The 243,793-nt window shown below is 47.0% G+C and overlaps 4 protein-coding genes across 15 annotated transcripts; 2 read left to right on the forward strand and 2 right to left on the reverse strand.

The window, feature by feature from the left end:
- The first annotated feature begins 39,773 nt into the window (after positions 1-39,773).
- On the forward strand, positions 39,774-89,140 carry EZR (ezrin). Of its 2 annotated transcripts, none has more exons than XM_082634199.1 (14): positions 39,774-39,928; positions 40,890-40,976; positions 65,308-65,391; positions 69,901-69,996; positions 70,838-71,112; positions 71,677-71,760; positions 72,712-72,858; positions 79,490-79,586; positions 84,792-84,955; positions 85,283-85,413; positions 86,033-86,193; positions 86,481-86,573; positions 87,852-88,103; positions 88,195-89,140. In XM_082634199.1, the coding sequence occupies exons 2-14, from the start codon at positions 40,965-40,967 to the stop codon at positions 88,357-88,359; spliced, it is 1,761 nt and encodes a 586-aa protein (XP_082490325.1). In that variant the 5' UTR covers positions 39,774-39,928; positions 40,890-40,964; the 3' UTR covers positions 88,360-89,140. The 2 variants fall into 2 exon arrangements, with proteins under 2 accessions (XP_082490325.1, XP_082490326.1); XM_082634200.1 differs by lacking the exon at positions 39,774-39,928 and adding an exon at positions 39,936-40,031.
- Positions 88,756-184,177, reverse strand: SYTL3 (synaptotagmin like 3). 4 transcript variants are annotated; one of them, XM_082634194.1, is made up of 16 exons: positions 183,818-184,177; positions 166,621-167,249; positions 164,458-164,676; positions 152,725-152,789; positions 127,301-127,352; positions 126,197-126,266; positions 124,656-124,734; positions 123,160-123,284; positions 119,052-119,186; positions 105,328-105,506; positions 98,430-98,532; positions 95,231-95,401; positions 93,118-93,223; positions 92,107-92,212; positions 90,970-91,175; positions 88,756-90,229 (listed from the first exon to the last, which is right to left on the reverse strand). In XM_082634194.1, exons 2-16 carry the CDS (start codon positions 166,728-166,730, stop codon positions 90,120-90,122), a joined length of 1,836 nt encoding a protein of 611 aa, XP_082490320.1. In that variant the 5' UTR covers positions 166,731-167,249; positions 183,818-184,177; the 3' UTR covers positions 88,756-90,119. The 4 variants fall into 4 exon arrangements, with proteins under 4 accessions (XP_082490320.1, XP_082490317.1, XP_082490319.1 ...); XM_082634191.1 differs by lacking the exons at positions 88,756-90,229; positions 90,970-91,175; positions 92,107-92,212 and having other exon boundaries at positions 92,238-93,223; XM_082634193.1 differs by lacking the exons at positions 88,756-90,229; positions 90,970-91,175; positions 92,107-92,212; positions 183,818-184,177 and adding an exon at positions 177,563-177,585 and having other exon boundaries at positions 92,238-93,223.
- Positions 184,178-184,271: 94 nt separating this feature from the next.
- DYNLT1 (dynein light chain Tctex-type 1) lies at positions 184,272-190,855 on the forward strand (the record flags this gene model as incomplete). 3 transcript variants are annotated; one of them, XM_082634209.1, is made up of 5 exons in its annotated part: positions 184,279-184,358; positions 187,119-187,160; positions 189,532-189,655; positions 190,037-190,114; positions 190,409-190,855. In XM_082634209.1, the coding sequence occupies exons 1-5, from the start codon at positions 184,332-184,334 to the stop codon at positions 190,477-190,479; spliced, it is 342 nt and encodes a 113-aa protein (XP_082490335.1). In that variant the 5' UTR covers positions 184,279-184,331. The 3 variants fall into 3 exon arrangements, with proteins under 3 accessions (XP_082490337.1, XP_082490336.1, XP_082490335.1); XM_082634211.1 differs by lacking the exon at positions 190,409-190,855 and having other exon boundaries at positions 184,272-184,358; positions 190,057-190,112; XM_082634210.1 differs by lacking the exon at positions 187,119-187,160 and having other exon boundaries at positions 184,276-184,358.
- A 707-nt stretch (positions 190,856-191,562) lies between these two features.
- Positions 191,563-243,230, reverse strand: TMEM181 (transmembrane protein 181). Of its 6 annotated transcripts, none has more exons than XM_082634203.1 (17): positions 243,190-243,230; positions 232,564-232,667; positions 219,923-219,978; positions 218,071-218,161; positions 216,476-216,597; positions 213,712-213,822; positions 204,552-204,632; positions 202,798-202,897; positions 202,137-202,267; positions 201,805-201,896; positions 200,761-200,818; positions 200,025-200,127; positions 199,392-199,443; positions 197,362-197,444; positions 196,263-196,352; positions 195,447-195,513; positions 191,563-195,024 (listed from the first exon to the last, which is right to left on the reverse strand). In XM_082634203.1, the coding sequence occupies exons 1-17, from the start codon at positions 243,210-243,212 to the stop codon at positions 194,946-194,948; spliced, it is 1,443 nt and encodes a 480-aa protein (XP_082490329.1). In that variant the 5' UTR covers positions 243,213-243,230; the 3' UTR covers positions 191,563-194,945. The 6 variants fall into 6 exon arrangements, with proteins under 6 accessions (XP_082490329.1, XP_082490330.1, XP_082490333.1 ...); XM_082634204.1 differs by lacking the exon at positions 243,190-243,230 and adding an exon at positions 242,568-242,715; XM_082634207.1 differs by lacking the exon at positions 243,190-243,230 and adding an exon at positions 233,604-233,675.
- Between the last annotated feature and the right edge of the window lie 563 nt (positions 243,231-243,793).

Genomic DNA, 243,793 nt, shown 5'->3' on the forward strand with positions numbered 1-243,793 from the left:
TAGACACCTTCTTGGTATCAACAGAATGACCATACCCACATGTGAAGGAGACTTGTTCAGTGGAATGCCAGAGTTCTCATGGGTTTGTTCACCAGGGGGGGTCATGCTTCGTGCACAGCGGTCATATAATAAGGCCACAGAGAACGACTGTGGACTTTACAGTGTAATTTGTATAGTCATTCTGGAGAATGTCACAAGGCTGTTAAGTAGAGTAACCATTTATTGCAGTATTTTTCTCACCTTTACCACGTAGGGAGTGTCACCTACATAATGAAACCTGCCAAGTACCTGGGCATGTGTGGTACTGCATAAGATACTCCAGACCCTTCTCAGCAGGGAACCCGTAAGCCTCGGCTTTATGTGATCCTCCATGACATGTCCCCACCTCCTTTTGATTCTCACGGTCCCATCATTAGAGCCACCGTGGTCCTCATTTCGCTCCTTACTGCCCACAGGTCAAGGTTTTGACTGCTTGGATGCACACAGGCCCTCACGTCAACCTCCACTGTGCCTCTCCAGCCTCCCCTCCCCTTGGTCCCATTCCCTCCTCCACTCCAGCCAACCCGGATGCTCTCCCAAAAGAGGCCACACCCTTTCACACCCACCTCTTTGCCTTCACATCCTTCTCGCAGTGCCCAACGCATCCTTTCACCTCTTCTCCCTCTGGAGCCCCGAGGAAACAGCCTGTCTTAGTTGGCTCAGGCTGCTATAACAAAATACCACAGACTGTGTGGCTTATAAATGATGGAAATTTATTTCTCACAGCTCTAAGGGCTGGAAGCCCAAGGTCAAGTGCCAGCATGGTCAGGTTCTGGTGGGAGCCCTCTTCCTGGTTCCAAGCTGAGGCTTTCTTGCTGTGTCCTTATGTGGTGGGCGGGGTGAGGGATGGCCTCTTTTATGAGGGCACTGGTCCCATTCATGAGAGCCCTTGCCTCCCAACCTGAGCACCTCCCAAAGACCCGACCTCCTGATACCACCACCTTTGGGGGTTAGGGCTTCAACATATGAGTTTTGGGGGGACACATTCAGACCGCGGCACAGCCCGCATGCCGCCTCCCCTTTGGGCACAGAGCGTGCTAGTCTTACTCCTACCTTCGTCACCTTCAGTGTAATAATACATTTTCTGTCAGTTGTCCACAGTGGCCCGGAAACAGCCAGAGGCAGCAGGGGCCACACCTTGCCCATCTCTGTGGACCCGACACCCTCACACCGCGCCGGGTGTATGCTTGCTACTCGGTTGTTTCCGTAAGCTTCAGCTATTCATAATATCAGCAAGTATTCTATTCACTGACTGCTTCTTCTCTGCCAGGTTGGACCAATACATGCAGCTGCTAAAATGCATATGTGACCCGAGGAGCGGCTGGGGCCTCTGGAAGGCCTCCTCCCTCCAGTATATGAGGGTGAGATGACTGAATTGTCAGCTTGGACTGAGACCTGGGAGGTCCAGAGGTCCACGGGTGGGAGGGTCTCCCAGCTGGCCAACTTTGGTCAGCCAGAGGCCACTGTGGGAGCCTCCCAGGTTAGGGGGCGCTCTCTGAGGTGGGGCTCCTCAGGAGGGCGGGTCAAGGAGAACAGGCCATAGGTGATAGGGCTCTCCAGCCAGTGCCAGGGAAAAGAGGAGACACAAGAAGTGGCCTTGGGTCTCTTTACCTCTACAGCTGGGAAACATCTTCGCATGTTGGCTAAATCCTTGAAAGAACAGATGAAGGACTGGAGTAGTGCTGATGCACTGATAACGACCGTGTAAAAACTTCATCGTTTCACATACAAACCCATCTGAGGAAAACGCAAAGCTCAGCCAACTGGCCTTAAAACTGTTCGTTGTGCCCTGTTAAAGAGAAAGGGAGGAGAAAAAAAAGGATTGAAAAGTGCCAGAGACTGTGGAAAATAAATCATTGCTGTTTAGATTCTGCCCATTTCATCAACATTCCCTGTAGCTCTTCCAGAGAGGTCTGGCCTAGCTGGAGCTTGACATTGCCTGATACCTTCCATTTATCTCTTGGTTTATCTCTCAGAGGGAAATATTTGGGAGAAGTGAACTCCCCACTCTCTGCTGAAAGTGCCTTAGTGACTGCATTCAGCACGGCTCTTGCTGTCCTGGAGGGCTCGAGTATGTGGCTTAGCAGGGCCTGGAGATAACCAGCATTAGAAAACCTGCCACTAGGACATTCCGATCCTGGATCTGGTTGCACCTTGGGTTCGAACATGCCCAGGTCCACTGTGGCTGAAATAGAGTTGGCTGTATGGTGACATTTCAAGGTAAGGACAGGCTTGTTTAGAATATTTTAAAGTCACTTTTTCCACCAATAAATTAGTCCTGAGCACCCTGAGTCCTTTCCCCTGTTTATGTGCAGGAGCAGGGACAGTCTCAGTCCTTCCTAGGCCCTGGGATCAAGGCCCTTCTACCCTCTTGTCAAGACCATGCAATTCTCCCATCCATCCCAGCATCATGGGCTACCCAGCACCCTGAGTACCACACATGAAAAGAAGGGGGCTCCTGCTTTAATTGGGAGCCCTCTGTTTTGGGATATGTTGGCCCGAGGCTCAGAAATAAATAGGAGACCTAACACTCTTCTGCTTCAGCTAATAATAATAAAACAACAGCAACAACAATATCAACAGGTATTCTAGCTACAGATTGCTTGTGCTGTGCCAGGCTTTACACTGAGCACTTTATATATCGTCTCCTTCCATCCTCACTCCAGCCCTCGGGGATTGGTGTTACCATCCTCATTTCTCAAACCTACCCAGTCTCCCAGCTACTGAATGGCAGAGTCCAGTTTCCAAGCTCCTAGCCTCTCCACCCCTTCCACGCCCCCAGGGACATCTATCTGGCAGGCTGATCCTATCCTTGAACCGGGAGCAGTTGCCATACACCATGAGGACTCCCCAGGTCACCCACTGCCTTATGGACGATCTGGGGTGTTTTTACTCTCCTTCCCATCCAACCTCACCACGGGGGACCCATCTCAATCCCTCATGCTCCAGGAAACCTCCCTGACTCTACCAGGGTCCACTGACCAACCCCCCTCAAGAGCTCTCTAGTACCCCAAATACTCAAAGTGTGATCCGCAGACCAGCAGCCTGGGCACCGACAGGGCGATATGTGGAACCTGAGACCCTATCCCAGTCCATGTTTCAACAAGACTCCAGGTGACTCCACCGCATTTAGGCCCTCTGTGATCTATGTCTTCCTCACTTCTCAATGGCCTTGTATGGTTGTAGAGCTGTTTCTTAGGTGGCCCCTGTGTCTTTCTGGAGAGATTCTAAGTGGAATGTTGGTTTGCTGCAATCACCGGAGACGGTCTAAATTGGATAGTTAGAACAGAACAGGTAAGTTGGGGTCCTTGCCCCCAGAGTGATCATATCGTAAGCCCTGTTGAACGGCGTCTTGTACATCAGCATTATCCCAAGGATCCCAGTGGCCTTTTGGACCCCACCTCCCCTTGACTTTTGTTTGGGTCCTGGAGGTGCATGAACATTCATTGATTTATGTAGGGGTTTTAGGGCGCTGAGGTTTGCGGAAGAAGTGACACTTTGTTATTTTTAATGCTGAAAGAACCCAGCCCAACCTCTGGAATTCTCCCCTAGGGCCGTCTCTCTGACCCCACGTCTCAGGTGTCCCAAGTGCCCCAATCCTTACCACATTCTTGGCAGCCCAGCTACGCTGAATCAAAGAGGAAGCCACCTCCTGGGGGCTCTGGAATTTCAAAGCCCTGTTCATAAAAGAGTTCATAGGAATCCTGCGGTTTCTACCAGGCTACCACCAGGTCCCCTGACTCATTGTACTTCTCCAGAGCTGTCACTACCTCTTAAACAGCTCTCACTTTTAAAAATCACCTATTTAATATGTGCATCCGTGCTGAGAGAAAAACTATATATATATTTACTCTTTCTCACTTCCTGGGGGAAGGGTGGGACCCACCGCTGACTACTCTTTAGCAGTTGCTATGACTCACTCTGGGAGTGAGGGCCTGTTAGCAGGGAGGAGAGTGATTTGTGTGGTCTTTGGAATGCAGGTATGGGCTGTACTTTCAGGCGTGTTTGCTGATAAAGGATAGTTGTGAGAGGCAAACCTGTTACCTAAAAGCACGTGTGTGTGTGTGTGTGTGTGTGTGTGTGGTGTGTGCCTGCCCCCAGCCCCTATCCGTTGGAGGAGAGGGCAGTTTATGTTAGGGCAGCCTTTGGCAGGGCTGGAGTGCCAGAAGGTTCTCTCTGTAATGAGAGTCAGTACATCTCCTTGGGCGTAGCCCCAGGCCTGCCCTTGCAGGGAATGTACCTCCTCTTGGCAGATGCCAAGTTAGATGCTCTTGGGGCTGTAAGGATGCAACTGAGGCAGGTGGTGTCAGAGCGCCTTGCCTGGCTCTCCACGAAGACCAGTCCCAGGCTCTCAGGGCTCAGGTCTGGAGCGCTGAGTCTCAAGTCAAGGCCAGGGAGAGGCCCGCTCACCCACAGCATAGGCTCAGCTCACGGACAAGGGAGCTCTGGGCTGGCTCTTTCATTCACGAGGTTTGCAAGACCCTTGAGCCTTGGTGCAGGTGAGCCAGTGGCCTTAGAACAGCCCAGAACAAGGCCAAGGAGAGTGCAGTTGCAGAAGGCAGCAGTTGGGTGCAGAGGCCTGGTGTGGTGACGATTTGTGTGCTGGGCCATCCTTTCCCCTCCTCTGTTTCAGAGGTGTGTCATAGAAGGGTTAGGACAGTGGAGTCGGGCAAGCCTGTCAGGGTTCCAAACTCAGTCCTGCTGCATACTAGACGTAGAGCCCTCAGGCAACTTACTAAACCTCTCTGTGCCTCAGTTTCTTCCTCTATAAAATGGACCATAATAGCATCCACCTCATAAGATTGTTGTGAGGATTGAAGGGGTTAATTCATGTAAAGAGTTTAGAACAGTGGCTTAATGAGTATACCATTCTTCTTTGGGAACAAAACTCAACGTCCCAGAGGGTGGCAGGGATGGGGTAGGGGAAGCATTTTAATCTTCTGAAACCCAAGAGACAAACTTCACCCATAGATTTTTCTATACTGTCAAAAAGAAAGGCCAGCACATATGTCACTTCCTATTGTCAGGGATACCTTTTCAGATTATGTTGTAACATGGTAGCAAAGCTCTGACTCTGCTTTAGGAGAAATTCATACCTTAAGAAAAAAAATTGAACATTGAATGTGGGGCTGGCTCTCAAGCCATTTCCATTTTTAGAATTAATTCTATGGTCTCCTAAAATTAAAAGAATATCAGTGTTCTGAATCTATAGCTGAGAGGTTTTGATTGATATTTCTATGTAAAACATATGGTTTTATGGAGGAAAGACAGGTCTTTAACTTAAGTGTATTTAGATTTCTGCCTCTTTTTACAGTACCTGTAATACCAATCACCACTTCACTTTTTTCAGGGTCTGCCCTGAATCTATTGAAAATCCATGTAACTGGAAAAGGCAGCACTATATTAATCTTTGTGCATCCATTCATTCATCTGATATTCAACAAGCTTTTATTAAGCATCTACTACATCCCAAGTTAGATGTTGTTGAGACTGTAAGGATGCAAGAGGTCCAGGGCCCTATCCTGGGGAGACTATACTACAACAGCACACAACACACATACACTAAATGAGGACGGAATCAGTAAAAGAAGAAGAAATATAGACGCACCACAACCTGTTCACACCAGGATTAGCTATAACTAGTTTAAAATTATAAAATCAAATCCAGTAACATTTCCAAATGTAGACATGTTCTCTGTTGAGTAGCTCAGAGGCATATTGACTACTCAACCCGAGGAGTTTAGAGGCTTGGAGAGAATCACAGTCACACAAACCACAGCCAGACAAGCCAAACAATGGTCATCAGATGAGAAAAGGAAACAACATGTCTCTTTAAGCAAAAGATTTCGCAGGTGGCAATGAAAAGCAAACAAAAGAACAAAGATATAGAATAGCATTCCCTTTCATAAACACTGTTTACTATAATCTTACGAATTAATATAAACTCCATGTGTACTTCTTGTACTAAGAAAACGCCCTGCTTTCATGAAACAAAAAGAGCACTCTGGGTTCTTTAGAGAAAGGGAATTGTTGTCACATAAAACCTATTGCCTAGCAACAAAACAGCAACTCATCACACCTTTCCCCCAGCCATAGACACACACATTTGTAAGTCATGCCCCCTGACTTAGAAATACAGGATTCTTTTAATAGGATCTGTGGTTACGGTAAATGGGTTTTAAGGTTCTAGTTTAAAACGCAAATCAGTATGAAGTCCGGCCAATTGCTAAGAAGTTAGTTATATAGTCAGAGCCTCTGAAAAAGCCATGATATAATAAAACTGGGTTCCTTTGGGCTGGGTTCTCTTTTTCTTTTCCTATACTGAAAGTTTCTCAGAAGTGTCTCTCTCTCTCTCTCTCTCTCTCTCTCTCTCTCTCTCTCTCTCTCTCTCTCTTGCCCCTTAGCCAGGGGCACTGGGATGGTCCTTCGTCTCTGGCTCTCATGCTCAGTGTGAAAATGGAACCGTGCAACACAGCACCTCTCTTCAGCGTCTAAATCTATTGCTGAAAACCCAAGCCCATTTCAATGTCAGATTTGTTTCATTACTTGATGCTAAGTCAAAATGAGCAGTTCATCTCACTTTCAAATGTGTGTATAACAGAACCAGTGGACTCGATGTTTAGAAGTGAGTTGCTTACCAACGTTCTGTAGAATGGAGTGTATTCAGTGATATGACTCACAGATAAATTACTTCACCCTCATGGACCTCAAACTGGGTGTGCCGTTTGCTCTAGATTGACTCAGTGCTTAACCCTTCCAAGTATAGGGAAATTCCACTCACCTTCTTTCTCCCAAAGTCTCAAATGTTTCTGAGTGGTGGCAAGGGCATCCGTGGGAGGTACAAACTGCTGGCTTGGGAAGATGGTGGCACTCGGGGGCCACCTCACCTGAGAGCTGGATTCATTGTTTCTCACTATGTTCCAGCTATCAACAGGGGCATTAATTACGGGAAAATGCAAATCTCAGCAGTTTGGCAAGTAGGGGTAAACACTGGAATACCTTTCATCTCTAGCTGTGTAGGCAGTTTTACATTCAGGAAAAGTTCAATGTTCCATGAGATGAAGCATGTTATCCCATCCCTTTTTTTTAAATTTTTTTGCGGTACGTGGGCCTCTCACTGTTGCGGCCTCTCCCGTTGCGGAGCACAGGCTCCGGACGCACAGGCTCAGTGGCCATGGCTCACGGGCCCAGCCGCTCCGCGGCATGTGGGATGCTCCCGGACCGGGGCACAAACCCGTGTCCCCTGCATCGGCAGGCGGACTCTCAACCACTGCGCCACCAGGGAAGCCCTCCCATCCCATTTATTGCCTTTTTGAAATAGACATTTAAAGTGTGTTTTTTCTTGTCAGCATTCCAAGGTCTTAAACCTCTAATGCTAGCTGAAGGCGTGAATAGGAAGGAGCAGTCTGGATACCTGCTCTGTGTGTGCCCTATCTAAATGTTTATAGATGTTTTCTTGTGCAAATAAACGGGGACGTTGCTGTGACACCAATAGGCATACATTCAGCTTCAGTCATCAGGGACTTTGTGATTTGATGATCTGTCATTTTCTTCCAATCTTTTTTCCACTTAAGGTCAGTTACAGTAGGAGTCCAATGACTTGTGATAACAGCAAAGGCAAAATATTTAATCTGAGCTCTGCAATGTTGCGATAGTCTTATTACTGCTAATAGAGGGCTGATGATTTCTGCAAGAGTTTAGAAGAATCTAGAGTGACAAGCTAAAACAGGAGACTGAGAAATTAGTTGTTTTTTATTTTAAAGACATTCATTTTTTTTTTTTTTTTTTTGCGATACGCGGGCCTCTCACCGCTGTGGCCTCTCCTGTTGCAGAGCACAGGCTCCGGATGCGCAGGCTCAGCGGCCATGGCTCACGGGCCCAGGCGCTCCGCGTCATGTGGGATCCTCCCGGACCGGGGCACGAACCCATGTCCCCTGCATCGGCAGGCGGACTCTCAACCACTGCGCCACCAAGGAAGCCCAAGACATTCATTTTTTAGAGCAGTTTTAGATTCACAGCAAAATTGAGGGGAAGATACAAAGATTTCCCATATGCCCCCCCCAGACTCCCCCATTGTCAACATCCCTCACCACAGGGGTACATTTGTTACAACTGATGGACCTGCACGAACACATCATCGTTACCCAAAGTCCATAGTTTGCATTGGGATTCATTCTTGCTCTTGTACATTATATGGGTTTGGACAAATATATAATAGCATGCATCTACTCTTATAGTATCATACAAAGTAGTTTCACTGCCCTAAAAGTCCTCTGTGCTCCACTTATTCGTCCCTCCCTCACCCCAGTCCCTGGCAACCACTGATCTTTTTACTGTCTCCATGGTTTTGCTTTTTCCACAGTGCCGTATAGTTGAAATCATACAGCCTTTTCAGGTTGGCTTCTTTCACTTAGTAATATGCATTTAAGCTTCTTCCACATCTTTTCATGGTTTGATGGCTCATTGCTTTTTAGTGCTGAATAATATTCCACTGTCTGAATGTACCACACTTTATCCACCACCTAGTAAAGAACATCTTGTTTGCTTCCAAGTTTTGGCAATTATGAATAAAGCTGCTATAAACGCTCATGTACAGGGCTTTGCGTGACATAAATTTTCAACTCATTTGGGTAAATACCAAGGAGTGTGATTGCTGGATAGTATGGTAAGAATATATTTAGTTTTGTAAGAAACCACCAAACTGTCTTCCAAAGTGGTTGTATCAAAGTGAGGAATGAGCATTCCTGTTGCTCCACACCCTTACCAGTATTTGGTGTTGTCAATGTTTTAGATTTTAGCTATTCTAATAGGCGTGCAGTGGTATCTTCTTGTTGTTCTAATTTGCATTTTCCTGATGAAAAATGATGTGGAACATCTTTTCATATGCTTATTGGCCATCCGTATATCCTCTTTTTTTTTTTTTTTTTTTTTTTTACTTTTTGGAGCTTATTGAGCTTTTTTTTTTAACATCTTTATTGGAGTATAGTTGCTTTACAATGGTGTGTTAGTTTCTGCTTTATAACAAAGTGAATCAGCTATACATATACATATATCCCCATATCTCCTCCCTCTTGCGTCTCCCTCCCTCCCACCCTCCCTATCCCACCCCTCTAGGTGGTCCCAAAGCACTGAGCTGATCTCCCTGTGCTATGCAGCTGCTTCCCACTAGCTATCTATTTTACATTTGGTGGTGTATATATGTCCATGCCTCTCTCTCACTTTGTCACAGCAGGTTTGGGCTGAATTTTTAGTCAGGTTCTTTGTTTTCTTATTCTTGAAAGAAAGTAGTTGTAAGGAGTAAGTTAGTCTCTTCATCACCTAAACCCAGATATGTCGCTGTGCCTCTGGACCCCATGGTGCAGTAACATTCTACCTTCCAGAACAGCCCTCATGCTGCCACAAAGGTGACTCAGAGGCTAAGGGGACAGCCTTGGAGACCCCGACTCTGTACCCTTCCTACTAGATGACCTTAGGCAAGTTAATTCACATCTCTTACACTTAGGTTTCTTTTCCATAAAAATTAAGATCATAACAGTCCTTATGTCCAGCAGTTTGTACAGACTAAATAATATTGACAATGGTCTAGCACAGTGCCTGACACATAAGGTAAGGACTCAGGAAATATTACTTGTTATTAATAAGAAGTGAACCATGGTATGGAATTATTAAGTGAAACTGGGCTTTAAGAATAGGAGTATTGGGCTTCCCTGGTGGCACAGTGGTTAAGAATCCACCTGCTAATGCAGGGGACACGGGTTCGAGCCCTGGTCCAGGAAGATCCCACATGCCATGGAGCAACTAAGCCCACGAGCCACAACTGCTGAGCCCACATGCTGCATCTACTGAAGCCCACGCGCTCTAGAGCCCATGCTCCGCAATGAGAGAAGCCACTACAATGAGAAGTCTGCACACCGCAACGAAGTGTAGCCCCCATTCGCCACAACTAGAGAAAGCCCACGCGCAGCAACAAAGACCCAACACAGCCAAAAATAAAAATAAATAAATAATAAAGCAAGCTATAGTATTTGAAAAATAGTAAAGTATCAGTGAATATGGGCAAAGTCAGTACAAATTTGAGTATTATTGTGGAAATAAACTTTTTGCAAAGTTGTTTAATGTTAAGAAGATCTTCTTATCTCTGAAAATTAATTACACTTGGAATAGATTTCCTGTATATTTACTAAATATTCTATTTACTAAAAAATCTCTCATACGTGTTTAGAGAATTTTTAAGTAATTCTAATCCTCTCTTTTTAAAACAGTTGGACACCGGTTGACTGGTGACAGCTTACTAGATTTCATTACTAGACTAAGGATTTTCGAGGTCCTCTGAGTTTAATTTAATTGAACATTGAATGATTCTGAAGGACTATAGAGCAAAGGTATTTCTGCTCCATAATTGATCTACCAAAGTTTATTGGCTTTTGCTCATAAAGATTATGAGTCTAGAGGCCCAGCCCTGGAGGAGTTGTTGATCTACCCCAGGACACAAAAATGTAAACAGATATTACAGTGCAGCAAGATAAATGCTCCCAGTGGAATGTACAAAATGCTGTTAACTTCACACAGCAAATGCAAAATACAGATTTACACAATCACCCCAACTTTCCACATTTCAATAAGTACCACAATTGGAGAAGGAAATATGACGAATAGGACAAGACTTAATTACACTGTTTGTTTGTTAGAACAAATAAGTTTATATTCATCCTTCCTTACCTTTTAACAAGAGTAAGCTTACATGTTTCCTTATTTTGTCAGCTTTCGTGAGAAAATCGCTTCCTTTCTGCATGTCATTTCTCCCCCTTCCTCTGTCCGCCAGTGCCTTCCCCCATATATAATTATTTTTTCACTTTGTAGTTGTTCTTTTGGCACTGGGTTCCTTAAGGGAGACAAATTACTATTCCCTAAATCACCTGACTTTTCAATGTATCCTCCTCGATTTCTAGCTTTCTTAAAAATATAAAATAACTAATTTCTTATCTAGATATTTAAGAATTTGGAGTGAATGAAGAAGCTAGAATCTTAAGATACAAGTTCAATTTTTCAATTAGGTTTGGAGTATATATAATGCAGCTATCTAAACAACATGGAAATTGGTGTAGTAAATTAAAATTTAACCCATTCAACATAAATTTTCTTTTAGCTACAAGCATAATTTATTACTAACTGCTTCCGTTCTGACCCCACTGGATAAAATTGTTCAGATGAGTCAAAACATTTTCTCAGAAACATTTTTGATATCTTTATAAATCTGATATATTTTTTAATCTATCAGGTCCAATTAAGTTCTGAAAATATTAGCAAGTAGAGCTATTGTAAAGTATCTGCTTTCATAATTTATAGAAAGCAGAATCTCTTATTTAACAAAAAACACCCCTTCCTGATAGTAGAAGCAGCTATATAGGTGACCTGCTGGTGGGTTACGGCCTCTTTTGCTCACTAGGTGGCTGTTTCCTTAGGCCCCAGCAATGACTCTTTAGCTAATCATATATAGAGAGTCATGTGATAAGCCAAATGGTCATTCATTCACTCATTCAACTAACTTTTATTGAGTTCCCTCAATAATAACAGTGCCAGCCACTGTTCCAGGCCCTGGGGAAACAGCAGAGAACACAGCTGGCAAAGTGCCTGCCTTCATGGAGCTTACATTCAAGTAAGCAAAACAGACCATAAACACATAAATAACCATATACTCTAAGGTCCAGTAACATTAAGTGTTATAAAGAAATTAAAGCAGAGGAAGGGGTCAGAGCTGATGAGAGGTGATGTTTTAAAGACGGTGAACAAGAGAAAGACAAATAACATATGATATTGCTTATATGTGAAATCTAAAAAAAAAAAGTGATACAAATGAGCCTATTTACAAAACAGAAACACACTCACAGATTTAAAGAATGAATTTATGGTTACCTGGGGGAAAGGGTGGGAGGTGGGGTAGATTGGGAGTTTGGGATTGACATGTACCCACTGCTATATTTAAAATAGATAACCAATAAGGAGCTACTGTAAAATTAATTAATTAATTAATTAATATAAAAAAAGATTAAAAAATAAAGAGGATAACATAGTATCTATCCCAAAAATAAATAAATAAATAAATAAATAGGGTGAACAAGGTGGGCTCTCTGAGGATTTGACATTTAGTTGGAGACCTGAAGGAAGGGCAAGCCATTAAATATCAGGGGAAGAGCGTCCCATGCAGGGGATAGAGCAGACACAAAGGCAATGAGACAGGAATATGCTCAAGATCCAAGTGCAGAAAACTTTTTTCGGTACGCGGGCCTCTCACTGTTGTGGCCTCTCCCGTTGCGGAGCACAGGCTCCGGACGCGCAGGCTCAGCGGCCATGGCTCACGGGCCTAGCTGCTCCGAGGCATGTGGGATCTTCCCGGATCAGGGCACGAACCCGTGTCGCCTGCATCGGCAGGCGGACTCTCAACCACTGCGCCACCAGGGAAGCCCAACTTTTCTTTTTTAATCAGTCCAAGAGCAACACATTCTAAGTTCATTTCAAACGACAGAAAACATGTCTTATCTTGTGAGTTACTCAATGATTCATTAGTTATGAGACGAGTTCAATAGGGATTTGTCAACCTGGAGAGACCTAAAATATTTATTTTCTACTAATTTATACCTTCCAACAGCTGGTATGTATGTGCAGAGAAGGGTAGGAAATTAGAAGATACTCAGGACAAAGGGAGGGAACAGAATTTTCTAGGTGGATCTTCTGGGTGGACCCTTTTAAAAGCGACACACTCAGCTGGCCTGTGCCTCTTGTCCTTTGCCCTTCCTCACTTTCTGTCCTGAACACAAATAGGTTGCTAGAGGTGGAGCATTTATCTTGCAACCACGTGGCAAGGAGCATGAGGGACAAACATCACATGCAAAGGACTGCTAAACCAAAGGCTAGAAGCAGCCCAGGATCCTGATGGCCGCCCTGACCCACCAGAACCACCAATCCACAGGCTCCTTGTGTGTGGGAAAAGAAACCAAAAGAAACCTGATGTGCTAAGCCAGTCTTGTGCAGCGTTCTGTTACTCCCAGCCAAGTGAGATGCTCATTTATATTACACAGCAAAGTATTCCTCCAGATTTGAAGATGGACTTGATTATTAATAGAATGTGTGGGAGGGTTATTGAAGAAAATTTAGCCCCTGAATCAAAATTCACTGGCCGCACTTCACCAGGAAGGAAAAAGTTCTTAAAGGGAATCTAGTTCTTGCTCTTCCATTTCCACAAGGTCCAGGGAATAGTCATTTGTGTTGTGAGAAGAAGGTCCTGGGGCCTGACAACCTTGACCTGGACCCTAGAGTTCAGATTTACCATCTGCAAATGAAAATGACTCAGGCCCAACTCTCCCGTTATTTTTCAGATATCTAACTGTAGCTCAAGGTTTAATATGATTCATGTGTTATAAACCTGAATGTATACTTGTAGATACTTATAGCACTTTTGTCATGTTTAATTCTTAAAGCTGTCTTTGCACAACTTTCCACATATGAAGAGGTTAGGAATTAAGGTCTGTTCTCACAAATGTGTGAGATGAGAATCTTGCTGTAAATGTCAGCAAATCACTTTGAGATTATTCTGCATAATATTCCAGAAAATTCCTGAAAATTCTAGATAATATATAATCAACACTCAATGACTTGTACCCTTTTTTAAAAGTTTCTCCTACTGCTCAGTCATTGCTCAGAGAATTCAAACTAATTGAAATCTGAGCCCAGTTATAAATTAGGAAGCTTATTTGCTAAGAGAAAAAAAATAATCATGATGAAAACCAAAGGACATCACAGATGATCTTAGGCTTTGGACTATACATACATTTAAATAATATGTGTGAAGTATGTAAAGAAGTTAGTTCAAAGTACCACGCAAATGTAGGTTTATTTTTATTGTTGCTTAGTAAATTCAAGGTCTAGAATATTTTTTAAAGGATGGGCTGGATTTTATCCTTCAAATACCCTAGCAATGGAAGGAATATTGGCAAAATAGGATTCTTTTAAAATTAGTAATTTATTTTTTAAGTGCTTTTCTTTCAATAAAAGCACTGATATGCATTCTAAATGTTCTTTCATAGAACCTATCAGATGTATTACTTACATATCACAGTTTAGAATTTTTAAAAGAGGGCTACAAAATGCTCTGTATGTCCTGATGATGTTTCAATGGTTGCATGATAATCCAAATTTACATTCAGGTTAATATCAGTCACAGTGATCTATAATTAGTTGAATTTTAAAGACATTGTACTGCTCCGGATTTTTGGTGGTGATTGACAGAAAACCCAACTCAAAAAGGCATAAGAAAGAGAAGGGAATTTCTTAGTTCACTTAACTGAAAGATTCAGGGGGATTGGCAGAGTTGGTCCCAGGAGCTCAAACAATGTCATCCAGACCCAACCTTTCTTTCTTCTCTTGGTTGTGGTTTCTTCCGATTTTACTTAATATTCGGCTGTGCCAATGTCACATCCTAATAGTAGGAAGTCCATTTCTAAGTCTCCCAACAGTTAAAAATATAAAATAAAATAACATAACCCAGAATTGAGTCCCATTGGAGGAATTAAGGATCACATGAAGCTAATCACTGTGGACAGGGGGCTCTCACCTTCTTATTGGCCATGTTTGTGTCACATGCCCAAACTTGGAGCTAAGGTTTGAGTCAGCTCACCAAACCACATGGACCAAGAATGGGGAGTGAACAGATGTCCAAGGCAAGTATTGATTCTGTTACTGGAAGAAGGGGGAAAGAATGTTGGGTAGCTAAAATCAAGAAATGTCTGTGATTGGCTCAAATAGCACTTTGTGTATCCAAGACCTCTAATTGTACTATTTTATCATTTTTTTCTCTATTCCCTATTAGATTGTAAACTCCTTAAAAGAAGGGGACATGATTATTTGATTATGGCCACCTTTTCCCCTTTACTTTCTACTTTGGACAATGCCTAACATTTAGCTGGTACTCATCAAATGATTTTTGAGTGAATGAATGAATAGCAATTGACACCAGCAAGAAGTTTTTAAATTATTATGGCAAGTAGCAGTGAGATGAGTGCTATTAAAAGGTTTACTTATTTTCAATTCATACCACTTACTGGTTTTCTTTAAGGCAAGTCTGAGCATCTTAAATGTAGTCTGAAATTATCTAACATTTATAAGTTATATGATTCCTTTATAGGTTGTGTACACTTAATATTCCCCAAACATAGGACAGAATTAAATACTCGTATTTGCACTTAACAACAGAACAGAAATAGACAAGGACAAGAAATATATTAGGGAATAACTTTACAAAGTATTTATTTTATTTTTTGAGGTTTTAAAAATTGTGGTAAAAAGCACATTACGTAAAATTTACCATCTCAACCATTTTTAAGAATATAATGCAGTATTGTTAACTGTATGTACATTATTATGCAACAGATCTTTACAACTTTTCATCTTGCAAAACTGAAACTCTGTACCTTGAAGAACAACTACCCTTTTCCCTCTCCCCCACAGCCCCTGGCAGCCACCATTCTACTTTCTGTTTCTGAATTTGACCACTATAGATACCTTAGATAAGTGGAATCACTTATGTGTATTTGTCTTTTTGTGACTGGCTTATTTCACTCAGCATATAAAGTCTTCAAGATTCTTCCATGTTGTAGCATATGACAGGATTTCCCTTTTTCTTTAAAGGTTGAATGATATTTGATATTTCATTGTATGGATATACCACATTTTCTTTATCCACAGATCTGCTGATGGACTTTTAGCTTGCTCCCACCTCTTGGCTATTGTGAATAATGCTGCAATGAACATCAGTGTGCAAATATCTCATCAAGATCCTGTTTTCAATTTTTTTAGATATATACACTGAAGTGGTATTGCTAGATCATACAGTAAATTATGTTTTTGATTTTTTGAGGAACCACTATACTGTTGTCCATAGCAGCTGCATTATTTTATATTCCCACCAACAGTGCACAAGCTTTCCAATTTCTCCACATCTTCACCAACACCTATTGTTTTCTTTTTCTGTTTTTTTGTTTTGTTTTGTTTTTTGATAGAGGCCATTCTAACAGGTGTGAGATATCTCATTTTGTCTTTGATTTGCATTTCCCTGATCGTTAGTGATGTTGAGCATCTTTTCATATGCTTGTTGGCCACTTGTATGTCTTCTTTGGAGAAATGTCTATTCAAGTTCTTTGCCCATTTTTAAAATCAGGTTGTTTGTCTGTTGATGAGTTATAGGGGTTCCTCACAGATTCTGGATATTAATCCCCTATCAGATGTGTGGTTTGCAAACATTTTCTTCTATTCCATAGGTTGCCTTTTCACTCTGTTCATTGTTGTTTGCTGTGAAGAAGTTTTTAAGTTTGATGTAGTCTCATTTGTCTATTTTTGCTTTTGTTGCTTGTGCTTTTGATATCATATTTGAGAAATCATTGCCAAATCCAATGTCATGAGGCATTCCCCTTATGTTTTCTTCTGAAGAGATTTATAGTTTTAGGTCTTACATTTAGGTCTTTAATAGGTTATTTTTTGTATATGGTGTAAGGTAGGGTGTAACTTCATTCTTTTGCATGTGGTTATCCAGTTTTCCCAACACCATTTGTTGAAGAGACTATGCTTTTCCCACTGTGTAGCTTTGGCACCTTGTAAAAGATCATTTGACCATCTACACAAGGGTTTATTCCTAGGCTCTGTATTACGTACCGTTGGTCTATGTGTCTGTCTTTATGCCCGTGCCTCACTGTTTTGATTACTGTAGGTTTGTAATATACTTTGAAATCAGGAAGTGTGAGGCCTCCAGCTTTGTTTTTCTTTCTCAAGGTTGTTTTCATTATTCAGGGTCCTTTGAGATTCCATATGAATTTTAGGATTGTTTTCTATTTCTGCAAAAAATGCCATTGGTATTTTGATAGGGATTGCATTGAATCTGTAGATCACTTTGGGTAGAATGGACATTTTCACAACATTAATTCTTCCAATCCATTAACACAGAATGCCTTTTCATTTATTTGTGTCTTCTTTAAATTTTTTTTTAACAATCTTTTGTAGTGTTAAGTGTACAAGTCTTTCACTTCCTTGGTTAAGTTTATTCCTAAGTATTTTATTCTTTTTGATATTATTGTAAATGGAATTGTTTTCTTAACTTCCTTTTTCAGGTTGTTCATAGTTGGTATAGGAATGAAACTGATTTTTGTGTGTTGATTTTATATCTTGCAACTTTGTTGAATTTTTAAATTAGTTCTAACAGTCTTGGGGAAGGGAATCTTTAGGGTTTTCTACATATAAGATAATGTCATCTGAAAACAGATATAATTTTACTTCTTCATTTTTGATTTGCATGCCTTTTATTTCTTTTTCTTGCCAAACTGCTCTGATTAGAACTTCCAGTACTGTGTTCAATACAAGTGGCAAGAGTGGTCATCCTTGCCTTGTTCCTGATCTTAGTGGAAAGCTTTCAGTTTTTCACTGTTGTATATGCTGTTAGTTGTGAACTTTTCATATATGGCCTTTATTACGGTACAGTGATTTCCTTCTATTTGTAGTTTGTTGAGTATTTTTATCATGAAAGGATGTTGAATTTTGTCAAATGCTTTTTCTGCATCAATTGAGATTATCATGTAGGTTTTTTTCTTCATTCTATTAATGTAATGTATTACATTAATTGATTTTGTTATGTTGAACCATTCTTGCATTCTAGGAATGAATCTCACTTGGTCATGATGTACAATCCTTTTAATGTGCTGTTGAATTTGGTTGATAGTATTTTGTTGAGTATTTATGCATCAATATTCATCAGGGATATGGGTCTGCAGTTTTCTTTACTTGAAGTATCTTTGTTGGGTTTTGGATTTCAGGGTAATGCTGCCCTCATAAAGTCAGGTTGAAAGTGTTCCCTCCTCTTTAATTTTTTGGAAGCATTTGAAAAAGATTATTGTTAATTCTCTTTAAATGTTTAGTAGGATTCTTCAGTGAAGCCATCTGCTCCTGGACTTTCCTTTTTTTAAAAATAAATTTATTTTATTTTATTTATTTTTGACTGTGTTGGGTCTTCACTGCTGCATGTGGGCTTTCTCTAGTTGCAGTGAGGAGGGGCTACTCTTCGTTGTGGTGTGCGGGCTTCTCATTGTGGTGGCTTCTCTTTGTTGCAGGGCATGGGCTCTAGGTGCGTGGGCTTCAATAGTTGTGGCGTGTGGGCTCAGTAGTTCTGGCTCGCGGGCTCTAGAGTGCAAGCTCAGTAGTTGTGGCGCATGGGCTTAGTTGCTCTGCGGCATGTGGGATCTCATTTTGTCTGGACCAGGGATCAAACCTGTGTCCCCTGCATTGGCAGGTGGATTCTTAACCACTGCACCAGCAGGGAAGTCCCCTGGACTTTTCTTTGTTGGAAGTGTTTTGATTACTGATTCACCTCCTTATTAGTCACAGATCTGTTCATATTTTTTTTTTTTTTTTTTTTCTGTACGCGGGCCTCTCACTGTTGTGGCCTCTCCCGTTGCGGAGCACAGGCTCCGGACGCACAGGCTCAGCGGCCATGGCTCACGGGCCCAGCCGCTCCGCGGCATGTGGGATCCTCCCAGACCGGGGCACGAACCCGTATCCCCTGCATCGGCAGGCGGACTCTCAACCACTGCGCCACCAGGGAGGCCCTGTTCATATTTTTAATTTCTTCATGATTCAGTCTTATTGTTTGTTTCTAGGAATGTATTTACTTATTCTAGCTTATCTAATTTGTTGGCATATAATTGTTCATAATAGTCTGTTATGATCCTTTTTCTTTTTGTGGCTTCAGTTATAATGTCTCCTCTTTCATTTATGATTTTTGTTATTTGAATCTTACCTTTATTTTCTTAATTAGTCTAGCTAAACTTTTTTCAATTTTGTCTTTTCAAAAACCAATTCTTAGTTTTAATTTTTTCTATTGTTTTTCCATTCTCTGTTTTGCTTATTTCTGCTAATCTTTGTTATTTCCTTCCTTTTGCTAAATTTGGGTTTGGTTTGTTCTTTCTGTAGTTCCTTAAGGTGTAAAGTTAGGTTGTTGATTTGAGATCTTTCTTGTTTTTCTAATATAGGTATTTACCACTATAAACTTCCCTCTAGTATTGCTTTTGCTGCATCCCATAAGTTTTAGTATGTTGTATTTTCATTTTCAGTTCTCTCAAGATACTTTCTAACTTCCCTTGTGATTTCTTCATTGACCCATGGATGTTCAAAAGTGTGTTATTTAATTTCCACATATTTTTGAATTTTCCAGTTTTCCTTTTGCTATTGATATCTAGTTTTGTTTCATGTCAGAGGAGATACTTGGTGTGATTTGAATCTTCTTAAATTTGTTAAGACTTGTTTTGTGGCCTAGCATGTGATCTATAGTGGAGGATGTTACTTGTGCACTTGAGAAGAATGTGTATTCTGCTTCTGTTAGATGGAGTATTCTGTGTCTGTCTGTTAGGTCCAGTTGGTCTATAATGTTGTTCAAGTCCTCTGTTTCCTTATTGATCTTCTGTCTGGATGTTCTACCCTTTATTGAAAGTGGGATATTGAAATCTCCTACTATTACTGTGTTACTGTTTATTTCTCCCTTCAATTCTGTCAAAAATTCTGTTTGCTTCATATATTTGGGTGCTCTGATATTAGATCCTTATATGTTTATAATTTTTATATCTTCCTAGTGAATTGATCCTTTTATCCTTCTATAATGTCCTATGTATCTTGTGACAATTTTTATCTTAAATTCTACCTCTGCCCTCTTGGTTACCATTTATCTGGAATACTTTTTCCATCCTTTCATTTTCAGCCTATGTATATCCTAAAAGCTTCAGTGAGTTTCTTATAGACAGCATAAACTTGGATCTTCTGTTTTGTTTTATTTTGTTTTAATTTATTCAGCCACTCTGTGTCCTTTGATTGGGAAGTTTAATCCATTTACATTTAAAGTAATTACTGAAAGGAATGAACTTACTATTGACATTTTATTCATCGTTTTCTGTGTGTTTTTTAAGTTATTTTGTCCCTCTTTTCTTTATTGATGCCTTATTTTGTGTTTTGCTGATTTTTTCAAGTGACATGCTTTGATTCCTTTCTCATTTTCTTTTGTGTATCTCCTCTAGATATTTTCTTTCTGATTAATGGAGATTACATAAAACATCTTATTGGTATAACAATCTATGATAAACTGATAAAACTTAATCTGACTCACATACAATAATTCTACTCTTTTACGTCTCTCCCCCAATTTATTGATGTCACAAATTATATCTTTTTATATTTTGTAGCCATAACATAGTTTTATAGTTAGAGTTTTCATGCTTTTATTTTTAAATTCTACAGTAGAATTAAATTGATTTATGTATCACCATTACAGTATTATATGATTTTGTATTTGTCTATGTATTTACCTTTACCAGAGAGCTTTATATTTTTATATTTTCATATGTTTTCATGTGCTGTACAAGTCATTCACTTTAAGAGGAAAGTTGTGTGTGTGTGTGTGTATGTGTGTGTGTATGTGTTTTTAATTGGCAGTACTCAAAGTCCTGGTACTTTAGTAACCTCAAGGTTTGTTTTTGTTCTTTCTTATTGCTATTGTCTTTTTAAAAAAAGTATTATGATCTTTTCCTTTAAGCCTGAATCACTTTCAAGGTGCTTTCAGTCTCTTGCTGGATTTTTTCCAGCACTTCAAGTAACTCAAACCTAGTCTCTGAACTTAGCAGAGCTAAATCCCCATCCTCATGTCTTAAAAAGACCTAACAATTAAGGGTCTCAAAGAAGTTGTTCTCTCTCCAGCCTATTTCTCTCTTTGATTGTTCAACCTAGAATCCCATCAAAATGTAACATCTTCCAAAATCCATTTATAGTGAGCAATTGACTGGATCATGCCTGGCATGGTTCTCTGCAGTGGTATGTCCTGTCTCTAAAAGTAGAGGTCCTGGAACCCTGGAGATTTTCTGCAGGGGAGCTTTATGACCTCACTTCCTAGAGTGATCCCAGACTGGACAGTCCCTCATTTAATGCACCTTGTGGAACTCAAATGGGAAACCCAACTTTCTCAAAGCTTCAAAGCAATTACATTATGCAGATAGTGAAAGATTTACACAGTTTGAGTTACTTTTAGTCTACTTCAGATCACAGAGTTATAAATAACAAACATAAAGGTTCAATGCTGAAAATATATTGAAATAAGTTTCTAAAAGGTGTTGTCATGCTTACCTAAAATATCACTGTAGTATTATCATTTTTTAGGTTTGAGGACCTGCCAACAGTAGTGTCCATTTTCTGGCTACCATCCAAACTACACATGAAGTTTTAGGTACTTCTTACTGCAAGTTAAATGCTCTCCAGTGGTTTCTGATTAGTCATGTGGTTTAGTGGTGAGATTATTGGGCAGCTTTTGCTAATAATTATCTAGGCTTCTGAACTTAGAATTCAGCACTTTTACAACATTCTGTTATGGTTGCATAGCTCACTAGACAAGATAATTGCATGCCCTGTATTGCAGACTGCCTTACCTGGGTAAATGTAAATACAATAAATAAATAGAGAATCAGAGTGGAAACTGAATGTGGCAATCAACATACAAATTAGGATCCAAGCCATGCTAGTTAGTGCTTGATTTTCTACCTTGGATCACCTGCTTACTGAAGTTTTCTCCCTTCTCTTTATCCGGCCGTGATCTCTCCCACATTGGAAAAAGGACATCAGGTACTTTTCTTATTGCCCTCAGAGGGTGTGAGCTCTTTATTCTTCAACCTCAGCACGTTCTGTACCTCTCACAGAGGTCCCCTGGATCTGTGCTGTGCCTCGGTTATCTGTGCGTTTCTTATTCTTGCCCTCACCAGCTATGCTGGAAGATGTAAATTTAAAAATAAAACTACCCATGTTTTGCAGTGTCTCTCAGTGTTTATCACCACACAGGTCACCTGGTGCAATGATGTCTGACTCTTAGACGTGTGGTGCCTGGATGAAATTCCATCATTTTCTTCTTTCCTAAAAATCTACAACTCACTTTGGTATATCTCCTTGAAACAATTTCCTCATAAACTTCAAGGAGTTGGTGATTAGTTTTTATGGTGGAAGCATTTGTCTTGTTTAAAGTCTAAGGAAGCCATATGCCAGGTCAGGGTTTGTTCTTAAGAAAAGGAAACCCCTTGAAACAGAAACATACAACCTCAGGTGTTAATGAAATACAGAGAGGAGAAGGGATGCTAAGTTTGATCCTGTGGCAGAGGAATGTGTCCAAGCCTTAGACATATTCTCTTTTTTTCTTACAGTAATTAATAAATTTTTCACTTTTTGTTGTAAAAATGAAAATCAAAACAAAACAAAGCTGTGACAGTGCTTTGTAAATGCTGATGTACCCTGGAAATGTATCTTCAAGGGCTGGCAACAGCAGGACATAAATACTCGTGGCTGGCCTTTGAATCCTGTTCCTATTTGATAGGGCAGATTTTATCAGCCCCACTTGATAGAAGAGAAAACTGCGTTCACTGAGGTCACCCCAGCCACTCCGAGGTCTATTTCTATTTCCGACGCAGGTCTCTGATTCCCTTCTCCTTGGCTGTGCCCACTACCCACCCTCTTTCTGGAGGAGAATCTCGTCTTCACAGAAATCAGGAAGGTCCCCAGAGCTGGAGGTTCTGCTCTGGCTGCCATCTTTTTATTCCAGCCTGAGTATATGCTTTCAGAAAGATGCTTGGCTCCCCGGTCCCCTGTCTCCCAGGCCCTCCCCCAGTGCGAGTACACACACACACACACACACACACACACACACACACGGCCTAGAGGACGAAGAGCAGGGTGTGCAGTCCCTGCCCGTTCCGCGTTCACATTCCCACAGAGCCAGCCAGGACTCCGTGCCATGGGGCTTGGGGCCAGAATCTCCCTGCCCTCCAAGCAGGCATGGGCATCTGCCACATCATCACCTCATCAGTTCCCATGATGCCAGGAGACGGAATAGTCTCCAGGGCTTTTTGGCCACTGCTTCTCCTGCCCTCTGGAAAAAATCATCAGGTCTGCAGTCCTGCCACTTTAGTAAATATTTATTAGAGGAAGTGGTGACTAACATTTATTAATTGATCATCTGCTCTGTTCAACACACAATATGAATAATAGTAATTACAATTTCCTGGGTACTCACTATATATGTGAACTGACTCTAATAAATATCACGATAACTCTAGGTATTATGGTTATTTTACAGATGAGAGAACACAGATAGCTTAAGTATGTTGCTCAGCTTATACCAGAGGGTGAGTGACAAACCCAGGTCTGTTTATACCAGAGGGTGAGTGACAAACCCAGGTCTGTTTCACTCCAAAACCACCAGCTGTAGGCAAGGCGCTTGGGATATTGTAAAGAATGCTGGCCTGTGTACATTTAACTACCGTACCAGGTGTGATGGGTTGAATTGTTTTCCCCCAAAAGATATGTTGAAGTCCTCATCCCCAGTACCTCAGGTTACAACTTTATTTGGAAATGAGGTCATTATAGATATAATCAAGGTAAGACAAGGTCAGGTTGAAGTAGAGTGAACCCTTAATCCAATATGACTGATGTTCTTTTTTTTTCAATTTTTTAATTTGTTTCAAAGTTAAACCCAAGGCACACTGACTTCATAGGAAATCCACTGAGAAATGTTTTTCTAGGCTGAATGTCTGTTCCCCCTCCGTTTCCCCCAACAGAGCATGTACTGTTAATTACTTTCATTTTATAATTGCTGCAGTCCTACCACTATACCAAGATCACCTAAACTGTGTGTGTGGTATTCTGAATGTTCTTAGTTATACCCTAATTTCACTAACTGCAAAAGATTTTCTGGGGTAAACTGTCACTTGAATTCTTTGGCTACTTTTGACGATGAAGTCTAAGTAACTCTTAAATGATTCTCCTTTGGTTACTTTATAGGCGTTAACAACAAGCATCTGGGGCTGTGCTGCTCCCATCCGGCATCACTGGGAGACCACTTGTAAAACCAAAGAATCATCTGATGCAAGAGCCAACTAAGTGACTCAAAACTGAGGGTTAAATTTAAAGAAAAAACTAATTTAGAGGGGAAAAAAAGGCAGTCCTAGAGGAACTCATTCTAAGCAATCGATCAGTCATTAGGCGTGTGTGTGTGTGTGTGTGTGTGTGTGTAAGGCACAACCAGATCAATTCAGTGCAGGCTGGTGGGTCCCAGATGACTCTCGTTTTTGGGAGACAGTGCTCTGAGGGGGCAGAATCTGGCAAGTGGCCAGTAAAGAGCAGCCATGGGGCTTCCCTGGTGGCGCAGTGGTTCAGAGTCCGCCTGCTGATTCAGGGGACAAGGGTTCATGCCCCGGTCTGGGAAGATCCCACATGCCGCGGAGCGGCTGGGCCCATGAGCCATGGCCGCTGGGCCTGCGCGTCCGGAGCCTGTGCCCTGCAACGGGAGAGGCCACAACAGTGAGAGGCCTGCATACCGCAAAAAAAAAAAAAAAAGAGCAGCCATGAAGTACTGGGGACATTGATGCTCAACCCCCCTCTGGAGTCAAACCTACAGGTTCACTTGGGTCCCACAGAGCAATGACTGATGTTCTTACAAGAAGAAAAGAGACAGAGAAAGAAGGCAGCCACGTGTTGACGAGGCAGTCACAATCCAAAGAATGCTCGGGGCCACCGGAAGCTGAAAGAAGCAAGGTAGGATGTCATCCTACAGGTTTCTGAGGGACCACGGCCCTGCTGACACCTTGATTTCAGCCTTCTGGCCTCCAGAACAGTGAGACAATAAATTTCTGTTGTTTTAAGCCACCAAGTTTGTGACACTTTGTTATGGCAGCCCCAGGAAACCAATATATTTCTCTGTTCTATAGGAAAACTGACTGGGAAGGCCTGGGAAAGGAAAAAGAAAAGCTTGCTGTCTTTGCACCTGCTCTTAAAGGAGAAGTAGTCTTCAGAAAGAGAAAGTGGAGGTTGGAGGGGCTGAAGAGCACACCTGGCCAGTGGAAAGGTACAAACTCAGACCCGGAGGAAGGCACGTCTGGGATGGGCCTGTGAGAGGGAGTGAAGTGGGGGAGTGGGGAGGGACGAGTGGCGTGATGCAAAGGGTTTGCAGCCAGCGGGGGAGTGATGGTCAGGCTGTGTCTGTCCCCCAGCATCTGCCCAGCAGCCCTCCTCAATGAGGGGCCCAGGTTGTCCCCTCTGGACCCAGGACCCATCTTTCCGTGAAGCACGCGTTCCTCTGCTGGACATGACACCAAGCTAGCCTTGGTCCACGCCCCTTTCTGCCTGTTTTTATAACGGCACCACCCTGGTCCCCAGTCTCCATCTCGTCGCACTGTCTGGCAGCTGGGTGCTCTGGGGCAGGGCCCTCCTTTCACTTGCTGGTCCCCTTGCAGGGACGCAAGTCCTTCCTCTGCCCTGGCGAACGGGCCCTGGACCTTCCCTCGATCTGGTTGACTCCAGCCTGGACCTGCATCCTCCCACTCGCAATCACCCCTCTCTGAGCCTCCGGGATGCCAGCCCGCCTGGCTGTGCCCTCTGCCCTGCCGGGCCCTGCCCCTCTGGCCCCATGGATGGCCTGGTCCCAGGTGCCAGCGCTTCCTGGCCGCTCCAGCAGGCTCTGCCCTGAGTGAGCCCCAAAGGTCTGTGAGCATGACATGGTCCAAGCTGGAGCTCTGGCTGCTCTGTCGATGCTGAGCTGAAAAATCGATCATGTGGAAGCTGTCTGACAGGAACGGGCTGCTTGATGAATATTTGTTTTGTAAATGGACAGATAAAGGGGAAACAATGTGAGGATTATAGTGATTGTCCGGGAGAGAGGCACGGGGCACCTCTGTGTGGCCTTGTCCCGCTGCGGATACAGATGGCAGCAGGACAGGGGGTTGAGGTGGGGACTGGGGACCAGGGGTCTGTGATGTAGAGGGGAGAGCGAGGGCTTCGCTGTCCAACAGTCTGGCTTCAGTCCTGGCTCTGCTGCCCTCTGGCCTCTGAGCCTCAAATTCTTCCCCAGGGCATCCACCTCTCAGAGTAACAGGAACAGGTGATTTGTAACGTTTGTGGTGATCTGCATCCAGGAAATGGGTCGACAGGTGGTAGGACCCTCTCCCCAAATTCTAATTCCTTGGAAGTGGAATCAAACGAATAAGGCATCATCCAGATTCTCAAAGGGTCTGGAACACCTGGAGAAGGGGGTTACCTGGCAGGCACACAGGCTCAGGAAATAAAACAAGGCTCCAATAATCAGGACCGGTCTAGTGCCTTGCATAGGACTGGCACTTACTAAGTAAAGATGGAAACAATAGAATATCAGGACTTTCATATGATTGCATCCAACAGTTCTCAAAGTGGGGTGCCGGGACCCATAGCGGTCTCCATGACCCTTTCAGTGGGTCTGTGAAGTCAAAACTATTTTCATAGTAACAGTAAGGTCCAATTTGGCTTCTACACTCTCATTCTTGCATGAGCATACAGAGGACTTTTCCAGAGGCAACCTGATATATGAAACAGATTGGATGGGGCTCCTGAAATGATTGTCAAATGATGAAAAAGCACGTGCAAACTTTATTCTATTGAATCTATTCAACTGAATGCAAAGGCAGAGATGAGAACCCAGCTGTCCTCTGCCCAGCTAGCCATTAAAGAAAGTTGAAAAAAAAAAAAGAATTTTTTTGGTAATTCTATCATTCCCTTGCATATTAATAAAATGGATTATTATCAAGGAATTTTTAAAAAGATGCTTGAGAAAATAAGATCAGTTACATGAGTGACCAGATCTGGGGTGCAACATGAGAACAAGATGTAGAAGCCCAAGGCCAGCTGGACTACTTGGACGTGTGTCGTGGTGCCCAGTCCCAAGGTGTTGGGTCCACACTGACCCTTGGGGTCACAGGGCTAGTGTGGACCAAGTGGCTCTAGCTGGGGGAGCAAAGGGCTGTAAAGGCTGGAAACTGGGTTGGGAAAATAGCAGTGGGTGTCAGGCTGGAACAGAAGAGATGGTTAAGGGTGGAATTGTCAGGGATTAGACCAGAGGATGTGGGTGGGAAGGAGGAAAGAATGATTCAGACATTTATAACCAGTATGAGTGCCAAGCAGGCACTGAGTGCCCTCAGGGGTAACCTGACTTGTGGCCTGCCAGGCAGAGGTCTTGGAGGGGGAGCAAGGATTCTCGTACCATTCCCAGAGTGACTGGGGACGCAGAAGGCTAGGCTGCTCTCCCATTTATCCACACGATGGGCAAGCCAGGCACAGTCCTGGTCCCTTAGCAGCAAAGGTGCCCTTCTCAGGTGACACAGCTACATTCACCTTTTTAGAGGTTTGTGCTAAAAACGTTCACAACAGTTGGAACTGAGTAGAAATGAAATACCACTCTGAATTCTATAACAAAAACTTAAAATTTGTAAAGAATCCTTCACATTTAATGATCAACCGAAGACCATGATAGTAAGAGAACAAGGTTAAGATAAAATATCTAAATGGAGCAGCTCCACCTATTCTGGACGTATTCCAGCAGAGATCTTTATGAGATTCATTTGTTTATAATGGGATCTCATGAAGATCTTTGTTGATAATGAGGGGAAATTTGCCCTATCGGCTATTAAGATACAGTTACTACAAAGCCATCCTGCAGTAGGATGCAAGCACTCACAGACTGATGGAGCAGAACAGAGAACCTGTAGACCCAGGAACACAGGGGAACTTCACACGTGATAAAGCTGACACCACAAATCAAGGGAAAAGGAAGGATGGTGAACTGAATGAGCTGGGAAAACTGCTTCTCTGTATGGAGAAAAATAAAACTGCATCCCTATTAATTCCACGAAAGGGTGGACTACACTTCCAGGGAGATTAAACACCTACATATGGAAGGTAAAACTAAAAAGCTAATGGAAGAAAATGAAGAAGAATGTTTTTCTGGAACTGGGGAAAGAAAGTGCTTCTAAAACTGAATGTTAAGAACACAAAACTATAAAGGCAAGAAAACTGATGAGTTTGGTTAGAAAGAACACCATGGACAAAATTAATTCAGCGGATGGAGAGCATATTCGCAATGTCTAAAACTGATAGGGGATTAATAACCAGAAAACATAGGAAACTCTCGCAAACAACAAGAAAACCCCAACAAAAATAGGCAAAGGAAAGGAACAGTTTCCAAATAAGGAAATCCAAAAGGCCAGCAGACACATAGAGACGTCAGACATGTTGGTGATCAGAGGAATGCAGATTTCAACAGTACTGAGGCATTTTATAATTATCGTCATGGCACCAAATAAGTGTAGTAGGATGTGGAGATGTGAACCCCCCTGCCCTGCTGGGGGAGTGCAGGTGTGGGAATCATTCTGGGAGGTCCTTGTTCCATTTACACGTACTCAGACCTTTTGACTAGAGTGAGCACGCATCTCGGTTCGCCTGAGATAGTCACGGTTTATGCTTCTTGTCCCCATGTGATTATTAATAGTGCTCCCTTTCATTCTTCTAGACTGTCCTTGTCTGGATGATAAGTTATAAGACCATCTTCCTGGGATCCAACAAGTCCGCTGAGGCATATGTGCCAGTGAGATTCTCAGGTCCATAGGGATCTGTGTGCAATATTTTTGGCATCTGTGGAGGTAACTTGAATGTCCAACCTGGGAGGGGGGGACAGGTGACACGTGGTGGATACACACACAAAGGATTATGCAGGTGCAAGGAGCAAAAGTTTAGATGAACCCACAGCAAGCTGGGGGGGGTAATAAAAACAGTGCCGAGTGGGGAAAAGTGAAGCAGAAGGAGATACACAACTTTATATCATTTATATAGATTAAAAGTATGTGTACACAGAACAATATACATTGTGCAGAAAACACATATAAACAAAGAGATATGCATTAAACACATTAGGATGGTGAGGAAATGGGAAATGGGAATACAAAAGAGTAATTACAACCTAAAGACCTGGATTCCATTTTAATACGCAGAATGTTCTGTGAAAGGTCTCTGGGAGAAATGTTCAGTGAGTCACCCATTGCAACATCTTGGTTGCTGCTATTTGCTAAGAACTCTTAGTGCTATATGGGGAGTCGCAAAAGAAAACATCCTGGTCCCTTCAATAACACTGATGGGAGAAAAATGTACGTACCAGGGAATGAGGACAAATGTCTTCAAGTTGCCATAACCAAGTTCCTGCCTCAGATGAAAACACTTTCACCAATGAAAAGCTCTCTTTGATGTAACTAGCCACAACATAAATATTTGGACCAAGTAAGCCTCAGCTCAAATATTTTGAGAGTTGGTACAGTATTTAGAGAGAACGGAGTCCAATTCGTTATTCGGGGGCAGCTTGAGTCCTGAGTAGTGTTTTAAAAGAAGGGAGAGATACAGTTGCTGAAGATGGGTTGTCCCTGACGGAGAAAGTGACAGAAGCAAAGAGAATGGAGGTGTTTTCAGGGGCAGTGGGGAAATGGCAGGGAAGGGTGCGAGGCGTGCGTGGATAGAACAGAGCCCAGGCTCTCACTCAGATATTGCGGGGATGAAAAGCATTCAGAGAAAAAGCCTTGCTGTCTGAGAGCACCTTGAAGTCTTTAATAAGAGGACATTTTCATTTGTTTCAGGAGGCATAAAGAGAACAGGAGCAGGAAATTTATGGCACTGAAATGACACTTGAGGGATGATCGTTCTTTTCAACTTGCATGGAACAGACCCGGGGAGAGAGATTAGAGGCCCGTGTTGTAGCCTGAAGGCGCCCAGTAAACTGGCTCCTCTCCCCATCCCAGTTCTGAAAACCCGAGAGCTTTATTGCTGATAAAGCCGCTACCAGGGAATGTGGCCCGGATCTGTGAGCGAGCGGCCATTCTAAAACCAAACCACAGGATTAAACAAACGTGCCCCCTCACAGGGAGCCCTGAACCTCACAGCCCTTGCAGACAGGCCGGGCCCTGTCACATGCATGGCTTAAAGGGGCAGAGCCGTCCTCTTTGCAGGCAGGCAGACTGGACACACACACACACACACACACACACACACACACACGCACACACAGAGCCAGGCTGCACGTGACCAGGTCCTTCCCTCCAAACACACCAGTCAGATCACGTGAGGCCTTCTCCATCAGAGTTACAGGGGAGCCCTGCATGTTCCCCTCGTCCCTCAGAGGCAAGGAAATAGTCTGTCTTCCATGTGAAAGCAGGAAGGGGTTCCTTAGTTAAGGGGTCTTCTCGGTTGCAAGTTCTAGAAGACTACGGGCCAGGCACTGGGACAAGAGGAAGAGAACAGAGGACACCAGAGTTCTGAGCTTCAGGAGCTCAGCAGTCCTATCAGCTTCACCCCTACCCACCAGTTAGCCTGTGCCCCAATACTTAGGAAATCCAGGATGTCAACCCTGGCAAATTCTGCCCTGAGACTTAAAATAGCTTTCTGATTGTGGGTGGACTGCCTTGCTTTTTCTTTCTTAAAAATCGTTTCAAAATGAAAGCAAGGGCTTCCCTGGTGGCGCAGTGGTTGAGAGTCCGCCTGCCGATGCAGGGGACACGGGTTCGTGCCCCGGTCCTGGAAGATCCCACATGCCGCGGAGCGGCTGGGCCCGTGAGCCATGGCCGCTGAGCCTGCGCGTCTGGAGCCTGTGCTCCACAATGGGAGAGGCCACAACAGTGAGAGGCCCGCATACCACAAAAAAAAAAAAAAAAAAAAGAAAGCAAGTCTTAGGAAACATGTGCCTAATGTCCCAGGCTTGCTATTGGTGGGCCCGGGGAGAAAAATGTGTTCTAAGATGGTCAGGTGTCTTTAGAAGAAGAAAGGGGCATGCGATGGTGGTGACTCTGCCCTCAGCACCCACTAGGTGTTGTTCTAGGTCATCTTTCAGAACAGGTTTCACAGCGACAGCGATGAGAGGCCAGAGGAGTCGGCCAGTCCCAAGGGTGTGGGGCATTGCTAGTCTAGATGCAAAACACAGCCGTCTGACAAGGAAATGTGCAGAAACTGGAAGCCCCTCTCTCTTGCCCAGCGAGTGTGAGGGAGGGAGAATGGGAGGGCAGGGCTGAGCGTGCTGCTCAGGACCGCACCTGGAGGCAGAAGGGAGGATGAGCCTCGGCCAGTCATTCAGGGGGTTGTGTCCACCACAAACAAGGGGAACTTTTTCTCCAACATCCCTTAAGTGTACAGCCTTGAGCTGCCAGCTGTAACCGTTCTCAGCACGGAAAGCCTGACCCCGAGAACTGACTCTGTGTTGTGTGTGGGATGGAAAGGTTGTGCACCAAGGCCTGGGGCCGGCCTGTGCGTTTTCTAGCACACCCAGACACACACAGAGCAGCCCCACAAGCAGCGTCGCCACCGTGCAGGAGCATCGTGCCTGCAGCGCCAGCGCTTTGGAGCTGAGTGGGGCATTACGGCCCCGCGTCGAACCCCTGTGAACACAGACAGCAAAGCCGGCCTAGAGAGCACAGGGGATGCACACACCCAGCCTGCAGATGTGTTTTGTCTGGCTTGCATAGTGTTTTGAAAAAAAATTTAACTCATTGCCAACATTTAAAAGTTGGGAAATTTCATATGAAAATCAGGATTTCAAGCTTTTCTTGAAAGCTAGACGTGTGACAGGGCAGGGCCCACACTCCAGCGTGGCCACAGCTGGGAGCAAAAGCTGAGGGGCAGCCGGCGCACCCCGCCTGCAGAGACCACCTTCCTCCAGTCCAGCAGCTTCCCTCCTGCAGCTGAGCTGCCTGCTCTGCTGGCCTTGTGTCTGCAGCGTGGTCCGAAGCCATGTGCCACGGTCACGGTTGATGGCAGAGCTGGCACCAGCTCCAGACTGTACAGTTGCCTTTGGACTCCACCGCCCTGCCGTCCATGCATTCCTGAATCAAATTGTTGGGGGTCACTTGAGGACCCAGTCTGAAGAAGTAGCTTGGAACTGCAGATTGACCAAGTGGCACTGCCAAGTTCATAGAAATTCATGGAGAATCTGGTAAATTCCACACAGCCAAAGGCCAAGTTTAATTAAGTGTAAACTTCAGGGGTTTGTTTCATCTGTTTTGCTCCCCCTATAGCTAACTGCCTGACAAGGGGTAGGAGCTCAATAAATAGTTGTCAAATGAAGCATGTGGTCCATGTTTCAGCCTAAAGCATTCCTCAAGATCTTATAAAGATGAGTTCATTCCGGAGGGAGTCTTTTGCTATTCAGTAGGATCCAGCCAGGTCAGGTAACATCTATCATCTGCTACAGAAATTTGCCCTGTTAGCAAACAGCTTTATTTTTTTTAAGTGCCAGTTTTCCAGGTTACATGTCAAATCTCTAGGATTCAGACCTCTAATACTCAGTGAGATATTGTAATCACTACAGAGAACACCCAGGGCGCCTCTGTGTTCGAGTCAGTGCAATAAATATTTACTGAGCTCCTGCTATGTGCAAGGTTCTCTTCTAGGTGCTCGAGATACCGAGAAAGCAGAGAATGGCCCAGCCTCCGAGGAGCTCCTGGTGTGAGTGGGCGGCGGTGCAGACGCCTGTGGAAAAGTCTGTATCGCGCCAGGCATTCCCAGCACATTCACTGCTTTATTAAGTTAGCTTTTTTTGTGTGTGTTACACGGGCCTCTCACTGTTGTGGCCCCTCCCGTTGCGGAGCACAGGCTCCGGACGCGCAGGCTCAGCGGCCATGGCTCACGGGCCCAGCCACACTGCGGCATGTGGGATCTTCCCGGACCGGGGCACGAACCCGTGTCCCCTGCATCGGCAGACGGACTCTCAACCACTGCTCCGCCAGGGAAGCCCCTTAAGTTAGCTTTTGACAATCAAAAAGAAGAAGAAGGAAGGAGAGAAGGGAGGAAGGAAAGAGGGAAGGACGAAGGAAAACTCATGGTGACTTTTAAATGTTTATTGTTGGGCTTCCCTGGTGGTGCAGTGGTTGAGAGTCCGCCTGCCGATGCAGGGCACACGGGTTTGTGCCCCGGTCTGGGAGGATCCCACATGCCGCAGAGCGGCTGGGCCCGTGAGCCATGGCCGCTGAGCCTGCGCGTCCGGAGCCTGTGCTCTGCAACGGGAGGGGCCACAACAGTGGGAGGCCCGCGTACCATAAAAAAAAAAAAAAAAAAAAAAAATGTTTATTGTTTATATTCTGCAACCAAACACCAAAATTAAAAAATCTAATTTACTTGGGAGCTAATTTGTTTCACATAAGTGGATTTTTTTCGTATAAAACATTGAACCATGCATAAAGGAGATACAGCAACTTCAGAAGGAGGCCTCCTCCTCAGGAGGGCTTAGTGGGTTTTAGTGCTTTTCTTTTTTTCTTTTTAAAATAATCTGAAAATAATGTGATAAAATATTACCAATTGTTAAATCTGGATAGTTGGTACATAGTTGTCTATTGAATTATTTTATGATGAATTTACACCGATTTTAAAAATTACAAAATAATATGCTTCCCGATAGCATAGACCAGACATAAATAGACCCCTTTCCTGAGAAAACTACCCATATGAATATCAGTCAGTGGCCTGGGCTCTACTTTGTGCCCTCGGGACTCCCGAGGAATATAAAGCTGTCTCTGGGCTACATGACCCCAGCTGACTCTATTCGGAGTTACTGTCTGTTTTGTGTAGTTTTTCTGCCTCTTTGCTGACAGGGTGTCTGCGTGTCCCTTGCACCCTCCCTTCTAATCTGCCGTGCCCAGAAAAGAGCTAATCAAACCTGTTAGAATCCCAAATAAAATTGGAATGAGTAAACTTTAAGAGAAACCTAGAAAGTTTCTAAATAGATGGACTCTTTTTTCTAATATTCCCCCCCGCTTCATCTGGCTTTCAGTGGTGTTTTGGACAGTTGGAATCTAGGTAAGTAAACCGTTTCCATGGTTAGCAATCCGGGAGACAGCGGTGTGGTATGTTGGAAAGAAAACTAATGAGTGACCTGGCTTTGGTACTAACGAGCAGTGTTCATTCCTTCATTTATTTATTCAGCAAATACTTACGGAACAATTATTAGGTGCTTGTTTTAGCTGCTGAGGGCATAGCAGCGAACAGGAGAGCCAGGAGCTTCCATTCTTGTGCCAGAGACAGGAAAAAAGACACAAACGAGCCAGTCTATAGCAGAGAGTGCGAAGTGCTCTCAACACAGTAGGTCAGGTGAAGTGGCAGGGAATGATCCCGAAGGCAGCACTTCACGTGCGGAGCTGGAAGTACTCTCAGAGGAAGTGGTATTTGGGCAAAAAACTGGAACACTGGAAAAGGCCAGGCTGACAGAGATCGGGGAAGAGCATTCCAGGCAGAGGGAACCTCAAGTATGAGACCCCTGAGGCGGGCACCTAGAACAGCTGGAACACGGGGAGGATGGGACACAGAACTGGGGAAGCAGGAGGGGGCCAGGCCACACGGGGTGGTGGGTGTGGAACAAGGAAGGGGTTTGCGTTTTATTCCAAAACCCCCCGGCAGGGGAGAGACTCCATCTGATGTACCCTTAAACAGGGCTGTTAGGTCTGCTGGATTGGATGCACAACGGGGGGAGGTTGGAGTGCGGTCAAGGCAAAGAGAGGAATTCAGGTTGACCTCTAGGGTTAGGGCCAAGGGGAAGGTTGGAAGGGGGGCAGCTTTCAGAAAATCCAGAGTACTGGAGATACCAAGTACACAGTTGTTGCTCTAGGGAAAGGTCGGGGCTGGAGATGTTATCTAAGCCTTGGAGCGGATGAGATGACCTAGGAAGGGAGTGTGCATAGATGAGGGCCCAGGAATGAGCCGGGAGCCAAGTCCACAGGGAGGCGCGCGGAGGAGGAACTGGAGAGGAGAGCCGGCTTCAGAGGGGGAACCAGGAGAAGCGGGGGAGGAGAGAACAGAAACGCTAAGAACAGAATGTTCCCAGGGAGTCCTACATGTGTCCAAGGCTGCTTAGGAGAAGGGTAAGGTGAGGCGGAGGAGTCCGGCCCCTTGATTTAGCAAGATGTAGGTCACTGGCTATCTTGACAAGAGAAGTTTGGGTGCAGGACTACAGACAATTTAATCATCTCTGTGGGGCTCTTTGCTCTGTTAACTGTGGGTATCTGAATAGAGGATGTTCAAGGTCCTGTCCACTATGTCATCATACAACATGGCTGTAAACTGGAAACTTTTGTTTTTTGAATCTCATAAGCTGATCGGAGATAAGGGAAATAATAATAGACGCTACAATAGTTGGGAGTTTATGAGTCAGACAAGTGTTCTCATTAGTACTCTTTTACATAAGAACTATTAAGGTTATTCATGCCAAATTTTAAAAAAGCCAAAGAAACAATGAAAATAGAACACCTAGTGGCCAGAATTATTCTTAGTGGACTCAAACTATATAAGCCATACCATCAATATAGTGCCAAGAGCCTCCCAGATTACTGTCCTGTAAAGCCCTTAAAAATGATCTCCATTGGGGCTTCCCTGGTGGCGCAGTGGTTGAGAGTCCGCCTGCCGATGCAGGGGACACGGGTTCGTGCCCCGGTCCGGGAAGATCCCACATGCCGCGGAGCGGCTGGGCCCGTGAGCCATGGCCGCTGAGCCTGCGCGTCCGGAGCCTGTGCTCCGCAACGGGAGAGGCCACAACAGGGAGAGGCCCGCATACCGCAAAACAAAACAAAACAAAACAAAAAAATGATCTCCAGGGCTTCCCTGGTGGCACAGTGGTTGGGAGTCCACCTGCCGATGCAGGGGACGCGGGTTCGTGCCCTGGTCCGGGAAGATCCCACATGCCGCGGAGCGGCTGGGCCCGTGAGCCATGGCCGCTGAGCCTGCGCGTCCGGAGCCTGTGCTCCGCAAAGGGGGAGGCCACAGCAGTGAGAGGCCCGCGTACCGCAAAAAAAAAAAAAGATCTCTAGGCACGATGCAGAGTGGCCCCCTCTCAGGCTGTCTGAGTCCTTGTTCATTCTCGTGCTCTTGCACCCACTGTCCTGAATTTTCACCCAAGGTTACTGAGTCCTGCAAGATAACACAAATCATTGTTTTGCCAAGGGTACTCTATTTCCCTGTTGCCTATTGACTGTTCTTTACAAGTGATGGAGGCTAGAGACTGTCGTGCTATTTGTGAGTTTTTTCTTGAGATTAGGCTGGCACCAGCATGGAGATAAGTTCCGAAGTGACCTGACAGGCAACCTGCAATCAGGGGGCGTGGATGCTCTGTGCAGACAGTTCTCGTCCTTGTCTGCGTCTAAAGCTTCTGAGAGGGCTGCCTTAACTCAATTTCGTGTAACCTTGCCTGAAGAACTCCAAGCAATATACCAACAAACAGCCTTTCACCTGGGCTCGTGGGTAGACGTTTGATTTCCCTCCTCTGGCTGAAAAACCAAAACCCTGAAATGAGGCACAAGTGGTTCAAGGTCAACAGCTAGTGGAAACCAGAGGAGGGAATGGTATCTAAGACTCCCGGCTCCAGGTTTCTTCACTTTCTGCCAGGGCGCTGATGATCATACGTGAGCAAAACCATGACTTACAAAATGGGAGAATAACTTCACCAAAGTAGGGTGAAGGGTGAGGCAAGCTAAGTAACATTTGTCAACATCCTGCCACACCTACGTCAGTGGTTCTCCAATCTTTGGGTACATCAGGCTCACCTGGAGACTCGTTAAAAACAAGATCCCAGGGTTTCCTAGAGGGGGAATCCATGAGTGATTCTAATGCACACCTGATTCGGTATCACCGCCCTAAGCAACTTGCATAGATTCCTTGGAGTTCAGTCTTGTGTGTGTGGTGAGCGGAACGGGGTGGGGGGCAGCGGTTGGGAAGGGGCTTAGGTTCTACCGTCAGGTGAAAATAAATTACCCCTGAAAAATCCTTCTAAAACAGTCATAAGTTTGACAGTATAAATTTTTTGGTTTTTTGGGGAGATAAAAACCTGTACAGTAGCATGTAGTATAAGATTTAAGCTTTCAGTAATGTAAGACATGAGGAATGCATATGCAAAATATGGCTGTACTATTTTATTTTTATTAGTTAATTAAGTTTATTAATATAATTTTCCGATTTCTGTAGTGACCATTCTCTTTTGTAATCATTCCTTACCTCTCTGTATATTCTTTTTTTTAATTGAAGTATAGTTGATTTACAGTATCGTGTTAGTTTCAGGTGGACAGCACAGTGATTCAGTTACATATATACATATATATATATATACCTCCTCATTTATCCCTCCCCCCACCTCCCTTTCCCCTTTGGTAACCATAAGTTTGTTTTCTATGTCTGTGAGTCTCTTTGTTTTAGAAATAAGTTCATTTGAATCTTTTTTTTTTAAGATTCCACATATAAGCGATATCATATGATATTTGTCTAGCTTACTTCACTTAGTATGATCATCTCTAGGTCCATCCATGTTGCTGCAAATGGCATTATTTCATTCTTTTCTTTATGGCTTAGTAATATGCCATTATATATATATATTCCATGTATATGGAATATATAGTAATATGTAGTAATATTATATATATATATGTGTCACATTTTCTTTATCCATTCATCTGTCGATGGACATTTAGTCTGCTTCCATGTCTTGGCTATTGTAAATAGTGCTACAATGAACACGGGGGTGCATGTATCTTTTAGAATTACAGTTTTCTCTGGATATATGCCCAGGAGTGGGATTGCTGGGTCATAGGGTAGTTCTATTTTTAGTTTTTTAAGGAACCTCCATACTGTTCTCCATAGTGGCTGTACCAATTTACATTCCCACCAACAGTGTAGGAGGGTTCCTTTTTCTCCACACCCTCTCCAGCATTTATTATTTGTAGACTTTTAAAAAATTGAAATATAGTTGATTTACAATGTACTATTTTAACTTATGCAAGAAAGTTATACCTAGAAGTTGCATTTGAGTTAGTTGAATGCTCACATTATACGATTCAGTGACAGAAGAACACCATGAAATATACATTATTATCTCCAGTCTATAGATGGAGAGGTGGGAGTTCAGTCAGGTTAAGAGACTTGCCCAAAGTGACCAGCTGTAAGTGCTGGAACCAGGATGAAGACTTAGGTCTGTGTGCTTCTGAAACCTGTGATCTTCTCATTTTTATGACACCGCCACAGGCCAGTTCATCTTTTAGCATTCCCCTGAAGGGTAAAGTGCAGAAATGCTGCAGAAGGTCTTGGGCTACTGTTATTTCAAACATCCAGTTAAAACAATATACTATAAACTGGGTGAGATAAAAAATTAGATTACAGTCATATCCTATCAGTAGAGTTGGGGACCAAAATTAGCTAACAAGGCTCCAGGCAATGATAAGAGGTGGAGGGAGATAGAGTGTGCTAGGAATGACATATCCAACCTGAACCTTTATCACTGTAGTTTAAATATCTTTCATAGTTTCCTTCCTCATGAAGTTCCCTTTACATTTTCACTTTACAATAGAAAGTCAGTTTTCCAGAGGGAACAGACTTGCCCAAATAGAGAACCAAATCTCAAAAAAGCCCTCCCTACTCACCTGGACTTCTGAAATACTCCCTACTCACCTGCAGCTAGGAGGGGGTCACAGGAGACAAGGAGTACCCCAGAAGCAGTCCGTCCCAATGACGGTTTGGGCATTACTGGGAGGCCAGGATGGTGCGAAACACTTTGCATACATGGTCTTATTTAATCCCTTCAAGCCCACGTCGTGGGTGCTACTAGTATCCGTATTCTACAGAGAGGGAAACTGAGCCTTAGAGTTTGGTGCTTTGCCCAAAGTCACTAGCTGCTCTCAGTAACAGGATAGAGTTGAGTGCTTACTATGTGCCAGGCGCTGTTCTAGGCATCTTAAATGTAGCGACTCCTTAAATCCTCATAACAACCCTAGGAAACAGGTGCCATAATTATGCCACTTTACAGATGTGAAAGTGTTAAATAGCTCTTAACTCACCAAGGAGTTAAATAACTCACTCAACTCAGACAGGGAGTTAGTGGTGAGTCCAGGAAGGGAATTCAGGAAAATCTCTGGTCTCAACCCTTAGCCTTTCACCTTTCCGACTGTGGGCCCCAGCCCTAGAGTTTCTGATTCCGTAGGTTTCGGGGCAGTACCTGTGAGTTTCCATTTCTGCAAGTTACCAGGTGATGTTGTTACTGCTAGTCTGGGAAGCATGCTTTGAGAACCACTGCTCTAGAGCTAGCTCTCTTAATCACTGCGCAACAAATCCCACTGGGCACCGAAGTCCGTGTGTGTGTGTGTGTGTGTGTGTGTGTGTGTGTGTGTGTAATTCCTCTTGAGAAGCATTTGCAAAAATATATATATATATATTTAAAATAATTCCTAGAATTTCTCCCTATGGAGATTTCTTTTCCAATACGCTTTGTGCTAGTAAAATCTAAAGAGCTTTAACCAAGAGCGTTCGGCGATGGAGCGCCTTCTAATGCTTGTGTCCTTCTCCGCCGAATCCGAGCCCGGAGGCGGCCACGTGCGCGGAGACACAGCGGCCAGGTCCCAGGTTCTCAGAAGCCCGTCTCGGTCCCGGGGCAAGGACAACAAAATGTCCCGACCACGGGACAGGCCGACCCCAAACGGCCCAGCACCTCCTCGGTGGCCGCCGGCCGGCTCCTCTAGGCTTATTTACATTTTCTTGCTCTTCCTCTGTCCACTACGGAACAATCTCACACTTTCCATCTACCCTCGGGAGCTGAGTCGAACTCGGCGAAGTTCTTCTCCAAGGGCAAGGGGAAGGGCAGCGAAGCGGGAGAGGTCTCTACGAGCGTGGGGTGAGGGGGGGAAGGAGCGGGGGGGAGGCGGAGGGCGCCCCCTCCCCGGGTCTCCGCGGCCCTCGGGGGCGCCGGGCGGGCGGGGCCGTGGGAGGAAGGGAGCGCCCCCATGCGCGGGGGCCGGCCGCAGCCATCTTGCCCGCGAGCCGCACCTCGCAGGTCAGGCGGGCTGGCAAGCGAGCGAGCGGGCGGGGCGGTTAGGGGCGCCGCCCCGGGGCCCCGCCCCGCCGGCGACTCTCGGGAGCGCGGGCCGCAGGCGCACTCCACCGACGCACAGACAGCGGGGAGTGCAGCCGTCCTGTGCGGGAGCCGCGGGTGAGCCAGCCGCGCTGTCCGGGGTCGACGGGCTGAGGGGCCGGGCCGGGGGGTTCGCGCCGCGCGCTCCGCGGAGGGGACAGTGGCCGGAACTCGACGACAGGTGCGGCTGGGCGGCCGGTGCGCGAGCCCGCCGGCGCGCGAGCCCAGGACTGGTGGTCCCGACGGGAGCCGGGCTCGCTCCGCCGCCGGCTCCCGGGGTCTCGGGCCGGTGGGGGTCCCGACCACGCGGTTCTCCCTGCGGCCCAAACACACGGCAGGTGAAGCTGAACCTGCCCGCGTGGCCGCCCCGGTTGCCCCGCCACCTTCCTCTTTCTGCTCTGTCCCCTCGGGTCCCTCTCCCAAATGCCAGCGAAGCCCGGGCTGCGTGGGTGCGCCCCCTCCCTCCTCGCCCGGCCGGGCGGCCCTCGCCGCTCCCGGGCGGGGACAGTTTTAAAAAAGTGTTTCTCAAAGGTTTGACGGTTGCGGTTTCAGCCCTGGGGCAAACGGTTGCTTCACAAAGTGAAACTTGCAGCCTTATGGGCTCCAGGCTGGTTTCCCGAAAGCCCCGAGGAATACCTCGGGGGCCCCCCGTCCCGGTCTCCTCCCGGCAGCCCAGGCCCAGCGGCCCCGTGCCCCTTTGCCGCCGGCTTCCCCGCCAGTCCCCGCCTGCCTGCCCGCCCTGCGCCGAGGTCCCCTCCCCCGCCGCCAAGGCTCCGGGCTCCCCGCCCCTCCCACCCGGCCCCCTCCCCGCCGGCTGCCCGCCCCTCGCCCCGTGGTCTCCCGCAGCCCCTCCGCGCAGGTCCCGCCCGCCCGGCCCGCCGTAATTGCAGGTTGGGCGGTGACTCATCCCGGCGCCCGCCCGGTCAGTTCTTAAGCAGCAGCGCGGGGTGAGCGCCGAGTCTCGGGGCGGCGGCGGCGGCGGCGGCGGGAGTCGGAGGAGGGCTGCTAGGCGCTCTAAAGGGGTTTCCTCTGCCTCTAGGTCGGAAAAACCATTTCAGCTGCTGCTGGAGGGTGTGTTTCCAGGAGACTGAGAAAGACCCATCAGGAACCGAAAATGCCGAAACCAGTAAGTAACTCAGTTTCTGGGCGGGGTCGGATGCTTCGGGCATTATTTTCAAGTGGAGTTACCTGGGCGAGGTGTTGGGGCAGTTTTTTTTTTTTGTAGAATAGAGCTCTTTTCTAAACGGACGAGAGGACAGGAGCAGGGAATTGTCTCCTGTCTTTGTTGTTAGTTGGTCCTTTGTGGAACTGCTGGAGAAAACAAGATTATGATGCTTTTCTCTCTACAGTCTTGTTTACGAGCCCCCCGCCCCGCCCCCAGTGGTTTGGGTCTTTTATAAAAATTAGAATTCCCTTTTACGCGGTTTCGGTCTGTTTAAAACCTGTATCCTAACGCAACTGGGAAGTTTCTTAAAAAGAAAAGTCGTCTAAATCGCAGGGAGAGTGAGGTGGCTTCCGACGGAGGACGCCGACTCCCTTCGAGGGTCTGGAGCCAGCTGCACCCCAGCTCTTGCTTTGGCGCTTTACAGGCATCCGGCTTCGCTCCAGTCCATTTTACGACAGGCCCGTGAAGCTGTGCTCTGTTAACCCGGGAGTGTGCTGGTGGCAGCAGGATTCCTATGTGAAAGAGGTTTAGTAATGAATTTGAGTTGCAGATGAAGGAAGGTAGCCCTGGAGTTTGATTAGGAGGCCCCTGGGCCCTCTAGCCCTGCCCTGCCCGGGCACATCGTAAACGTCAGCTGACTGGAGCGCTGCTGTGCCCTCATCTCTGCCCCTGCATCTGACTATGTTGCCATCTCGGGGAGACTGTGGCCAGGCTGGGCTTTTATATAAGGCTTTCGTTTACGTTGCGGGAACGAGGCAGGTTCTTTGTGACCAGCGTTTCTTAGGAAGTTGTACCTGTTCTACCAGCTTTAACACAGGTGAACTGGTGGCTAGATATGGGGGAGAAGATTTTGGAGTTTTGTTTTTTTTTTTTTTTTTTTGCGGTACGCGGGTCTCTCACTCTTGTGGCCTCTCCCACTGCGGAGCGCAGGCTCAGCGGCCATGGCTCACGGGCCCAGCCGCTCCGCGGCACGTGGGATCTTCCCGGACCGGGGCACGGACCCGTGTCCCCTGCATCGGCAGGCGGACTCCCAACCACTGCGCCACCAGGGAAGCCCGATTTTGGAGTTTTGAATCACGGTGGAGAGAATATCTGGATTCATGAAAAATTGCAATAAAAGATACATGTGGGATTTATTTCTTGTTTTTCAAACGAGTTGGTTCTGTAGTCAGTCAAAAAAACAGTTATGTGTTTTTTCTACTGTTAAATTTTAGATTCTCTAAAAGGAGTTCTTTATTAATAAAGTTTTACTTTACTGTTAGGTTAAATAAATTACTATGTTAATATGCTAAAAGATTCAGAAGCCAATAGAGCTTTTGCCTAGGTTACATCATCGAGATGATTCATTTGTGATGCAGAAAATTTTTTTCCTACACAGAATTCTTCTTTTCATTTACAATTTGCAATTGGCATGTGACGTTCAGGGTTTACAACTCCTGTGATATAAAACAGACCCAAGCACAACATCTTACTCAGGGACAGTCCTGTGCTGTGTTACACAGAGCAGTGATCAGGAGATTACCCTTCCTGGTGTAGTTTTCTTTACTTCATTAAAAGAAAAGATTCAGAGTTCAGCTTTTAAAATATCACTCAGAAAAAAAGTCAGTAAACCTGTTTCCTGTCACTATTTGACTTTCTCATAAGGATCTGTAATTTCTTTTATTCTCTGTCTTTTTTTTTTGGTAGTAAAATTTACATTAACATACAGTTTACCATCTTAATTATTTTTAAGTTACGGTTCAGTGGCATTAAGTACATTCACATTTTGTGCACCCATCACCACCATCCATCTCCAGAACCTTTTCATCTTTCCAAACAGAAACTCTGTACACATTAAACACTAACTTCCCATTTCCCCCTCCCTCCAGCCCCTGGCAGCCGCCCCTCTACTTTGTCTCTGTGAGTTTGACTCCTCTAGCTGCCTCATATAAGTGAGACTGCACAGTATTTGTCCTCCTGTGGCTGGCTCATTTCACTTAGCGTGACATCCTCAAGATTCATCCATGTTGTGCTGTGTGTCAGAATGCTCTTCCTTTTTAAGGCTCTCTTTTTCTTTCTTAGGGCAGGTGTGTTTTCATTTCATTTGGCTTTGAAGTTCCTTTATGATGGATCAGAAACTTGGAAAATGTTCTTCCGACAAAGTGCAGATAGTTGTTGACCTGTTAAGGAGGGATGGTAGCCATCCTTAACTTGTAACATCTTTGTATGTTAGGGTCCCAATAACCGGAGTCAGATTTTGAAAGACTATATTTTGTATAATATTTTCAGTTATTTCCAGGTGGTATTGTGAGGTCCCCTTTTATGTGAGCCACAGCTGTTTTTCATAGGAAATTTCTACCTGCCTCCTTTTTGGTGGGGGAGGGTCTTGGAGATTTTGCCTCGTAAAATGATTACACTTAAGTCTTTCTCCATGTGAATCCTATGAGGGCCACTCCATGTGAATCCTATGAGGACCACTCCAGAGATAACTAAGAGCGAGCTTACTGGCTGATAGGCACTCCTAAGGCTGTTATAGAGTATCTAGTTTTTGTTACTGTTGTTTTTTGCTCCCTCATAGATGTTAAAGCTGAAGCATCCAATAACAAGCTCTACAGATGTGTCCTTTGAACAAATGGTTATTGATTCCTATTATTCAAGCCCAGATTAAGGTTTTTGTTACGTGGCTTCCCATGATGATTTTTAACAACAGGATCGAAGGCAAACCATAAAGATGGCTACGTCTGCATAGTCATGGTTTGAGTCTCCTCCAGACCTCTTGAATTCGTCAGGCAAAGTATTGTTGATTGGTATGTCTGAGCAGAGTCAGTGGATGACTCTATTTGTAAAACAATTTATATAAATGAAATAATATTTACTTGCTGCGTTTTCTCTTAATACTGCTTCTGCGATCACCACTTGTTAAAGACATTGCACGTCCACACGTTCAGTGAGCATCTGTCGCCCCGGCACCAGGCACAGGGTATCGCACAGACGGTTGCAACAGATCTTGTCTTTGGGGAGCTTGCAGTCTGGGACCCAAGCCCAGACACAGGCAAACACTGGAATGGGAGCCGGAAAACCCGCTGGGAGCCATCCAGGAAGGAAAGAGGCTTAGGTAAAGTGTGACACAGCTGAGAGGAAAGCCACTGGTGCAGGGATGGGCAGGCAGACTGGGAAGTTTTGCTCGATCCCCCGGGGCGGGCGCCCGCCCCCCCCCCCCCCACCTCCTGGCACTCCAGGGCTGTGATCCATTGCTTTTCCCAGCTGCTCTGGGCTCTACTCTTGTGTGATGGGTAGACTTTCAAGGAGGATGGTTTGAGGTCCAGAAGGCACCACACCCTCTGCCCAGCTGGCCGGTTTGGCCTGGTGTGTCCCTGTCATCTGGGGAGGGGCACGGGCTTTGTGCCCAGGGCTCTGGCTCAGGAAGCGGCCCTCCTGCCCACGGTTCGGCTGAGGGTGACCAGCGGGCTCCTTTCCCCTTCCTTCTTCCTTTCCCCCATACTCGCTTTCTTCATTGTGACAGAGAGGAGACGTGGGGCGTCAGGAAGGAAAACCACTGCAGTCAAGCTTGGGGATGAAAAGGGTGTTGTGCTCAAGGACACGCTCTCTTAGAGCTGTTTTCTGAGAAGTTTAGCCTGAACTGCCTTTAAGTGGCACCCGTGGATGCCTTAGCTATTCATTCCTAAAGTGTCGATATGGAAATTTCTAATGTAAAAGTTAAGTTTTCTCCCTTCAGTAGGAAAACTCTGAAAGTGTGTTCAAAATTCTGCCCTATGCCAAAATCTTAAGATAATTTCTGAGATGACCTTGTCTCTGGAGAATACGTAGCCTCTTCCACTAAATATTTTAACACGGTCAGAATTCACTGAATATCCTAATACATCCCCCCGCCCCATTGAGCACACACGGGATCCGTTTTCCCCGTGCCCCTCCTTCACCGCACGCAGATGGTGAGTTAGGCAGCTAAGGTTTTCCCATGTGGCGGTAAGGAGCGCTGGCTGGGCTTAGTCATTTGTCGTCACACTGGAAGGCACAGCGAGTGTGTCTGTACGTTCACGCATTACGGTGCTGGATGTTGAGGCTGCCGAGGTGAGCAGACACAGAAACAGTCCCTGTCGTCATGGATTTACAGTCTGGTGAGAGGAACAGACTGTAGTCGTAGAATAACTTGAATGCGTGCGATGGCGTGTGCGTGGGGGGGGTGCTCGTCGGGGGTCAGGGACGCACCCGCACGCACGTCCTGACTGTGCTGAGCTACGTGAAGAGTGAAGGGGCGGGTGTCCTCCAGGTGAAGGAGGGAGACGGGACATACCCTGCGGCGAGACGGGAAACAGCTACATGGGGGCTTAACTCGGGGAAGCGCTGAAGGGTTTTGACTGGAAGGAGGTGACCTGATCAGATCAGCCTTTTGGAAGGTCACTGCAGCTGCCGTACCCGAATCCCGAATCAGCAGGAGGTGCTGGGCTGTGGGAGGTGGTGGCAGCCTGGACCGGGGCGGGGCTGCGGGTGGAGAGAAGCACATGTGTCTGGGAGGTGAACTTGGTAGGACTCGGTGATAGATCGGACGTGCAGGGCAGAGCGCGTTGTGGAGACTGCCTTCTGGTGTCTGGCTTGCATAAGTGTTTGGATGGTGGTGCCATTCACTGAGATAAGGAACCTGGAAAAGGAGCGGGTGTGGGAGGGGAGGTTGAGGGTTTGGTTTGTACATGTTGTTAGTCAATTTGTGACTGTGATTGATGAAAGAAGTCCTCACCTGCTTTCATTATTGTAACCGCTGCCCCCTGCCAGAATATATACGAATACCAGACTTATTAAACGATAGTATTTTTAAATCCACATAGACTAAAAGTGATCCAGCAGCTTTCTTATGTTCCTCCTGAGTGTATGTACACACTATAGACACACGTAGTTCAGAGTTAGCATTAATTTAGTACAGGGTTCCCACATGCGGGTTACGCGATTATCTGGAGACGTGAAGCTTCCTGGTCCCTCACAGGACCGCTGAATCCCCATCTCTAGGGCTGGGAGGACTGGATGTCTGTGCTTTAGGTCCCCAGACGGTTCTGATGCACCCCAGAGTTCGGGCACTGATGATTTCATAGGAAAAGGACAGTTTTTATACATTCCTCTCTCTCGGTGGGGTTGGTGCTGGTGGTCGTGCGTGGGCAGCGAAGCCCAGCCCGGTTCCGGAGCCTCCGTTCAGGCAACGGCACTCGCGATGTCCCGCTCTCCAGAAGGCGGGTGCGCGGTCCCAGCTCCTAGCGCCACGGGTGCCCTCATTGGTATTTGGAACGCGGCCGAGGTGGGAAAAAAGAGATGGGGCTCAGGCTCCAGAAAGACAGGACCAGTTACGATGCACGAGAGGATCTCTCTGATTTGAACTTCTGTCTGCAGGGTGTCCAGTTGCAGAGCTTAATTTGGCAGTGACCAGCGAGCTTTCAATTTTTGGCTCTCTTTGTTTTTAAAGGGGAAAAAGAGGCCAACATTTCCTATTAAATGGCAGGGAACAAAGAGACCCCATTCCTTTGTTGTCTTTTCTTTCTTCTCTTATCCTTCCACGCCGGCCTCTCCTTTTAGTTACCATCCTAAATAATACTGTGATTTCTAACGACATTTTGAGTAATTTTATTCGTACTTGAAGTTTGGGAAAGGAAAGCAACATCACTATTCTTAGTGAATTATCGTTATTCTTTAATTTTTTTTAAACTTAAACTTTTGTGAATCTGACAATTTGGAGATTCTTTGGATGATTCAGTATGCCTCCTTCTTACAGTATTTAGACATCTCAACTCTAATCTGAAGCAGTAGAATTCAGTCTTTTTTCAAAATCAGTGAATGCATTTTGAATTATCCTCTAATTTATTTAATTTCAGTAGTAACTACACTTGGGATTCTTCCACTACTCCAATCAGTTTTTAATTTAAACACTACACAACACTGTAAAGCAATTATACTCCAATAAATATGTTAAAATATATATATTTATATAATTTAAACACTAACTGTGTGTCTGCCACTATTAATTAAATATGGAATACTTACTGAAGAGACCAGAAGGTTGCATTATTTTCCTTCTAACATGCTTAGTATCTGTGGCTTTTGATGTAAAGAATAAAGATCTTATTCCAGACTTCTGTAAATAGTGTTTTTTAAGAAAGAAAGAAAAATAAACATTGTGCTGTGATGTGAGTTAGAGACTTCTGACTATAAAGTGAAATACTTAATATATAATTAATATACATAATTTTTCCAGGTAAAAATGTAAAGAGCTGTAAAAAGAAGAGTTTCATAATTAATTTATTATTTACCTGTACTTCGGCAAGCCATTTAGTTTCTGTGAACCTCAATTTCGTCATTGGTAAAATGGAAGTAAAAACAAAAGTTTTTAAGTGAAAAGAGTGTGAGATAAACTGAGATGGAGCTTATACCTATGAAATCCAAACAATTTATCTTCAGAGGCTGTAAGCTTCACTTCCTGTTTGCTCTTTTCCCCTGAAACATTTACAAACGTTTCAGTGCAACCTGTAGCTAAAGCTAAGGGCTTTAGTTCCCGAGTTGCTATAAACCAGGTAAAGTTTGTCAATAGATCTTCCAAGGGAAACAGCAACGTGAAACATTTGAGTTATTTAGTAAAAAGGAACACTTATCTCCTTCTCATCCTCTATGTCTTCTGTGTCTTCTAGCTGTCAGTATTCCCTTGTAGGTCACGTGGGTTCCTTCCTCATTTATTGAAGCCCTATTATATGTGCTAGGTGCCAGGTCTATAAAAATAAATAGGTTTTTGCCTTGAAGGGATTCTCAGTCTAATAGGGGAGTCAGATATGTAAACAAAGAATTGCAGTGCAGTATAGTAAGTGTGGTAATAGAGATACAGAATATTGTGTACCCTAGAGACCCAGGGAATGCCTCCCAGCTGGGTGAGATTCTTCAGGTGGGTGTTGAGGAGTGCATAGGAGTTACCCTTCTGCCTTTGGGCACTGGTGAGTTCAGGCAGCAGCAGTGGTCAGTTCTGTTTTCCTTGGATTATGATTCACATTGCATTCTCCAAGCCCTTTTAAACACCTATAGATAAACAGTAATGCTGTTTCAAAGGAAATGGAAAAGTGCATTAACATAATAATTATCTTTTTAACCTAATATACCCGAGAAAACAAACCTTAAAAGCAAAATGAAAATTTTCTGACCTTGATCTGACTTTTATTGATAAAAGAAAGGATGAAACTGTAATAAACAGTGTGAGACTTTGCTTTCCGTTCTGTTAAATTTGAAGTCACTTTCCACAACCTAATTTTCTTTTCTGTTTTTGCCTGAGAGATGATCAGTTTGAAACTGTCAATACCAAAAAGATTGTCATATCAGATATTGTAAATAATTGTTTTTACTTCAGGATGGGGTAGGTAAAGGCCACATCTGGCTGTGGACTGTTTCTGCGTGGGCTGCCTAGCTAGGGTTGGTTTTTTACAATTTAAAGGGATTTTTCAAAGCAACAAGAACACGAACAAGAACATGCAGCAGGTGCCAGATACGGCCCCCAGACCCTAAAATACTTACTGTCTGGGTCATTACCGGAAAGATTTGCCAACCCCTGCTTTAGGATAAAAATAATTGTTGTTAAGCCTCTGTTACAACCTTGTATATATTTAATGACTAAGCTAATAATATTTGGAAGCGGATCCGCCCCATTGGTTCCACTTTTAAAGTATTTTTTGCCGAAGTACAAAGAACCTGTTTTGTTGGTCAGTGTGCAGTGCGTCACAGGCCTGAGCCTGGACGTGTGCTGTGACTGCTGTCAACAAGGAGTAGGCACGGCTGGGGCTGAGGTCATGTTTTAAACGAGGCTGCTGTTCCGCGGGCCTTGTTTCTGTAGAGAAGGCGGTAGTGTCTTGTGTCACATTTGCTAAGCCATTGTACAATGACAGATTTCTGGCGTATGCTAAAAGAAAGCAATTTGTACCTGATATTTGAGTTGGAAAGAGAATGTTAGATGAATGAGTTGCGTTTTTAATCACTGATCGTTTAAAATTAACTATTGTCTGTGTCTGAATGTTTGAGTGTAGATAGTTTTATAATTTGATCCCCGATTGAGACCATTTTATCTAAAGTAGAGCCCCTCACTGTGCACCCCTTGCTGCTTTATTTACTTCAACTTATTTCTACCCATAACGGTGATAGATACTTGTTTCTTTGCTTTCTATCTTTCCTGGCCACAAAGTGAGACGCCAAGTGGTTTGGGGGAAGAAGAAGCATCATTATCTGCTTCTAGAACAAACTTTAAATGTTTGCTGTATTGGCAGATAAATAGAGGGAAGGAGGATGAGCGAGCAGGTGAACAGGCCTGCCTCTGAGTGGGTGGCCTCGGGCGGGCATCCCAGCCTCCTTGAGCCCTGCTTCCTCATCTGGGAAGCAGGATCCGAGGGCCTGCCTGGCCCAGAGGACAGAGTAGAGGTGGCCACTCCACTCGTAACTACTGAATTCTCATCCGATTAAAAGCTCTCATACCTCATGATGGGCATTTTTTTTTCTGACTTAGACTAATAATGCAATAGATTGGGCCTCCCCCTTCTCCTGCTCCCACAGTGAAGACCACCACATCCCTCCATAAAATTCATTTGTTCATTCAACAAGTAGAGTACCTACTGTGTGCCAGGTTTTTTAGGTCCTGGGGATACATTGGTGCACGAAAGGGGAGCAATACCTGCTTTCAAGACGCCCACACTGCAGTGGAGAAGACAAATACCTGCTGTCAGGGAGTGGTGGGCGCTGAGGTCAGTCCTCATCCCGGCTTTGCCAAGAGGTACAGGTAGTTTTGTTCTTTTCACTGACTCTTGTTGCGTGAAGAGTTAAAACCATGGGGCAGAGTGACTTAGGAATGGGCCGAGGGTGACGTATTTTTGCTTGTTTTTTGGTGAATCACTCGACATGGCACTACGCGCCAAGGTGATATTTTTCCAAGGACCTGTTTTCACCTGGGTTTGGTGATAAGTATGTCGTCGTTTGCCATACCTGCTTGGATTCTTCCATCATTTCTCAAGCATGTGGTTTGGTGAAATTTATACTTTTTGAATAATATTTTGCCTATTGTACCATTATTGCATCTATAGGTTTTTTTAAATAAAATATGTCTTAGAAGGATATCCAGTCTTATTCCTTACCTTTTTTTTTTTTTGGCGGTACGCGGGTCTCTCACTGTTGTGGCCTCTCCCGTTGCGGAGCACAGGCTCCGGACGCGCAGGCTCAGAGGCCATGGCTCACGGGCCCAGCCGCTCCGCGGCATGTGGGATCTTCCCGGACCGGGGCACGAACCCGTGTCCCCTGCATCGGCAGGTGGACTCTCAACCACTGCGCCACCAGGGAAGCCCTATTCCTTACATTTTTAAAGAGAAAATTGAATCACAGATCACTTGGTAAAAGCTTAGGATACATTTTAAATTGGAACCACCTTTTTATTTATGAAAATGTAATATGTATGTTAGCCTAGTATCCTTGTTGAGATGTTTCATTGCCTTGGTTACGTAATTATGGATGTTGTTTCTTGGGCGTTCAAGTATCTGCTTACATAATACATTGCTATTTGGGTGAGACACTTAAGTGGGACTTAGATGGGGAGATAAGGTGGGGAAAACTTGATGTTTATTAAGAAACTGGCCAAACAGGGCAGTTTGGAAATATAATGGGATGACAAAGCTCCAAAGGGCATTATATGATTTGAACAAATCAACTGTAAAAAGAGAGTTTTGAGGCAATGGGGAACAGTTGAATATTGACTAAACTTTAAATATTAAGGAATAGTTTTTAATTATGTTGGCTATGATAGTGGCGTGGTGGTTTTATATATGTGTATGCTTATATATATGTGTGTGTAAGCTTAAAATATATTCATATTTAAAGTCCATTAGGGCTACATACCAAAGTGTTTACAAGTGAAATGATACACAGTGGTCTTAAAATGTGCCAGCAAAAAAAAAAAATGTGTTTTAGTGGTAGAAAGAGTAAATGAGACAAGAATGCTAGAAGGGAAGTCGCCGTGTCGTAGGTGGATGCAGGGCACACGGCAGCTCATCGCACTGTTCTCTCTGCTTTTGTGAATGTTTCGAATTTTTCAAAATAAAAAGGTGGTTTTTTAAAAGCACATTACAGGGGTGGAAGGGAAAGATGGCTGTCACTTTTCAAATCAACAAGTCCCTGAGTCACTAGAGAGAGAGAGCGGGAAGGGATGCTCCTTCCCCGGGGGTCTGAGCCCGCCCTGCCTGCTGCTGGGTCCCAGGGAGCAGTTCTCCATGGATCCCCGGAGCAGAACCGCAGTTCTTAGACCTTTGGTGTTCTATTCAGACGAGGGACTGATTTAATCCCACCTGGGCCCTCTCGCCCTCCACACACCTTTTATTAAAGGAGAGCTCTAGTCAGAATTGCAGTCGACTTGGAAACACAGAACTGTTTGTTCGCGGCCAGTTCCGCTACGGCTCTGTATTCCCACGATTTTTTTTTTGATGGGGGAGGGGGTGACCCAACTAGAAATAGGTCATTGTCTCAATAGCAGCATTCTCAAAGCTGAAAATTGGAAGTGAGCACACTCAAGTGTGGGGCATTACTTAGTGGAATTGTATGCAGCCGTTTTAAGAGATGAGTATGCAGTCTGTGCTGGGACTGGGGATGGGGGCAGGGTGTGAGGGGCTGAGACCCTCAGTAAATGCAGCAGCCCACGAGCTGCAGGGGCGAGGTGGGCGAGAGGATTACTCCCAATCAAGGAATCAGGTGCATAATTCTAATCGCACTCGGGATGTAGCGTACTTGATTGTGACAGAGTACAAATTGAAGAGGCCTTTTTTTTTTTAAACTTCATAGAATTTCAGAGAGTGGTTTAAAAGCATAAATTCAGTTAAGTGGGCTTATTCGAGCAGATTTTGTTAGCTGGCTGATTTAGCTTGGACTTTTAAAAAATAAAACTATTGGGGTCTTACTCTCTGTTTTTGATAGATAGCAAAAGTACAGACTTCTTGGTCAAGTTCAAATATATCTTATCTAAGCTCCTTATAGGAGAAATGTTCTTTAATACTGCAAACTGTTACGACACATGTGATCTTAACTAGGGGCAAAGATTGATTTCAGAAATGGCGCAGGTTTAAGTGTGGCTTATTTTATATGCCCTTCCCTAAAACAGCAGGTTAGCAAAGCAATTATGTTGTTTTGACACTTTCATTCTTTCATAGGCTTTCCTCCCACCAGATTAGAAAACTCTTCACAGGCTTCTAAATTTACAAAGAAAACAGTCCACTCCAGGTGGAATGAGGTTTAGTCTTTAGGCCTTTAATTTCCTATGGTTTACGAGCCTGGAATTACAATCCACTGTAGCATGTGATAGCCCTCCTGGCCCCCTCCCTTACTTTGTGTCTTTTATGGGATCCTAAGTTTGTGGATATAATTAACCTCACTTTTCAGTGAACTAAATAGGTGCTGAAATATGTATGACACACCTAGTAAAACTGAAATGACATACTACAGAATCAAGACTTCACAAGCTTATTAGATAAAGTGACCTTGAACGGTAATTTGTTTTGCCTCCCTTGGGGCGGGGAGAGGCGAGAGGGATAATGATTATTTGTGTTTCTGGAAAGGAACAGTTTCTTTTTCAGAATGTAACATTCTCTGGTTATGTATTTACCCCTTCCTGTGGAAAGTGGTGTCCAAGTGTCCTAGTTTAAATTTACACACAGGGTGTATGTCATTCCCAGTGTAGAAGAAATCAGTTCCTACTTACGGACACTCCCCAAAAAAGATCTTAAAAATCGACAGCCAGTAGGTATTAGGAATATTATTTTTACATGCCATTAGCAGGTAAGGAAATCCCCACCAGGGTTACCCTGCAGCACGGATTTGGAACTTGGGTGAGAATGACAGTCCTTTTGTTTGTTTGTCAGATGCTTGGAAAGCAGTTTCTTACTGCCTTCAGTTTCCTTCTTCCAAAATTAGTGCCTTAGCCTGGTGAACAGTGGGAAGGGCTTAGCACAAGCTCTTTCCAAAACCCCGGTTTTACAGTAGAGGAGGGAACTGTGACCCTCTTTTTAGTGGGGCTGTTCACAAAGTTCCCTTCCAGCTCTAAGGTCATGATTTTTCTCTAGTTATATTGAGCAGAGACAGGACTGGTTTGTTCACTTTTTGTATTGTTAAGCAGGCTTGGCTGACAGGAAGTGGGTCTGGGGGCAGGAAGTGGCTTACTTTCAGAGGCAAAAGGAGCTGTTTAGAAAGACTTGGGAGTTCATGTTCTCGAAATGATGCGATGGATATTAGTGGATCTGAGCTCTTCCTTCCTATCTATATCTATCTGTATATATACTTAACATAATTTTCACCCTGGAATTTGGAAATACAAACTTTTCAATTCAAAAGTTTAAAGTCGGGCCTCCCTGGTGGCGCAGTGGTTGAGAGTCCGCCTGCCGATGCAGGGGATGCGGGTTCGTGCCCCGGTCTGGGAGGATCCCATATGCCGCGGAGCGGCTGGGCCCGTGAGCCATGGCCGCTGGGCCTGCGCGTCCGGAGCCTGTGCTCCGCAACGGGAGAGGCCACAACAGTGAGAGGCCCGCATACCGCAAAAAAAAAAAAAAAAAAAAAAAGTTTAAAGTCACTGACTTACATTGAAAGATACAACTTTAGGACTAACATTTAAGAGCTATACAAATATAAATGGTTTTAGTAGGTAAGGAAGTCGCATAAGCCTTTCTAGGCCACAGTTTCTCAGCCTTTAAAAGAAGGTGGTCAGACTAGGATAACTTTTTACCTCACCAAGCAATACCCATTTAGAGTCACCCTACGAAATAGTTACCCCTCCTCCCTTTTCTAATTATTGTACCTAGAACATATACACGTATATAACATAAAAACAGGATATAAAGTATAACATAATGTAGATACCTGAAACAAAAGTTGTTGGGAAATTCCAAGGCCCAGCCTTCATGTTTCTCTCTGCCCTGTTATCGTCCACAGCATGTTAAGGACTTAGCTTTTACCCTGTAAGCTTAGCCTAACGGTGGCGGAGGAGAGCAGTTTGGAAGAGGAGCTGAGGGGGATGTAGGGTTGGTTTTCATGGTTACCTTTAAGTTATCCTCAGTACTCCTTAAAGTGATATTGAATTCTCTGGAAAATGAGCTAAGTGCCTACCCTAGGGCGTCGTGATTCTCGGAAGACGTGAGCTCAGAAACTGCTCACAGCTCTGTGGTTTATGATGGAGTCAGGTTGGCTCGTTTGACACTGAACTCTGTAGTTGTGACCTTACTTTTCATTAGTGATTAGCAGCTGGGCGGACACTAATCCCCAGCTGCCTTTTTACACCTGGAGAAGGCGTGGGAGGGGCGGGCAGGACTGTTGGAATCCCAAAGGTCCACGACCTCGCCTGAGGCCCTCGATTGTGGTGGTAGGTTAATTCGGTTTCTCGATAGGTCTCACCTACAGGGAATTTGGAGTCATTTTCATCAACTGTGAGCGTCAGTCCGCACGTTGCAGAGCTTGAATTTTCCTGCTGGGGGAGCGACCACTGCCACAGGGGCTGGAGTACCTGGAGCTCTGGGATGGACAGTGGGAGGGAGGCTGGGAGCGGCCGACGCGGGCACCCCCGCTCCTTCTCGGCGACTTTCCGGACTCCGTAGCCCCGGGAATAGCACCGGGCCGTGACTCCTGGGAAGTGCGGATAACAGGAACGGCGGGCCAGCACTTTTTTTTTTTTTTTTTTTTTTGCGGTACGCGGGCCTCTCACTGTTGCGGCCTCTCCCGTTGCGGAGCACAGGCTCCGGACGCGCAGGCTCAGCGGCCATGGCTCACGGGCCCAGCCGCTCCGCGGCATGTGGGATCCTCCCGGACCGGGACACGAACCCGTGTCCCCTGCATGGGCAGGCGGACTCTCAACCACTGCACCACCAGGGAAGCCCCGGGCCAGCACTTTGAGCTCCTTAGGCGTTGTCTCGAGTGGACTCTTGTCAGCCCTAACATTCAATGGTTTTATTGTTCCTATTACTAGGCAATAAAAGGCTGGTATCGTACAATTATATGAATACTTGATTAGAATATGAGTTTGTGTCTGTCCTGCCCATCTGTCTTGGTTGGCTGTGCTACAGACAAAATGATGGTGCACGGAATTCTTACTGCATCGCCTGGCAGTTTGTGTTCTGATTAATTCCGTAGACTTTTCCCAAGATTTTGTGGCGCTAGATAGCCGGTTTTCTTTGGCATTTGAAAATTTTTCCTAAGCCTAACAAGCCAGTTTCTTCACCTTCACTCAGTTTCTTCTTTAACCTCAAAAAAGAAGACTAGATAATGATGTGATTGTGTTTAATTTAAACTTAAGATACAGAAGAGCTTGAAAGAAAGGACTGATTTTAAAAAGTTATTATCCATTGGTGGTCAGGTTTGCCATAGCGTTATTAGTAAGATATACTGTTATTCACACCTTCTCTAAAGGTCAGTAAACCTCAAGAAGTCTGGTGTTAAGAGCTCGAGCTTACACATGTACCCCTGAAGTTTCTAACTTTGAGTCCAGCTTGCCTTCAGGCACATGGTGACATGTGGCTACTGCTGCTGTTGGCAGCATTTTAGAGAGCGACCGATGCCTCCCTCTTGACTGACAGCGGAGTTGATGTCTTTGCCAGTACAGTCAGTATCGGGTTACTATGGACTTGACTCCATTTAATGAAAGATTGTGTTTTAAGAACCACAGTTCTATTTTACTTGTCTTCTCTCTGTATAGTGTTTTAATATTTTGGCATATTGGTTTTTATTTTGACCTCTCCATGCTTAAAAGAATGGTGTACAACAGGGTGTTTTCTCAGCTGCCTTTCTTGAATAGAAAGGACACTTTAAAGTGGACACACTAAAGTGTCCACTTTAGAAGTTGGACACTTCTAAAGAACTGTGTGCTTATTAGAAACTATAACGATGTAAACTATGGTCATTGGATTTTTAATGGCAACTGCTTTTATAGAATTACTGGGAGCAGTGTTGCACATTTAACGAAGACAAACATTCATTTTATTTAATAGATAGAAACAAACATCTCTATTAGCCATTACCGGGACAGCCTGTAAAGGGTTAGTGATATGGACAGAGAAGAGCTAAAAAACAAAAAATCCATTGCCTTTGGGGCTTTCCAACTTTGCCTTCTAAATTGGCGAAATTCACAGGTCTGCATTTCTACACTAAGCTGATTAAGGTTTGCTGAGTTAATGGTAATGTTTTACAGAGGGTAGTTATTATTTGTAAATGACCACTGTGTGTCATAGCTAATGCTGTGATTTATTGAGTTGGAGTATGTTCATGAGACTGATTTTTTATCTTAAAGATAAGGGGATCAGGATCCAAAGAGAGTACAAAAATTGGCATCCCTCTGTAGAGATACAGTTTCATTAAGAAAAACCTGTCTCTGCGAGTTTAGGTCTAGTACTGAACGGAAGTCTAGTAAAGGTGTTTTCACATAATGGAGTATAAATAGTAGCAGTACATACATTAATCTTGCCAGAAGGAGTTGTGGCTGTTTGCTTGTTCAGGATCCTAGCCTAGCCTCTTTCCCTGAGGGCAGGGTCTGTGTGGGTGTGGCCTTGCTTATGAGATGGGAGGAGCTGAAGATGGATGGGCCCATCCCAACCTCCGGAGTCAGAATCTCTGGGCCTGGGGCCCAGGAAACTGTTTGAACGAGCTCTCAGGTAATTCTTTTGTGTGTTCAAGTTTGAGGCGCACTGAGGGCCTGGGGAGAGTAGCATGTGAGATGTGGCTGGCCATGCTTCCTGTGCACTTGCTAACAGACACCAGCCTTCCCGAAGCATGTCTGGTATTGCTGCAGTGAGCAGGGCTCTGGAGGGGTTGGTTAATGTTCATCCAAGAAAGCAAAATTCAAAGATAGTGTTCCGTTAAAAAAAATTTTTTTTGGTACTTTAATTGGGTGCTGGGCAATGATGAGCTCGGCACCAATTGGAGTTAAATGTGAAACAAGACTCAGTTTGCTGCTCAAAATTTACAAGAGCCTGGGCTCTCCCCTCTGCCCCGGGGAAGGGCTGCTCCCCCGAGCTGGCTCCTGGTTTGTTAAGGGAAGGGGCTGACCACAGTTCCTGCGGCTGGAATGACTGCTGGCCTCAGGGGAGAGCGAGTGTGCCCGTGGAGGAGACGTGTTTCCTGCTGTGCTCACAGCAGTTTGTTTGGCAGCTGGCACCTTCTTCCTGAGAACGTAGCGTATTTTTACTCACAACTTAAATGAAACAGTGAACTTAAGTTGAATTTTAGTTTTAAAAAATTCATTTTCTTTCATCTTCGTTTGCCCTTAAAATTTTTTTCTTATCAATTTGAATACCAAATTGACCATAGTCTAGTTCAAATGACTTGTTTTCTAGCTGTTTCATATTTATAATCACTAAAGCAACACAGAAAACAGTAAGATCCGCAACCCAAATGTCCATCAGCAATGAATGTATATATAGACAAAAGTGAGATATCCGGATAGTGGAAAATTACTTGGCAGTAAAAAAAGGAATGAAGTGCTGATACATGCTACAACCTGGACAAATCTTGAAAACATGTTAAGTGACAGAAGCAAGTCACCAAAGACCACATAGTGTATGATTCTGTTTATATGAAATGTCCAAAATAGGGAAATCTGTGGAGACACAAAGTAGATGCTTGGTTGCCAGGGTTGGGGGGAAGGAGTTATGGGAGTGACTGCCAGCGGGCATGGGGTTTCTTTTCGGGGTGATGAAATGTTCTAAAATTAGATAGTGGGGTTGGTTGCATAACTCTGTGGAGTTGCTAAAGACCACTCAGTTGCACATTTTAAATGGGTGAATTTTATGGGATGTAAGTTATATTTCAACAAAGCTGTTGTAAAGAGTAATGACTCAATGATGAAAATAAAAATACAATGTCGTCTCAATAATTATTCAGTTAAGTGAACCAAAATAGCATCTGAAGAAGGTTTTATAATTCATTTCAGTTGTGAGAATTTTTCCTCATCATACTCCCCTGCGTTTCTTCCCCCATTTGTGGGAGAAAGTTTACCACACTACTTCCTGTCAGAGCCTTTCGAAGTATTTGAAAGGTCTTACCCAAATATTTGAAAGCTGCTGAAGTGGCACCTTCAGAAGAGGGCTGGAATGTTGGGAAACAGCATTGCCATTTTAAATGATTATGAAAGGTCAAGCTCTCAATGTAATCTTGGTGGTGCTTAGATAGTTCTACTTAGACTAATTTTTGAGTAAATGCAGGTGTGATAATATAGGGATTAATCTGTTATCACTGAATCCACTGCCTGCAATTCAAACATTCAAATGTTACTATTTGAATTTCCCTTTCATGGTTTTCCTGATTCTGCATACATAGGAAAATCACTGCAAACTTTTATTTCCCCTGCAGTGTTCTGGCTACTAAAATTACCTAAACCTGGTTAGTCTAAGAAGATGTAAAATGGCTACTTGTCTGTAAAGTTTGTGGAAGAACTGGTTTTGAACTTTTCTCTCCTGCCTTGGTCTTTAATATGGTGTGAATTTATTCTGTAAAAAGTGTGATGGGGGCGGGAGGTTTTCTTACACGAAGTTTAAAGTAGTTCAGGAGGAAGTAGACATTTCTCAAAGGAAAGATTGCAGAACTAGATTTATTTACCAAAATGAGGAAAATAATGAGTGAGATAATTTGACAGCCAAAAGTTCAGCAATCATACATGGGTTAGAAGTGAAATACAGTATTTTACTGTCAACTCAGTATCTTTTCTGCATCTCTCAGACATTTAGAAGGCATTTTAGATACCATTTTGATAAAATTAAACCAAGAAGACTCAAAAATCATGTTCTTCCAAAGTGTATTCTGAAAAATACTGGTCCTTTGGGATATTCCATGGAAAAAAACCTGTAGGCAGAAGAATCTGGGAGACCTAGACTAAGGCACCGTCTTGGAATTTCACAATTTGCATTAATACAGCAAAGACTCTCAAAGCCTTTCAGTTAAAGAAAGAAAGAAAAAAAAAATAGAGAACCTTAACCTGTGTGACCTGAAAATACTGCCTTCCCACCCCCCATGCTTTGTCCCTCTCTCTTTAAATTCAGATAATTTTGTAGAACCTACACAGCCACTGATTTGGATGATGTCAGAAGTCACTCCTATAATTAAGCTACAGAATGTTAGAAGATCCCTTACGGATAGAGTCATTTCCATTTTATAAAGGAGCAGGGAGTGCCTCCTTCAGACTGGGGCTAGGCCCGGAGGCGATCCTGCCCACCGGCTGCTGTCAGGCCTGTGTTTGTGATTGCCCAGCAAAGCGGGGATGGTGGATTTATTTGATTTTAATAGGGTGAATTGTTATTGAATTTATATTTTTAAAAAACAGATTGGGGTTTAACACCTTTAATTCCCTTTTTTATTGGAAAAAGAGCTGTCAGTTGCATTGGAGCAATAAAACTTGTACTATCGTGTGTCTGGTTAGAGACTTACATCCCCATCCTTGGAAATGTGAAAACAGGTGTGAGCTTTTCCTTTGTCCATGAAAACAGCCTCCCAGCCGGCTCGTAATAGTGTCACGTAGTTACTTATTTTCTCATGAATCTTCCCATTCCCTCTGCACGTGCACAGCTCTAGCTCGGATTGCATCTCACCTTGGGCCTTTGGACTTTAGATCGAGCATTTCAGAGCTGGAAAGGACTCAGGTCCTCTAACCCAGACCCTCTCTTTGCAGATCAGGGGGCTGAGGCCCCAGGGAGGAAGGCCTCCGCAGGTCACCGTGCCATGGGGCCTCAGGGCTCCCAGGCCCTCGCCCACTGTTCCAGGGATCAGTGAATCTGGTTGGTCCTCAAAATCATTTGAGTGGCTTTTAAAAAATACAGGTTCTTGGGTTGAGGCCCAGAAACTCAGGTGTTTGAGAAGCTGCTCTGGGGATTCTAATGGTTGGTCCTGAAGGACTGGGGTGTGTGGCATCTGTTTGAGGGCCACCTATTTAAGTCGTAAGCGGCGGGCCGCCCCCGCCCCAGGAGGCACTGACTGGTGTTTGTGGAGGGCGTGAGCCCTGAAGGCATGCACGGTGCCCACCAGCTGGAGTGGGCTGGGAACAGAAGGTGAAAGCTATTATGGTTCATCAGCTTGTTGATGGTAGTTTGGAGCTGAGCTAACCCATAATGAGAAGAGCAAATAGAAGTTTTGAAAGAGGAGATGAGGGAGTGTTACAGTTAGGAGGTCATCGTCTTCATTAAGGCAGAGGTAGGTAGGTATACGTGTTGAATCCTGATACTAAACAAGATACGCATTATATGGTTAAGTGGTCTGGTGCAAATACCTGTGAAACACCAGTCATTATATTCATGAAGAAAAAAGTGCCTGGTGTTCTGCTTAAATTTAAGAAGTTTTACTGGCTAGTTTCATTAGTTCTTGTTTTAGAAATAAAATGAAATTCATTGCTATTTTTGTTTTTAGGCATTTGTCTCTTGCATATACTGATATTTTAGTAATAGATCAGAAACTTACCTCTCTTATTGAAATGAAAACTCCTACTAAGCTAGGCTACTATCAGAGGCAAAAAAGAAGAAAGATTTTTCTGCTAAATATGGTCAGTGTGAAAAACACACAAATACTCATTAAAAACCTCATTTTCCTCAAGGGGTTCAGACACCTTCAATACCAAGTTTTGTGTCTAGGATACATTATCTTACTCTAAAATTCTGACCTCGTATATAGCTGTTTAGAAAAAAAACCTTGTTATTTTAAATCCGTACCGTGCTAATGTAACTCTCATACTGAAACTTATGAATTTCCATTATACATAGTGGAGTATGAGTATGTCTGGTTCCTTTTAGGTTCTAACATTTTGGAACTCTAACTACAGCTTTGTGCCATAGCTTCAAAAGGAGTAGCATTTGGAGGAGAGACATGAATGACTAAATTATCATCTACACCAACCACATGGTCCTCTGTGTGTATGTAGGGGGTTGGGGTACATGGGCAGAATTAAACTTTTATCACCGCTGCCCCCATCAAACAGAGCAGAATGTTAGAAAGGGTTTCAGTATTTTGACCAGCCTGGCATAAGCATTGCCCTTTTGGTGGGTAGATTTTAAATGACTAACTGCATACTGTACACACCTGTACCGCACTTTACTATGTGATTTTGCTGCCTTCAGAGAATATTGCCTTTGAGAAAAGTGTGTGATCTAGGGGGAAATACAAAGACAACGAAAACTGCAAACCATGTGCTTTACTCCAGCCTTTGCATGTGGTTTGGGTTTGTGTGGTGATACGTTTTGCCCTGGACCTCCAGCTTTTTGTGGGACCATTCTCACACTTAGCGTGCATAACCATATCGTCCCACTTTGTTTCTGTGGCACCACTGCAAACACGAGTGCCAGCTTTTCCCAAGTACACATCGAGTTCACTAAAAACAACTGAGGGGCTTCCCTGGTGGCGCAGTGGTTGAGAATCTGCCTGCCAGTGCAGGGGACACGGGTTCGAGCCCTGGTCTGGGAAGATCCCACGTGCCGCGGAGCAACTAGGCCCGTGAGCCACAACTGCTGAGCCTGTGCTCCGCAACGGGAGAGGCCGCGATAGTGAGAGGCCCGCGCACCGCGATGAAGAGTGGCCCCCGCTCACCGCAACTAGAGAAAGCCCTCGCACAGAAATGAAGACCCAGCACAGCCATAATTAATTAATTAATTAAGACCACATATTGTAAAACAAAAAACAAAACAACCAATTGATTACCAAGGAAACCTAACAGGATAATAAAAAGGAGAGTTGGGTTTTAGGTATGTTTCCGTAATATGCCAAAGCCTGATTTCTTTGAAAGCCCCTGGATAAGTGGACCAAAACATGAATATAAATGGTCCTGTCGTCTGAGTAAATGTTCCATCTTAAACTTTGATGAAAGTTTATGCTGTATTTCAGTACGTTATTACAGATCTATAAAGTTTAAAAGCATCTTAATAGTCTTTCTAAACATGGACCTACTTAACCTGCTACTGATTAAGGCGGTGCCGTGCTGTGGTCCTCAGTCAGGGCAGGAGCACCCCCTTTCTCCAGAGGGTATTTTGGGGTGCAGGTGTGTTGGGTACTTTTAGAGGACTGGGGATACCTGGTGTTTAGTGGGTGGGCTCAGGGATGGTAAACATCCTACAGTCCTTGAGGTAGTCTTGCAGAAGGAACACTCGTGCTGGCCCAGAATAGCATTTTACCCCCGACCCCATGAGAGACACGAGTAGGGTAACGACTAGTCAAGGGACACGCGCCCAATCCTGCAGGGCAGCTTGGCTGGAGATCATTAACATGCTGTTCATTCGAGTGTTTAGCTTTCATGAGTTCTCCCATCTCAACCTTGGTCTCAAGATTGTAGACCATGCACTGTAAATGAAATACACATATATTGATTAAAATTAACCTTGATTTTGTAATTTTAGGGGGTGTCTGAAAATGAAAATTTTGGTGCCTCCCCAGATCAGAACTGGGCGTTGCTCTTTCCGACGGGGCTGGTAGGCACAGCGGAGGGAAAGGCTGTCTGCCTCCCGACACTGGTCCCAGCCGTGCCTGTGACTGCAGCCCAAAGAGCTTAGCCTGATCGCTGGCTTGACAGCTTTGTTTGTGGCCATACACCAGACTGCAGGATTGCCTGGGTGTTGCAGCTCAGGGAAGGAAGTCCCTGGAAAGACCAGAACAAGTGAAGCTTGGTGGAATGTCTCACTGGAGCTGCTGATGGTCTTTTTTTTTTTTTTTTTTTTGGCTTATTTTTGGCTGCATTGGGTCTTTGTTGTTGCACACGGGCTTTTCTCTAGTTGCCGCGAGCGAGGGCTACTCTTCGTTGCGGTGCATGGCCTTTTTTCATTGTGGTGGCTTCTCCTATTGCGGAACATGGGCTTCAGTAGTTGTGGCACGTGGGCTCAGTAGCTGTGGCTCTCATACTCTAGAGCGCAGTCTCAGTAGTTGTGGCGCACGGGCTTAGTTGCTCCGCGGCATGTGGGATCTTCCCGGACCAGGGCTCGAACCCGTGTCCCCTGAGTTGGCAGGCGGATTCTTAACCACTGCGCCACCAGGGAAGCCCTGATGGTCATTTTAAGTGCCTGTGTTGGGAGGTGCAGTTTTTGCGGGTTGCGCAGACCTTTCCAATACACTTAATTTTTAAGAAAGTTCACTTTCTACATACTACTGGCTTGTTACATCTAATCTCAGTAAAAGCACTCATTTTGCAGGTTCTTTGCTTTTTCAAAGAGTTGTGTGAAATTTGAGTCAAATATGAACCAGCTCAGAACCTTAAAATAGTTTTTTTCTAAATTCCTGTTAAAGTTTGCAAAATGGTTAAAAATAGCGTGATGATCACTTTTTTATGTTAATTATTAGCATTGGTTTCCGAAGGTGACCTTTTTTTCTTGGTCCTCAAATTTAGAGGTGATCGAGATGTAGGAGTTAGAGTCTGAAATCTCCTACGCATGAACCTCTGGTCTCTTATATGCATCTTAACCAGGGTAGTGGCATTCAGTACACATTGTTTGGTGGTTCAGTTTCTGAATCAGTAGGTAACAGAGAAAGAAAAGCGTATCTGAGGCCCGGCATTCGTCAGCCCCGCATCCCTCCACGTCAGTTTCAAGTGTGACATTCATTGTGGGCTTATGAGTGTAATTTAATTTGGAGCTGCGTTTGTTACAGAATATTTGACTTTGGGGCTGCTTTTCACTTCTCTCTTATGTGCCCTTGGAACCATAATTGAGAGAGAGAGACTTGCTTTGTAACAGCCATTTTGTGATTTCTTTAAATTATTGCTGGCAGGAAAAGGAAGAAATTTAGGTTTTTATATTTAAATAAACTTGAAGAATCTAAAATGTGCCTAGTCTTCTCAGTAAACTTCAGTTCTTTAATTTGTAGACTTGTGATTGGAGAGGAAACGTGTATTAAAATCTGGAAAATTATGCCTGACTTCTCTATATGTTATATCAGTCAGAGAACCTTTAAGACAGGCTGTATGTATGTAAAAGTATCTCTCAATCATCACAGTTTTGAGTGTTAGGGGAAAAATGATTTGTAAAGACTAATTTTTGTTCAACTTAGAGTGTAAGTATCCAGCCAAGGCATGACACACATTTGGAACTCACCACTTTTTAGTTCTTATATCAGGAAGCTAAATAATACATTTAGGGGACTTCCCTGGTGGTCCAGTGGTTAAGAATCTGCCTTCCAATGTAGGGGACATGGGTTCAGTCCCTGGTTGGGGAACTAAGATCCCACATGCTGCAGGGCAACTAAGCCCATGCACCGCAACTGCTGAGCACACGAGCCGCAACTAGAGAGAGAAGCCCGCACACTGCAACAGAAGATCCTGCATGCTGCAAGGAAGATCCTGCGTGCCGCAGCTAAGACCCGACGCAGCCAAAAATTAAATAAATAAATAAATATTTTAAAAAATAATAAATACAGTCAGTCACTGTCCTCGTTACATTTCTGTCTGTGTTAGGAAGAATTTGGAATATATGTCTCTCCAGCTATTTATATATTTCACATGAAAAATGGTGAGAAGCAAGCATTTCTTAATGTTAAGCATTATAGTTGCTGTGTTGTTTTCCTTTGGGACCGTGATATAAAGTAGCTAGATTTGCATGTTTTTCATATGCTAGCCAATTCTGGGTTTTTTCAGGTGATAAGTTGGAAAATGACCTTGAAATAAATTTCTTTAAACCACCAATATGGCACCATTAGAGACGTTTTTTTAGGCCTTCCCGTCACTACCACCTTGTGACCTTACCATCCTAGTAATGCTTCCATGTTTCCACTGTCTTCACACTTACCTTTTCTAATTACTACAGAGTATCCTATCCTCTCCGATGTGTCTGTGATCGTTTAGCCATTTCTCTCTCCTCTGTTGAGGTGGTTTCTAAAGCTGCTGGCGGCGTTCTTGTGCACAGACCCTCCTCTGTCCTCTCGTTTCACTTACCGACTTGGTGTGGACGCCCAGAGGCGGCTTCACTTAGCTGTCGTAGGGTCACAATGTGAGATGGTGTATGGAAAATATGTTGACAGTTATCAAAGTATTTTGTAGAAAAACATCTTAGACCTAAGCGTGAATTGTGCTTTATTAAAGCCACAAGGGCACACATTTGAATCCAAACTGCATGCATAGGCACAGACCTGGGTGGGGGTGTGGTGTGTGTTTTGGGGTTGGAGGTGTGTGGCTTGGTGTGTGTGTGTCTGTGTGTGGTGACAGGTATGAGAATGGGTGCGGAGGAGGGACATACTCTCACCACGTTGCTCAGGACCGTTGAGTTCAGGTGGGACACTCGGAGATTATTAAAAACACCCGGGTAAGTGTAATGTGTTCCATTCTGTTTTCTAGATCAATGTCCGAGTTACCACCATGGATGCGGAGCTGGAGTTTGCCATCCAGCCAAATACAACAGGAAAACAGCTTTTCGATCAGGTTGGTTTCTGTGAACTTAAGAGAGAGGGTTCCCAGGTAGACAAAAGTGTTGGCAGCATCGGAATCACTTTGTTTGCCGAGCACATTTATTACCTTGGTTGGCTGCTAGCTTCTCGCTGTGGAGTAGACCATTTTTCTCCCTCCTGCCAGCGGGATTCAGCTGTCGTAAACACTCTCCCCGGGGTGGCCCCTGTTCGCAGTCCCGAGGAGAAGGGGCGCCGTGCAGTCTTCACGAGCCAGAGCCTCACCCGAGAGCTCTGGCTGCCACCCCTCCCGCTGGGGTCTCCACGGTCCCCCTGGCCGTTTCCTGCCATCTGGTTCGCGGCCGGGGTGCAGTGGAGGACAGTGTGGGGCCAGGCGGCCTCTCCCCAGCCCTCCCTGCAGCCGCAGCGTCCTGAGCCCCTCGGAGCTCAGCACACACCTTCCCTCCAGCCAGGTAACAGCCCAGCTGCGCTCCTGCCCCTCTCTTCGTGAAAGCTGAAGGTGACGCAGAGTTTTAATAAGCGCGGTGCACCACCGTGAGGGCCGTGATAACTCTTCCATGAAACGGTTCCAAGCTTTAGACAGAGCGAGAGCTACCTTGCTGGGCTTTGTGAATTCTGCTCTGGGACTGAGGACCCGGTAGGGCTCCGGGGCAGGGTGTGCGTTCACAGCCCCCTGCACCGTTAGCGGCCTTCCTGAGAGGCCCCGCCGGTGGGCCAAGCCATGCTCTGCATCCCAGCACCAAACTGGAAAGTGGAGCGGAGTCCTGGCAAATGTAGAAACTATAGGTGACTCACCCTGGGCCTGATGGGATCTCCCTTTCATCCCCAAAGTCAGCACCCAGCAGGTGAATTTCCCCAAGCCAGTGAGCAGGGCCTGGGTGCTCACACCTCCAGGGCAGGGTTCGAATGCAGCCTCCGCTCTCCCTGTGTTGTTATTTTGAGGCCATTCCCTGGCCGTGCCTCACCCGATAACGATAAAGACATTTACTGCCTGGGGTGGGGCTGGACTGGGGGTGGAAACCTAAGGGTTTTCTTCTGAAAGGAAATCCTGGGCACCATATGGGGCAGTGGTGAGAGCAGGGACGGGGAGGAAGCCGGGGGTTCGGGTCAGCTCTGCCTGCAGCTAGCGCGTCCCTCAGTCACCAGAGTTAGTGTTGGAACTTTTTGCAGTATTGTGTATTCCTATTGTGAAATACTGTGTAATCTGAGGACTTGAGGCTGGAGCGGACCCGTGGAGCCGCTCGTGGGTCAGCGGGACATGACCCGGTCTGTGTTAGAACTGTGGACACAGAGCCCTGGCAGGAAAGGCCGTCTCCACAGCCTTGACCCCAGTTGCACCTCGCTCTTTGAAGACCCACTCGTTTATCCCTCCGACGTGGTCCGTGAGGCGGGGATGCTCAGGCCTCGTCGGCACAGGCGGGCCGGGCGCCTCTCTTCCCCTCCGCCACGCCGGGCCTGTTTCCTCCTGAACGAACATCCAGGAAGGGCTGCGGGCTGCACGGGGCTCTGAGTCCTTTCTCTGCTGCCCCATCTGATGCGCTTCTAGGTCTCGGAAGCTCATTCATGAGCCCAGCTGCCCGTCACTAAAATGTGGTCCTTCACTGGCATCGGTTGGAGGAGACTTGGAAGGTAGTTAGTCTGTCTGTTTCCCTCCCACCCCCTCGGTCACTTGAGTCTCCTCGGCAGTAACTGTCCCCCAGCCCCTGCCCCAGTGCTGTTGCTTTGTCTGTGACTAGATTCTAGTCCAGGGCTCCGAGGTGACGGAGGCCCTCACAGAGACAGTGGTGGCCGCGGAGGCCGGGCAGGTTCCTGGCGGGGCCATGGTGCTTTCCCACTACTGCAGCTGCCGACGTGCTGAGAAAGGAGTTCCTGCCACGTGACTCTCTGCTCACTGTTTTCATCACCAGAAAGTATCAGTAGTATTTTCCAGCTGTCGCTTGAACCTGGTGGCACAGTGGTTAAGAATCCACCTGCCAATGCAGGGGACACAGGTTCAAGCCCTGGTCAGGGAAGATCCCACATGCCACAGAGCAGCTAAGCCCTTGTGCCACAACTACTGAGCCTGTGCTCTAGAGCCCGCGAGCCGCAACTACTGAGCCCACGTGCCACAACTACTGAGCCTGTGCTCTAGAGCCCGCGAGCCACAACTACTGAGCCCACGTGCCACAACTACTGAGCCTTGCTCTAGAGCCCGCGAGCCACAACTACGGCGCCCGAGTGCCACAAGTACTGAAGTCCGTGCGCCTAGAGCCCGTGCTCCACAGCAAGAGAAGCCACCGCAGTGAGAAGCCCGCGCACCACCACGAAGAGTAGCCCCCGCTCGCCGCACCTAGAGTAAGCCCGCGTGCAGCAACGAAGACCCAACGCAGCCAAAAATTTAAATAATAGATAGATAGATAGATAGATAAATAAATAAATAGATAGATAGATAGATAAATAAATAAATAAACACTACAGAGGCGTAGGTAAAGGAATGGACCCCACACCCGTTCAGATTTGGCTTGCGTGCTGTGTATCAGCTTTAGGCTAAGGTAGGGACATTGGAGAGAGCAGTGATTGTGTTTTTCTAGGAATGCTGGGTTTCCCTCGCAGAGAGGACTGACAGGTCAGTTTTTAGAATGGACTGCAGAAAGGAAGGTTGTTTACTTCTGTTGTGTTGTTTTGGGGGAGCCGTAGGGAGAGAAGTAGGGCTTTGAAACACGCTGAGGACAGTTGTCCTGGAAGTAGACGGAAGAGTCATACGTAAAGATGGGTGGCAGATCAGGGAACCCAGGGACGGGCTTCCACAGAGAGAGTGAGGGACCCGGGTCAGGACCGTGGCTCCAGAGTCTGGTCGGCTCTGTGAAGGGGGAGTGGCCACATCGGAGCAGATGCAGAAGAGGAGTCTGAAGATCAGCGAGGGTCTGACAGGCACGGGGCAGGGACGTCAAGTGGACAGGAAATGGTTTCACGCTGGTCAAACCCAGGCCAAGGCTGCAGTTGGGTGGATGGAGTGGAAGGAGAGGTAGAATGGCTTCTGTACGCGGGGCTTTCTCGTGCGGCTTTGGACAGCCCGCAGAGGAGGGCGAGGCAGGTTTCGTATCCAAATGTTGAGATGGAGGTTTAGGAAACTAGCAGGATTGGGTCTAGAAAACCTGGTCTTTCAGTCAGCTTCCTCTATACTTGGCTACCACAAAAAGCAGACCTGGGGCTTCACCAGACTTGCGGGGGGAGCGCTGGTAAGAGTCAAAACCGCCCTCCTGTCGCTTCGTGATGAGGAGTCTTGGGTCTAGTGCCTCCTCTTTTTTTGGGTGAGTGAAGCGAGTGGATGAGCAGGTCGTTCCCTGGCGTGTCGTAAACGGAGACTCGGAGACTCGGGAGCTCCCGCAGGCATCTGGCCCCGCAGCCGAGGCCGATGCAGAAACAGGCTCAAGGCAGACTTTGTTTGGTGTTTCAGATTTTATTGTCAATAAGTGCTCCAGATACCTGATTTTCATTTCTAGTGTGTACAGCCCTCTTTCCCTTTAAATATGATAGAAGCCATATATTTGAAGAATAGTAACCTCTTTTTTAAAGGCTTAACATTATATGTCATGGAATTTAAAACTATGCGGCACAGTTCTGACAGTATTCAACAAGTGTCCACGGCAAGTTGCTTTTTGACTTCAAGACACAAGAGTAACCATCGTGGGGCTGTCCGTGTAATGGACCACAGGAGACTTTTGTCCTAGTACTGGAGACGATTTTAAAACTGTGAAACTCACTGTGGCCTAGGGCTGAATTCTACCTTCCTGTATCAGAATTTCACGTTTCTGGAGGTTGAAAGAGCGCTCGTCGTCCCGTGGCGTGTGCGAAGCTGCGCACGCCCCCTCTTCCCTGGAAGCTTGTTGCCCGCTGCCTTCTATACCGTTCCGGGACCGCCGTTTCCCGGATCCCGCTGAGCAGGGGCCTGGCCGGCTGCTGAGGAGCAGAGACGGGCGGCCAGGGGAGGCTCTGCCGCGCGTTGGTGTCGTTCAGCCCCTTTGTCATGTGGGCCCCCCGACAGGTGCAATCACACCTGTGACACACACACACTTTCACCGGTGGGTGTACCTGGGTTACGGCCCATTCCCTGTGGCCCACCCAGCTGTCTTTACTCAGAAACACATAATGGAAGACAGAGGAGTAGGGGTGACATTTTATAAGATTTAAAGTTAACCCGAAATCTGCTCAAATTTATATGAAAAGTAAATGGTTCAGGGACTTCCCTGGCGGTCCAGTGGTTAGGACTTGGTGCTTTCACTGCAGGGGCCTGGGTTCGATCCCTGGTCAGGGAACTAAGATCCCACAAGCTGCACAGTGCGGCCAAAAAAAAAAAAGGAAGTAAATGGTTCATGTCTGTTAGTAACAGACAGTGTAGCAGAGGCCTGCCCACAGTGTCTAAGCTGGCTGGCACCTGGCTCTCCTGGCAGCTCTGCTGCACCATGTGATGGTGGTGGCCCAGGGCCACTGCCATCCAGAGAGTTCCTCCTGACTGTTTCGGCCCCGCCCCGTCTCTTTCACACAGGTGGTTAAGACCATCGGCCTTCGGGAAGTGTGGTACTTTGGCCTCCAGTATGTGGATAACAAAGGATTTCCTACCTGGTTGAAACTTGATAAAAAGGTAAGTCATGTTAACTATTTACAGGCTATTAATTGGGTTTGGTCTACTTTGTTGACATTGAAACTCTGTCTTTTGTTTTGTGTTCCTTTCTATTTGTGTCAAAGTTTTTAAAGACAGAGAGCTTGCAGGTTTCCAGTAAATGGGGATAGTTGCTGGAAATTAGATCCCGGTATTTCTCCTTACTGCTCCCTTATTGGAGTGTATGATGCTTAATTGCTCAGCTTTTAGTTGACCTTAGCTTTTTTTTTTTTTTTCAATGAGATTGTTAATCTTATAAACCATGAATCATCCACTGTTTTGTAAGAATCTGTTATTGCTCTGTTTGAACCTGTGATAAGAGTTTCAACTCCAAAGACTGGATAATTCTATTAACAATTACAAAGAAAAGCAGTAAGCTAAATGTGTTTTCTCCAGACAGTTTCTCTCTTTTCTCCAACTCCTGCTTTCCTCCCATATTACTGGACCCATCAGGAGGGTGATTGGAGGCATGGAAGGGGGTGGGGGGAGCGTGAGGAATTACTGAGAGTGAGTTCATGGTCCAGGGCTGGCCTGGCCATGTGGACAGAGGCCAGATTCGCGGGTCACTCAGGCAGTCCCCCGGCGTTGTTAGCATCGCCCCCAGAAAACCAAGGCTGGGGCTGGGGCTAGGGCTAGTATGAAGGTGTAACAGGACTCTCACTGGCCTTATGTCTTCCATGCTAAAAAGGTGACTTTCAGAATAAACATTATCTTCTGAAAACTGTCCTGAAGGATGCTTTTGAGTCAGTGGTTAAAACCTGTGTTGGGAAGGCAGGTCTTTGTCTTTCGAACTTGCAGTGAGGGTTTGGCCTCTGCCGCCCAGGTGTCTGCCCAGGAGGTCAGAAAGGAGAACCCTCTGCAGTTCAAGTTCCGGGCCAAGTTCTACCCCGAAGACGTGTCCGAGGAGCTCATCCAGGACATCACCCAGAAGCTTTTCTTCCTGCAAGTGAAGGAGGGGATTCTCAGCGATGAGATTTACTGCCCGCCCGAGACGGCGGTGCTCCTGGGCTCCTACGCTGTGCAGGCCAAGTTCGGGGACTACAGCAAGGAGCTGCACAAGTCCGGGTACCTCAGCTCCGAGCGGCTGATCCCCCAAAGGTGAGCCGGCGGGGGCCGGGCCCGCGTGCGAGCGTCGTGCCAGGAGGGTCGGGAGGCCGAAGGGCTTTGTGGAGGGCGAGTGTTCCTGCAGGCGGGGGCTCTGTCTGCAGTCACGGGCCGGCCTTCCGCAGGCCCTGCCACCCCTCGGTGGACCCTGGAGTGGCGTCTGCGACGGAGGTGCTCAGCGGAGGAGGGGGCCCTCCTCACAGGGGCTGCAGGTGCCAGAGCGGAACCTTCTTAGCTCTCCCTGGTGTCTGGTAAACCGGCCCCTGTTCAATCTTTTTATTGACTGGCGGTCACATAAATTACCTGTTTTGGAAGGAGAGGCCACTTAAAATAAAACACCTTTTAAAAGTGTTTCTAGCAAGACTGGGTTTGTCTCATTCCAGGTTCTAAATCGTCCAGGCTGTTAATTGTCATAAATAGAAATGCCGCATCTTAGGAAGTAGATGGTTTTATTTGAGAGAAAAGTCAAGGTTTGTGTGAGGGTGCTCAGTGGCCGGTCGCTCGCCTCTCCCAGCCCTTTGGGCTGACGGCTCTGTGCCCTCTTCCTTTGCAATCCAGAGTCATGGACCAGCACAAGCTCACCAGGGACCAGTGGGAGGACCGGATCCAGGTGTGGCATGCCGAGCACCGCGGGATGCTCAAGTGAGTGCTGGGCTGGGAGCCGGTCTTCTTTGCAGGGGACTCGGGTCCTTCGGGTGACTCGCTCGGAGCCGTGCCTAGAAGGGCAGGGAAGGGAAGGAGCTGCCGGTGAGGTTTCTTCCTAAACGAAGCCAGGTGTTCCTCCCCACCGCCACCAGGGCCAGGAGCGGTGTAGTTGACACCTTCAGTCCCTCAAGCCTTCTCCCCCCCTTGTTTCAGAGGAAAGAAAAGCTTGTGTCTGAAACTCTTCATTTTAGTCAAGGGGGCCAGAGCATTGCTCGCAGCCCACCAGGCATTTTCTTTTCCCTGTCACAGAGGTGCTGGTTCGTTCATCGTCCATAAGGTGGTTGCCTTCAAAAGGTTGTAAATGTAAAAAAAAAAAGTTCCCAGGTGAGAAACACTTGCTAATAAAGAAGCACCAGCGAGGCGTGGAGAGGGTCGGAGTGGGACATGTGGCTGGTGAGAACGAAGCGACCAGATGCTCTGTCCTGGAATCCTCCTCTCGGGCACTGGCAGCAGCTCTCAGCATGATGTCCCATCCTCAGAAGTTCGTTTGCAGTTTGGGCCTCAGAGACTTTGTGTCCTTAGAATTTCCTGCCTGACCCGAGCATCTTCTGTGGAGGGAAATAACTCAAAGCCCAAGCAGTGGCCCCAAGTGAGGCAGACGGTGGGCTCCCTGAAGCACCGTGTGGGCCAGAGAGAGAGAGAGAGTTTCCAAGGGAAGCCCTCTGTGTCCAGAGTGGGCAGCCCGAGCGTGACGTACGCCCGTGGTCAGTGTCCGGGATGGCTGGGCGCCCACTTGGGGCACAGACCAGCAGAGGGACAGCGACGGAGACCCCTGGCTGTCAGCCCGTCCTCCATGACCGCACTACGTTTCAGATCCTGGTGGTGGTGTAACTGTCGAGCGCAGGGCGCACGCTAACGACGATGCCCATGTTTGTTCTCCCCACCTAGAGACAGTGCTATGTTGGAGTATCTGAAGATTGCCCAGGACCTGGAAATGTATGGGATCAACTATTTTGAGATAAAAAATAAGAAAGGAACAGACCTTTGGCTTGGAGTTGATGCCCTTGGACTAAATATTTATGAGAAAGATGATAAGTGAGTTGAACTTTATATTTTCTTTAGTTGGTGGGGTATCAGGCCTGGAAACCATGGAGAAAATGGCAAATGTGTATATGGGTTCCTTTCTGAGTATTTATCTAGCAACTTACTGGCCCAGCGTCTGACGCTTAAGAGCTTTGTGACTGTGAAGTAGCCATGGCGGAGGTTGGTTCAGAGGTGTGCGTTATGTCTCTCTTAGCCTGTTCATCAGCACGTGTAGCACGTGCCGTGGGGCCCAGCAGGGGGACCACACCGGTCCGTGACCTCAGGATTTTGGAGCTTGTGAAAGAAGGCCGAACAAGAGCTGCAGGAAGCCATCTCCCGCCCCTTCCTCTGAGGCCACCCCCGCTGCCTGTAGGTACCAGCACGCCCACAGCCACCAGCCAGGCAGTGCTGGGCGGCTTGTTTGTGCTGATCCGACCCAGAATATTTATGGTGCTATCAGAGACCTTGAGATTCTGCGCACAGTAGCCTTTCTGTACGGACAGTCTAGCTAAATGCTCTGAACCTGCAGGAGGTACCCGATTGCCTCAGTGTGTTAGTTTGTGGAGTGGGCCCTGCTGCAGTTCAGTGCAGGCAGGCTGGCCTCCCCCGACTCCCTTTGCCCATTCCTGTGGTTACCAGTTCTGCGCAGATGCCTTTTTCCTGCCAAGGGGCTAGACACACACACACACACCTCATTCTGTTTCGGTGAGGACAAGTTCTCCGCGGCGGTTCCCTGTTCCTTGGGCTTGGAGTGGCAGCTCACCTGTCTCACCTGCTCTCGGCTCCCCCAGGCCCCAGGTTCCCACCCCTACCCCGACATTCATGAGGGGAGCAGCACCGCTTCTGACACACGATAACCTATACAGAGTCCACCATAATCCCGGCCACAGGCGCTCTGGCCAGGACCCACAGTCCAGACCCATTTCCCCTGGGGTGGGGACCGGTGCCTGGTGTTGCAGCCCCTCCACCACGCGCCCAGGGTGGGTGGAGGAGAGCGTCTCCGCTGGGAGGCGCGGTGCCAGTCGGACGAATCCAGTTACACTTAGGACATGGCGTGCTTAGCAGGGGATCGCAGGGGTTCGCCTGAGGACCCCGAAGTGAGTTACTGGGGACTCTTGGTTTGCTCCTTCCCCGGTGTGCTAGATCCAGTGCTGGGGACAGGCAGAAACAGTCTGCATAAGTCAGGGACTCGGGAAACCAGCCCTCGTCCTTGTGGAGGTCCCTGAGCTGGAGGGCGGTAGCCGGTCAGCAGGGAGCACCACGGCCTCGTGGGAATATACATGGGAAACCGCCTTCCTGAATGAGCAGATCTTGTAACATAGCCAAGGCCAGGGCTGTCCGAACAGGTTTTTCAAGCTGCCAGATAGAGCCAGAGGCAGGGACTTGCTGCTGTCAGCTTGTGACTACCCTCGCCCATGCGGATGCCCGTTTCCTCCGAGTGGAAATCTGAGCAGCTTGGCTCTTTCAGTCCTGCCTCCGCTCTCCTCCCATCCCCCAGCTTAGCTGCGAAACGGGCAACCTCTCTCAAAGGGTCTTCTCCCCAAAGAAAAAAGCCTCTTGGGGTCCCTTTTTCATTGTATGTGTAACAGTCAAGTGGGGACATGTAGGACGGGAAGCATTGGTCCTCCTTTCTGTAAACCCTTAGATCCAAAGAGGAGAGAACATCGAGAGGGAGGGATCAGGCAGCTTCCCTGCACGCTGGTGTCAGCGTGGGACAGAGAAGTTGAGATTCGCTGTGTTATAACCCTGCCCGGCATCCTCAGGCCAGAACAAAAACTAGAGGAGCCTGGTCCTGCCCCAGATTCTTCAGTGCTTTGAAAGCACCCTTCTCCCCCGGCTTCGTCCCTCCCAGGGCTCGCTCCCCTAGTCCTCCTGTCCTCAGGAGTTTCTGAACGTGCCGTGGGCCCAGGGCTCCAGCAGGGAGGATGCTGGGAAAGGCCTGGAGACCACGAGGGGACGAAATGAAGGCCAAGTGTCTTTTCCCTTACATTCCTTACCCAGGGTTGTAAATCATGTATTCTGATTTACATTTCTATTTTATTGGCACTAGAAATGATGTTTCAGCCATTTAAGTACATTATTTTTTTCCAGTTTCTAAAATTATGCTCACAGGCAGATTTCTTTGGCGGGGGATGGAGGGGAGGTTACATCTTCGTGCCTTACCGTCAGTGGCTTACCTGTATCACAAAGGAGAGCAAAAAGCGATTCTCTGGGTCTGTGTGTGCTTTGTTTTAACAAATACGTCCGATCGCAGCTGTCAGACCATCCTCTCCTTTCTGTCTTTGGTACCCTAACTTGAACACGGAACAGACAGAATTTTTGAATCACTTAGCTTCTTACAGAAGTTTGCCGCTGCGAGGACTCCGGCTAGACCACCTCTAGGGGGACGTTTAGAAGCCCAGCTCAGACTGGCCGAGAAGAGAGGCTGGAGACGTGCGGGGAGGGCCTGAGGAGAAGCCATGGTGGCTTCTCAGTGTGGCTGGGCGGGGGGCAGGGAGGGGGCCGTGGGGACAGTTTTCTGACGGGCCTGCCCTGCGGAGGGTGGGCCCCGCCCGAGAGTGGGAGCGGAGGCCCAGGCCCCCGCCTAAGCGCCTTTCCTTCCATGTGGAAGTGTGGGAAGAGCTTCAGCCACTGTTGGTTATCTCCGTTATCTGCCTCCGGGTGGGAGGGGCGCCTGGCAGCTCTTCTCTGTTCTCCCCCTCCGTGAGGCGCGCCGTGATCTGCAGCCCATCCTCCCACCCCAGACCTTTCTAAACTCTTCCAGTGAAAACTTTCAAAACACTGCAAAATGAAAAGCATTTCACAGTGAAGCCCACGTGCCCGCAGCCACGAGCCTCCCGTTAGCATGTCGCCACGGGCCTTGTCACGCCCCTCCCCGTCCTCATTTCATGGCCCTCCGCCCCGCTGGCCCCACCACCATGTTGCAGAGTAAATTGCAGGCATCGGTATACTTCCCCCAAAATGCATACTGTTCGTTAGAGGTCAGTATGTTTTGATTTTCTTTTGATGTAAAATTTAATTACAACGAAGTGCACAATTCTGAATGTTCCTTTGCTGATGTTAGACAGACATACGCCTGTGAAATCCTGACTCCTATCGAGAGGTGGAACATCGTCCTCGCTCTCTGCCGCACGTTTTGAATGTAAATGTTTTAACCATTTTGTTTTTTCGTTTTGAAATCATTTCAGACTTTAAAAAGCTTTCAAAAACAGTAGGTACAAAGAATTCCCACGTGCCCTTCAGCAGCTTCCCCAGATGTCAACACCGTAACATAAACACAGTCCAGGTAGCAGAGTCAGGACGGTCACCTTGATACGTGAGGCCGTTAACGGTCTGTGGACTGTGTTCCCATCTTATCAGCTGTCCACCAATGTCCCTTTCCTGCCCCAGGATCTGCCTGGAATCCCACCTACATTTAGTTGTCACACTCCCCAGTCTCCTCCCATCTGGGACAGTCCCAAAGTCTGTCTGTCTGTCTAGCACAGCCTTGACACTTGTGCAGAACACTGACCATTGACTCTTTAGAAAACCCCTCACCCTGGATCTGCCTCATACCTTCCCACGGTAAGATGTGAGGTTTGCACTTTGGGCACGAATCCGACAGGAGTGCTCTTGCAGCCTTGCAGGCAGCGTGTGGTGCCGGAATATCCTGCTTCTGGTGTTGACTTTGATCTGTCTTTGTCAATTACGACAAAGAGAGTCTTTGAAACTCTGTGAATATCCTGTTTCTTAAATTTTCATCTATTAGTTCTACATCCATTGATGAGATTTGCATGAAACAGTTATTGTAGTATTTGAGAAATGGTGATTTTTTTAAAAAAAATCATTCCATTTACACATATTAATGGAATTCTGTAAGGAACCAATTTCCCTTCTCCATTTATTGTTTGGTTACTTATGTTAATATGTGTTTTCTTCTATGGGCCATAATCTATACTGTTATTTTGTAGCTAAAATCGTTTGAGATTTGCTTTTCGGAGCCCCTTTGAGTCGGCTCCTGGGCCCTCGTGACCCCATTATTTTCAAGGCACTTCTTACATACTGGTACCTCCAGATGCTCCAGACCCTGCTCCAGCCCTGGAATCAGCTGTTTCTCCAAAGAGCTCTGGTCCCCTATCTTTCGAGAATTACACTTTAAAAAAAAATTGTGACTTATAAATCCTTTAGAGATCTTCTCTGTGGGTCCTTCTCTGTTTGTGTCCTCTAAGTGAACTCAAAAAAAAAAAAAAGAAAGAAAGAAATCCTTGTAGACTTTAATTTTCCAATTGTGGTCAAGAATAAAAGGAGGTTCTTTAACTTAGGGGTGAGTCATAATTTTCATGTTCAGTCGTCATCTTTTGATACTGCAGTCATGCTTATGGAGGCTATAAATTGTTATACGACGTTTCAGAGTCTTAAAAAGACAAACCTTGCAGGTACAGCAGAAAGAAGAAGATGGAAGCCGTGGTGACAGGATGCCCAACCCTTGAGAGAAAGATGTCTGTCTAGCCTGAAGGTCCGAGTTTTCTGGGTTAGAAACTATTTTGAGAGACTCGTCTACAACTAGGAGACAGAGAACAGACCCTTGCGTTGGAAGTCTGGCCGCAGTGCCGACTGCATGGCTGAGACCTGGGCAGCTCTGCTGGTTCCTGGCCCTTCTGCTCTTCCCAGCACGTGGGCCTTGTGCTTTGGAGGAAAGTGTTCAGAAGCAACAAGAGCCTACCTGATGTCTCTCTTTTACGGCCTTTCCATGTAAGGATAGAGGTTACGTCCATGGCAGGACCAGGTGGCATCCTGAGTTCCTTTCCAGTGCTCAGAGACCTATATACAAAATTACTTCTTTAGACGATATGTGTGTGTGTGTGTGTCTCCCATATACAGTGGGAGATAAAGTAACAAACTCCCTGCATGCTTTTTTGAGTGCTGTGAAGCATGTTAACCAGACGTATTTCAACGGGCATTGGTGATCCTATAGGAGAAAACTAAAAAAAGGATGTACATCAAAAAGGTTTGACACTTAAAACCACAGCCTGGCCAGTGCCCTGACTATTGGGTCCCAGAAGTCTGTCGGGCTTAGGTGCCCACTCCCGGCCTTCAGAGGCCACGCCCACTGCCTTGACCTGGCTTGTGTTGTCATAACAGGACCTACATTGCCCATCAGTTTTTATTTAAACATGTTGGTAGGCGGTAGAGTCCTCCCCACTCCTGCTCTTTTCTAAATTGGAAGTTTTCATGGCTCATGGGCAAGGACCGTTTTTCATGGCAGCATCTTTGAAAGGTTGCTTGAGGATCTGTCATTACTTCTGGAATGGTATCAGTGGTAAATGTGTTGAAAGAATAGGGTGGAGGAGATGAAGAATAGGGTGGAAATTATGAGGTGGGTAGAGCAATGTGGTCTTGAAGTCATACCATAAGCTTTCCCAGAAATGCTAATTAAAAATCCGGAGTTTCAGCCAGTAGTGGACTAGTGGGGATTAAGTAGGATTTGTTAGGGTGTGTGACGTGAGTGCTCTCTTGGAGGATGACACGGGAAGGTGTCTGACCAGCCAGGAGAACATGCATCACTCAGGTGAGAACTAGAGGGGCAGAATCCATACACCAAGCCCTCAGCTCATCAAGAAGATACGATTGTGAATATGCACGCACCCAACATTAGAGCACCTAATACATTAAGCAAATGCTAACAGTTCTCTGAAGGGAGAGACAGACAACAATACAGTAAGGAGACCTTGGACTTGAACCATACCCAGCCCTTTCCTTTGCCATTAGTGAATAGCTGCTCATGTATAGGAAACATAAGGTGTGATCTTTGCCATCAGCCTTCTTACCTGCCTGGTTTTCAAAGAGCTAAATAACAATGCAGTAATTTAATAACACACGAATAGTTTGTGTGGCATAAGGGACTGCACGTTGAGAGGGGAAAGGCTGCTGAAAGGGAGAGCGAGCTGGCCTGATGGTGCAGGTCTGGGAGTGGTGGGGGAGGGAGGAGGGAGCCCCTTCCATGTGAGGGGCGGCAGTGACCCCGGTGTTGAAGGGTGGGCTGAACCAGGCAGCTGGGTCTCGGTTAGAAGGCTCTTGGATGCGAAGTTAAGGACTGTGGATTTCATCCTGTAGAAACTGGGGGCGGGGTATTGGGGCGGCAGTGTTGACATTTTTCAGGAGGGGAATGGATTGACCAAAAGGGACATTACATTAATCAGACAAGCAGACTGGAAGTAGGGTTCTGGCAACAAGGAGCTTGGTTGGTTAGGCTGCTGGCATGTGAGAGGTGGGATTAGGGTGGTGATGCGGGAATGAATTGCAGAAGATGGTCACGAGAGATACTTCAGACAAAGGATGAAAGGATGTGAAAGGATGTGCCTGGTTAGGAATCAAAGTTGACCTCAAGATTACAAGCCGGGGTGACTGGACGTAGTAACTGAGAAAGACGAATGTCAATGGGAGCATATCCCGGCTTCCTAGAGCTTGACCCTCACTGACACCCACCTGTCAGCTAACGTAGCACAGGTACCAACGATTCAGTTATGATGTACACTACACAATATGGTTCTTGGGCTAGCTTTGTACGTTTTAAAACTAAAAGAAATTAAGAATAGATTTACAAACCTTTCTTAGCCAATCCAAGTACACATCTAACTATCCCACCTTTTCCTTTGAACCTTAGGTTGACCCCAAAGATTGGCTTCCCGTGGAGTGAAATCAGGAACATCTCTTTCAATGACAAAAAGTTTGTCATTAAGCCCATCGACAAGAAGGCTCCTGTAAGTTCATAACAGTTACAGGTTACTGTTTTTCATTCTGCGGCCAAATACGTTTCCAAGATAAAGGTCAGATTTCTCTGTGTGACAAGGAGCCGGTGATACTCAGAATTACCTGTGTGTGGGAGGGAAGAAGTCCCAGTAGGTTACATGGAGGGTTAAGGGCCCCTTGGGCCCTGCCGCTGGGCACTGCAGTAGGAGCTATGGTGGAACCCGGCGGTGCGTCAGAAGCCAGCTGACTTGTCGTCCAAGTTTCCAGATGGTCTTCATTCCTCACGGAGAAAAGGGCAGTTCTGAGTCATCGACCTTTGCTACATAATAGGCATTTCGCAAAGTGTTGTATTTCTGGGCTTGTGAAATGTTCATATTCGTGTGGAAAACCAGCCTGCCTCCAGGCAGTGGGCCTGGGGTGGGGTGCTCACGGCAGCATTGCCCTGGCACCCCCTGGAGCATGCACTGTGATGGTTAAGCCTTGGGGCCGGGCTTTGACCTGGTGAGCTGTCCTTGCAACTTACCCACGTTAGGATACGTCAGACTTGCTGGCCCCTACATCCCCCGCTCGTCCTGGTACAGACTGCGCCTTGTTTTTCTCTAACTGCCCTGTGCCCCGCAGGTGGGCTTCACGCTGGCACCCTCACATCAGTGCTGATGTGGGAAGTGGCCCCTCACAAAGAAGAGCCTGTTGGGCAGTCATCCTGGGAGGACTTAGCTAGAAAAGGACCGTCACATCCTAGAATTTGAAGAATATGATTGTTAGCTAATAGCTGTAAAGACCGGTACATTGTGAAAATTATGTAAACTTTCAGCTGAGTTTGCTCAAAAGATTAAGACAATACATACATACTGTAGAGTGGTGGAATGGGTGAGGAGTTTGGGGGTTTTTTGTTTTATTTTTAGAAAAGACATGGAGGAATTTTTTTTTATTTTATTTGGCTGCGTTGGGTCTTCGTTGCTGCACACAGGCTTCCTCTAGTTGTGGCGAGCGGGGGCTGCGCTTTGTTGCGGTGTGCGGGCTTCTCACTGCGGTGGCTTCTCTTGTGGAGCACGGGCTCTAGGCACGCGGGCTTCAGTAGTTGTGGCATGTGGGCTCAGTACTTATGGCTCGCGGGCTCTAGAGCGCAGGCTCAGTAGTTGTGGCGCACGGGCTTAGTTGCTCCGCAGCATGTGGGATCTTCCCGGACCAGGGATTGAACCCGTGTCCCCTGCATTGGCAGGCGAATTCTTAACCACTGCGCCACCAGGGAAGCCCAGGAATTTGTTTTCTAATTGGAAATCTGTTCTTTAAAAAACTGCCACTTGAAGAAATTCTCTTATCCTTCTTGGAGCCTGTTGTGAATTTTACCAGAATTATAGTCGGAAAGAACTTGGTGTCTCATGTAATTTGGTTCCTTAGGTACAGCGTTCGGCTCAGAGAGGCACGTCTGGGAGCCCTCCAGGGCTTGGGCACCGCGTGGTGACGGTTAACGCTCAGGGGACAGCGTGTGGCATTGCTGTCCAGCTGCTCCTCCCATGAGGGGTTAGTCCCGAGTAAGGGAAAACCAGAGGTCTGGACGCTGTGTGTAGAAGTATTGTCTTCACTGAAAGACACTTTCCGTGTTCCTGCTGTTCGCAGGCTCTTGACTCCTGCTCCATGGTAGTTGCACAGCTATTTTAAATTAAACAAGTGTTTAATACAGACTTTCAAGCTCCACGGTAACAGGTCACATTAATATGCAGCACCGTGAACCGAGGGTCACAGTGTTACCAGTGTCCCGTGGGCAGTGAGATGGGGCAGTTAGAGCGAGAAGATCCTGCGATCCTGTGTAGGCTGCTGTCTGTTCATGAGATGTTACTGATTGTTCAGAACATTTTTTAAGAAGTGACAAGCAGGAATTCTGGGTAGACTGTTTAAGAATTAAGTTGTATGTTTTTTTCAAATTTGGTTTAAGTTTAGCTTCCGAAAAGCTGAAGAATATTGTATAATCACAAGCTCCCAAGCAAAGGCAGTTGTGATACATCTGGTTGAATTAGCCGAGTGTACTTTTGCTATAATCTGGTTTTATTTGAAGCCATCACTTGAAAGGGGAAAAAGGGAGAGAGAAACATTTGCTGGTCACATGCCGCGTGTCAGGCGCGATACTAGGATGGTGTGCACGGCGGAACAGGGCAGGTCCTGCCCCATGAGGTGTACACGCCTGTGAAGAGATGGGTGAAGACAGACGAAACAAGTAACGTGCTTTCTGGCAGGGAATTTAACAGTGCAGCTGTACTGAGTGACAGGTCAGGGGATGCAGGTGAGAGGTGGGGTGGGCGATGGCTTCAGGTGGGTGGGTCGGGGGGCCTCACGGTGGAGGCGTCCTCTGCTTGGGTGCCTTATGATGGGGGGCTGGCTGGGGGGACGGGTCCCTTGGGGCCCGCACACCTCCCAGGACTGCTCTGCGTAGCCGCAGGCAGGCTTAGTGCCTGGGGCCGTAGAACACCATATATCCAAGTTCACGCCTTTACGTAGAAGACAGAAAAGGAGACCCGAAAGGTCGCGTCACCAAAACCGGGGGAGGGATTCCTGAGCTTGCGTGGAGGGTGGTCCCTCGGGCAAGCCCCCGGCTGAGCGCAGGCCCTGCTCCTCAGCCAGGCAGCTTCCGCCCCCGGCCACTCGGGTGCCGCGGTTCGGGGCCGTGATTTTGACTCTTGTGCTGTTCCGTGCCTGCCTGGGTGGCTCAAGGGGCCGAGACAGCTGGCTCCCCTTTAGAATGGGCCTTTTGTTCCTGCCCACGGGAGAGGCGGAAGGATGGAGACCTGCACATGAGAGCAGCGGGCCCTGCCCTGCCCAGCCTGCGCAGAGGGCAGCCCCGAGGCTCTGGTGTTCACCCGACAGCTCGCCAGGGCTTCCCTCCTTCCTCCTCCGTGTCCTTGGGGACTTGGGTTCGCTTTCCTCACGCCTGGTTTCAGTTTTTAAGACATTGTTCTCTGCCAGTTAAGACGGCCTGCCCCAGGTCTCATCAGGAGGCCTGGGCTGGAGACGTGGCTTTAGAAATCTCTAAATAAAAGCTTCTAGTTTTTGTTTTTAACTTGAAGTCAGGAACTGGCCTCCTTCAAAGGCGGCACGAGGGATTCCTCCACCTCCCACGGCGCCATGGATGCTCTCACTGTCTCTGGTGTTCACAGGCCCTGTCTTCGGGCAACCGGATGCTATGGGGAGTGTCACCTGCAGTTCTGACCCTTGATATTTTTTAAGTGACATTTTTCTGAAGAGGAGTTCGTGCTAATTAGAGTTTCTTTACAAATACTTAGGAACCACAGTCAAGACCCATTTGGGTAGCATGGCTGTGCAGCCGTAACAAGAGATTATTTTCTCTTTGTGTAATAAGAGACAGGTGGGTAATAAAAATACCCGTTTCTCCCAGCTCCGCAGACACCTCCCTGGGAAACCCGATGACTTCATAACAAGTGTGTGAAACCCCAAGGAGAGCCCCACCCCCACCCCCAGGAGGTCCGTGGGCTCTCAGGCTTGACATTACTCTCTCCCTAGCATTTTGGACAGGTGTACAGACCGAGGCACTAAGCGGGCCCTTCCTGGGCCTGTTGCTCAGCTCGCCCGGCGTGTTCCTGTAGGTTTCGGAAGTCGCTCTGGGACGTGCGGCACTGCTTCTTGGTCTCAGCCACCCTCTCCCTGTTGCAGTGGTCGGCATCTGGATGCTGAGGGCCCTGTGCCTCAGAAGAGAAGGGAAAGCAGGAAGAGGAAGCAGACGCGCCTTTTCCAATAGCTTCTAGTGAGGGTTTCTAAACTGTACTGCCCCTCTGTGGCCTCTGTTAATTACACGGGTGATCAGGACCTCGGAAACAAGACCCTGTGTCATCCGTGTCCCGGACTCGTGCAGTCACAAGTCATGAAGCTCTTGGATGCTGTGATTTTGTTCTTGTTTTTAAGAAGCCTTTCCAGGGCTTCCCTGGTGGCGCAGTGGTTGAGAGTCCGCCTGCCGATGCAGGGGACACGGGTTCGTGCCCCGGTCCGGGAAGATCCCACATGCCGCGGAGTGGCTGGGCCCTTGAGCCATGGCCGCTGAGCCTGCATGTCCGGAGCCTGCGCTCCGCAACGGGAGAGGCCACAACAGTGAGGCCCACGTACCGCAAAAAAAAAAAAAGAAGAAGAAGGCTTTCCAGTAGCGGTTTTGTAAGGCAGCCCAAAGTCTGAGTGAGCGTATTGTGTACCAGCTTTCATTGTGCCAGACGCCTTTCTAAGTCCTTGTGAACGTTTTCTGATTTAATCCTCACAACAAGACCATTAATTGTGTAGCTGAAGATGCTGAGGCTCAGAGTGATGGAGCGACTTGCCCAGTATCATGGGGTCAGATGCGACGGTGCTGCGTGAACTGTCAGGCACCAGCAGATAGTTGTTCCCTGGGCACATTGGTCTGGTCCTGGGAACGCAGAGATGAATGAATGTGGCCCAGCTCTCCAGGGAGCTGACCGTCTAGTGGGGGAGAGAGCGGAACAAGCCAGTGGGGTGTAAGGCACCAGCAACGCCGTGGCTGACCTCTCCATCAGGTGCAGGGGGCACAGAAGTGACAGCCACGGAGGAGGAGAGATCTCGTGGAAGTGCTGTGGCCCCGGGTGTGTGGGATTGGACACGACATGCCAAGTAGGAGTGCAGACGTGCTCACGGCGTGAAAGAGTGCAGTTTAGGTGAACGAGGGGTGGGTCGGGGCCGGAAGGCCTTCACTTGCGCCAGCCCAGGGCGTTTGCACCTGGTCCTGGAGCTGACGGGCTGGCATCGAAGTTCCGCCGGTGACCCTAGCGGTGCACTGGTAACAACGTGGGAGGCGAAAGGTTGAGGCGGAGGAGACGGAAGCTCAGTGAAGTAAGAGGAGCTGTGCTGTGCGGGCAGGAATCGGGGACGGACAGGGCTGTGGGGCTGGAGAGGCCAGGCGAGGATGTTAGCCTGAAGGCCAGGGGGAGCTGGGCCCGGAGCAGCTTTGTGGTCCAGCCTTGGGGTTCAGCACGCACACCCCCTCTGCTTGTCCTGCAGAACGTGCGCCCCGCAGCACCAGGAACATCTCTCTGTCATTCGGGGTCAGTGGCTTTACCTTGAACCCCCTTTCTGGCCCCTACTCTCTGCTAACGTTTTTCCTTTTCGAAGAGGTATCCAGAAGTGGGTGAAGTCGGGTTTGGAAGAAGAAAGCCAAAGGAAGGCGTTCCCCTTGTCGCAGTCTGCCCTGTTCTCTTCTGCAGGACTTCGTGTTCTATGCCCCCCGCCTGCGAATTAACAAGCGGATTCTGCAGCTGTGCATGGGGAACCACGAGCTGTACATGCGCCGCAGGAAACCCGACACCATCGAGGTGCAGCAGATGAAGGCCCAGGCCCGGGAGGAGAAGCACCAGAAGCAGCTGGAGCGGTGAGCAGGGGTGGGCGGCGGCAGGAGGGCCGGCCGGGGTGTGTTTTCCTGGGTGCGGGGACAGGCAGCCGTGTCTGCGCGGCTCAGCCCTCGGAGCTGCCTTGCTGTGGGCAGAGCCCGAGCCTGAGGTGGAGAGCAGTCAGGGCACCTGGGGTCAGTGCTGTCACCAGTGTCCTCTGCTGGACGGACGAGCCCGGGGCCTGGACTAGGCGCTGGGGACAGCCGGTAACCAAGACGCAGCTGCCCGTCACGTGCCTGGGCTGGGATGACCAGGCTGCTGTGCGGAGTCTGAGCCTCCTGTGCCGCCGCTTCCCCTCCCGGAAACAGGCAGCAGTTGGAAACCGAGAAGAAAAGGAGAGAAACCGTGGAGAGAGAAAAAGAGCAGATGATGCGTGAGAAGGAGGAGCTGATGCTCAGGCTCCAGGACTACGCGGAGAAGACCAAGAAAGCCGAGAAAGGTGGGCGCGGCCTCCCGCCAGACACCGCTCTGCCTGGTGGGCTGGGATGGCAGGGCCGACGGTCGGCACACACCAGCCGGGAGGGAACCCTGTCCCGAGGATACACACCCCAGTTAAGCACATACCCAAAGTAGAGACTTGCAGAAGAGACGTGATAAAGCGGTTGTTTGGATTAGAAAATAATTCTGTATTAACACCTGTGTGGGTTCTGTGCTGAATGCTTTACGCACAATAATCCTTTGAATTGCCCCCAGTCCTGTGAGGGGAGGGCTGAATTATCCCCCGTTCCTGACGAGGATGTTAAGGTTCCGTGAGATAGAATGCTCGGCCTGCGGTCACCGGAGCTGTGCTGCATCTCCCCCGCTATAAGCTGAAACCCGGGCGAGCGGTGCAGCGGCCGCGTTTCTGGGAGAGCAGCGCAACGAGGGTGCGGCCAGGGCCTGGCCGGGGGAGGGCGTTCCCTTCAGTGTCCTGGGGAGAAGAGGGCCCGGCACCGCTTTGCAGCGTTGGTGTGTTCACACTCGTGTCCCATCCGATCCCCTCTGGGTGGGAATTCGGGGCAAGACTGCAGGGTCCCCGGCAGGAGCCTTGAGCGGCTCTGGTTGTGCGCTGTGTCTAGAGCTCTCGGACCAGATCCAGCGAGCCCTGAAGCTGGAGGAGGAGAGGAAGCGGGCGCGGGAAGAGTCCGAGCGCCTGGAGGCCGAGCGCCTGGCCGCGCTGCACGCCAAGGACGAGCTGGAGAGGCAGGCGGCGGATCAGATCAAGAGCCAGGAGCAGCTGGTAGGGGGCGCGGCCCCGCGGTGCTCAGTTACAGAGAGGCTGCCTCTGGGGACTGAAAAAGTTGACACCCGCCTTATAATAATTGGTATCGGGGCTGTAAGGTGACCTGCCTGAGGGTGTAGGGTGGCCCGTGGGGAGGGGCCCTGCGGTGGTTGGCCCTCGGGCAGCGGGTGGACACTGCTGGACGGGCACGCGGCGCCGTGTACCAAAATACGTGATCCCCCGTTCGCGAGTGGCACCTGCCAAAAGCGTCCCGGAAATCACCTGGGCTCCGGCTCCTTTCACAGGCCACGGAGCTCGCTGAGTACACGGCCAAGATCGCCCTCCTGGAGGAGGCGCGGCGGCGCAAGGAGGACGAGGTGGAGGAGTGGCAGCTCCGGGTGAGCGCGGGCGAGGACGCGGGTGGGTCAGCAGGGGCACCGAGAGCCGCTCGCTCACCGCGCTCTGGCGCCCCCGTCAGGAGCTAGCTGTGTGGGATTGCGCGGGTGCCCCCAGCCGCAGCCTCGGTCCCTGCGCGGAGCCCTCCTGCCGCTCCCAGCGCCGGTCCCCGCGCATGGCGCACGCGTGGGGAGACCCGGACCCTGGGGATCTCCACGCTCTGTCGGGCCGGGGGCCTCGCCTCTGAGGCTCGGTTTCCTTGCACATCGGGACGAGCAATACCCGACTTGTAAGGAGCCCCAGGGGTTTAGTCAGTTTTCGCTGTCATAGTGAGAAGCGTGTTGGTTCCGGCGTCGGGGCGCCCGTCTCCATCCGGGAGCCCCCTTGTGTACCGGGACTGCGCTGTGGGTCGGGTTCAGAGTGTAGACCTCGGCCAGGCCATGGGGCTCCTCTCCCCTCCCCAGCTCCTTCCAACGCTTCCCCCTCCACGGTGGTCCCTTCTGGGGACGGCCAGCACCTCCCCCTCATGGGTCTTCACCCCCGCCCCATCCCCCAACTCTAGCTGTGCGCAGAACACTTCGGTCCTTAGGTTTTCGGAGAAAGGGCTCCTTATAAAGTGTTAAATGAGAGGAACTGGTTACAAAACGGGTGCAAGCTACGCGCGTCTCAGGATGGTGACGAGGTGGGCGGGGTTGAGTGTGTGGACCCGCAGGAGTTGCTGGAAGGACTACTGGGTGGCGGGTAGGAAGGGCTCGAGCCGGGGGCTGGCAGGCCGGGAGGGGCTTGATGGCAGCGGCCGCGCAGGGGAAGAGCAAACCGCACCCCAGCATGCCCCGTGCTCGTCAGTGGCTGGAGGGGTTGCTGCTTTAACGATGTTTTTCTCCAAAAGGATACACAGTGACCATCTACAAGGACTGCAGACATAAAGAAGTGACAGCACTTAGAAAACTGTCAAGAGCTGGCGTGACAGTTTCTCTTGGTGCCGTGGGCACAGTTGATACCTGCTCAGGGGATCCGGGTCCCCAGACCTGGAAGAGGCTGCACAGACCAGGGCCACCTGGTCAGCCACATTCCTGGCCCCTCAGCTCTGTGCTGCTTCAGGCCACGCGCATCTCCAGCCCCCAGGAGTAGGGAGTGGGGGCAGGGAGGGAGCGGAATCCTTCTTCTCTTAGCACGGACAGTGGGCCTTCTTGTAGAGCAAAGGCGGCTCTTAAGAAAATGGTCCAAACACGAGGTTCCCCGTGAAAGGTTCTCAGCTGTCCATTAATCTGCCTTCAAAGGCCAAAGAAGCCCAGGATGACCTGGTAAAGACCAAGGAGGAGCTGCACCTGGTGATGACCACGCCCCCGCCGCCTCCGCCCCCAGTGTACGAGCCCGTTAACTACCACGTCCAGGAGAACCCGCAGGAGGAGGGCACGGAGTACACGGGCTACAGCGCCGAGCTGTCCAGCGAGGGCATCCTGGACGACCGCAACGAGGAGAAGCGCATCACCGAGGCTGAGAAGAATGAGCGCGTGCAGCGGCAGCTGAGGGTGAGCGGGATGCAGGCCGGGCCCCCTTTCCCCCGGGAGGGGCGGGCTCTGTGTGGGGCTTCCAGCTGACCGAGGCTGCTTCGCGTTGCAGACCCTGACCAGCGAGCTGTCCCAGGCCAGAGACGAGAACAAGCGGACCCACAACGACATCATCCACAACGAGAACATGAGGCAAGGCCGGGACAAGTACAAGACGCTGCGTCAGATCCGCCAGGGCAACACCAAGCAGCGCATCGATGAGTTCGAGGCCATGTGAAGGGCGCCGCCCCCCGGGCTCGGCGGAGCGAGGGCCGCTGGCCGACTCTAACGTGTAACTTGTATTGATCGTTCTCGAAACCTACAGCCCTTATCGTCCTCCAGGCCCTTTAAAAAGAGAGTAGTTATTTCAGTGGGAATGTTCTAGGGCTGGGAGTTTATTTTTCCCAACTGTATCATAGTGCCAAACAGGCCTGATTTTTATTTTTATTATTATTATTGAATCACTTCCTGTTCTATGCTTGGAGCAGGACTGAATCAGTTAAGATGCCTGTAATGTCTGAATAACTAACTCCGTGCTGGCATGTGTGATACGAGATTCCATATAATTAAAACCACATCGTGGCTTATATTCTGTGCCATACTTTTTTCTATTTGAAATTAGCTGAAATTGATCTCTTGATTTCTATGAAGGATGCATCTTTGTATCTTGGTTTTTGAAGGGTGAAATGTTGTTTGAAAAGTCTGAAGCACTCTCACACACACGGTTTGCTTCCTCCAGGCCTTCATTCAGTTGAAATCCTGTGCTCAGTCGATCGCTCAGGATAAGCAATGCAGGAGACTATTCTTGGATAATTATTTTTCTTTCTTTTTTTGCTTAACAGTTAGTTAGAGGGCTACGTTGTTGGACTTATACACCTAAATAATGATCAGCTGTAGAGTACAGTATTTATATGTAAGTGATGAGATGGGTTTGTAACATTAGTCTAAAAAAGGGAAAGTTTCATTCTGTATATTTTGTTACCTTTTACAGAATAATAAAAATTACATATTAAAAACCATGTAAACCATAGCACTTAATCTGATGTGACCTGAGGGCAGTAATGAAGCTGATTAACTGTTGTAATCTCATCTGGGAAAATGGCTTTTTACTTTTAAGCATTCCTTTGTGTGTATAATTGACTATGCGCAATTTGAATTTTCTATCAGAGCTGCTTGTTTGGAAAAGGACTCACGGGCTGTTCTGATAATTCAGAATTCAGACTCCAGCCGTGAGGCTCTTCTGACCCGGTCAGCATCTCAGTCCCTCCACCAGCAGAACCTGCTCCGACCTCCTTCCCCTCCCGACCACGTCCTTGAACAGGCGGCAGGTGTCCGCACTCACTCGGCGCCACTTCTGCTCACTCGCATCCTGCCTCTGCACGCTCTGCTCGGTCCTTTTCCTTTCAGATGTCCTGTGAGGATGAACCCAAAGGCCTGCGGGATGCGGCGGCAGGTGTCTCTGGGCAGGTGCTGCGGGAGCAGCCCTTCTCGGACTCAGCGCCCGCGCAGCCTGGCAGCTGCGCTGTGTGGGGCTGGGCAGCCCTCGGCTGACCTACCGGAAACGGGCATCCCTCAGCACCCCGTGGGGACGGCTGACCTCCTCCAGAAACGGTTTTCCACGGCAGAATGGTAGGAACTGACTACCCACCACGTTCTTCTTTTCCCTTTGAGACGCACATAACAAGGCCATAATTTTCACTATTTGATAAGCACAGGGAGACCCGGGTAACTGTTGAACATTTATTGACATTTTCCACATCTCTCAAAGCACAGATAACCAACCTGAGACCTAACTAACGTAGCATCGATAATGGTTCCGTCTAAATATACACAGAGGAATGTGGAAGAACGTCTCAGCGGCAGGACGGCTGTAGATGGGGAGAGCTCACACTCCCCAGGGCCCTTCGCCGCCCCCCCACCCCTGTGCCCGCACGCCCAGCCCCGCAGCCGACCATCAGGCCCCGGCACCTGCAACCCCGCTGCGCCCGGAGCCTCCGGTCAGTGCAGGGTGAGGGTCATGTCTGTCCACAGGTTGGGGCTGGAGAGCACTTTCTGCCACTGGAGCCTGGACTGTGAGCACGAGTCTGCGCCGCCCGCTGGCTCTTCCTCTGCGTGTGAGCAAAGGGACAGATTAGGGATGATGGCGGCCAGGGGACACTCACCGTCCTTTCGCGGCTTTTTTTAAAAGGACCGGCAGCAAAGTATACAGTAACTTCTCACCAGAACTTAAGACCATATTAAACGTGCCCTGCCAGTGAGGAGAGGAGTTCCTTGGAGGAAAGGGTGTTCCTTCTTAAATTGTGATTTAACAGCGGGTCTCGTTTCTCTGCAGTGGTCTCGGAGGCCCTGGGAATGTGTGCGGGTGTTTTAGCCGTGACAGTGTTTGGGGGGCCTTGCTGCCCCCCCATGAAAAGCCAGCAGCACTTCTGCTGAGCGACACTGAAAAGCATCACCCTCTAGTCCCTCTATTGGTGAAATACTTTCTGAATTGCCATTTGTTTGGGTTAAGAAGATATTCTCCTTTAAGAAAATAATCCTTTTATGATATGATTTGCCAAAAACAAAAGCAAATACTGTACCCAGCCCATTTTGAGACCTTGAATTTTTGTTTCTTTAGCAGAGCTAAATCTCATTTAAATCGTTGAAATGCTTTGCTGTATTACGGCTCGGTTGTAAAGTAAAAGCTAGAACTACGTGATTTCCATTTATGATGGGTTAGGCAGTTTCACAGCCAGTAAAGTCACCTGCCATCATGGACACACTTCTTCTTTTAATGGTATCCATGTAGGTAGGACAGTCACTAAGGATCACCGATGCAGCTTGGGCCTTACAAATATCTCAGACTTACTGGAACCAAGCTTGGCGCCTCCCAGCAAGCGGTCGTTCACCCCGAAGGTGGCCTGGTCCCAGACAGTTAACTCTAGGGTGGCTTGCCTCAGCTGAGAAGGGGTGACCCCTTTGAAAACGAAGGAGTGTTTCCACTGGGGACAGGCTTGCTTCTTCAGGACGGGGGACTTCAGCCTCAACCTCTGCTGGTCTGGCAGCGTGAGACATCTGCACAAGGACAGAGATTCGGACCCTGTAGGCTCCGCCCACCACCCGGCCCCTCTCTCTGTCGGTACTTGCCCCTCAGTGAGCCTGAGTGCTCAGAAAAGTGCTAAACCCACTGCAGAGCAAAACGTGTGAGCAAGGAACAAGAAAGGGCATTTTGAGATTCGGCTACGTGACCTCGCACGCTAGGATGTTCCAAATTTCTCTTAGAGCTGAACGCTGCCCCGGGTACTCTATGAAGGGAACTTTGGGATTCTAGGCCACGTGGGCCTTGTCTTAATCCGCCTCCTTGGTATGACGACCACCAGGCGACATCCCAGGGATCAGGACTCTGCACACACGTTCTCTCCTTTAACCCCGTGCTCAGGAAAATAAATGCAGAAGGGCTAAGTCACTTGCTCAAGGCCGTACAGATAAGTGGAAGGAAGGCTTAGGAGAGGAACTCGGTTCTGTCTGGATGAGGTAAGCCATCATTTTTCCATTATGTCACTAACTGGGGATTTAGCAATTCTATATACTTATTAATGGTGTTTGCTTTACTTTTGGAGACACCATTACACCCGAAGTGAATAAGAATGAAGCATGCAGTCATCTGTCTGACTGTTAATCCAAGAGGAGATGTTAAGCTAAAGAAATATTTACCAACCACACGGCTTCCCCCTTGCTCTCCACTCAGTCCCTAGGGCTGGTTTACTGATGTCACAAGGACTGATAAGATTTGGGTTTAGTTTAAACTGGTATTCCAAAGCCAGCCTCAGCACTCCCAAGTCCCCTGAATTCTTGTAAACTCGTCTTTAACACGCATTATGTCAGATTTTCACAGGAAAGCTAAAATAAGTTTAAAATGGCTGACACTTTTTGGCGTTCCCTTACAGGGACTATGCCATATGTGTGATAGATCAATAAGTCATATTTGATTAAATGTAATACTTACCCCTTAACAAATGAGTTTAAGGTGCCGTCTGAGCGCACGGGTAAATTCTGGGCTCCCAGCACTACCAAGCAGAGCTGGCCGTGATGTGACGGCTCATCGCCCGTCCCTGGAAGGAAAGCTGGCATTCACCGTCAGTGCTACTTCTGCGGCCCGCGACGGCGCCACCCCAGACCGGCAGCTTAACCAGAGGGTGGGTTGCAGCCCTCAGGTCCCGAGGGCTCGCGGGCACAGGAGCACGTGCCCCACTGCACGGGCAGCATGGCGGCAGCGGGGAAGGACTTACAACCCAGGGAACCGGAAGCTGCCGAGAGTAACGAGGGATCAAGGAGAGGAGGAGGCAGGGGCGTGCGCCAGCTGTGGCCAGCGGGTTGGGGGAGAGACCTCTGCTGACGGGGGCTGCCGCGGACCACAGCGGGTGTGCTGCTGGCCTGCGGGGGCCCTGGGAGCCCGGCAGCAGAGCCCCCTCTTCCGGCAGACAGGGAGTCACGAGTCACTTCGTGGAACTGCCCCTCCTCCCGTCTTCACTCTCCACCCTCGTCTTTTCCACGTGCCCCACGTTATGAGTCAGTGACATCTCCTGAAGCTCCTTGAGGACCTTGACCCTGCCATGCAGCCGCTGCTCACAGGGCCGGTCACTCGGAGCCTCGCAGGCGCCTGAACCTTGAGTTGGGGACGAACTCCCGGCCGCCACGCAGGTGGTCAGTCTGCGAGGGGGGCCCCAGCGGGACTGTTGGCCCAGGCAGGCCAGGCGAGCCGGCCCCCTGGGAGGAAAGCCTCCAGGCAGGTGTCTTAGGAGCCCGTAAAGCAGGCACCACGGGCCTGGCTTTGGTCGCTCGTTTCCCTTCTGAGCCGAGGCTTCCAGAGAACCTGCCTCCCAGGCTGGGCTTCGCAGGTTGGTTAGGAGGTACTGGAGCATGTGGGATCGGGGGGCGGCGGGAGGAAACGCTGGGAAACTGCCCCGGCTCTGGGGACAGTGACAGACAAACGTCTGTGGGGCTGGAGGCCACCCACCTTCCTGAGCCTCCTGGAGCTTTCTGGGCCCTGCGGGGAGGACCAGTTTGACCCGGACCACAAGTTCTCCGTTATTCGTGGAAACGCTCTCTTCGTCTTTCTCTGCCTGTGGGAAGAGCAGGATTCCCCAGACCCAGAACCTCCTGGGCTTCTCTCACTGCCTCAGCTCCGTCCATGAGCGTCCCCTTCCAACCTCCCCCGGCCAAGCCTCTGCGGGCCTGGGGGAGCCCCAGGTGCTGTGGGCACACCTGTGGCAGGGCCGGGCTTCCTTCCGTTTGGGGACATTTCACTCCTGCCCTCACCAACCCCAGCTGTGCCACCCCGGCAGATGCAGCCCACCAGAGGCAGATGAGCCGAGAAAGCAGAGGGGCTCCAAGGCCCTGGCGCATCCCCATGGGATGTGGCCTTAAGAAAGCCTGGACACAACCCGAAGCTGAAAAAGTAAAACAAAACAAGCCCACATCGAGTCCACCCAGGTTAGTAAAGGTTCGAGCTACCCGTCCGCGCCAGGGACTGCGGCAGGCACAGGAAACCGCGGGGTCCGGGGCTCAGTGCCCCCGGCGAGGGGCTCCCCCGTCTGCTGAGTCAGCCCCGCCCACCCCAGAACCCACACTGAGGACCCAGGTGGCTTCTCTGGTCACGAGTGATTTCTGCCAGAAAGTGAGCGAAGGAGGGGCTTGGAGAGGGTGACTGTGACCCCATCAACATTTCACCCAGCGGGGTGAGGGTGGGATGCGAGGGAAGCGTCTAGATTCGTCCGGTCCCACCGGCAGGGAGGAGCAGGCTGCCCCCTCAGCATCCCCATGGTTCCCTCCTGTCAGGGCCTAGGGGGCAGGCCCGTGAGTGGACCCCCTGCCCCGATCCAGCGTGGGCTGTCACTACCTATTAGCTGGGATGAGGAGGGACACCTTTCAGTCTGGTGATTTCTGTTCCTCGCCTGCTTATCCAAAGTTGACCAGGCTTGGTGGCAGCCTGCCTCGACCCGGGTAAGGGATCCTGGGGGGAGAAGGCGGGAAGGGCCCCTCGAGCGCACGGGAGACCCCATCTGGCAGGGAAAATCAGGAAAGCCCTCATGGAGGAGGTGGGATTTAAGGGCCGTCTTGGGCAGACCTTAGACTACAGAAAGAATATCCAAGCGGATATTCCCAAGTGGAGTTCTGAAGACGGATTCAGGTTCTGAGAAGAGAAAGCGCAGGGCACCGGAGGGTGTGTGTGTGCGGCTCCCAGACCCCACAGAGAAGAGAGACAGGAGGCCCCGGGCTTAACCCTGTAGAAACCAGAGATGCTTCTCAGGAGGGGCATCGTGAATCAGAGCCTCCCTGCCTTGGGAGAGGAAAACAGAGGTAAAATGGCACCGGGGACCCTCGTAAAGACTCGGCCTCCCTGCCAGGCTTTCTTGGGACTGCACATCCTGCTGCCGTTTCTTAGGCGGCAGAGCCCACCTTTTCTCCCCCTTCACAATCTCACATCTTGGATCTTGGCACAGACATGCACAAAGCAGCCGCCCCAAGAAACGCTCCCCTTTCTCCCCTGCCTCTCCCTCTCACCTGCGTGGCCCCCAGCCAACTCTGCTCTCCCAGCCTATCCGACACGGAACCCCTGGCCCTGCCTTCCTGAGGGCACTGGGTCCAGTCATTCTCACCTGTTACTGTCTGGGGAACACTGCTTGGTTGGGCGTGAAGATACAATACACAAGAGCCTGCAGTCTGAGGCGGGTCCCACCAGCGGGGCAGCCTGCTGGCCCCAGGTGTGGACTTTGGCCCAAGAAGGTCAAGACCTCCTCCGCTGGCAATAAGTGACCCTGAATTCTGGGAAGCGTGTGGACCCACCAGGCCGGATCCACGCTGATGTTTGGGCCACACTGGGGGTGGGACTGTTCGGGACCTTGAACAAACCTGAGCAGGTAAGAGTCCCTCGGCCCCGCCACCCACCCCGGGGCCCGGCCGTGAGCCTCTGCGCCCCAGAAGCTCCTACCGCAGAGTCACAGGCTGGCAAGTGTGCGCTGGGTCCTGGGTCCCAGGCTCCCTAGGTGGGTTTTCTCTCCTTGGATCCCCTTTGAAAAGTGGGTTTGGTTCTCGTGGCGGGATGGGGGTAGGGGCTGCCCAGACATCACCTTGGCCTGGAGCGGATACCAGCGGGCAAACTGGGTCGTGCGGTCCTCAAAGTCCCACGTGGCCAGAGGGATGATCACTTCTCCAAGAAACACCCTCCGGGCGAACGTGCCCAGGTGCCACACAGACACCCGCAGCTGCCGGGTCGCCAGCTGGGTAGGCTCCACCTGGTACTGCGGAGGGGGAACAGAGACGGTCAACCTGGGCACCTGAGCCACAGCTCCCAGGCCCGCAGCTCCCAGGCTGACAGCACCCAGGCCACAGCTCCCAGGCCCACAGCTCCCAGACGATTTTTAGTCTGTTATCCTCAATAACATGGCCCATTTCCAACTCTGCCCCTTGTTCCATACTCTATCTTTAAACTCTAAATTAATCTAGTTATTTCCTTCATGGCTACATGCCCCATCAGTCAAGTCCAGGCCAACGGTGCACCGTGCTGTGTCTGCTCCCTCTCAGAATGAGCTACTTTGCGGAGGGAAGCTGACCGTCCCCACAAGTCTGCCCTCCTTGGGGCAGCTGCATGGTCTCCACCCGCTCTGCACACTGGGCAGCCCTCCTTGGCTCCCTTGGAAACACAGGCCTGCTTCTCTTTGGGTCCTGACTGCTTCCTTTGGTTGACTGAGTACGCGTTTTAAAATTAGACCTAGAGGCTTCCCTGGTGGCACAGTGGTTAAGAACCCTCCTGCCAATGCAGGGGACATGGGTTTGAGCCCTAGTCCAGGAAGATCCCACATGCCACGGAGCAACTAAGCCTGTGCGCCACAACTATTGAACTTGCGCTCTAGAGCCCACAAGCCACAACTACTGAGCCCACGTGCCGCAACTACTGAGCCCACGTGCCACAACTACTGAAGCCCATGCGCCTAGAGCCCGTGCTCCGCAGCAAGAGAAGCCACTGCAATGAGAAGCCCATGCACTGCAATGAAGAGTAGCCCCTGCTCGCTGCAACTAGAGAAAACCCACACACAGCAACAAAGACCCAATGCAGCCAAAAATAATAAATAAAATTAATTTTAAAAAATGTAAAAATGACATAACATAAAATAAGACCTATTTTCCATTGCTTGTTAGGTCCACAAGGCCGTGCCAGCAGACCCTGGATTGCTAGCTTCCGTGGGGTACCAAGTGTAACTGATGCCAGAGAACAAGGATAAGGCAACAGCCAACGTCACCCAGATCTGGTGTCTTGTTTCATCCTTCCCAGGCCCCCCACTGAGTGGTCTCCAAGGGGAGTGCCAGCACCCGTTGGAGTGCAGAAAGTCTCCCCCAGGAGTGTTCTGCTGAGAAAACTTGGAGGATCAGTTTCTAGATCCTCACCTTTCACATGTACTTTTCTCGAAACTGGTGAAGATAGTTCTCACACCTGGTACCTTACTCCTGTGCCCTGCCCCAGGGGTGCAGCCTCGGGGGGAATTTGAAATACTGGTTTCTGCCAAACTGTTAATGATTGCTCAGCTTCTTCATCTTCCCATCTTTTCCATCTCATACATATTTCTATGAAGGCTAAGCCTGGGTCTGTGTTGAGATGTTCTACATTTAGAATGAAGACACTGATTCTTTTCACTGTATCTGGAAAGTTTTTCAGGATAACCAAAATATTCACAATATACTAGATAAAACCAATGGATAAAAAATTGTAGGTGATTTCTTTGAGATTCTGGGTGCATTTTAAATAAAATAGTTAAAACTTTAAAAATCAAAGTATATAACGAAGTATTTAAAATATAGTCAATCCTCATCTTTGTCTCGTTTCATAAAATAGGAAATATGTCTGCCTCTGTTTAGTACGAAATACCTTAAACCTGTGATGAGTAATTTTATATATCAGCTTACACCTTTTAGGGAGTACAGAGCTTTTCAAAATTCTGTTAGCAGGTACATGAGCAAAACCATGTGAAGACTACTGTCCAGTAATTCACTACTAGAGTGTCCCAGACAGGCAGCACCTTAGGTCCTGCCCACACCTGCTGAATCACAATCTGCTTTAAAAAAAAAAAAAAAAAAAAAAAAAAAAAAAAAAAACCCTTGGGCTTCCCTGGTGGCGCAGTGGTTGAGAGTCCGCCGGCCGATGCAGGGGACACGGGTTCGCGCCCCGGTCTGGGAGGATCCCACGTGCCGCGGAGCGGCTGGGTCCGTGAGCCTGCGCGTCCGGAGCCTGTGCTCCGCAGTGGGAGAGGCCACAACAGTGAGAGGCCTGCGTACCACAAAAAAAAAAAAAAAAAAAAAAAAAAAGTAAAAAAAAACCCTTGGGGAGTCCTTATGAACACAAATTTCGTGAAGGCCTGCTAGCCCATCATGGGTCACAGCTGTACTTTTAAGTACTCTCTAAGCCTCAGTTTCCCTGTTGCTAAATGAGGATTCTAACACCTGGCTCAGAGGGTAAAGTACTTGGCCACAGCAGGTGCATAGAAAACAATGGCTATTTTCATGTCTCGAACGGGACTCTTGTGCCAGCTACCCAGATGGCCCCTGGTTGGGAGTTCACAAATGCTCCTATTTGCCAAGGAAGGCAAACAAAAGTCCTCTCCTTTCTCAGGCTTGACACATGGGATCCCCGGGCTACCCAGCCTTGAGTGGGTACATCTCTGTGCATCTGGACTATTCTTCCACCTCCCACACCTACCTGCCATCTGCACTCGCCAGACATCACCTCCAATTTTCCATCCTGAATCCCAGCAGGAGGCACTCCCTCCCTGATCTCTGCCCTAAACCACAAGTCACATTTCTTAGCACCAAGAAAATGAAACCCAAACAATTCCTCTAGACTTTTTTTTTCATAAAATAAGAAATCTAGGTATACCAGATATTATCTTCATAAAAGTACTTCATCATAATAACTCAGCAGTTTCATTTACAGGGTCCCTTACTCGAGGATACCTCTCTGATAGTCATAAAAATTCAACAGGGCAAACCAATTTTAGAAATTGAGAGGCAGGCAGTTTCGTTTTTACCATTTTCTCGCAAATCATTAATCAAAGGCCGTTCTCAAGTCCAGCAGACTCTGCAGTTTTTCTGTACAAAGGCTGATACTTATTTTCTACCACTTGCCACTGACTAACAGAGCCCTGCAGAAATGTTTAAGTGTCTGCACTTACATTTAACTGACTCAAGAGTTTAGAAGAACCACCCGCTGGACTCTGGCCCCAGGGGCCCATCCCAGGATGGGGAGACTCAGCACGTGAATATTTGTCCAGCAAGTACCTTCAAGGTCTCCTGAAAGGTCGGCTCCACCGTGTTCTTTTGGACTCCAGTCTTGCGTTTTCCCTGGGAGGATCTGTCAGGCAGCAGATAGGTCTTTACGTACCTAGTGGCCAAACACAGACAGGACAGGGTGAAAAGCTCAGCGTCGGGGGCGGACAAAGGGTTCAGGAGGAGAATCACACGTCAGCGTTTTCTTTACCCTGCTTCCCGCTGCATTTGGGGTTGACAGAAAGGGCTCAGGGGCCGCCACTGACGGTGAACAATGACAGTGCTGGGTGCACAGCCTCTGGCTTACACAGTCTCTGGCTGTAATCCTCGGGAATGCTGCTGGGGGTGTGAAGCTCCCCGGCTTTCCTCATGCCCTACTCCTGGAATCTACTCATCACACTCCACCTGTCACTGGGTGACGACCAGGGAACCAGAGGCGCCCAGGGCTCTGTGGGTGGCAGATTTCTAACCCACCTGGATGCCAAGGCTGTGTGCCAGCTTGTCCTCCCCCGACGTACCTCTTCTCCCCAACCCGCAAGAAAACAAAGTTGAAATGGAAAGTGTATGTCTCACACTTCGGTTTTCCTTGTGTGGCCTCAGACACGGCGTCCCGCCTGCTGAGGACCAGTGTTCCTGAGCCCTCTCCCTGGGTCTGGAGGCCACGCCAGCAGAGGAAGCCTGACCGAGGCCAGCCCCGCGCTGCCCCCTGCCCAGCCCATGAAGCTCCATCCCAGGCCGGCCCCTCCACTCAGGTCCCGAGACTGTCCTTCCTGGCTCTTCCAGCAGCTTTATTGACGCAGTGACACCACTTGCCCAGGTCCTGTACCCGCAGCCTAGAAACAGGCTCAACCTTCGCAAAGCAATAAAGGGCAGGAACCCTCCCTCGACCTGGGCTCCCCCTGGAGCCCCAGTCTCAGGCCTCTTCCCTGCTTTCAGCAAACTTCTTGGCAAAGTACTCAAGGCTCATTGTCACCAATACCTCACTGCTCGTTGACTCTTAAATTGTTGATCATTACGAGACCCCTCACACATGTAAAACAGGAGACATAAAATATACCTGTATAGCTTAAAGCATTACAATAAAATACACGCCCGTGTATCCAGTCGTTAAGTCCTCTATTTCCTTTCTTATCCTCTGTCTGGATGTCCTATCCATTACTGAGAGTGGAGTATTGACATTTCCAACTATTACTGTAGAACTATTTCTCCCTTCAATTCCGTCCGTTTTTGCTTCTTGTATCTTGATGGTCATTAGGTACACAGACATTTGTAACTGTTATAACATCTTGCTGTATTGAACCTATTATTAATACAGAATGTCCTTTATCTTTTGTAAGCTTTTTTGACTTAAAGCCTATTTTGCCTGATATTGGTACAGCCACCTTGCTCACTCTTGGTTACCATCTGCATGGAATATCTTCCACTTGTGTCTCTGGATCTCAAGTGAGTCTCTTGTAGATGGCATATAGTTGGATTTCATGTTTTTATCCGTTCTGCCAATTTCTGTCTTTTGACTGGAGAGTCAAGTTCATTTGTATTTAAGTTAACTACTGAGAAGAAGTTCTTCTGTCATTTGCTGTTTCTTTTGCCTCATAGCTTTTCTGTCCCTCACTTTCTGCCTTACTGTATTCTTTTGTGTTTAGTTGATTTTCTGTGGTGAAATGTTTAAATTCCTTTCTCATTTGTTTTGGATTTTGTTCTATAGCTGTTTTCTCTGTGGTTACCAAGGGGATTACATTTAATATCCTAAAGCTATAACACTCTAATGTGAATTTATACCAACTTAACCTCAGTAACATACAAGATCTTTACTCCTTCTCAGCTCTGTCCTCACCTCTTTCCACTGCTGATGTCACCAAAATACAGCTGTATATATGTGTGACCAAAAACACAAAGTAAGAATTCTTTTAAATGCATTAGTCTCTTAAATTATCTCGAAAACAAAGTGTGGAGTTACAAACCAAAATGACAATAAGAGACCAATAATCTTTTAAAATGTCCTAAGTCATATAAAAAACAAAAAGTGGAATTACTTACCACTGTTACAATAATACTTGCTTTTATAATTGCCAGTGTATTTGCCTTTATTGAGATATTTTTTCATACGTCGTAAGTTACCGTCTGGTGTCATTTCATACACTCTCTTACCTTTTGTTTAGCTAAGGATGTTGTAAATTTCTCCCTTTTTTTTTTTTTTTGCGGTACGCGGGCCTCTCACTGTTGTGGCCTCTCCCGTTGCGGAGCACAGGCTCCGGACGCACAGGCTCAGCGGCCATGGCTCACGGGCCCAGCCGCTCCACGGCATGTGGGACCTTCCTGGACTGGGGCACGAACCCGTGTCCCCTGCATCGGCAGGCGGACTCTCAACCGCTGCACCACCACGGAAGCCCCTCCCTCACTTCTGAAGAACAGTTGTGCTGTGTTTTCTTGTTTGTTTTTCCTTTTAGCACCTTAAATTTATTGACTCACTGCCTTCTGGCCTCTAAAGTTTCTGATGGGAAATCTGCTGATAATCTTATTGAGGATCCCTAGTACATGATGATTCACTTTCTTGCTGCTTTCAAGATTCTTTGTCTTTGTCTTTCAAATGTTGGTTTATAATGTGCCTCAGTGTGGGTGTCTTTGAGTTCATCATACTTGGAGTTCAGAGAGCTTCTTTGATGTTTATATTCATGTCTTTCATCAAATTGGGGTAGTTTTCAGCCATTATTTCTTTGAGTATTCTCTCTGCCCCTTGCTGTCTCTCTTCTCCTTCTGGGACATATGTTGCTTATGTTGGTCCACTTAATGGTGTCCAGAAGGTCCTTTAGGTTCTGTTTGCTTTTCTTTAATCGTTTTTCTTTCTGTTCCTCAGACTCAGTAATTTCCATCATCCTATCTTCAAGTTCACCTATCCTTTCTTTTTTTTAAATCAATTTATTTTTGGCTGCGTTGGTCTTTGTTGCTGTGTGTGGGCTTTTCTCTAGTTGCGGTGAGCGGGGGCTACTCTTCATTGCGGTGTGAGGGCTTCTCATTGCGGTGGCTTCTCTTGTTGCGGAGCACGGGCTCTAGGTGCACAGGCTTCAGTAGTTGTGGCACATGGGCTTAGTTGCTCCGCGGCATGTGGGATCTTCCCGGACCAGCACTCGAACCCATGTCCCCTGCGTAGGCAGGTGGCTTCTTAACCACTGCACCACCAGGGAAGCCCACCTATTCTTTCTTTTACCTGCTCATACCTACCTTTGAATCCCTCTAGTAAATACTTTGTTGTTGTTTAAGGTTTTCTATCTCTTTGATATTTCTGTTTTGTCCATACATCACTTTCCTGACTTTCTCCACATCTTTCATTAGTTCTTTGAGCATCCTTAAAACAGTTGTTTTAAAGTCTCTGTCTAGTAAACCTACCATCAGATCTCTTTCAGGCACAGTTTCTGTTGATTTATTTTTTCCCTTTGAATGAGCCATACTTTCCTGTTTCTTTATATCCCTTGTGATTTTTTTTGTTGAACACTGGACATGTGTCTAATAATATGTTAACTCTGGAAATCAGATTCTCCCCCTTCCCCAGGGTTTGCTGTTTTTTGTTATTGGTTTTTCAATTGGGTTTTTCATAAATTTATTGATGCAGACTGTCTCTGTGCCAAGGAGCAGCCTGAAGTGTAAAATTAAGATCTTCTCAGATCTTTTCTGAACCTGAACCTTTCCCTGGACATGTGTGGTCACTTTTTAATTTTCCTTGTATATACAGTTACTCTTGAATGTCCTGGTCTTTAGTATCCAGTTCCCAAGAAGGGGAAAAAAGAGAAAAATGAAGAAGGGAGACAAATAAGGGCACTGGCCCTTTAAATACTTTGTAAATCACTTCAGCCCAAGGAGGAGGGGATTGCAACAATGTGGGGAGGTGAAACAACAATGGCTGCCTGACTTTTTTTTTTTTTTTTTGTACCTCTGCAGTCAGAACCAGCAATCAAAGAACAGGTCCCTGATATTTGGAGGACAGGATCCTTTGCCCATCTGGCTCCTACAAGCTGTGTTCAAGCTGCTCTAGGAACACATGCACAGCTGCCCACCAAGGGGTTGGGCATAGGGGGGATGGGTAGTTGTTAATACTGCGCTAAGAGCTGGAATTGACTGACATTCATCTCAATTTACCATCCAAGACTTCCCCTAGGAAGTTGAAAGCCTTCAAAAGACTCCAGAATTCCAAAATAGTTCCATCAGACAGATTCTGCCAGTGCAGTTGTCTACAGGGGGAGATGGATTCCTGAGGCCTCCTACTCTGCCTTCTTTCAGAATCCTCTCTTGACCATGTGTTTCCTTTACAAAGTATTGAGTTTTGTTCTAACAGGCATTTCACTTACTGGAAACTCAGTCTGATCCTATCAAGGATTGATTTTGCTTAGTTAGGGTGGGTTAGAGAAGCCCTACTACCAAGCTTTTCTTTTCTGGGGTCCACTCAATGCCCCACTCCACTTTGGTCAGAAAACCAATCTTGGGACTTCCCTGGTGGCACAGTGGTTAAGAATCCACCTGCCGATGCAGGGGACATGGGTTCGAACCCTGGTCTGGGAAGATCCCACATGCCACGGAGCAACTAAGCCCGTGCGCCACAACTACTGAGCCTGCGCTCTAGAGCCCGCGAGCCACAACTGCTGAGCCCATGCACCACAAATACTGAGCCCACACACTACAACTACTGAAGCCTGCATGCCTAGAGCCCATAGTCCACAACGAGAAGCCACTGCAGTGAGAAGCCTGTGCACCACAACGAAGAGTAGCCCCCGCTCGCCCCAAATAGAGAAAGCCCGCGCGCAGCAACGAAGACCCAACACAGCCAAAAATAAAATAAAACTAAAAAAAACCCCCCAAAAACACACCACTCTTTCCCAGCACTGTGCAACTCCCGGATTTTTCATTCAACTTACCACCCTCCAGTAGCTATCCTCTGACAGACCTCATGAAATCTCGTCCTGTAACTGAACAGCTTAGTATTTGGCCAAAGCCTCAAGGGATCCCTATGTGGATTTTAGGTCTACTTCTCTATGCGCTTCCCACCTCACCCGCTTAAGAATAGTATTTATTGAACGTTTATTATGTTCTCAACACTCTTCTAAAGACTTAATACGGGCTAGTTCAGGGAAACACAACAATCCTTTGAAGTAGGTGACAATATAACCTCCATGTTACAGTGAGGACACCGAGATATGGAGAGGTTGAATAACTTATCAGAGGTCAAACCCTGTAGAGAATTATGGGAGAGACCCAACATGCTTGGAAGGTCAAGGATTGAATAAATGGAGCTGACGGGATTGGAAATGAGTCTGAAGAATGGACAGGATTGCGATTTCCATGTATGGGAGTAGCATAGGGGAAACAGTCTCAGAACAAACATGAGAAAAGCCTCATATTTGGTACAAGTCAGGGGATCGTTTTGGAACAGTGACTATTCCAATTTCTCCAGCGCAGAAGGTACAGATAGGGGAATAAAAGAAGACTAGAAATATAGGAGGAATCTGTTACGGAGAACCATAAGTGCCATAGCGATGCACCTAATTTGTCTGGCACTGAGGAGCTACTGAAGATTTCAAAGCAGAGGAGAGTTTGACTGGACCAACAATCCATTCCTTTCGCCTAGCTGGTCCTGAAAATAGTGTGCTAAAAATGTTCCATGGTGGAGGAAAAAAAGGCCAAAATGTGGTCTGTACCTCAAGCCGTGCACAGAAAATCAGTTCCAGCTCTAATATGAAAGGATCTAAGTGGGGAAAAAATTTGAATAGAAGAAAACAGAGAAGAATGTATTTATAACCTTCAGGTGGCATTCTCCTACAGACTCAAACAAAGGAAAAGAAGGATACATTGGACATTAAATTCTTTATAAGAAAAGTCATCATAAACAATGTCAGAAAACAAGTAAAGCTAAGAGAAGACACGTGCAATATGTAGAACCAATGGAGAATTGTCTTGAAAATGGATTTTTAAAAAGCCAAACTCCTGTAAATAACTTTTTAAATGACAAACAATTCGATAGAAAACTGGACAAAAGATATGAAATGGGGAGTTCATAGAAGGGGAGTGTATCTTAAGTGATTAACTCGTATATATCAAGTCGCTCATCTTTGTTATTAATCAGTGAGATGCATGTTAAAATAATGAGACATCATTTCATATCTACCAACTGGAAAAAAATTAATCTCTTTATGGATTGTGTGAGACAGGATTTTAATTTTATTTTTCCTACATGGAAAATCAAATTTCCCAGCACCATTTATTGAAGTTCATCTTTTCTGCATTGATTATTAATAGCCTCTTGATCATTTAAGTTCCCATGTATGCTAAGATCTGTATCTGGACTTTTGATTCTGCTCTATTGACCTCCTTGTCTATCCTTGCACGCACCCATAACACATTGTTTGAATTACTAAGCTTTTTTTTTTTTTTTTTTTGGCTGTGTTGGGTCTTCACTGCTGCACGCGGGCTTTCTCTAGTTGCAGCAAGCGGGGGTTACTCTTCGTTGCGGTGCACGGGCTTCTCATTGCAGTGGCTTCTCTCATTGTGGAGCACAGGCTCTAGGCATGCAGGCTTCAGTAGTTGTGGCACATGGACTCAGTAGTTGTGCCTCACGGGCTCTAGAGCACAGGCTCAGTAGTTGTGGCACACGAGCTTAGTTGCTCCATGGCATGTGGGATCTTCCCGGGCCAGGGATCGAACCCGTGTCCCCTGCATTGGCAGGCGGATTCTCAACCACTGCGCCACTGGGGAAACCCTGAATTACTAAGCTTTATGATAATTCTTAACATGTCTTTTTGTTTTTATTTATTTATATATATTTTTTACAATTACCTTGGTTATTCTTGGACTTTCACTTTTCCATATGAACTTTAGAATCAACATGTCTATTATCATATGCCAAAACTTAGACAAAGAAACTTACGGATTGCACTTTTTCTTCTTTTCCTCCCCATAGGCAAGGTTCTTACAGGCCTTGATGCATATTTCTAAAGAATGAGTTCTGAAGCAGTAGCGAATGGCAAATTCTATCTCTCCAGTGACATTTGCGTTGTCAAAATTGCCCATCTCTGTACAAGTGCTGTTAATGCTAATTAAACTTCCCTGAAATCAAGAATGACAGATATGTTACTTCACAGTTAATCAATGTTTTTGCAGTTCTGGTTTCAAGATAGCAAATAAATCAAAATTTATACAGAGCATGCGTCCTGACTCATGGTAAGTTAATAACACGCCAGCCAGCTTGTACTTTGCAAAATAAGTTGCCACATGCTCTGTCTTAAGGAGACGAGGCATCCTCAGAAGGGCCTGTGTTGCCCAGATACGGTGTTTGCCTAGCAGTACGGGTTGCACAGTCTCATTCTTGAACACAAACCACTTGGGAAGAAGCGGACTATCTCCCGTGCAGTTCTGCAAAGCTAAATCTCCAAGGGCGGATAATAACCCCACGGCAGGAAGAGCCCTGGGGAGAGCAGCGTGGTGCGGGGGGCCGAGTGACTGGGATCAGAGGGAGCTGGACTCAGAGTTCAAGTGGGAAAATCCATCCTGTTCTCACTGGGTTATGGTGAGGCGCACACGGACGAGAGTATGTACAATATGCAAAGACGACAATAAACTGTGTTTAAATTTTTATGGGTCCCCAGAATGACCAACAAAACCACCATCCTAAGTTAGGGCACCCTAAGCTGAGGTGATGTGGAGAAGTAGCGCAAGTGACAGAACAAACCGCCTCATCACTGTCAAATTTGCTTAGGAATTTGCCACCCTGTGCATGCAACCAATCTCAGTGACGACTCTATAGACAGAGGGAACCCCACGTGATTCCCACTTTCCCAACTGGTTCCTCAACACCACAAAACATCCTGGAAACAAGCTAAGAAGAAAGCACGAGTCTCTCTCACTAGAAAGAGATCAAAACAAAACCAACAACTCAGAGGGCCCCAAACCTGAACTAGCTCATGCCAAGAACCCAACCACTTTCACCACACCCAGTGCCTGGCCCTGAAAAATGTTATCCACCAACACCCATGCAACTGTTGGGATGGGAAACAGTTTTTAAATTTCACACACCCAGAAAGGCGTGGAGTGGTGAGACCGCACGAAAAGAGTGCAGCAGAAGGTGATGGGGAGGGAAGCTTGGCAAGAGGTGTGAGCTGCTTAAGAAAAGCTGAAGGTAGGTGTTAAAAGTTCTGATAATTAACCTGCGCTCATCACGGGACCCCACCCCGGGCTACGTCAGACTAAACTGTACTATACCAACTCTTCTGCCAAGAACAAGTAGAAAACGGAATTGAACGACAAGCAGTTTGAAGGCACTGTAGAGCTACCGGGACAGCCAGGGTGCCAGGGTCCACGATACTAAAGAGGAGCGCAGCCAGGTGAGCCTGACGTCCTGGCTGTTTCCCTTTGAGGCATCTGTCAGTAGGTGAGCAGCAAGGCAGAAAGGCTGTGAGGCTCTGGAGCTGGACACAGTGACCAACCCAAGTGCTGGGGGCTGTGAAACAGTACAGAACTTGAGAAGAAATGGGAGACGCACTAAGGTGAGAGTGATGCTCGATGCTGCTTTTCCCCTCAAGGTCTTTGCTAAGTTGGAAGCCCATGCTAAGAGGCTGAGCGGCTTAGAAACACCTTCAGAAGTTTCACCTTACTAGAGAGAAGAAACTGGAGTTCAGGCCCACCACAGAGGAGGGGCCTGGTAAACGTCCAGACCCTCAGCTGGGACCCCTCAAAGGCTTTCCTCCTGCGAGTCCGAGTGCCCTGGAAGCAGACCAGTCCTCCCAGAGGCTGAAACCCAGCTCTGAATGAGCTCAGTACCGGATGGGCAAAGACTCCTGGCCTCCACCTTGGTGCTGCGCTGGAGCAAAAGCAAGTCTCCCTGAAGGACGATGACATCCATCTCTCCCATTCGGCTGGAACTCGAGGACAGCAGGGACCCTGCACGTTTCTGCCCTCTATCAAATCTCCAGCGCCAGCTCAGTGCCTGGCTCATGGTAAATCCTCAAGAAACATTTATGAAATGAATAAAGAAAGCACATGAAGTATTTTCATTTAAAAAGTTGTCTCTGTAAATATTATGGCATGATGTGCTGTGCCCCTTGTCCTGAAGGAGCAGTAGACGTGAGGTAAGAAGACTTGGGTGATAGTCCTGACCCTGGATGACTTTAGTTACATCCCTTAACTGCAGACTCCAGAGGGAAAATATTTTAAAATAAAACTACATGGGGACTTCCCTGGTGGTCCAGTGGTTAAGACTCCATACTGCCAATGCAGGGGACCCGGGTTAGATCCCTGGTCTGGGGAACTAAGTCCCACATGCTATGTGGCTGGGCCTAAAGACTTAACAAAAACAAAAACAAAAAAAAAGCAAAAAAACCTATATGTAGGCACATCATAATAAAATTGTTGAGAATCCAGGACAAAGAGAGAAAGCTTAAAAGCAAAGGCAAAAAAGCTATGATAACTTCCATGGAAGAAACAATAGTGCAGGAGAGGGTGGGGTGCAAGCATTGCTGGGGAGGCCAGCATCTTCTGTTTGGGTGGGAAGGAGAGTCGTGTGGGTGCAGACTTGAGGAGGTTAATTTCAGTATCAGGAGGATTAGGGAATTCCAGGCTCGCTCATTTTTTTTTTTTTTTTTTTTTTTAAGAAGTGGGAAGGGAGGTTTATTTGTTAAGAATGAGGAAGAAACGTGGGGAGAAGTTTTGAAAAGAGGTTTAAAACGACTGAAGAAGGTGGGAAATGATTGTTGTGAGAACAGGAACCTGAGTCGCCCAGAGAAACACATCAGGATGGCTGGCACTGTGCATGCATTTGGAGCTGGTGACACAACAGGGCAGACCCAATCCCATGCACTCACACTGGGCATTAGGTCTGCCCTACTGTGTGCACAGCTGTTCAGGTGAAGATACAGAGAAGGTGCACAGCTGGCTCATCTAGCTTGGCGTCCAGAATTAGAAAGCAACCAGGAAGCACTAAAAGTACTCATCCTTCATTTTATAAGATAAGCAGAGGTCAAGACAGCTTGAGAACACAATCATAGTAGGGGACATTAATACCCCACTTTCACCAATGGACAGATCATCCAAAATGAAAATAAATAAGGAAACACAAGCTTTAAATGATACATTAAACAAGATGGACTTAATTGATATTTATAGGACATTCCATCCAAAAACAACAGAATACACTTTCTTCTCAAGTGCTCATGGAACATTCTCCAGGATAAAGCATATCTGGGGTCACAAATCAAGCCTTGGTAAATTTAAGAAAATTGAAATTGTATCAAGTATCTTTTCCAACCACAACGCTATGAGACTAGATATCAATTACAGGAAAAAAATTGTAAAAAACACAAATACATGGAGGCTAAACAATACACTACTTAATAACCAAGAGATCACTGAAGAAATCAAAGAGGAAATCAAAAAATACCTAGAAACAAATGACAATGAAAACACAACGACCCAAAACCTATGGGATGCACAAAAGCAGTTCTAAGAGGGAAGTTTATAGCAATACAATCCTACCTCAAGAAACAAGAAACATCTCAAATAAACAACCTAACCTTACACACCTAAGGCAATTAGAGAAAGAAGAACAAAAAACCCAAAGTTAGCAGAAGGAAAGAAATCATAAAGATCAGATCAGAAATAAATGAGAAAGAAATGAAGGAAACAATAGCAAAGATCAGTAAAACTAGGGCTTCCCTGGTGGCGCAGTGGTTGAGAATCTGCCTGCCGATGCAGGGGACACGGGTTCGTGCCCCGGTCTGGGAAGGTCCCACATGCCGCAGAGCGGCTAGGCCCATGAGCCATGGCCGCTGAGCCTGTGCGTCCGGAGCCTGTGCTCCGCAACGGGAGAGGCCACAACAGTGAGAGGCCCACGTACCGCAAAAAAAAAAAAGGATCAGTAAAACTAAAAGGTGGTTCTTTGAGAAGATAAACAAAATTGATAAACTATTACCCAGAATCATCAAGAAAAAAAGGGAGAAGACTCAAATCAACAGAATTAGAAATGAAAAAGGAGAAGTAACAACTGACACTGCAGAAATACAAAAGATCATGAGAGATTATTACAAGCAACTCTATGCCAATAAAATGGGACAACCTGGAAGAAATGGATACATTCTTTGAAAAGTACAACCTTCCGATGAACCAGGAAGAAACAGAAAACAGAAACAGACCAATCACAAGCACTGAAATTGAGACTGTGATTTTAAAATCTTCCACCAATAAAAGCCCAGGACCAGACGGCTTCACAGGCGAATTCTATCCAACATTTTGAGAAGACCTAACACCTATCCTTCTCAAACTCTTCCAAAATATAGCAGAGGGAGGAACACTCCCAAACTCATTCTACGACGCCACCATCACCCTGATACCAAAACCACACAAAGAAAGAAAACTACAGGCCAATATCACTGATGAACATAGATGCAAAAGTCCTCAACAAAATACTAGCAAACAGAATCCAACAGCACATTAAAAGGATCATACACCATGATCAAGTGGGGTTTATTCCAGGAATGCAAGGATTCTTCAATATACACAAATCAATCAATGTGATACACCATATTAACAAACTGAAGGAGAAAAACCATATGATCATCTCAATAGATGCAGAAAAGGCTTTCAACAAAATTCAACACCCATTTATGATAAAAACCCTCCAGAAAGTAGGTGTAGAGGGAACTTACCTCAACATAATAAAGGCCATATATGACAAACCCACAGCCAACATCGTCCTCAATGGTGAAAAACTGAAACGATTTCCACTAAGATCAGGAACAAGACAAGGATGTCCACTCTCACCACTACAGTTTTGGAAGTTTTAGCCATAGCAATCAGAGAAAAAAAAAGAAATAAAAGGAATCCAAATTGGAAAAGAAGAAGTAAAGCTGTCACTGTTTGCAGATGACATGATACTATACATAGAGAACCCTAAAAATGCCACCAGAAAACTACTAGAGCTAATCAATGAATTTGGTAAAGTAGCAGGATACAAAATTAGTGCACAGAAATCTCTTGCATTCCTATACACTAATGATGAAAAATCTGAAAGAGAAATTAAGGAAACACTGCCATTTACTACTGTAACAAAAAGAATAAAATACCTAGGAATAAACCTACCTAAGGAGACAAAAGACCTGTATGCAGAAAATTATAAGACACTGATGAAAGAAATTAAAGATGATACAAACAGATGGAGAGATATACAATGTTCTTGGATTGGAAGAATCAACATTGTGAAAATGACTCTACTACCCAAAGCAATCTACAGATTCAATGCAATCCCTATCAAACTACCAATGGCATTTTTCACAGAACAAAAAATTTCACAATTTGTATGGAAACACAAAAGACCCCAAATAGTCAAAGCAATTTTGAGAAAGAAAAACGGAGCTGGCGGAATCAGGCTCCCAGACTTCAGACTATACTGCAAAGCTACAGTAATCAAGGCAGTATGGTATTGGCACAAAAACAGAAATATAGATGACTGGAACAGGATAGAAAGCCCAGAGATAAACCCACGCACGTATGGTCACCTTATTTTTGATAAAGGAGGCAAGAGAATACAATGGAGAAAAGACAGCCTCTTCAATAAGTGGTGCTGGGAAAACTGGACAGCTACATGTAAAAGAATGAAATTAGAACAGTCCCCAACACCACACACAAAAAAATAAACTCAAAATAGATTAAAGAGCTAAATATAAGGCCAGACACTATAAAACTCTTAGAGGAAAACATAGGCAGAACACTCTATGACATAAATCACAGCAAGATACTTTTGGACCCACCTCCTAGAGAAATGGAAATAAAAACAAAAATAAACAAATGGGACCTAATAAAACTTAAAAGCTTTTACACAGCATGGAAACCATAAACAAGACCAAAAGACAACCCCAGAATGGGAAAAAATATTTGCAAATGAAGCAACTGACAAAGGATTAATCTCCAAAATATACAAGCAGCTCATGCAGCTCAATATCAAAAAACAAACAACCCAATCCAAAAATGGGCAGAAGACCTAAATAGACATTTCTTCAAAGAAGATATACAGATTGCCAATGAACACATGAAAGAATGCTCAACATCAGTAATCATTAGAGAAATTCAAATCAAAACTACAATGACGGGCTTCCCTGGTGGCGCAGTGGTTGGGAGTCCGCCTGCCGATGCAGGGGACACGGGTTCGTGCCCCGGTCTGGGAGGATCCCACATGCTGCAGAGCAGCTGGGCCCATGAGCCATGGCCGCTGAGCCTGCGCGTCCGGAGCCTGTGCTCCGCAACGGGAGAGGCCACAACAGTGAGGCCCACGTACCGCAAAAAAAAAAAAAAAAAACAACACTACAATGAGATATCATCTCACACCAGTCAGAATGGCCATCATTTAAAAATCTACAAACAATAAATGCTGGAGAGTGTGTGGAGAAAAGGGAACACTCTTGCACTGCTGGTGGGAATGTAAATTGATACAGCCACTATGGAGAACGGTATGGAGGTTCCTTAAAAAACTAAAAACAGAACTACCATATGACCCAGCAATCCCACTACTGGGCATATACCCTGAGAAAACCATAATTCAAAGAGTCATGTACCAAAATGTTCATAGCAGCACTATTTACAATAGCCAGGACATGGAAGCAACCTAAGTGTCCATCGACAGATGAATGGATAAAGAAGATGTGGAACATATATACAATGGAATATTACTCAGCCATACAAATAAATGAAATTGAGTTATTTGTAGTGAGGTGGATGGACCGAGAGTCTGTCATACAGAGTGAAGTAAGTCCGAAAGAGAAAAACAAATACCGTATGTTAACACATATATATGGAATCTAAAAAAAAAAAAAAAAAGAGGCTATGAAGAACCTACGGGCAGGATAGGATAATGAAGCAGATGTAGAGAATGGACTTGAGGACACGGGGAGGGGGAAGGGTAAGCTGGGATGAAGGGAGAGAGTGGCATGGACATATATACGCTACCAAATGTAAAATAGATAGCTCGTGGGAAGCAGCCTCATAGCACAGGGAAATCAGCTCGGTGCTTTGTGACCACCAAGAGGGGTGAATGGGGGGGGAGACGCAAGAGGGAGGAGATATGGGGATATATGTATACATGTAGCTGATTCACTTTGTTATAGAGCAGAAACTAACACAACATTGTAAAGCAGTTATACTCCAATAAAGATGTTTAAAAAAAAAAAAAAACAGGTTGAGACCCACCCAAAAACTACAGGTAAATCAGAAGTAGAGCTGGAAGTGGGCCTTTGTTGTTAATCTCTTGGGCCACTGACTAATGGTAGTGTCTCCGAGTAATTCAACTGCGTATCTGCTTGGCCAGGGAAAGTGCAGCCTCAGATAATGAGAGGACTGCAGAGCACGTCCTTTGGTCTACTGCATCCCTCAGAGATAACTTATGACTTCACCACCATTGCCCTGGGAGGGTTTTCTGCTTCTATTTTCCCTGTAGACAGAGCAGAATCTTCAAGCAAGTTGAACCTTTGAGCAGCAAATGGGGTTAATCAAGAGGTCCCAGCCCAGAAGAACAACTAAGAACTCGGCCTGACTTTTATTAGAGCCATGGGCTCTGTCTGGTTGTGAAAGAAAAGTAAATCTGAGCAAAAGCGAAGGAGAACTACTTTAGTCAGGTAGGGAGCATTCAGTGTACTTTCTCTGAAGGTCACAAGTTATCTATTATACCCGCAAGCAACGCCTGATGCCCTTTGATTTTACAAAAGCAGAAATCAAGGAAAGTCAACTGAAACCACAGCTATACTAAAAACAGATAAATAAATCTTGATCCACAAGAGCATGCAGAGAGCATTACTGCAGGGAGGTCAGATGGCCGCTGTTTATCAACGTTTACGCACAATACATAAATGTTTTTGAAACCTCAAAGTTCTTTGATAATTGCAATATGGTTTTCAAACAAACATGGTAGAACCTTAAATATTACAGCATTCAGATGATTTTTTCGAGAGATAGACCTCTAATAGATCACTTCAATATAATTGTCTATTATTTACTCTGGTTTTTGTTCTTAATAAAAAATAGATTAATATGAGTATATAGCTAAATACAATACTCTTTTTTAAAAAGTCACTTCAACCAGAGATGTTCAGAAATACTAAAGGAAAGTGGAAGCTTCCAAAACCCCAATGAGTGCTGTGAGCGGGGGCGGTGAATGCTTTGAGCCACTCCCCACTTAGTAGTGACCCAAATGCCACATCTCAAATCGATGTTTAAGAGAAACAACTAGGGAGTTGGATTGTTACTTCAAAGATTAAAAACCCTTTCATCATCCAAGCTCCCGTCCATCCATGTGCAAGGAACTCCGATGTGTATGCCCGGCATGTGGTCACTTTGCCAGTCACTGTGTCTTCACTGCCAGGGAAAATGTCAACTGCATGAAAACATGGATATAAATGCATTCCTTTTTAGATTTTTTAAAAAACAGAAGTGAAGGCAAAATGGAAACTCAGACAGGAACTCTAATGATTTTCCCCCCAGGGAATTGCTAAAAATTTACCACTCTACCAAGTTCTAGCTCCTAATGACTGGAGGGGTTTTTTTGGGGGGTTTCTTTTGGCACGTCTTTTTTTTTTTTAAACATGAATTGGGGTTTTTCTTCTCACAAACATTACATGTTTATGGAGAAGATACAGAAAACACAGATAAGACCAAAAAATATTTAATAAAAAAGCATAAGCCCTTGGGCTTCCCTGGTGGCGCAGTGGTTGAGAGTCCGCCTGCCAATGCAGGAGACACGGGTTTGAGCCCTGGTCCGGGAAGATCCCACATGCGGTGGAGCAACTAAGCCCATGCGCCACAACTACTGAGCCTGCGCTCTGGAGCCCGTGGGCCACAACTACTGAGCCCGCATGCCACAACTATTGAAGCCCGTGTGCCTAGAGCCCGTGCTCCGCAACAAGAGAGGCCACCGCAATGAGAAGCCCGTGCACCGCAACAAAGAGTGGTCCCCACTCACCGCAACTAGAGAAAAGTCCGCATGCAGCAGCAAAGACCCAGTGCAGCCAAAAAAAAAAAAAAAAGCATAAGCCCACCATTCTCAACCTCTTGGTATAATCCTTTCAGTTGTTTTACAGTGTCTACAGTATAATCATTTTGTTTTTATAAATATGGGCTACTATATACTATTTTATAACTTGATATCTTTATCAATATCTACTTTCCACATTAATATTCTTTAACATTATTTTTAATAGTTGCAAGGTATTCCTCTGAATAAATGTACCATAATCTATTTAACCATTGCCCTATTTTAGACATTTTTGGCTATTTTCAATGTTTCAAAATTTAAAAAGATTATAAACAATGCTGTCTTTGACATCCACATATACACAGTTCTGGCAACATTCATGATGATTCTTAAAGAATATTTCCTGTAACTAAGATATTTGGATTAAAGAGGACATGCATTTTAAAGCATCTGATGTATATCGCTGGTTGCCCTCCAGTTCACCCCAGCAGTTCACATGAACACTTGCCTCTCCCACATGCTGGCCAACAGTAAGCTGTGCCACTTTTTTTGTCTTAAGATTTTTTTTTTTTTGATGTGGACCATTTTTTTAAAGTCTTTATTGAATTTGTTACAATATTTCTTCTGTTTTATGTTTTGGTTTTTTGGCCATGAGGCATGTGGGATCTTAGCTCCCCGACCAGGGATCGAACCCGCACCCCCTGCATTGGAAGGTGAAGTCTTAACCACTGGACCGCCAAGGAAGTTCCTGTGTCACTTCTTAAATTTGCTAAAATGGTCCCCAAATAGCACTTGCTTTAATTTCGTACTGATTTAACTACTCAGGAAGTTGAGCGTTTCCCCTATTTATTGCCCATTTGTACTCCTACTTTTGTAATAAGTAGAGATTTAATAAGCTTTTTCTAGCCTCAACTTCCTGTTTCTCAGAGAATATAAATGTCTCTCAGAAGAGAAGGCAACATCTTTGGACAAGAAATGAAATGTATTTGCTTTGTGGGTGTTTAGTTTCCTTAAACAAACACTGCTTCAGACTATGGGGAACAGGTTCGGATTGAATATGTAATAATTCAATCTCATGATGATAAATGTTCAGGACACAAATCGGAGAAGAGTTTAGAAGAAAGGGAGTTGAGAGAGCCGGGTTGAATTTGCACTATAGTTTGGAGGTACTTCCCTAAGAAACAGTCTGAGTAAGATGCATACACTCGCCACATCCTCTTACCCGAGCATCCGTCCCGACGACTCTGAAAGATCTTCTAGGTGTGGATCAGCCCCAAGTGAGCAGAGCTGAACCAGGGTGTGGGGGGCAGTTTAAGAGTTCAACAACTCCCCTGGGATAAGACAGAAGACCTGGGCTTTGACTCACAGTCAGAGTTCTGCAGTGACTGTGTGACCTTAGCAAGTCACGTAACCTCCATGAGCCTCAGTTTTCCCATTTGTGAAATGGGACAATAGCATTTATTATTACCCCATTTCCATGGACAAGATGGTTGTGAGAATGATCGGGAGGCGAAGCTCCTAGCTCTGTAGTTAGCACACAGTAGGCTTTCAATAATAGCTCTGATAGGAATGAATCCAACCATGTCACAAATATTTATTGAGTGCCATTGAAGGGTCAGGCACCGCTCTGGGCACCTGGGTATTACAGCAAATGATAAACCACAGGTAAGCTAATTATATAGCTGTAGAAGGTGATAAGAACGCAGGTGAACAGAGAGCAGGTGAAGGCAAGGCAAAGCAGGGCAGGGGGTAGACCTCCTGAGAAGGTGACTTTGGAGCAAAGACTTGAAGGGAGGGAGCTTGGTGCTTGGGAGAGGGAACAGCCCCAGGAATGCCCAGGGCAGGCGTGAGTCTGGTTGTTCTAGGACCAGTGCTGCTGAGCGGAATGAGCAAGGGGGCAGGTGTGGATGGTGCACAGCTCGTGCAGGGCCCCATGGAGCACTGTGGGGTGGATCCTAGCCCATGTCCCTGCCGCTGCGGTGGTTTCTGGGCCTTGAAGGAGCTTAGAGGCCAGTCTAGCGGACCGTGGGCAGTTTGGGCTCCCTGGGAAGGAGGGTTTAGCCTCATCCTCCCGGATCAGCCTTATAAAGGCTCAAGCTAGCTGGAGTCTTTGGAGCCCGTATGTTACCTGGGGTGGAAGCAAACCTTCCCATGGATCTCAGAAAAGCTCCCAGAGGCCACTCCTATGCTTTGCCTGTCTGTACCCACCATGGGGTTCAACCCTAGGAGAAAATGTTCTGGAGCCGCCCTTGCTTACCTCCCCCTCGGGGAAGCATTTCCTCTAGTGCTTTCACCTTTCTCAACTATTCTCCACTGTAAACAACACAAAGGAAGGTGCTGAGTCATCCTCCAACACCAGCGCTCTGAGATACCCTGGCAGGACCACCCCAGACTCTCATGACCTCAGGGCATCCAAGAAGCGGAGGGTAACTGTCTGGCTCTGTTAGGACCGCTGTGCGACCCAGGACAGGAGGCTGTGCTCAGCACGAGTTGGGAAGGGCCCACAAGAGGAGCTGTGTGAACTGAACAGCTACTGCCTTGGACAGCACAGCCCCAAACTGTTCAAGAATCCTTAACAGGGCTTCCCTGGTGGCGCAGGGGTTGAGAGTCCGCCTGCCGATGCAGGGGACACGGGTTCGTTCCCCGGTCCGGGAGGATCCCACATGCCACGGAGCGGCTGGGCCCGTGAGCCATGGCCACTGAGCCTGCGCATCCGGAGCCTGTGCTCCGCAACGGGAGAGGCCACAGCAGTGAGAGGCCCACGTACCGCAAAAAAAAAAAAAAAAAAAAAAAGAATCCTTAACAAACACCATACTTTACTCGGGTTTGAAATTGCCAGGGCTCAACCTGTGTGTTTCTGAAACCTCACCGTGCATATGCTCTCCTAGGGCTCTTGTTAAATTGTAGGTTCGGACTCCAGCAGGCCTGGGGTAAGGCTGGAGATTCTGGTTTCTGACAAGCGCCCAGGTGGTGCTGGCTCTGCTGGGTCCCACATTTTGAGTAGTGACTGTGCAGAGCAGGGGTCTTCATGGAGGCAGGACCACCCCCAGGAGACAGTGGTTGGAGCCAACAGATAGGCTGGAGTTGCTAGCATTTAGTGGATTGGATCAAGGATGTTAGCTATCCTTCAAGGTCTAGCCTGCTTCTGCCGTGACTTCTGAATATTCGCCTGGACATTCATGGAGATTGGGCAAGTCTGTCTGACGTGCACACCACGTTCCACTAAAATGCAACAACCCCAAGGAACAGAAAGGTTAAAGTACTAGCTCTGGACCACACTCCTTGCCACTAAAGCAGCTGGAAGGTGAACCAAGACGTTGGTTTCTAGAAGCTGAGTCCTTAACCACTGTATTACTCCACGGAATATGAGCATTCATTTGGTTCCCAAAGCAAATCCAATGAAATAAAAAGAACTCTTCAGACTTCCCTGGCGGCCCAGTGGTTAAGGCTCCATGCTTCTAATACAGGGGGTGCGGGTTTGATCCCTGGTTGGGGAACTAAGATCCCACATGCTGTGCAGTATTGCCAAAAAAAAAAAAAAAAGAACAACTTTGATACCATCTCCTTGATGAGGACTCTGAAGTTTAGGGAGTCTTTATGATTGTTTAAGATCACTGAATAAGTTAAAGATCCATGACTGTAATTGAAGCCTCACGGCCCCTCACCCAAGGCTCCATCTAACATATCAAGCACATATCACATGTTTAGGCACAGAGTAAACATTCATTCAATGTTTTTGAATAATGAATAAAGTAATAAAAAGGCCTGCCTATGAACAGACACTACATTTAAAACACCACAAAGCAATCTCAAAAAAAAGAAGAGCAAAGTTGGAGGACTAATCATGTCAGTGTGGCCTTGGCATAAGGACAAAGAGATCATTGGAGCACAATAGAGAACCTAGCAAAAGATCCACACTTATATGGTCATTTGACTTTTAACAAAGACACCAAAGTCAATGGAAAAATGAGAGTCCTTTTTTTTTTTTTTTTTTTTTTTAAATGGTGCTGGAGGGGACTTGCCCGGTGGTCCAGTAGTTAAGACTCTGCACTTCCACTGCAGGGGGTGCAGGTTCGATCCCTGGTTGGGGAACTAAGATCCCACATGCCCTGAGACGTGGCCAAAATAAATAAAATAAATAATAAATGGTGCTGGAATAACTGTGTATTCATATGGGGGGAAAATGAACCTCAGTCTGTACCTTACACCATTCACAAAAAGGAATGAGCTGGAGCATGGACCACACATAAAAGCTAAACATTCATAAAGCTTCTAGAAGAAAACATAGGAGAATATCTTCATGACTTATGGGTAGATAAGACAGAGAAGTAACCATGAAAGAAAAATCTGATGAATCAGACTTCATCAAAACTAAACACTGCTCATCCAAAGACACCACCGCTTATAATTAATTACTCTCTGTATGAATGAAAATGTTCACAATAAGATGTAAAAAAGAAAACCACCGTCAGAGCACAGCCAGGCTTTTCCCAGCTCTCAATCTAAGTAAAATATCACCTCTGCACTCCATATTACGCTCCAGTTTATCCCACAAGACAACACGGCACTCGGGTTGCCTAACAATCCAATTTGACGTCATGGCAACAACCACACGTCGCATGTCAAGGAGATCAGACAAGACTCACGTGTCTCAAGCCTCCTGAGAATAAAGTGTTGGGTGCTGGACTGGATGAGATATCCTCTTGCTTCAAAACAGGGCTAGTAGGGCATCTGGGACTCTCTTGATTAAGAGGTTTCAGAATATCTGGTGCGCTGACCTTCTGAAAAAGAAAACACAGAATTAGTATAGTACAGTCTGCACCCCAGTTTGAGTTTGTTCAAATGTGATGACTTCAGCGAGCATGGCCTGCATGTCACTAATATGCAAACTTCCGGGTGCTGAGTAAGAGGCCACACTTCCGTTTGGATAAATGCATACGCACACAGGGCCCCCAAGGCAGACATCACCAAGCTTTGGGACATTCATGAACAGTGATGGGTGGCTTACTTATGGATTAGTACAAGTCTTAAAGAAACTGATGTCCACATTTGACCTTATTAATGATGCAGGCATTTAATCACATGAAATATAGTATTCAGCCTGACAGCCTCTAATGTGCTGATAAAAAAGGAAAAAAATCAAAATATGTCTCTAAATTTTATAAAAATATTTTTTAATAGTTGGTACTTCTATCACATGTACATCTTGTGCTTTCTAATATGGTAGCCACTAGCCACATGGGGCTATTTAAATTCCAATCAGTTAAAATCAAATCAAATAAATTCAACTCCTTGGTTACACTAGACACATTTCAAGTCCTCAGTCACCACATGCAGCAGTGGCAGGAAAGTTCTGTCGGACAGCGCCAGTACAGAGCAGGGAGGTAAACCTCTTCCTGGTTGAAAAGACAAAGTCTCCAAATCGAGACTTTAGGTTCTGACACTGGGTTGGAAGTAGAACTTGGAAATACAAATAGCTGCACTATGGTCATAATTTTCAGGAATAAAAAGCTAAGACTATTACAGAACAAATGAAAGACGTGATTACCTCTAGTTTATTGTTCACGCTCTCAATTCCCAGAACTCAACTCAATTCCATCAGACATTTGTTAAGTAACACTCTATTCAATGTGCCGCTGCTCTACGTCCTGGGAGTGGGAAGGAGGCGGGGGGTGGGGGGAAGGAGGAGGAGATGCTTGTCTGCCCTCCACAGGCTCACTAGCTCATCAGAAATACACACCATTAAAATGGAAGTACGAGCCATGTCAACGGGAAAGCGTGGGAGGCCTTATGCAGAAGAGGCACCTGGGATGGTCTTCAGTGGGAGTATGACCTGAGTGTGTGTCAAGGGCTGGCTGGGGAACGACCCAAAGGTAAGGCATCCCGAGTGGAGGGGCTGTCGTGATGGTCAGGTATGGAGCACGTTCCTAGACCTGCTAGAGGCCAAAGCAACTGCAGAGATGCAAGAGGCCTGGCAGAGACTCGGACGTGAGATCCCACACGCACAGTGATGCGTGATGTCGTCCAGAGGACAGGTGGCTCGGGGACACTAAAGCGTGGGCACAGGGGAGGAGACATTGGGCTGGAGGAGCCGGAGGTCCAAAGGGAGGATTTCAGAAATGAAGGTGTTAGAAACGGTTTTTCGTATAGTTCAAAAGCCCGTGTGCTACACCTACTGAAGTCCGCACACCTAGAGCCCGTGCTCTGCAACAAGAGAAGCCACTGCAACAAGAAGCCCACGCTCTGCCACGAACAGTGGCCCCCGCTCGCCGCAACTAGAGAAAGCCCGTGCGCAGCAACGAAGACCCAACATGGCCAAACGTAAATAAATAAATTTTAAAAGTATTTAAAAAAATAAAGATGTACTCTTTATACTCCAACCCTAGAATGGTTTAGCATTTAAAGATCATGCCATGATTACTGAGTACTGTATAAACATTTGGCTAAATTTCTCTTTAAAACAGCCATATCCTCAAGTGGGGAGAGAGAACGCCTACAAAGTCATGAGCATGTCCTGCCAAGAGCGTGGTGGTGAAGTGGACACACGCTGGACAGAGGGTCTACACAGTGGAGGCTCTCTAGCCATGGCCCCCGCAGCTCGTCCTCACCTCTACCCTTGAGCACCACCAGCCCTTCAGAGAACCCTGCACTCGTCCGGCAGGCCCATTCCACTGCACTGCAGCCCGGGAGGATGATGCCACAGATGCCACGTTACATCAGCTCCAGAACAGCAGGAGCTATGCCTACAGATACTTGGGATGCCCCAGCATGTGGCACATGACGCCAGAAGTGGGAACCGTGCCAGTCTGCAAACGTTGCTGGCATCTCCTGGCAGGCATTACAGGAATGGTCCCTGGAGCAGGCTCCACCTGGCCCTGCCACACTGACCACGTTCCCTCTGAGTCATCTCTCAGCCCCAGAATCCTCATCTTTAATGGGACAGTAACAACACAGACCTCACAGGGTTCTTTAAGGATTAAAAAAGTTAATTTTTCCTCCTATGTGGGGCATATAATAAAGAGGTTAAGAGTTTAGAATCGTACACACCTGGGTTCTGTTCCTAGCTCCACCTTTTACAAGCTATTGCTATGAGACAAGGTGGGCAACCTCTCACTAAAACTCAGGTTCTAGATCTTTATCATGGGAGTAACAATATCTTTCTCAGGAATTTTGTTAAGTATGAAATGTAATAAAGTAGGTAACAAACACTCCATCATGCCCAGAACACAGTGCCACCTAAACGCACACTGACCCTCTCTTCCATCCATTGATTCAGGGGCAACAGGTAGGGTGGTGGAGACAACAGGAACTCACACTTGTTTGCACTTGAGGGTCTCAAAGACCTTCCGTATACACGTCATGCACTCTCCAAGCCCTGCTCTTACGGTGAGGTCCGAGGACCGTGGCAGCACTGCCTGCTCACCGGCAAATGCCTTAGAAACACACCCGAGATGCTGCATCTCATGCCCATCGCAGATCTACCGACTCAGAATCTGTATTTCAACAAGATCCCCAAGTGACTCACACACGCACTAAAGTGGAGAATCGCTGCTCCACAGTTCGGCCTCCAAACTAAGACTACCCACCATTTCTGGTTATGTCACCAGGTCCATGTGACAATCTCCCTAAGCCTCAGTTTCCCTAAGTGTAAACAGGGTCACATGCACTACCCACCTCGAGGGGTGGTGTGAGGGTAAAAAGAGTCCAGGTAAAGCTTTTAGCAAGAGCCTGGCACATAGTAACAAGTGCTGGCAATTTAGGTTTATACTTAGATAACTTAGGTAGCAGTTTAACTGTTATGTTATCTCAGGGCATCTTTACAAGATCACTGTGCTGCTCTGGGCAGAACAGGTATTATCACCTTCATTCCCCGGGGTGGTGGGGGGGACAGGGGGCACTCGGAGGCTCAGGGAGTTCAAGTGATGTGATGTGGATGGAGGCTGGATTTTGCATCGAGAGCACGTGGAGGTCCCAGCAGGAGAGTAAGGCTGTGCTCACCCCACCGCCTACAGAACCGTCTGTCTGGGAACATCCTGAATAGAGCCCCCTGCTGCAGAAAAGGGCACGTGTCCTGTCCAGCTAACCAAAGCTGTCACATCAACCCTGAAAACAGCCAGGCGGTGGCACCTGTCACAGCCAGGTCACCTCAGCTGGACTAGAACCCAGGTTTTCTGACCCTAAAGTCCACTTCCACTCACTCTCCAGTGCACCTGCTTCTGGCTCGGTCAATCCTGGTGTAAAGAGTAATCCTTCCCCTAAAGGCCTTTACTAGGTGAGATCTCTTACAGGTTAGGTACCTGGAGAGTGCCCCCTCACGATCACACCTGAACGTGCAGCGTTTATGGTTTCAATAGTTTCAATCAGAGACCGGGACAGATTTTAACCAGAGGTTACTGGAAGCAGGACATAGGACAGGACGAGTGTATCCACAGACCAGGAATAACTGGGCACATTGCAGGCCTGCCTTTGCCTTTGGTGTGGCCTTGAAGCCAGCAGGCAGCTTTGGGGGTCACGTGGAAGCCCCGGGGGCTTGGAATGAGGTGGAAGCCTTTCCCTGTTCTGAACCACTTTCCAAATTCAATAAAATTGAATGTTCACCCTCATGTGGCCTGTACCCACACCCCAGCCAATGGACGGGTTTGTAAGTACGTTTTTCAGACTGCTCGATGGTTAACTATGAAGTAAAAGGCCGAAGAAATCTATGGAGAAAACGGGCAGAAGGGTGATCGTGGGGCGGCCGGAGGCCTGGGATACCCTGGTGGTGACGTTGACCGCGGTGTCTGACTGGCTCCTCCTCTCCAACTGGCCCTCACACTGCCTGGGACCCACAGCTGGGCGTTGCTTGTCAGCGGTCATGTCATTCTGCGACTTGGAGAGTTCTAGAAAATCAAGACAAGGGTGACAGGTGGGAGCGCGCAGCTTTGCCGGGGCCTGTGGGAACCCTCCTCCGGGGTTCCTGCACCCCGAGGTCTGGGGCGGGGAGGAGGGTCCCCAACACCGTGCTGGACCCGGGGCACCTGCACAGGACCGAGGGGCTGCATCCTGAACGTGGGTGACTGTGTGTCCCCATGTCTCTGCAGGCGGAGCCACCGTCAGGGCGGGGCTCACGGGCGACCTCCTGACCCAGGTTACTCTGCGTTCAGGGCATACGTCCCGAGTGTCCAGTTGTCCAAATGCAAAGAAGGCAGCTGAACAAACCAGCTGATTTTTTTAGGGGTTCCTTACAAAGACTGTATAACTAGATACCACATCTTGAGGTGAAAGCAAGACTTGGGGTATCCTTATAACCATTTCGGGAAGCAAACCCTGAAAAGATGACTTAAAAAAATTTTTTTTGCAGTATAATCGTCTAGAATAAAGATGAGTAAAGGGAAGAGGAAGGACCCACACACAGTGAGAGCCTCTCAAAGGTGAGTGCGGCCTTTAAAAAGGGCTTCCTTCTCCCATGAGATCCTTGTCTCTATCTTGAAACTACCTTTAGAGTAGCGCCATCCAACAGGGAGATAATACAGCTCACATATGTCATTTTAAATATTCTAGTAACCTCACTTTAAAAACTAAAAAGAAACAGGTAAAATTAGTTTTAATACTATATTTCATTTAATGCAAAATATCCAACGTATTATGAAAATATATAATCGATATTAAAATTATTAATGAAAAATTTCACTCTTTTTTCGATACTAAGTCTCTGTAATTCAATGTATATTTCACTCCGGCCACATTTCAAGAGCCACGTGTGGTTAGAGGTTACCATATAGGACGGCGCAACTCCAGAGCACCCCTCTGTCTTCTGATCCACCATGAATCCTCATGCTTTGCTATTTATTAGGTATCTCCTGCATGCACTGAGCAGGGGTAAGACCGTGGATCATCCCTTTTCTCTAGAGGAGATCTTGCACATGCCCCGCCAAAGCGCCCGGGTAGTCATCTTTTCCCCCAAGATGTGTCAGAGCCTCTCCTCTCCGAAGGCAGTGCCGACCACACCGTTCTCAAGTCTACTGTCTGGAATCTTTGGGGCACCCTTCTACACCAGGCAGCTAGAAAGGTCCCAACACACACCAGCCCCTCAGAGCTGTCGCTGATGCAAATACAGGTGGAGGGGTGAAGGGCCCAGGGCTGTGGCTTTCCCCAGGAGCCAGAGACAGAGAGTGGCCCTTCCCCAGCCAAGGTCACCGGCCAGGCCTTGGCCAGGGGGAATGGCTGGCCTGGACGGTGGTAGAAGAACCCCTGGAGAAGCATCCACTTACTTTTCATGTGGGTGGTAACAGACAGAAACAAATTTTCCACAGACTTGTTAAATCCTTTAAACCGACCAAGTTCCTGGAACTAAAAGAGACAAAAGGAGAGAATGAGAGTTATGTCTGATGACCTGTGTTTGCCCTGGCAGCCTCCAGGCCGCCAACCCCCAAACCCTGGCACGCGTGGGCAAGGGTGGGTGTGCGTTCTCGGGTTGTGTGCGGACATGTGTGTGTGTCTGGGGCAGAGGGCACTGTCCTCTCTTTACTCAGCTTCTCTCCTCTGAGTTTTGACAACTGCATTAAAGGCAGGGGCATCACCATGGGGTTGTTGACAAGATAGCAACTACCTCATAGAAATAACAGCTGACACTTCATGGGCTCAAAGCCTGTACCAATTCCTGCTTCTCTTAGGACCCCACCCTAGCTCTGCACAGAAGGGACACCAATACAGGCAGAATGCACGTGACACAAGGGCTGAAGGTGGTACCAGGGACAAGGTAAGCAGACTGGAGCCAAGGGTTAGCTCCACCTCCCAAAACAGAAGAGAGAAGCAAAAGGAAGAGAAACAACAGAAATGGGATCCCTCCCCTCTGCGAGTCTCATCCACCCATCCATCCATCCATCCACCCACCCATCCATCCCAGGAATATGTCTTGAGTACATCTGTGCTTGAGTAACTTCAGAGCCTTAAAATCTCTCTCTAGGAGAAAGTAGAGCAGAATTTTGAAGGTCACTCCGGGGTCTCAGTTTGAAGTTGAAAAAAGTACATATTTTCTCTCTCTCACCAGCAGACAGGTATATCCTCCTTTGTACAGATATAGCTACTCCCCTTAATACAGAGTAATAACAATGAAAATAATCAAGACCATGTGTTTCCATGGCACTTTACAGTTTCCAAGTACCAGCAGAGACGTTATTTTGTTAATTTCTCACACCAGCCATGGGAGGTGAACCAGACGAGAAGAATTATTTCCACCTCCCAGGTGGGAGCCCAGGTAAGTCCCCCATGATCACACAGCTAACTTCCTTGCACGGAAACAGTCCTAGTCTTCTTTATGTCAGTGGCTACAAACCCTCAAAGACACACACGCACATTTCCACAGATACTCCCAGGCCTGCGAATCACACACCTGTGCATCAACCTGTATTTCCCTTTCCACCCCCAGAGACCCCTGACACATGGCAGCCCATCCAGAAGCCCACGCTCAAGGGCACAGTTAGGGGAGAGAACCAACAAAATGACAAGAGTAAAGAGATGGGGATGCGGGGTGCAGGCGAGGACATGGGGTACAGGCAGAAGATGCGTCCACTGACAGTGCGGGGGATGGGGGGATGGTCCCACGGCCCCCAGAGCGTGACGGAAGCGCAGACACCAGGCAGGGCCCAGCACTCCCCAGCCTCCGATCGGAGCCCCCATTCTCTCGCCTTATGACCCACTCCAGCCATGGCTGGATCCCTTTGCCGTGAGGCTCAAGCTCGCAGGTCCCCTCTCTTCCTCTACTTCCCTCTCATTTCCCCTTCCCCAGAGGCACACACAACAGGCACGTTACCCTGCCAGGGCCGCCGCCGCACTGGCTTTCACTGAGAGGGGGTGGAGAAGGAGGAACCACGGAAATTTTGCTGCCGAGGAAAAATACAAGGGTAAGAAAGGAGTTATGTCTTAAAATATTAGTCTTAGAGATACACGACATTTGTATTTATCCTATAATTCAAGTTCTCTGCCTTGTTTTTTTTTTTTTTTTTTAAACACTGCCTCACTTTTCGCAAGAGGGCTCAGCAGCCTGCCTGGATGTGCTCTGCACAGGCCCTGATTCCCTGGGGGCTGGATGTGGGAAGTGGGCGTCATGTGGTCTAAGGTCTGGGCACTGCACTCCATCTGTGTGTTGCAAAATAGCTGGGGTGCTCGGGACCGGCTCTGTGGCCTGGCTGCTCTGGCATCCGGGCTCCACACGTGTGTGCCGTGTGCACTTGAGCATCCTCTCAGTGGACACCATGCAGCAGAATGCCCCAAATGTCATGGATGTAAAAATTGACCATAAGAGCAATTAGAAGTTTGTGCTAAAAGAAGTGGCGGGGTGGGGGGATGGTGTAAAAAAATGAAAAAGTCCTGAGACTGGAAAATCTCACCATGAGCAAGAAAAAAGCTGCTGGTGGAGAGCTTTCAGTGATACTTTAATAAATTCAGCATAGTCAGGTGTGTGAATTACTGCTAGCTTCAGGACGGCTGGGTGTTCAGTAAAGTTACTACGTCTCAGGCCAATGTTCAAATCCAACAATGTTTATTCCACAAACGTCTCCAAGGTATCAAGCACTGGGCAAGATGTGGGCGACATGAATGATTCATAAACGCAAATGCTTGGTTTAGAATCTCACTGGACGTGCCATCAAAAACAATATTTAGTTTCCTTACAAGATTTCAGAATTCAAGAAACAAAATGTTTTGTGAGAAAATCCTACGCTAGCTCCTTCTAGCTTTTCATAAGAATCTGGAAACATCTCTGAATCTTTCTCAGGCACTTTATCATCTTTTTTAAAAAAGTTACATTCCAAAGCAGTGACATCTGAAAGTCAAGAGATCTGTAAGTTCTTTCAGCGGGTCCTTCGTGCTCCAGCCCCTGAGGGCCCAGGACTGCCCGTTCTTTGACAACACTCACCTCAGCTTCTGATAAGATTGCAAGAGCTTTGCTCCAGCTGTCTCCTGCTTGCCTGGAAGAGATAACAATAAAGGTCATTTATTACTAAGAATATAACTTAGATGATGCAGATACAGGACGTAATAGATTAAAATTATTTTTCTAATACCACATCTTGTGATTAAAAAGAAAGACACCATTTTGGGGTGACAGATGCTCTAAAATCAGACTGTAGTGATGCACAACTCCATACATTTACCAAAAATCATGAAATTGTACATTTAAATAGGTGAATTTTGTGTTATATAAATTATGTTCCACTAAAGCTGCTGTTATACACACACACACACACACACACACACAGAGTAAGAGACCACACTTGCTGGAAATGACTGTTTTTATTGAAAGTTGATGCTGGATTAGATTTTTAAATTCTGGATAATTTGAAAAGCAGTTCATGCTTCTAAGCTTCCATTTGTCCTTTGGAAACATTTCATAATGGAATGACTACATTCCTTTAAACATTGTTATGGAGATTGAATTAATCTTTTAAAAAATGTAATCTACTTATTTCTAGTTATAGAGGCTAATAAGTTCCTAAATAAGACTCCATCTGATATAGTACTCTTTTTGTTTCAAGGAAAGGGGATTTTATGATGTATTAAGACCCCCAAAATAGAATTCTCCAAGTCCGCAGTTCTGTGAACACAATGTTTCCTGGCCCAGTGCAAAGGGAGAAGTCAGCCCACTGCCACTCCGACCCCAGCTGGAGGCCAGAAGTGGATTCTGCTGCTCTGGGAAGTTCCCTAGAGGCTCCACAACGCCCAACACAGCTGAGAACTGCCAGACCTGCCATCCTAGGAGGTCAGTGGAGCTCTGGTCTTGTGTGTTCGGTCTTGTGTGTTCGGAAGGCTTTAATCCATCCCAAAGAAAGACAGGTATTCACGTCTTCTCCGGAGACGTGAGAAAGGTCGGGGATAGTAAGACAATCAGGAATTACAGGGAGGCCTTTGGGAGGAGGGCATATGGCTCTGATATCAAGTCCAAAATCTTTAAGCCGGGGACAGCTAACCCCTCAGCTGACCTTGAGCTGACCGCCACCCTGTCAGGGGTCCTAAATTAGGGGGCTCAGGGAGCATATCAGCCCTGAAATCCTATCTCAGATTTTAAGTCCACCTGCCCGTGTGCATTTTTCTGGGGTTCACAATGGTGGTCACCAAATTCTAACAGGAGTCTCTGAGCCATGTCCCTGCCCCACCACAAAATAATTCTTTAAGAACAAAAAGGCCTCACCCAAAGGCTGAGTGCTCAACTAGTAGAACCAGCTGGTAATGGGTGAGATCCCATATCTGCGGGACCCACAGGAAAGAAGAGAGCCAGGCCAGAAGCAAAAAGAGAGCCACCCTAAGTGCACTGGAGTTGCGAATTCAGAGAAAAACAAGGCAGAGAGAAAGGAGAGAGAGAGAGACGCCGTTTGTCCAGCCCGTCCTGGGCGAAAATGCAGAATCCAGGGGACAGGGCGCTGGCGAGCGGTGGGCTGTGTCACAGCTCAGGTGCTGCCGGCCCCTCCCCACTGCCCTGACACCTCAGCCCCTCGTCCTCTCGACCCTGGACTGTTGCGGTCACTTCCCAGAGGCACAGCCACCAGCTATAGCCCCTCCCTCCAAGCTGATGCTCTCTCTCCTCCGCTTACAGTCCTCCAGTGGCTCCCTACTGCCTTCGCCTGAGGTCCCAGCCCCACCGGCATCCCTGGGCCCTTGAAGAGCTCCTATTGCCCTACTTACGCTGGGCGTTCTCCACTTACCCCGCCCCATCTCCCCTGGCTAATTGCCTTTCTACCTCCCGCCTCCTAAACCCCAGCTTAGGCCCTGTCGCATTTCTAAATACCCGTCCTGAGCCCCGGGAGGCCCGGCCCACGCGCAGGTCTCTGCTGCCCCCTGCTGGCTGCACCGGGCCGCACCGCCAGATGGCAAACATTCTAGGCTCTATGCCTCCTCTGGCCCACGCACTCAACGTTGCACTTGGGACAGCGGCCACAGACAATGTTAAAGAGTGGGGGCGTGTCTGTGCTCTGGGAGTGGACATCGAAATTTGAATTTCCTGTGTTTTGTGTGTCACAAATATTATTCTTCTGACCATTAAAAAATGTAAAACCCGTTCTTAGCTCATGGGAGGTACGAAAACAGGCAGGAGGATAGGTCTGGGCCGTGGGACCTAGTCTGCCCCACATCCTTGCTGCTCCAGGTGTGGATGGCGGCCCTCGGCAGGGCACCGGCGGGGAGCCTGTGGGCAATGCAGAGTCCCAGGCCAACCCCAGCCCTGCAGGGTGGGCCTCTGCTCGCTGAAGGTTGAGGAGCGCCACCCTGGGGCTCTGTCCCTGTTTATTGCCATTTTGCTTTTTTTCCCCCTTCTGTTCCTCAGCCATTTCTTACCAGAGGCTTCCTTAAAAAGCACTAAATATTTACTTGTTAACATTTTTTTTTTTAATGCATGTAACTACTATGAGGAAATGCTCGTGGAAAGACGCCCCCCCCTCCCCCCAAGGTGTCCTGACAGGCAGGCTGGGGCCCTGCTCAGGCCGCCTCGTTAGGCTTCCCAGGGAGCAGCTGTGGGCCAGGGCCCACAGGATCCTAGGCTTCGGGGCACATTCAGGGAGGCGCAGTGGCATTTATTAGAAGCTACCTGTCCGCCAGGGGCTGTGCGGGGCACTCTGCGTGCATTTGCTCCATGGTTCGTCACAGGTGTCATCCCAATTCTGTAAGTGAACACCGAGGCTCGCGGGTATTGTGCGACGGGTCCAGGGCTCAGCTCCCCCTGCTGCCACCCACCCTCCGGAGCACACACGACGTCCTGACCTCTGCTAGCAACTCACAGCCCAAGTGGCTACAAAAGAAACTTCGACCAGCATAAGAAAGCTGCTTCGGGGTGAGCTGTGTCCCCTATGAAAAGATATGTTGAAGCCCTACCCACAGGCAACTGCAAATGTGACCTTATTTGGAGACAGTCTTTGCAGATCAAGTTCAGCTGAGGACATTAGGGCGGGTCCTGAGCCAATAGGACCGGTGTCCTTGTGAAAAGGGAATATTTGGACACAGAGGCTGACAGGCACAGAGGAAAGGTAAGGAGGCGATGGCGGTGTCACAACAGAGGCAGAGACTGGAGTGATTTGGACACAGAGGCTGACAGGCACAGAGGAAAGGTAAGGAGGCGATGGCGGTGTCACAACAGAGGCAGAGACTGGAGTGGTGTGTCCACAAGCCAAGGAACACCAAGGGTCACGGGGAACCGACAGGAGCTGGAAGAGGCAGCGAGAGATTCTCCCCGACCTGAGAGCCCTCAGAGGAAGCATGGTCCCTCTGACAACTTGACTTTGGACTTCCAGCCTCCAGAACTGTGAGACAATACGTCTCTGCTGTTCAAAGCCACCCAGTCTGCACTTTGTTACAGCAGCCGGGGAAAACTACTACAGAGGTCCCGTGTGATTCGGTCCCTACTGACCTGTCCAGTGCCACCTGCTGCCACCCCCGTCCCATTTGCAGGTCCAGCTGAAGCTGCACTTCCCTGATGCCCCACACCCACGAGACTGCACCTCTTCCACACCACTTGCTCTGTCCTTCTAGTGGTTTATTCTCCAGATTCTAGGCCTGTCCTCACCAGGCTGGTCTCCTCGTGGGTGCCATGCACACTGGCTTTGAAATTCCTCTGACTGCACCACAATCACTGGCATATATGTCTGTCTCCCCCACTAGACGGTGAAAACTTTGAGGACACGGGCCTTGTCTTATGCATCTCAGTGTCCCCAGCACCCAGCAGAGGGCTTGCCATGCAGAGGTGGTTACAATAAATGACAACAATAGAAACCAACACTATTTTAACAATAAGCGTGACATCATTTAATAAGCCGTACCAAATATGGATGAAACAAGGTCATCATTTTTTCACCACTTGGCCTAATTTCATCCATTTGTTCACATTAATTGTATGTAATACACACGGGCTCTTTACAGAGATAAGGATAATGGGACACAACCTCTGCTCATAAGCAGGAGCTTAGGATGCTGTAAGCATCCCCATGAACCACAGGGCAGAGCAGAGGCTTCTAGATCAAAAACCAACCTGCAGGGCTTCCCTGGTGGCGCAGTGGTTGAGAGTCCGCCTGCCGATGCAGGGGACACGGGTTCGTGCCCCGGTCCGGGAGGATCCCACATGCCGCGGAGCGGCTGGGCCCGTGAGCCATGGCCACTGAGCCTGCGCGTCCGGAGCCTGTGCTCCACAACGGGAGAGGCCACAACAGTGAGAGGCCAGCGTACCGCAAAAAAAAAAAAAAAAAAAAAAAACCAACCTGCAAATGGCACAAGCACATCATTATACATCTAAGTACTACTGAATATACTGTATCTACTTCTGTATCTACTTCTCCATCTAAAAACAATAGGGATAAGGCAACATACTTCAGGTGCTCATAAAAAGTCCTCTAGAATGGATACCCATCTTGAGCAAGGCTCCACTGTGACACCAGCCGAGAACACCAGCTGCCTACCAGCCAGCACCCTGGGCCTCAGGTCCTGCCACAGATGCCATGCCCTGTCACCCCGACACTTCTCCCTGGGGTGACGTGGTTCCCAGGAAAGAGGGCACAGGGCAGACTCCCTGGAACGCCCCAGTGCAACTCTGTCGACCAGCCACATCGCGTGGTCATAGGCAGCTGAGGGGCCTCACACCCTGAAGCGTGGGATCTGTGCAGCTTAGTCTTCTTCCAAGACATGGTCGTTACCTTCCCCTCCTACACTGTAAGGCCCCACAGAAGCCCTTCACTACGGAAAGTCACGGACACCCAGAGAGCCATGTCGGACAGTTGTGGAGCGGACAGACGGGGCCAACAAGCGGAAGGGTGGCCGGGCCCAGAGCCGCCTCTCTGCTGGGGCCCATGGAGCGGGAGAGAAGCATCCTTCGTAGGAAACCATACCATGCAGTTCCAGGTGTGACCCAAAGCAAAGCACAGGTAGGTCTACCCACACAGAGCCTCCCTGGGAACTATACAAATACACTCCTTCATCAAGATGCTTTGTCCACCCCCTAAGAGTTGGTTGTAATATATGGATTTTGTTAGAACAACACATTTTGCTGCATCTTCCAGAAAAATCATCACAATAAACACACAAGCCTGGGACGTCTATGATGTGAACAGTAGCCCCTCAGATGTGGCTCTCTTGTACAGTGCCCAACCTGTACAACTGTATGTGACAGTCCTGAGGGTTGGCCCACACTGGAGCTTAAGTACCCTCCAAATGCTAGAAAAAGGTGACTAAAACCAGAGGTTCGGTGTGTGTGTTGGCGGGGGGTGGGGAGGTATTGGACAATTATCATCTGTTTCAGGATTTTTTTCTTTCATAGGAAAGAAAAGGTGTCTAGGACAATAAAGTTTTAAACCAACCTTTGGCTCACTTATGCAAGGTGGAAAAATTTCTAAAAAAAATTGACCTAAAAAATCCCTCAGAATGTGAAGAATCTTGATATCCTGTCATAAGTGGTTTCAGAGCAGGATTCCAGAGCCTTTTTAGGTATATTTTAGCCCTTATAGAAGTTTCAGCTTAGATAGCACTGGAGCCAAGACATCATTCCAGGATGAAAGGAGATACAGTGCACAACTGCGCGTCAGCCACCAATGCCTTCCACAAGAACTGAAATTAATAATAGATTTGTAATCCTGTTGGCAGAAAGTGTATCTCATCCAGTGTCCTTCTGCCACTAGACATTACTCTTCTGCTTAGCTGCAAGAAAGAAAGATAATTTTTCCCTTTAGTTAAGCTCCCTGTATTCTATCAGCAGAAATTCTGGATGGCTTCTGTGTTAATAATAATCTTCAAGATCTGGGCAGTAACTCTTCCACAAAGAGACACTTAAGGTTGAAGGTAACTGGCCCAGGCATGGTGCGAACCTGGGGATAACTGGGTATAAACTGCTTTTCCACAGCCTTTAATTTTCTCTAAAAATTGAATGTGGGTTTTAAGAGTTCTCTATCCTAAAGATTCTAGATATTAATCCCTTATCAGATATGCGATTTCCAAATATTTTCTCCCATTTCATGGGCTGACTTTTTCTCTGTTGATAATATCCTTTGATGCACAAAAGTTTTTCATTTTGATGAAGTCTAGTTTATCTATTTCTTTTTTCTGTTGCCTGTGCCTTTCGTATCATATCTGAGAAATCACTGTCCTCTCAGACTTCAGACAATACTACAAAGCTACAGTAATCAAAGCAGCATGATATTAGCACAAAAACAGACATATGGATCAATGAAACAGAATAGAGAGCCTGGAAATAACCCACACAACTACGGTCAATTAATCTTTGAAAAAGGTGGCAAGAATATACAATGGAGAAAAGACAGTCTCTTCAACAAGTGGTGTTGGGAAGGTTGGATAGCCACATGTGAATCAACTAAGTTAGAACACTCCCTCACACCATACACAAAAATAAACTCAAAATGCCTTAAAAAGACTTACATATAAGACATGACACAACAGAATTCCTAGAAGAGAACATAGGCAAATATTCTCTGACATAAGTCGTAGCAATGTTTTCTTAGGTCAGTCTCCTAAGGCAATAGAAATAAAAGCAAAAATAGGGCTTCCCTGGTGGTGCAGTGGTTAAGAATCCGCCTATCAATGCAGGGGACACAGGTTCGAGCCATGGTCCGGGAAGATCCCACATGCCGCGGAGCAACTAAGCCCGTGCACCACTACTACTGAGCCTGCGCTCTAGAGTCTGTGAGCCACAACTACTGAGCCCACGTGCCATAACTACTGAAACCCACGTGCCTAGAGCCCATTCTCCACAGCAAGAGAAGACACCGCAATGAGAAGTCTGCGCACCGCAACGAAGAGTAGCCCCCGCCCGCCGCAACTAGAGAAAGCCTGTGCACAGCAACAAAGACCCAGTGCAGCCAAAAATAAATAAATTAAATAAATAAATTTTAAAAATAAAATAAAATAAAATTACCTTAAAAAAAAAAGCAAAAATAAGCAAATGGGACCTTGTCAAACTTGGTTTTTGCAAAGCAAGGGAAGCCATAAACAAAAGACAACCTACAGACTGGGAGAAAATATTCGCAAATGATGAGACTGATAAGGGCTTAGTTTCCAAAATATATCAACAGTTCATACAACAATATCAAAAAAAACAATCCAATGAAAAAATAGGCAGAAGACCTAAACAGACGTTTTTCCAAAGAAGATACACAAATGGCCAATAGGCACATGAAAAAATGCTCAACATCACTAATTATTAGAGAAATATAAATCAAAACTACAATGAGGTATCACATCACACGGGTCAGAATGGCCATCATCAAAAAGTCTACAGATAATAAATGCTGGAGAGGGTGTGGAGAAAAGGGAGCCCTCTTGCACTGTTGGTGGGAATGTAAATTGATACAGCCACTATGGAGAACAGTATGGAGGTTCCTTAAGAAGCTAAAAATAGAATTACCATATGACCCAGCAATCCCACTACTGGGCATATACCCAGAGAAAACCATAATTCAAAAAGATACATGCATCCCAATGTTCATAGCAGCACTATTCACAATAGCCAAACATGGAAACAACCTAAGTATCCATTGACAGATGAACAGATAAAGAAGATGCGGTACATATGTACAGTGGAGTATTACTCAGCCATTAAAAAAGAATGAAATAATGCCATTTGCAGCAATGTGGATGGACCTCGAGATGATCATACTAAGCGAAGTAAGTCAGACAGAGAAAATGAATAAAATATGTATCACTTATACGTGGAATCTTTTTTCTCAATTACAAATGACCTTATTTTCAAAACAGAAACAGATTCACAGACATAGAAAACAAACTTATGGTTACCAAAGGGGAAAGGAGGGTAGGGAGGGATAAACTAGGAGTTTGGGATTAACAGATACACAGTACTATATATAAAATAGATAAACAACAAGGACCTACTGTACAGCACAGGGAAGTATACTCAATATCTTATGATAAGCTATAATGGAAAAGAGTTTGAAAAGAATTATATATATGAATATATATGAAACTGAATATATATATGAAATTGAATCACTTTGCTGTACACCTGAAACTAACACAACATTGTAAATCAACTATACTTCAATTAAGAAAAAAAATCATTGTCAAAGCCAATGTCTTCTTTCCCCTTGTTTTAAGAGTTTTATAGTTTTAGGTCTTATTTTTAGGTCTTTGATCCTTTGAGTTAACTTTTGTTTACGGTGTTAGGTAAGAGTCTAACTTCATTCTTTTACACATACACATCCAGTTTTCCCAGCACCCTTTATTGAAAAGGCTGTCCTTTCCCCATTGAATGATATTGGCACCCTTGTCAAAAATCACTTGACTATACAACACAGGGAATATACCCAACATTTTATAATAACTATAAATGGAGTATAACCTTTGAAAATTGTGAATCACTATGCTGTACACCTGTAACTTATATAATATTGTACATCAACTACACTTCGATTAAAAAAAGTCACTTAATCATATGCACAAGAGTTTTGTTCTGGGATCTCTATTCTATTCCACTGGTCTACATGTCTGCCCTTATGCCAGGGCCTCACTCTTTGGATTACTGTGGCTTTGCAGTAAGTTCTGAAATCAGGAAGTATGAGTCTTCCAGCTTTCTTCTTCTTTTTCAAGAAACAAACAAAACAACCCAATTCAAATATGGGCAAAGACTTGAATACACATTTCTCCAAAGAAGACATAGAAATGGCCCAATAAGCAGATGAAAAGATATTAAACATCACTAATCATTAGGGAAATGTAAATCAAAACCACAATGATATAGCCACTATGGAAAAACAGTATGGAGTTTCCTCAGTTTATTTCTTTAAAAATAGAACTACTACATGATCCAGCAATCCCACTTATGGGTACATATCCAAAGGAGATGAAATTACTATTTTAAGGAGACATCTGCAGTCCCATGTTCATTGCAGCATTATTCACAATAGCCAAGACATGGAAACAGTCTAAGTAAACATCAATAGATAAATGAATAAAGAAAATGTGGCATATATACACACACACACACACACAGGATGAAATATTATTCAGCCATATAAGAGGAAATCCTGATATATGCAACAACATGGAAAGACCCTGATAGCACTAAGCTAAGTGAAATAAGTCAAAGAAAGACAAATATCACATGATGTCAATTATATGTGGAATCTAAAACCACTGAACTTGTAGAAATGGAGGAGAATGGTGGTTGCCAAGAGCTGAGGGCTGGGGGAAATGGGGAGATGTTGGGCAAAGGCTACCAACGTTCACTTATAAGATGAGTAAGTTCTGGGGATCTAACATATAGTGACCATGGTGACTATAGTTAACAATACTATGTGTACACTTGAAAGGTGCTTTGAGTAGAGCATTAATATTCTCACCATGACAACAACAAAATGGTACTTAAGTGAAGGATGTGTTAACAAACTTTATGGTGGTAAACATTTGAGATATATATATACACACACACACACACACACACATATATATATAGTGAAATCGTCAAGGAAAAAAAAGAATCCATACACAGAAATGAATAAATGTCAGGCTTGTAGATACCCAATAAAGGCAGACTGAATGACTAAAACAACCACCACAATTAGATATCACCTCATACCCATTACAATGGCTCTTACACAACAACAACAATAAAAAAGAGAAAACAAGTGTTAGCATAGATATGGAGAAATTGGAACCCTTGTGAATTCCTAGTAGGAACATAAAATGGGGCGGCCACTAGGGGAAAACAAAATGGCAGTTCCTCCAAAAATTAAACATGGAATTACCATTTGATCCAGCAATTCCAATTCTGGGTAAAAACGCAAGAGACGTGAAAGCAGGGACTTGAACAGATATTTCAATGTTCATAGAAGCATTATTCATAATAGCCAAAAGGTAGAAGCAACCCAAGTGTCCACTGATACATGAATGGATAAACAAAATGTGGGATATACATCCAATGAAATATCATTGTCTTGCAAAGGAATAAAACGCTGATCTATGCTACAACATGGATAAAATTTGAAGACATGCTAAATGAAATAAGGACAAATATATTATGATTCCACTTTTATGAGCTACTTAGAGTAATCAAAATCATAGAGACAGAAAGTAGAAGGGTGGTTGTCAGGGGCTGCAAGAGGGGGGCGGAAGGGATGGAGGCGTTGTTTAATGGGTACAGAGCTGCAGTTTTGCAAGAGGAAAACGTTCTAGAGATAGATGGTGGTAGTGGTTAAAGAACAATGAAAAGTTACTAGTGCTACTGAACTATACACTTAGAAATAGTTAAAACCGTAAATTTTATATTATGTATATTTAAAAACATTAAAAAAATGAATCTGGAGTTCTTCAATTTAAAATGATTTCTTGAATAGCCTCATCCACCAGAGGGCAGACAGCAGAAGCAAGAAGAACTACAATCCTGCAGCCAGTGGAACAAAAACCACATTCACAGAAAGATAGACAAGATGAAAAGACAGAGGGCTATGTACCAGAGGCAGGAACAAGATAAAACCCCAGAAAAACAACTAAATGAAGTGGAGATGACAACCTTCCAGAAAAAGAATTCAGAATAATGATAGTGAAGATGATCCAGGACCTCGGAAAAAGGATGGAGGCAAAGATCAAGATGATGCAAGAAATGTTTAACAAAGACCTAGAAGAATTAAAGAACAAACAAACAGAAATGAGCAACATGATAACTGAAATGAAAACTACACTAGAAAGAATCAATAGCAGAATTACTGAGGCAGAAGAACAGATAAATGACCTGGAAGACCGAGTGGTGGAATTCGCTGCTGAGGAACAGAATAAAGAAAAAAGAATGAAAAGAAATGAAGACAGCCTAAGAGACCTCTGGGACAACATTAAATGCCACAACATTCACATTATAGGGGACCCAGAAGGACAACAGACAGAGAAAGGACCAAAGAAAATATTTGAAGAGATTATAGTCGAAAACTTCCCTAACATGGGAAAGGAAATAGCCACTCAAGTCCAGGAAGCACAGAGAGTCCCATACAGGATAAACCCAAGGAGAAACATGCCAAGACACATAGTAATCAAACTGGCAGAAATTAAAGACAAAGAAAAATTCTTGAAAGCAGCAAGGGAAAAACAACAAATAACATACAAGGGAACTCCCATAAGGTTAACAGCTGATTTCTAAGCAGAAACTCTACAATCCAGAAGGGAGTGGCATGATATACTTAAAGTGATGAAAGGGAAGAACCTACAATTAAGATTACCCTACCTGGCAAGGATCTCATTCAGATTCGATGGAGAAATCAAAAGCTTTACAGACAAGCAAAAGCTAAGAGAAGTCAGCACCACCAAATCAGTTCTAAAACAAATGCTAAAGGAACTTCTCTAAGTGGGAAACACAAGAGAAGAAAAGGACCTACAAAAACAAACCCAAAACAATTAAGAAAATGGTCACAGGAACATACATATCAATAATTACCTTAAACATGAATGGATTAAATGTTCCAACCAAAAGACACAGGCTTGCTGAATGGATACAAAAACAAGACCCATATATATGCTGTCTACAAGAGACCCAACTCAGACCTAGGGACACATACAGACAAAGTAAGGGGATGGAAAAAGATATTCCATGCAAATGGAAATCAAAAGAAAGCTGGAGTAGCAATACTCATATCAGATAAAATAGACTTTAAAGAATGTTATAAGAGACAAGGAAGGACACTACATAATGATCAAGGGATCAATCCAAGAAGATATAACAATTTTAAATATATATGCACCCAACATAGGAGCACCTCAATACATAAGGCAACTGCTAACAGGTATAAAAGAGGAAATTGACAGTAACACAATATTAGGGGGGCACTTTAATACCTCACTTACACCAATGGACAGATCAACCAAAATGAAAATAAATAAGGAAACAGAAGCTTTAAATGACACAATAGACCAGATAGATTTAATAGATATTTATAGGATATTCCATCCCAAAACAGCAGATTACACTTTCTTCTCAAGTGTGCATGGAACATTCTCCAGGATAGATCACATCTTGGGTCACAAATCAAGCCTCAGTAAATTTAAGAAAATTGAAATCATATCAAGCATCTTTTCTGACCACAACGCTATGAGATTAGAAATGAATTACAGGGAAAAAAATGTAAAAAACACAAACACATGGAGGCTAAACAATACATCACTAAATAACCAAGAGATCACTGAAAAAATCAAAGAGGAAATCAAAAAATACCTAGAGACAAATGAAAATGAAAACACGATGATCCAAAACCTATGGGATGCAGCAAAAGCAGTTCTAAGAGGGAAGTTTATAGCTATACAAGCCTACCTCAAGAAACAAGAAAAATCTCAGATAAACAATCTAATGCTACACCTAAAGGAACTAAAGAAAGAAGAACAAACAAAACCCAAAGTTAGCAGAAGGAAAGAAATCATAAAGATCAGAGCAGAAATAAATGAAATAGAAACAAAGAAAACAATAGCAAAAATCAATAAAACTAAAAGCTGGTTCTTTGAAAGGATAAACAATTTGAAAAACCATTAGCCAGACTCATCAAGAAAAAGAGGGAGAGGACTCAAATCAATAAAATTAGAAATGAAAAAGGAGAAGTTACAACAAACGCCGCAGAAATACAAAACATCCTAAGAGACTACTACAAGCAACTCTATGCCAATAAATTGGACAACCTGGAAGAAACGGACAAATTCTTAGAAAGGTATAACCTTCCAAGACTGAATCAGGAAGAAATAGAAAATATGAACAGACCAATCACAAGGAATGAAATTGAAACTGTGATTAAAAATCTTCCAACAAACAAAAGTCCAGTACCAGATGGTTTCACAGGTCAATTCTACCAAACATTTAGAGAAGAGCTAACACTCATACTTCTCAAACTCTTCCAAAAAACTGCAGAGGAAGGAACACTCCCAAACTCATTCTATGAGGCCACCATCACCCTGATACCAAAACCAGACAAAGATACTACAAAGAAAGAAAATTACAGATTAATATCACTGATGAATATAGATGCAAAACCCTTCAACAAAATACTAGCAAACAGAATCCAACAACACATTAAAAGGATCACACACCATGATCAAGTGGGGTTTATCCCTGGGATACAAGGATTCTTCAATATATGCAAATCAATCAATGTGATATACCATATTAACAAATTGAATAAAAACCATATGATCATCTCAACAGATGCAGAAAAAGCTTTTGACAAAACCAACACCCATTTATGATAAAAACTCTCCAGAAAGTGGGCACAGAGGGAACCTACCTCAACATAATAAAGGCCATATATGACAAACTCACAGCAAACATCATTCTCAATGGTGAAAAACTGAAAGCATTTCCCCTAAGATCAGGAAAAAGACAAGGATGTCCACTCTCACCACTATTATTCAACATAGTTTTGGAAGTTCTAGCCACAGCAATCAGAGAAGAAATAAAAGGAACACAAATTGGAAAAGAAGAAGTAAAACTGTCACTCTTTGCAGATAACATGATACTATACATAGAGAATCCTAAAAATGCCACCAGAAAACTACTAGAGTTAATCAATGAATTTGGTAAAGTTGCAGGATACAAAATTAATGCACAGAAATCTCTTGCATTCCTATACACTAATGATGAAATATCTGAAAGAGAAATCAAGGAAACACTCCCATTTACTATTGCAACGAAAAGAATAAAATACCTAGGAATAAACCTTCCTAGGGAGACAAAAGACCTGTATGCAGAAAACTACAAGACACTGATGAAAGAAATTAAAGGTAATACCAAAAGATGGAGAGATAAACCATGTTCTTGGATTGGAAGAATCAATATTGTGAAAATGACTATACTACCCAAAGCAATCTACAGATTCAATGCAATCCCTATCAAATTACCAATGGCATTTTTTTACAGAACTGGAACAAAAAATCTTAAAATTTGTATGGAGACACAAAAGACCCCGAATAGCCAAAGCAGTCTTGAGGGAAAAAAACGGAGCTGGAGGAATCAGACTCCTTGACTTCACACTACACTACAAAGCTACAGTAATCAAGACAATATGGTACTGGCACAAAAACAGAAACATAGATCAATGGAAGAAGATAGAAAGCCCAGAGATAAACCCACGCACCTATGGTCAACTAATCTATGACAAAGGAGGCAAGGATATACAATGGAGAAAAGACAGTCTCTTCAATAAGTGGTGCTGGGAAAACTGGACAGCTTCATGTAAAGGAATGAAATTAGAACACTCCCTAACACCATACACAAAAATAAACTAAAAATGGATTAGAGACCTAAATGTAAGACCGGACACTATAAAACTCTTAGAGGAAAACATAGCAAGAACACTCTTTGACATAAATCACAGCAAGATCTTTTTTGATCCACCTCCTAGAGGAATGGAAATAAAAACGAAAATAAACAAATGGGACCTAATGAAACTTAAAAGCTTTTGCACAGCAAAGGAAACCATAAACAAGACGAAAAGACAACCCTCAGAATGGGAGACAACATTTGCAAACGAATCAATGGACAAAGGATTAATCTCCAAAATATATAAACAGCTCACGCAGCTCAATATTACAAAAACAAATAACCCAATCCAAAACTGGGCAGAATATCTAAACAGACATTTCTCCAAAGAAGACATACAGATGGCCAAGAAGCACATGATAAGCTGCTCAACATCACTAATTATTACAGAAATGCAAATCAAAACTACAATGAGGTATCACCTCACACCAGTTAGAATGGGCTTCATCAGAAAATCTACAAACAACAAATGCTGGAGAGGGTGTGGAGAAAAGGGAAACCCCTTGCACTGTTGGAGGGAATGTAAATTGATACAGCCACTATGGAGAACAGTATGGAGGTTCCTTAAAAAACTAAAAATAGAATTACCATATGACCCAGCAATCCCACTACTGGGCATATACCCAGAGAAAACCATAATTCAAAAAGACACACACACCCCAATGTTCATTGCAGCACTATTTACAATAGCCAGGACATGGAAGCAACCTAAGTGTCCATCAACAGATGAATGGATAAAGAAGGTGTGGTATATATATACAATGGAATATTACTCAGCCATTAAGAGGAATGAAATTGGGTCATTTGTTGAGACGTGGATGGATCTAGAGACTGTCATACAGAGTGAAGTAAGTCAAAAAGAGAAAAACAAATATCGTATATTAACGCATATATGTGAAACCTAGAAAAACGGTACAGATGAACCGGTTTGCAGGGCAGAAATTGAGACAGAGATGTAGAGAACAAACGTATGGACACCAAGGGGGGAAAGCCACGGGGGTGGTGGTGGTGGTGGTGTGATGAATTGGGCGATTGGGATTGACATGTATACACTGATGTGTATAAAATTGATGACTAATTAAGAATCTGCTGTATAAAAAAATAAATTTAAAAAACTGTTGTCTATCAGCTTCAGAATAAAGACTAAATACCTAAATAAAATAAAATAAAATGATTTCTTGTTTAAGTATATGTGCGTCTGGTCTTTTAAAAAATGTATTCATATAAATAGTTTACTATCCGATTGTCAAGATACTCCCTGGAAACTACCCTAGTCAGTATTTTAGTCTAAACATGTAAACATATGAATTCTGAATTCAGAAATCGTATTCAACTATTTCACCTTGGTTTCCCATTCTGTTCATTTAAATAGGAAAAGTGATGACGGAGAGCAAGTTGGTCTTGACAATTCAGTACCAAAGACGTGGGCTGCCTAGACGGTCTCATTATCAAGGCGTAGTGGACAGAGCGTGGAGGATAGTGGGAGAGGCAGAGAAATGGTCCTGGTAGGAGCACTGGGGCTCAGAAGGCAGCAGGGAAGCCCTAGTCTCCTGGCGAATATTTGAGATACAAAAAATATATATCTGGGGTGAATCGATAGTTTCAAAGAAACTTGGACAGTCTAAACAGATCAATTTTTTTTTTTTTTGGCGGTACGCAGGCCTCTCACTGCTGTGACCTCTCCCGTTGGGGAGCACAGGCTCCAGACGCGCAGGCTCAGCGGCCATGGCTCACGGGCCCAGCCGCTCCGCGGCATGTGGGATCTTCCCGGACCGGGGCACGAACCCGTGTCCCCTGCATCGGCAGGTGGACTCTCAACCACTGCGCCACCAGGGAAGCCCAACAACTCCATTTTTGAGTTGCTGCTATGGACAAACTCAAAGGCATCATGCAACCAAAGACAACCAAACTCAAGAGCCTGCCTCCAGAAGATTATCACCTAGAAACACTGGTTGAAAACAAAGTTCGAAGGTCAAGGTCTTACTTCACTGCATTAACCATAATCTGACTTGATAGTTTCTGTTCTAACCAGTTTAAATGGTCCAGTCTAAACATGTCAGGGATGTGACAAGCAATCCAATCATCTGGGAAAATCACTTCTGAAAATCATTTCACCACACTCTTTTCTGGGTACCTATTTTGTCTTCCTCCTAAAGAGAGTAGTGAGAAGAAAATATTCAACCGAGTAAGATGCCACATTTGCTTTAAAATAAGACAAAAGCATATGCAAAATTTTATACCTGGAAATAAACATGATTTCATAAAGACACCCTCTCATGCAAGTAAGCACTAGGCACTGCATTTGTAACTTACAGAAAGCTTGCCTGAATCATTTTTGTAGAATCCTCTAAATTGCGGAGGAGGGGCTTTTCTGAGCCAATAGGTAGAGAGGCGATAAAGGCAGGGCCTTGTGACAGAGTCACTACATACATACTGGTACCCACTTCTTTTAATTCACAAACCTGAGTGTTTCAGGCACACACAGCCAGCCAGATGCTGTCATGATGGCCCTGCGATCAGATGGACTACATCCAAGAATAAAACTCTGAAAAGTCACACGAAGAACTGAATCACATTCACCACTGAGAACGGGAGAGAAAAGTTATTTCCCTTCATAATTATTAGGCATAGTATCATCCTGGTTAGTTATATAGTAGGTCCCCAAGACCATTAACAGAGGCTCTGTCTAAAGTGAAGCCTTCCTACACGATTTCCCCAATTATCAACAATACAGCAAAAACCACAATATATTGTTTATACATCACATTTGATCATTTTGAAACTTGAAAGGTACTAGTATTAAAAGTATTAGTGCCATGACCTTTCTGCTTTTAAACTCAACTATCAACTCATAAAATGTCAGGGTTGTAAAAATATTTTTTTTAAAGAATAAAGTAAAAACATGTACCTGTACAGCAAGGAGCCAGAAGAGGGCACTATCTTTATATGCTTAGCAGATGCCAAAAGAGTAAGTAAAGATGGGTTTTAGTTTGTTTTCTAGTTATTAGTGATCTAGAAAAGTTCCATCACAACTGTTCATTAAATTTGCTACTTTACCAGCGCCTCTCAAACTTAAAGTGCATAAGAAGAATTACCTGGGGACTTGTTAAATATAGTCGGACCCTGTGTCCACAGGGTCTACATCTGTATTCAACCAACCTCGGTGGAAAACTTTCAAAAAATTCCAGGAAGTTCCAAAAAGCAAAACTTGAATTTGTGGCACACTGGAAACTACTTACATAGTATTTATATTGTATTTACAACTATTTACATAGTAGTTACATTGTATTAGGTATTATAAGGAATCTAAAGATGATTTAAAGTATATGGGAGGATGTGGACAGGTTATATAAAAATACTACACCATTGCATATAAGGGACTTGAGCATCCTCAGATTTTGGTACCCAAGGGGTACTGGACCCAAACCACGTGGATATCAAGGGATGTCTGTATATACTCTTGGGTCTCACCTGGTCCCACTGAATCAGGAACTTTGAATTTAATATGAAAGAGCCCTCAGCTGATCCTGGAGCAGGGGCCTCAGAAGCAGCAGTAAAACCCTCTGCAGGGAGATTCCAAATGCCTGAGAGTGGAGGGGGAGATAACAGTACCGGAAGGGCAGGGAGCTGCCTAAAGACGCCCTGGATGCCCTTGAAAATCTGTGTATTTTGATCACTCTGATATACCACAGATGAAATGCAACTATGGTATATAAGGAATTAAGAAAACAAAACTAAATATTAAATTACAAGATCTTAGACGAAAAAAAAAAGCCAGTCTATAATCAGAAAAAAAAAATTTTTAGGGAAAGCAAAATATTTTAAAACTTTTCATATCATCTCCCTGCAAAAATGGAGAACTGGGCTAATTTTTTGGTTTTGAATCTTTTTTTTTTTTTTTTTTGCAGTACGCGGGCCTCTCACTGTTGTGGCCTCTCCCGTTGCAGAGCACAGGCTCAGTGGCCATGGCTCACGGGCCCAGCCACTCCGCAGCATGTGGGATCTTCCCAGACCGGGGCACGAACCCGCGTCCCCTGCATCGGCAGGCGGACTCTCAACCACTGCGCCACCTGGGAAGCCCTTTAAATCTTTTTAATGGTTGGAAAATTAGCAAAACAAACTACCACAATTAATACCTATTCTTCTTCATTGGATTATTACTTACACCTTATCTATTTTCGAGGGAAATCTGGGGAGCATTTATCTTAAATGGCACATATCCAATAGGACCATTAAAAGAAATAAGTAGAAGCATAAAAGAAGGAAATTGGGTGACAGAGGGCATACTGATTCCTGGAATTACTTCAACTGGACATTAAATTTAGCTGCAGGTTGCTGGATGCCAAAAAGGTAAAGAACTCGTTTCCGTTCTTAGGTGCCTAGTCGGTGCCACCACTGGCAATGGGTACTACTATGTATAGCAACACCTTTTATCTCCAAACAGCTCTATCCTTGCTTCATTCATTCACTTACTCATTTGCTCACAGCTCATACCCTCAAAGAATTCAAAATCTGGGTGTGTCTTCCATGTGGTCAACCCCGCCACCGCGCCAGGGCTCAGGGCTGGAGTACAAGATGAGCAGGGCCCTGAAGCTGTGCAAATCAATGGCCCTGGGTTACAAACCAACGGGGAAGGGACTGATTATGGAACAAATTGTACTGAGAAAACTGATGCTTGGGAGAATAAAGTAAAATTAGATCCGGCCTCCTGATGCATTGTGAAGAGCTGAACGTAAATAAAACATAGAAATTAGAAGTAAATATGGATATCCAACCAATGGCAGGATAAGGAAGGAGCCTTTAAGCATAAAAGAAAGAAATTAGGGCTTCCCTGGTGGCACAGTGGTTGAGAATCTGCCTGCTAAGGCAGGGCACACGGGTTCGAGCCCTGGTCTGGGAGGATCCCACATGGCACGGAGCAGCTGGGCCTGTGAGGCAGAACTACTGAGCCTGCGTGTTTGGAGCCTGTGCTCCGCAACAAGAGAGGCCGCCATAGTGAGAGGCCCGCACACCACGATGAAGAGTGGCCCCTGCTTGCCACAACTAGAGAAAGCTCTCACACAGAAACGAAGACGCAGCACAGCAAAAATAAATTAATAATAAAAAAAGAAATTATACAGGAAAACGTAGATGTGACTATCAACAAGGAAAAAAAAAATCTCTACGTCAGAAAACATAAAGATACATATTCAACTTACAAGACCAAAGAGGGCAAACACCCTTAATATGAAGAACATCTACAGAAGGTCAAAAAGGTGGAAAATATTCAACCCCATTAGTCATTACAAGAATTTAAAGTAAACAGCAAGCAACTATTTTGGATGACAAATGTGGTTTTACCAGATGACAAAGTTGCTGTTGTTTATTTTTAAGGATAGTTTCTACTGGTGAGAAGAAGGGTGCACCCTCCCTGGAGGCAATGCTCCAAACCTTTCATCTTGTCCTTCTGCTTCTGGAAATAGTCAGAGACATGACAAGGATTTATCTACCAGCGTGTTCACTGCACTTTTGTTTATTATTTTAATAATATTATAAGCTCCCAAAAATGTAACAACAAAACTTGAAATTCCCTAACTTTACAATGATAGCAATTTGGTTAAATAAATGCTGTCATATTCCAATGATGGAATGAGATGCAGTCACCAGAAATCATAGTAAATGACATTTAAGGATATGAAAAAAATGTTCTTTGTAAATTATTAGGTGAAGAAATATCAGTATAAAAGTCTATATACCATTTGATCCCAATTTTGTAAACACATTAGCTCAACTCATGAAATTGCCTCTATTCAATTTTTTTTTAAACCTAAGAACATCAATTCCTTATGACTTAGTCTAAATGCTTTTTTAAATGTGTGTAGATAGTTATCCATATACATATATGGATACATATATTCACCAAATAACAGAAATGACATGCATCAACTATAAACAGTTCTCAGGGTGAAGTCACCATATTTTTAACATGGTTATGCTTTTCTTCATTTTTCTTTTAAATGAATGTATATTAGGTTTACATTCAGAACAAAATCACAAATATAACTTGAAATCATGTTCAAGAAGACAGGATGTAATGGGGGCCAGAGTGTGGTGAGGGGGCCGCTCTCGGACCCGAACCTGCCACAGTCGGGTGAATGAGCGCACATTTCCCCGACGGGAGTCTGGCAAAACACGTCAAGCCTCTCAAGTGTTCACACGTCTGACCAGTCACTCTCCTTCTAAGAATCTGTCCAAAGGAAATGAACAGAGATGCCAAGATACCTGTACAGGCTGTTCATTGCAGAATTATCTATAATATGAAAATCTGAATACAGTGATACACTCACAGACAAGAGGGAACAATAGATGGTAGTACATCCAACTGATGTTATGTAGTCGTGAATGTTGGAAGGTCTTAATAGCATGAGGACGTGTTTATGCTAAGCTGAATTTTAAAAGCAAGACAAAAACCTATATATACTCTGACCACAAACACACTTTAAAAATTGCTAAGTCTGGGGACTTCCTTGGTGGCACAGTGGTTAAAAATCTGCCTGCCAATGCAGGGAACACGTGTTCGATCCCTGGTCTGGGAAGATCCCACGTGCCGCAGAGCAACTAAGCCCGTGCACCACAACTACTGAGCCTGCGCTCTAGAGCCCACAACTCACAACTACTGAGCCCTCGTGCGACAACTACTGAAGCCCATGCACCTAGAGCCCATGCTCTGCAACAAAAGAAGCCACACACCGCAACAAAGAGTAGCCCCCACTCACCACAACTACAGAAAGCCCGTGTGCAGCAATGAAGAACCAACACAGCCAAAAGTAAATTAATTTTTTTTTAAAATTGCTAAGTCTGTATGTGCACCCACATGCACAGGATCACCTAGAAATAAGGCCAGGAGAGTGTGTGCACGTGTGTGGTGCACATGTGTGCAATTAGCAGTGGGTTTTTTGTTTTTTGGGGTTTTTTTTTGTCTGTGCGCATGACGTGTGGGATCTTAGTTCCCCCACCAGGGATCAAACCCACGTCCCCTGAAGTGGAAGCGTGGAGTCTTAACTACCGGACCTCCAGGGAGGTCCCTAACTAACAGTAGTTTTAACCAGCGGTGGGATTTTTATTGCCTTCTGTCTGTTGTCCTGCATTTCCCAAATATTCTACAATGAATAGGCATTACTTCTATAATCAGAAAATAACTTATTTTAAAAGAGAAAAGATATCTCCCCCCTCACAGAGGATGGACTGTGGAGAAGCAAGTGGAGTCACAGAGATGAGCTAGGGGCTGCAGCACTGGAAGCGGGAATGCAGGGCCAGAGGAAGATTCAAGAGATGGGGGCAGGAGAAATGGCAGTATTTGCTGACTGACCGGACATGGGGTGGGGAGGAAGAGAGGAGTGAAGAAGGATTCTGAGGTCCCAGGCTTGGGACAGGGAATACAGGATGTGGTAGCCAGCCTCCTCAAGGGCCCCCGTGAGTCCTCCCCCCTCCTGATATCCCCACCCTGTGTAGTCCCTACCGCCCTGAATAGAGCTGACCTATAGGATACAGCAGAAGTGACAGGGTGTGACTTCTGACGCTAGGCCATAAAGATATAGATGGAGACAGAAAATAGAAAGTAGGATCGTGGTTACAAGGGGCTTTGCAAGGGGAGACCGTGGGATGATAAATTCTGAAGATGGACAGTAGTGATGGTCGCAGAACAAGTGCATGTACTTAACGCCATTGAACTGTATAGTGAAAAACGGTTAAAAGAGTAAATTTCATATCATGTATAAATTTCACCACAATAAAAAAATTTTTTTAATATGAAGATGGATCGCAGAGCTCTGCCTTGGTCTGTCTTGGGTCACTTGCCCTGGGGGAAGCCAGTCGCCATGTCGTGAGGGCCCTCAAACTGCCCTGTGGAGAGGTCTAGGCGTGGAGGAACCGAAGCCCCCTGCTAACAGCGGCACTAACTAGCCAGGTACGTGCATGAGCCCCCAGAAGGCAGATCCCCCAACCCCAGGCAAGCCTTCAGCTGAGGATAGAAACCATATAAAATGATGTTAATTGTTTTAACCCACGAAGTTTGGGAGGAATTTTTAACCCAGCAATAGGTAACTCATGCCTAGAAAGAGGCACAAATTTGAGCTGTCTCGTCCCCTTTCATGGTTTAAGCCACCATCTCATTTTCCTAGCTTCCACTTAGGATGCAGAAGGCTGGAAAGAGCCGTGTTCACACCATTACGACCAACACAATACGCAGAATCACACTTTTTCTCAAACACATCCGAGCACGAGGTGGCAGCTGGCTGCCTAGCAGGGCCCAGCAGGGAGTGGGAAAGGGAGCCGGGAGTCGGTGGGGAGGGGCCTGACCCTCCCTCTTCACCAGCACCCGCTCAGCAGCGGCCCTGGCGGTGTGTGCTGCCTGCAGTCACCATCGCTGGGCTCCCTCGCTGGTCTCCTCCTGTCGTTCCAGTCCTCCAACAATACCTGTTGAACCTATTCCCTCAACTAAATTCTGTTTCTTCACATCTGTGTGGTTTCTGTTTTCCTACCTGGCCCTCAACTGATAGAGCACCCCAAACTCAGTTCAATCTCTTCTGGGGACAGAGATAAGTGTGGTAGAGCTCCCGCCTGTCCAGATAAAGCTGCAGCATCCTAGCCTGGACCACCTTTGCTGACTCACCTCCTCCCCACCTCCCCCGACCTGTGGTCTGGCGCACAGTCCGCCTTGTGACCCCCAACACGGCCCTTTTCTTCACCTCGCCACGCCTTCCGAGCCCAACTCTACTAAAATTGGACAATAGGAAAATGAGGCACCACAGCATTTGAGGAAGCATTGAAGAGAAGGATTCGTTTTCCTTTGGTTTGTTTTATACCTTGGGAACAGACAACAAAAATGGAAAAGGATGACTTACGCTTAGGCTGACTTCCATTCCTCTAATTATTTTCCTCGCTGATGTTTTCACTCTGGTGGAAAGTCAGTGGACAAGAACGAGACACCCGGGAAGTCAGGCTCATCTCTTTCCTCCTCCCGTTCCTATCATCACCAGGATAACCTCCTTCTTCCTCTCACTCAGAAGAGGAAGAGTGCTGGACACATGCACGTGCATGCACGTGCACACACGTATGCTGGCCTGCAAATCAATTTCCCTATCTGAAGTAATGAGACCGAAACTTACAATGTATTAAAAAAAATTCTGGGATGTCTTCAGTGAGTTGGTTTAATAACATGAACTTCACTCCCTACAGACTTTTTATGAACTAGGACTAGATGTGGAAAAAAAAAAATGAGAATCTATCTACCGCCTGAAGAAAACCCTAGCCTCCCAACCGAGAAGTATTTAAGAAACAAAACAATAAAATGTATAGGAAGGGGGCTTCCCTGGTGGCGCAGTGGTTGAGAGTCCACCTGCCGATGCAGGGGACGCGGGTTCGTGCCCCGGTCCGGGAGGATCCCACATGCCGCGGAGCAGCTGGGGCCATGAGCCATGGCTGCTGAGCCTGCACGTCCGGAGCCTGTGCTCTGCAACGGGAGAGGCCGCAACAGTGAGAGGCCCACTTACTGCAAAAAAAAAAAAAAAAAAAAAAATGTATAGGAAGACTCCAGACGGCCATTGCTCGCTTAGATGATGCAATGGATATAGGCTGATGGCCCCAAGGGAGCAAACACTGCTCGGAAGATGAAAAACATCTTAGATATCTCAATGGTTTGTGCCCTGCTCCAAAAGGCCTCCACACGTAACTATAGAGCTATAGCTATGCAGTATAGCTGGGATATGAAACTTTCATGGACTGGTAATATTTAGGGGAAAAAAGTGTTAACATGGCTGTTTGGGAATGAGAGAGAGGACACTAGAGAAAAAAGGATTGAGAAACACAGGTCTAGATAAAAATCATAGACACTGAATTTTTTTTTGGCTTGAGCACTCCCATCAGTATTATATATTCCTCCAGATTTCTAATAAACTCAGCAGAATCATCACTTTTTCTTGAGTAAGAAGAGTCGGGAATGTAATCCAGGGGAGAATTTACCGCCGACTAAATTTCGGTGCACAGTGCTTTTATGAAAGCTGATTGTCAACACTCAGACGAATGGCTTCCTTTACATGCCAACACACACTTTGGTTGAGGCTAAATAGCTTATTTCTCCACCTCAAACTGTTACTATTCCCCCCCCACCAGAAAAAAAAAAAGTGTTTCCAGCCACCCACATCCCCGCTAGGTCAGTCCAGGCTCCCCTGTGTGCAGCCCCCACAGTGACACATCAGAGACAGGTGCCACCCGTGTTACCACTGTGGACAGATGGGGTGTACAGAGCATGCTGCCTCTGCTCTATTCTGATGACACATGTGGCGCCTTCGCCTGATAAGTTATCCTCTTACCTGCACAGCTCACATGCTGTGATGTGACACTTCTGTAACCAAAGCACGACCCGCTTTCTCCATGGCCTTGAGTCCCAGTTACTAATTGCACCATTATGTCAACTTTGCAAGTACTTCATAAGACATCCGGGGTACACAAACCAAATACACACCTCCACTCACAGAATCACATGTGCTCACTCCATAGTCACCAATATCTGCTAAATTCTAACGCAATTCACTCACCGTGGTCTTCAGTTATTCATTCAATCATTTTGATCAAGGTTTGGGGCTGTAAGGGGCTAATAAGATTTTAAAAGCACCGTTTCTGCTTGTGGAGAGAAAGAAGGGCACAAATCATGATATAATATGAGGCATTTCAACAAGGATGGAAGAGACGTATTTACAAACCGGTGTTTCGGAAGAGGGAGACATTACCCCCAGAAGCAGAAGTCAGGGAAACTTCATGGAAACCAGGTGGATTTCAGCAGGGTTAGGGTTAGGGTTGGGTTAAGTGCCGGGACAGAGGGAACCCCACAAGCGAAGGCAGTAAACCGCATGAGCTGAGGGGCAGAGACAGGAAAGTTCAGACAGAAGGAACAGGAGGGCCGACCAGACAGGAGCCCATATACTACGCCTTGTTAAGTTCTTCATATCCAACATCTTAATACCAAATGTTTTTAAACTGGGAATATGTCATTTTACTTTAGTAAACGTTTTGACAGCATTTACCTTCTGTTGGAAATTTCTTGGCTCGTTCCTCAAAGAACCATTCTCCAGTTTTTATTTTCACGTTTCTGAAAAGCAAGCAGAAAGGAAGCCTCAGAGGGAGATGTGGGTGGTGCCGTATTTGGCTCATACAAGGCAGGGAGATATCATCAAAACATCAGTCTGGCAAAGGACCTCAGAGTTCAAATTTCTGGCCCAAGTCCCTAATTATACAGATTTCCCATAGAGATTAAGTGATCTGACTAGAAAGCAGCAAAGCTGCAAATCTGAAAAAGAATATATATAAGAATACATTATAGGGCTTCCCTGGTGGCGCAGTGGTTGAGAGTCCGCCTGCCGATGCAGGGGACGCGGGTTCGTGCCCTGGTCCGGGAAGATCCCACATGCCGCGGAGCGGCTGGGCCCGTGAGCCATGGCCGCTGAGCCTGCGCGTCCGGAGCCTGTGCTCCGCAATGGGAGAGGCCACAACAGTGAGAGGCCCGCGTACCGCAAAAAAAAAAAAGAATATATTATACATATATATACATATATATATAAACCAAATCACTTTGCTGTACACCTGAAATGAATACAACATTGTAAATCAACTATACTTCAATAAAAAATAAAAATAAGTAAAATAAAAAGAAAGATAAAATTTTTTTAAAAGCAGCAAAGCTGGAGTTTCTACTGGGGTACGTTTTACCCTGCATGTCAATGTAACGTAACACAATAAATATACAAGGAGAAACAACGCTGCCATCAAAATGATCAATTTATCATGTTTATGGTGGGGAGAAATGGCATGAAGGCGAATCAACAAAGACATTCAGCGCTGTCTATTTAGCTAAGAAAGAGACCACCCGCAGTCAGGTTAGGCTGAGGTGAGTCTGAGCTATAACTACAACATTTGCCGAGAACCAACAGAGCAGATTCACCTGAGAAGTCTCCTGGGAGCACCTGCAATCTGGGATATGGGATCAAAGGGCCTCACTGGAGATTTGGGGACCACTTGAGAGACAGGGGACATGACCTCTCGTTGGGAAGCCGGTCTGACAGCGGCTCCCTGGGCATCTCTACATCCCCTCCCATCCTACTCACGGACACAGCAGCACGGGAGCACTTTGTACGGTCACCAGTTGAAACTGAAATCCCAAAGCCTGTTTTACTCTTGATAGTTTCCAAGTTTCCAAATTTCTAAAGAAACCACCCTCAACCTCAAAAAGCCTCAGAAAGGTAGAATTACCAATAGCCTTTCAGGACATAAAAAGTTAAACACACAGATACTATAAATTATTCACACCATTAAAATAATGTGCCATAAAACTTGTCAATTCCAAGGTCATGCAAATTTAAGAAAAATGAAAACTTCAGCCAAATTCTCTTCTATAAGTACTTACTGAAATACATTCTCCATTAGGTTCTTTCAGGTTATACATGATCTCAAATGGATTTTAAGTTAATGCTTACAAATGCAGTAAATTCACAAATCTATTGCAATCTACTTTGTTTTTTTTAAGTATCCTATCTTTCTCTCTGGAGCTTTAGTTGTCAGAAGACATCAGCCAACTCCCAATCCCTTTCATCTTGTTAACAGCTATTATATTCTCTGATTAGTAAGCAAATGATTATTCCCAATGCTTAGGGACCAGAACAAGGAAAACATACGCAGAGCATTTATGAATTTTGGCAACAGAATTTTGATAATCAGTTACAATCATTCAGAGTCAAAGGTATATAAAACATGCAACTGTGATGTATCACTAGAAAGACAGGGGAAACTTTTCATCCGTAAAATCAGAAACTCAGATATCTAATCTACTAAATCGACACAAAACACGTGAAGGAGAGCTCAGCACCTCAACGGAAGTTTTCCCCTCTGGTACTTGAAGACAAGCAGAGGCTCAAAACCCAGGGAAAGTTCGCAGAGATTAACGGGGGGTGGGGGGGTGCATTCACACTCCTTTGGAAAAAAAGAAATAGAGCAGTTGTGCCATACCCACAACTGCTTTTTTTTTTTTTTTTTTGCGGTACGCGGGCTTCTCACTGCTGTGGCCTCTCCCATTGCGGAGCACAGGCTCCGGACGTGCAGGCTCAGCGGCCATGGCTCATGGGCCCATCCGCTCTGCGGCATGTGGGACCTTCCCGGACCGGGGCACGAACCCGTGTCCCCTGAATCGGCAGGCGGACTCAACCACTGTGCCACCAGGGAAGCCCCCAACTGCTCTATTTCTGAGGATGCTTTCTCCATCCTTATACAGCGGGACAAAGTCTAAGGGGAGAGTAGGAGAGGAAAACCATATGTGGAAACAAGGAGGCCTCCATCTGATAAACAAACGTCACTTCCTGGGGGTGGTGACCCTTCCAGCGCATCTACTCTCTCACGCTCCCCAGCCCATTACCTGGGACCAAAAGCATTTATATATGAGACAGGTGCTGGGGGCGGGGCATGGCCTCAGCCTGGACCCGAGAGAGATCAGAACTAAGAATTCAGCGGCAAATCAAACCATGAAATTACAGTCAGCTGAGCTAGCCAGACACAGGCCACCACTGAGGAGTAATCAACCCGTAGACGCACAATCACGAAAAAGGAAGAACAGCTAAGGGGATGGAGGAGAGGAAGGTGAAAACGCCCGAATAAACCTTTTATTTTTATTACATTTTACAACATTTTATTACAAAGTCCTCTTCTAGCCCTGGTTTCAGAACCTATATGAGAAGCAGATAAAGTAGAATATTAGTATCTCCTAGGGCTAGTCATCTAAGGTTACCATCTAATCATCTAACTGAATCCCAACGGATTACTTGTGAAATTCAAGCAGGACCTTCCTTGGCAGGGACAGATTTGAACACAAACCCACAGGCCTCTCAGGCTTAGTGACTGAAGAATGGAAGGATAAAAGTATCACAGGCCTAAACCATACAAGTATTTCTTGCATTCGAGGCTGTTTCCTTTGAGAACTAGATTGGAGCTGGATCTCCACAAACAACTTCTGCAGAATCAGCTGTTTCATAAGCATTTATTCCTTAATGGTCTTCATAAGGGCTCCCAGTCCACACAAATCCCAAGTGTTACAAGAAGGACCATTTATGGCTGTTACTGTCTAAGACAGAGGTGAGCAGATCTTGCAGTGTCTCTGCCCTCATTAGGGCCAACACAGGGTAGCATGACTCATGGTAACCAAAGGAAACATTGATTATTTCTTCCCCCCCCTCACCGAGGACTCAATCAGAATTTGGCTGTGAAAGCTTCTTGGAACATTTTCTGAACCCAGCAACAGATTAATGGCTTTAAAATTTCTCCCACAGAATGATGACTTGTTCCTTTAAAACTTTTTCAATCAATTGATAAATCCATCTCAGAAAGCAAAATCCAAGGATGGTGAAGAGAGCAAGAGATTAGAGTTCCATGTCTGACTTTCCATGAACTCTGCATGAGGATCGCTGTAACTAGAAACACCAAGCACACGGTACATCGACAGCTCTTGATAAACTGCTGGAGGTTCCAGCATCCAAGTTCATAGCCTTGAACTCTGCTAATGCTGTCATTTCATTAGCAAAAGAGAAATAACTGTTGAAAAGCACTTTGCAAATTCTAGCATGCAAAAGTTCAATAGTACGATGAATGGAGGACCCTAAGAGAAAGATATTCAATAGTCTGACCTCATTTCTATTGCAAGCAGTGAGCCAAAGAGGCCTGCTGGAATGCACTTTTACTTTGCATTCAAATTACTAGCATCTGCAGGTGGGTAAGCTGTCGCATCCAAAGCACATGCTTTATGCTCCAAGAAGAGTCAGCACCATGTCCCTAGAATTGCTTAATGTATTTCTACCATTCAACGAACAAGAGGTAGAAGATTTATCTGCATGCCAGGATTCTTTGAATGCCTTAAAGACACACATCTCCCAGGCAGATTTGTGCTCTAACCAGTGCCCTGATGGCAAGGAAGCCTCAATAAAAGCCTTGGTGGCTTATCGGACAAACAAGCTGTAAGAACACCAAAAAGCAGCAGCCAAATATTGTAAAACTAAGATCAACCTAATTTCCTTGTACTGGCTTGTCCAACCACTTGGTAATTCCCAACTAAAGTGGTCCTATGCACCCATACAATTGAAAAAAAAATTCTTTTTACTTCAAATTATCTTATACCTAAGGCGGTTTTCAGTTACAAAGCAAAATAACGAGGTTTTTTCCATCAACTAGCTCAGTTGATCTGATTTCAATGTTCTTATGGGGAAAAAGACTGATCATTATGATTAAATCCTAGGTAACCAGGAGTCAGAATCAAGATGAAGATAAAGAAACGATTTTAACCAAGCAGCTACCATCACTTCCTGCAAAACATGAATAACTCTACTTAACTGCAGAGAGAAGGCAGGTCCCCCGCCATGTCATATTCAGTGCTGTATCCACAGCCACGAGCACAGCCGAGGGACACGGTGGGGCTGGTGACTACATGTGGGTTGATGAATGAATATCCCCACCCCTGCAGGGAGCACCCTGAGAACTGAAGGGATAAGGTGGGACCGACATAGGTGGAGCCCTGGTGGTACCGAGGCATGATGTGCATCACGCCCTCTAAATGTGTAGGGGCAGGGATCACAAACTCAGGCACCAAGCAAACACTCTAAATGAAGAGAGGGGCTAAGGGATGAAACGAGAGGGGTGGGCACTGTCATGAGCTGCAGAACCCATGCCCCGTTTTAAGGCATTACAATGATAAATATTAGACATGGAGCAGGCCAACAAAACAAGGCCTGGGGGCTGTCTGCAGCCTGCTGGCCATGAGTTTGTGATTCCTGGTTTGTTACATCAGATAATTAGTCAATGAAAGAAATAACAATTTACTGCAGCTGGACAGAGCTGCACCTGTTAAAGCCTCAAACAGAAATCGAGTTAGACGTTGTGCATCACCCTGTCTTCCCCACAGATCTAAGAAGGGACTCCACCACCACCGACAGGTCACGAGACCACAGAGACAAGGAGCGTGCACTCTGTTGGCAAACCCTGAACGTGGATGTCTGAAGACAACGCAGAGCCTTTGACAAAAGGCCACGGGCAGGAGAAACAGAGTCCTGCAGACCAGGAACAGCTACTCAAGGTGCATCACTGCGGGAACCAGGCAAAGTTTCAGAAAGCAGTTGTCTCCAAAAGCATTTAAAAACCGCCTCCATGAAAAGGAAACAAAGACATAAGGAAAAGCCAGGCTGAAGTGAAGAGACAACAGACTAGAATAAAGGAAGGTTTACAAAACGAACAATGCAAACGCAGAACAGCTGTTTTACCAACAGGAAGGAGCAGAATGGCGTCTGGAAAGTTGAGTCAGTTGTGCTGTCGCAGAACATGACAGAAAAAGACATTCAATACTGAAGGAGAAAATAATACAAATGTAGGAGAGAGAACAAGGCCAACCTAAGTTATTCCCGAAGAAGCCAGGGCAAGTAGCATAGAATAATCAGAATAATTAGACCAGACTGAAGAAAATGTTACAGAGTCAAAAAATAAGCAAACTCCCACCTCACACCCATTAGCGGCTACCATTAAAAAACAAACAGGGCTTCCCTGGTGATGCAGTGCTTGGAGGTCTGCCTGCCGATGCAGAGGACACGGGTTCGCGCCCCGGTCCGGGAGGGTCCCACATGCCGCGGAGCGGCCGGGCCCATGAGCCATGGCCGCTGAGCCTGTGCGTCCGGAGCCTGTGCTCCGCAACGGGAGAGGCCACAACAGTGAGAGGCCCGTATACCGCAAAAAAAAAAACAACAAAAAAAAAACATACATGCTAAGGAATGTGATGCAGCCTTAAAAAGGAAGGAATTCTGTAATATGCTACAGCACGAACGAACCTGGAAAACAGTATACTTAGTGAAATAAGCCAGTCACAAAAAGACAAACACTGTATGATTCCACCTGTGTGAGGGACCTAGAGTAGCCAAATTCACAGAGACGGAAAGTAGGGTGGGGGCTGCAGGGGCTTGGCGGGGAGGGGGAAATAGCGAGAAATGTTTAACGGTTACAGTTTCAGTTGTGCAAGATGAAAAAGCCTGGAAACGGATGGTGCTGATGGTCGCATAGTAACGCGAACGAGTTACCTAGCCGAGTTGGTTTGCCCGTCGCTCTGCAAGCCGAAACGCTGGGACGCTGAGGTTAGCAGCAAACAGCGCAGAGACAGGGAACAGACCGCAGATCCACCTCCTGCCGGGCAAGGGGCTCGAGGCATTTATGGGATGAAGGATAAAGACGCTGGGCGGTCTGAGCGTGGGGAGCGTGGGGAAAGGTGATTGGAAAAAGGTGGGTCATCGCCCTTCTGCGTAGTAACTAGGCTACAGCTCTATGCACGTGGGAAGATGGAGGAGCTCAGCACCACCTGAGGATGGAGTTTTCTGCCCTCTGACGTCAAAAGGTCACCACCCGGACGCTTGCGCATGCCCAGTTGGAGGGTTGGGCCAGTCTTAACCAGTTCGGCTCTAACTAGACGCAGCTGACTCCAAGTTCCTGGAAAACAACTCTGGCAAACATCTCACTGTTTAGGACAATAACGGAGGGTCTGCAAGTCTTGTAGATGACCTTGATGAGTGAAGGCCGGTGAAATGGATTTGACTAACGATTACCCATGGTTTCAAATATATTTAATGCTACTAAACTGCACACTTGCAATGGCTAAGATGCTGAATTTTAGGTTATGTGTATTTTGCCACAGTAAAAGGTAATTTTTAAAAAAACAAAACAAGCAAATGAAAGAGACAGGCAGCTCAAAGGAACTTTCCTTATTCCATAAAAATCAATGTGGAGAGACTCAGACCCAGGCATGTACTGGAAACTGTTTTTAATTACAAGGATACGGCAAAAAACCAATATGCTTCTAGTACATAAAATCCAGATGATCAGTAAAGAAATAAAAATAAAGCTAGTCTCCAATGTCTCTGCCACATTAAATTCCAAAAGACAACGATAACACATTAACTGAACTTTGAGATGAAAGGTTGGGACTTGAGATTTAAAAGCCAGTGAAGTCCTTACTCATGAGAAAAGGCTACCGAAGGCATCCTCAGATAGGCAATGGCTTAGGACACATGCCACCCACATGCTCTTCTAGGAAGAAAAATCTTTGAAGAGACACTTCAGTTCACTGAAAATGAATCAAAATAAAGGACCTGCAAACTGGGAAATCATGGTCTCAAAGATACCTGCATTCATGAAACAGTGCAGCAGTGGAATCATCTAAAATTGGTAAATCCACCCATGACTCCTATTTGGCACTAGAGTGCACTCTTGGTCTGATCTATGGACATGGGCCTGTTATGGTAGAAATTCCTGTGAACACATGACTGGAAAGGACGTACAGCCTGTCTGGTGTCCTGACGTCTCCAGGATCCTTAACTCTCGCCTACATTTCAGCCCAGAGTTTTAACCAAGGCAGCACTTCACCACCACGCTGAGTGCCAGACTGGGAAAATGGCCTCCTGGCACTGACCTTCCTGCAGGGCGAAAAGTTTCAGCTGAACTGAGTGAGCTGACAACTTCGAGTATGAACTCAAGGGTATGGAAAGCTTACTCATCTCAAAAAGGCTTTAAAAGCAACACCTGCCATGACTAATCAAGTGCTGACCACAGAAGAAATTTCAACTTCAACAGCAACAATAAAAATGATACTCAAACTACTGTGAAAACATTCCCTTCAGTAAGCACAAAATAAGCTTTTCAAAAATAAACTTTTTCAAAACGTACCCCATAAATTTCCACTTTTTAACTATACGTTTGGTAACATAAGGCTTCAAAGGCTGTTAAGTAATCCTTGCTCTCATTTGGCCAATGGATAAAAAGAATATCATGATCCTTTAGTAATTATCATCTATCCTGTTCCCACAGAAAGCAGTGTACCTATACCATGTGAAACAGCCAAGCGTTCTTGTGAGAACTAAAACAGATGCTATCTCCAAGTCAGAACTAAGAAGAAAAAACTGTATTTCAAAGAACAAAAGGCTTTTTCTCCGTGAAATTAATCTTAGTGGCTAACCTTTTGAAAATTTATGGCTAACCTCTTGAAAATTTATAAATGTACAGCTATGTGAAATATTTTACTCAGTATATTTAACTTGTCTATGTACTTTTTCATGTGAAACGAATTAACATAGTTCCTATCGACAATGCTAAAAATCAGATTAGAAAAAAGAAGAAATCAAGTTCTGAAACAAAGAGAAGCAGTAGAAAAATGTCACTTTAACCTTGGCACCAAGCTAAAATCCTTCCTTGGCCAAATCTGTTAAACCATACCTGGCATTCAGTTTCTTTTCAATCTTTTATAGAGTTATACCTTTTACTCACTTGAAGAGCAGAAGGATTTACAATAATGATTTGGAATTATTCCATTCTCATACATTAGTTATTTGCCTTGTGGATATAAAGGGGTGATTCAGTATTTTACCGAAACATGGGATTATGAAAATACTGGGCGTATCAGTCTGAAATTTGAAAGATTACATTTTCCAAATTCTAGGAATCTGACTTCTTTCCTTCTCCCAAGTCACCCCTCTTCTGATGGCTCCTGCTAAGGATAACACACGGCCCCCATCACTGGACGCAACTTTCAACCAACCTTCCCTTCTAAGTCCTTTCCCACTTGCCTTTGTTTACCTAGTTCTTTCTGTTGCTTCTCTTTTACTCTCTATTTCCTTTTGTTCTTCCAGTTAAGCATGAAGAGCTATCAGTTTTGCTAGTCCTCAGAACTTTTTTTCACTTTTCCCTCTTTCATCCCCTATGACCAAGTTCCATCACCCCTTTGTTGAACTGTCCCTCACGTTCCCCTTCTCTATTGGCGCCAGCCTCATCCCTTCACACCTTGTTCACTGAAAAGACTTTCACCTGCTTCATTCACCTTCATCTTCCCCTCCTGAGTCTGTCCTGCAGGATGCAGGCAGACTTTCACCTGGCTTTCTTCTGGCAAAGTGCGTATGCTCACACCCCATTTCCTACAGCCTCCAATCCAAAGTCCTCCGAGTGGCTTTTAAGACCCCGTCCCTCCGGGCAAGTCTCCCAGAAGGCAGGAGAGGGAGGAGATCAAGAAGGGATGGGATAAATTAGGAGTTTGGGATGAACAGATATACACTACTAAATATAAAAGAGATAAAACAACAAGGACCTTAGAAATTTAAAAAGAGAGAGAAAGAGAATCATTTCTTTGATATATATTCTTCCAGATAATTTTGCTTACGTATCTTTTTGAAAATGAAAGAAAAGTGTACCACAAGGTTTGATAAGCTGCCCTTGAAACTCACAACAGCTGGTATGCATCTCTGTGTTAACGGAGCACCACATCACATTGTTACGGGCTCTGTAATATTCTACGTACTTGTATGTGTTCATTTTTACCATTAAAAAGAATTTTGGATCACTCACAGTGATTTAAATTTAAAACAAAAAGAAGAGACGGGACTCTGGAGACCTGGTTCTAGGCTTACTGACCGCATGGCCTCGGGCTCCCTTGTGTCTCTAAGCCTCCTTCCCCTATAAAATTGAGATAATGGTGGTAGCTGTCACGTAAGATTGTTTGAAGATTTAAATAAAACATTTGGTGTCAAGAAATGCTTAACACAGCCTCCCACGTGGTGAGTGGTCCACACTCATGCCCACAATGTTCCCTCTCCCTGACAATGTCTGTCTCCCTCTCTAATCCCGACCCGCTTCCAGAAATGCTCCCACCTGGGTGCTCTGGGAAGTCACCTTGAGCCAGTTCAGCCCTCCCTCGCCTCTCCGTCCTCTGAGCTCCTGCGGTCCTCAGGAGAAAACCTGCCCAGAAGGCAGAAACCTCAGGTGTCTCCTGGACCCTCAACACAAGCCCAAGGCCAGCGCTGGTCACAGGACCTTGGCACTGACTGCAGCAATCTGTACGTTGCTTTTGCTTTTTTAAAATTGCTACCCTAGAGCTTCTTCTTTCTTGATTTTAAAACCTATTTTCTCTCCTGTTCCCACAGCAAATCCACTTCTTGAGGAATGAGTCTTAGGCTGAGGAAGAAGCAGGGAGAGGAAAGTGATAGGGTCCAAAACCTGTCCAGGTCCCAGTTCGGTTGTGACTATCGCCTAGCCTCAAGTTTTACCAAGCCTTTTCTTTGGTTTGGCCCCAGGATTGGAAGGCAGCCCAGCGTGGACAAAACTAGAGAGAGAGAACAGAGAGCTTCGAAGAAAGTAGGCGGGGAGTGGGGGGAGTTGGGTTATAAATTACTTAGCTCTCTCTCCAAACGATTTCCTAGGTCAGTTCACTCAGAGCAAGGCAGTCATCTTAGATATTTTGAAAAACATCCTTATTTCAACATAAGGAAGCAGGGGTTTCAGAAATAACGCTTCATGAGCTTAGAGCGGTGAAGTTACAATGACCCGGGCATGGTGCCCTCCAGGGCAGAGACTTCAGCAGGGCCAGCTTCCTGGGAGGTTGCCTCAGCCCCTCTCCTATAACACTGTGGCTTATAGTTAACCACTAGATGAAGAGAAAGTGCTGAAGAATTTAATACCTTACGATGCAGTGTTTATCATTAGTGTTTATCAACCAAATATATATGGTTGACTGGAGATCTTAGGACCTTTCCTCCTCTCTCAAGAGCCCAGACCTGCTTGAGCACAAGGGCGGCCAGGCGGCTCACAGTAAATCTTGGTCTTTCCCTCTCAAGCTGAGAAAAGCCTGCAGGGCATTGGCTTCACAAACTGAGGAAATGCGAGATGTGTGGAGATAACTCTGACCACGTGGGAGTGACCTGGCGTGCTGCTTCAGAGAGGGGGAGCTTAGGAACAAGGAAATCTGGTTGAACAACCGGCCTTCGAATGACTGACTGAAATACATTAAGCCTTGCAAAGGGATGGGAAATTTAAGGAGATTAGTATCAGGATGCCCACAGACACAATCCTCCGATTTAGCGGGAGAGAAAACCCAGTTGCTGTGCCCACACTGTGTAAGCACCTCTCACAGTCTTAGTCCCCCGGGGCACTCACGCATCTACAGCAACATTGACAAGTTGTTTTCAAATCTCAGTCTCTGCTTCCTCTCCTAGATTCCCACCAGACGAACATATCTACCTCTCATAAGTTCTGTGATGTCCTTGTGCACGCTACCCCACAAGAGGCAGAAACACTCCCCGTGTTTCCAAGGAATTGACGACCAGCCCGTCCGTGCTTCGAACGGTGTGAGATCAAGCCACAGATGTTCTTTATCATTTTCAAAACTGGTAATTCAAAAATGCTGATTCCATGTTTAAAATATTTTAAAACCTCACAACATCAAAAGATTAGAATAAACGTAGATTCACGCTATCACTAATAGAAAGCATACCCATTTCTTTAGTAGAGCATCCAATACAGGTCAGCTTGCCTCCTTCAAAAAGGCCTTAATAAAGCTGCACAGGACACTCTAATATTCTCTATGTTACAATTCACTCCACTTTTCCTCAAAGAGATAAATTAAGCTCTAAGAAAACTAACAAAATGAAACAGTTAAGAAATTGACAGGAATCTTAACTCCTACCTTAACTGACCCTCAGCCATTACAAACAAACTTCTGTAAATTAAAAAAAAAAAACAAAAAACTTTTTTCATATAACAAAACGCATTTCTGGATTACAATAACTTCCACTTCTAGAAAGGCAGCTCCATATTAAGCACTCTGCAAACATTTCCCGATTAAGTTTGAGGAGTGACAGCTGTCTTTATCACCAGTTTGTCCTGGACCATCTCTGAGGCTCCCTGGCCCATCCTCACCCACCCCCCATCCTCACCTGTCCTCGAAGCACACGGTGCACTTCCAGGCGCGGGTCGTCCTCAGGAACACGCGGCACTTGGCGCACACGCGGTGGCTGCAGCCCTGGCACACGGCCCCCCGGTTCAGCAGGAGCCCCAGGGCCTGCTGGCAGCGGGCACAGGACTTCTCTTGGTACTCCTGGCTCCCGCTCTTCGAGCCTTTCCACCTGAGATGCTGCAGGTGTGTCTTCAGTTTCCTGTAGCCCAGAGTTAAATGATAAGAAGCGAGTGAGTGGAAGGACAGATGCCAGCCAAATTCCTACGTGGCAAGGACCCCAACAGCACCAGCCATGGCGAGAAAGACGGGGCGTTGGCATCCAGCACCCCCGGATTCCAACACGGCTGTGTGAACCAGGATCTCTTGCGACGTCTCAGAGGCTCAGAGGTTTTCTCGGCTGTGCAAGCCTTACCTCCCAGGGTTGCTGTGAGGATTAAACAGCAAAGCATAAACACTATGGCTGGCACGGAGGAGTTAGCTGCTGATTTTGCTCTAGGTTCATCCCTCTGTGCCCAAAGGGCATTATAATAGCAAGCAAGAACAGTGAAAGAAGAGGAAAAATGCAGAAAATGGCATCAATTCTAAAATGCAAGGCAGGGAATGATCTATAAATATACAGTGTACATGCCTGCTATTGTCTTCAGTTCCCCAATAAAGTTATTTAACTGATGCTATGCTTTTTTTTTAATGGAATAAATTTTAAAAACATTTTTTTTATTGGAGTAAAATTCCTTTACAATATTGTGTTAGTTTCTGCTGTACAATGAAGTGAGCCCTAGTGCAAAGGGACATTATACATTGGACCCCAGAAGGTATCATTAGCCAGAATACTCTTTTATGAAATGTCTCTGTTACTTACTTTTATTATTATTATTATGTGTGTGTGTGTGTGTGTGTGTGTGTGTGTGTGTGGTACGCGGGCCTCTCACTGTTGTGGCCTCTCCCGTTGCGGAGCACAGGCTCCGGATGTGCAGGCTCAGCAGCCATGGCTCACGGGCCCAGCCGCTCCGCGGCATGTGGGATCTTCCCGGACCAGGGATTGAACCCGTGTCCCCTGCGTTGGCAGGCGGATTCTTAACTGCGCCACCAGGGAAGCCCTACTGTTACTTACTTTTAGAAGAGAGAAGCTAACCCCAAGAAACAAGCTTATATCCAACTTTCAGGATTTGCTCTAGAATCAGTACCCTTTGTAACAAAACCTTTTACCACGGTAGCCATGTTACTTCGTTGATATTCAAAACGATGCTTCTAAATCACCGAAAGATCTTGAATCATCAAAGAAAAATCCATTTTGTTCAGTGTATTTTTTTAGTGGAAGAAAGTATAAGTACACTTAGAGAGCTTTGGGATAACGGGAGGGTAGAAAAAGAACATTGTACCTTCTAGTTAACCAGACATTTTCGCTCCTTCCTCAGACATTTGGTGGTCCAAAGTTTTATTTTATATGTTTATTTTTCTCGGCAGACTCTGAAGGAGTTCTGCCATTAAAAACAAAGCAAAACCAAAAAGCCCATTCCATTTACTTAATCTCTAGACCTCACTCTCCATAAACATCGATCGATAAACAAAACATCACCATATTAAAGATGGATCTTGACAGCTAACCACGGACACCGCCCGGCCCTGCTTTGTTAAGTGTTAAACTTAATGTCCAACAGCCCGCGGAGCTCAGAGAGAGGAAAGAGGCTGTCTGTTGACAGCTCAGTCGGAGAGCGGGCTGGGCAGGTTCCCCCTTCCCTCAAAGCCGGCTGGGAAGCAAAAGAGAGCAAAGAAAAGCACAGGAATGGATTCCAGTAGATCTGCTGTTTCTAAGCTGCTTTCTTTGTGCCTTCAGTTACCACCAAAAATAATTTAGGAAAACCCTTAGCCGGAGGTCTTTCCCTTGAAGGGCGTGTGAGAAGCCTGAAAGCTTCCCTTGAATTATTCCTGCCAAGTAGGCAAATGGACAAGCTGACAGACAGCAAACTTACCATTAGTTTAAAGGAAAAACAAAAGGCAGTCTTCCCCCTATAGCCCTTCATTTCCACTCTTGTCAGACAAGAAGCTGAGCAGGAAGCAAGCAGCAATACGCCAGGTAGAAGCAGCCTCCAAGCAGAAAAAGCCAAAAAAAATGAAAGAATCCACCCACTAAATGAGAGCATACCGTCTCCTTTCCTCCTCGATGTTTTGCACCTCCCGGTCCCGGTACAGGACCTGGAGGATCGCCTCGCGCTCTGATTCCCGGAGGGACTTCAGGCTGACTTCTTGGGCCATTTCTGTCTCTTCTTAGACCCACGCTGAGGTTCTACTCCATGGCCTTGCGCTCCTGTCCCGTGGATGAGCTCAGAGAGTCCAGTGAGAGCCCCACGCGCTCTTGAAAGCAACCCCTCTCCTAGTTCACTGGCAGCTGTGTTGCTTGTGGCCCTCTTTTTCCTTCCTTTTTAACTGTGTCACACTCCTCAGGAGAAGGAAGTTCCAAGAGGCCGTCCCTCGGTTGGGATGGTCGCTCCCAGAGCCTCATGCCGCCTGGGGAGCCTTTTCCCTGGGTCCTGCCACAGCCTCTGACATCTGGCTAAGTCAAAAGCATATCTTTTTTCTGAGGTTTTGCCAGAGATTGTTATAAATTATGCAAGGCCCCCTGCAGATAATTTCTGCAAAGCAGAAGTAATCCCCAATCTGAGGGAATTTACGAAGAGCAGTAAGAAGCGTATCAACGACTATAGAAGTTAAACTTCCCCTTCATATGTTTACAGGTAGCAGTAATGATGGTTAAAAGCCCAGCCAGTTCAATACCTGTAGAAAAGACAATAAAAATGGCATCATTTTTCTTGGCTGATGTACCTATACTGCAGCATTAGTCCAGAAAAGACAAAATGCTCTACACAGACAGATCTTTGCCTTTTCTACCATGAGGATAACGTAAGATTTTACATTTTATTAAATTGGCCTTCTCATGTTTCTAAAAGCCTCAAACTTACACACTTGAATTTTTCTAATATGACTTCTGTATCTTGAGTGATTAGAGGCATATAGGTCTATATTTAACGTACATCATCCTAATTGAAAATACATTAGAACAACCACGTTCTCAACTGCTAACTGTAATTTTTACAGTTAACTTCAAAACTCAAAAAAAATGTTTAATCAATTAAGGATGTATAAAGGGATATCACCACAACCTCAATCTACCCATTATTTATGGTCTTTAATGGTCTTCAGTGACTGCCTTATGCCTGGGGTCTTGTTTCTGGTTAATGCTAGTTGCCAGGTTCTGCATACATTCTTCCTACTTTCTTTTGCCATCAGTGAGGTTGGACACACATCACCTTCAATCTATTCTTCCCCCCAACAAAGAAGATGGCATTGAATTGATAAAGCACTAGATAGATGCATGTCAATGAAAAGCAGAAAATGCAGATCTAATTGATGTACTTTCTATAAGGCCATTTTGTTATCAAATCTACATGAATTCCTTAGTAATAAGACTTCCTTTCAATTCTTTAGAAGCTAAACTCCCTTTGTTCGGCTGCAACAGAAATTCACATTATATTAATTTATGATTCATAGCAAATCAATGAATGAGAAGTTAATAGAACCCCAAGGAATCATTTCTTTAAGCAGAGATTCTTAATCTTTGGTCATCTGGTGAAGCTTCTGTATTTAAGTGCATAAAATAAAATACATTATTACAAAGGAAATCGATTATACTGAAATTTTTAAAGATTATAACAGTAATATATGAGTCCATTAATGCATGAAATCTAGCAGTGATCTAACGACTGTAATTTCAGAGTAGTGATGATTGTAAACAATGTTTTCAGATATCTGCAACACACAATGTGGCACAAAAATATCTGTGATTTCTATTTGTGGCAGTCACCAGTCCTGCTAGTTCTACTGTGGTTCAATGCCTATACTCATAATTGCAGGAAATGCTAAATTTTAGTTACGGGTTAATGAAAACAATGATGTAAAATTTTTTCATGTCCAAGGTCATGGACCTACAGGCTAAGGACCCCAGGCTTAAGGGATTCTCTATCTGTCAGTTTCTCTATTGTAGGATAAAGTTAAAATACGTGGCCCACCCAAACTGCAGAGGTTGCATGAGAAGTAGGAAAGCCCAGGGCTGCAAGGGGACGCTCCTGGCCTCTGGTCTCCAGCCAAGCATTCCCAAGTGCCTGCTCCCAAAAGGTGTCCTATGTAGACGGTGGGAAAATGACAGGGACAAGGACTTGGGGCTCCAGCCCCACCAGAGTCAAAGCCACATACCTCCTTGGGCCCGCGTTTCCAGATGAATAGTTGGAGCTCCCCAAGGCTCTGAGTCTCTGGGAAAGAGGAAAGTGCTGGGAAACAGCATGTAATCAAGTGGTAAGTGGTAAAGTGCAAACTAGCCACCGTGTCACCAACGTCATGAGCCTACTTCTTCTAAACATGCCCTCGGTTCTTCCTGCTTTTTTCTTATTTCTAACCTATTAACCATACTACTAGGCCAAGTACTATCCTGTTTGTCTGATTCTCAAGTGTTTTATTTTATTTTATTTTATTTATTTTTTTAAGATGGGGGTAGGAGCTCATCAATCAATCCATTTATTTTTGCTGTGTTGGGTCCTAGCCTCCGCGCGAGGGCCTTCTCCAGCTGTGGCAAGCGGGGGCCACTCTTCATCGCGGTGCGCGGGCCTCTCACTATCGTGGCCTCTCTTGTTGCGGAGCACAGGCTGCAGACGCGCAGGCTCAGCAGTTGTGGCTCACGGGCCTAGTTGCTCCGCGGCACGTGGGATCCTCCCAGACCAGGGCTCGAACCTGCGTCCCCTGCACCAGCAGGCAGACTCCCAACCACTGCGCCACCAGGGAAGCCCAAGTGTTTTATTTTTTATTTATTTATTTTTTTTGCGGTACGCGGGCCTCTCACTGTTGTGGCCTCTCCCGTTGCGGACGCGCAGGCTCAGCGGCCATGGCTCACGGGCCCAGCCGCTCCGCGGCATGTGGGATCTTCCCGGACCGGGGCACGAACCCGTGTCCCCTGCATCGGCAGGCGGACTCTCAACCTCTGCGCCACCAGGGAAGCCCCCTCAAGTGTTTTAAATGAAGATTTTTGCACTTGGCTCAAAACATGTGATCTGTGCACTGAGCTTTCTCTCCATGTGGCCTTTGGACGTTGCTGTCTAGCAGAAGCAGTACAGCCCTGGGCTGGAAGAGAGTGCTCCTGGAGCACTCAGTGTTCACTCCTTCCGGGGGAAAGGCCTTACCCATTCCAGAAATTCAGGATTCGGTTATTTAAAAACACTATCGTTCTCTACCAAAAGCATGCCTGTGGCCTCAGAGAGCCCTCTGCAGGGAGGAGTGGGCGCTCTTCCTCCCCCTAGTGGCCATCCACTGCTATTTACAGAAAAGTGAAATTGAGTTCGTTTCCAGCATCCGTCCATCATCCATTCATTCAGTAAATGTTGATAAAGCACCCAAGCGCCAGGCACTGTTCAGGTGCTTAGGGTACAGGATTAACGACTGGTAATTTATACTCTATCCTACTTCTCACAAGAATATGATGTAGCTCACAATAAAAGCACAGAAAGGACGATTAAAGTCAGAGAAACCGCAGCCAGAACGAAAAGGGCCAGACAATTTCTACCAGGAACCTGCGGTGAAACAGTCACTGTACTTGAGCATTAGCTGTATCTCTGACCTTCCTAGTAACCAAGGCAAAACAAAACAGAACGAAACAAAACCCCAAATCAAAGTGGTGTTTATAGTTCTGATAAACCAAAAGAAAAGAAGGGCATTCTCGAGGTGTAAAGGGCAGGGACCAAAAAGGCAATCAACTATCTGAGCAGTGGTTTGGCAGAAGATGCAAAACTGTGCTTCATGTATCATCATTATATTGATTTCAAATTAACTAAGGATAGAGTACCAAATTACAGTTCATTGAAAGCCTTTCAAATACTCACCAAAACATGGTGCTTTCTGGTGTTCCAAGTTGATACAGGGATAAAGCTTAGATAAAGCATCACCCCAGGATCATTCATTTCAAGATTTAACAGAAAACCTAGGAGGATGTTTTCTCCTAGGTATGGGTGTGCCGTGTTTCTCTCTCTGAGTTTTTATTCTCGACTTTGAGAGATTTTGACTCTGGCTTCTATAAACCTTCAGTCATCCAAGCACGTGGTTGATAACTACTATGAGTAAATCCTTCTTTTTCTTTTTTTAGGTTTTTAAATTTTAATTAATTAATTAATTTTTGGCTGCATTGGGTCTTTGTTGCTGCGTGCGGGCTTTCTCTAGCTGCGGTGAGCAGGGGTTAATCTTGGGGGTGGTGCGTGGGCTTCTCATTGCACAGGCTTCTCTTGTTGTGGAGCACCGGCTCTAGGCGCGTGGGCTCAGTAGTTGTGGCTCGTGGGCTCTAGAGCACAGGCTCAGTAGTTGTGGCGCACGGGCTTAGTTGCTCCACGGCACGTGGGATCTTCCCAGACCAGGGATCAAACCCGTGTCCCCTGCATTGGCAGGCGGATTCTTAACCACTGAGCCACCAGGGAAGTCCCTCTTATTGTTTTGAAATGTACTTTTTTTCTTTAACTTGGAGGATCTGTGTCCAGATCCTCTCTACACAAGGGTGACTTTTTGAACAGATGCAATCAGTACTGCATAGAGCATCACCCCAGGATCATTCGTTTCAAGATTTAACAGAAACTTAGGAGGATGTTTTCTCTTTGGTTACCAGTGTTCTCCTAGTGTCCCAACTGGCTTGGTGGCTTAGACATTCCACACATTTGAGCCACAGGTGCTTCATCTTATTTGGATTTGTTCAGGATTTTTCAGTAGGGGCAGTACCATGCTTCCCTCTAGATATTTGTGGGGTGCTTTTGGTTGTCACAATGACAAAGAGTTACCTTGCCATACAAATGGTGGCTATCTTACCAGATAATTCAACTAGGAAAAAAGTATAATTTTCTGATAATAGATTTTAACTCATAGAAACACCAAGTATATTTTGCAGGGTTTTCACATACTCTGAGTTTTCCAGAATGCAACTACTGTGTAAATTGAAGAAAGACTGTACTTGGTTTCATTTAGAACTTTAACAAAAATTGTTTATCATTTCAGAGAGTTGCATCACCAAGGGCAGCATGGCTTGTAGTATTTCAGTCACTAATGCCATAATACTGGTAATGGGCTGCATTTGTAGATGTTCTAGTCAATGTGACTCTACGTATGCGAACATCTGACAACTTCCCTGTGTCTTCTGACGTAGTTTACACATATGCGTACACATTATATTCTTATAATTTACTGCCCCTTTCTTTCTCCTTTTATCACAGTAATGACGTATTATCGTTGTCATTGTTACTGGTGTAGGTAAATTATACATGAATTCCAACTCCGGACAGCAGAAGGTGAACTACAAAATATTCCCTATAAAGGGTGAGCATTGGGTCCTTGGGGTTTACGAACCACTGAACTAGAGAATCCAGTGATTTCTCAGGTCACTTACAAATTAAACTGTGTGTATCATTCTCTCGTTCATTTTTCAACATGTTATTGGGTTTTAGGAGAATGGCGTGGGGAAATTAGAGGATTGGTCAGTTGCTTTTATTGTTTTAAGTTGTGTTGGGGTTTTAGTTTGATTGTAAATTTGCTTATGCAATTCCAGGTCTGATTTCCAGGTTCTAACTGAGAGCTCAGAGTTTCTCTTTCAACAGCAATCAGCCAAATTATTTCAACGGCATATTTTCAATCCTCTTGAACAGAATCTGGAGTTCTTTCTTCACTTCATCCCTGGTAGGCTGGCATGTGAATTCCTCTAAGTTTTATATCAACAGCCAAATTGGAGATTTTACTCTGTAATCCACCTTTCAAATCACTCAAACCCAATTCACTAAAACTAATCTTCGCCTATAGTCTATTTATCCAAGACAAGGTGCCCCAGACTTATGGCAATGATTTACTTATTTTTTTAAACTATTTATTTATTTATTTTTAGTGAACTCTTTCCTAGTCAAGAGAGGTTTCTAAGGTGGCAGATGGAGTTAATTAGCAAGCAGCATGGCCCATGGTAAATACCAAGAAAGTAAGAGAGAATTCCATCCACCTGGCGGCCTTAGCAAGCTAAGGTCCATCTTTACAGATTCCATTTCTGGTCACCGACGCTAGCAGGAAACTAGAAGCCACCCTGGATTATTTTTCATATTCTTCAAAACAGGGATAAAACAAATAGACTTCTCTGTTGGATGCTTTGATCTCTCTGATGTCTTTGAGTCAAAAAATGGAGATTGTAAAAGAATTCTATGAAATCTATTAAAATCAGTTGGCGTGTTCCTTGCCCTATGCTGTGTACTACTGTCTGGGATGAGGGAGCGAGGTGTGAGCATGGCATCTGTAACACAAAGTGGGTAACAGGAACAACTGGCTGTGTCCAGTAGCCTGCAGCCGACCAGTGGGACAGTAGTGACAGCACTGAATGGATGGTGAGTAAGAGGGAGACTGGTGACCAGAGAGAACAGGAAGATCTTCACAGCTGAGCCTGGGAGGAGAAAAGGAGTTGGTCTGAGGAAGGACAGGAACAGCTCTAAGGTGGGGGACAGTCCACTGAGCAAGAATGAGGCGGGAACACGTCACTCCTCCCCCAGGCAAGGAGCCCAGGCTCTCCACCGCCTACAGACGAATTCTAAACTACGAAACGGCCTTTCTCACCCGCGCTGGTCTGGCCTCCTCCCCGCTCCTCCATCCTTAATTCCCACAAAACGCTGCAACGCTCCCACATTAAACACGCTCGAGAGTGCTCCCTGAACACACCGTGCACTTCTCTTTTTCCGTGCATCCCCTCCTGCTCTGGCCTCTCCCCAACAAAAGCTAATTCACTCGGAGGCAGTGAGGGGAACAGTCCGCAAAGCAGGATTTGGAGCCTGACCGGGTGAGTAGCTCTGGTCTGCCCCGACTGACTACTGAGATGCTGGGCAAGTTACCTAAGCCCCTTGGGATTTAATTTCCTTGCCCATAAAGTAGCGAGAATGACAACACCCACTTCCTAGAGTTGCTTTTTTTTTTTTTTTTTTTTGCGGTACGCGGGCCTCTCACTGTTGTGGCCTCTCCCGTTGCGGAGCACAGGCTCCAGACGCGCAGGCTCAGCAGCCATGGCTCACGGGCCCAGCCGCTCTGCGGCATGTGGGATCTTCCCGGACCGGGGCATGAACCCGTGTCCCCTGCATCGGCAGGCAGACTCTCAACCACTGCGCCACCAGGGAAACCCCCTTAGAGTTACTTTGAGGATTAAATGTGTTGATACCCATAAAGTACTTAGATCACAGTGGTGAGCACATAATAAGCCGCTGACAAATGTTAACTGTGGTAGTAGAAATAGTACCATCATCATCATTATTATTATTAATCTTTCAAGGTCCAGATTAATTGCTAACTAATTCAGGAACTTTCTCCTTATTTACAAGCACAGTTAATTGCTTCTTCATTATGACCCTTTTCCTTTGTGTATTTCTCTATCATGACTCGGACTTCTTTCTGTCTGATTCAAGTGCCCTTCTAGTGGTGACATGGGTTTTTAGTGACCCCTCATCACCCAGCAAACAGGTCCTTAATGTTTCGCTGGGGTTGAGAAACCCAGTGAATATTGTAACATGCGGGTTTGCTTGCCAAAGCAGGAAGCGTGAGTTCGAGTAGAGCCGGAAGGGAGGATAGTCAGGTGAGCGAGCAACACTCACCTCAGAAAGCTCCAGGCTCCAGAAATCTGGAGAGCATCAGGAAATCTGAGTCATGTCAGACTTGAGAAGCATACTAAAAAGTATTTTATTTTAATGATCTCATGCAGAAATTTTCAATCTCATAGCTTGAATAATGAAATCTCCCAGATCCGGTTTTTCTATGATGATATTTAGTCACTCTCTCACGGACCCAACAAATTCTTAAATTGTGTTTTTGTCTCAAGAACTGGAATCGGGCTCTGTCCTCACCCACATGGAGCTGAGTCTAGCCCCCAACCTCCTTTCTCAATTGCATTTTTGTAAACTTGAAACGGTGACTGCCTTTGTTTTACAGTATCCCATCTACCAGTCTAATTTTATCTACCAATTAAAAAATAAATAAAACCTACACCAAAGCACCCCTTTGAAGGAACAAGTCTCCCAGAGCCACTTGGAGAAGCACTGCACAGCAAACCATCCCATCTCAGCATGGGTTTGGGTGTCGGACAACCTGGGGTCAAACCCCAATTCTGGAATCATCTGGGTACAGCCCTAGAGCCAGAGCTGGAACAAAGCAAGCAGCACCCAGAACTCGTCCTCTCTGCTCCCATCTTCCCCGTCAAGAGGGCCCCAAAGCAGGACTCAAGCCATTTCTCTGGGACCGAGAGGGACTGGGACAGCAGGGGCCCCTCCTGAGCCCAGCACAGTGCTTCAGTCCGTGTACTTCCATCTTGTCGGTAGCCAGTCATGCTGTGTCCCAGTGGAACTTTGCATCCAGAGAAACGCAGTTTGGTCGTGGTGATTAGTGCATTGATTCACAGCGCTGATTTCATTGGGCCTTGTGTGTGCCAGGCATGTGCCAGGGATTGAGGATATAAAATAAGTAGGAGCCAGGCTCTGCGTTCAAAAAGCTCACACTCCAGCCAGAAAATGGACATGCGAACAAACAAGTTACGACATGGTAGGATGAGTATAGACACATAAGGATCTACAGAGGAGGATGCTCAGAGGAAGGCGTGATTCACTGCATATGGAGAGAGCAGAAACGGCTGGGGGGCAGGGGAGGGGGCACGGAAAGAGTCCCAGGGGAGAAGCGTGTGGGACCCCCTTTTGCCAGGGGAAAGGAACATCCAAACGTGTGTGTTTTTAAAAATTTTTTGGCCGAGCAGCTTGCGGGATCTCAGTTCCCCGACCAGGGATCGAACCCGCGTCCCCTGCAGTGGAAGCACGGAGTCTTAACCACTGGACCTCCAGGGAAGTCGCTAAACACGTGTGAGTTTTGAAACCACGCTTGCTTTCTTTCCTCAGCCTAACAGCCAAGATTGACTTCGGCTTTTTAGATCTGACGAGGGGGAAAAGTACAAGAAACGTGAAACTGAGGGCGAGAAGAGAAAAGGAGGACAGGAAAGGAAACGCTCTTTATCTGCAGGCCGTCCCCACGTCCTTTCATCTAAATATCTATCATCTCTGAGCAGCTGGTCATCACATCAAAGGAACGCAAGCACCACCCCCTGCCTGTGATGGAGGGGAAATGCGGCGGATCACGCGACACGCCTGACATGCCTGCGTGTGAACAAGACGGTCATCGCCACCAAGACTTTCAAGGCAAACTAGAGACCGTGCCCAAGGCTGAAAGTCACAGCCCAGCAAGGCTCACAGCCCCCGTCGCTTCACAGACTGCACCCTCCGCTGCTGTGTTTTACCACAGCTGTTTCCTTGAGAAGCTGCAGTTTTTTCCGAAGGCAGCCACAATACTTTCTGCCTCGAATGCAGGGGGAAAGTTGAGTGACTATGCAGACCTTGCAGCTTCACCTGAAAATGTCATCTCTTTTTTGCACGTGGACTTTCCTTATGGACGCCTGGAACAGCCGCAAGGACCACTAGTCCGCCCTCCTAAGGAAGGAGCTGAACGCAAGGCGGCTCTTGTGTCTGTGGTTCCAGCTCAAGCTGGCCTCATACTCACAGGCTTGATGGACTCCTTTTTGCAAAGGTGAGACAACTCGCCTGTGTGTCTCTCGGGAAGTGTGACATGGAAATAGAGACAAGCCTTTTAAAATTCTTTGTCTCTCTGGTCACTGAACCAGAGGTGGATTTTCCAGGAAGCCCGTGACCTTGGGCTTCTGGCCCCTTCATTTGCCATTCCTGATCTTGTATTTGTTTTCTTAAAGTCTCCAGACATCATATAAGCTTCAGGTCCCTCAAAACTCTGTCCTTAATATATGACGCTGTGTGTTTGTGGGTTTAAGCCTAGAAAACTTGACACTTACAAGAGACAGGAGGAGGCGGAAAGGGTGCCCCTTCTGGAAGGCTCCTGCCATTCACTGTGGAGTCTATTCTTTCTCATTCACAGACATCTTGCCACCAAAAAAAAAAAAAAAAAAACTCCAAATGCCTTTTTAGAATCAAAGTTAAACACTGAAAGAGAAATCCATGATATTTCAGGCTTAAACTTGACCTTTTCTCATGGAAAGGTAAAAAGATGAGAATTAATATTATCATATTGTTATATACAGGAGGTACTACTCATAATTATTGCTATACTTTTTTTGTACCAACCGCTACTGTTTATTGACATTTGGCACTTACTCTGGACCAGACAGTTTGACAAGTTCCCTACACACACAATCTCAGTCCTTGTTGCAACCTTATGATGTAAGGACACCCATTTTACAGACGAGGAGAGTGAGGCTTGCAGCAATTAAGTAATTTACCTAAAGTCACACTCTAATCTGGGTCTGTTTAACTCCAAAGTCTATGCTTTGTTTAGACAGGAAAGTTAAGAACATAGAATCTTCTACTATCTTGGCTAAATAATCTTTTTCTACATCAATTCTAACTTCTCAGTAGATACTTAATATCTAACATGCATTTTCTTCTCATAATCTCTCCTCTTGTCAAGAAATTCTGTTTGGGGGTTAAGGAGGCTGAATTGCAAGACATTTAAATTAGACCCCGGCTAACTTAATTTTCTTAATTTAAAAATTACATTTATGTTCCACCTCCAAACTAAAGATTATGGGGGATCAAAAATTGGAATCTGTGAAGTAGATTCAGAGCCAAACAATAATAAACTGTATGTATAAGAATTTACAAACCAAAAAGGAAATCAAACAACACTCTCTACCCCCTCAGAAAAAATTCACACCATATAGCTTTCGGATAGTGTTCTTTGGTTTAGTTTGGTTTAGTTTTTTAACTAACTCTAAAGTATTCCTCCTTTCCATTTAAATCATTCTTATCCTACATTTAAAATGTATGCTATCCAATAAAATTACAAGTTATCCTTTGTCTGATATATCATTGCTTTTATTTCCTACATTTTCAAAGCCATTAGTTTAAGAGAAGTTATATAAACTGTAATCTCTGTCCACCCCACCCTTAAAACAAGTTGCCCGAAGGGCTGGACGCAGGTGCTCAGCCTACCTTTGCCTCAGCTTCAAGAGAGGAGACCAGGGGAGCTCGTTCTGGAGAAGGAAGTCAATTTTTCTTCGTGCTAGAACAACTGACGTATTTCTCTTTCCTTCCTGCCGGGCAGGCGGGCCCTGAGTGCCTCTGTGGCTACTAACACCCGTTCGCCAAGGACCCCGGGGCAAAGCCACCTGAAACCACACCCAGGCGCTCCTGTACGCCAACAGTGTATGTTTTTTGGTGGAGGAAAGACCACGCTGATGCTACTGCAATGTTTCACCCCGACCAAAGAAACCCCCAGAGAGACTAGAGGCTTCAACTAGTCAAACGTTCCCACGTTTGCAAGGCGTTTCTCCATTGAGCTCAAGTGTAAATGACTAATGTAATGACATCTCAAAGACAGCTGTTAACTCAAGAGTTGATTTATAACAAGACTGTCACGGACTTTGGGGAGGTAAATTTCACTGAAGTATAGCGTACGTATGGAATATGATACAAATCATAAGCACAGCTTGATAAATTCTCCCAAAGTGAACACATCCCTATCAAGAAACAAAACTTAAACAGCATCTTGGGAGCCCCTCATGGGCTTCCAGTTACGCCTTTCCCCCGCAAAGGTAACGATTATCCTGACCTTTAACATCATTCATTAGTCCTCCCGATTTTGCACTTTGTGTAAATGGAATCATACGATATTAACAATTTTTTGGCCTGGCTTCTGTTGCTCAGCGTGTTTATGAGATTCATACTATTGCATGTAGTTATAGTTTGTTCATTCTCATTGCGGTGTTGTATTTCATTGTATGAACAGATTAAAACATTTGTTTATTGTACTGTTGATGGACATTTGTGCTATTTATGATTTGGGGCTGTTATGAATAGTGTTGCTACAAACGCTTGGGTGACTATTTGCATACCTGTCTGCTGGTTATGTGTCCGGGAGTGGAATTGCTAGTCACAGGTGAGGTGTATGTTCAACCTTAGCAAGTGCCGCCACACAGTCTCTTCCAAAGCTGTCGAACTAATTGATATCCTCTACTGGCAACAGGTTCCGGGGGCTCCACATCCTCCCAAACACTGGATGTTGTCTGCCTTCCTTATTTTATCCCTTCTGGTGGGTGTATAGTGGTGTCCCGTTATGGTTTCAATTTTCATTTCCCTGATGTATAGAATAGCTGAGCAATTTGGCATCTTTTTATATGTTTATTGATCATTTGGATATCTGCTTTGATGTAGGACCTGTTCATGTCTTTTGCCTGTTTTGCTATTGGGTTATCTTTCTGTTATTGATTTGTAGAAGTTCTTTACATATTCAGGATATGAGTCCTTTGTCAGATATTTATATCACAGATATCTTCTCCCTCTCTGTGGACTTGTCTTTTTTTCCCCCTTAACGGTCTCTTTTGAGGATCTCAGACTCGCTCTCGAGGGTGAACTAGTAAAAACTCTAATTGAGAGACTATGATTCAGGCGAGTCAGCTGATGACCAAGATTAAGGTATGCTGTGTGGCCTTGGGAATCACTAGATCTCTCCAAATACACCTGGGCCTCGGCTTCCTCAGCTGTAAGTGAGATTCACTTTGATCATCCCTTCGGCTCTTAGGTTGTGAGATCTCATTCTTCTGTGGCCTGAGGATGCCGACCTGAGATGGGAAATCCCATCAGGTGAGGAGCAGGGGTGGGGCGGGAGGATTAACATGACAAGAGGGAAGAGTGAATGAAGAGGGCCGGCTTTGGGGTGAGACAGACCTGAGTCACCTTGAGCAAACCACTTGGCCTCTCTGAGCTTGTTTCCTGGGGAGGGTCACAGTCTTCTCTCTTAAGATTACAGTTCATTCAACTCATTCACAAATATTTATTGTGCACCTACTACGTCAGGCTGTGATCATGGTCTAGGACCCATGGCCTAAGAAGATCCTTAATAAATAATAACTGCTGTTTCTTTAGTAGTAGTATTACTATCTTGCAGCATAAGATAGTAAGTGAATCCATTTAGGAGTATTTGGAAGAAAATGTTTTTAGAATGAGGGTATCCTAGACTAATTATTTCCAAAGTAGGTGTATTATTTTGCTAAGGCTGCTGCAACAAATACCACAGACTGTGTGGCTTAAACCACAGAAATTTATTTTCTCACAATTCTGGAGTCTAGAAGTTCAAGATCAAGGTATTTCCAGGATTGGTTTTCTCTGGAGGCCTTGCTCCTTGGCCTGTTGATGGCTATCTTATCTCTATGTCTTCACTTGATTTCTCTGTCCCTTTCTGTGTCCTATTCCCTTCTTATAAGGACATCAGTCGTATTGGATTAGGTCCACCCTAAGGACCTCATTTTAACCTAATTACCTATTTTAAGACCCTAAATAGGTCTCTAAATACACCTATTTCCAAATATAGAAGGTCACATTCGAAGCACTTGGGGTTAGGGCTTCAACATATGAATCTGGGGAGAGACACGATTCAGCCCCTAACAGTAGGATATACTAAGAAAACATTAGAGCTTCTTTTTATATTTAGTTTTCAAAAAGATAAAACTTAAACCTTATTAATATTAAATAAATGGATTTGTAGTTTAACATATCACAGTTGAAATAAACATACTTTTGAGTTACCCGCTCAAAAATTATTCATGCTAGATGGGCACGATTATAGAAGTTTGGAGACCACTGACCTAAGGCCTCAGGCTACAGTGGACAGCAGGGGAGAGCTGGCAAAGATAGAGTGTACCTGGGTGTTGAAACTGAATGGGTAGAAATAGATCACATCTGAAACTGAAGTGAGGTGACACAGGGCTGGCCTGGGGATTAGACCAGAGTAGCAGTGGAAGGGGAGAGTGGTCAGGTTGAGGAATGGGCGGGAGTGAGGCAAAGAGAGCGTGAACATGACATCAATAAATCACCAAGGGAAGCCTTCAGAATGCTGTGTGTGGCAGGTTGTAGCATTCTTCTCCCATAAGTGTGCCTGCCCTATAAACCCAGGTCAGCCGAGAGACTTGCTCTGGACGACGAAGTATGCGCATTTATGAGCAGCACCTTCCAGCCAGCACTGGGGCCACTGTCCCCTCCCCGTTCCCTCTCCCTCACTGACTTTGGAGTCAGCCTGCTCCATCAGCCTGGTACCAGCCGATGCGTGGGGAACACACTGGGCAGAGCCACAGCAGACCCCTGATGGTCGTGTAGCGTGAGCGGCAAATACACATTTGTTGTTGTCAACCGCCAAGCGTCTAGGGTCATTGGTTTCTTCAGCTAACCTAGCCTGTGCGGACTGATGCAGTGTGTGTGTGTTTCATATACACAGAACTGATAAACTATTTAATAACTACCACAGCATGAAATGATGGGTCAGAAGAAATGCCTGCTGGTGGCCCTGCTATGCCCCGAATTATCCTTTAGTTGTTGGATCTTGGGATGAGGTCCCAGGGAAGGGGCAGGGGTGGGCAGGACTGGAAGGAAGAGGGAACCAAGGGGTTCAGAGCAACAGCCACTTCCAGTTGGTGCAGAGGTATTTCAGTCCCACTGTGCCCGTGCTTCCCAGCTGACAGCAGACCTAAATATAGGCATTTCTTAGCCAATCTCGTTGGCACGTAACTTCTCAGCGCAGGACTCTCACTTTAGATCTGTGTCAGCCACAAGTTTATTTTCTTCCCCATTACAACGTTACATTCCTCACACTTGAGTGTTTTGCAATTGCCATCATCAGCATCAGCATCTTCCTCCTCCTCATCACTAGTGACTTAGCATGACTCCACGGTACATCTCAGCAACACTCCTAAGCACAGGGAAAGGAAGGAAAACTCGAACATCCCCAGGATTGGACTTCGATGGCAAACGGCTGCAGAGCATAGACCGCACTGGGAGACCCAACTGTGGCTGTGGATGTTATCTGTCGAGGTGACAGGGCTGTGATTATTTGGCCCACGCTTGCTAAATAAGGCATTGACAACAACAGTCCTTATTTCTAAAGAGTGTATTTAAGAGACTCGACTCAAAGAAAGAAAGCACACAACATCTGCCAACTTATGGCTAAGCCCCCAAAACTGAAAAGCAAATCCAGGATCCACTCCACTTACTCGCTGCACAGAAACCTAAACGTTATTCTAAAATATGGCTAGGGCTTCCCTGGTGGCGCAGTGGTTGAGAATCTGCCTGCCAATGCAGGGGACACGGGTTTGAGCCCTGGTCTGGGAAGATCCCACATGCCGCGGAGCAACTGGGCCGGTGAGCCACAATTACTGAGCCTGCGCGTCTGGAGCCCGTGCTCCGCAACGGGAGAGGCCGCGACAGTGAGAGGCCCGCGCACCGCGATGAATAGTGGCCCCCGCTTGCCGCAACTAGAGAAAGCCCTCGCACAGAAACGAAGACCCAGCACAGCCAAAAATAAATAAGTAAATAAAGCAAACTGTCAACAAGTAAAAATAAATAAACACTATTATAAAATATGGCTAAATACAGGAGATTCATGAGCAGCTCTGAGTCAGTGTGTTTATACCCCAGGACGTCTAATGGACATTCATTCTTGGCAGAGTCGGGGTGCTGGAATGGCAGCTAGTCAACTGCCAAATGCCATAGTGATTTTCAGTTCCTTAGCCCTGCAGAGTGTGCATCCGTTGGGCAGAATACAACCCCTGCGCTGCATTTTTCCAATCACTACAACATCACTGAGCCTAGAGAGTTCAAATCCTCCCACTGACAGAAATAAGTGTTTCAAGCGTTTCCGTCAAGGCCGTATCCTCGTCAACTCTGTAGCTTCCACTCCAGCTCAGAGGCTGCGGCAAAGCGAGTGCTCGCTGTCATGTGTGTTGAATAAGTGAACAACTGGTTCTGAAGATAAACAGACCAACTTATCCATTTCTGGGGCAGACGCAATATAACTATGGCATGCATTATGATCATTTACTGAATGTTCTATTGATAGTTAAAATTGGAGAGTGGTACCCAATGCAGATAAGCTGAAGTCATGTAAAATTTTTTAAAATTCACATTTACATGTTTTCCGTTGATTTATGCACACGCTGGTGATTTTCAGTCACAGTATAACTTAAGATCTAAGCATTACGAATGTACTATCCCAGCAGCCATTCAGGACACTCATTTGAATTAGGAAATTCTTAAAAGGCTATGGAACAATTTAGAAAAGATGTCCCAAACCTCACTCAGAATTGTTCCCTCTTGCTTTGCACGTAATTCTAACACACTTAGCTAGTGGGCCTCCGGGGCCACCCTAGGAGAGCAGAAGAAAATTAGAAGAGGGTGAAAAGGCCCCTGATTGGCTCAGGACTGTGGTGCTGCTGAGGGGCTGGAACTGGGGTCCAGTGATGGAGAAGGACACGTGATAAGGGATCTTGGGATCTTAGGTGAAGCTGGGAATGTGAGGAAGACAAAACAAAGAAATGCCAGACTTAGAATCCCATGTAGACTGAGGCTTGAGGCTGAAACCCTGGAACAGGTGAGTCGAAACCAGATAACAGGAAGGGAACAAAGCTCAAAAGGTAGAGTTCAGAATCTGAGAAGCAGAAACCAGGTGTGAGAGGGCAGCCGATTCCCACCCAGCAGGTCCCCTTGCTCAAGCCAGGTGTCCAGGGCAGAGCAGCCTTGTGTCTTTCACCCTCTCCCCCTCCCCCTTTCCCAGGAGGCAGGCGATTGCCTCTTCCTCCACTCCCAGTTCTCTGTAACTGGGTATGAGGCAAAACTAATGTGTAGGGAAATCATTCATTCAATAAATTTTAATTGTGCACCTACCATGTGCCAGGTACAATGGAAGGGGCAGGGGACACATTAGTGAATAAAACGGATTCTGCCAGCATGGAACTCAGATTCTATAGCACAGAAACAAGGGTTGCAGATGAACTGAATGTGGGCTCTGCAGCTTAATTCTACCAAGTCTCAGGGTCCTGTGGTCAGCCCTTCCTGGGAGGATGGGAAGTGGGTTTTAGCTACTGGTCTTTGGAGAGGCAAGAAGTGACAGATTGACTTTGAGGGTGTGGTAAAAACAACAGAAAAAGTAGCCCCCAAAGTCAAAGGTTTTAGCCTCAGATCACATGCAAGCAAGCAGGTACATATACCTCGGCCCTTCTTGGAGAGAGCCGTACCAGTGCCCAACGCCATTACTAATTTTTATAAAGACCCTTGTAGGCAAGTTAAGTGTATGTCTAGGTCATTCTGGTTAAGGCAGCCAGGAAGTGTGCAGCGTTTTACAATGTTTTCCACCCCCCAATTTTTTTTTTTAATGGTGACTGTAGAAAAAAAAAAAAAAACTCATTTATATGGAAAACTTACCTCCCCAAAGGAAGATTTCGTTCACAGCTAAAGTTTCCTAACCCTGGATCCTGAAGGGGACTGCAAACAATATCTCAGTCAGCCCGTCATGTTCAGAAATCACTTTACAGTTTGTTACTAGGCGTGCAAACTCGCTTGAACATTCAGATTAACCCACGCAGTACGAACCGGAGGGAGGGGCCCGGACGACTCTTCCCCTCCCGGACTGGCTTTGTCCATTTGTTCTGTTTTCGTTGCTGAGGTGTAGGGAGCTGCCGGGATTCCCTGGCGGGTTCCCGCGGAAACCGTCGGCCCCAGGAGCACGGGAGAAGGGTCGAACGCCCAGCGGCCGCCGAACTGGTCGGAGCGTTACCGGCAACGGGGTCAGGGCGGGAGAGGGCGGGAGTGGGCGGGAGTGGGCGGGAGTGGGCGGGAGTCCTAGAGGAGGGCGGGGCCAGGCGCGAGGGGCGGGGCCTGAGTGCGCCTGCGCAGTACGCTCTACTCAGGGAGGCGGAGGCGAGGCGCCGAAGGAAAGATGGAAGACTACCAGGCTACCGAGGAGGTAATCGCTGGGTCGGCGACGGGACGGGTGGAGGCCGGGAGTTCCGGTGCGGGTGGGCGGCGGTAGCCAGGGGCTTGTGCGGGCACCCGGGCTGCGTCTAGACGTAGGCAGCGGCCGTCCCCGGCGCAGGCTGACGGCACCGACGCCCTGCTGAGCGCTTCGCGGTGACCCACCGCCGGGCCGGCTCAGGGCGTCGTCGCCCTGCCCGGGGCGGGGCTCGGGGGGCGGGGCGTGGAGGGGACTCCGCAGCCCCGGGACGCCTTCTGCCGGCGGCGCCTCCGGGAGTCCCTCCGCCGCGCCGCTCGCCTCCCCGGCCCGCCACGCCCCCGACCCCGAGAGAGCGCCGCCACTCGCTCCGTTTATTCCGTGATGCAGACCCCCGCCCGCGGGTGGGGAAGACTGAAGGCCGCCGCTTGTGTGTCGCTGATACACGCAAGGCTGCAGAGTGACCCGCACGTACAGTCACATCTCTCAAGTCCCTTTAGTCAAGGATTGGATCCTTTGGCTGTGGGCAAAAAGCAGACGTGCCCAGTAGGAGAACCTGCCTTTGTCTTCGTTTCCACACCTGTTCTTCGGTGCTGCGCGCAGCGCCCACCGAGGCCACCGTCACTCCCATTTCATTTGAGTTTGAGACGACAGTAAGATAGCTCCTATTTGTGGGGGGAGAAGAGTCATCTCTTACTGCCCCAACGAAGCAGCAGGGTGGCGCATACAGTTACTTACCAAGCAGAAGACATTCGCTGTAGTGACGTGCGCCGTTTCATGGCTTTCCTTCAAGCTTACGAGCATTCAGGGAATATAGCCGATGGATGCTCCTCTTAGAGAATAGCCGCCCGTTTGTCTTCTCGCTAAATAATTCTTGTTGAAATACAAATAAATGGAGCCCTATTTATTATGCAGCCTGTCAAAAATAACAGGTTATTTTTACCATTTTTGAAATTTAGTCTAAGCAGCAATGTTGAGGGAAATACATATATATATATTATATATATATTATATATATTATATATATTATATATAATATATATATAAGGCTTAAGGACTGATCTTGAGTTTCAGTTTGTATCTAATTTCCAAACTAGCACAGACTGTCTATGGTTGTGTCATCATCAGTGTCTGAATGCTGGCAGCAATCAAGTGAATAATTAGGAGAAGTCATAGTTCAGGAGCAGGGAGCCAAGGAAAAACTTCTCCCTGTAAACTGTGCACTGACATAATGTTGGGAAATGGCTTGTATTACAGGAATATTGAGTAACTTTTAAGAAGGGAAATGGCACTGTAGAGGAAGTCCTTAATACTGGCATTTTAATACTCTGCGCTCTTAATTCTGGCTCTCACCAGTGAGGCGGCCAAGTGACTTCATTATTTTAGATCTCAACTGCATATCCGAGAAATGAAAGGGCTCAAGAGAGCGATCTGTGTTTTACACAAGATAAAGCCCTGGGAGGCCGAGACCATGACTCTCCTCTTTCTAGTGGGCCTGCTCTGGGCGTTTACTAACCCACCCCACTCCTGACAGCCTCTGCATATCCCCTGACAGCCTCTGCATATCCCCTGACTTCATGGAGACACCTGGATCTTTGTATTAATAACTCTGCTCTCCGTTCACTGTTCATGTTTCCTGTAGAAACTGAAACTGCCCAGTGGATTCTGTACAGCTGCTGTACTTTCCACGAAAAGTCCATTGAAATGCCCCTCACCCTTTTTCATATTTTAACCACACGGAAAGTTACACAGGGACTTTCCTGTATGGTTTAGGATCACTGAAGTCTCTTGGAAGGATCCTTTAAACTTCGAGAAATAATTTAATCTAGGATACTGCAGATTTTCATTAACTGGGTGAGTTGGCTTTGTCTCCCAGTATGACTTCTGAGTACAGCAGGTGGGCTTCCTGGGAAGAAAGGGGCATTGCTAGCACAGGGCCACAGCGGTAGCAGCCCGGCAGGGAGGAAAACGCCCTGCCCAACTCTCTGCATTTATTCCACCGGGATGCCCATGGACTGAGGGCCTGGGGCTGCCCTCTGGAAAGCATCTGCAAAGCTCAGGAGATAAGGTTCCCAGGATTCAGAGGGAACCTTGTACCCATTCCGATGTACCATATGTAAAAAGAAAGAAAAAAGAAAGCCATTTATATAAACTCCTGGCACTAGATTCCTGCTGAGAGCCCACCTCCCAGCTCACCTCGACACACTGGCGGGGAATGGCTGTGCCAGCAGCTAGCTGTACAGTCCTGAAGTAGGACAGCATTGAGAAAGAAAATACTAACAGAAAATAGTAAAATCATGGTATATCTTACCACAAATAGTGGTTAAAAACAAACCCCCAAAACCAAAACGTCTTAAGTTTCAAGCCTCCTAGCAAGTTTACATCAAGGAAGGAGTCAGCTAATTTATATAGAAGTCAAGTAACTCATTAAACTTCTATAGTACTGATCCTAGCGGCCAGCTGCAATGGATGGAGAGATTGAATTCTAGTTTAAGGTGAAGTCAGTCTTTTGGGTCATGGCATGATTAAAACAAAAACAAACCAAAAAACCTTTAAATTGTATACATGGATCCTAAGTCTCCTGACTGCCTCTCATTAGCTCTGGGATCCTCAGAAAGCTACTTAATGTTTTCCTCAGTAAAATGAACAGCCTGGTTAGATTATTTCTAAGGTCTTCATTTCTAAATCATGTTCATTACCTGAATTTGCATTCATCAGTGCAGTGGAAAAGGATCTTTTACATCAATCAAACGTAACTAATTTTCTTCCTTACAGACTGCTTTTGTTGTGGATGAAGTGAGCAACATTGTAAAAGAGGTAAGAGGAGAAATGCTCCCTTTTTCAATGTTTGATTAATGGCTTATATGAGTGAAAATAATGTGTTTTAAATACTGTCTTGGAATTGTTTCAACTGGGCCTGTGTGTTTTGGCATTTCAAATAACAGTTTTTATTCCAATGAATATCTAGATAAGAATTCTCCCGTATTATGTAAATTATATATTTTTAATGAGACAGGACATTTTATATACTAGCATTATTACTGAATGTTACTAAGGCTTGATTCCAGCACCTTTTAGCATCAAAGACTCATGGTAATAATCACATTGGAAAATGTAAACGTGCATTCCCCGTGTGGTAACTGCCACGGCATGTGGTGCTTTGAGGGATTAACCCACCTAGTGAGTTCAGAGCTGGAATCTGAGAAAATGGGAGGAGTGTTAACTCAGTGAAAAGAGGGGGACAAATATTCCAGGCAGTGGACAAGTGCAAAGGCCCTGTGGTAAGGAGTGTGCGTGGTGTTTGAGGGATTGGAGGGAGGGGTGTGTGGCTGGACTAGTGCTGAGCCTGGGGGCAGCCTGGGGCAGGAAGGAGGCCAGAAATGTTTTCCTAGTCAGTTTCCCTCCCTGGGTACACTGAGCACATAATGAAGCCAGTGGCTAAAAGACGGTTATTAGATCTAAGTTTACCGATACCATTTGAGGTTATATATGTGATTTCGAATTGACTCCAATGCAGATTATTATTAATGCAAGTTATTGACTAATGCCAGAGTGAGAAAGAACCACAACCTATTTTCATGAACATCATTAAAAAGCAAAATGATTTTGTTCTGCCGTATGTATTATTCCATATCAGACATGATTTTCTACTTGCTTTCAGGATCTGTAACAATTTGCTTGTCATTGTTTTTCTTTTTTAAAAATTTACTCATTTAAAAAATTTTTTTATGTTTGGCTGTGTTGGGTCTTCATTGTTGCGTGCGGGCTTTCTCTAGTTGCAGCGAGCGGGGGCTACTCTGTGTTGCAGTGCGCGGGCTTCTCATTGCGGTGGCTTCTCTTTGTTGTGGAGCACGGGCTCTAGGCACGTGGGCTTCAGTAGTTGTGGTGCACGGGTTCAGTAGACGCACGGACTTCAGCAGTTGTGGCTCACCAGCTGTAGGCTCAGTAGTTGTGGCGCACGGGCTTCGTTTCTCCACGGCATGTGGGATCTTCCTAGACTGGGGCTCGAACCCGTGTCCCCTGCATTGGCAGGCGGATTCTTAACCACTGTGCCACCAGGGAAGCCCTTGTCATTTTTTGAAAAAAAAAAAAAAAAAAAAAAAGTATTTCTTAGGAGCATGGTACGGAGCAGCAAGATGGGTGAATTTCACTAGAACTCAGACATGGAGTTGGCTTGTCACGAAGCCTCCTTGGGCCTCGCTTGTTTTCTTCACTGTCTTTGACTTGGTTCCCAGGCAGCAAGTACCATTGCAAGTAGACGTCCCAGTCTCCGTGGAAGCATAAAGTTACAGTGTGGTGTTCTTTCACATCGGCCTCTACAGCTATTTTTTGCCTCTAGGCAATAGGTTAATTCTGTACTCGAGCTATCTTAAGTATTGGGTAGTAGTACATTTGGATGGGTCCAAAATTAGCGGAGGGTTTTCCTCCCTCCCTGAAAAACAGTGAATTCCGAAGCATGTGTGGAGAGACGTGCCAGAGTGGGAGGTTTAGCTCAAGTGCAGCCCCTACTTCTCTGGGGACGCCCAGAGCTATCACTACCCTGGTCCCAGGTTCAGCTCTGAGCTGGGGAGGGAGCAGGACGCGGCAGAGGGTGCGGAAGAGCTGTGCCAGTTGGTGGGGGCAGCAGCCTGCTCACGGTCCCAGGGTGACGGTAGGCAGCTTTTGTTCCTCAAAACCAAGGTCTGGAGCGCACAGTGTTAGCCACTGGGCCACCAGGGAAGTCCCATATAATTACATTTTTTTTTTTTTTTTTTTTTTTTTTTTTTTTTTTTTTTTTGCTGTACACGGGCCTCTCACTGTTGTGGCCTCTCCCGTTGCGGAGCACAGGCTCCGGACGCACAGGCTCAGCGGCCATGGCTCACGGGCCCAGCCGCTCCGCGGCATATGGGATCCTCCCAGACCGGGGCACGAACCCGTATCCCCCGCATCGGCAGGCGGACTCTCAACCACTGCGCCACCAGGGAGGCCCTAATTACATATTTTTAAAAATGAATATAAAGCATTCAAATGAAGTACAACACTGTTAGAACAAAAGGAATATTTGCAAAGGAGTCCTCGTGGTTACACTTTATGCAAATTGTATTTCAGCAGTTCTTAGGCTGTGGTACTAACTGCACTAACCTCAGGAGTGGCTGGAAGGTGTTTGGCGTGTCCTGCTAACAGTGACCAGCTGTGCTCTGTCTTCCAGGCCATAGAAAGTGCCATCGGTGGCAATGCCTATCAGCACAGCAAAGTGAATCAGTGGACCACAAACGTAGTGGAGCAAACCTTAAGCCAACTCACCAAGCTGGGGAAGCCGTTTAAATACATTGGTAATGAATTTCTGCCTCTTGCTTATATTGGTGGTGGTTCTTTACATACTGATCAGAGGCGAGTCTGTGTCAGGAGAGCAGCGTGGCCTGAGCTCAGAGGAGGTTCCTGGTAGGAGCAGGTCACTCGGCTTGTGCACGTTACCACCCATCTGGCCTGTGGGGCTGCGGGAACGCAGGGACATACCGGCATTTCAGATCTGATGCTCTTAGAACAAGCCTGTGGTGGTGATCTGTTGATGTCCTAGGACCAGGCACTCTAGCCCTAGAATTTCTATCATGAACATCAGCCACGTGATCTATATATATATATGCTGAAAGTGGACAAAAAGGAATTTGTGTTGCCAAGTATATTTCTCTAATAAAAGTCTGTTTTTATCGAAGTGACTTGTGTAATCATGCAGAAGAACGGAGCGGGATTGCACACGGCAAGTTCCTGCTTCTGGGACAGCTCTACTGACGGTACGGTTTTCATTCCTTTCGTGAAGGCTTGTCACGGGCATTTCCCTGAAGGCTCTGCAGTGCCTGGACCCTGCTGAGATCTAGATTATTCAAAGTGGTGTTTTATGAAGTATGTGCTTGGATGTTTCCTGTCTTTGAATGCATGTTTATTAGAGTCCTTTTAAAACATTTTATAGAAGAGAGACTGGCCAGCCTTCTTTATTGGCCACAAGGGTCAAGTACGTGATCGTGAGGACTCGGAAGGTCCCCGTTCTTCCCAGCTTTCTGTCCTAACCCGCCTCCTTCCTCCCGCAGGGAGCTGCACTGTGCGATGGGAGAACAAGACCATGTACTGCATTGTCAGCGCCTTCGGACTGTCCATTTGACCGCCTTGTCCAGCCTGCGATCTTTCTCCTTTTGTCCCAACATTTCTCTTCCATCTTCTAACCACCAGCCATCTAGTCAGTGATCACCTGTCTCACTCTCTTTAAGTGTGTTTTTGTGGCACTCTCAAAATGTAGAGAAAAAAACCAAATAACCACACTGTCCTGTGACCTGCACACCCTAAGTCAGAGGAATCATCACCGAAGGTAGTCAGGAGCCTGTCCTGCCACTTGTCTTAACTTTGAATGTTTCTTTCCAAAGGTGCTAAAAGCCGAAATCTGCTAGTGTGAAACTTTCTCTACTCTCTGAAGTGATTCAAATACACTAATTTTCCATACTTTGTACTTTTGTTAGAATAATAAATTATTCCAATTTAAAGTGTGTGTTTTCTTAATAGTCTAAATAGTATCACAAATGAATTCTCCCTATTTAGTTAGTGGCTTTAGAATCTATAAAACTGTAAAAAACAGAAGAAGTTGCAGTTCAGCTTTGGTCCTCTCCAGTACAGCAATCTGCTGATTCACCCGTGGAACCAAGATCTTGACTGCTTTGCTGTGTTCTGGTTGGAATTCTACCCTTGGGCATCACATCCTTCCCTCAAGGTCTTCTCTCCTGGAGCTTAAGGGGTGGCAAGTGGGCGAGCTGGTCTTCTCTGATAGCTGGAGAGCTCGGACTCACACTGTCGGCCCAAATCTGCGACACTACGGCCTCTGCTCCTGCGTTCTCTTCTTTTTCAGTAGCAGTCACAGCAGAAATATTTTAGTACCTTACGGCTTACACAATGCTTTCACAATTACTCATTTTGTGTCCGCAACAGTTAGACCATTATTTATGAATCAGAAAAAGTGTCTGGAGGTTTTCTGATTTAAAGTCATATCCAAGTAAGTGGGGAGGTGGGCCCCAAACCCGGTGAAGCTCACCTTCGGGGCTCGTGCCTGGGCCACATTAACATGGCAGTAAAGACAGACACACCTCCGCGCCCACCTGCTGCAATGAAAAAACCCTGCTCTTGTCCCTAAAACACCAATGCCTGAATGATCAAGTTAACTCCACGTGCAAACAGCAAACAAATCAATGTCCATAAATAAGGATCAAATATTAAAAATTTATTAACATCTACCAGAAAGGTAGTCTCTTAGTAAAAGGTGAAAGATTTATACGATCTGAAGAGAAACCGGAGTATAGAATGGTAGTCTCTTAATGAAGCCATTCCTGAAGTGTAAATTTGCCATAAATAAACATTTATTCACTTTGACTAAAATGATCATTCTGTGATCAAGTACTACTGTGCTTACTGACACAGTTCCAAGGTCTAATACATAGCTTTATCTTTCCTTTTGAGCTCAAGGTTTAGAGTTGTTTTATTTTACAAATATTTACAGTCTCTGTAAAAAGGCAGTTTTCAGTAGCAGAAAATCCTGTGTTTCACAGTCTGGGATTACAGTTCCCAGTATACCTAAAACATGTCAAATCAAGATAAACAGGGTAACAAGATGTCACAGACTAAAGCAACTTCCCTTTGGCCTGCGGAAAAGATTTGTACCTTTGTTTTTCAAAAGTCTAACCTCTAAGGCAACTGGTTTTTAAAACCCTCAAAATACATAAATGTACTTAAGTGTTCTAAGTCTAGTCTTCACTAGATGTCCCTTTTAATCATCCCTTCTATGAGCCTCTGTGTTTTTCCCTGTGAAAAGGATTCCAGGAAATAAGTTACTGACCACTTTATAATCTACTGAACGTAACTGTACCTTCAGTAAGTAGCTGATGGAATTCTTGAGGCTGGTGATGTCTGTCTTGTAACCTGACCATTTAATGGGTTGGGTTTACATAATGTATCTAAACTTTTATTGCAATCTGTAATTATGTACAGGAACAATCTTACAAACCTTGAATATATTTTATATATCCTCTTCTTTAGCCTTTCAAATGGGGCTTAAGAGAGAGAAAACTGCATCACTGCACTGCTTTAATGATTTAATAATAAATCAAGCAGACCTTTATCCACATGGATAATGAAGCTCTCCCTAGGGAAACTGTGAAATGCCTATGGTCATCTTCCAGGTTCCCCTAGACTGGACCAGTATAAAAAATTATCCCAAAGATGATGTTATTCAAGCCGTTACCATGGAAGAACTAAAGTCAGCCCTTTATAATTTAAGTTTGCAAAACTTTGATACCCTCCAAGACCAAAAAATAATCATAGTAATTTTCTTGCTACTGTCTAAAGTTTCTGGCAGACTTTAGTGTTTTAACCTAATACCTATGGCACATATAATACACGCTAAATGCTATACATTTTAAGCAAATTTTTACATGTAAGATGTAATATGTTGACATATATGATACCAGAGAAGAGAAACTGAAAATGCATGACTTAATAAAGAACCATTTCCCGCTTAAGTACTTTCTTTTGTAACTTTTCCTCGTTTCCAACTTAGTTACAAAAAGTAAATAAATACTCCCACATTTTTCATTTCACTGATTTGATGCCAATAAGAAAGGATGAAGATATCAGTCATCAGTTAACAATTATACTATAGGATGAGGATAAGTTTTAAAATGTACCTAATGTGTACAGCTAAATGCCTCAAACACTATACATTTACTGATAAATAACAGCATTCCAAATTATGGACAGTTATTTTATAATGATTAACACTTATAAACTATATCATACTAGGATACATTAATCAGCACAAGTAAGTTTTCATCAATTTACATAAAATTACTTAGTCTTAATAGAAGTTGTAAAATTTGGTAACAGAAAATTTCTTCAATACCTTTGAATACACAGAATCAAAAAAAGTAATCACATCATTGCAGCAAATGTAAAAACCATGTAAACTTGAATTACCCTTGCAATAATACAACTGTTTTAATTCAGACTTTATTTACAAGGTTTTAAAAACAAATATAAATGGAATCGATATTAAAGGTGCATTATCATTAAAGTTTAAATTAAAAAGAAAGCTATGAAGTCAAAATGAATAGTCTCTCATGAACCTCTCTAAGGTCCCAGCACTACCTAAAGTGGAATATAACTTTTAGCTCTGAATGGTAATTGGTGAGTTAATGTATACATGAAGAAAGTGCAGGGGCTGTTTGCAGAGCAGAACAATCATGTCCCATACCTCTGTGTCTGCCGAGATGGCATCAATCAGGATGTCTGCAATGATCACAGGTAAACCATTCAAGAGAGAGATAAGTATGCATGCCAAATGAAAAGCAAAGGAGATATCTCTACCTCCTATAATTCGTCTTTGACAAAAAGGAACTGGAAATCTCCAGGGCCTTCTACGGTGCCAGATTCAGCAGCTCCAGAGGGCTCTTACACAGAGCAATTCATCTGTTTACCTGACGACCATGCGAGACACACAGGGCATGATTCCCAACAAGTTACCTTCTCCCCAAAGATGTTCCTCCGTAAGCCATCTAAAATGTTTTACCTTCTTTCATCTAGTTTCCAGATGTGAAGCTGAAGAACTTTTTGGCAATAACGAATCTGTAGTAGAGTATACCAATCACTTGTTTAACTTTTATTAAAAAAACAAAACAAAACAAATAGAGCTCTACAAGGTATCATGTTTAACAGAGCTGCGGAAACTCCTGCTTTACTGGGATTGTACTGGATACCCGCCTCTCCATGAATATGAATCATGTCTCTCTGCACAGGGACATCATTCATACTCACGACGTAACGCTCACATGCGTTACTCACGTGTGCACACAGGCCCTTAGAAAACTCTGGCAACAAGACCCTTCCTGTGGGAGCGGACAACCTGTCAATCATCTTACCCTTTCCTTGCGAGCCGTATCAAACGCTCCTCAGAACTCCAAGACACCAGCTCTGCTCTGGCGGCAGTGAAGGGTTAGGACCTGCCCACCCTCCTCCCTTTCCCCAGAGACTCATTACATACGGACACAGTTCACACAGCAACCGATACAAGTTACCCATCGCTTGAGATGCGTGATCATCCAGAGCACAGGCCACTCAGTGGGGAAGGGCTGCCCTCGTGGGGCAGCCACAGAAATACGCTTCCCTTTGAGTTTAAAGGGTCAAAAGCTGGTACCACGGGGCAGGGAAGAAAGGAAGCCAGCAGAGGAACACCACCACGCTGTGGACCTTATTCATAAGGGCTTTCCAGGAACTTGAAATTAGTAAAATTTTTTAAAGTACATAATTCTCTCTACTAAAAAGAGCAGTCATTTCTTTCTCACCACTGAAAACAGCTCCCTCATATGAAATCTTTGAAAAATGATCTGGCTGTTTAAACTTTTTGTCAGTGCTTCTCTTCCCAAATAAATGCAGTCAGTCTAACAGTAAATTTGGCCCAATGTCTAAATTTGTCCTCAGTTTTGGTTTTCCTTTCAAAACTATGTAAACAAATAAGGATCAGGAAATCTCTGCTTGTAAGAGAGGTCTGCGTTCAGGCAGGTACAGGGCGGGCCAGGAAGCAGGCACGGGGGCTCAGTCACTCTCAGACCCCTCCTTGTACTGGGCCCGGATGGCCTGGCCGTTCTGCAGGGGCATCTCTTCATAGTCGCTCCTGTTACGAGAGAGACCTCTGGTACCATGCGGCTTCTGACAGCACTGGGTTTCTCCTCTTCACACTGACCCGCCGTCCGAACAAGAGCCCGTTTCCTAGCCTTGCTCTCTCCACCCCTGTCACCAACTGATTCCCCCCACTCCTCCGGCCCCAGCCATCACCAGGGTGTCTGTTCTTCCAGAAAGAACTGCTCTTCCTGTGGTCACCACTCACTCAGGTGTCCAGCTGGAAGGGACACTACCCACCTAAGCCTGAGTAACGTGACAACAGAAAACCAGGGGATCACATGACTCTCCCAGGTGAAAGAGACCGGACGATACCTCGGAAATCATCTGAGAATGATCACCAGCCTCTCCGGTAAACACGCGAAAGCGGGCTAAGCGCTCGCCTCGGGGCAGCCTTTGGCAGAGTGGGGGATTTACCCGTATATCACGTCGTCGTCCGAGTCGTTGAGCATGGAGAAGGCGGGATTGTCCTTCAGCTGGGACTCTGAAAACCAACAAGCATGTTAACGTCACTAGCCCAGAGAGGCAGGATGCTGTTCTAGAAGAAGGGTGGGAGTCACAGAGAGCTGGATTCCAATCCCCGCTTCCCCGTTTACCACCTGCGTGAGCCGGACAGGTCGCTCTGTCCCCCGGGGGGCGCTGTGGGAAGACTGAGCGGGAGCCTGGGGGGAAGGGCCACCCGGAGCAGCCGGCAGGCGGGCTCCCCGCACCCCAGGGTCCCGCAGGTCCCCACTGGGAGCAGGGCCGGGAGACCTGGTCTGCCCGCCCCGGGCCTGAGCACGGCTGCTGGTCCACAGCCTGTCACCCGTCACCTCCGCCCGGACCGTCTGTGCACGTGCTGAGAGTCCCCTCCACGGACAGCCAGGTGGCCCTGTTGCCCCGGCTCCAGGGAGTTCTCACCCTTCTCACCCCGGGGCAAGAGGGCTGTTTTGGTTTGGTTCTTTTGGGAGGTGGGGCGGGGTGTACGTCTGGCTTTCTTTTGGTGGTCACGGCACTCATTTCCAACAGACTTATTTCGCGGGGCTGACGGACACGCTTGTGTCAGGACCCACGGACACACTCCGTTCCTGCCTCTTGGGCTGTAAGGACAGCACCTGCTGGGCTCCACCTGCAGCTCAGGGCTCACTATCCGAGCCCGTCTGGTCTCTCTGCTAGAGGGAGCCGGAGAGGCGGGGCCCGGAGCTGCTGCCCAGGCTCCCTGCTCAGGGACCACGGCCGGCGGCGGCAGCTTACCGTACAGGGCGTTCTTTGAGGGCGAATACACAAAGGCCAAGGTGTAGAGGTAGAAGTTCAACAGGCCGTAGAAAGATAAGAATTCAGCTGGTGACACTGGTCAAGGGAAGCAGCAGAGCTGGGACACTGTCGATTTGGACACCTCAGCCGGCCCCTCCCCCAACCGTCAGTGACTGCTAAGCAGCAGCCAGGACCCCGGGGGCCACACCCACACATCAGGGCACCACAGGGCAGGCCCACGGCCGCAGGTTACAGTGACTTTTCAGGGGCAGCTGAAAACCACAGGTGGGCCGCGCCCTCTCCTCTGCATGGCAGCCTCTGGAGGTGGCAGGACCTGATGAGAGCACGTCACAGGCACAGGGCAGGAAGGCCACATCAATATGGGTGAGTCAAGAATAAAAGGAAGAGCTGCAACCAGACTCTCAAGCTAGTCCTTTCTAATCTTTTCCAGATTACACGCCCCTTTGAGAATCTGATAAAAGCTTTGTGTGAAATTCAGTCACAAAAACGTGAAAAATCATGCATTGATTCTAAGGATGTAAGTAAGAGAAGAGGCCCCACGGAAAGAACCCAAGACGTGAGGGATGAACCCCAAGGTTTCCCCTGATGGATGCCATCACTGAAAGCGGGAGTGGGAGGCACACACCTGACCCGATTATGCATCCAAAAGAGGAGTTTACTGCCAAGGCAACGGGGCCTCAGGGAATCGAAGGAGGTCCCGCTGTTCACAAGCCCTCCCCGGAGACACAGGTGTCAACTGCAGCTGGACACATCTGGGGGTTGGTAAGGGATGCCATCTGGGGAGAGAGGACCCTCGAATCGGGCCTCGGCCTCTCCCCAGTGCCCTGCAGGGAGAGGTGGGCAGCCCTGGCCTGACCCAAGGCTTGGATGGTGAGTGGACCCGTTGCAGTCCCTGCCCCACAGAGAGGAGAGTGGGGCGTGGAGGGCGGGGGCAGGCGCTGGGGCCCCTGGGCCTGTTATTCACACGGACGGGGTGAGGCCCCCAGGCACGCCTCTTCCTGACTGTCACAGGCCTGCAACGCTGCCCACTCCACCGGGCTGTGTGCGTGACACCTGACGTCTTCCCACGAAAGGATATAATTCTGGTAGTGAGTTGACAGTTCAGCTACAAAATTGTCTTGTAAAACTTGTGCTCCGAACCTTAAATAAAGGATGACGATGCTGAAAGAGAAGGGGGGTGGACAGTACATAAAACATCCCAAGAAACAGCACTAGCTGCATGTAACTTGCCACGTGCACTGTCTAGTCATGACTTTATCTGCACGGAGACTCGTACACGTGCCCACAGCCCCTCCACTGGGCTCCTGGTCTCAGATCCAGGGACAAGGTCAGCCGATGCCGACACAGACCCTGTAACAGCCTCGAATCCAGGTCCCCGGGCATGTGCTCCTCCGCTTCTCTTACTCAGTTTGTGCCTTCGGGACCGTCTCCTCCAACAGACCACCAGCCCCCGGGGGACAGTCTGCCCGTCCTTGTCCTCTTCCACCCGCCGGGCAGTGGTTCACATACCTGTCCGACACCTGCCCACCAACGCACGTGCCGACAGAGGGTTCTGGTACTGGGGCGCCCACTTCCCCTCCCTGGGGTCCAATCTCCACTCCAGCCAGACAGACTGTTTAATAAAATGTGAACCAGGTCCCTTCACCTCCTGGCTTAAAACCTCGTGAAGGGTTCCCACCACTGAGAACAGAACCTCACCATGGCCTGCGAGGCGACCTGACCTCCCGGCGGCCACCCTCCCTCACGTCCTCACCCCCTGCGACGCCGCTCTCCCTGAGCCCAGGCTTCAGGGCCCTACTTCAGGCCCCAGGCCCCCTGCTCAGAGAGCTGTCCCCCACGAGCCCCATTAAAGCAGCCACGGCCCTCCTGCCGTCGTCCATCCCTCTGCTTTCATTACGGCCTTTAGGCTATTTTTAAATTTTTTATCACTGCCCTCCTTCACTGGACTATAAACGCCATGACAGGGAGGAACCTGTCTGCCCAGGTACCAGTGGAGGCACTTCCTGGGTATCTGCTGCACGAATGAATCCCCTTGAAACTCAGACGAAGGAAGATCACAAAAGCGTAACAACTTCTAGACAGACGTACAGAGGCCACCACAAGCAGACAGCAGCTCCCAGCCCGTGGACTGGGGCAGCCTGAGGGCGAGGCTGTGCGAGGGGACGCGAGGGCTGCTGATGTGTCAAAGGAGGAGAGGTGTGCACGCAAGGCTGCACCAAGGGCTGCAGAGAGACTGAGGAACAACACGTGAGCCTCTGTCTTCAGGTGCATTTAGATGCTGAATAAAACCAAGCTCGTTTTGAAGACCAGGCCAAGTTCACATGCTTTGGTGAGGGATGCACACAACTCCTGCAGGGGCGGGTGAGTGAACCCAGATGCCTCCAGGATCCCCCATCCAACAAGGCTGGGACCCCAGCGCAGTGGCGGAAAGCCAGCCACTCGGAGCCCGGAATGGCTCCCACCAGGGAAAGGGCTTGACGGCCACTTATTTGCCATCCAAACAACCGAGAAAGAAATGCAGATAACTAGATGTTATTCCCTTCGGGATTCTGATTTTAGGAGAAAGCGACAAACCAAAAACAAGCCAGCAATTATCTGGAATTCATTCAAAGACCCGGCTTTCTGTGCTCCCTCAGACCGGCCCGCGGACCCGGGAGAGTCCTCGGCACCTGCTCTGCTGCATGGCATCTCCTGCCCACTTCCCTCGGGCAGCAGCGTGTGTGCTTCAATGATGCCCACTTACAGTCCTGTCCTTGGGGCAGCTAAAGGACCCCAGGTGCCAAGTATGTTACCCAGGATTCTAACTCTGTGACTTGTCTCTACTGCGTCTGCTGCCTTACAGGGCACATGTCAGAGCAAGGGGGGAACTCGAGCAGTGCTGGGCCGCGGGCCTTCGCCGAGCTCCTCTCTCCCCTGGCGCGAACAGCAGAACAGGCTCCCTCAGCCACCACACGCTCGGGGCCCTGCCGGGGGAGGAGGCCTCAGACCAGTGGATACGGCTGGCTAGAAGCACCCTAAAATTAACCCCATAACACGGGAGAAAGGATATTCATGACGGTAAAATAAAGACTCACATTTTGCTTCTTTTAAGAAATAAAGTCTTCTTACCTAATGATGAGCACTACAAAAGTCAATGCTGTCAAAAATTTCAACCTGAGATCTGAAAAAGAAGTAAATACTCCCATCAAATCACCGAATTGGAATTAAATTCCACTAACCCCAGAGATCTTAAAAATAAAGACAAAAATAAAGACAAACCTTCTGAACAAAACCCTCCTTCCCTCTGGACTTTAAACCTGTTAGTACCTGAAGCCCAGGAGAAATGCTGTCTCACCTCCCCCGAGGCCAGGAGGGTCTCCAGCGAGGCCGTGGCCACTATTACTTGCTTGTGACAGACTGGGGGGAAAGGATCCTATGACATCAGGTGACTTGTCCCGATTCAAGGACGAGGAAAACCACCCCTGCCGCTTTGTAAGGTGCGATTCCAGAAGGATCCAGGCAGCTCCAACAGCCACAGTGGCACCTGGGGCCCCAGCTGGCTTCCACCCCACAGGCCTCCCTCCAGCGTTGGCCCGAAGCACTGTCCAAACGGCCCAGAGTCACCCCTGCAGCCCTGGGCTCCCTGGGGCTGAAGGCGCTGCTGCAGCTCCTGGGTCTGCCCTCCGGGTCAGGCCGCCGTTCCCCCCAGCCCGTGCCAACGCGGGCAGCCCTGCACCAGGGGGGTCTGAGACCAGCGCTTACCTACATAAGGCATGTGACGCAGCTCGGAGCAGGCCCGCACGATCAGGAACAAAAGGTATAAGATGTACATGGCGGCCACCACCATGAAGAAAACCTTCATTCCCTGGAGCGAAACCAGACGGGCACTTGAATGACAACAGGGTCTCATTGTTGCTTCTCCCTCCGACAACATGAGCAGGAAAGCCAGAGCGTTCTACGTGGGGCCCGGAGCCCTGAAGGCCACAGCCTAGAGCAGCACAAGAACACGCTGCCGCTCTGACTGTCCGCATCCCGGCTCAACCTCTCGGCGAGCGCAGGTGGCCAGCGCACCCCAGGAGGACACCCCGGCCCCTGCTCATCAGACGAGCAAACGCCTCCATGACACACGGAAAGCTCCGAGCATGGGGCCTGGAACGGAGGAGGTGCTCAATAAACAGCAGTGGCTCCTACTTGTCTCTCCCGGGATGAGGGCCTGGCTCCCTGCCCTGCTTAGGAGGACAGTGCTATGTGTCCCAGAAAGCATCCAGGCCTGGATCTCAATTTTTCTGGACCTTGGTTTTCTTTTCTGTGAAATGAGGGGTTGAACTAGATCACCTAGAAGACAAGGGGTCTAAACCACACATGAACTTTCTATGGACCTTGCCACATAACCAGTTAGCAAGCTTGTATCAACAGCACAATTTAAGTTACAAACTTCAGCGACTTTTTAAGACAGCAGTTAAAAAAAAATTCCTCTGGCTTCATTAACAATCCTTACCTGAAAATTTCCTGTGTCAACTCGATACTGGTACATTGGATCATGTAATTCATTAACTCTAGAAATACGATGTTATATATAAAAAAAACATAGATTAGTAACTAGGTTACTTTTTATTTTATACTTTCTCTCACTTGGCTTTTTTAAAAACTTACTAACATAAACTACTTGCTGACCAACAGTAAAAGATTTTTAAAAAGTAATCCTCAATTTATGAGAAATCCCAAATTACCTGTTGAAAATGCACACAACACTACTCAACTTACTGTCCACAGTCATCAGTACTGTGAAGTACAGTATTTATCATTAAGAAAATCCCTATACTAGTTCTTTTTCCATTTTAAGAGCTGTTTTCCAGGCACCTTTTCAACGGCACATATGGGCACCAGGCAACAGATGAGCACACAAAGAAAGCAATAGAAGTAAATATAAACTTCTAGGAAGCGCATTTCAAAATGACACTGGGCTGCTGAGACGACAGGCGGGCGGGAAGAGGGAAGCGGAGATGTGAGCTGAGTCCTATCATTACTGTGCCAGGTGCCAACATCATACCCCTGAGATGGGACTAGTTTCTGCAGAAAACCCTACTTGGGTAAATCAGGTTGTTACTATGTTAGGCTTCTGCGGTGGTGCCATTTTACAGATGGACAAAAATACTAAAGATCAACCCTGGGAGCTGGTGTAAGGATGGGGAGGTTTAAAGACACAAGCCAAAGGAGGAACTTAAAACATCTAGGGACACTGGCGAACCAGGAGCTGACCTGAGCGTCATTCCTACAAATGAAGTCTCTGCCTCTCCGAAGGAGAAATCTGAAAAGACGTGGTCTTTTTTGTTTTCCACCTTAGACTAGAAGAATCGTGTACATCTCTACATGCCATTCAAGCAGAAATGAACCCTCAGTTTAAGTCACACTACCAAGTCATGAAACACTGGGTGACAGATTCCCTTCTGGATGAGTTCACAAAACACAGTCAATTCTGGGTCTGTCCACCTTGTTAAATGCTTTCCAAGACTGAAGTTTCACACATAATAAAATTACTCACGTCTGCCATATTCCGAGGGTAACACAGGCCAACCACAATAGTCCAACAATGAAGAATTTGGGCAAATAGAAAGTCAAGCACTTCCTTTCTCCCTTAAAAAAAAAAAAGAAAGAAAAAGAAATAGAGAAGTTAGTAATTCTAGCAAACTATTACCCCCTCACAGACCACAACGGATCACAGATACTCCCATCATTTCCACACAGCACACACTCTTCTGCTGACTATGAGGCTGAAGACAGATTCCCAAGGACAAGTTCACCCTGAGGTTATCACCAGAGTCTGGAACAGAAGGACTGAGTCCCCCACTCCCTCCGGAAGCGCCGACGGCTCACCTGCACCCGGATCCCATGGTACACGCACAGCCAGAAGAGCAGCAGGGCGCACAGGAACACAGACTGGAAGAGGTCGTCCAGCATCCCCGGGAACCAGCTGTTCACCAGGAAGGAGAGGGGGAAGAACGGGTCTGGAAGGCAAAAGGCAGACAGGCCTGGGGAAGGCAGACTTGCCAGCACCCGCAGGGCACCCCGTCCCCGTGCGAGGGCAGAACTCATGAGCGCTCTCCCCCCGGCCAGAGCCACGGGGAAGGTAGCGAACTAATGGCTCTCTTGTTCTTCAAAAAACTGAAAAGCCAAAGAACAGATTGCTCCGGGAATGAGTACTGAGTGTCGCCTGCTCGTGCCAGCCGCTCCTCCCCGCGGGCCTGGGAGGCCCGGCGCTGCAGCTCTGGAAGCAGGTGCTTTCTGGAGCAGGGCACGAGAAGCAGACAGCCCTGCTGCCGCCCTCAGCCAAGGCCCAAGACGGCGTCTGCGGCCCTTCCGGGGTTTAACCTCCAGGCAGGGGGAAAGCTGCAGACACCCGCCGCGTCCTGGAGCAATGTCCCTCGGGCCGCACGGGGCTACCACCTGCTCCTTCAGGGGCCCCCAGGCCACCTCCAGGACGCCTTTCAGCTTTCAACGTTAAAGGGGAAAGCGCCGAAGTAAAAATGGCACCTACCGTTGTAAAGCAGCAGCAGAGGCAGGAGAATGGACATCCACTTCTGCTCGATGCCCCAGTCTCGCATGGAAAACTTCCGGAGGGAGTGAGCAAACAGGCCCTGCGAGCCAGACCAGGCGCCCCGTCACCGTCTTCGCCCACCCCGCTGAGCGTCACCTTACGTCTGTCTTCCTAAATCAAAGGTCTCAGTGCCAGCCAAACCCCTTGCTGAACCGACCCTGAGACCATCAGTGACAACTGGGAGAAGACGGTGAATTGCTGCAAAGGAGCCTCGATAAGACGGTCAAGGCTGTTCTCACAGGGGCAGGAGGTGACGAGGAATGTAACGGCCATAACCTCCCTGGCCCCCCAGCCTCCTCCTGGGCAGGCTGTTTCTACCAGGCCGGCTCCCAGTGAGCCGCAGGGAAGGACCTCCCCGGGCACAGGCCACAGGCTCCCAGAGGTGCGACTTTCACAGATGACACCAGCTTCTAGGGAGGCACCAGGGCTCCCAGAGGAAAAGCCAAGGAATGAGGCGTATATATAACCACGGTCAGACGATGTGCTTCTTTTCAAACACCTCCCTGAGGGGGCAGTGGCCCGTGGGAGAGGTTTCTTTAAACTCTAAAACATCATACAATTTGTGATGTTTAAGCCTGGAGTCGTTTTGTTTTTTTCTGCAGTCTAACATAAGCCAATAATTTCCTAAGCAATTTGGACTTCCTGGGCTGATGGACCATTTCCCCCAGTCTATCTGTCAGAATCAGGCCCATTTCTCTTGTTTGAGAACATGGGGCCCTGGGTACCAGTTCTCTGGGCCCCAGAGTATGGCAGCAGAATCCCAGGCAACAGAAGTCCTTCAAGGAACAGCAAGGATTTCTGACCAAATATAAACAGCAGTTTTCCACTTTTCTTTAGTGAGTTCACCAGGGGAGGCCCTGGCCATCCCAGCTCTCAGGGTACTCTGTGGCCGTGTCCTGCCTTCCAGCCACACCCAGATCACCACCGTCTGGCACTTTCCTCACACGTCCCCTGTGAGCCTGTGTCCTTCTGTATACAGTTAGTCTGCGAAGCAACAAGTTCCTTGGGTGGCAACTGGAGTAGCCACCACTGCTAAGAACAGACGTCCTAAACGTCACACCCTCCGCGTCAGGACAGGGCAGGCAGCTGATGGGGGCAGGATACCACCCTGCAGGCACACTTCCTTTTCCTGCAATTTATAACTTCCCACCTTCACTGGCTGGGCCTCTGTGGCGACTGCCTGTACTCCGTGGGTTATCACCCCTCAAAGACACGGTGCACTGGTGGACAGAGACCTCGGATCCCAAGTGAGCCGAAAGCCTGCACGTCCAAAGCTCCTCATCTGCACTCTCCTGAAAAAGCCCAGAGACTGAAAGTTCCGGTCCACTTTTCCAAATGTAAAAACCCAAGAACGTGCTGTATCTGCACTCAGAGAAGGTCATTCAAATGAGGCAGAATCTTTCCACACAGGTTACATGGCACTTCTCACTGCACACCGATAAGAATTCACTTACAGGCCAGCGACCTGTAATTACTGTGACACTACGCAGTGCTTACTTACTAAAGTCACCACAGCGTCCCTGCAGCACGGCACCCCAGCACAAATACAGCATGTTTAGTCCCAGCAGGTCGGCCCACTGGACGGAGTGTCTCAGAGTTCAGGTAAGTCTCCCGCACTCTAACAACCATAACTTATGAACTACCTTTGCCCTTGTGTGGACTCTGACGTAATCTGTTAGGTGAATGGTACTTACAGTGACAATGAACGTGAGCACCACGAAGACGAATCGGAACCAAACTTCCAGGTGGGAGAATGCAGGGTCGTAAGCCTTCCACTAAAATGGAAAGCAGGAAAGCAATTTGAAAGAAAATGCGTCTGAAAGGAGGCACACCACAGTATTTATTTATGTTTTATGTGGTGTGCCCATACAATGGAATGCTATTTGTTTTTTAATGTCTTCTATTCATTTATTTATTTTTGGCTGTGTTGGGTCTTCGCTGCTGCGCGCGGGCTTTCTCTAGTTGCGGCGAGCGGGGGCTACTCTTTGTTGAGGTGCGCGGGCTTCTCATCGCGGTGGCTTCTCGTTGCGGAGCACGGGCTCTAGGCGCGTGGGCTTCAGTAGTTGTGGCGCTCGGGCTTAGTTGCTCCGCGGCATGTGGGTCTTCCTGGACCAGGGCTCAAACCCCTGTCCCCTGCACTGGCAGGCGGATTCTTAACCACTGCATCACCAGGGAAGTCCCCACCACATTATTTTTTTTTTTTTTTTTTTTTTTTTTTTTGCGGTATGCGGGCCTCTCACTGTTGTGGCCTCTCCCGTTGCGGAGCACAGGCTCCGGATGCGCAGGCCCAGCGGCCATGGCTCACGGGCCCAGCCGCTCCGCGGCATATGGGATCCTCCCGGACCGGGGCACGAACCCACATCCCCTGCATCGGCAGGCGGACTCCCAACCACTGCGCCACCAGGGAGGCCCCCCACCACATTATTAATAATAGTTATCTCTAAATGTGAGACTACAGGTAGTTTACAATGTTCTCTTACACTTTCTTACGTGTTCTAAAACTTTAACACTTAGTACATTTTATTTTTATATTAAAGAATACACACCTTGTACCAAGAGTTGAAAATAGCTTTAAATGGTGGCACACTAATGATGACTCTGGCAGGTAAATTATTCTATAATAATAGTAATAGCATTTGGCTTTTAAATCTCATATCAAAGATCAATGCTGTCAATCTCTTTAATTAGAAAAAGCCATGCTTTCCATTAAAAGAAACAGATTTTTTTTTTTTTTTTTGCAGTACGTGGGCCTCTCACTGTTGTGGCCTCTCCCGTTGTGGAGCACAGGCTCCGGACGCACAGGCTCAGCAGCCATGGCTCACGGGCCCAGCCGCTCCGCGGCATGTGGGATCCTCCTGGACCGGGGCACGAACCCATGTCCCCTGCATCAGCAGGCGGACTCTCAACCACTGCGCCACCAGGGAAGCCCAAAGAAACAGATTTTTAAATGATACAAAAATGTAAGTATGATGTTCTAAAACAGAGTGAGTGAAATGTATAGATATGAATCTGAGACAAAAAACAGTACTGTGGAATTACTGTTGTCAGTTCTTGTGCTGAGTAGTCTCACTCATATCGAGTGCATGGCTAACAGAGCAAGGATGAGGCCCCACGTGCTGACAGTAGGTGGAAGGCAGCCCGTCCCACCTCGGTTACCAGCCAGATTCATCACCAGACCCCAGGATTCAGCACTGCACTGGGCTAGGGAGCCCCATCATTTTAATGCACTGAATTAAAATCATCTGAGCAATTTAAAAATTGTAACAGATAAAGCAACAGATAGAGCTAAAGACACCAGATTCACCTTATTTGCCTCAAACATTAAATGTACACACACACACACACACACACACACACACAAAGACACTGGACACGAGGCAATGAAGGGCCATAAGCTCTAGCTGATGGGGGACAGACAGGTGCACCCTCTGGTCACCCCAAGCCCTGGGGGAACCCGAGCAGAGCCCAGTGGTCTCTGAGTCGCCAACACACCGCTGTGAGTGCAGGGACACAGCTCACCGGCTGTGGCTCACAGGACACAGTACTAACAGAGGTGCAGAGCGAGCTCCGGCCATCTGCTGAAGGTCACCCTCCCCACGCCTTCACCTGAATACTGATCCGCGCATGAGAGTGAGTAAACCACCCAAGGCCAGGGAAAATCCCTAAAAGGATCACTAGTGCTCACAGACAGCCAGTAACAGTAAGGAAAATGCACAATCAGAGGGATAGTGTAGAGCGCACTCCAAGCACTTTTATCTCAGTGGTGGGGAAAAATTAGCCTTAGACTCAGTGCTTAGACGTGGTCCCACCTAGCAAAGTTTAAAATCAAGGCCTGAAAAGCACAAACTGTTTCCAAGTAACGTTAGCACATCGTAGAACAGAGCTCAAGGATATTTATCAGAACACAAAACTCTAGCAATCAATAATGTCTGACATTGAATCAAAAACACCAGACGTGTAAGAAAAGCAAGAAAATATGAAACATGATGAGAAAAAACTAATCAATCAAAACTGACCCAGAAATCGCAGACGGACAGAATTAGTAGATATAAGGACATCAAGAAGCTAGAGGAGAGTCTGCATACGTGAAGCGGAGACCTGGAGGGTGATCAACAGCAGAGTAGACATCACTGCGGGTATAAACATGAAGACAGCAAAAGAATCCATTTAAAATGCAACAGAGAGAAAAATGAACAGGGCATCAGGAAGCTGGGAGACAACTTCAGGTGGCCTAGTAGATGTATATTTGGAGTCCTCAAATTTCTATTGGCGAGAAGAAGGCAGGAGGATAGAAAAAACATTTGTAGAAATATCAGCCAAATTTTTCCCAAATTTGTTGAAAATTATAAACTCACAAATCCAGGAGGCTCAATGTACCCTAAGTACAAGAAATACGAAGAAAAGTATACCAAGGAACCCCACAATCAAACTGCTTAAATAAGTAAAAGAAAAATCCTAAAAGTGGCGGGAGGGGGCTGGAGGGGAGGAGAACTGTTACAGAGGACAAAGATAGGATGATAGATTTCTTGTCAAAAAATGCAAACCAGAAGACCAATGTTTTCAAAGTACTGTAAATCAAAACCACAATGCAATACCACTACATACCTATTAGAGCGGCCAAAACTAAGAAGACTGCCCTACCGCGTGTTGACGAGATGAGGATGTGAAGCAGCTGGGACCCTCACACACCGCTGACGGGAATGTGAGACAATACAGCCACTCTGAACCCCGTCTGTCAACGTCCCAAACAGTTAAACAGACCCCTGACACATGACTCAGCATCCCATTCCTAGGTATTTACCCAAGGGAAGTGAAAGCACATGTCCATATAAAGGTTTGTACGCAGAAGTTCACAGCAGTTTTATTTATAACAGCCCCAAACTGGAAACAATCGAAATATCCATGAGCAGGTGAGTGGATAAACTAACTGTGCTATATCCACACGGGGAGTGTCACGCAGCAACACAAAGGAATGAACTACTGATACACCAACATCATTCATCAGTCTCAAAGTAATTATACTGAGTGCACGAACCCAAACATACTGTATGATTCCATTTACATAAAATTCTAAAAAATACAAACAAATCTGTAATGCAAGCAGAACTATTAACAATTGATGTTAATGGGAAAGTGGAAATCACAGTAATTAAGATCATATGGGGCTTCCCTGGTGGCGCAGTGGTTGAGAGTCCACCTACCGATGCAGGGGACGCAGGTTCGTGCCCCAGTCCGGGAAGATCCCACATGCCGTGGAGCGGCTGGGCCCGTGAGCCATGGCCGCTGAGCCTGCGCGTCCGGAGCCTGTGCTCCGCAACGGGAGAGGCCACAGCAGTGAGGGGCCCGCGTACCGCAAAAAAAAAAAAAAGATCATATGAATTGTGAAGTCAGAGATTCGGATTTACTTAATCTCATTAAACCTCAGATTTCTCCTCCATAAAATAGCTACTTTGAAGAATAATCATAACAATCATAACATTTAAATAAGAGGATGAATATAAAAAGTTTAGTGCAGTGCCTGGCAAAGAGCAAATATTCAGTAAATAATAGCTGCTATTATAAATCCAAAACACTACAGCTATTATGATTATTGCCATACTGTTTACATTTTACAACAGTATCATTTACAAAACGATCACAGTAGTGATTATGAGCAAATGATGGGGGAGTGTTGATGTGAATGTAATATTCAAAAAGAAAAAAGTATAATACATATCTTAGTTATAGACTGTAAGGCACGATCAAGAAGAGAAAAAAGAAGTGTTACCATCAAGAAAAGACTCACAAAATATGTTTAAAGTAACAGTGAAGAAAGTATGTATTTTTTTACCCTCAAGGGACTGTAACTCTTTTTTTTTTTTTTTTTTTTTTGCGGTACGTGGGCCTCTCACTGCTGTGGCCTCTCCCGTTGCAGAGCACAGGCTCCGGACGCGCAGGCTCAGCGGCCATGGCTCACGGACCCAGCTGCTCCGCGGCATGTGGGGCACGAACCCGTGTCCCCTGCATCGGCAGGCAGACTCTCAACCACTGCGCCACCAGGGAAGCCCGACTGTAACTCTTAAGAAAGAAAATAACCATGGACTCCCCAGAAGGAGGAGGGATTCAGTCTTAGGATTCTGTCAGAGGAGCACAAAATAATCAACTTGCTCACTTCAAAAATTAGCACTAGAAAACAACGCTTTACTCAATAAATAAATAGCTAAACCTAAGACATGCATTTTATAGCGTTCGCCAAAGAGTTTGTTCCTGTTTTTCCATAACAGCCTATGGAAAAACCCGAACGAACTTTTGGGCCAGCCCAATAGTTCTAAAATGTGAGTTCATAGGGGGAAAGGAGGAGAAAGATGAGGAGTTGGGGTGAAGAAGAAAGACAACATTAAACCCCAGCTTCCCCAGTTGGATCCTGGGCTGGGATCTGCCGCACGGTGGGTGCGCAATACCTTGTGATGGTGGGGCCAGTCTTACTTGCTCCTGTGGCCCTTCCCCTGCCCTTTCTGCTGTAGGGAAACCACTGCCACACAGGAACTCCCTCCAGGAGGCTGCCCTTGTCAGCAGCTGCTGAGCAGAAGCACCTCTGTCCCGCCAAGGCCAGAGCGGCCTCACAGCTCCATCTGGCGTTCACTGGGGCCAAGGGTTTGAAAGTCCTTCTTTCCCCTAGAGTGAGCCCGAGAAGAAGGCGTGAAGCCCAGAGGACAGGGCCCCAGCCCCGCTGCTACAGAGAGCACAGCAGCCCTCCAGTAGCTGTGGGCCCAGTGATGCTGGGGCCAGGAGGGCAATGGTCCACAGGGATCCTGTCAAGCAGTGGTCAGTGCCTGCGCCCTAACAGGAGAGCGGTCACTGAATGGACCCAAGTCTTTTAGTCAATATATTATGCATTTCCGTTGCACCAATTTACACTTTCACTAGCAGGGTATGAGAACTCTGGCAGTTCCACATCCTTGCCAACTTTGACATTTTTTTGCCTTTTTCATTTTAGCCATTCTGGTGGGTGTGTAGTAGTATCACCAAGATACTCTAAAGATGTATTGTATTCATTATACTTCGTTTGCTTCCAAAAACGAACGAAGGTAGTTTATAATAAAAATCCAGACTAGACAGAAACCATTTTAAAGGATTTTTCAAAGGTAAAACAGTAAAGAAAGAGGGTAATTATATCAGCAACCCATGCCAGGATGTTAGTAATTACTACAATTCAGCATAAAACATCTTTCGGAGATTTGCAGCAGCTAACACCAAAGGAGAAATGTGAGGAGCTGTACAGCTTTCATTCTCTAATAAAAGGAGTTAAAACCAACGGTCAAAGGAATTCTGTTTGAAGGTTTAGATGAGAGCTCACAGCATAATGGATATTGCCTTCAACAGCAATTTTATAAAAGATATAGGAACACTTCGCATAAGATTCTCTAATTGCTTAATGCACCTCTAGACAAGCTGTAGGCATAATGTGAACTTGTGACTCTCTCAGGTAGCTCTGAACTTCTCGGAGTGAACGGCTGGACTGTATCTTAGACTTCCTCTTTCAAATACCAGTTGCTTTTTTTAAAAACAAATAATTTTCCCTCCTGATTATAAATATAATTAATAAAAGCTCATTATTAAAAATAGAGGGGAAAAAAAGAAAATAAACATTAACCCCACCACCCAGAGATGGTCTTCAGTTTTCTAAAATACAAAATTTTAATTAACTTTTAATTCATGTACTTTTCTTTTTTAAAAAATATATCAGTATGTGGTTTGTGCTATCTATCCTACTTTGTGACCAGTTTATTATTTTACCAGGTACAGAAGAACTAATTTATTTATTTAACCAGAACATTCCTGCTCAAATACAGATTTCTCCCAACTTCCTGCTATGAGGAACATGTTTGAACATAAATCTTTGTGGACATTTTAAATTATTTCTTTAGAATAAACTCCTAGAAGTAGAACTACTAAGTCAAAAAGAACATACACATATAGGCTTTGATACATTGCCAAACTGGCCCCCAAAGTTCAACCAATTTACACCCCATTAACCTGTATGAGAACTTGTGTCCTTACATTTCACCAAGGCTAGATGTGATTTTTCTTGTTGGTGTTTTGACTATTTGCCAGTTTGATAGGCTTTAAGAAAAAGACATTCCTTCTTGTATTCTCTAATGTTTTGGTTTGCATTTCAAAGGTTTGTCGGCCATTTGAATTTCTTATTTGGTGAAGTGCTACGCTGTTACTCTTCAATTACAAACCTAACTGTTGCCAGGCCCTCTGCTGTTACTGGGAATACAGAAATGTACCAAAAATGGAGAAAAATCTTAGGTGACATCCCTCACAAACCCCGAGGGTCCTACGTCTCAGCTTTGTGGATGCTGAGGAGAGCTATCAAAACAAAGCTCTGGGGCTTCCCTGGTGGCGCAGTGGTTGAGAGTCCGCCTGCCGATGCAGGGGACACGGGTTCATGCCCCGGTCTGGGAAGATCCCACATGCCGCGGAGCGGCTGGGCCCGTGAGCCATGGCCGCTGAGCCTGCACGTCCGGAGCCTGTGCTCCGCAACGGGAGAGGCCACAACAGTGAGAGGTCCGCATACCGCAAAAAAACCCACAAAAAACCCCCCAAAAAGAACCAAAGCTCTGGCTGCTGGCATCACTCAAGGAGAGCTGCTCTGATGGCAGCTTCCTTGTTGAGCCCGAAGGTGAGATCACAGGGCCTGCCTTCCACCAGCAAGGGCGGGATGACGTGAACCAGGTTTATCTGAAACATGTATCAAATTATTTAGGAATAAGTTTAAGAGGAAATGTAAACAGATACAAAAGATGGAAGGAGAGAACCACAATCAAAAACAAAACAGTGGCCCCAGCCCACATAACAGGGCTGGGGGGAGGTAAACCCCGTGGGGAAAACTGCTGAGCACTTTGATAAAGGGCTTGTAGGGGATGACGTTCCTATAAAGACGACAGAAAGGAGAGATCCCTCGCTGGGAGAACGTGGTGCTCTTTTCTTTCCGCATTCTCCAATCAGAAGGATGCGAAATAGCAAAGTCTAAAGCACAGATGTTATCACAAGATGAGTCTAAAGAGTGCCTGAGCTCACGGCATCTGTCTGAGGCCCCATCTGGGCTCAACCTCTACATCGCGAAGCTGAGGATACAGGCAGACGCTAATCAGATCTTCTGAAGACGAAGTTTGAGGAAACCATTCGCACAACAAGGAACAGAACCCAGATTCAAACTCAGAGATCGGGAGAGACTGGGGAGGAAGCTAAAAGCATTGAGAAGAAATTCAGGAGCAGAGTGTAACGTCTGAGTAGCGTCTGAACTGTGAGAAACCCACCACAGGAGCCAGGAATGAAGGAGACTAGGCTGAACAGCAGAATAAGTCCGCGGGGTCCGACAGGTGACGCAGCTTCTAGAGGAGCTGGCACCTGGGGGGCCACCTGCTCCCTCCCCAGGGGGGCGCCCCTCTCGGCCAGGCTGACTCGGGGCCATGGGGAGGAAACCTGGAGTCTGAGGGGTCCAGAAGTCACACCCCCGGGGCTTTGTGAAGGAAAGGAAAAACCTCAGAGACAGCCATCTTCAAACACCTGCGGAGCGGATCAGGCAGATAAAGAATAAACAAACTCGCTTTGGGTAGTCTAGAGACAGGACACGAAGAAAAGTAGCAAGACTCTAACATCGGCTACCATTTGTCAAGCACACACAACGAGCAGGCTCTGGGCATGACCCCAAGCCCAGCCGACCTCCAGAGGCCCCCCAGGAAACAGAGAAAATCGCAGAGGTGGGAGTGCCCGTAAGGGTGCAGGAGGGCTCCCACACACCACAACCTCTCAGCAAAGGGGACCCCTTTGTCCAAATAAAAATCTGCGTATAAATGTTCATAGCAGCGTTACTCACAATAGCCAAAAAATGGAAACAACCCAAATGCCCATCCACTGATGAATGGATACACAAAAGGTAGCCCACACGTACAATGAAATATTATTTGGCAAAAGAGGGATAAAGTGCCCTTACCAGCAAAGCACAGATCAACTTTGAAAACGCTGTTTAGTGAAAGAAGTCATTCACAAAAGAGCACAAAGTATATGATTCCATTCATATGAAATGTCCACTACAGGCAAATCCATACAGAGAGAAAGCAGATGAGTGACTGCCAGGGGCTGGGGGAGGGAGAAATGAGAAGCGACGACTAACAGACTTCTTTTATGGCATGTGAATTACATCTCAAAACAGCATAGTTTACAAAAGGAACCCACTGGCACCTCCCTTCAACAGTCACAGCTGTATGAGGTAGCTATTGTATGATAAGGAAACAGAGGCACAACAGTGTCAAACCGTAAATGGTGGTGCTGGGATCTGAACCCAGCTCTTCTGGCTGATCTAACACCCGTGTCCCTAGTCACCCTGATGATTATTCTGACTTCCAATAGGCGGCGGGAACAAGGAGGCTGATTTCAGCCGGACACGAGACAGGAAAGTCTAACCATCAGAGCTGCATGACTGGGGGCAGACAGGCACAGGAGAGCAGGGACCCTTCACCAAGAGGTCCGGCAGGGTCTGAAGACCACTCACAGGCCTGGAGAAGGGGGTCCGGCCTTCCTTGGAGGGTACACCTGGCAACTTCTCCATTACCTCCCAGCTGGAAGGCTACTCTCTCTGCTAAACCTCAGAACACCATGGTTTTCCAATTCCATGCTGTTTCTTTAAGCAACTGTGGTCCCACATACGTAAGAAACTGTGGTTTTTCTACAGTTTTTAGACTGTACATGTCTTCCACTGTCCAAAATAACATGATTTCGATGCTGTGATTTATTTGAGTCATTCCACAAAGAATGGAAGCTAAACAAATGAGCCACGGAAACGCTGTGGTCAGCTGGTATACTTACGGTGAAGTTCATTTCCTTGATGCGTTCCTTCAGGTGTTTGAATCCCACAGTCACTGTATATTGAGTGTAATTCAAGTAGCTGAGGTGAGCCACGATAATTTCTGCACATTTCTGCAAATGCACAAGGAAGATCTGTGTCTTTAAAAGGCAAGCAAGACTCACTCGTGAACCAACTGACCCACGAAGTAACACATTCCAACAACAGATGATCCAAGAGATCATCTCCAGGGAACCTGCCAGAAGCTCAGAAAAATTCAGATGCCAGCCAAAACCAGTTCTTAGAAAGAAAGAACCAAATGGATATATTAAGAAACAAATAATACATGGTTTACAGTCATTAGAACCTTTCTACTTCATACAATTCAAAATAATATGTCACCTAGAGAACAGACTTGTGGTTGCCAAGGGGGAGGGGAAATGGGGGAGGGAGGGATTGGGATCAGCAGATGCAAACTATTACATACAGAATGGATAAACAACAAGGTCTTCCTGTAGAGCACAGGGAACTCTATTCAATATCCTGTGATAAACCATACTGGAAAAGAACATAAAAAAGAATGTATATATGTATAACTGAATCACTTTGCTGTACAGCAGAAATTAACACGATATTGTAAATCAACTATATTTCAATAAAATAAATTTTAAAACTAATAATGTCACCTGCATAAAAAAGTAAGTTAATGCAACACAAACCTGACGCTTCCACAAATACACCAGTGCAGGAGGCATGTCAGCTAAGACACAACAGATCAGACCCCTCGGCCTAACTTTCCTCCTCGGCCCACTTCTGCAACTGCTATAACGATGCACAGAGTGGACTACGTATTTTTTTTCCTCCACTTGCCTGTCGTTCCCATGCAGAGTCCCCTGCGATCTCTTGAAGTGTGTGGTGTGTGTGCCCACTGGCTGGCTGAGCCCCTTGCTTTCGTCCTTCAGAATTAAGAATCGGGTCTGCTCAGGTCTCCTCTATTTCAGAGAGGTGAGGGGAAGGAAACCCACCCTCCAGGGGCGAATGTAGGTGTGGACTCAGTGGCCGGGCCAGCGTGCCCCTCAGGCCCCGACAGAAGGCCCCTTCCTGTGCCACGAGGAACCTGGCCACAGCCCAGAACAAGCAGGCCATCCCGTGGCACCTGTTGGAGCCTGGGGTCTGAAATGGGCAGTCACCCTGCCGTTGAGCAAAGGCTTTCCAAGCCAGGACTGCCTGAGGTCGGGTAGGAAAACAGACCTGAGTGCCACGTAAGAAGGCTTAAGAAGACAGGAAGGCAGTGGGCGGGGAGCGGGAGCTGATGCAGGGGACGGGAAAGAAGGCAGAGGAAAGGCGAGAGCACGGCGGGGGGCTGGCGGGCCTCCTGGCCCAGCCTGCGCGGGACGGAGAAGCCACTGCTGCTGCAGTGGTCCCTTCAGACCTCACACCTGCCGTCCCTCCTGTCTGTTCAGTACGGTGGGGGTGCCTGGACCCTCACGCCTGCGCGAGCAGCACGAGCTCTCACCTTCCTAACCCACCTCCATCCTCACCACTCTCCGCCAACTACAGGGGAGGCGTGACCCCCAGCTTTACAGACGAGGAAAATACAGTTTAGAAACTGGCACAGCCCCGTGCACACGGGCAATGAACGGAGGACGCGGGAGAGTCGGGTCACTTCTGCTGCTTCCCCGGGCTCCGCTGCCCAGGTCCACCCAACGAGCCAGGCAGAGCCGCGGCGCAGGGTGCAAGCAGATGCTGCCGCGACTGTGCTGGGCGCACCGTCAGCTTGGCCTTCCTGCAGCCCAGGCCCCTCGGGCGACGGTTCGGACCCATCTCAGGACCTCCTAGCCGACGTCGACACAGAGGGGCGAGAGCCAGTGGCCAGCCTCTGAACAGGAACCCTCCCTCTCCGAATTCTTTCTCACCAGGAAGAACTGTCCAGTATCTGTTACTAACCAGGCGCTGTGCGTGGGTGTTAAGGGCACACAGGCTTCGGAATAAAAGAGCCTGGTCTGAGGCGGCCTGGTCCCGTCCCTCACGATCTGTGTCATCTTGGGCAAGTGCCTTGACCTCTCTAAGCCTCAGTATCTTCGTCTATGAAATGGGGCTCTAACAACAGTTCCTGCTCGTGGGCCTGCTCTGGGGATGGAAGGAGACCATGTATGGACAGTACCCGCCACGAGGCCATTTCCTAATCCTATAACCAAACACAATCCCTTTGGATGCTCCCACGCATGCACGACCCGTTAGGTCCCATCGGGGCCTCCTTGCTACAGCAGGATCTGGTTCTGACTCTTGGGGTTCTGACGGAATACGGCATCAACAAAACCTAGAGTGAGGGCTCCTTTCCCTCTGTGGACCATGGGTCTCCTAGCCCAGAGCCACATGCTGCACCCTGGAGTAGACGCTCAAAAAAGGAGGCCACTCTTCCCAAGAGGCCTGGGTCCCAGCACCCCGAATGGATCAGGGAGTTCATCCCACAGCTGGAAATAAACCAAGGCCCCAGCAATCAAGAAAGACCACAGGACAGTGGCAGGCCACCCTCCTGTGAGACAGGCAGCCAGTCAAATCATCTGTGGATGCACCAGGCAGTAGGCTACACCGACAGTAAAAACAGGCACCAGGGTGTGTGTATGTGTATACTGTGTGCATGTGTGCGTGTACGTTTCTAAGAATGTATAAGGTATCAGTGTATACAGTTAGATGGGTTTTCCATGCCATCATTGGTATGACTCCGTTTTTTTTACCTAAGAGAGCAGCAAGATGACTCACCACGGACCAGTCAAATGCACTCACCCCTGCACATGTGAGGGTCCTCGTCCGATTGTGAACTTTATTATGAATGAACATGGTGGTCCCGTCCTGAGCTACACCATCAACCTTAACAGTCATAGTGAAGTTTGTCTGAATAGCTGTTTCTACAAAAGAAAGAAATCCAGTGTTAAGAGACCACGAGAGGCCGTCACACCTGCAGAAGTGCCTGCCTGGCTGTGTGTCGGCCCGGGAAGGTTCTGTGACGCATCAACCTCCGCACATCTGCCAAGCGCACACTTGCCAGCCAAGCCCAGCCCTTCCACCAACTTGTTTCTCACCCACCCCCAAGTTTCATTTCACAAAAGGGCAAATATTTCATGGCTAATAAAGTTTTATTTTTTAATTTCCCATATAAATTTTAATTTCACTTCATACCAAAATAAAAACAGGTTTCTTATTTTTTCTGATTATATAATTCATTGTTTTTCTGATTATATGCTCATTGCTTAAAAATATCAAAGACCAAAAATACAAAGATGGTATTAAACATGTATAATCCCACAACCAGAGAAACTATAATTTCATGTTTGTGTCCATCCTTCCAGACTGTTTTCTAGACACACAAATATATACTGATATCAAATTTATTTATGCTTTTTAAAATGTTACAAAAAGAGGTTAATTTTTTTGTAATATGCATTATTTTTCACTTCATTTACTGCAGTCGTTGGGTTATCTTTCCTAATTCTTTCAACCGAAGTGCTTGCTCTAAATCACAGTATATAGGAAACGGTGTGGAGCATCTTCTCGGTTCTCAGGGAGGGTGCCTGACAGGGTCGCCCTAGGTGGATAGAGCAAGGTCATTATCACCTGTCAGTGCTCTGGGCAGGGGCTCTCAGCCTCAGCACCACGGCTCTTTTGCGGTCGGGTACTTCTTTACTGTGAGGGATCTGTCCTGTCATTGCAGCATGTGTAGCAGCACCCCTGGCCTCCACCCGCTGGATACTGGCAGCACTCCCTGCCCCCCAGTTGTGACAGCCATGTCACAAGGCCTCCAGACACCGCCAACTGTCCCTGAGGGACAGAACCATTGCCTGAGGACACCAGGACTTAATTCTCTCCCAGAAGCCCACTGGAAAAGGCTGCTGCTGCAGCACCCACACTGTGCAGCCACGGAGCTAGGCTTCACCGGTATCCCGGAGGATGACCGGTATCCCGGAGGATGTCCGGTATCCCGGAGGATGACCGGTATCCCGGAGGATGTCCGGTATCCCGGAGGATGACCGGTATCCCGGAGGATGTCCGGTATCCCGGAGGATGACCGGTATCCCGGAGGATGTCCGGTATCCCGGAGGATGACCGGTATCCCGGAGGATGTCCGGTATCCCGGAGGATGTCCGGTATCCCTGAGGGCCGACGGGAGCTCCCTGAGCCGTGACGGGTACTCCCCGAGTGCTGCAACATGACTCTCCTTGGAGGACATGTAAGGGGCTCCCAACTTGCTGGTATTGAAAAGAATAATCACCACGTTATAATCCATCTTTGAGCACTTGTTGAAAGATTTTAAAGCTCTTTAAACCTTTCAAATACGGTGCTCTGTACAAATAAAAGTCATTCTAAAATGTCAGGCTTCATACCTTTTGAATGCTCCAACTCGACAACACATGTCAGCCATAGTTGCTGATTATATGTAGACAGCGGGTTTGAAAGTATTTGAACTGGCTTTAGCTGAGGCAAAAAGAAAAAAAAGTTAAAAAATCCATGTGATCTCTTCAGTTGAGTCTACCCGATGTCTCACCTTAACATACAAAATCTACATTTACGAAAAAGGTTGGAGTGTTAGCTCTGAAACAGAAACATGTAGTTTTCCTTTAGTCAATATAAGTAAAATTCTGCCTTTCAAAAAAATAAAGGACTAACTTTCTGCTGCAATTCACTTGTCTCTCATGAAAACTTCTAGAGCAGGCAGTCTCCACTACCTATAGCCTTGGGACAATATACCTACTTAAATACCAAGAAAAGGCCATCTTGGAGAAAAGAATTAAAGTGCATAAGATGATACATATAATAAGATAATAAAGGACACCAACAAATATTTTCATATTCACAAGAATCATTTTTTTTTAGTAACAATATGCCAGACATGTCACTGATATCTGTCATTTTCAGCTTTAATGGCCCTAGAGAGAAAAATTAGAGGGGGACCACACTGTCAGTGACGTTTCTGCAGTGTCTGCTGAAAAACACAATACTGGTGCCTAACAGCAAGTGACACAGAAGAAGTTGCCTGAGGAGCCCGATCCTAGCTCCAAAGACAAGCATTATTTGAACGTAAATGGGTAGTTTTTGTGTTTTAATGCTTCTGGCAGACCTCAGTGAAACTCCCTGTGCCCGGAGACTTGCCCCAAATCCACCAAAACAATGAAACCAACTGGAGGATGATCTATAACCTTTCAGAAGTGAGGACCATCTTTTGGAAGCGAGTCAGTTCTGGGGGACGGCTGCTATTTTCAGTGTCAAAAAAGGACTTACCTCCTGAGATGGAAATTTTAAAAGACCAAACTATGGTCAGGAAACCCTATGGCAGCACCTCTTCAAACAGATCCTCAATCTGAGAGTTAAGGAAAATAAAGAAATGCCAAAAAAAAAAAAAAAAAAAAAAAAAGGGATGATAGGCCAAACAAGGGCCCAAAAGGTAAGTTTTCAGACATTTTTCTCCTTTTGCTTTTTTGAGAATTGGCGGTGGAAACCTAGCAGGGAGCTGGGAGAACGAAGACGGGGGTGGGGTGGGGGGAGGTACTGGGTCAAATAATCAGATTTAAGCGCACACCTTACAAGGCAGTGAGAATGTGGGACGACTGCTTTCAGTTTATAGATGAAGATACTTTGATATCAGAAAAAGAAAAGGCTTAGTTGTTTGGGCTCTCACAAAAGTTAGCATTTATTAAAGAAAACCAAAATTTTCCAATTGGAAGGACCTCTGTTTTTCTCTAAAGATGGTGAAGAATCAAGGCATATTTTATTTTTTAAAAAAGAAAAGAAACAGGATTTTTCATTTAAACTGAGTTCATGCAAGAAATACCAAATAATCATTAGAAAAAAACTGTTACCGTTAGAAACCTGACAAAAAGACCACTTCTTAACGTAGGCAAATATAATAAAAAAAGAGGCAGAAACCTAAGTGAGCATCGTTAGAATTTACAACCTAATAAGTCTTGCGCACAGGAGGAATCAGGAGGACTTCACCAGCCTTTGGGAATGAACTGCTCTTCCCTAAGAGGTAACATCACCATCCTTTCTCAGCACTGAGGGAACTATTACAGCAGCAAAGGTCCTTTAAGCAAACAAGGACCCAGAGGCCAGCAGCTGACGGTAGAGTGAGAAATGTGTGTCGCCCAAGAAGCAAGCTGCCGGGCAAGGGGGATGGGTTTGACCTTAATGACCCTTTAAGCAGAACCATTTCTTAGTGACCCTTAGACCCAGTCTTACCTCTTTGCTGTTATTTAGTGAAAAATTAGCTGCAGAAGTCTGGATCACTTTGGGTCCTAAAGTGTAACAGGGAAAGAAAAAAGCAGGTTATAACTATATTGATAATTAATGTTGATTTTTTTCAAATGCCAAGAAAGATTCATATATTATACAGAGGTAGTCTTTTTCCTGGTCTATCTGTAAAGGTTTTATATATATATATATACACACACACACACATACATAAACACACACATATACGTGTAAAACATACAAACACAGGAACACAGGCACACAGTACCCACTCTGCTGCACGTGCTGACTGCCCAACGCAAGTGAACACAACATGACCCCATGCAATGCACACGATGTCCATGGGGCTCTGTGTGTGCAGACCCCCTCCCTTGCTCTCTGGGAAGGCTCTCTCTGGAGGGCGTGGATTCAAGAAGGCATTAACGACACAGACACTATCTATATATTTTGTATAAAGATTTCTGCTAAAAAAATTAAGACACATTTATCCATTCATCCAATTAATCCAATCTTCCAAGTTATTAAGTTGAGGATATTTTAAAAAAAGTATATATACTAACAACATACTCAAGGCTTTTCCCAAAATAACATAAACACGCTTCATAGAATCTTACACTGTAATATTTCAGAGCTTTGGCCTTAAAAGAAGTAGTCAAAGGAAACACCGTGAACCTGATTTCATTTACAACTGGGTTTGTCCTGAAGCAAACACTTGCAGCTTGAGATGCCAGTGTTCCGGCTGCCTCCGTGGCCACGCCCAGCCTGTTGCCAACCACCCTCCACTTGGAGGAGGAGATACCTGAGTACAAACCTGAACCAGTGCAAGAGCATGTCTCTGGGGCACATTCTTGCAGGCTGAGCAGAGATGTCTCTGTGTAGGAAGGAGGCGTGCACCCACAGAGAGGCTTACTTCTTTTTTTTTTTTAATATTTATTTATTTATTCATTTATTTTTGGCTGCGTTGGGTCTTCGTTGCTGCGCGCGGGCTTTCTCTAGTTTCAGTGAGAGGGGGCTACTCCTCACTGCGGTGCGTGGGCTTCTCATTGCGGTGGCTTCTGTTGCTGTGGAGCACGGGCTCTAGGTGCGTGGGCTTCAGTAGTTGTGGCACGCAGGCTCAGTAGTTGTGGCTCGCGGGCTCTAGAGTGCAGGCTCAGTAGTTGTGGTTCGTGGGCTCTAGAGCGCAGGCTCGGTAGTTGTGGCTCGCAGCCTCTAGAGCACAGGCTCAGTAGTTGTGGCACACGGGCTTAGTTGCTCTGCGGCATGTGGCAACTTCCCGGACCGGGGCTCGAACCCATGTCCCCTGCGTTGGCAGGTGGATTCTTAACCACTGTGCCACCAGGGAAGTCCCAGGAAGGCTTATTTCCAACGGATTCACAATCGGAGTGCACTCCTGTCCCAGGAAGTAAGGCAGCCTGGCTTCTCAGGAAGAACTAAGAACTGGGAGTCAGGAAAGTCTAGACTCGAGTCTCAGCGAACAGGCTTTCTGGACCTCATTTCCTCATCTGCAAAACGAGGTGACTGACCCAGTGGTCCCTTGGGCGCTCTGAACTCTGAAACCCTAACAACCTTACTATGGAAAGTAACCAGGAGCAGAGGCCTTGTGTGTCTCCTCGACTGGGCCACACGGCGCCCAGGTAACTGGCTACACATCACGCTGGGTGCGTCTGTGAGGGTGTTGCTGGACGAGACCACCTCTTGAATCAGTAGACTAAGTAAAGCACACTTCCTCCCAATGTGGGTGGGCCTCATCCAAATCACCGAAGGCCTGAACAGAGCACAAGGCTGAGTAAGGGAGAATTCGCTCTCTTCCTCGGGGCTCTCGGTCTTCAAGCTGGTACACAAGTCTTCACCTGTCTTCAGACGCAGGAACGCTTACACCATCGGCTTTCCTGGGGCTCCAGCTTGCCGACTGCAAACCGTGCCGCTTCTCGGCCTCCATAATCATGTGAGACACTTATAATAAAATCTCTCTCTCTCATCCACCCCCCCGCCATCTCTCTCTCTCTGTATCTCCTATCTGTTCAGTTTCTCTGGAGAACCCAGACTAACACAGATTTTGGTACCAAGAGTGGTTCTAGAGGAACCGCATGTCAAGGGTGAGTATTCTGTGGTTCTGGGGTTTCTGGAATTGGTTCTCTGACCTGATTAAAGATGCTAATGACTGTATGTTCAGTAGTAAAGAGGGCACTGATAGTTCATGAACACAGGCAAAATATTCCCTTTAGATGCTCCTAATCAACCAGTTATTATGAGAAGCAAGGAGGTAAGTGACTCTCTTTATGATACCTTAGAACATTCTTGGAAAACTAACAAACGTAATGAGGCTTGCTGGTTGCTCCTAAGGTCACTGGACAAAGTGGTGAAAGCAAAGGATGAGCTCAGGGATTTGCATTCCCAGCTCAAGTGCCACACCCACGACCTGAAAGCGTCTATGTGCGCCCTGGAGGAGACCCTTATTTCCTGTGGCCACAGCGATGAGAGTGCTGAAAATCAAACCGGAATCTCATCCAGCAACTAGTGGAATTACACCACTGAACTCCCAGCCTCGCAAGGTGTCTTGATGCTAAAGTGACTGCACTGACTGGGAGAGAATGGGATCCTGTTCCGGGGACGTGCAGGAAGATCCTGACGAAGCTGGGGACACTGAGCTGCTAAATTCTCACGAGTCCTTTCCCGGTGGAAGTTCTCCCCATTCCCGGTGGAAGTGGCCTTCCCACCTCCTTCTGTGGGATTAGCCCTGCATCGCCTAAGGAATCAGTAATGGCAGCTGCCGTGCAGGACGATGCTGATCCTCCTCAGGACCCGCCCCCCACCCCTCTTCACCTCTAGACCTATAACTAGACTCACATCCCAGCAGGCCCAGCGGTGAGGCACGTGACCCATGAGGACATGTGCTACACTCCAAAAGAACTACTGGAGTCTTCTGATTTTTTTTTTTTTTTTCTCCTGTGGTACACGGGCCTCCCACTGTTGTGGCCTCTCCCGTTGCGGAGCACAGGCTCTGGACATGCAGGCTCAGCGGCCATGGCTCACGGGCCCAGCCGCCCCGCGGCATGTGGGATCCTCCTGGACCAGGGCACGAACCCGTGTCCCCTGCATCAGCAGGCGGACTCTCAACCACTGCGCCACCAGGGAAGCCCAAGTCTTCTGATTTATACAGACAGAAGCCCAGGGAACACGTATGGGATAATGGTGGAAGGAACATAAAGTTGTCTCAGGCCAAACTTACGGATGTGGGCTCACTAAAAAGAGATTCTGCATGGAAAGTTGTAGCTCAGGTAGTCGGAGAGGACTCTAACAGTCTGATTGGGTGGTTGGCTAAAACGTGGACCAAAAGGTGGTTCCCGGTGAGTGAATTAGAAACGCTGCACCTGCCCAGGTGTAACGCAGAGGAGGGGAACCAGAGGCTTAGGGAGCTGCATTGCTATGGTGGCTCTGTCGTTTAAGACCTACTGGGAGATTCCAGAAGACACACCTTCCACCACTGCTGTGAGAAATAAAGTTGTGCGGGGAGACCCGAGCACCCTTAAAGAGCTCTATGACTGCCCTCTCTGCAGGCCAGGCCTTACCGTGGCAACTATGGTCCCTGAGTCGGGAAAACAGCATGTAGTGGGAATAAGTGGATCCCAGCAGTGGCGGGGCCGTGTAAGATGAGGCGAGTGAGCTCACGTAACAGGCTGCAGAGGCACAGCAGCGGTCAGAAGAGCCCAGTCCCTGCAGACCTACGGCGTTAGCTAGCTGCTCATGGGGTCCCTAGAAGTGAAAGACACAGGAAGCCTACCAAATCATTACTTGATCTGCATAAGCAGGAAAGTTCTAGATCAAGTGAACAACAGCCTAACCTGTATCATAAAAACAGAGGATGACAACTCATCAGTAGTTTCCAGATTTGAGCCAGTTTACAGACCCAAAGGTCCTTGAAAAAAGGGAAGGTTGGGTCCCCTTAAGAAAGAACCCCAGTACACTGCCGAGCATTTATACTGTTAATCATTCGCCCAAAGAAACCTATAGCCTTTTACCAGGACAAATGCATCAAGGGAAAAAGATCAGGCGTTTACAGAACTACTGGACACTGGCTCTGAACTGACACTAATTTCAGGAGATCCGAAACATCACTGTGGTCTACCGTAGCAGGGACCTATGGAGCCCAGATGATCAGTGGAGTTTTAGCTCAGGTATGTGTCACAATGGGCGCAGTAGGTCCCCAAACCCATCCTATGGTTAATTCCCCAGTTCCAGAATGCATAATTTTTTTTTTTTTTTTTTTTGCGGTACGCGGGCCTCTCACTGTTGCGGCCTCTCCCGTTGCGGAGCACAGGCTCCGGACGCGCAGGCTCAGCGGCCATGGCTCACGGGCCCAGCCGCTCCGCGGCACGTGGGATCTTCCCGGACCGGGGCGCGAACCCGCGTCCCCTGCATCGGCAGGCGGACTCTCAGCCACCGCGCCACCAGGGAAGCCCCCAGAATGCATAATTTGAATCGAAATACTCAGCAGCGGTCAGACCGCCACACTGGTTCCCTGACGTGTGGAGTGGGGGCTATTATGGTGGAAAAAGCACTAGGACTGCCTCTACCTATGAAAACACTAAACCAAAACAACATCGCATTCCTGGAGGGACTGCAGACATTAGTGCTACCATCAAGGGCTTGAAAGATGCCCACCACATCCCCATTCAACCCACCTATTTGGCCTGTGCAGAAGCTTAACCAGGTGGTGATTCCAGTTGAGGCTGCTGTACCAGATGGGGATCCACTGCTTGAGCAAATCCACACATCTGGTGCCTGAGATGCAGCTACTGGTCAGGCAAGCGCCCCTCTCTCCATCTCTGACAGTAAGGCCCACCAGAAGCAGTTTGCTTCCCACTGTCAAGGCCAGCACTACTCCTTCACTGCGCTACCTCAAGCTGTATCAACTCTCCAGCCCCATGTCACGATTTAGCTCACAGAGATCTCCATCATCTTTCCCTTCCACACGCCATCACACTGGCCCATTACATTGATGAGATCATGCTGACTGGACCTACTAAGCAAAAAGTAGCAGCTACTCTGCACTTACTGGTAAAACATTTGGAGTCAGAGGGTGGGAAATAAATCCAATTAAGATGCACGTGCCTTCTACCTCAGTGAAATTGCTAGGGGTCCAGTGGTGAGAGCCATGTCGAGAGATCCCTTCTGAGGTGAGAGATAAGTTGCTGTATCTGGTCCCTCCTACAACCAAAACGGAGATACAACGCCTAGTGGGCCCCTTTTGGATTTCGGAGGCAACGTGCTCCTAATCTGGATGTGACACTGTGGCCTATCTACCTAGTGACCCAAAAAGCTGCCGATTTTGAGTGGGGCCCAGAACAAGAGGAGGCTCCTCACGGGTCAGGCCACCATGGGAGATGGTCTCCGCTCGGGTCACGTGATCCGGCAGGTCCAGTGGTGCCTGAAGCACCAGCGGCAGAAAGGGAGGCTGTTTGGAGCCTCTGGTGGATGAATCTCAGCGCACGCCCTGAGGGTTTTGGAGCGAAGCCCTGCCGTCCTCCACAGACAACCACTCTCCTTTTGAGAAACAGCTCTTGGCCTGACACAGACTGAATGCTTAACCACAGACCAACAAGTCACCATGTGACCTGAGCTGCCCATCAGGACCTGGGTGTTACCTGATCCATCAGCCATAAAGCCGGGCGTGCACAGCAGCACCCCACCATCGAATGGAAGCGCTACATATGTGATCCGCCCGAGCAGGCCCTTGGAAGGCTCAAGTCACACGAGGAAGTGGCCAAATGCCGCGGCCCCCACTCCCGCGACACTGCCTTCTCCTCCCAGCCCACACCTACGGCCCCACGGGGAGCTCCCCGCGATGAGCGGCCGGAGAAGAGAAGACGGGGCCTGGACTCTGCCCGATGTGCGGACGCCGCCCCCCAGTGGACAGCTGCAGAGCCACAGCCCCTCCATGGACACCCCTGAAGGACAAGGTGACGGAAATCCCCGCAGTGGGCAGAACCTGGAGCACCTGGCTGCTCATGTTGCTTGGAAGGAGAAATGGCCTGATGTGCAGCTGTTTACTGGTTCTTGGGCTGTGGCCACTGGTTTGCTGAATGGTCAGATACTCCGAAGGAACGTGATTGGCAAACTGGTGACAAAGAAATCTGGGGAAGAAGTATGTGGCTAGACCTCTATGAATGGGCAAAAAAGGTGAAGATGTTTGTGTCCCATGTGAATGCTCGCCAAAGGGTGACCTCACCAAAGGGTGACCTCAGCAGAAGAGGATCCAAATCAACACGTGGAGAGAATAATCCATTCTACGGATCGGTATCCACCCGTCATCGCCCAGTGGGCTCGTGAACAAAGGGGCCACGGTGGCAGGGATGGAGGTGACACATGGGCTGGGCAACGTGGACGTCACGCACCAAGGCCGACCTGGCTACAGCCACCGCCGAGTGCCCAACCTGCCAGCAGCAGAGATCAGCACTGAGCCCGGCATCACACCCTTCCCCGCGGCCATCAGCCAGCGACCTGGCGGCAGGCTGATCACACTGGACCACTTCCATCGTGGAAGGGGCAGTGTCCTGTCCTGACTGCAACAGACCCTCTGGGTATGGATTTGGCGTCCAATTACGTGGAGCCGATTCTCCCATAGCCGGTATACACAGGTCCAGCAATCCAGGGGTGGAAATGGGCACCACTACTACCCCAGGCGACCCGCTAGCAAAATGTGTGCCTGCTGTCCCCACAGCCCGACGCTCTGCTGGCCTAGAGGGCTGAGTTCCACAGGGAGGAATGCTTCCACCTGGAGACACTGCGCTGGAATTAACACCGCCACCCAGCTACCGTGAGCTCCTCATGGCTCGGAGTCGACAGGCAAAGCAGGGGGCTCCTGCGCGGGCCGGGGTGACTGCCCTGACCCCTACTCCACGCTGGAGGCAGGGAGGAGTACATCTAAGGAGATCGCTTAGGGCATCTCTCAGTATTACCAGGCCCTGGGATTGAGGTCAGTGGAGAACTACAGCAACCCAATTCAGGCAGGAACACTAATGGCCCAGACTCTTTAGGAGTGAAGGTTTGGGTCATCCCACCAGGTAGAGGACCACGACCAGTGGAGGTGCTTGCTGAAGGCAAATGAAATGTGGAACAGGTCATGGAATAAGGTAGTTATAAATAGCAGCTATGACCACCTGACTAGTTACAGGCACAAGGACTTTAACTGTCATGAATATTTCCTCCTTACTTTGTCATGAGTATGTTTGTGTGCATAAATACATACACTAAGCAAATACCTTTGTTTTCTTCCCTCTCTTATTCCCTTATCAAGTAACAGAAGCTGTATTATTGACTTTATATCACAGTATTTAAGTTACCGGATACGAAGAAGAGTAAACATCACTCAAGGACCCTACCTGCTCTCCTGCGAAAGGGGCCGTGAGTTCTGGGTTATATGCAGGGTAGTTGCTATCACGTCAGAAGGAACAATGACCTTGTTATTGTCTTTATTTGGAGATCAGGTATGGTTTAAGGAGACGTGCATGGATGCCAAGTTGACAGGGGGTGGATCTGTGGGGTTTATGTGCCCAGATATCTGGTTGAACATTATTCTAATTGTGCACTGAAGGTTTCTGGATGAGATGAACATTTGAATGGGTAGCTGAGTAAAGCGGGCTTCCCTCCCCAGCATGGGTAGGCCTCAGCCAATTCACTGAAGGCCTGAATACAGCAAAAAGGCTGAGTGAGCGAGGAAGAATTTGCTCTCCTTCCCTGACTGTCTTCAAGCTGGGACATCAGTCTTCTCCTGCGTTTGGATGGACTTGGGCTCAGAACGGAACTTACACCACTGGCAATCCTGGGTCTCCAGCTTGCTGAATGCAGATCTGGGGACTTCTCAGTGTCCAGAAGCACGTGAGCCAATTCCTTACAATAAAACTATATACCTGAATCTATATAAACAGATCTGGTTCTGTTCCATATATACATACTGGTCTGTTTCTCTGGAGAACCTGCTAACGCTAGTACTCTACAGAAGGAAACGGAGATGGAAATCCTGACGTGGTCTTTTTCATCTCAGCCTTGGTGCAACACTTTTCATTTCTGCAAGAGTGGAGAAGGTTTCATATAATCATGGATGTTGGTGCTTAAGGAAACAAGAGTGGGCTGAAGTGCTGTGAGACTGGAGACCCAGGAGAATACTAACGCCTCCCCTACCAATCTTAACGGACAGTTGTGAAAATCAAGTAAGATAACCGAGGTGTCTCGTGCTGTGACTCATGTAATTGGGATTCCTTGGTGAATTCACGGGGAGAAAAAGAAGAGGCTGGACACAACTGCTGTTGTCACCATCCTCATCTTCATCAGCAGGAGACAAATGGCACCTAAATAACCACCCTCTCCCCCAGCTTCCTCAGCCCATTCACTACCTAAGCTTCAGTTCAGGTCAAGAAACCAGCCTTTTGGGACTTCCCTGGCGGTCCAGGGGTTGAGACTCCGCGCTTCCACTGCAGTGGGCACGGGTTCGATCCCTGGTCGGGGAACTAGGATCCCACATGCCGCACAGCGTGGCCAAAAAAAAAAAACTAAAAAAAAAAAAAAAAAAAAGAAACCAGCCTTTTGAGGCACAACTGCCTCTGGGATAGGTTAAGCCCAACTGTCTTTCACACGTTAATGTTAAGTGCTGTAGTTAAAATAAACTACCCTCACTGAAAAGGGTATTTAGGAGGGCAGGAGGAACAGCCTAAGCAGGCTCCTGATCTCCTACCCCTGGACTGAAGAGACCTGGGTTTCTGGAAACCTGACTTTGGTTCTCCATTTCCCATCTGTGTGAAAGGGGGCTGGACTGGGTGATTTCAGAGGCATTTTCGAAGCTCAGACGGTGATGGGTGGCTCTTCCCCTCAAACTGCACCTGCAGGCTCCCTCCTGCTCTGGGTGTCGCCACAGCAGCCTCCCTGCTCCTCAGTGGCCTTCCCCGCCCATGTTCACCGCTATCTCCCTCCCTCCCCAGAATCTGCTGCACTGGAACCATTTATATGGCCCAGCTCCCCAATCAGCCAGCATGTTCTGGATTCCCCAGCACCCAGGCGGGGCCTGGAACCCAACAGACTCTTCCAACACAAGGTACACGGTCAAGGCCGCCTGGCGCTGCCAAGCTGAGTGTAGGCCCTGGCTGCTCTGCAGGGCAGGACCAGGGTCACCCCTCCGTGTGCCACCCTCCATGATGGGGCCGTTAGGAGGTGAGAGCAAGTGGGTACAGCTGGGCCGGGCTGAATGGCACTGCACCAAGGTAACCATAAACGATAAGATGGTCAAAAACTGTGCCTCACCTCAGGGAACAGTCCCAAAGTCATTCTATGAAGACACCAGCACCCTGATACCAAAACCGGACAAAGACACCACCAAAAAAGAAAATTACAGGCCAATATCTTTGATGAATATAGATGCAAAAATTCTCAACAAAATATTAGCAAACCAAATCCAACAACATATAAAAAAGATCATACACTATGACCAAGTGAGATTCATCCCAGGGTAACAAGGATGGCTCAACATACACAAATCAATCAATGTGATACTGCACAGCAACAAAAGACGAAAACCACACGATCATCTCAACAGATGCAGAAAAAGCATTTGATAAAATTCAACATCCATTCATGATAAAAAACTCTTATCAAAGTGGGTAAAGAGGGAACCTGTCTCAACATAATAAAAGTTATTTATGACAAACCCACAGCCAACATAATACTCAACAGTGAAAAGCTGAAAGCCTTCCCGCTAAAATCTGGAGCAAGACAAGGAGGCACACACTCACCATCTCTATTCAACAGAGTACTGGAAGTCCTAGCCACAGCAACTGGACAAGAAAAAGAAATAAAGCGTATCCAAATTGGAAGGGAAGAGGTAAAACTGTCATTATATGCAGATGACATAATGCTATTTATAGAAAACCCCAAAGAATCCATGCAAAAACTATTAGAACTGATAAACGAATTCAGCAAGGTAGCAGGATACAAGATTAACATACAGAAATTGGTTGCATTTATTTACACTGACAATAAAATATCAGAAGAGAAAGTAAAAAAAAAAATCCCTTTTAAAATCACATCAAAAAAATAAAATACAGGATTTCCCTGGTGGCGCAGTGGTTAAGAATCCGCCTGTCAATGCAGGGGACACGGGTTTGATCCCTGCTCCAGGAAGATCCGACATGCTGTGGAGCAACTAAGCCCATGTGCCACAACTACAGAACCTGCACTCTAGAGCCCTCGAGCCACAACTACTGAGCCCGCGTGCCACAACTACTGAAGTCCGCACGCCTAGAGCCCAGGCTCCACAACAAGAGAAGCCACCCCAATGAGAAGCCCGCACACCACAACGAAGAGTAGCCCTCGCTCACCACAACTAGAGAAAGCCCACGTGCAGCAACGAAGACCCAATGTAGCCAAAAATAAAATAAAAATTAATTAATTAATTAATTAAAAAATACTCAGGAATAAACCTGACCAAGGAGGTAAAAGACTTGTACCCTGAGAGCTATAAACACTGATAAAGGAAACTGAAGATGATTTAAAGAAGTGGAAAAATATCCCATGTTCTTGGATTAGGAGAATTAATATTGTTAACATGGCCATACTACTCAAAGCAATCCACTGATTTAATGCTATCCCTATCAAATTACCCATAACATTTTTCACAAAACTAGGACAAATAATCCTAAAATTTACATGGAACCATAAAAGACCCAGAATTGCCAAAGCAATCCTGAGGAAAAAGAAGAAAGCTGGTGGCATAACCCTCCCAGACGTCAGACAATACTATAAAGCTACAGTAATCAAAATAGCATGGTATTGGCACAAAAACAGACATATGGATCAATGGGACAGAATAAAGATCCCCAAAATAAACCCATACACCTATGGTCAATTGATCTTTGACAAGGGAGGCAAGTACATACAATGGAGAAAAGACAGTCTATTCAGCAAGTGGTGCTGGGAAAGTTGGACAGCTGCATGTAAATCAATAAAGTTAGAACATACCCTCAAACCATACACAAAAATAAATTCAAAATGCCTTAAAGACTTAAATATAAGACATGACACCATAAAACTCCTAGAAGAGAATATAGGCAAAACATTCTCTGATGTAAATTGTAGCAATGTTTTCTTACGTCAGTCTCCCTAGGCAATAGAAATAAAATAAAAAATAAACAAATGGGACCTGATTAAACTTATAAGCTTTTACACAGCAAAGGAAACCATAAACAAAATGAAAAGACAACCTATGAACTAGGAGAAAATATTTGCAAATGATGTGATTGACAAGGTCTTAATTTCCAAAATATACAAACAGTTCATACAACTCAATAACAACAACAAAAAAAAACATCAATAAATGGGCACAAGACTTACATAGACATTTCTCTAAAGAAGACATAGAGATGGCCAATAGGCACATGAAAAGATGCTCAACATTGCTAATTATTAGAGAAATGAACATCAAAACTACAGTGATGTGGGGCTTCCCTGGTGGCACAGTGGTTGAGAATCTGCCTGCCAATGCAGGGGACACGGGTTCAAGCCCTGGTCTGGGAAGATTCCACATACCACGGAGCAACTAGGCCCATGAACCACAACTACTGAGCCTGCGCGTCTGGAGCCTGTGCTCCACAACAAGAGAGGCCACGACAGTGAGAGGCCCACGCACCGCGATGAAGAGTGGCCCCCGCTCGCCGCAACTAGAGAAAGCCCTCGCACAGAAACGAAGACCCAACACACCCAAAAATAAATAAATAAATTTATAAAAAACAAACAAACAAACAAACAAAACTACAGTGATGTACCACTTCACACCAGTCAGAATGGCCATCATTTAAAAAATCTACGAATAACAAATGCTGGAGAGGGTGTGGAGAAAAGGGAACCTACACTGTTGGTGGGAATGTAAATTGGTGCAGCCACTATGGAGAACAGTACGGAGGTTTCTCAAAAACTAAAAATAGAGTTGTCCTATGATCCAGCAATCCCACTCCTATATGCTTATATCCGGACAACACTATAATTCAAAAAGATATATGCACCCCTATGTTCATAGCAGCACTATTTACAATAGCCAGGACATGGAAACAACCTAAATGTCCAATGACAGATGAATGGATAAAGAAGATGTGGAACATACATACAATGGAATACTACTCAGCCATAAAAAAGAATGAAGTAATGCCATTTGCAGCTACATGGATGGACCTAGAGCTTATCATACTAAATGAAGTCAGAAAGAGAAAGACAATGACCATATGCTACCACTTATATGTGGAATCTAACATATAACACAAATGAACTTACTTACAAAACAGAAACAGTCGCAGACAGAGAACAGACTTGTAGCTGCCAAGGTGGAGAGGAGGCGTGAGAGGGTTGGATCGGGAGTTTGGGATTAGCAGATGCAAACTATTACATATAAAATGGATAAACAACGAAGTCCTACTGTACAGCACAGGGAACTATATTCAGTATCCTGTAATAAACCATAATGGAGAAGAATATGAAAAAGAATATATAATAGGTATAACTGAATAACTTTGCTGTACAGTGGAAACTAACACAACATTGTACATCGACTTCACTTCAATTAAAGAAACAAATGGAAAACTGCTGCTCACCTCTGATCCCCACGAAGACGGTCAGGCCGAAACAGACGAAGAAGACGACGAACACGAGGACGAAGTGGCGCTTGGAGAGCGTGTACAGCCGCATGGGCGCCAGCCTGCGGGGAGAAGCCGGGGTGAGGGGCGGCGGGGCGAGGGCCTCCCCCACCTGCGAGCCCTCGCCTCAGAAGAGGACCTATTCTCAAACCAGGTGACTTGGCTGACGAAACCACCTAAATAACCTCAGTGACCACTGCTGGGGTGGGGGCCATTCTGGTATGTTCTGGGCCTGGCACCCCGTGCCGCAGGGGGCCAGGCAAACCCCACCCTCGTGGCAGGAGAAGGCGCTTCAAAGCCCACTCAGGGCACGTTCGCCAGGCCCCAGAGTGGGGCTGAACCCCTCCACACCCCTGTTTTCAGCAGCTAGAGCAGAGTCCAGGCGCAGGGAGGACCCTAACTCCTCACACGCAGAGGCCACAGTCAAGCCCAGACTGGGGGTTCCAGGCGCCCCGGAATCGTATGTCCTAGCCGATCTTCCCGCCAGCCCCCAGCTTTGTGTTTCCTGGCCAGGGCTCCCCCCGTCACTGGCCTCACCCGTCGTGGTGAAGCTCAGCCTGGCCTTCACTTGGGGTCTGCTTTTGATGCAACTCAGCAAGCTGCCGCGGTTTTCTGCGAGTGACACCGATATGAAAGCAATGCAGAGGATGCGTCCTAACACCCTAGCATCGGCTCCCTCCTATTCATCCCTACTTCCTTCTTTGGTCAGAAGAAAATGGTGGTGGGGTAGGTCTCACTGGTCTTTTAGAACTCCCTACACCAGGAGCCGGGAAACAGAAGGGAGGTCTGTCAAGGACAGACATAAACGCTGGAGAGCGGCAGGTCCTCAACGCTGCCCCTACAGGCAGCCCCAGACAGGCTGGAACGCAGGCGCAGGCCCAGCTCCGATTCCCCCGAGACAAAGGGGAGGCCGGCCCCCAACCTGTAGCCCGCCGAGGAGACCCAGAACCCCGAGAGATGAGAGCCAGGGGGGTGTTCTGTCTTGCTTTGCTCCTGACCTCCTCTTCCGTGCCCAGCGCTTCCTGGTCTGGGGAGCTGAGCGGGCAGGAGGAGTTTCTCGTGCCTGACTCTCAGGAAGGTGACAACAGACCCCCACCGGGAGGGGGACAATAGGCCTCTGAACCGGAAAGGGAGGGAAGGCGTTTGCTCTTGCGGTATCAAGTTCACGGCCGTGTGCACACACACACCCTCTCCCTTACACCAAGGCAGCCAGTCCCGAGCTGGAAACCAGCTGGGCGACATCTCGGGGCAAAGGTGGCCCTAAGTCTCTCTGACGTGGCTTTGCTGACACTGAGTCAGCGCTTTCCTGCCAGGCCCCGGTGAGTGAACTTTCAAATCCGCATCCCCGTGCTTCACTGGGTGACGGGACCAGCGAAGAAATAAAGGAACCAGTGTCTTTCCCTCTGGGACTCAGGTCTGAAGGCTGGACCACCAATGACCCCGCTGTGCATGGGGAGTGAGAGCTCGTGAATTAAGTGGCCTGATTCCAACTCAGATTTTGGACCCTAAAGATCCTAAGAGGCCCGAAAGCCTTACACTATTAGAGCCAGAAATCGCGTCAGGGTGGAAGTCCGGCTCCTTGGATTTGCACACGGGGAGCCCGAGGTCTAGAGACGGCAGGACTCTTGCCCAAGATGCCACAGCTCTGCCCTTGGCTGTCCCGGCGCTGCCGGAAGGAGGCTCTGGGAAGCAGGACGGAAGCGAGCGGACCCCGCCCCCCCACCCCACGAGGGCCTCTGTGGAAGCCAGGTGGGGTGGGTGCAGGGCTGGCACGAGGAAGGGCTCCTGTGTCGCTTCCCTGTCCCCTCCTCCCCCTCCCATGAGAGGCCTCAGCACACCCTGCAGAGGGAAGACTTCCTCGTAGCTGCGCATCTCCACGTGGAGCAACAGTGCATGAAGCTAAACGGACTAGATGCTGGGGACGTGCAAACACGGTCAGGTGTGAACAGCACTGCCCCGATGCCGACCTGAGCGCTAACAAACGTGCCACGGGTTCTGGACACCGACACGAGGGGAAGCCCCGTGAAAGGTGCGCAGAAACACTCGGTGCTGTCTTTGCCACTCTTCTGTAAATCGAAAGTCGTTTTAAAAAATTACACAAAGTCATTCACGGCCCCCCCTCCCCCGGGCTGCTCTCGGGGTGACCCTGGGGCTCTGAGGGGCACCAAGAGCTCCCCAGCAGAGGTGGAAGCACAGAACAGAGGGCTTGGAAGCAGAGGAAAACAGAATAAGAAAAGTTACATCTAAAATTTGATTTTTAAAACATTACCAACAAAACGCATTATCAATGATTTACTATAAAAGCCCAGCTACTCAGCAGGTGAGAAGGAGGCTTCAGAAAGACGACGGCACAAGGCCAAAAGCCCGCGGCACACGGACCACGCAGGGTCTTTTTCCAGTTTTCTCCTCGGGAACTCAATAAAGGTCTGTCGTTTCCCCTTCCTTAAAACTTCCACTTCAATCCCATTTATGAGATACGTTCCTGCCTCGGCAATCGAGCCTCACCCAGCTGGACAAAAAAAGACACGGAGGCAGCAAAACAAGCCCCCGCGTGAGCAGACGTCACCGCACAAGCAGCCCCGCTGACCAGGGCTTGCTGGGGACAGGGTGGGCAACGGGCCTCGTTCCCCTCCGTCCCCGTCTCCCGAGCGACAGGACACCACCTCAGGCAGCCTCATGCCGGGGGGGGGGGGGGGGGGCGGGGGACGCTGCAGCCCCGGTGTCCCGGGCGGGGCCGGCGCCCAGACTGCAGGACCCAGCCGCCGACGCCTCCGTCTCCACCGGCCTGCTCACGACGCGTCACCGAAAGCTCTGACGCAGTTCGCCGAGAACCCAGAGGCCGCCGGCACCTCGGGGACCGCACCTGATTCCCGACGAACCACAGGCCCACACGGCTGACCACAGTCCACGGAACGCCCGGGCGCCGTCGTGACGGCTGGAGAAGCCGCGGCGGCGGAGAGTCACGGAGAGCAGCCCGGGCCGCCCCCGCGGGCTTCGCCCGGCCCCTCGCCGCCTCCGGCTTCCTGCCCCGACGCGGCCCCCGGCAGCTCCTCTGCCTGCTGCCCATGCCCCCTGCCTGCTGAACAGCCCGGCCAACGTAAAGCAGCCCGCAGCCGGCGTGTCCCCGTGGGCAGACAGCCGTCACGCCGCCCTGTGATCGGGCCGCCGGCTGGAGGAGCGCCTCTGCAGAAGCCAGACTGCGACGCGGAAAACAGACGCGGCCGAGCACCCAGCGGGCTCCGAGCCACCCTCATCTCCTCCTCTACAGCCGCCCATCCCCTTCTGGGAACTCTCCAGCCCAGAGTCAGGACCCCACGCGGGCCCTCCAACACCCGTGGACCTCCTGCTTCCTCGTTAACGGTCCTTCCGCCTCCAGGACCATCCCCAGCGTCCTGCCTGCCCCGACCCCACTCAAACCTCGTGGCTCCCAAGACACTTTCCCTTAGGAGTCCTACATCCCATCACGGTCAATAGGTTTAAGACTGAACCCATTAAAAAACAAAATAACAGAAACGAAAAACCTGCTTCCACTGCCCATTTCCGGCCTCTCGCCTTTCTCCATCCCCACCTCCGGAAACCCTGGAGTCACCACCTCCGACGTCCGTCTCTCATTCATCCCACACAGCCAGCCCGGAAGAGGTGACGCCTCTCTTCTGTGCACCCCCAGCACACCAGTCCCGCGGTCCAGGCCCTCATCACCTCCCACTCGGCCCCTGCGGCAGCCTTCCAGCTGCGCCTTCCCGTGCGGGTATTACGGCACTGTTAACATGCTGCCCCGACACAGAGAGCGACTCGACTGAGTTCAAATGCCTTCCTATGGCCTTCGAGGCCCCCAAATCCGCCCCTAAATTCCCACCGTCCTGCATGTACCCTGCGAGAATCACTACCTCCTTAGCCACCACAGCTGCCTTCTCAGGTAGGGACTACTAACAGCCCCATCTCACAGATGAGAAAGCTCAGGCTCAGCAAGGTAGGTGACCTGCCCTAGATCTCAAAGCAGAGGCTGCGCTCAAACACAAGCGTCAGACTCCAGGGCTTAGGGCTTAACTTCTATAAAACTTCCCACCGTGGTCAAGCCTGAGTCCAGACTACCCAGCATTCATGGCTCACCTGTGTGTCCCACCTTCTCCATGAAGCTTTCCCTCGCTTCTCCACCTCTCATGGCTGCCCAGGCCTTTAAACCACTACAACATGTGTGGCCTGCACTACATAGCTGAGTGCCTGAAAATAAAGCATCAATCTACCCACATGGACACCAGACAGACACATGGTGTGCATTCAGAAAACATCTATTCGACTCAACTTTTGTTAGTTTTCTCCAAAGCGTTCATGTCGTCCCCTCAAATTGGTGGTGAGATGCTACGGAGCAGGGAAAGGGCTCCCCATTTCCCCATGCAACCTGGCCAGGTCAAGCACAGCTGCCGACGCAATCTTCTACCTAGGTAACCACGGCAGGAAGACTTCCTACAAAACCCTGCCAGCTCATGATCAGTGTCTCTCTTTTTCTTCTCTCGATGGGTCCCATACATCAGTCTTCCTCTCCAGGTCCATGGATCTTTCCACACTCAGGCATCTAAAACACACACTTGAAAATTCTGGTCTCTTTGGAGCCCCCATGCCCTTGGAAGACCTTTCAAATGCAATGGAACAGATTGTCGCCTTGGCACCAGCTTGTACTCTTTAGGTTCCTGCTAAATTAATCTCAATTTTCATGGGTAACTTACAATATCACAGACATATTTCCTAGAGAAACTAAAAACACATTTCTTGGAAAGCCAACGCCCAAAATTGCAGCTTTAATCCAAATCACTGTAAGCCCTGCCTTCCCTCCATGATGCATATTCATAACCACTTCCAAGAGACGGCTTCCAAAGAAGGTGAATCTTTGGAGACTTCAATTCCCATGAGAATGGCTGGAAAACTTATTCTGTAGGGCTCTGCACAGGTGAGCACCATCTTCACCTTACTGGGGCTCCTTGGCATGACGCTGCTCTAGGCCTCTCTTCTCTACTCCCACTCCCCAGATGATCTCATCCTGTTTCAGGCTTTAGAGACAATGCACATGCGGGCAATTCCACATTCGTATCTCAGCCCAGCCAGACTCTGGACTTACATGAAAAGCCTACTTGACAGCTCCACTTGGATATCTGGTAGGCATCTCAAGTGTGACGCATTGAAAACCAGACCCCTGACCTCCCACTGAGGTCACACCCTTGGTCAGACGCCCCTTCCTTCGCTGGCCAGCGGGAAAGCCCGTGTCCCCATTAGGGCCATCGAGCACTCCCGACAGGCCACAGCCAACACTCCTTTTCCTACTCAGCACCTCTCCCTCCCACGCAGGTCTCACAGGAGTTAATAAAGCAGCACTAGAAAGAAACTGCAGGGGAGGTGAGTACTCGATGAGCCTCTTTATGGGCCTGGAGCAGAATGACCATGAAATGGACAGAACTCGGTGAGCAGGGAAGGCGAGAAAACGCCTCGAGGTGCGTCTCTAAGCGACGCGGAGAGCAGGATGGGAGGACACCAGCACCACAACCTCTGCCTTTGACGGAGCCCCCGGGGCGACCGGCATGCAGCCGGGCAGGAGAAAGCAGCACCGGGAGCTGCAGGGGTCTCGGAATCATGTTGCATTGTTTTGTTTTTTTTTTGAAATCTGAAGACTTCTTTCCCAGAAAAATGCCATCATGGATCTTGTCCAATTTTGACACATCTTTACGACACCACAGAATTACATATTTCGTCTCAGCTCATCAAGTCACGGTACAGCAGGCAGGTAAGACTGAAGCTGTTTTGGGATTACAAAGTTTGCTGTTTGCTCACCTCATACCCAGATTTCCCACTTTAGAATTAAAAAATTAGAGTCTGGGCAGTGGAAAGGGATTTTTGATCTCTCAGTCTGTTCTCAAGTTTTAGTTAGGATTTTATTTTTCTCATCATCTGTATAAAAATCATTTGTCTCCCGGGGCCCAGAGCACTGGCCTGGTGCCCGTAAGTCTGGGTTCAAATCCTGGCTCCCCCACTTCCCTGGGCAACCAGGTAACTTCTCAGGATGTCGGCATCCTCGTCTGCAAACCAAAGACAGGCAGAATGACACCCACAGGACCAGTGGGAGCACAGACGAAAAATGAAACACTTAGAACAGTGTAGTAAGCACAGAGGAAGAACTCAATCATGTCAGTTATTAATAGTAATGGTTGTGCTTTTCCCCTGCCCCCCCCTTTTTTAATCTCAGTTTTCATCCAACCGATATCCCTGATGATTCACTGTGTAAAATGTCCCCTCCTCTGGTTCAGAACCCAACCAACTGCAGGAAAGGGCAGGAGGAGTCAGTGTTCCCTATGCACCTACTTGGTACCCAGCCAGGTGCTTCCCTGTGAGGCAGGTATCATCAGCCCATTTTATATATGGGAAAATAGAGGCTGGGGAAAGTATACACCTGCTGAGGTCCTGGTCAGCAGGAGACAGAGGTGGGATTTGAATCCACAGGGTCAGGGGTGGAAACGAGGCCCACCACTCCCTCACTCTTTGGCCCCCTCACCAAACTTTCCTTTTTAAATAACCCACCATTTAGTGGGGTTTGAGAGGGAGAAACTCTGAGAAGAAGAACAGAATAGGAATTCTGAAATTTCAATCAACCAACTTGAATATATCACAGAAAAATTATCTTTAGTTATTCAAAAAAGCCATTATACAAACATTCAAGGCCCAATGACCTCAAAAAGTATTTTAATGAACGATGCTCTAAGCTCCTCAAGGAACCACGAATTCACGTGTATCCTTGCCAGGCCGCAAGCCCAGTGACTCACAGCCAGGAGCGCGTTGGTCAGGTCATCGATTACCCTTCCCACTGCAAACAGAACAAAGAAGCCGGCCACATGCTGGGCAGCGTGGCCCTGTGGTTAAGAACTTGGGCTCTGGAGGCCGACTCCCTGGGCTGGAAGGCCCCTGCACCACTGACCAGCAGGGTGACCTGGGGGTAACAACGTCACCTCCCGGGGCCTCTGGTTCCTGAACTGTAAAATTCAGGAAACTGAGGGACCCCACCGCCGAGGGCTGCTGTGACAATGAAGCGAGTTATGACAAGGGAGCCTTGCTAACAGTCAGGGCCAGCTGTTACTGAGGCAGGGGAGTATATCGCCCTCAAGACTGTGGGCCCTAGAGCCCACTCCCGGGCTTCCATCCTCTGTGACTTACTAGCCATGACCTGGAGAAACGCACTTGACTTCTCTGCACCCCCGTTTTCTCATCTGTAACACTGGGATAAGAGAAACTTCTTCATGGGAAGGGTGTTTATGAGGCTTACGTGAAATGACGTACGTGAAGTACCGCAGCAGTACCTGGTACACGGTAAACGCTATGTCATCTTTCATTAGCTTTAGAGATCCTTCTGGCTCAGAAAAAAAATTATCCGAAGGGACGCGATCCTAAACAACTCTATGGCTGCAGGAACAGGATTCTGCCCCAGGTCTGCTGTCTGCTTAAGCACCAGGACACTCAGAAGGCCTGGGCCACAGCAACCACAGCAGGACTCCACTGTGCTCACTGGTGTCACCCCTTCGCTGCTGCAGAAAAGAAGTCTAAATAACACATTTCTGCACTTAAATGCACCCAGGATGAAGGAGACATGTAAAACACACTCTTTAAAAACTGGCTGTAAATACCAATCAAGACACACACAAGAGGCAACCTGAATCAAGTTTGCAGAGAAATGCTAGTTAAGAGCAAAGAAACAAATGAACCTGAGAAATCTCAGCCACGCAGGGCCCACGCAGGAACAGCTCAAACAGGTGTTCCTGTTAGTCACATTTAGCAACTGATTGAGACACGACCTGACCCATCCTCCCCACCACCACCACCCCAGGAATTCTCAGCGTCTCTTGCTTCCCTGGCATCATCAGAAAAGGAATGGAGTTTGCAGGAAACTTAAGCATAAAGTTTTAAAACTGGGAACTCTTTTTTTCCGACTGGTTTTGGTGGCAATCTCTCCTGCTCTCTTGAAAAGAATAGGCTGGGCTGCACCTGAACAGGGAGGTCAGTGCAAAAGGCCTGTGTGAATCCCCCGGCCCCTAGGCGTGCTCCTGCAGGCCCCTCTATTCTCTTCCAATCTCCCCCAGCCCGCTCCTTCTCCTGGCTTCTCTTCCCGCTCCTGTCACTTCTCACCTTTGTCGCCATGGACTCCTTGTCACATCTGCCAACAAGAGCACTTTGACCCTCCCAGGCGCTGAATTCCCGTACACACTTCAGATTTTCAGGCTTTTTTGTTTGTTTTGGTAGGATGTTTATTGGCTGCCAAAGACTTTTTTGTGATTTGCAGGTCCATGCCGTTCTGAGCACTGGACGATGGTGGCTGGCTGACCTCCAGATAAGCACACCCCTGGCCCCTTGCTCAACAGGAGAGCATCCGCATGGCCTACCCTCCGCGGGGAGAGCAACTCGAAGACTCCACTCAAGCCCTTCATTCAAACTGTGGTTTTACAGCTCCTCCGTTAGTTACTGGCTCAGCCGGGTCTACTTGGCTGTCAAGTAACAGAGCACAGGACTCCCGCAGGAGACACGGACTGCAGACAGCTACCACCCACACGGCTTCAAACTCTCTGCCTCTCCACGTCCTGGGGAGATCACGCCACCACACGCCACCCCGGCTGCCGTGCAGCGCGGGCCCAAGGAGACTCGGTATGCGAGGACCTCCTAAACATGCTACATTGTCACCCCGCCACAAGGTCACAATTTCACGCAGTATTCCCAGCGGTGCTCCTCACATATACCACACATGAACGGCGCCCCCAGAGCTGAACGGAGGCAGTACTGCTAGCCTATCTCCGTCTAGGGTTTAATTAAAAGAAAGACCCCTAAAACACCCATCTGGGACTGACATTTTGTGCAAGTCCGCTTTCCTATGCTGTGTTAAAGTGATCAAGTCAGAAACGTCTACAGAAGCAGGAGGAAAAACCTTTCTTCCACCACACGTGTTTGCATTCAGGCAACACGCTCAGAGTCTCTTATGTCCACAGTCAGAGCAATCAGCAGGGGTCCACTGCAAACCTCTAAAACCTCACATGCACGGAGAAACTCACACAGTCCCGTCTTAGGGCCGCCTTCAGTTGTGGGAACCTGCCCGCCCAGCCTGCTCCACGCTGCAGAGCCTCCGGGCAGCCCTCTCGCCACATCTGGAACTCAGGTGCTAAACTTCTTTTTAATTCTCTCCTCCTCTTCCGCATGTCCCCTGAGGGGCACCCAGGTGACTCTGCTGCATCAAAAGCAAGCTTTAGGGATGGCGTCCATGGGGCCCTGGACGGGTTTTTCCTCATTAAAACCCCTGAACTCCACGGAAACAACAGGTCCGAAGTCAGCATATTGTAAACCTCATAAACCTCGGTACCCCCCGATCTAAAGAGGCTGCAGCGGGCTCCCAGCGCGGCAAAATCACCAAAACGCCAATGGAGAGCGCCTCTCTCCACCTGGCGCTGGGCTCCAACACAAAACGCAGTAGGGCGCCCAGGGCGCTTTTCCTAAGACGTGACGAACAGGGCCACTGCCCAGGGCACGGGGTCACCACCTTTCCAGCGGGGAGGCCGGGCGGGGGCTCCGGGAGGGACCAGCCACCCCTCAGCCATCTCCTTGGAGCTGCCCTGGGGAAGGACGGGGGTCACCAGGTTCTCCGGGAACCAGCAGGGCCAGGGCTGGCCTCGCAGGGCCTTCCTGAGATGCGCTCGGGCCAAGGCCCGCCCCGGATCCCTGACCCCGTCTCCGCTGCTAACTCCGGCCGGGCCGGCAGGCCCGTGGAGGGGCCCCTGAACCGAGTCACCCCCACGAAGCCCCGGCTGCGCCCCGAGCTCCACGTGGGCGGGGGGCCCCGCGGCAGGGCTCCCGGGAGCGGGACGCGGGAGCCCCAAGTCCGGGCCCGGGCGCCCGGGGGACCCCCGCCCCGCACCCACTCACGCGCCGCCCGGGCCTGCACTCACGGTTCCATCGCGGGGCCCCGGCTCTCGGCGCCGGGCGGGCTCGGGACACAGCAGCCGCGGCAGCCGCAGCCGCAGCCAGAGCCGGAGCGACGGCGGGCCGGGAGCAGCCGGCTCCCTGCAACTCGTCAGAGCCCAAAGCTCGGCGCGGTCACGTGCGCGGAAGCGGCTCGCGCGGCGGAGGGGAGGGGCCGGGGGAGGGGGCGCCGGCCGGGCTTTGAGGCCGCGGGCGGGGGCCCGGCGGCGCGTCCACCTCCCCTGCGCCCCGGGAGCGCCGAGGCCGCCCTGGGAGCGGGGGGCGGGGGTCAGACTAGGGTTCACAGGAGAATGAATGAAGGACCTGACTCTCACTCCTTGTCCCTAGCCGAGGGGACAGCACGTCAATTCAATCACCCTCCTGCATCAGGGCATGAGAAAGGCCGTGGGAGTCCATGAATGCCCTGCCGTTGTCTGAAAGACCCCTTGGTGTCTGCAATTTTCTGGGGGGAAGGATCTCTACGTTTTCATATTCCCAAAGAGGTTTGTGACCCCGAAGATGTTAAAAGCCAGGGCAAACCTCTGACGCCCCCAAGTGATGACGACCGGAGAGCCTTCCCAGCTCTTTGCCGTAGCCTCTCCCGCAAACCTTGTCTGAATTACAGCTGCCATGGCGTGCAGATTTTCCGTCCGCTGTGCAAGCGCCGTCCCTTAGGAAGGATGTGGGGTGGAGGCCGGGCAAAGCAGCAGCCCGAATCCTAGGAATGACAGAAGACACTGTGGAGTGGGGAGGAGAGGGTGCTTCCTGACGACACCAGGGAACACAAACGCCAGTAGCTCTGGGGACAGGGGGCAGCAGCGGCTGAAGGGGCAGCTGCCACTCAGCGCTTTGAGGGCGCCTGACTTCAAACATGACTTTTCGTGTGATATCCTTCCGATTCTAAAATGTTCGAAACTAATTCAAAAAAGATTTCAAACTCTGAGGGTGAAAGAAAACACATGTGCTGGCGGCATTTGCCCAGAGGCAGCCCGTTTTCACCACCCAACTGAAGCAGGATTATCTGGTATAGAAATGCCTGCTCTGAGGACTGTGCCAGCCACCCCGCCTCCCTGAGACATCCCCACAGAGCCCTTGCTGTTTTCCGATGACTCCAGGCTTTAAAAGAGGTGACATCTTTGAGGCCCAAACTGCCACCTGGTAACTGCTCCAGGAAGTTGGTCCTCCCTTGAGCTGCGGCCCAGCATCACTTCAA

The sequence above is a fragment of the Mesoplodon mirus genome (assembly GCF_964341445.2).
Source record: "Mesoplodon mirus genome assembly, chromosome: 10".
Classification (NCBI taxonomy): Eukaryota; Metazoa; Chordata; class Mammalia; order Artiodactyla; family Ziphiidae; genus Mesoplodon; species Mesoplodon mirus.

What these genes read in the sequence shown, in the direction of transcription:
- EZR (XM_082634199.1), top strand. An exon ending in GAGCACCGCGGGATGCTCAA is followed by an intron (nt 71,761 to 72,711) that starts GTGAGTGCTGGG and finishes CTCCCCACCTAG; the next exon opens with AGACAGTGCTATGTTGGAGT. An exon ending in CCATCGACAAGAAGGCTCCT is followed by an intron (nt 79,587 to 84,791) that starts GTAAGTTCATAA and finishes TCTCTTCTGCAG; the next exon opens with GACTTCGTGTTCTATGCCCC.
- SYTL3 (XM_082634191.1), bottom strand. Translation starts at nt 166,730, where the DNA reads ATGGCCCAAGAAGTCAGCCTGAAGTCCCTCCGGGAATCAGAGCGCGAG. An exon ending in CGGTCAACGTCACCACCAGG is followed by an intron (nt 119,187 to 123,159) that starts GTATCCCAGGCC and finishes TTTCTTTTTCAG; the next exon opens with AAGGTCAGCGCACCAGATAT. An exon ending in CCTTTCAGGAGACCTTGAAG is followed by an intron (nt 95,402 to 98,429) that starts GTACTTGCTGGA and finishes CCCCCTCCGCAG; the next exon opens with TACCAGGTGGAGCCTACCCA.
- TMEM181 (XM_082634203.1), bottom strand. Translation starts at nt 243,212, where the DNA reads ATGGCAGCTGTAATTCAGACAAG. An exon ending in TGCTCACGTTCATTGTCACT is followed by an intron (nt 202,898 to 204,551) that starts GTAAGTACCATT and finishes TCTGGCTCGCAG; the next exon opens with GGCCTGTTTGCTCACTCCCT. An exon ending in TCTGCTGCTGCTTTACAACG is followed by an intron (nt 202,268 to 202,797) that starts GTAGGTGCCATT and finishes TTTGCCTTCCAG; the next exon opens with ACCCGTTCTTCCCCCTCTCC.